This window comes from Lytechinus variegatus, chromosome 1 (genome assembly GCF_018143015.1).
Source record: "Lytechinus variegatus isolate NC3 chromosome 1, Lvar_3.0, whole genome shotgun sequence".
Lineage (NCBI taxonomy): Eukaryota > Metazoa > Echinodermata > Echinoidea > Temnopleuroida > Toxopneustidae > Lytechinus > Lytechinus variegatus.
The window spans coordinates 75,381,738-75,638,817 of record NC_054740.1 but is presented as its reverse complement, the minus strand read 5'-3'; the positions used below and the strand labels follow the sequence as shown (position 1 = coordinate 75,638,817).

The window sequence follows — 257,080 nt, the reverse complement described above, 5'->3', positions numbered from 1 at the left end:
GGGGCATGGGGGGCACGTGCCCCCCCCCCCCATCGGCTGGCCCCCCCCCAAAAAAAAAAAAAAAAAAAAACGGGGAAAAGGAGAAAAAGAGGGAAAAAGGTTAAGAGAAACGTAGTGGGGAAAAGAAGAAATTGTTGTTTATCATAGTGTTACACTCTAAAAAATGAAGTGCTAATTCAGCTCTTAAAGAGCGTGTATAGTGACTGCACTTCGGAGTGCTGATTTGTCTAGTTCAAATTTGAACGAGAAAAATTAGCACTCCGAAGTGCAGTCACTATACACGCTTTTTAAGAGCTGAATTAGTACTTCACTTTTTAGAGTGTATGTTATATTATGTTATATAACATAAGAAGCATTTTTTCACAACTTTATGAAACATTATTTGCTTAATTGTGTCTTCATTGTTCCTGGTGCTTGCATAGACTTTTTAACGAGATATATAAACCTGCTGTACTAAAGCCTCCCGTTTTCAAATCAATATACAACAAAATAATATATTTCCTCGCAATTAGAGTTATTATTTTTTAAGTAGTGATATATTCTTCTTTTTCATGACTACTGAAAGTTATTGCCCTATTTTAAGGTCTTAATATAAAACATTTCCTGTCCTTGCTAACGTTCGCATTAGTGGATTGGTGAGATTTCTGCCCTTCATGAACTCCTACACTCTAAAAAATGGAATGTTAAATCAACATTTTGAAAGGTTGGAGGAGTGACAACATTTTCTAAATGTTACATTTACCACTTTAAATGGTTCTACCCAACACTTAAAATGTTAGATTTAGCTCTATACAAAGTTGGATGTAACATTTGGAAAAGGTTGTCACTCCTCCAACCTTTTAAATGTTGATTTAACATTCCATTTTTAGAGTGTAAAATCAGCCCTTAAAATGTCAATTTTTCTGATCTGAATATAAAAAAAATTTAACTCGCGCTTCGCGCTCGCATCATTTGGTTAGTGAAATACGTAGGGTCTTAGTGAATTCCTACAAACAAGCCTAATTGGAATGCCCCTCTTCATGTCTGAATTTCTTAGATTTTCAGCTCGCGCTTCGCGCTCGCAGTATTTCATTAGTGAGATGCGTATAATCATGATTACATGACTACAAAAGGTGCTTCATGACTGTGTTTAGATGTAATTCTAACAAAATCAGCAAAGGATGGCAATAGCATTAAATGACTATGGTGAGATATTTATACTATTAATGGATTCTAAAATATAATCCTTAAAATTTCCTTGTTTAGGGTCAGTGTATACAAAAAGTGAAAGTGAAAGTTGATTATAGTGACAAAAACATTGATAGATTCTGTTTACAATTGAACCTTACTGATTGGACATGTCTTTATGATATACATGACGTTAACAAATGCTATGACACCTTTTTGGATATTTTTAAACAATTGTATGATGAATATTTCAAGACTGTCATAGTAAAAAAGAAGGATGATAATAAAGCTAAACCATGGATGACTAAACAATTAAAACAAAAAATAAAAGAAAAAAATATTTTATATAAGAAATTCATTAAAAAACCTACATTATATCGACATGATACTTATAAAAGAAATCGTAATTTTATAAATAGTATGATTCGAACAGCAAAACGAGAATATTATCAGAAAAAGTTTGAATGCGCTAAACACAATATAAGATCTTTGTGGAATATGATTAATGAAGTAATGAACAAAAAAAGGCCTACAAATGATGATATGAGAATTGAACACAATGGTCAAATTTTTACAGAAAAACAAGATATTGTTAAGATTTTTAATGATTATTTTGTTGGTATTGGAAAAAAAATTCAAGACAGCATAGAAGCTGGACGTTCAGATCCTAAACTAGACATAAGTCACTGGTTAAAAGGAAATTACCCTTCGTCTATGTTCTTTTGTCCAGTTAAAACTTGTGATGTTATTAAAATTATTAAAGGACTAGATGCTAATAAAAGTCAAGGTTATGATGGTATCCATCCAAAAGTAGTAAAGCATTCTGCCTTTGCAATAGCCCAACCACTGTGTTATATCATTAATCTCTCAATTGAACATGGTGCTTTCCCAGATTCTTTGAAACTTGCCAAAGTTTTACCTGTCTTTAAAAAGGGAGATAAAACTCATTTGAATAATTACAGACCCATTTCTGTTTTAACTGTTTTTAGCAAGATCTTTGAAAAAATACTTTGTGATCAAATGATGACATATCTTGAAAAGAATAATATACTATATGAGAGACAGTATGGGTTTAGAAAGAGACACAGTACTCATCATGCCCTTTTAGATCTTACAGAAAAGATTGCCAACGCTTTTGAAAATAAAAAATTTTTGATTGGACTTTTTTTAGACCTTTCGAAAGCCTTTGACTGTATGGATCACCGTATTTTAATGAAGAAATTATGTTTTTATGGCTTCCGGGGTATTGCAAATGACTTAATAAGTAATTATCTATCTAACAGGAAACAGTTTGTTAGCATTGGAAATTTTACTTCTTCTGGCAATGCCATTTCTACAGGCATTCCCCAAGGTTCAAATCTCGGCCCTCTTCTTTTTCTGTTATATGTGAATGATTTACCGAATTCTAGTGATATATTATCTTTTATTTTATTCGCAGATGACACAAGCCTTTTTGTTTCTGATGATAATCTAGTAAGAGCATCAAATTGCATCAATATTGAGTTACGAAAAGTTCATTCTTGGTTTTTTGCAAACAAATTGTTACTTAATTTCGATAAAACAAATTTAATAATTTTCAAAACAAAAAATAAATGCCTGGATTTAAGTCAAATTAAAATATATATTGATGATAATGAAATACAAATGACAGAATCTGTAAAATTTCTTGGTGTGAAATTGGACAATAAATTAATTTGGAAAGATCATGTAGATGAAATTTCTCGTAAGATATCCTGTGTCATAGGAATATTGAGTAGAATTAGATATATTTTACCAATGTCAGTTCTCCTGAAATTATATAATGCTATGATCTTGCCACAGTTGAGTTATTGTAACATCATATGGGGAAATTGTCCAAAATACTTATTACAGAGGTTATATTTGTTGCAGAAACGTGCTATTAGAATAATAACAAAGTCATCATACCTTGCCCATACAAACATAATTTTTAAAAATCTCAATATATTGTAACGCGAGACCCCCTCAAATAATAGTATGCTGCCACCACAATAGTTTATAGAGTTATTGAGCTCTCGACCAAGCATTATTTAACACTTGATCGTAAATGAAGAACTTTTCCTCGATGAGAACTTTAATTAAATGTCCAGTAAACCTCCAATCAGAATAGCCGTCTCATGATCCAATATCTGAGATTACGCTTCGAGGCCTATGATTGGTCCATCTTCTTGCATCGACCGCCAACTTTTAGCCTCTCCGTTCTGCCACAGTCATGGATGTTGAAGGAGCTCCGATGACCTGAAGAAAAACCGTCATTTCTCCCGTCTTGAGACTTCAGACATACTTCTTGACCCGGACTCTCGCAACAGAATTTAATAGGTGAGTTTACTCACTGAGTGACTTGGATTAATCTAAATTACAAAGCTAAAATTTCCCATCTTTCTTGATAGAGTAGCCATGTAGCAAAATCTCTATTCACTCACGTACAATACTTGTTCGCCTCGTGTTTCTACACACACGCTCAGGCATATCCACTTCACACACGTGCAGTCACCTAAATTAAATTATGCACATCGACATCCATAGAAGCGTTCACTTCAGGCAATGCTTCGCAACCAATCATTCTAGTCTGTTTCAGTTCTCAATTCCACTCTTTATCACTGGGTCTCACTAGGTAAGCGTAGTTTTCCAAGCTCGATGTCGCGTTCCGTTTTCTTGAAATATACAAGGTTGGTCTATAAATAAACTAAGAACCCTAACTTAAATAATGCTTAAACTAATTGTACGGTACTTCTAATCCCTAATCACATCATCAATCAATCATCACTAATCAATCGATCACCATTTCTAATTCTAAGACTTAACAACAAATCCAATTTATTGGATTCATCATTCTCAAACACTGATCACTAATCATCTTCCTTCTATGCAAAGTGTGCAAGTCCAATTACTGATTCCTAAGAAAAATAAAATAAAGTTCAACTGAACTTTAATATAAGAAATTTTGAAGTTAACAATTCTTCTGAACATTTCACAATAAAATTTGGATATTTACATCAATTTACATAAGTATAAAAATTCATTGAATATGGAATGAGCAATATTAAATTGTATAACTTACTCTACGTAGATAAGAATTTAACTGTAAGTCTGTGCATGTCACTCTTAAATTGAAAGAATGATAAATAGAATAATAATTGCAAAGTTGATAAATCCTATGTATTCACTGTTATAAATACACCAAGCAATATCGGTATCGTTTGTAAGTATTGATTATTACCTAAGCTACATCCTACTTAGTTCTGTACTTTATACTCCGTAGAGTTGTGTTCTCTCTCAGAGTTATTTCCACTTAAAAACTGTAAACTACTCTCCACAAAGGTTCCAGGACCAATGGATCTTTTCTGTCGATCTGACTTATGTGAGTAATCCTATCTAAACTGCCAGCAGTTACTCAATATCTTTCTCCATCCAATGTCACTAACCCAATACAACACACCAATCTCCAAAAATATCCTTATCCTATCAACCTCTCAACGGGCCTTGTTTACCAGCCTTACAGCGCCTACAAAACTCCCACTCACTTTGTCGGTGTGAAGTTTGTATCAACATCCAACATTCTGTGTGATGAAAAGCCTCAGAAATCCGTAAATATCCCTAATCATCACGGGTTCAAGAATAGACTCACATAGTACCTTTCTTAGCATTAAAGCCTACCGGAAACTCTAACCTCGTCCCTGCTGTCTGAGCATACAGCTAAGCAAAACAAGTCTGAAAGACCAACACCTTATTCCTATTTCAGTGTTAAGTAAATCAACCAACTATTTATACAATGTCAATGCTCTAATGAAGAATTAAGCTTCATCCATAAATTGAGTTTACTTCAGTCTATAAACATCAAGTATCCTTAATAAAATATGTGAATGACTGCACAGACAATTATTTACAAGTTATTTACAAATGCTTTCTGATTGATAATCAGGTATTTACATCTCATCTATTGTTTACGTCATTCTGATTATATGGTAATCTTAATCAGAATTAATATTCAGTATTCTGATATTATAACATTAAGTATTTTGATCTTATAACATTAAATATTCTGGTCTTAATACTACGGGAATTGCATGCTTGACACTATGTAACACGTGACCTTAACATCCACACACTCATGATGGCTAGTTTTGTTTAGTTTTGATCCTATTTGTATATGATGTAAGAAATGTAAATAAATAACCAAAGTCATTAATCCTGAAATTAGAATTGAGTTAACGACTCTATCAATAAATATTGTTTAAACGACCAATGTGGAAAAATGCCAAAGTCAGATCAATATTCAAAGCAATACCAAAACAACACACATTCCAGAACAACTTGACAGTTTTATGCCAAATGTTACTGACCAAAAGATAATCTCTGTTTAGAGATTGAAAATCTGACACTAGCCTTTTCCACGCTGGTAGGATAATTTTATCAATGCAGTAATTTAATTACTCTAACTAGATAATTTGATTAAGTATTCAGACTGTCAAGAGTCCTTAAAAGGACTGCCTAAATATAGTCATCAAGTCAGAAATAAATTCATCATATAAATGCATAAATTATCAAATTTCATAAATAAGGTAATTAAATATAATCATCCATTCAGGAGATTCCAGAAAGATAAATTAATAGTCAGCATTCATGTTCACTATCCTGACCATCAATTAATTTCTATCTGCTTTTAAACAGCTGTGTTCATGTCAAAAATGAACACAGACAAGCACCAATAAATGCTTTCATATCTTCTCTAGATATCGATCAAACAATCAGTAGACTTGATAAATCAATCAAAGTCTGCGAAAGAATAACAAAAGCTGCCCAATTTCTGTGAACAACTGATAAATCCAAGCTGACTATAAAGAAATACAACAGAGTATTGGTTGCCAAAGGTCGTCACGAACCCCAAAAAGGTGACGAACGGTTTCAAATTTGTAGCTAAAATTCATCATTATTCTCGCTGAATTCCCTGAATGGAACTAAGTGTCATATTATGACGTAATGTACTCACAGAGGAATGCTAAAGTTGAATTAACAATGGTTCAGAGAGAGAGTGAGTGAGTGACTTTCAACGATCCTTCTCTAAAGAGCTTGCAGACGATATGGCAAACTCTCGAAAACCTCGCCTATTTATAGACTTTTGGCCCCCCAGAATTTTGGCAATTTTTGAGCTCATTACATTACGCGGCGGGTTGTTATGTAATTTTAGTGCTTTAAAAACCACTCAATTCACATCACATTACGCGGCGGGATGCTATGCAAATTCAGTACTTTAAAATACACAAGATAGTGCGTCTGTGCGCGTATGCGCGCATCAGAGCTTAAGATCCAAGGAAAAGTTCAAAATACTGCCGGTAATCGTCTCAGAATAAAGGAAAATAACAGTATCCAAACATGAATGAAGAAATTCCAGCAATAAATTAGTGCTGTCATCAACTTTCATGGAATTTACACAAAAGGTAAGATTCAAATTTGACTTAGAGCTATTTAACGCTCATAAAATTTCATAACAGACCATACCGGTCCCATAAATAGATCGTACTGCTGGCTCTACGCGATTATGGCGTGACTCAGCAGAAATATACCAATTCCTCTGCGCTAACACGTATGCGCGCACACTAACAATTAATCCAAAGAAATTCACCAGTCTCTCTCTGGAATTCAGGTCACAGTTCACGTAGTAAAAACAGCTGATCACCGGCACTTAACCTTTCATTCAATGACTATAATGGCTTTCAGTTACGTTATGTAAACAAACAAAACTCCAGATGAAAAGGACATTTTAGAAATCTAAATATCTCTTTTAAGATGAGATTTTCCTATTCACGAAGGGGGGTTTCCTTCACACTACCCCCTGCCAAATAAGTCACTGTCCCAGTGACTATATAAATAGCATTAAATTTCAATATATAGCAATACAAAATACATGAATATTCATTCATGCACATAAAAAAAAATATTCTTAAACGTCATAAGATACATAAAGCTCATACAAAATACATGAGGATCATAAAAATGTACAACAAATTACTTTGTAACTTTTGGTCTTTTCTCTGGATAGTGAGAGTCAATTAATCTTCTTTTTAGAACATATCCATTCTTTGTCTTGACATAGTAAGATGTGGCAATCGTAACCTTGGTAACTATTTGGATCTGGTCATTCTGGCATTCAGGAAGGTTTATGGAAATAGTCTTCTTATCACTGACAAGTTCAACAACTCTGCATTCTGGGGTCTCATCTGTGTTGCCTTCTGAATTCTTTTCAATCTGTCTTATCTCTGCCTTCAGTCTCTTCTCCTCCTCTTCTAATCTCTTCTTCTCAAGCTCCCTTTCTTTCTCTAGCCTCTCTTCTTCCTGTCTTCTCTGCTTTGCTTCCTTGTCACGTTTCCTTCTCTCTAATTTTCTCTTCTCTTCTTCTAACCTTCTCTCCTCCTCCTCTATCTTCCGCTTCTCCTCTTCTAGCTGCTTTCCTTCTTCATCGAGTTGTCTCTCTTCTTCTTCTTTCTCCCTACTTTCCTGTAGTTTCCGTCTTTCTTCTATGATCTCCTCATCTATCTCGTCTATCTTGCTCCTACCAACCCTTTTCCAAACTCTTTCCTGGCTATCCTCCTTCCTCCTTTCTTCCTCTACTGCTTCCTGCCGCCTTCTTTCCTCCTCGATTCTTTCCTCCTCCTCTTTCCTCTTTCTTTGTTCTTCTCGTCCGTTCTTCTCTTTCTCCCTTTCTTCCTCTATCTGTCTCCTCTTCTCCCTTTCCTGCTGTTCCTCCATCCTTTCTTTAGACTTACATGTAGGCAAAGTCGGGCTAGATCTTAGTGTATCCACTTCTTTGATATAAGCTCGGTGATGTCTTTTGTAATGCTGTCTCATTGACTCTCTTTTATCAGTCTCATGATTACATCTTTCACAGTGAATAAGAAAAGTCATTTGATGAACCTTCCGTAGATGATAATTTAATTCTGGATAAGATGAAAATACTCTTTTGCAGTGCCTGCAGGTCAGTTCCATCCTGGTACTGTAAGATACAAATTACAAAGCATACAAGGCATATATATAATTGTATGTTGTCATACATACAATCAAAATGATAAAGAAAGGAATATTGTAGAATAAATTTCTGAATACAGCCATCATGGTGAAGATGTATTGTTTTTGTGACTCAAAGTTCAATGTATCTTTGTGGTGGAACCCTGTTTCTATTTGGATTACGCCTGATTTCTTGTGTCAACCAGTTTTTTAAAGGCTTTCCAGTATAAGCCTTTAGTCGATCGATGTGCACCACCTTTGGTTTGCTTCTCGATGATTCCTGAATTCGATACACAACATCTGAAAGTTTGGTTACCACCATAAATGGTCCTTTCCATTTCATGCTCAGCTTAGGACACACTCCTTTCTTCCTTGATGCGTCGAATAACCACACCCAGTCTCCAGTCGTAAAACTTCGCTGAATAATATTTCTATCATAAGACTTAGCCTGTCTTTCAGCTGCAATTCCAAGTTTTTCTCTAGCACCTTCATGTACCTCATGTAACTTTTCCCTCACATCACTGACATAGTCCGATTCTTCTTCATTTGCAGGTGTTGGAGAAGGTAACAGCAAATCTACCGGCAGACTGATTTCTCTTCCAAGCATCATCATAGCAGGACTTTCTCCAGTTGATTCCTGGACTGCTGATCTGTATGCCAACATAGCAAATGGTATCCTCTCATCCCAGTCCTTCTGTTCACCATCTGGATCGAGCAATGACGACACCATACCCAGTAAGGTTCTATTAAATCTTTCTATAAATCCATCTCCTTGTGGGTGTAGTGGGCAAGTCCTTGTTTTCTTAATACCAAGCATCTTACACATCTCTGCCATCAGCCTTGATTCAAAATTCCTCCCTTGATCACTATGTAGTTCTTTTGGTATCCCATACCGACAAATAAACTCCTCCACTAGTACCCTAGCAACCGTCTCCGCCTCCTGATCTGGTAATGGATACGATTCTATCCATTTCGTGAAATAGTCTCCCACGACTAGCACATACTTGTTTCCACTGTCCGTTTCGGGTAAAGGGCCCAAAATGTCCATCGCTACCCTTTCTAATGGTGCACCAACTCTATATTTCTGAAGTGGAGCTTTATTCTTCTTTGGGGGGTTTTTCAGCTGTGCACAGATAGTACATCTCTTAATCCACAATCGCACATCTGCAGCAAGTCCAACCCAGTAATATCTCCTCTGTACTTTATGTAATGTCTTATTGACTCCAAGATGAGCAGCTGTTTGAGAACCATGTAATTCCTCCAGTACTGCACTTCGCAAAGAACAAGGAAGTACAATTTTCCTCCTTTCCATCTCCTCATCAAGACACCTTTATGTATTTCTAGCAAAATCCAGTTTACCCAGTATGCTTTATGTCTCCATCTTGTAACTGTGCCTTCCTGATTTCCTCTTCAGTTATTGGCTTAATGTTACGGTAGACATCTCCTTTTCATCACACTCTCCAGCCTTCATGTCAAAATATCATTATTTATAACCACAATAAAATCCAATATATTTTACTCACGAAAAACAATGATATGAATTCATTTTATAATGTAATAATTCAAAATCTATTAGAATAGAAATAAAGTATAATTAATTATACTTCTCTTTCTCTTCCAGTCTTCTTCAATCTCATACGATGTCAACAATGGGTGCAAGGTTGTCTGGATAACCCATCAGCATTTGAGTGAGCATGTCCAGCACAATTTTCCAAGGTGAGTTAATACCCAACATCATCCATTCAAAATCAATAGTTTCATCTGCTTCCTGTAAGAAGTCCATTCCAATAATCTCATCAACATCTGTTCCAGCTTAGTTAACTTCTCAAAAGATTCACTTCCTCCATCTGAACATCTAGTTCTCATGACCTCTCTTTTCTGCTTTGCTGCAATCATTACTGATGTGTCCAGCTTCTCTAGTTGAAGTACACAACTCATGGTTAGCCTCCAATCCTTTCACACTCATCTGTTCCATCATCAGTCTGATTTCTTGCATTGCAGGCTTGACTCTAATACTTCTATCTCCTTTACTCTCTCATCTGCAGGTGACGACTGCGCTCCATCCCCTACTGCTCCGACATGACGTGGCTTATTCCTCTCTCCTGCCTTCTCCGGCTGTGGAAAAGACTCCTTTCATCAGTACAGCTGCCATCGCCTCGTCTTGCATCATGGGGTGAGCTCAGAAAATAGCACCTCTGACTTCTCCATCGTCAATTGCTTCTGAGAAAACTCGAACAAGCCTCTCCAGCATCGATGCTCAGCTCCGGGTATGCCTGACCTGGTTCTTGTAGACTCTTCTTAGCTGTCGATGCCTAGTCCGCAACTCCAGCAACAAGGTTTCAGCATTCTCTCCAGGACCAAGTCATCTGTCCACAGTGAAGTCAGATTGAGTAAGAGGAAATGTTGTTTGAGACCTCCAGTTCTGCCTCTACGAGCCTCATGGTGAGAACCTATCCAGCGTCAATGTCATTTCAACCATTCAGTCTCCACAACATCTGTATCCAGCTGCTAACCCAGACTGTACCTCGACGCTTGGTTTCACCATATGGAGTGTCAAAGTTTTGATATATTTGGATGTTTGTTTATTTTTGGTTTAAGTATAATACTTTTTTTTTATGTCAAGCACACATACCCTTACATTGTAAAAGGAATAGATTTCCTTATAATTCACAGTGATTAATTCACTGATATTATGTCCACAGGACATATAAATGCTCATTTTCCATATTCAATCTTAACTTATTTAATGCACACTTGTAATAAGGAACTCAAAACACAACTTATTTATTATACATAGCTTAAACAATACATTCCTAAATATCTACTAGTACCGTACACAACTATACATAATAATAGCAAAATTCTTATATACTTAATACACATCATTCTACTACTTAGTAGACAAAATGTAGTCTTTTTCTCTTTTAAAAGTGGAGGGGTTCTTTGAAAAGACCATCCCACACCGCTACCAAAAATGTAAATTCTTGGTGCGGGGACTCTACAAAAAGACCATCCCACCGCCGTGCCACCAAAAATGTAACGCGAGACCCCCTCAAATAATAGTATGCTGCCACCACAATAGTTTATAGAGTTATTGAGCTCTCGACCAAGCATTATTTAACACTTGATCGTAATGAAGAACTTTTCCTCGATGAGAACTTTAATTAAATGTCCAGTAAACCTCCAATCAGAATAGCCGTCTCATGATCCAATATCTGAGATTACGCTTCGAGGCCTATGATTGGTCCATCTTCTTGCATCGACCGCCAACTTTTAGCCTCTCCGTTCTGCCACAGTCATGGATGTTGAAGGAGCTCCGATGACCTGAAGAAAAACCGTCATTTCTCCCGTCTTGAGACTTCAGACATACTTCTTGACCCGGACTCTCGCAACAGAATTTAATAGGTGAGTTTACTCACTGAGTGACTTGGATTAATCTAAATTACAAAGCTAAAATTTCCCATCTTTCTTGATAGAGTAGCCATGTAGCAAAATCTCTATTCACTCACGTACAATACTTGTTCGCCTCGTGTTTCTACACACACGCTCAGGCATATCCACTTCACACACGTGCAGTCACCTAAATTAAATTATGCACATCGACATCCATAGAAGCGTTCACTTCAGGCAATGCTTCGCAACCAATCATTCTAGTCTGTTTCAGTTCTCAATTCCACTCTTTATCACTGGGTCTCACTAGGTAAGCGTAGTTTTCCAAGCTCGATGTCGCGTTCCGTTTTCTTGAAATATACAAGGTTGGTCTATAAATAAACTAAGAACCCTAACTTAAATAATGCTTAAACTAATTGTACGGTACTTCTTATCCCTAATCACATCATCAATCAATCATCACTAATCAATCGATCACCATTTCTAATTCTAAGACTTAACAACAAATCCAATTTATTGGATTCATCATTCTCAAACACTGATCACTAATCATCTTCCTTCTATGCAAAGTGTGCAAGTCCAATTACTGATTCCTAAGAAAAATAAAATAAAGTTCAACTGAACTTTAATATAAGAAATTTTGAAGTTAACAATTCTTCTGAACATTTCACAATAAAATTTGGATATTTACATCAATTTACATAAGTATAAAAATTCATTGAATATGGAATGAGCAATATTAAATTGTATAACTTACTCTACGTAGATAAGAATTTAACTGTAAGTCTGTGCATGTCACTCTTAAATTGAAAGAATGATAAATAGAATAATAATTGCAAAGTTGATAAATCCTATGTATTCACTGTTATAAATACACCAAGCAATATCGGTATCGTTTGTAAGTATTGATTATTACCTAAGCTACATCCTACTTAGTTCTGTACTTTATACTCCGTAGAGTTGTGTTCTCTCTCAGAGTTATTTCCACTTAAAAACTGTAAACTACTCTCCACAAAGGTTCCAGGACCAATGGATCTTTTCTGTCGATCTGACTTATGTGAGTAATCCTATCTAAACTGCCAGCAGTTACTCAATATCTTTCTCCATCCAATGTCACTAACCCAATACAACACACCAATCTCCAAAAATATCCTTATCCTATCAACCTCTCAACGGGCCTTGTTTACCAGCCTTACAGCGCCTACAAAACTCCCACTCACTTTGTCGGTGTGAAGTTTGTATCAACATCCAACATTCTGTGTGATGAAAAGCCTCAGAAATCCGTAAATATCCCTAATCATCACGGGTTCAAGAATAGACTCACATAGTACCTTTCTTAGCATTAAAGCCTACCGGAAACTCTAACCTCGTCCCTGCTGTCTGAGCATACAGCTAAGCAAAACAAGTCTGAAAGACCAACACCTTATTCATATTTCAGTGTTAAGTAAATCAACCAACTATTTATACAATGTCAATGCTCTAATGAAGAATTAAGCTTCATCCATAAATTGAGTTTACTTCAGTCTATAAACATCAAGTATCCTTAATAAAATATGTGAATGACTGCACAGACAATTATTTACAAGTTATTTACAAATGCTTTCTGATTGATAATCAGGTATTTACATCTCATCTATTGTTTACGTCATTCTGATTATATGGTAATCTTAATCAGAATTAATATTCAGTATTCTGATATTATAACATTAAGTATTTTGATCTTATAACATTAAATATTCTGGTCTTAATACTACGGGAATTGCATGCTTGACACTATGTAACACGTGACCTTAACATCCACACACTCATGATGGCTAGTTTTGTTTAGTTTTGATCCTATTTGTATATGATGTAAGAAATGTAAATAAATAACCAAAGTCATTAATCCTGAAATTAGAATTGAGTTAACGACTCTATCAATAAATATTGTTTAAACGACCAATGTGGAAAAATGCCAAAGTCAGATCAATATTCAAAGCAATACCAAAACAACACACATTCCAGAACAACTTGACAGTTTTATGCCAAATGTTACTGACCAAAAGATAATCTCTGTTTAGAGATTGAAAATCTGACACTAGCCTTTTCCACGCTGGTAGAATAATTTTATCAATGCAGTAATTTAATTACTCTAACTAGATAATTTGATTAAGTATTCAGACTGTCAAGAGTCCTTAAAAGGACTGCCTAAATATAGTCATCAAGTCAGAAATAAATTCATCATATAAAATGCATAAATCATCCAATTTCATAAATAAGGTAATTAAATATAATCATCCATTCAGGAGATTCCAGAAAGATAAATTAATAGTCAGCATTCATGTTCACTATCCTGACCATCAATTAATTTCTATCTGCTTTTAAACAGCTGTGTTCATGTCAAAAATGAACACAGACAAGCACCAATAAATGCTTTCATATCTTCTCTAGATATCGATCAAACAATCAGTAGACTTGATAAATCAATCAAAGTCTGCGAAAGAATAACAAAAGCTGCCCAATTTCTGTGAACAACTGATAAATCCAAGCTGACTATAAAGAAATACAACAGAGTATTGGTTGCCAAAGATCGTCACGAACCCCAAAAAGGTGACGAACGGTTTCAAATTTGTAGCTAAAATTCATCATTATTCTCGCTGAATTCCCTGAATGGAACTAAGTGTCATATTATGACGTAATGTACTCACAGAGGAATGCTAAAGTTGAATTAACAATGGTTCAGAGAGAGAGTGAGTGAGTGACTTTCAACGATCCTTCTCTAAAGAGCTTGCAGACGATATGGCAAACTCTCGAAAACCTCGCCTATTTATAGACTTTTGGCCCCCCAGAATTTTGGCAATTTTTGAGCTCATTACATTACGCGGCGGGTTGTTATGTAATTTTAGTGCTTTAAAAACCACTCAATTCACATCACATTACGCGGCGGGATGCTATGCAAATTCAGTACTTTAAAATACACAAGATAGTGCGTCTGTGCGCGTATGCGCGCATCAGAGCTTAAGATCCAAGGAAAAGTTCAAAATACTGCCGGTAATCGTCTCAGAATAAAGGAAAATAACAGTATCCAAACATGAATGAAGAAATTCCAGCAATAAATTAGTGCTGTCATCAACTTTCATGGAATTTACACAAAAGGTAAGATTCAAATTTGACTTAGAGCTATTTAACGCTCATAAAATTTCATAACAGACCATACCGGTCCCATAAATAGATCGTACTGCTGGCTCTACGCGATTATGGCGTGACTCAGCAGAAATATACCAATTCCTCTGCGCTAACACGTATGCGCGCACACTAACAATTAATCCAAAGAAATTCACCAGTCTCTCTCTGGAATTCAGGTCACAGTTCACGTAGTAAAAACAGCTGATCACCGGCACTTAACCTTTCATTCAATGACTATAATGGCTTTCAGTTACGTTATGTAAACAAACAAAACTCCAGATGAAAAGGACATTTTAGAAATCTAAATATCTCTTTTAAGATGAGATTTTCCTATTCACGAAGGGGGGTTTCCTTCACAATATTAAGAATATTTGACCTGAATGTGTACTGCGTTGCCATATTTATGTATCAGTATTTTAAAAATGTTTTGCCTGAATGTTTTAATGATTTATTTATTTTTCAAAGGGCAGTCAATAAATATGCAACAAGAAACTATAATGATCTATACTTGCCAAAGTACAAATATGATTTTTCTCGTTCCATTATTAATTATAGAGGACCTATTATTTGGAATAATTTGAAATCAGAACAGAAATCTTATCAGTCAATGTCTCTTTTTAAAAGACAATACAAATCATATCTTATTAATCAATCGTTCATTAAATAGACTTTCAGTTGCCTGTTTTTGCCCTTTTGTATTTGGTGTATACTTTATTTATTTATTGTTATGTTATGTTCGGGGACTAGCCTTGATAGGCCTTTGGCCTTTGCTGGTCCCCTGCATCCGGTACTTGTATGTTGTGCTTTCATTTGTTGTAATTGTTATCTCTAAAATTGTATTTTGCTTTTTTATCCCTTTGCCTCTTTATAATACTTGTAAATATTGTCTTATCATGTTAAATGTATGATTTTATCTTGGATGCAATAAAAGGCCATATCGGCCAATCAATAACTCAATAACTCAAAAAAAAAACAAAAAAAAACAGTGTATAAAAAAATTTTAGCTCGCGCTTCGCGCTCGATTTGTTTGTTTAGCGAGACAGTTAAGTATCATGATTACAAAACAATTTGCTTATAATGTCAATTTTTAGCCCTCAATATAACAAATTTTCAGCTCGTGCTTCGCGCTCGCATTATTTAATCAGTGAGATACATATCCGTTTGATGGCACTGCATGTCCTTAAAATATCTCTATTAGGTCAGTTTACCTGACAACTGAGCGCGCTTCGCGCGCTTCCTGAGTGACCCGAAATTTTTGCTGGTGCCCCCCCCCAATGCCGTGACCCACGGTACGCCACTGTGTGTATATTATATGCATACACATCTAATGTTAAATAAGTGTGCCCCTTCCCCTCATTCCAAAGAGCTGGCTCCGATGGCTGCGGACGACTTTTTTGTCCCGCCCCAGTCTTCTGGTCCAAACAATCACCCCACCCCTCCGCGCAAAGAGATTTTTAAAAAGGCTTATAAGTGGTAAATATTTAATCAAGAATGGATCTTTTAGTTTAGTGGACATTTTGAACGTTGACAAAACAATTTCAAAATGCATCAACACACCCCTTAGCGATTTTGATTTGATAACTTCTATGATAGTAATTCTGCTCTTGTACTTTTTTTTTGGTTAATTGTATTTTTCTCTTTGAATGCTTTTACATTTCATTTGTTTGATGTTTAGTAGTCTTTTTTGTCAGATGTAATTATTGTAAACATGTTCAGTTTGGTTATTGTACCTTTGCATCATGTTATTTTAAACCGGATAAATAAAATGAATAATAAAATAGATATTTGCAGGTCTAGCAATGAGAGAAAAGCATGAACTAGCATCATAATCCTATGATCATCCCTTTTGAGAGAATTCCCATGGTAACGATATATCAGCCCATTCACATACACAGTAAAATCGCTGTTTAAATTTTTATACAACGCTGTTTACTATATGAACCTAACAATAATTGTTTAAACAGTTTAAACAACTGTTTAAATCTTAAACAACAAAGATTAATTTCCAATATCTAATCTTCAATAAATTAAACATGATTGTTTAAACTGTTAAACAACTACTGTAAGGTTCATATAGTAAACAGCGTTGTATAAAATCTTAAACAGCGCTTTTACTGTGTAGGGATGGTGAAAGCGCGGGGGGGGGACAGGAGGCATGTGCACCCCAAAACAAAAAAAAAATCCCCGTAGGAACGAAATAGCTTTTTTCAAAATGGGAAATTCCCTTTTTTCTAATGAAATGAGCCGTTTTTCGAAATAAAATACTTTTTTAAAGTATACATTATAGAAAATCCCATTTATTTGTTACTGTTATTTTAGTAAGGTAAAAGTAAGAAGGCTTTGCTCTACTTTACATTGCTCCGCCAACCTTCCATTTGCCTCCATATATCCTCGTGACAATAACAGCAACGGTGCCCCCCCCCCCTCCACCACGCTTAACCTTCCGGGTTTCCCGGCTTCGCCACCGATTATTTCATTTTTCGAATTAACGAAATTTCGGAATAAAGAACCTTATTTCGTTTTTGGATTAACGAATCTTCGGAATATCGAACCTTATTTCGTTTTCGAACTGTAATTTTCATTTTCGAACTGTCATTTTTTCAGATCGAAATATCAAAATTTTCAGCTCGCGCTTCGCGCTCGCATCTATTCTTCTTTTAGATACAAATCTTAATCATTGGTATCAAAAATGCTCAGAATATCAAGTTTTCAGGTCAGAATATAAAGCAATTTCAGCCCATTCTCGGCACTCGTAATATCTGTGTAGTGAGATATGTATCCTCCTCATGAGTTACTACAAACAGTCCTAAACTAGCACGCTTTTCCTGTCAGTATACTGTAACAGGTCAAAATGAACTGTTTATTGAAAATTCATTTGTCTGTTAGTAATAGATGCCTTCACGGGAAGTGCACAGGAAGTAGTACAAAGTAGAAATGTTTAACAATCTTCATGCTTTTTAAGAAGTATATGATTCACACTCTTTCTGGGTAAGAGTGATGCTAAATGGTCTTTGGGTCAAAACATCACATTCCAGAACTATGAGCTTGTATGACGTAGATCATTATGGTCAAGGCTTAGCATCTGTGAATGGAGAGTGATAACTGCATAAAAGGGAGAAAGGATTTTACTCCAAGTCACTCCTGCACTGCACCCCATTCATGGGGCAGGCAGAGGGCCCCCAGCTTTGAACGCCGGTGCCTTTACCACTAGACCACAGAGACGGGTTAATGGTTAGGCCGACCCTGATCCAATTGACCGTCAGATAGACAGATTTTCGACAACATACCAATTATAATTTCCTTTGTCGGGTGAAGTTGGGTTTTGAACAATGACAAGCCGCCATGCCTCAGTTGGATCAAAGCTATGCTTTGATACAAAGCTAGTGCTTTGATACAGGGGGATCTGTCTATCTGACGGTCAATTGGATCAGGGTCGGCCAAACCACTAACCCGTCTCTGTGGTCTAGTGGTAAAGGCACCGGCGTTCAAAGCTGGGGGCCCGGGTTCGATTCCCGGCAGAGGCATTTTTTCGGCATCACCAATTTTTCCAAAGGGTAGATAGCTCTGGGGAACTTTGATTTAAGCTACGCCTACCATTGTTCTCTTCATCAATTTCTTTACACTATATATATATTATATATATAGTGTAAAGTAATCTTGTCGCAATTATAACATCCGTGCCGAATCACCTCTAAGTCGTAAATACCACAAAAATAGCTACATTAAATTTGAATGTAAGGCGAATTCAATAGTACGGAAATATGAATTTAAACAGTAAAACATTGAATTGTGCTTGAAAATAAAATCACCTTAAAAATCTACATACGAGAATTGAAAATACAGATGAGTATGAAATAGATATCACTCACCTTTTTTTAATTTTGCTTTGAAAAGATAGTGGGAGAACGGATACACAAATGAAACAACTGAGCCAATAACACCAAAAGTGATTTTAATGCATATATCACTGCCTGAACCTATTTCAGTCACGTGCGTGAAAATGAAGAAATTAAGCTGTTTTATGAGAAATAAATGAAAATTGGGTTAATGATCATTTTCGTCCCGAGAGACAATGGTTACTTCGTTATTATGCTAGGCGAGACGATTAACCTGGATGTAGTGGAAGAATGATAAATGAACAGGGAGGGTGAGATGGAATTGGAGAGAATAAAGATAGAGGAAGGGGAGGGAAAAGGGGAGAGAAAAGGAGAGTGTATTGTGAGGGTGAAAGGGAGAGAGGGAGAGGGAAGAGAGGGAGGGGAAAATGGGATGAGGAGAGGGGGGAGGGAGAGGGGGCAGACAGGGAGGGGGCCAAGGCAGGGACAGAATTAGGATTCGGTCAGGGATCAGAATGAATCTTTTGAGAGAGGGAAGAAATGAAATGAACCAGTATAAATTATACACTGTAAAAAATATTGGGTAATTTTTTTTTGCAATCAGAGGATAAATAAGTGTCCAACCAATTTGGGGCAATATTTCACCCAATGCGGAAAGCATATTGTCCAGACAAGGTTGAAAAATAAGCAGCAATTACTTTAGAGTGGGCAAAATTCACACCACACGGGATAAATAAAAATGCCAAATTTTATAATTGTCCTTATGGAGCACTTTTACCAAATATCTTTTTTAAGAGTGTAGACAGAAACAAAGAGAGGGTGGATTTTATTATTTATAATTTTGTTAATGTTGTTAATTAGAATTAAAAGTATGTTTTTTCCCCCTACACACTCAAAATGTTGAGAAACAAAATGGGCATTTATTATCAAATTCAGCAAATTTATTACCCAATAATTAGTTTTTACTACCCAATTACTAATAGGCAAATTTTAACCAATTGTGTGGACAGTATGTTGCCCAGAGTTGGTTAAAAGTTGCGAATTTTTGCCCAACTATTCTAGTGTTTATAAGTTGAGTTTGTTTATTTGAATATCAATACGACGTTGTCTCTTATTTGTGTAACTAATTTTCCTGGGGGGGGGGGGCGATCAAGAACAATGGCAAGAATGATGATTATGTTACTTTTATGTCTCCTCTTTGATTTAATTCGAATCGATTTGATTCGTTTGGATTTGAATCAATTCGATTTGAGTTAATTTTACTTGATTTGATTTTGTTTGATTTGATCTGATTTGATATTTCAATGTAAACTGATACGAGCAAGCAATGATAATATCAATTACATTCATATGCGGCGGAAGCGGGGGGACGTGTCCCCTCTAAAATTTTTGGGCTGAGAACCTTTTTTTTTTTTTTTGCTTGTCAAAAAAATTTTGGTTGTCCCCTCCTAAAATTTTTGGCTTCCGCCGCCAATGATTACATTCAGTATCGCTTGTGTATTTTACAAATGACCATGGCCATGGAATCGAAGCCTAAATCTGTACCCCATTACCATCGATATTCTTTCTGACTTTAGGAATACCCCTAAAGAAAAATAGTTTTTAGCACTGATTGGGGAAAATATGGATGACTTTCTCCCCCCCATCAGTGCTGAGTAGACGAGTCTTCATTAGTTATACTGCGCCCTCTACGACTTTAACATAATAATTACCGGCAAATCTGATTTAATTCATGCGAAATCGAAGACAAGGCAAAGCCAAAGGCTAAAGCCAAAATAAAGTAGGTATTACATGAATTTATACAGATATATTTCGTTTTTATTGGTGTATGAACATACCAATAGATTTGTGTGAATACTATGTTACTGTAAACACTGTACCTATCAAAGAGTGGAATTAGGTACATGAATTTTTTTTGTGAAAAATGGACGTCTGTTTCATCCATTAATTAACCCAGCCGCGGCCCAGGGCCAGGTACCGGTACGTCCAGCCCGATCGCGGGCCGGAGACCAGGGAGGCGTTTTCTGAAATGGCCGGCGCTCCCTGGGTTAGGGTCGCAGTACTCCAAGTAAAAGGGGAAAAAGTAAATTATGCACTTACCTCGATTATATTGATGAAGTCTATCGTGACACAGAATCCTGACATCGAGGCACAAACTGGACTCTCAAAAAAAGGAAAAGTTCTGTCAATTTAAAAAAACAATGAAAATGGCCGATCGATACCAAAATGAACGTGACTAACGCTAGACGTCTCTAGTCTAACTTCCTTTTTTTTGAGGGTCCAGTATGTGTGACTGTCTTTAGAAAAGTTGCTGAAATAGAAATATCCAACCCTGTCAATATTAGGAAAACTGGGCACATTTTCCGTAGAAGATGAATGCTAGCATCACAATTTACAATTTTCTGAATAAACCCCCCCCAAAAAAAATCAAGTAGGCCTAATCAGAATGTAGACTACTATGTAGACGGCCTTGATGATTTATGCTTTGACAATCCGCATTGAAAATATATAAATTTATTTAATTCTTCCAGGCTGGTACAGTCCGCCACTGGCGTATTATCGTACCTTGTGCTTGTCAAGTGTTGAGTGTACAGTGCAAGTAAAAAATTTCTACAATGGACTCTATGTGCAGCTAAAAAAAACAGACTGAAGCTTAACGAAGCTTGACACACTGCACCTCCAGCTTGAAAGGCTCCAATGAAGTGCAGTTGACAGCTACAGGTGGTAATGAATTCCACAGCCTGATAGCGTCTGGATAAAAAGATGTTTGGAGAAATCGTGTCCTTGCATAGGGAACCAGGAGTTTTTGTGGATTTCCCCGAGTGCGTGGGGCTGTTACTGGAATGAGATTGGCGGACGGAAGATCAACCAAGCCATGGAGTATGCTGTATATCATATAAACTTTCTGCTGAGCTCTCCTCTCTTGAAGACTTGGCCACTGAAGCTGATGAAGCATAGATGTTACGCTGCTTGTGCGGCGGTAGTCATCTAGGACAAAACGGGCAGAACGCCTCTGTACCATTTCTAACTTTCTGATGTTCTCCTGTGTGGATGGGTCCCAAACTACCGCAGCATACTCCAAGACAGGGAGTATCAGAGTCTTGTAAAGTAACACCTTTGTCTTTGGTGGACAGGCCCTCATGTTCCTCTGCAGAAAGCCCCGTACAGAGTTAGCCTTCTTGGTGATTGCATCCACATGATGATTCCATTTCAAGTTGCTCTGCAGATTAACTCCCAAATACTTGGTGCAGAGAATTGATAATAAATGTCATCTTGTAACATTACCAGCTGCTTTCCCTCATCTTTTCTTTCATTTTCCTAATGTGCTTTGAGACCGGCTTTGATAAATATAATATGCTAGAATCTATTAAAAAAATACAATGAAACTTTGCAATGAAGTGAAGCAAGCAATCAAATCATGTATGGTATGTAATATGTTCATTGCATCACAAAATTATTGATTTTACTAAGGCTTTGTTTCTTATAAAAAAAGAATTGTCAAAGAAAATGCTTATAATCAAATATTCATGTATAATGTATAGTGTTTTTTCTGTTTATTTATCAATAGGAAATGCAAATGAAGCAGCTGAATAAAAAATGCAGTGCAGAGAAAACTAGGTAAACTTATCCATACAATATACTTTTATTTCCTTGTACAGTATCATTACTTATATTGGTCATTTGGTGAGGCTGAAAAATTGTCTCTGCTGGAAATCAAACCCGGGCCCCCACCTTGCAACGCCGATGCCTTAACCTCTAGACCACAGAGATGGGTTACGGTAGTGATTAGGGAGAACTCAAATTTTTTCTGCCTCACCAAAATTTCTCGCCATTCTTCTCTTCATTTATTTCTTTCACAACTATTAAGATTTGACAATGCTGTTCATGAATAATTTGTTCCATACATGTACTGTGTGTATCCAAGCATTTGCTTTGATCCTGTTGAGGCATGGCAGCTTGTCATTATTCAAAACTCACCTACACTTGAGCTGGTAACTCCTTGACTCGACCAAGGATATGGGGTGGAAAATCTGTTTATCTGACTGCCAATCAGATTGGGTTCGCCCTAGCCACTAACCCATCTCTGTGCTAAAAAGTTAGTGAACCCCACCAGAATATGCACTCCTTCATGCTGAGTGTTGAATGGAGACAACAACACGGCGAGTCCAGAGAAATAAAATTTTATTGAATGTAATGTTTTATCACCTGACGTCACTATAAAATATCTTTAACATGCAGAACTTGGTGGGTTCACTAACTTTTTAGCACAATTGTATATGTTAAAAATGTTCATTATGTTAAAATGTTATTATATATACCGGTAACTTTAGTCTCCTAATCTCCCATTCTTTCTGACACCACTACTTCTTTTGTCTACATTTCTCTCTGTATTCCCTTCCCTATATTATACATTTATAAACATTTTTTATTATCTTTTTGTATTGAAACTTTTACTTTGTAAAAATTCATGTGTACATGTAATTCAGCCTTTGGCTGCGAATTGAATTTTATTATAGTAAATACCATTTATCAAATAAAATGTTTTTATACTTTTCTTTCTTAGGATTAAATCCCAGAGACCTGTGAGTCCATCATCAATCCAGTCAGGCTATTCTCTATACTCGACTGATACTGATGATCAAGTGATGAGTACTCATAGAGGTTTAGATAGGTGTGCTGCTCTTCTTGCTAACATGATGGAGAGTGACGGATCAGGTGTGTTGAGGAATGAGGGATTCTTATACAGTAGATCTAAGGAGGAATGTTTTCATGTACATAGAACTTGTTTGATTCAGCTATGCATTTAGATTGTTTAACTATAATTCAAAAAAGCAAAATGTATTAAAAAAAACATATTTTAAGTTTTATGAAGGCTAGACACTTGATGTAGTAATCCCTGGCAGCTCATACACGAAGCTATAATTGGATGATGAATAATGTATGAATATAAGCAAATTACTACACATGGTGAAAGTGAAAGGACAGACTATTCATATCTTGCAGTTTGGAGATCGCTATCACCTATCTTTCAGAAGCTTAGCTGAGGAAAGATAAAGATATAAAAACTTTGCTGATAATAATGATTATGATACTAGTAATAAAAATTATCATAATAAGAATGATAGTAACGTTATTGATAAATTTCCATGAGAGATAATAATTGTCATATTTGTGAAGCACCAATTTCATTTGATATAAATTCTCAAGGCAATCAGGAAGATAAAAAGATGAACAAGATCAAGAAGGATTATTATGATGCTAATGATGATGATGAGTAAAAATGATATGAATACAGTGTAATGGGACTGTTAGATTAAGTTTCTTTTCTCTTAGATGTTTCTCTTTATTTTCAAGGTTTATTTGTGATTATTACATGAAATAACACTTCTTCTATATATTATCAGAATAGGGAGGTTATGATTTATGTACTCATATTGCAAATATCAAACTTGAAGTCCTTAGTAAATGGGAATGCATTAATGTGCATAAAATAAACATTCTGTCAACATTATTGTACTAATGTTAGAATGGTCATTTCTTATTCCAGAAAGCATCCCCACAAAACTAGAAAGAGGTGTAAAGGTGAAGCAAGGAGGCATGTCACACAGAAATCAGCATAATAAATTGACAGCAAAGCAGAAATGTCCTGTTGCAAAGAATAAATCAAAGGCACCTTCCACACAGAAGAAATCTACTCAGTCTGGTGAGAATTAATAAGACAAAATAATGTAAAAGGTTTGAATTAGGTTTTTCCTGTAAAATCAAATTTTGTTTGAGGTTTCACTGACGGTTTGTGGAATTTTTTTCCTACTTAAAAAAAATGTAGTTCATTATGTGATAGGGCAAGTCCAAGAATTCGCGCGCGTTACGTATGGGACATTTCAGAGGCTTTAATGACCTGAAAAATAGTGTTAAATGACTTTGATTAGATTGAATACCCTCATGATGGTAGACATCTAGGAGAAGAATAATCATGCAAAAAATTGTGACATATGACCTTGATCTTGACCTTTTAGAGCGAAAAGATGCGCCGTTACGTATGGGACGCAGAGAAAAGACAATTTTTAATACATTAGTTTCAAGTTGAGAATTCTCTGAAAGTATTTCACTTGACAACTTGAAACTTAGTGTGATAGAAGTCTCAATACTATAGTACATTTATGGCAAGTTTCATGTCTCAAACCAAATCCCTCTAATTACAGACTCTAATTAAACAAATTAATGACATGTTACGTATGGGACAGTTACGTATGGGACATTTTGTCCCCATAGAGAACGTACACAATTTTCCCCATAATTCAAAAATTGAAATAATTTAAAATATGGAAATAACAAAAGAGTTTCTTTCTTTTTAAATGTTCTACTGAGACATATTTGATATCACTGAAGGGGAAATTAGCCATTTCAACCTTTTTATTCCTTGTTTTTCATGGTTTTATGAATTTCTTATGTATTTCTATTGTTTTTATTTTTTCATATTTTTCCATTTTCACATTTTTTTTGGCTTCATTTGTATTCATTAATCAGTATTCATAACAAATCAGTGTTTAAAAACTAAAGAAAAGGTAAATAATCAGTTTTTAGAGCACTCTTCAAATTTGTTTTTCTCCATTCACTTTGTACACAAATCTCCCCATTGACATTGTGTGTAAATGTCCCATACGTAACATGTTGTCCCATACGTAACAATTTTTTAATTAACTTTTAATTAAAAAGTAAACTCCATTTTTGAAACTTTTTGTGGTATAACATTTTCATACTTAATAAATTAGAACTTCCCAGAGATGCAACAATACAAGTATTGTATTATGAGAAATAACTTAAAAAAACATCCTCAAAATGTTACGTATGGGACATTCCATCCTTGGACAAGACCTAATTTGCATAATTAATTAGATGACACCACTTTTTTCTGCCAAAATTAATGAGATGTAAGGGGGTCCATGTCCCACCTATGACTGAATCTCAGAAGTTTTGTTTTCATTTTCTATGAGTTTTTATAATTGTCCCATACGTAACGCCCATTTTACTGATTATGCAAATTAGGTGCCCCAAATTAGCATAAATATGCATATCATGAAATTTTTCTTAATGAAATTTTAAAATTCCACATTTGGGCTTTCTTACCCCACCAAAGATAACTTCTTAAATTAAAGATTAAATTTTGCCTTCCAGGGTGACCTTTTCTTGGACTTGCCCGATACAGTATAACTAACATAATATTTGAAAACTTTGGAAAGTGGATCTAATAACTGTAGCCCTCTTGAATACAGGAGGTTATGATGAAGTAAGGGAATAAAAATTGATTGTAAAAAAATGCAGGAATAGACCTTCGTGTTTATAATTGTTACAACACCACACATAACAGGTACATTTTTTTTTAAGTTTTACGTATTAACCAAAATATTATTTTGACTATATTTGCTTGCTACATGTACATGCAAATTAGATTGTAGAGACACTGCAGATGTTTGTGAACCTATTTCTCTTATGTGATAAATCTGCTAGAATTGATTATAAAAAGCTTCAACATTGACAATTCAACTTGGAGACAAAGGAAGGAAGGAAGGAAAGAAGAAAGGAAGATAATGAAAAAGAAGTGTCCTTTGAATACCTTCAGCCTACAAAGTATTAACTGTGTATTTCTCTTGTGCAGGTTCTCTAAAAGACAAGAAACAGACAGGAAGGAGGTCCTTTAATCAGAAGCTTATCTCTTCAACACCAAATCATAAGCAGACGATATTAAGTAATGGAGAAAGAAAGAAGCAAGGTAGAGATAGGATGCAATCTAAAGATATACACCAAGAAAAGACAGAGGTGGTGGATAAAGTTCATCTAAGAATTCCTGCAAGGGTTTCTCCAGGAAAGGAGAACTTTCCATTATCAAAGCAACACTCACAAGGAATGGACGGTCAAGGAAGATTCATTGAAACATATGATGTAACACCCAAGGTACTGAATGAAAATGTTATCAGAAAGACAAGAGTAAAGGCAGAAGCAATCAGAAACCCTATAAAACAGCATCCTGGACAAAAGGAAAGACCTATGGAAGCCAAGTTGGATGAGAGACCACATCATTATGCAGGAGCTCCAAAGACTGAAAGTACTTTACAGCCTAGGTATGCTAAACAAGAACAGCAGTTTCCTAAAGAAACTAATGGACAAACTGGGGACATGAGTACTGGGAATTACCTAGACCCTAACGCTCAACCATGGGTGAGTTGTATAGATATAGACCGTGCAGAAAGAACTCCTGGGAATGAAGACAATCTAGAAACACAGGGTGTTCATCATCAACACCTGATCCACCAACAGCAGCATCCAAATACCCAAGATCAGCATACTCAAGGTTATGTTACAACTGGTCAGCCAGGTACATCTACATGTACATGGAATAACTCTAGAATGGCTCCAGGGGTACAACCTTCAAGAACTCTTGACTCAAAGCTTGATCATGGAGTGGGACATGGTCCAGTCAACCATGGGCTTGGAACAGTGCAGACAACTCAATCTATCTTGCGAGACTTGGTGGGCAAACTTCAGAGAATGAATGAAAGCCAGATCCAAACCCCACAAGCTCAGCTTTCACACCCCTCAGGAAATGCAATGACCCAGAATGATACTAGCCATACACAGCAACAAGCAGGGCAAGAATCAAAGGATTTTCACAGGAAGGGTGTGGATTACGATGCAAGAGACCAAGAGAGCAAGATTCAAGATACTATATCAATGAACAAGAACTTTCCCAAGCATAGTCAACTCTATCAAACATCAATGTCTGCAAACCATGGGACACGTCTAGAAGCTAGTGATGTAGGAATGCATGATACAGATCTTCAAAATGGAGCTGAGCAGCTTGAGCCAGTCAGGGATTCTGGTCAGTCATGTGATCCCCAACCTACCAACCAAAGCACTGGATCTGTTGTGACACAAATGCAAAGAATTTCACCTGAGATTGCTGAAGATCCAATGGATACTATAGTGGATAGGAAGACAGGTACGGTATAAATGGTTTTATCATGGATCTCATTAGGACCATCGTGTTTAGTGGCTTTCACTGACAAATTTGCTCTATAGAAATTATGCATTTGTTACTATAACAAGTCTTTATGAAACAGAACTGTACACAGATCATATCTTAATGTTAACTTAAAATCAGAAGGAAACAAAAGATGGAAGATATTCATATAACAAAATAGTACATGAAATGCTCCTCTGAATGCATTTTCCTCTTAACACCACTTCGTGTTTTTTTTTAAGGCAGCTAGTCAGGAATCAATAGTAATTGTGAGATGAAATAACATTATGTCTTAACCTTAGAATTCCTTTTCATAAAGACAGGCCAATATAATAATTGATGATGAACAGCATTTGTATAGCACCAATTATCTGTGAAAATACTTTTCCTAAAACATTTACATCACAAGATGGGTGCATATTTAAACTGGAATAAAAGTATTTCTTTCATTTCTATTCATACTCTTAAAGGTCAAGTCCACCTCAGAAAAATGTTGATTTGAATCAATAGAGAAAAATCAGACAAGCACAATGCTGAAAATTTCATCAAAATCTGATGTAAAATAAGAAAGTTATGACATTTCAAAGTTTCGCTTATTTTTAACAAAATAGTTATATGAACAAGCTAGTTACATCCAAATGAGAGTCAATGATGTCACTCACTCACTATTTTGTTTTTTATTGTTTGAATTATACAATATTTCAATTTTTACGAATTTGACGATTAGGACCTCCTTGCCTGAAGCACAAAATATTAAAATAATGGAATTCCACGTGTTCAGGTAGGAATGAAACTTCATTTCACATGACAATGACGAGAAAATTAAATATTTTATATTTCATATAATAAAATACAAAAGAAATAGTGAGTGAGTGATGTCATCATTTCCTCATTTGGGCTATTCCACGGTTACTCACGTTACATTTGGAGACACCTTGACTCATACTTGGAGCTGTAACTCCATTATTATTGTTAGGAACTAAACATCTCCTTATCACAACAAAGTACACAGTCTGACTATCCTTTGTATAAAAACAAAACTTGGGAAATTTTATTATGCTCCTGGCAAATCTTTGGAATGTGTTGGTTACTCACGTTACATGATTTGGACATGCATAAAATGAAAAGTCGACATAAGTGAAAAGTCTCCTCATACAAGGCTTTTATGAAAGTTGATTATATCCATTTCAAAGAAGTATATTAGGGAGACAAACTTTGTATATAATTAAAAAAATAAAGAACACATGGTTTTTACTTGGGGTGCAGATAATATGGTTACTCACGTTACGGTTACTCACGTTACATTTTGTCCATGTATGGTTAACAACACACATGTCATAAAAAATTCAATAATGTGTATAAAATTCATTGCTAGGAACATCTAAAAGAGATTTTATACCAAAAATTGGAACAATTGGAGCTTTATTAGGGAGTAGGAGGGAAAAGTATGATTTCGCTTACTAATTATGCATAAAATAGCATAATCGCTTAATACCAATTTGCATGAAATAAATTACTGTATAGTATTGTAGATTATGTCCAAGACAACCTGCACGCAAATTTTCGGCGTGATCGTGCGGCCAATGGCCGAGATCTCAAGGGGGGCCGGGGAGCCCCCCCCCTTCCCCCACCCTCCGGGCCATATCAACTCCCAAAATACCCCGGCCTAGATAGGGTTACAGGTAAGGGCATTCTATGTGTTGTTCAAACACTCTTTAAAGTTTGGTTAATCAAAACCAAGTCTTACTAATGCACTCTCGCATTGTGAATACTTCTACTAATATTCAATTTTTTTGTGTGATTGTATGACCACTGATATTATGATGAACAAAGAGTCGCATCAAAGAGATGTACCCTCATTTTGCTTTTAATTAATCAAAAATAATTTCACAACTAACCATGAGACTTAAAACTTGACATCCCACAGAAAATGTTACCGAACTGAATAATTTTTACTGGTTACTCACATTACATGATGGTTACTCACGTTACAAAGTTACGTTACAGTTTTTCTTCATCAATTTTATAAAAAAATTGTACTTTTTAATGATTTTGATAGTCATCACTGTGTCAAAGATTGTTTGAAGGAAGAGAATTTAAAATCCCACCAATTAACTGTGAATAATTTTTCTCTCAGAAAACAAAGTCAGTTTTTTCGGTTACTCACGTTACATCACCTGAACAGGTTGCAATATTTATTTTTTAATGAGTACTATAAATTTACTTGAATAGCGGTTGTGTATTTTAAGTAATTTGACTCTTCTAAACTTCAGAAATATATAAAGTGGTATGTTGTTGCAACAACAAAATGGTAATAAGGCATATTTCATTTTTCACTATTTTTCTTGTATTTTGGTACACAATGGAAGACACAACTTTTGACCATTTTTTTCCAAAGTATACATATGAAAATAAACTTTTTATTTCTTGTTCTTGAAAATATCATGTATGAAGGACTTAAAGTATTAAAAAATTCAAGAAAATATTGAATTTGAATTTTTAAGCTCATGTCCACCAACCTGTGGAATTGCCCATTTGCATATAGCATGTAACTGTTTTGTGAAATGAAGCGAAACTTTAAAATGCCATAACTTTTTTATTTTACATCCGATTTTGATGGAATTTTCAGTGTTATGCTTGTTGAATTTTTCTCTTTTTATTCAAATCAAGTTTTTGTTGGGGTGGACTTCTCCTTTAAGGGGCATTTCAAGAGTCTTGCATTTAATTACAAATCAAGTGTAATTGGGCTGTGCAAAAAAAGTGAGTTCCAATTGAACACAAATTAATTGCAAAGTTATCTGCACCTTTAATCAATGACATATACTTTTTCTGGGACTTACCCTTGGTGTGGAATTGAGCATAAATATCTTGCAACAGCCTACTACTAGCTGCTCATAAGCTACGATAAATGTCATGGAATGTCTGTCTATTGTTGATTATTTCATTCTAAGGTAATTCCAAGCCTCGTCATGCATCTCGTAAAAGTCCTCAAGCAAAAGGTGATGTTGGTGTTCAGACTCCGCCCTTGAGCTCTCGACCTCCTGCTGTTCTGACAGGTTCTAAAGGTAGCAATGCACTATGGGATCAGGTACGAACACTGAGGTACATTACGAAGGAGCTTCATTGTGCAAACATAAAAATTGGTGAGATAATGTGTAGTCCATTCTCTATGGTATCGATTAATACTTTGTAGATTTTAATAGATTTTTAAATTCAAATTTCATTAGATTCATTTTCATCTTTCAACAATAACACCAACATTTGAAAAACAAAGTCCCTCAGGGGAGTTCACATTTGGAAAAAGTGTCCTTTTAAGAGAGATTTCTAGAAAGAAGCCATCTCTTGGGGAGGCCATACTCTGGGGAGTTTTCAGGTAGGAGATATCCTGATACAGATGTAATTTATAAAGTAACATTTGTTCATAGCTTGATATAGACTGTGAAAGATCACAAACTCGCCATGTATTATTTTTTTCAATTGGAGATTTTATAAAGTGTTGAGCAATGGAATTGAAAGATTCAATATTTATTGAAATGTGTAGAATGGTCTGATATCTTTAATAATGGAATGCATTCAAACTTTGACTGTAAATACCAAAACATTGCTCTAATATTGACACTTTTATACATTACATTCTCCTTCCTGGTACTCTGTAAAATGAAAATGTTATTTATAAGCATGTGTATTGTGTAGAATGGTACCAAATTGATGTTCCACCAGTCTTCACATTATATCATTATTATTGAAATAGAATAAAGCTGAAGTAGTTCTAATTTCTACAATTGAGTCCTAAATGTATGTAGGTGTAAATCTTTCTTTCATTTTGTTATCATTTCTGTAGGTGATGTACAAACTCAAGAGCTTCTATCAGAGCTCGAAGAAGTGATTGAGACGTTACCATTCACCAGTCTTGATAGAGATCTACAAACAGAGATCAGTCTTGCTCTTCAACCAATTAGAAGTGAGAATAGTCAGCTTAGGAGAAGACTTAGAATAGCCAATCAGCAACTCAGACAGATCCAACTTCAAATACAAACAAAGGAAAGCAGCCAATCAGGAGTCAGTTTAGAAGGTTAGCAATGCTGCTTCTTGTATTGTCCATCAAATACATGCATATTATAAAAATTCAAATTTCAATTCATTGTCTTAACCTCTTGTACAGTCAAATCTGCTTAATAACCACCTTTTTGTAAAGGACATTTGCCCCCAAATGAAGTAATGTCTGTTTCCTTTTAATATCTAGAACCTCTGCTTACAGACCACTTGCTTATAATGGTCACCTTTTTTTCCCATTGGTATGATGTTTATAGATGGGTTTCACTGTGTGCTCTCACAAGTATAAAAATAGTGTCTGCAATGAGAACAAGCAAAAATGGTATCATCAAGATTTTGGTTAACCATTGAATACAGAATTTACTAATTCCCATTGACATTGTACAGGGACCACTCTGTTCCCGTAGGCAATAACAAGAAAAGTAAATGATTGTTTCTTTGTATGTTCGTATTTATTTACATATAAAAAGAATGAAATATATACACGATCAAATTTAACAAATTATATAAATCATAAAATATGGAGGATGGCCCATTTCAGCAGTATTAACATAATACCACTAATCTTCCATGGAGTCTTTCGATGCTGATGGGATAACAAATCATTGTATCTCAAACAAGTTGAATTTACAGCAATGATGATAATAATAGCACTACTGAGTATTGCCCAATCTTTGGACTCTGGTTTACCCTAATACAATATATGTACCATTTCTACTCCCTGGGGAGTAGAGAAGGTACATACCCAAGTTGCTAAGCTCATTGTATTTATTTTATTCACATCTTGCTTGGTCCCCATCTACTTTGAAAGAAGCACTAACACTCATGGCTGATATAACTCTTATTCCAAAAAGAAAGTCTCTCCTATGACGTGATGAACAGGGCTCCGTAACACAAAGGTTTGCGATGGATTACAAATATGAAAGAACCGCACTGATTGGTCCCTGGTCAGTATTTTGAACCAAATGCGCATGTATCATAGATATTGATTGGTCATTTCATTAAGCGATTGATCGCTATTCTTTGTGTTACGGAGCCCTGATGTCACTTTTCGGGATCTATGGTATTTATAGAAGATACACCGTGGAAGATAACAAGTATGAAAACAAGAAAGTGATTTTCTTGTAAAATGATAGATAAAAGGTTTTCTCTCGAATCCTAGCCATGGCGTGTCTTCCTTTAGCAAGAAATTTATCCACACTGTGCTGCACTCGACCCAGGTGAGGTGAATGGGTATCGGCAGGATTAATTCTTTGAATGCACTGAGCGCTGGTGATGGTAGCTCAAGCTTAAAGCCGGGGTAATAATAGCAAGCGCTTTGTATCCTCAGGCAAAAAAGCGCTATATGAATCCAGCTGTTAATTATTTTTATAATAGCGACATTAAAGTTTATTATGAGTTCTTTTTTTTTTTCATTGACAGCATTAACTCTGCAGTCTTTGAATGTAAACCTTCAGAAGCAAGTAGAAGAACTGCAAAGTGAGACAGAGAGACAGGCTAGAGATATTACTGAGCTAAGAGCTTCTGTGGATACTCTCACTACTGATAAACACAATATGCAAGATGTCTACAAGAAAATGGTAAAATACTACAACTCTCCAATTTTCCCTTGGTTATTTTAATGTGTGTGCGTTAATTGACTGTACATATGTGTTGTTTGTTGCAGAATGTGTAGCAACTGAATATCATTTCACTTACAGTGTGCATTTATTTCAGTCTCGATTTTAAAAAGTCCATAATTCAAAATATGAGAAATTATATGAAATACTGATATGGAAATTTCAGGACTGTTCAAGAGGCGATTACAGTAGACTTTGATTTCGGTCACTGTACATGTGATTAATTGATTGATAATAGTATGTTGAACACTTTATTGAAGAACAAAATCAATTACCAGTAGTATTTTTGATAAATGATATACCAATGAATTAAAAATTTAATAATATTGATATCTTTTAAAGATTAAAACAAAGACTGAGACTATTTGTTATGATAATGTCAAGAGGTTGGTACCAGCTCTCGACTATCCACAAATTGCCAAGAGAGGGCAGTATGATACTTTTGGGGTAGGAGCTCATTGATGCCAGCATCTTATAAATATATACTTATATATACTTTTTATTCAATCAGACAGTGGACAATTTTTCAGTGTGATTATAACCCTCGCTGTAGTTTCCGATCCTGATGAGATGTTTGCTTGCTCAAAGTAAAAGATAAAAATGAGAATAAAATTTTTTTTTCCATATTTAGGACAATGATCTAAAGGAGAAGAGAAAAGGTTGGACTCTAGAAACAAGCGCACTGCGTCAAGAGATCACTAAGCTAAAATCTCAACTGGAATCTGAGAGTCATAGGACTGAGGCTGTTGAGAAAGAGAAAGGTATTTTAAGACAGAGTGTGAAGCAGAGAGATTCAGAGATCAAGAGACTGCAACAGATGACAAGGTACAGCATCTTTGGGTTGTAGTTCTGTGTATTGTGTCAAGTATCAGTTTGCTCTTTATATCATGTCATTGCCCGTAGGATGCTATATATATACATATGTACATTTTAATAGGATCCATGATTATTATCATGCCATGCCCAGGTGGGTGTTTCATAAAGCTGTTCGTAAGTTAAGAGCGACTTTAAGAACGACTGGTGATCCCTTCATGAGGTAAGTGGTATATTGTATTGGTGATGGTGTAGCGCGTAAGAAAGGTTCACCAGTCGTTCTTAAAGTCGCTCTTATCTTACGAACAGCTTTATGAAACGGCCCCAGGATGTGTCCAAGATGAGCCATTTTGAAGTCAAAGAGAATACAATATCTCCCATAGACAAGGGGCCTGTTCCATAAAGAGTTACAACTATTTTAACTTTGCCATTATGGCAACTACCAAGGTAATAGGGCTCAGCAGCCAGTCGCAATCCATGGTAGTCACAATAGTGGCAAAGTTGTTATAATGGCAAAGCGACAACAGTTACAATGAAACGGGCACAATGCATCTTTTCCTATACTCCTGACAAATCAAGTTTCAACGCCAAATTCTCTTATCTGGGCTTATTCCATAAAACCTTCAAATTAAACAAGATTTTATAAATAAGTAGGATGCGACTTGTCAGTGTCAGAGTTCAAAATATTTGTTTACTTTTGTTATGCATTTGATTGAATGTAAATTGTGCTCCATTTATGCTACAAATTGTAGTTAAAAGGAAATATCTGAATATTTCAACTTGATGTCAAGCAAGCACAATACCCATTCAACTTTCTGTATTTCTGTTATTCTTAAAGTCATGTATAAGGTTAAAAAAGAAAGACAGCTCTGTGAACCCCCTCCCTGTTAATAGATAAAATGTGAGAATGGCATGTTTTCTACAAAATGATAAAACCTTATGTTTCATGTGTTGAGATCAAAATGGTGCCCCTCCCCCTACAAAAAAAAGGAAAGAAATATATCTCTACTATTTTCTGTATTTTTGATTGTCATCGGAGACAGGAATTTGACAGCAACTATTATTTTGGGTTGAAAGTTTGTTCCTGTACTTTTTTTTACAAAATTTTACTTGTATCACACTCATGTGTGTTTAAATAATTTTCCTTGCGTAAAGATCCTTTTTCCTGTTTTTAGTGTCCAGTCGTTGTACTACTTTCTTACATGCACATTTCCTGTAACCTAACCTTTAGTTTCAGCATGTATTTAATTAAATGAAAAATCTTTTTTTTTGTATGTTTAACTTCCCATTGATGCAAACAATAATTATTCAGCATTATATAATAGCATTTAATATCTAGTATTCAAATACATATCAAATTGGCTGGCTCAGAACTGAATACCAGAAATATTCAGCTAGTTAGGGCGCATATTGCATGAAGCATAGATGAGGGCAATACGAGCGGAATGTTCCTTTAACCCATGAAATAAAGACATCCATTATTACCATCTCTAAAGGATCATTATTCATTAGACTGTGCAATATGCTCTGATACTGTACAGGCAAAATCATGCACCACTCAAATACTCTGTAAAGATGATAATTATTCATATTTCTTTCAGGAATATGCAAGGTATTATATCGAGTGTGGCACCAGGTAAATCATTGAAATCATCCCTTCCTGGTGAGAGCAAGGAATCTAGACTTGAGAATTGGTTGGAGAATCATCAGTCATCCATCAGTACTTCAAACAGGTATGGTATTTATAATGTATAGATTTAATCAAGTGAAAGTGAAATTTTGCTTTAAAAAAATTCAAATTAATGGGCTTAGAAAATGTTTTTATACATATAGGCCTGACTAAATTCATTGTATGTAATAAAATGAGAGCAATGCTGGTTTACTTGTTCTTCCTTTTCCTCTTTTTGTTTGGCAACCTGTGAAAATGCATAAAATTTGCATTGTCTTTCTTCAAGTTTCTTTGTAGCTTATAACCTTTTGATTCAAATGGAGTTTTTGATTTTTTTTTATTTCAAAAGGAAGTAAAATGTTTCTCAATAAATCTGAAATGCACAGGTTAACTTATTGCACAATCACTAAATATTGTGTGATGTATCACATGCTATAAATGTATTACTTCATACGTGTAGCAATAAATCATTTTTGTTATATAAGCGCTCATTGATGCAGGGGAGGGGGTGTTTCACAAAAATTTAATTGTGACTTAAATTTGCACTTTAAATTCCCAGTTTTGTTCTGTTTAAAAGACATCACCGCATTGGTCAGATCTTGCCAAGAGGATGCGCATTACCTATCATATCGATGTTGACATTTAAGCTCGACTCTTAGTCTTTGTGACCCCCCCCCCCCCCGACTTCCCAAACACCTTGGGAACCCAAACCATCTACATTTTTTCATCATTTCTTATTTTGCTCCTATCATGTACACAAATACATCGTGTAAATTTCTCATATGTTGGTAGAGTGTTTGTTTTTTTTATAGTTAAATTATACTGTTTTTTTTTCCAGTCTATGGAAATTCTTTAAAGGTTAAAGTATTGTATGTCTGCTTCTAAATTGTATACATAGTATTTTTCATATGGTCAATGTCAATGACCTTTTTGCCAGCTGCAGTTGTTATTAAAGTCAACAAGAGTATATAAATATATCAGACTATGGGGAAAGTATAGCGAAACTAGTACATGTATTTATGTCAGGATAGACTTGCAATAATGTTTTTTCCAATGGTTTTCTTATCTTCTGTAAGTTAAGCATTGATAAAGTACCACTTAATTACATATGCTTGAAAGCTGTGGAGGGTTTTAAAAACAACCCTCTTGCGTAAAAACTTCCGTCGAGCTTTTTGGCCATATGGGTTGCATTTCTACCAGCTGAAAGATGTAGTATATGTGTATATCCTGTAGGGAAATCTTCAATGATAAATGAAATGCATCATCATGCTGGTATTATTTCCTCTCCCCATGAAAGTGATATCTAGTCAGGTGATCACTCTTAAACAGAGTTATATTTTCAGATACATTGAGAATGACTGAACATGTACGTGTACATATGATACCATGAAACTGCAAATATTTCCAGGTCTGTTATCTTATAAAGGCCTGTATTCTTAGCTCCGGTTAAACTTAAACCAAGGTTTAAAGTTGTGGTGTACTGTCTCTATGTTCAAATGTGACACAAATGTCCATATCTGTTGTTTGTGTTTGTTTTACCAATATTTTATTATTCATAATTTTGTGCTTTTGTTATCACCATGTTTGATTGTATCATGGACCTAATAGTAGGTCCATGATTGTATGTTTGTGTGTATGGACCCCAACGAAAAACAGCATTTTCAGATAGGGTGTTCCATCTGACGAGTGGTAATTAATCATATATATCACATAGGTTATATAGATTCGAATCAGTAATAGGTCAATACGACATCACGTGACCATAGCTTCGAGGATCGCATTTGTTATATTCTAGGTTTTGACGTCACCTCAGGGAATATACTGCGTTGTATTGTCAATTGCGGCGTTGTATTCGCTAAGGTGACGTCACTCGCTGCATACAAGTTGCGTAAAACAAGGTAGTTTATTTGATGTACGCATTAATGTTAACGCATCGATTGCATGAAGAATGCGCTTGTATTTAATAAAAAATCTATTATGACGTAGATGGATCAGAGCAGTAGCAAGAATTTCGGTTTGAGCCAGATGATGAATGCGATTTCTGATGTCAAATCCACATAGACTATACAATATAACAGATATTGCCTGGTCTTTTGTTTTAATAAATAACATTTCAACTCCCCTTCAAAGCTATATTTTTACCCTCGGGATAATATTTTCCCTTGGGGAAAAATATAACTCCGTCGGGGAGAGGAAATGTTATATTCAAACTCTAGGTTCTGACTCTCGCCTTGTAATCAGAGGGTCGTGTGTTCGAATCCCACCATGGCCTAGCGTCCTTTGGCAAGGCATCAATCCACACTTTGCCACTCTCCACCCAGGTGTTAAATGGGTACCCGGTAGGATGTGAAAGCATATATGTAGTATGCCTAGCAATTGAGTCTTGGAACTCTTGTTGGAATGCTCCCCAGAGAGTGGAGAAGGTGCATACATTGTATGCGGGCATGCAAGGATCCGATGACCGGGGTAATAATATGTCTGTAAAGCGCTTAGAGACGTCGTTCCGATGTATTAAGCGCTATATAAATGTGGAATATTATTATATTATCTGTATATTGGCACTTTAAACATTAAACACCATCCGGAGGGAGGGGCAAAGAACTAATACAACTGATCATTAACGCGTAAATTATATACAAAATGGTTTTCTTCACCATAGAGACATGGGAATGATCCCAGTACTCTTACAAGACACATTCAGTATATAGACAAACACTAATAGTTACTAACAGTAGACCATGGTTTCAGTCAAACTGGAGTCTAGTATACAGGCCAATAGCCCTTATACTGCACTCTCATTTCATGTTTAATTGTTTTTGCTCAACCATAGATTTCAGGTGTATTTGATACTGGTAGATAATTGGTCCAAGCCCAAGCAAACACATATCGCATTACAATTGAAGGTTAAGGAAAAGACTTTCAAGTACACTCTTACATAATCAGATTAATGAATAGATTTCTATCTTTACTACCTCTTGATGAAAAGAGAGGGTTTTTACATGCAAAGTGATTGAAAGGGGTTTTTTTTTTAAAGCATATTTCGAGTGATTTTTTTCTGCATATATGACCCTGAAACATTCAGCTGTTCTGAAAGTATGCAGAGAATCATAAGCATTATTAGCTCAGTCGATAGAGAGGGGGTTTCGGATTTCGTTGACCCAGGTTCGATTCCCAAGTGGTGCGCTAGTGCCTTTTGGCCTTTGGTAAAGGCCTTTATCCTCATTACCAGGTTCCTCGGAGAGGACCGTAAGCTGTAGATCCCCTGGTTGCTTGTTCACAGGCATTTATGCTTTCTTAGCAGTCAGGTAAAAACCTTGGTGTAATATTATTTTCTTTATATTTATGTCTTAATTTCTTGTGTGTGAGTACCGGTATATTGGTTTTAGAGAGAGTTGTGGGGAGGGAGAGAAAGAGGAGGAGAGGAAGGGAGACAACAGAGAGGGAGAGGGTGAGAGAGAGAGGCCGAATGATAGGGAGAAAGAGAAAGAAAGATTCCTGAAAGCAAAGTGAAACATAGACCACAGGCATTACAATCACATGCTTCAGTTTTATTGTCAAATCAAGTAGCTTGCCAAATTAAAGTTTGAGTCATCTTAGTTGTGATTTAATTTTGTCTATCTCAAGTATTTTGCAAGTATTGATGTTAATGATGTACAGTGTTTGATTTTCAATGTATAAGTTGTACAAGTTTTCTAGATCTCCAATAACTTTGGTCCTTTTTATAAACTGTTATGACTTTGTCATTATGGACACTACCATGATAACAGGGCTCAGCAGCCAATCAGAATCAAGGTTACCATGGTAGTTGCCATACTAGCAAAGTTACAATGGTTGCAAGTCCTTTATAAAACAGGCCCCCGGTCCCAATGGCCAACGGACACAAAACATATTCATAACGGATACAGCAGACAAACAAAATATTGGGGTGGCTCTATCCACTCCAGACAATGGACAAAATGGGTGAACAATGAAATCACAGTGGATGGATGCTTGATGGATATAGAGCGTATGAAACACGTATGCAAAGAGTACACACATAACGTTTTCCAGTGGATGGCAAGATTCTTATCCATTATACATCCTCTCTGCATCCGTAGGTGCAGTGGGACCAGGCCTTAAAAAAGTTATGGTTGTTTTAAAATTAAGATCCCTAAGACAAACTTAATTCCAAATTGGAAACTGGATAAGTGGTAGGGATGACTTTCCCCATAGGCCATGTACTTAGTTGACATTTGTTGGCATTTGTGGTTTACTCTTAAGTACTAAGTCCTCTTTATAGGCAGTAATCAGAATATTATACAGGTAGCATATATTTCTTTATATCCTAATAGAAAAAATAAGAATTTGAAGTAATACTATAAAAAAGTGACATTTTTTCTCCAGAGGTAATACAAATTTTGAAAACTTTTCAATTTGTATAACTTTCTTATTGTTTGTTGAATATTATTAAAATGTTCACATGTCTACTTGTCTCATTTCTCTTGTTCCTTTGGGGTTAAATACCTCTTTAGTAATGCTTTCCAAAATATCATAGAGAACTAAAATTTACCCTTTTCTTAAGAAGTAAAGTAAAACAAACTGTATTGAGTTTTTGTATTATTTTTAATGATGTTGCATGCAGTTAATGTAGCTCATGACCCTCAAAACTTGAATACATGCTTGTGCACAGTTTTATCAATATCAGACTTGAAAGTGTTGTAAATTCATTATTTGTAATCCAGCTGTTATGTATTTGGTGTTATTTGATCATTTGAACAATCCTATTGGAATCTTGGTGGATTCAGCCTTAAGCTAAGTCTCGGAGTCTCCTGATCAAAACCTATGTGTATCAAATTATTTTAAGGTACAAGCAGATTGAACAAATGGGTGACATTCTTGTGAATAAATGAAGTTACAAGGCTCTTCTTAACAATAACTCATGTAGGAAGTTGATAACATCACCATAATTAATTGTAGAAAGGGGTTGAAAAGTGGAGTTTATGAATCTTTATAGTGCCTTAAGTGTCTACAAACTCAGTGTACTTTGTATTCTCAAACAAAATTAGTAAAAGTATATTTGCTGAACTACATGTACAGTACATGTATGTTTAACCATAAATAGACTGGGCTATTTCGACGCCTAAGAAGACTGGGGATTATGATCTCGGCCGTCGATCGCGCGATCGCGACGAAAATTGGCACACGCGTTACCCATGGCATTGTCTACAAAACTATAACATCAAATTCTGCAAAAAATCTCATGTCTCATTGATTATGCTAATTTATGCATAAAATCATAAGTTTGCTCTAATTAATAAAATAATGCCCCTGAAATGCTAATTTTTGTTTCACATGCTCTAGATAGGCATCTGATCACATTTTATTTAAAAAAAAATTCAACATCACATTTATTTTCTTATGTATTCTATTGTTTTCTAAATTTCTTATGTATTTCTTTGTTTTTCAACTTTTTGTTTTTTATTGTTTTTTCAATGGAAATTGTCAGAGACTTTATTTTACTATAAAAAAGATCAAATTAATTTATTTTAAGCAGTAAAATGAAAAATAATGATACATTTATGAATTTTGGCTAAAAACACTATTTGCATTGGATTTGTACACAAATTCATGTTTTTGAGTAATTTTGGGTCTGCATGCACTTACGAAATGTTGCGTAATTTCGGAACCGTGGACCCGGGGGTCGCAATTTTGGTCTCAAAAGTTGCGCGAGACTTGAAAGTAAAAAGTCAGCGAGCGACGCGGTCAAAAAAATTTGCGCAGAAGGATTTCTCTCGAAAAATGTCGAGGGGGGGGTGAATCAGCACCCCCCAGTCTTTTTAGGGTTAAGGCTTCAAGCCTTGCACTAAAAGTAGGTCATTGAGGATTTATACTCCTCTTTCCAATTTTTAACACACTCACTGTGTTGAAAAATACAGTCCATGCCATTTGATTTGGAAGGTACATGGATTTGATACAATAATATATACTGAGTAATCTATATAATTCTTAAATGCATTTGACTGTATTGTACGTCTCTCTTTTCATCTCTTCTACTATGTGTAATTCTAAATAATTGCCATTCCTTTTCCCATGATTTCTATTTCAATTTAGAAATGGTTCACTTAATGGTCTCCAAACAGCGTTGAGACAATGTCAGAGGTCACCACATGATTCTTTGTCATCTTATTCCTTGTCATCATCGCAAGGAGATCATTCCACCAAACATTCTTCTCCTAATGCATTAAACATGTCAGATTGGAGGATCTCTGATCATCAACGCTCTTCTCCTCATGCATTACCCACAGGAGACTGGCTGGTCCCTGATCATCAAGGCTCTTTGGATCATAATTTTGTCTTCATTGGAGGTTCAGAAAAGCTTAATCCATCTCAAATGGACGATAAATTTGGGGCGGATGGGAGATATGATGATTTAGACTCTACCCTTGTGGAAGACACATTAGACGGTGATGGGACAGCGTATATGAGCATTGCTGATCCCCAAATTGGCAATCGGAAACCCTATCTATTCCACACCCCGCGCCATAGAACTAGTAGAGGTGGCGGCATACCTAGTTGGGTAGAAAAGGAGGTGTCACCATCAACAAAGTCAGAGAGACAGCATGTATCACATGGTGGAAATGCACATATATCTGATAGCCTAGGGAGGACAGGGTATGATAAGCATTCCTCACCATCTACAGTGAGAAGTGATTCAAGGTTGAGTAGGAGAACAGAACACTCAGAGAGAGACCTTGGTAAAATATTCAATGCCGCTGAGGTAGGGTCAGTCGTATCCGAGTCAACTATATCATCAATAGCATCACAATATGAGGCTCAGTTTCAGGTAGGACTATCGAAGCTTGATGATGATATTGCCAGATTACAAGAAAACTTAAAGGGATTAGTCAAAAGGTGATAATTTTCTTTTCCATAATGTGAATTCATAATTTGATCCTTGTTTGTATTCATCACTTAATGATATTTATTATTAATCATAGTAATATTCAAGGCCTGTTCGAAAGCACATACAGATGTTAGCTGCTAACATGATATGCGCTATACAATAACTGACTATTGTTACAGTATTATAAATCTTATGTCTAAAATAGCTATTATATATGGGTCATTGAAGGAATATGAAAGGAAAATTGTTGATTTGTGTAAAGGGTCTGTGCTCACTTCAGCATGAAGCAATTTAAAAAAGAAAAATCATCAAGGAAATTGAATGTCAAAAGGGGCACTTGGGACTGTTTCACATTAATTTTGATGCATGAAATTGATGAAGGTAGGATATATACCAGAGCAAATGTGATATTATTTGAAAAGGTAGTAAATTATAAGTTTGTTGTACAACATATATTTACATATTTTATTAGAAAGCATTGTCCATGGTTTAACTAGTACTCAATAATGTCTTTGAAAAACCAACCCCCTAATCATTGTTGAACTAAGAAACAAGTGTCCGAGAATGAAAGGATGAGACTAAGGTTATTTATATCAGGATTTACAGAATCGTCACATTTGTTTAGCTAATCATTAAGCTACAGATCTAAACCATATTTTGGTGTAGTAAAATATTGGCAATATGTAAGGTTTTATATCATTCAAAATTTGACAAGTCCACCTCTCTACCAAGGTTGAACATCTCATTTAACTTAGGGGAAGTTCACCCTGACAAAAAGTTTATTGTGAAAATAACAGAAAAAATGATAAAAAATATTGCCAAAGGTTTGAGAAAAATTCATCAAGATCAAATGATTAAAAAGATATTAGAATTTGAATTATTTGATTTGTGACGTCATATGCTAGCAGCATTCCTCCATAGCGAATGGTAAAAAATCAATGAAATGTCATTTTCTCAGAAAATTGAAAATGGTTTTCAATGTGCTTTTTGTATATCGATAGACAAATCATTTCACACCGGATCTTGAATAGAAAACAAAATTAAGTCATCAGGAACCACACAAAATTTGAAATTCATGCATTTTATATTACATAACACATGGGGCAGCTGCTCGTTTATGACGTCACAAATCCAAAACTTTAAACTCTAGTAACTTTCTTAATCTTTAACAGATTTTCCTCAAACCTTCACCAATATTTTTTCTGCTATTTTTACAAGAAAGTTTTCTTCAGGGTGAACTTCCCCTTTAATATGAACATTAAGATCAGATAAGTGAATGTATTCCCTTTTTAGAAGTGACATTGGATTATAATTGTTTTTGCTAAGCACTATCAATTTAATCCCTTTAACTAGGTAATCTAAGATACATGAATAACCTTCTTTTTTTTTTGGGGGGGGGTGATTATTTAACTATTTCTGACATTTGACTATCATCCCCAGACAGTGATTGTAGCCAATGTAGTTCAGCAGAACAACCAATGTACAGAGACTGAAGCTTTTGGTCTAGTAATCTAATACCCCATATATTGGTAAAATCAGCTAGTGTTACATGCGAAGCAGCTGCAACCTTCTCTTTTAGTTTTTAAGTAGCAAAACAAAGAGTGATGAAAGATATTGTGCTAAGTTATGTTACCCAGGTTATGTCACCTTTTTCATCTTCTCCCCCCCCCCCAAGCAATAAAAATACCCTGGCTATGCCCCTGAATTGATTAACTTAAAAACAGATTTTCTTATCACTTCTGAATATGATATCTCTTTTCAGTCTTGCTTAAAGGACAAGTCCACCCCAACAAAAACTTGATTTGAATAAAAAGAGAAAAATTAAAAAAGCATAACACTGAAAATTTCATCAAAATCAGATGTAAAATAAAGTTATGACATTTCAAAGTTTCGCTTCATTTCACAAAAACAGTTATATGAACGAGCCAGCTACATCTAAATGAGAGAGTCGATGATGTCACTCACTATTTCTTTTGTTATTTATTGTTTGAAATATGAAATATTTTGATTTTCTCGTCATTGTCATGTGAAATGAAGTTTCATTCCTCCCTGAACACGTGGAATTCCATTATTTTAACATTTTGTGCTTCAGGCAAGGAGGTCCCAATCGTCAAATTCGTAAAAATTGAAATATTGTATAATTCAAACAATAAAAAACAAAAGAAATAGTGAGTGAGTGACATCATCAACTCTCTCATTTGGATGTAACTGGCTCGTTCATAAAACTATTTTGTTAAAAATAAGCGAAACTTTGAAATGTCATAACTTTCTTATTTTACATCCGATTTTGATAAAATCTTCAGCATTGTGCTTGTCTGATTTTTCTTTATTGATTCAAATCAACATTTTTCTGAGGTGGACTTGACCTTTAAAGATATATTCCTCTTTTATTTGTAATCAGTCTCATGTAATACCAGCCCCCTATCCCCAAAATAAATAAATTAATTAAAAAGTAGTACACATATTTCCCCAAAAGTCTTTATTAACAATTTGACTTGCATGCTTGTTTCATTGATTCATGTATTGTTACAGTATGGTCTGTGTCAATAGTGCAGACTTAAGAAGTGGGGGAGTGGACAAAAAACTGTCTCCATTCTAAAAAAAATAGGTGTGTGAGGGAGGGGGTAATTTTAGGAACTCCCCAACTCCTTAAACATGTGGATTTTATATCTGAAATTCCCTTGATCATGTATTGAATATCAATGTCTATAATTCAAACAAAAAATATTTAATATGAAGATTTTTATTGAAGATTCATATGCTATATTTAGAATTCTGATTGCCCAAATGATTGCTCTGAAATAAAGATGTATAATTCCAATCCTGTCTTTATTGCTTTTATGCTTCAACAACTGAGGAAATTGTATTCATCAATAAAATATAAATTATATGAAGATATATCATTGAATGAGTGCATTACTTATATTCAAATTCAGTTGAAAAGAATGAGTATTTCATGCTATACAATGAAGTGTATTTCACTTCTCAAAGTTACTAGTACATGTTGATTTTCTCTTTTTGTGTAAACTGTAACATCATATTCTGTAACAGACTGTCAATCTTTTTGAAGACCTGATGGGGGCAAAATACAAATTGTTATTTCTATGAATGCAGATGATAATTTCAGGTATCAACCATTCACATGCAGAGATAATAAATATCAACAGTAATATCTGGACAAATACATCACTTATGCTTAAAATTATCAATGTCAATTGAGGCTTAAAAATAAATAGGTTGTATACTACCTCATATTAGTCAGTGCAATGATTGGATGAAATTAAATCCTGTATAATTATTCCACGAGTTGTTTGGTTGTGATCTTAGCAGGATTTAAGTTTTCCTGGCTAATGAATAATAAAGGAAGGAAATGATGGAATGCATGAAGGAAGTTCATTCTCGTTGCTCTTTTTTTTTTTGGGGGGGGGGGCGGGGTGTAATATGGAGAGAGTCGGAGGAGATGAGGTACGTGCGTGCGCTTGTATTAAGGATGTGAGAAAGAGAGGGTGGGGGAGAAAGAGTGTCGGGAATGGGAGAAGCAATTGAAATAAGATGAATAACGGATGGGATTGAACGTGCATGCAACAAAATATGGCCAAGAATAAAGAAATATGTGCTTATTCAGCATCTTGTCACCTTTGTAATTTTGTCGGGTTTTTTAATTAATATTTTTTTATGTTGATGATACCCCACAGAAAATTTATGTAACGAGGTCAAGAATAATTATGATTAAAAAAAGATACCTCGATACGTGCAGAAACACAAATTTACCAATTTACTGATTCGACCACAATGACCGGGCAAAGTATATCGAGGTTAGGATGTCATTCTTTGAATCCCGACTGTCATAATACCATTAATTCGTGTTCGAGTTTTGGTGTGGTGATATCGTGTTCAAAATGATATGATCTCAAGAACGAACAATAGAGCCCGCAATATAGAGCAACAAGATATATACATGAAAATGGTATATGTATGAGAAACTAGCAGTATTCCCCTTAATACATTTTTATTTTCATCCTGACTATAATTACATTAGAAGATAATGAATAAATAAAACAAAACAAACAGATGCAATCTCGAGTTCATGTTGCGAATTTAGTTTGCTTCTTTTTTGTTTCAAATTCAATAAAATTAAAGGATCTAAAAGGACAAATCCACCCCAGCAAAAAGTTGATTTGAAAAAAGGAGAAAAATCCAACAAGCAAAACACTGAAAATTTCATCAAAATCGGGTGTAAAAAAAGAAAGTTATGACATTTTTAAGTTTCGCTTAATTTCACAAAACAGTTATATGCACATCCTGGTCGGTATGCACATTGGCAGACTCATGACATCACCCACTCACTATTTCTTTTGTATTTTATTATATAAAATATGAAATATTCTAATTTTCTCCTCCTTGTCAAGTGAAACAAAGTTTTATTTCACTCTGAACATGTGGAATTACCATTATTTTGACAGTTTATGGTTCAGTTAAGATGGTCCTTATTGTCAAATCTGTAAAGATTGTAATATTGTATTATTCAAACAATAAAAAACAAAAGAAATAGTGAGTGATGGACATCATCGACTTTCTCATTTGCATATCGCTAAGTTGTGCATTGAACTGTTTTGTGAAAAATAAGTGAAACTTTAAAATGTCATAACTTTCTTATTTTACATTCGATTTCAATAAAATTTGCAGCGTAATGTTTGTTATTTTCTTGGGTGGACTTAGCCTTTAAATCTCAATATTATGACAACAAATGAAAAACCATATCTTAGAACAGAACAATCAGAAAATTTCAAATTATCGACAGTAGACCCAATCCCATTATCAGCGGCGCATACATTCGTAATTCCGAAGCTTCGTTATTCCGAAGGTTCAGATATTCCGAAGGTTCGTTATTCCGAAGGTTCGTTATTCCGAAGGTTCGTAATTCCGAAGGTTCGTAATTCCGGAGGTTCGTAAGTCCGAAAACGAAATAAGGTTCGTAAGTCCGAAGGTTCGTTAGTCCGAAAACAAAGTGAGGTTCGTAATTCCAAAGGATCGTTAATCCGAAAACGAAATGAGGTTCGTAATTCCGAAGGTTCGTTAGTCCGAAAACGTAATGATTAACAAACCTTATTTCGTATTTGGACTAATGAACATTCAGAACAACGAACCTTATTTCGTTTTCGGATTAACGAACCTTCGGAACAATGAACCTTATTTCGTTTTCGGACTAACGTACCTTCGGAACATCGAACCTGATTTCGTTTTTGGATTATCGAACCTTAGGAATAACGAAACTTTGGAATTAACGCCACAAGTATTTGGATTAACTAACCCTTTTACTGGTTTTCGAATCGGAAGTGTCAAACGAAAAAAGTTTCTTCATGAATTGTAATGGAGTAATTAAGAGGAATTTCATGGGGGTAACTTAGGCCAAACATATCTTGATTAATACGACTGGATTTCAATTTCGCGAACTTCAAGTTCCATAGAAGAAAGAAAAAAAGAAAAATAACCTTAATTCATACTATCTTTTTTTTAATATCCCGGCACTGACAAGAACCAATTTGATGAAATTAAAAGTTGCCGATCAGCGGAAATAGTCCAACAATATAATGTTGGTGTTCACGCAATAAACGTCAATATTAAAGGACAAGTCCACCCCAACAAAAACTTGATTTGAATAAAAAGAGAAAAATTCAACAAGCATAACACTGAAAATTTCATCAAAATCGGATGTAAAATAAGAAAGTTATGGCATTTTAAAGTTTCGCTTATTTTCAACAAAGAACGAGCCAGTTACATCCAAATGAGGTAACTGATGACATCACTCACTATTTCTTTTGTATTTTATTATATGAAATATGAAATATTTTTATTTTCTCGTCATTGTCATGTGAAATGAAGTTTCATTCCTCCCTGAACACGTGGAATTAAATTATTTTAACATTTTGTGTTTCAGGCAAGGAGGTCCTAATCGTCAAATTCGTAAAAATTGAAATATTGTATAATTCAAACAATAAAAAACAAAAGAAATAGTGAGTGAGTGACATCATCGACTCTTTCATTTAGATGTAATGGCTCGTTCATATAACTATTTTGTTGAAAATAAGCAAAGCTTTGAAATGTCATAACTTTCTTATTTTACATCCGATTTTGATGAAATTTTCAGCATTATGCTTGTCTGATTTTCCCCTATTGATTCAAATCAACATTTTTCTGAGGTGGACTTGATCTTTAAAAATTTGAGTAAAAAAAAGGACAAACAGCTTGTCCTGTCTAAATGTGAAAATCTGAGTAAAATCAACGCCCCTTTATCAAGCCAGTAAAATCAATATTTATACATGTTTGGCGTAATTTCTAAATTTAGATTCTTGAAGACAAAACGTTTGTACCCTTTCTCTCTCGTTCACAACTATGGGGGGGGGGGCGTGTGCCTCGACCAGCCTCCCCCCCAGATTTTAAAACCATTCAGCGACCCCCGTTTGCACCCATGGCACAAAGATAGGAAATGTAGGCAATATGCGGTATATTATCAAACTGTGGGTTTATGAAAGCGACCATGTATGGTACGAGAATACACAGAACATCCATTGAAATGAGACAGAAAAGAACGATGTTTCATATTTGCATAGTAAAATATGTATTTCGATCTCTCAACCGAAGCCTAAATAGAGAAAGCAATGAATAGGTTCCCAACGCGACCGATGAGCTGTACAATGCATGAGTAAGCTCAATGCCCCCTCTACTTGAGAGAAAGCATTCTATCCTCGACAGGAATTGTGAAAGAAGGATCTAGCCGTTTGGATCGGGCTTTCAAAATGAAATCATTCAGGAGTAGGGCGTGTATCAAGTATTTGATGTGTTTCTTCAATGTGGTATTTTTAGTAAGTAATGTTACAGCATGGTAGGGTCCATGGTCACAGCGAGCCTAAACGGGTGCTGTAGGCTTTGTTACAACCAAATGTCGGAGCTGTATAGCGACGCATCACATCAACGCATAATATTGTCGCAGGAAATAACATTATGTGAAGATAATCCAACGCATAATGTCATAGTCAAAGGCGGCAAGTAGTAAGAATGATAAAAAAAATTATATAGAATCTTATTTTTTAATGCCTATTTTCTTATTTTAGGGTACTGAATACGAATATGCTTGTTAAATTCCGTAGCTTCGACCGTTGCCATGGGTGCCATGGAAACATGGTATAGATGAACATTAAAATGCCCCTATTGATTTTAATTTCCAGCTTCAAATCAAATATGGATAAAATTTAAAAACATTTAAGTTCATCAAATTAGTTCCAATTGGCCCGTTGCCATGGTAGCAGTTTATTTTTTCCTCCACAAAAGTAAAAAAAATCATTTAAAATGGAGAATCTGTTTTTTATTTCATTTCCCTTAATGTTTTAGGGTGCTAGACGTGCATGGGAATGATTGATTGTTGCTTAATGTATAAATTTTTGACACATATGACAAATTAGCATCATGTTTATTATTTCTTATCCATTAATTTGTAGTTCTTGGTGAAAATTTCAACAGTCGTGGAAATTGGAAATGTATGTGATGATAGAAATCTATTTGAAATTCAAATTATTATTTATTGAACAAAAACAAATGCTTTTTTAGGTATTAAAGTAATAAGATAATGTACATGACTAAGGTTGCTTTGTCAAATAAATTTTTGACTAATTAATTATTCAGTATCGTGGAAATTCTACATAAAATTATTTTTTTTGTTTGTATTTCCACAGCTCTTGGGCATCAGTATTTTGATAGTAGGTATCCTCACCCTGAATGTCTACCGTGGATATATTGATTTCACTAATGATTCTGGTACCGCTATACCTGTGATTCTAATCACGGTTGGGATTATATCGAGTCTTGTTTCAACCTTAGGGTTCTGTGGAAATTGCAGGGAAAGTCGATGCATGCTCAAAACGGTGAGATTCTATCAAGTTATAACGATTTAATCATTTTTATGGACCACGATACTTTGTAGGAAAAATATCATCTATATAAAAATGCATCTATATTAACAAAGATTGTTGTGCATCTCTCCGAGGATGGGGGAAGGGGGACACCCCTACAACCGCGTAGCCAGGATTTCATTTTGGAGGGGGCGGTAAATGCACGCGAAGCGTGCCAACACTTACAGAGCGCGCAACGCGCGCTCCCTAGGGGGTGGGTGCAGGGAGGGGGAGTTTCCCCCTCCCGCGCGAAGCGCGAAGCTTTTAGTGTTTCATAAATTAAAATGAAAAGGAGCCGTTTCTCTTGTCTCTAGTACCTCCAATTCGGTTGACTATATTGCGATTTTGAACCTTGTTTTCAAAAGTGATTGTGAACGCACAAAAGAGGTATACAATGGAGGAAATTAAAATGATAATAACTCCGCGCGGAGCGCGGAAGCTAAAGTGTTTTATCAATTTTTCTTGCCATAAAAAGGGTCCCGAGAAAAGGGTATTCTCAAAGATATATTGAAACTTTCTTTGGTAAGATCAGATTTGATTACAAACAATTTAGCATCAGTGCATATTTTTAACTCGCAAAACAGAGGAGAAGATTGGTAGAGGAAGATATTCCTCCCCGCGCAGAGCAATGAAACTCTGAAATTTCAAAGGGCGGACGTTTCATCAAATGTAGATATCTGTAATACCCAATCGTCTCTAATTTAATTGATTTTCTAAGATTATTGAACTTCATTACAAAGAAAATAGTGCGCATAAAGTTGAAACTTCTTGGAACTATCTATCTATATAATAAACTTTATTATATAGATAGATAGTTTCAAGAAGTTTCAACTTTATGCGCACTATTTTCTTTTAAGGATGATTAATTTTTTTGACTCATCCTGAAGCGCTTCATTTTGAATATAAAGAAACTTAAGTGTCATTCAAAATTTCAAACTGAGGGCGCAGGACAGGAGATGAATGTATACAGGGAAATGACATGAAGTTTAATACAATTTGATTAAAAAAAATTGTACTTTTTTATTTAATACGACACGAATTCCATACCTTCCTCTTTTAAAATTAGGAACCTGTTTGCCCCCAAATTATGGTTGTTTATAGTAATGAGCTGAAAAGCGGGAGAAGCTGACTTTATGGAGGTGACGGCAGAAACTGATATAAAGATTTTACCCGCTCGGAGCCGACCAGACCAGAAGTTGCGCGATCAATTGAAAAAAAAAGATAACTTCATATATTTACTTCGGAATAACCTTACTCAAATTCATGCCCTAATGTATACAATTTTAACTTTAACTGGCAAGAAGCACATAGCTGAGGTGGAAAAACAGGGTTAGAGAAAAGGTGGGGGAACAATGGAGAACTTCAATATTGTCATTTGACCGCGCGCAGCGCGGAAGCAAAATTCATATATGAATTTAGAGCAAGAAGAGTGAAGGAGTTTCTCTTTTGAGAAAAAAATAAAGAATAAAAAGAAAAAAACACAAAGCTACCTTTCTTCCCTTTCCTCCCTTCCCTTTTCCTTTTCTCCTCTCTTTTTTCCCTTCTTTTTTTTTCTTTTTGGGGACGTTTTGGGGGGGGGACCGCCCCCACCGCCCCCCCCTGGCTACGCGCCTGCACCCCTATGATTTTCAAGCATTAGGGACAAGTAGCAAGAGAAATTGGAAGAAATAAGACAACGAAAATATAGGCATCGGCCCGGGGCACCGGCCGTGCAACTATTGCCATGATCTTATCCTTATTACCACTACGCTACCATTATACTTTTAAAAAGAAAATATTTGAAAATCTAAGTATCTAAATATGAAATTGGTTCAAATTTTCATGTAAAACATGCTTAAAATGATTACGAGCATCCTTACCAATTTTCTACCAAGCGTCAAGGGATAAGATAATGAATATAGATTTGAAAGAGAAAATAATTTTTATCAATTATTATTTTTATATAGATTTTTTTTAGTTTTATACCTTTATCGAAATGACCTTAAATTCAGATCACATAATAACTGATATTTCAGGTCCGCTATGTCCAATTTGGTAGACATTAAAAGCGACTTATGAATTCAGAGTTGCCTTTAACATTCAACATCTTTATATCATTATTTTTTTGACGTTGTTACCACTAAGTCTGTATTTAGCCCATTCACCTTTGACTGGTGATAATAGCTGGCTGTCTATAATCTTGTTTCTAAGTTTGATAATAATTCATTTACATAATCAAATGATATTGGAATCGATATGGTATTTTTTTACTCTTTCGTGCATGAAAATCATAATTTTGCTTGATATCCTAGTTTGTCTCCATCTTGGCTATTCTTCTAATTCTGGAGTTAGCTGCTGGTATATCTGGGTATCTCCTTCGTGATAAAATTGATCAAGTGATCGAAGATAACATGGGTGAGATACAGATCAAATACAACACAACTGAATCTGCACAAGGAATCTTCAATAGCTTGCAACAGGAGGTACATTAAATTTCTCAATTCAAATCCAAATTGATTTATTTCCAACAGAAAAATGAGAGAAAATATATAAAGTTATACACAACGGGGAACATAAATATACATTCTAAATTTCAGGGATTTGAAATGAATTCAGATCGGCTGTGCATACTTATCTGTACATAAAAAATACATCAGTTACTTCTAATCTTATGGAATAACTTTGAAATCACATCTAAATCCACAAGGTTTAAGGCTTAATCTAATATTCAACTGGTTGCTAGGCCTATATATTCACCGCCGATCTAGAATTATTTTGAATCTTTGGCATGCAAGTGACCCGGCTTCTGTAGTAATATAAATTGGTAGATATCTTATTCATTAATGTATCAACTCAAATTCTTACTTTAATTTCAAAATAATTTCTATGAATATTACAATTTGAAACTTCTGAAACCCATATCTTTGCAAAAGTAACATATAACATCTTACTGGGTTATTGAAGCGGTCGTTATACAAAAGGTGGAAGTATCCATTGAGAGAACTCCGTTTTTAGCTCAATGTTATAAAATTCAGCTCGCGATTGCTTCATTCGTTTAGGTACATACCTATCATGTACATGATTACAAAAATCGCTTAGAATTCCCAGTTTTTAATGTCGAAATATCAAAGATTTTCAGCTCACGCTTCGCGCTCGCATTACTTGATGTTGAGATACGTATAAATGGCGGAGTAAGTTGAGCATATAGGGGCAAGTTGAGCCACCACCCCCAGGCCGTCAGACATTGTGTGGTGTCGTGTATTGATGACCCATTACATAACCATTAACCCCATCACATTGTTTTTAAATTTGAAACAAAAAGTACTTTATTAGAGCGGGAAAAATACAAAAATCAGCCAATTTTTTTTTTAAAGGGTGTGAAATAGATCAGTGCATGCTTCTTACCCGCACACGTCTTTAGGTTAAAGAAATTAGAACAATATTGTTAGTCCAGGTACGGATTCTCATTCCTGTCATATAGACTATTACATGATGGTGCATAAGAAATGTGCGGATGTGAAAATATGACATAAACATGATAAAGTTCGGACTGGGGTAATTTGAGCCAACCAACATGGGGCAAGTTGAGTCATGGTAATTCTTATGGGAAATATAATAAAACTTTAAAAGCCATTATATGCAGGCAGAAATAAACAAATTCACATGACGGTTCTTTTACTGTTAGGGGATGTTAGTATATAGATAGTTAGCAAGTGAAAGACTTTTAATAAAAAAAAATCACTTGCTGGTTCTTCCCGCATACAATTTGTACATAGTTTTTGTGGCTCAACTTACCCTAGAAGGTGGCATAACTTACCCCACAGATGGGGCAAGTTGAGTCATTTGACATCGTGTTTTCAAAGGTCACATTGACTTTCAGTATGGGGGTAGAAAGTTCTATATTAGTGAAACATATTTCCCAAGAATCAAATTTAAAGGCAAGGTACATGCAAAATGCAAAAAGTGTCACAACTTACCCCGCCTTCCCCATCGTCTTCATGAGTTGGTGTAAACAGTCCTTAACAGGTCCCTTTTCCGGTCAGTGAATTAGAAAGCTCTTGCTTGCATAGAACAGGATCCCTTTCTTGATCACAAATATAGCTCAAAATGTTAAACTTTCAGGATAAAGTACACATAATTTAATCAAAAATTGAGCTCGCGACAAGAAGCAATCAGCTTTCTCTTTACCAAGTCGTCGCTCGTTGTTGCTTCCCAAATCTGTTTAAATCCTTCTTTTGAAGGATAATCAGCATCTCAAACTTCCGGTACCTTAAAGGGGAAGTTCACCCTGAAGAAAACTTTGTTGCAAAAATAGCAGAAAAAATAGTAAAAAATATTGGTGAAGGTTTGAGGAAAATCCGTTAAAGATTAAGAAAGTTATTAGAGTTCAAAGTTTTGGATTTGTGACGTCATAAACGAGCAGCTGTCCCATGTGTTATGTAATATAAAATGCATGAATTTCAAATTTTGCATGGTTCCTGATGACTTAATTTTGTTTTCTATTCATGATCGGGTGTGAAATAATTTGTCTATTGATATACAAAAGGTACAGTAAAAACCATTTTCAATTTTCTGAGAAAATGACATTTTATTGATTTTTTACCATTCACTATGTACGAATGCTGCTCGCATATGACGTCACAAATCAAATAATTGAAATTCTAATAACTTTTTAATTATTTGATGAATTTTTCTCAAACCTTCGGCAATATTTTTTATTATTTTTTCTGCTATTTTTACAATAAAGTTTTTGTCAGGGTAAACTTCCCCCTTAAAAGGAAGTTTTAATACTTAGAGAGGATGAGGGATAAGTGGCGCAAGAAAAGTATGCGACGCCAGCCTTGATGCGTAAGAGGAGAAAGATGCTTACCAGGTCCAAGTAGACTGTCACCATGCAGGAACGGCCACACTTCCGGGCATCGCACTATAAGGACTTCAGATCATTCTTCTCAATCTTACTTATTCACCATCCCAGAGCCTATACTTTTGTGCATCAATACTCCTATCACCGTGAGGTCTTGTCTCATCCATGAAGACATCCTTGGCTGAGTCCTGTGTGAAATCAATTGGTTCTCATGAAAGCTGTTGATGACTGGGTCTTTGCTGCTATGGATGGAAACATTGATAGACTTCATCATGCTATACAGACGCTCTCCCATTATTTTTGTTAAAACATTCCATCTGAAAAATCAAGATAGAACCCAATCTTCATCAAATTCATTCATTGTGCTAGATTGCTGTGCCCTTTGTGGTTGTTTTTATTGCATACTTTTACATCTTTCACTCAAACACTGTTGTGGTGTATCAGCCTGCAATCTTTTTTATATTATGTTTCAAACAAAAATCTAACTCGCGCTAAAATAAGGGTTAATGAGATTTAAAAAAAATTGTAGAGATTGTTCTTTGGGTCTGATGTTGCCATCATAGAATGCTGAAAAGTTTGTATTTATTTTGCATAGAAGAATATAGAGCTAAGAAGAAACTGTGACTTTAAACTTCTTTTGATGTATCATTGTTCAAATGTTTGTTCAATGTCTCCTTGTGTTTTACCATTAAAGCTTAACTGTTGCGGAGTTCATAACTACACTGATTGGATGGGCTGGGTTACGGATCAACCAGAACTTGTACCTTATTCATGCTGTAAATTAAAAACCCCCGGCTGTAACATCATTGGCTCAGCTACTTTCGACATACATACAAACGTAAGAATTCAATCTGATTAACTAAATAAGCAATTGATTTGTTTATTTGTCGTTTTATTTTAATAGGGTAGCCCTTTCAGTTGCAAGAACTGCTCGATCAAGGAGCATGCCCTGTTATTAGAAACATTTGTATTAAGTCATATACGTTGTAAATTCAATAAAATCTTTACCACTACTACATGTTTATCATAAATAGTTAGTACTGTACTACTGCATCATTATCATCAATGATATATCACCTCCATCATCATCATGGGATTTTTTTTTGTATCATATAGACAAAATAATAAACTTTTCCGATTGATTTGACCGGTGTTTTGTTCCTTTTTTCAGCCCTGCGACTCCGCAGTCCAAGATTTACTGAGAGATCAAATTCAAATTGTTGCAGGACTCGCGATTGGCGTTGCTTTTGTTAACGTAAGTAATCGCTGGCTGACAAATTTGGATCAGGGTCATGCTTTCAAAAGTGGTTCTACCCGAATCAAATTCAATATGAAGATTTATCCACATGTATTTCGTCCTGTTTACCTGATGTCTATTTGGTTTACTTGTTTCTTGGCCCAGTACCTGATATTGTATCCCCAGCTTCAACTTAATAAACAATTTTCAATATTTGTATGTTGTAATTATTATTACAAATGGCCGGAATGTGAAGGCAAATATTAATTTGTGATTTTTTTTCTCGATGTTTGACTATTTTCAACCACAACCCACAAAATGTGTGCCGAAGAGTATTTTACACATTGATGTGATTTGAAATAAGACCACATATACATTCGCCGAATATTCATTTCGTTCCGTTAAATCAATCTTAATTTTTCGATTATCTTTATTGCATTTCCGTTGTTTGATGTCGGGGGCGGGGGTATATAAATATATTTATCGCCAAAATAGACCAAAGAGCTTAATAATCATGGTGATACGGAAAGCTTATAAAAGACTTCCTTTAATTTAATAATGATAATAAAAAAAGTATCATTATATCAATATTGTTTTGTTTTGTTTCAGATCTTTGGTGTCATCTTAGGAATTCGTGCGGTAAAGAATACGAAGCTTAACATCCCCGACTACGCAATTTAATGCAACATCCATTTTGTTCAATAGTTAAACGACAACTGTCGTATACAAGGGCGCCGGAAGCGTGGGCAGGGGGCACTTGCCCCCCCCCCCAAATAAAATTTTTGGGGAGCAAAACGAGATTTTGCCCCCCCCCCCCATGTGCCCCCCTGAAAGTAGAAAAATTATAAATTATTTAAGGACAAAACTAAATGAAAGCACTTTTCTGCCTGAAAATTGTCATTTCCATTGTCAAAAATGAAAATTTTTTGCCCCTGACGGGGCAAATACATTATCATAGTAAGCCTCGCGTCTTTCGACGAACAGTTCCTCTCTGAAACATACCTTTGATAAGCCCCTTTTCCATCTTATTACAGTGTGATAACGTTTAACCTTTTAATGAATACATGTCAGACTAAAAGCAAATGGCAAATTGATAGTGGTCCACCAATGATTAGGTTTATAACTCTATATGATGCTGGCTGTGTCGTCTAACAAACGCGCGGTCGCCCAGAAACGCTCAGACCGCACCCGATATCACTAACGCGCGTGAACACTAGTTACTCGAGCAACATATGGAATCTATATGTCATAGCTGTCAAGCCCAGAAACCTTTCTCGAGAAACTTGTTTCAATTAGGGCCTATTTCATTTTCAACTAAATATAAATTGAGTTAATAACAAGTCAGTGCCCTAAAGAAAATACCAAGGTCATATTTCAACTCAATATAGACATGTTATCAAAAAAAAATACACGCAGAATAATCATGTGTAGAGGATTATAATTCATAAGTTGTGAAAATGGTGAATCCCACTCGAAAGCAACTTGAGATAATGTTTAGACATGAAAAAAATAAAATCATCTGTGAAAGTGTCTTCTTTACCGGACTCGTATTATCCGAGATATGAATAAAAATGTAAATAAAGAATATAAAAGAAAAAATAAGCGTTACAGTACTTCTCTACTATAAAAAAAAAATCTTAAGATATTTTCACACGCCCGTATTTTCCTCTATTCTTTTTCATTGGCATGATTGGAAGGCGTTTTGTCTTATACTATTTAAGCTCATATGATATAGCACTAATGTATTTTAGATTCCAAAACTTCTTCCCATTACCTGTTACTAATCAGATCGAGATGGCAGCTATGTTTTTTGGTTCATCCCAGCTTTTCTTAATCACGGACGTTTGCAAAAATAAAAAACAATCCGGGAGTGGGTTGGGCTGCAAGACCTAAATTTTCAAAGAAACTTAAGAGCGAGGGGGTTTGTGATGGGGGAGCTTAAAAATTTTCTAGAATAAAATTGAAGGATTTCGTGCACACTTTTGGTGAATTTTGTGAATTTTGCCCTCTCGATCGGCGGCCCCCAGCTGCGTACGGTCATGTTTGTCATCTTAAAGTCTTTAAAAGGCCTATATTACATTGGTTTGAAACAATTTCGTTTGCAATAAGGCTCGTAATTTGCTGGAACTGCGACCCTGATCATGAAGAAACACCAGTCTGGGTGAGAAGGGAGGAAAAAGAAGGAGCAAAAAGAACTCCAAGACTGTTTAATTCTCAAGAAATTTATTTTTAAATGCTCTTAGAAACGCAACTTTTATACTCAATTTTTACACAAAGTCCTTACCGTGGGGGGGGGGGGTCCCACAGCCTCTCCCGCTCGATCGCTTCGGTATCTCACACTGTCAAAAATATTGTGCCCCCTTCGGGATTTTGCCCCCCCCCCAAAAAAAAAAAATGAAAGTGTTCCATCGACCTAGGGGCGCCGAATTGATGTTCGACATAGGGGCGCCAAATTCGACATAAGGACGCCGAATTGATGTTCTACTTAGTGGCACCGAATTTGTGTTTTACGACGGGGCGCTGAATCGATGTTCGACATGGGGGGCGCCGAATTGAAGTTCGGCATATAGGGACGCCGAATTGATCCATAGGGAGCGCTGAATTGATATCGCCTCCCTAGGTTGAAGATCAATTCGGCGCCCCTATGCAAACTTCATGTTCTACCTCGGGGCGCCGAATTTTAGTTTGATGTAGGGGGCTCCGAATTGATGTTCGACACAGGAGCATGTTTGTCCTGAGGCGTCAAATATATGATGATAATATTTCATACTACACATTTCTTATGTATTCTTCTCCCCATACGTTTCTATTTCCTTTTTCCCATTTCCTCCTTTTTTGGCAAGCCGATTGAGGGGGGGGGGCGCACGTGCCCCCCCCCCCTCAATCTCAACTGCTACCAGGCATACAAAGGTGCCTTAAATGAATGTTGAATGATCGTACTGCATAATCACGTGAAAAGGCAATTGAAGACCACTTTTTTTTAATGTGTTCATGAACTCAAAAATATTGCTGGTGCCCCTCCCCCGTGCCGTGACCCACGGTAGGCCACTGCCTAACGGGGGGGGGCGCCATTTTCAAAAAGCTCACATGCCTCCCCCCCCCCAGGTTGCAAAATCCTGGATAGTTACGCGCCTGCTTCTATAGGTCTTTCCTTATTCATGTTATTCAGTAAAATTTGTTGAAATGCTTTTTTTGTTTTCCAAGAAAAAATCTATTGTGAGACTTAAAGGAGAAGTTTTCCATTCTGTCGTATGAGTAATTATTTTGCTGGTTCATTTTTATTGTATTGCAATACATGTTCATTTATATTCCTTCAATATTAGTGTTTATTGTCTTTCATTTGTTATGATGTACTGCCAGTGGAGGACAAATTCGTAATGAAATATTTTTGTTTTCTTTTTAGGAACGAATTTGAAATTATTTGTCTATTGAAATTCTAATGGTGGAGCATGTAGTTGGCCATTTTTAATGATATTTTTAGTATTTGTTCTATGATTCATTCAAAAAGTTCTTCACTTTCAACGGCATTTTTACCGATTATTTTTTTTTCAATTGTGCCACTCAAGGGGGGGGGGGATTAATTCCTTGAATGCACTGAGCAGTGTGAAGCAGCTCGAGCATAAGCCGGGGTAATAATAATAACAATGCGCCTAGGAATAGATATCTAGGTAGATGGCGCGATATAAATGTATATTAATATTATTAATTATATGAATGTATGCAGAAGAGAACAAAAATCTGGTAGGTATGACGAATTACAGAAATGTAATGAAAATAAACGACGTTTTGTAGGAACCCTCCCCCACTTTAGAATTTTCATACACATTGCTGAAATTACGTTTTAATTTACCCCTTTTCAGATCGGAATATCAAATATTTTCATCTCGAGCTCGCGCTCGTATTATTGACCTTTATTAAAAATGTATTAAGATTGCTTGTTTTTTTTAATTATTATTCAAAACGTGCTTAAATGATAAAGTGTCAGATCAGAATATCAAAAATTTTCGAGCTCACATTATTAATGTAAAAAGATACCCACAGGCGGATCCAAGGGGCCCGGCCACCCCCCCCCCCCCATTGGCGGAGCAAAAAAAAGAAAAAGGGACAGAAAGAAAAAAAGGGGGAAAATTAGGGAAAAGAGAGAAGAAAAAGGAAGAGGAGTGAATAAATTAAGATGAGGGAAGACTTGGAAAAAAAAACTTTCATGTCACTATAAAATTTTCGCTCGCGCTTCGCGCTCGCATTGCGTGTAAGGTTATTTTCATATCTTGTTCAATATGGAGTTTGAATATCAAGTTTGGAAGTCAATATACAAAACCTATTTCACCTCGGAAATCAAACTTTCATTATTTTGTGTGATTTACAAATTGATTTTTAAAAAGTGCTCTGTAAAAATGTCAGTTTTATGGTCTGAATGACATTTTCTGCTCGCACTGCGCACGAGTTATTATTGTTTATTTATATGACATATGCTTCTATTTCAGGACTATTCAAAGTGAATGCCCGCTTTAAGGTCTGATTATAAAACATTACCAAGCGTTAGAATGCCCCTTCTTCATGTCTGAATTTCCTAAATTTTCAGTTTGCGCTTCGCGCTCCCAATATTTGATTCGTGAGTTGTGTATGCGCCTCGAAATAGATTATTTCTAGATAGATGGCGCCATATAAATGCCTATTATTATCATTAGTAGTATGATAATCATGATTACTACTGATACAAAATGTGCTTCCATTTTTTTAGATGTAATTCTAACAAAATCAGGAAGCGCTTGGCACTCGCACGAGATGACTATATGGTGAAATATATACTCGTAATGGACTCCTTAAAAAAATAGACCTCAAAATTACCCTGTTTGAGGTCTATACAAAAAATTCAGTTCGCGCTTGCATTGCATGTTTAGCGAGACAGGTACGTACCATGATTTGAATTTTAAAAAAATGCTTATAATGTCTCGTTTTAGGTCTGAATATCAAAAATTTTCAGCTCGCGTTTCGCGCTCGCATTATTTGATCAGTGAGATACATCATATCCAGGGTTGGCGGATTTAAATCATGTTGATTTAAATCGTGATTTAAATCGCGATTTAAATCACCATGATTTTTTTTAAAAAATCATTGATTTAAATCACTTCCATTGAAAAATGTACAAATTATTGACAAAGTATTTGTTCAATGCAGTTTTAATTCTTCAAGTCAACTGAAAAACTTTGAATTAACTTTATATCAACAAAAGATCAACAAAGTCTTCATATCTACTTAAAACAAATTAAAATCAAATTGATAAAATCAGGTAATTCCTTAAAAACTACAGAGGTATGTTGTCAATAGGTACTCATTTTTTGTAAATTATGTCGAGTTTTTCTTCTGAAATTTTACATTCTTTGTCAGTTATTATTAGTCAATTTCTTTCTTAACATAAAGTTTTTACATAATCCAAAGACTTTTCAGAGAGCAGTTTGTAAAAAAAAATATATAATACATAAAAGTCAATGAGAATGCCTCTTATTTCGTATTGTTACATTTATCATACATTTGATGTTTTAAATAACAATTATAAAAATCACATTAACATAATGTAGTACAGTCATAATTTGACTGTTGAGAAAAAGCTTTCTCTTATAAACCTTTTAAGTCACTGCAGCCCATTTTATGTTCAGTGCTACAAATAATGGAAGTTTTGTATCTGTATGTAATAATGGAAAGAGCTCTATAACAACAATTTGCAAAACTCAGAATAAACATTTAACACTGCATTTGAATGTTAAGATGCAGGTACTTCAGTTACAATCATTGGCAGTTGTAAGCTGTGTCTCATTTAAAATAAAATACTTTTTGTAATACATGTACATATGTTGTGATTTAAGCAGTTTTGCAGTTTTTATCCTTCACGTTAAAAGTAAGTAGATTTGTTTTCATACTTCATGGATCAAACAGATTTTTTTGTAGAGAATATGGGAATAAAAATTGTAGATTAATGTAAAAAATCACAGTAACATAATGAAGTATAGTCACCCTTTGACTAAGCTATCTCTTATATTGTTCTCCAAAACTGAGAGTTTTGCATCTATATCTGTAGCAAGAGAAGAGCTTTTTATCAAACTACAAAGATCCTAAACATATACAGTTGTAGTCTCTCTTTGACTATTGTAAAGCTGTGACTAATTGAAAAAATCATTGATTTTAATTATTTCACTTACAATATACATGAATACTAGCAATTGGCAAAGGGTTTGTTGGCAGTTTTGATAAGGGATTTTTTAAATATTTGAATGAAAAATCCCAGAGGGGAATTTTCTCTACTCACTGGGAATTTCCTATGGAATATTCCTTCAAAGGCCTATGTATGATAGAATTAAGTTCAGATACATGATTCCTCAAATTTATTTTTAATTGTCAATTTTTACTGGATTTTAATTACAAAATATGTGGTTAAGAACAATATTAGGGGTGAAATTTATAACATCAATATTGATGTCATTGTAAGAGTAAGGGGGGGGGGTAATTTCCCTTTTTTTTCGAAGGAACTTTAAAAAAATCAAAAAAATCTGATTTAAATCAAAAAAATCTGATTTAAATCAAATAAATCCGATTTTTTTTATTTTTTTTTAAAAATAAAAAAAATCGCCAACCCTGATCATATCCGTTTAATTAGGTCAGTATCGGCCTACCTAGCAATTAAGCGCGCCGGCCGTGCCTCCTTAATTAGTTACTAAAAAATTTTGATGGTGTCTGCCCAATTCTGTGACCCACGGTCATTGGCGGCGGAAGCATAAAAATCTAGGGGGCGGAAAAATATTTTCACCCGTATTTTCCCATTCGGCTGCTAAAAGCTGTTTTTTTTAATACTATTTTTGTTTAATAAACAAGACAGGCGCATTTACAGGATTTTGCACCCCGTGGGCCATTATGTACTTTTCAAAAAAATGAACCCCCTCATGAACATGAATGATGAAGAGGATAGTATCTAAATAAACCTTTAATGTGAGCGCGAAGCGCGAGATGAAAATTTTTGATAACCTGACCTAAAATGTTGACATATTCTAAGCACTTTGGGTTATCAAGCAGAATGTGTATCTAACATTTTATGCGAACGCTAAGCGCAAGCCCAGTGGGAAGGGCACTCAATATACATGTATAATGCATAGTGGGTATGTGCCGCGGAGGGACCCCCATTTTTACACTCGATTTCCGTTCCAAAGCATAGCATTTTTGTCTTATTGAGAAAAAAGAACAAAGAAGGCCGCTCCAAGGCATAGCATTTTCCTCTTATCGAGAAAAAAAGAAAGAAATGCGCTCCAAAGCATCGCATATTTTTCGTTACGCCGTTCCGATCGCATTGATCTGCTACAGTGAGCTGCAATTTCGGTGAAAAGCGGCCGCAGAGCACTGTCCGACCATCGCCTCTGCGCGAGCGACCCGGCTAGCTGCATCATACACGCATACCCGTTCCATAGGGATGCATACGCACTCACACGCTTGCAATCCGTTCCAAGGACCCCCGTTTTCACAAACATTTGTAGTTCCGAAGCACGTTTCAAGGACCCTCCTTTTTACAACTTAGCCCGCTCCAAGCCCCCCTCCCCCGTTTTTTGTCTCGCCCGCAGCACACCTCACTACTTTTTTGGTCGAGTGCCCCCACCCGGCAGCGCAAGCAGGATTTTTTTTAAATTCTAACACAAAACTGGACATTCTATTAAAGCACTATTGTGACCATGAACAGGATGGGTATCTATCTGTGATATGAAAATATTTGATATCCCGACCTACAATGTAGATATTTTAAGCACTTTTTGATAATCGTGAACAGAATGGGTATCTAAACTAAACATTTTTATGCGAGCGCGTTGCGTGAGCTGAACATTTTTTCTATATTCTAAAGCACTTTTTGTTACCAATGGGATTTGTATCTATCTAAACAATAACGGTGCAAGCGCGAAGCCCGAGCTAAAAATATTGATTCTCTGACTTAAATTTTGTTTACATTCTAAGCACTTTTGGTTATCATGAGTAGGATGAGCATCTAACTATCCCGGGGGGGCCACTTCCATTCACGAGTGGATACCATGCGCGACCATGGGGTATCGAAAAGCACCCTAAACACGTAATTTCCATATTCTGAAAATGCACCCCTTAACAAGTATTGGCGTGTGAAACCCTACCCTTATCAAGTATTGAAGACAAAACGATACTCTTGGCAAATATTCCCTGAAAGGAACCCCTAAACAAGTACAGGAATGTTTTATTGTTACGGGTCCTTTGGTCGTCGGCTTTAACTTATTTTGGTTTAGTACGACCCCACATTCTAAACCTCGCGCAAATCGGACTCTTAACACGAAGTGTTGGGGCAAAAAGGACATCCTTTCTAAAACATTTTAATTTTCTTTTATCATCCCCGCAAATTCGACCCTAAACACGTAATTTTCCTAACGAAATAGATACCCTTTTTTCATTATTTTTGTGTTTTTGACACCCTTATCACGTTACGTACGTAACGTGCCCTATCGTGAAAAAGACATCCTTTTTACGTGTTTTTTTGGTCGCGCATGGTATCCACTCGTCAATGTAAGTGGCCCCCCCCCCCGGGCTAACTATACATTTCGTGCGAGCGCATAGCACGAGCTCAAAATTTTTGTTATTCAAATTACGAGTACCCCAAACTGGACATTCTAAGCAGACCATGAACAGCATGGACATCTAAGTAAGCAATCGCATACCATTCGTAATTGCGAAGCTTCGTTATTCCGAAGGTTCGGATATTCAGAAGATTCGTAATTCCGAAGGTTCGTTAGTCCGAAAACGAAGTGAGGTTCGTAATTCCGAAGGTTCGTTAATCCGAAAACGAAATGAGGTTCGTAATTCCGAAGGTTCGTTAGTCCGAAAACGAAATGATTAACCAACCTTATTTCGTTTTCGGACTAACGAACCATCGAAACAACGAACCTTATTTCGTTTTCGGATTAACGAACCTTCGGAACATCGAACCTTATTTCGTTTTCGGATTATCGAACCTTCGGAATAACGCCATAAATTCTCGGATTAACGAACCCTTTTACTTTTCCAGATTAACGAACATCGAGATACAGGCAATTTACGTGTTTCGGAATTAATTACGAACCTTCAGAATTATGAAGTGTAACCCTAAGCAATTGATGCGAGCGGGAAGCACGATCTGACAATTTTTTTGGTAATCTGACCTAAAATTTGGAGATTCGGAGCACTTTTGGTAACCATGAACAGAATGGTTATCTAACTAAGATTTTATGCGAGAGCGAAGCATGAGCTGAACATTTTGGATATTCCGACCCGAGCCTTAAAATTCTTAAAATTCTAATACATTTATGACTTAAATGACCATGAACATGATGTGTATCTATCTAAACACTTGATGCAAGCGCGAAGCGCGAGCTAAACAAAATCTGTCTCAAAACCTCAGATTCTAAGCACTTTTTGAAACCATGAACAAGACGGTCATGTACAATCGATGCCAAGAGAGAGATGAAAGTAATACATCGGTCACATTTGCTCGATCTACGGTGGCCGTACGGCGAGTCGAAAACAGCCGTTTTAACATTTTTTTTTTGTACCAGCTATACAAAGGTACAGTGGCGTAACTATACGGGGGGCATGGGGGGCACGTGTCCCCCCCCCAATCGGCTGACTAAAAAGAGGGGGGGGAGGAGAAAAAGAGGGAGAAAGGAGAAAGCGCTTATTTGCAATAAATGACTATGGTGAGATGTGTATACTCTTAATGGATTCCTAAAATAATGTCCTTAAAATCCTCCTGTTTGGGGGTCAATATTTACAAATGATTTCATCTCGCGCTTCGCGCTCGCATTATTTAGCGAGACATGTACGTATCATGATTACAAAAGATTGATTATAATATCCCTGTTTAGGTCTGAATATCAAGAATTTTAAGCTCGCGCTTCGCGCTCACATTATTCGACCAGTGTCATACATATCCGTTTAATGGCACCGTCCTTAAAATCTCTCTATTAGGTCTTCGCATGCTCACTAGGTGACTCAAAATTTTTGCTGGTGCCCCCCCCCATGCCATGACCCACGGTACGCCACTGCATAGGTGGTTGGAATAAAAATGAATAAAAAGGCTGTTTTCGACTCGCTGTACGGCCGCCGTACAGCCAATGTGACCATGGTATAAGTTATTTACTGACCTATAACAGTAACCCTTGAATTATTGCTTTCTGCAATACATGAAGAGAATACGACCGTAGCTCATTTAATTTGCCTGTGGCAAATAATGCCAGCGCGTAGCGCTAGCTGATTTTATTTTAATATTCAGTACTTATTGTATTGCATGAACAGAATTTAATGGAAACTCGAATCACGAGCAAAATAGTCAGTGCATATTTACTTTGAAATTGGATAGGGCCTTCAAAGTTCCATGGTATCATAGTGAGCAGATTATCCGCACTAATTTAAAAAAGGACAAGTCCACCCCAACAAAAAGTTGATTTTAATAAAAATCCAACAAGCATAACATTGTAAATTCCATCAAATTCGGATGTAAAATAGGAAACGGTTATGACATTTCACAAATCTGATCGGTATGCAAACAAATAAGAAGACTGATGACGTCATCCACTCACTATTTCTTTTGTATTTCTAATTTCTCCTCATTGTCTAGTGAAACAACGATTAATTTTTTCCTGAAAATATGGAAATAGCACTGTTTTATACTGTATGGTCCTTATTGCCAAATAAAGAAATTTGTATAATTCAAACAATAAAAAAAAGAGAGATATTTGCATGTCACTGAGTTGTGCATTATTTGGGAAATATAATTGAAACTTTAAAATGAAATAATTTTCTTACTTTACATCCGATTGTGATGTTAGACTATAGCATTTTGCTAGTGTAACATTTATCTTATTACTCAAATCAACATTTTTCTGGGATGGACTTTACCCTTAAAGGAAACCAAAACCCAAGAAGAGAAGCAATCTTATTGGAAAGAGTAAAATGAGAGGAACAATTTAAAAAAAGTTTCATCAAATCCGGTTATGAAATAAGCAAGTTATGGACGTTTAAAAAGTCTTATTGTACTTTCTATGGGGATCCTCAAATTGGCAAACGTGCTTCAAAATGGCTGATTTTGTGGACAACTCTCCATTTGTTTTGTACACATTTTTTCAGATTTCCCCCTTTATTTTACATATTTTACATTATCACCTCCTGACCTTGACATATATGGTGTGGATTATATTTTCCCATGACATATGTTGTGCTCAGAAGGAGGCAATATGCAATTTGAAAGATAATGAGGAAAATCTGAAAATTTGTGTACAAAACAAATGGAGAGTTGTCCACAAAATCAGCCATTTTGAAGCACATTTGCCAATTTGAGGATCCACATAGAAAGTACAACAAGACTTTTTAATCGTCCATAACTTTCTTATTTCATAATCGATTTTGATGAAACTTTTTTTGAATTGTTCTTCTCATTTTACTCTTTCCAATAAGATTGCTTCTCTTCTTGGGTTTTGGTTTCCTGAAACCGGCTTTCATCGAGCAGGATGCTATCACTCCTTCATCTTCTCATCAAAATCCACCTGACCAAGTTCATCAACAATCCAACTCCACGGACTTGGCAGGGGATTCTGATGACAAGCATACGCCTCCCGAAATTCGTAAGACCCGTTCTGGTCGCCATGTGAGGTTTCCTGCCAAGTACGTTCAATTTTTCGGAGACGAGTGAAACATGTCTCACAATTCACTAATGTTTCCAGTCCTTTTATTTTCTTGTTTTATATAGCCAAGTTCCCTTTTACTTTCCCTTGTCGATTTGTTACTACATTTCTATTCGGTACAAATCTAGGGGGAGCTACTGTAGTGACTTGACTATAGCTTTTCATATATCTACATCTATATATTCTTTTCTTGTATATATTTTCATTTATATTTCAATATTCTGTTCATGTTGTATATAAATTCTTTCTTTTATTTCCAATTTCATATCTATATTCTAACTTGTTTCTGCCATGTGCAATGTACTATACTTTACTTGCACAGAACAAGGCAACTCATTTCCTGCCCAAATCTACTTGGCAAACACATTCTTCTATTAAGAAACAACCTTTCTTTTGTTCTTAGACTTGGAGCAAACATCCTTTCATTGTTCCTTGTTTATTGCAATGAACTTGCAGGTATACAACATCACTACAGAGATGCTTGCATGTTTACTTTTCTCACAGTCTGCTTCTCTCTTCTTTGTTCTTCTCAACTGTGTTTTGCCCCCCTTTTTGGCGCTTATTTCTTTGTTTCACCTTTTCTGATGTTGGTAAAAACAACTTGTTTTCTCTACCACATCATCACTCTACTCTCTGCCTTCGTCCTAACCACTCATGCTGACCATCTCATCCAGCTGCTAGTGAGGATCGAACCAAATCTTGTGGAGGATCATTTTATACTCATTTCTCTATCTTTTTCAATTCTTACTTCATACCGTCACTTCCACTCCTTCGAAGTTTATATTCTCTGCATACTTAATGAGCTCATTACTTCGCGAGACATTTTGTGACGTCTGTCCCTTTTTCTAATCTATTTGAAATTGTGAAGTGTATATATTTCTTGTCACTGGATTTGTGAAATTTACCTGAGCGGCTGGATCCTCTGGCGAGCAAGAATTTAAGGTAGGACCTAACTTTTATATAAATATTAGGAAATCAGATCTCAATTTCCTAAACCTTTAACAGCGAGCGCGAAGTGTGAGCGAAATTTTCATTTTAATGTAATGACGCGAAATTTTTGATTATCACATTTCCTTTTCTTCCCATGTTGCTCTCAGTTCTCCATCTTTTTATTATATTTTTTACATATATGGGCATGTTCACGGTAACTGACGTTACACGGCACAATATACTTTACATTGTCGTGGTTGATAATGAGTTAGAAATGAATATTAACAATAATTTTGTTTCATTGAAAACAATCATGAAAATTGTTTGCTTCTAAGCAAACTCCCACCATTCCCCCTCCACGCAAAAGAAGAATTTAATACGCCTATAAATCGGCAAGGGTCATTCAATTTTTATGATTGTTTTCAATGAATTCATTTCTAACCCCCGGGCCAGGTTTCTTACTCATTATCTACCGCAAAGCCTATTTATATATAAAAATTATTTTGTTTCAACTTTTGAAGAAAAAGGGAGAGTACACCGGGAGTATACCCCAGGTAATGCCCCGGGTAATGCATTTTTGGTTTGTTTTAAACAGACCCCATAAACATTGTTGTTGGGACTGTTCATCTCAAACTGCACGTGATTTCTAGTATTCCATGTGATGATGAATAAACTTATGAGCTAATCCTCTAAAAAAGTTATGACGTTTCGGTATTCAGGATGCGTAATTATAATGAAATCAAGAAATAAGGTGATTTGGTCATGCCATTTAATTTGCGATTTTCTTACAAAAATTATCTATCTTATCAATCAGCTTTATTTCATCATTCATATTTATGAATTGCTCTGATATTGTTTTGAAGAATGAATTACCTGATTTTTACTGACACTATAAAAAAGACCTATCTTTTTACACCGCGTATGATTTTTTAGAGCGCTTTGGTATTGTTGACAGTATTTTGTTCATGTTGGCTGAGGTACTAGTGTGACGTGATTGTACTATACTGTGTGCATTATTGTCGAGGTAATCTGCGCTCCGAGCTAGCTAGCTACATAGAGGATCGCGTCAGGCAGGCTGCAAGAGGATCAGGCGACACGTATACTTGAGCGCTGCAAAAAGCTGTTGAGGATTAATCGTAGATCAGCCACCTTTGCTTCGAATCTTTGACGTCCCCCTCTACCTAAGGAGTGATAAAAGAAGAACAGTCAAAATGGAAGGATCAGCAAAATGCATCAAATATTTGATGTTCTTCTTTAACTTCATATTTTTCGTAAGTACGGTAACGTTAGATCTAGACACAGCTGGAGGGAGTGGCAGTTGTCTGTTTCGAGAAGTTTTTTAACATTAGGCCTACCGGTAAAAAAAAAAATTCTCGTAGGCCTAGGCCTACACACTCATTCAATGAACAAGGTTATAATATAACCTTGTTCTCAGTTATATCTCCATGTGTGACAAAATAAGGGTGGCAATGTTTGGCTTATTTTCTCTTTTTCTTTGGGGCAAATGCTTGACTTTTTTACACTGACAGTTTCCATTAGACCTGTTAATTCAAACTGCTTGGCTCTTATTTAAATTTGATTCTTTATATCATTTTTTCTTAAAAATAGAGATCAAAAAATGAAAATTTTCTTGCCATATTACTTTCCACCAATAGAGGGTGTACACAAAAATATGCCCAAAATTCAAGTTTTTGAGCGCTCTGGTGAATACAAAAATTATTCCCACATTACTAATGATAAATAAATTAAAACTGTATGGAAATTAGTAATTTTGGTCACAAAAGTGATATTTTAATGATTTTTCAAGTGTGTGCTCTATACAGCATTGGCATACCATAGTCCTACCTGTAGACACTACCAACCTTAAGTGGCGTTAAGTGGTAGTGAAACTAAGTCTATTTCAGAAGTAACTTTTTTTGATTCCCAGCGTGGCACAGTCGTTTCGGAGTCGTAGTTTTTCTGGAGAACGAGGATGTAAGTTAATGAGCTCCCCGTATTGTTGCACTTGATCCACCTTTTGTTGCTCGTAAACAATAGCGCCGAAGAAAATCAATAACCGCGGGGCATCAAAGAAGCAGTCCCCAGGAGATTTCAACACGATAGATAAAGGCGATAAACTTTCCTTTTGTCCTTGCATACAAAGGGCTTTATTGTTGAGCCAATTAGATTGGGTGAAAGGTGAGGGAGAGAGACTGGGAATTATTTCTTTCGATAGAATAGCTGTGCAATCGCTACTCTAAATGGTTGGTTATTCTCCCTTCCCAATATTATTATAGAACATTCGGCGGCCGGACATCGGCAATTAATAAAAATCCTGATTAATCAAACGATTGTTTTTCGTTCGCCAAATTTTTTCAAGAAATCATTAGGAATAACAAGGCCTCTTTACATCTCTTTCTGCATTTTCGTAAAATTGCGCCAGATTCGTTATTTCGGAAAGGTTTTCTTATCTCTTGTTTCAGCCTCAAACTCCACGTCCAAGAACGATTCGGACTATAATATTTCGGTCCATTCGAAATCAATTAGCAAGATTTGAACTTGTTGGATCTTACTGAATTATTGGCGATACTTGCGAGTTTTAGATTCGCCAACTATTCGGAATGGTGCAAACTCTAATAAATGTTTGCTCGCGACATCAAAATTTATAAAATTCTTACTTTTTGAGAGAAAGACGTCCGTAAAATCGTTCAATGGCGAGGGTAGTTTTGTCCATTGCATGCACATTCTTTTTTTTCTTCTCGCCACGCACGTGGGCCGGCTTTCTCAGAAACCTTCTTCGAGCAAGCTGCATGGTTCTCGTAGGGCGGGCGGGGGCAGGGCGTGTTGTCAGTGTGTGGAACATCAGTGACGGATTGTTACCATGGTATCTTGTGATTGTCAGGCAGTCAGGGTGGGGGGGGGGGTCCCGGAGGGTTTACGTACTCCCAAAGGGCGGCATGCAATTGTGCTGTTCTGCCTGTTGTGAAGTGTTCTATATCCAATACTGAGAATTGTTGATACGACTATGTGTGTGTTTCTTAAATTTTAATAAATATGTTTGAAACTCAATAAAGCATTTTTTGTTAGGTAAAAAATGTATGTATAATTATTTGAAATACTGGAGACATCGCTATCATCGGCAAATAAAAGAGAACTTCAGCAATAACGAAGGAAAAAAAATCAAAATGTCCAACTTCTCTGTAAAATAAGTATGAGTAACGAACTAAGTCAAATCAATCCAGGACAAAGTTTGAACATTTAACACGACATGAATAGACAACCAACTTTAGTCATCGCCGTTTAGGGTTCGTTCATTCATCTGCTGTAAACTTCAAAGGGCTCTGCAGCCTACCACGAAGATGAACTTAAACTTGGACGCATGGGGGTTAAAGCATATCATGTTTACTCAATGTTTGAAAGAAATGAAACAACTCCCTCTCCCTATCTCATTTTCCTTTTTTTTATCAGTCGATTTTGGGAGAAGGGACATGATTGTGTCCCCCGTAGTTACGCTACTGGTGCAACTAACATGATGTATAAAATGGAAAGTTAAGGGATTACACACCAAAAAGATGGAAAGTTTTGAAGGAAATTATATTCATGAGATTATGCGGCATTCATTTACATTTCTCTTAAGAGATTTTGTAGTAAATTGGTGTTTTTCTTAAGAGCTGTTTTACGTCGACTCCTAAAAAATGTAGGGCCTGTAAGCCTAAATCGGAAATATTCTAAGTTATACCTTGGTCACGTGGAGCGTTGTGGCCCAGTGGATTAGTCTTCGGACTTTGAAACAGAGGGTCGTGGGTTCGAATCCCAGCCATGGCGTAATTTCCTTCAGCAAGAAACTGATCCACAATGTGCTGCACTCAACCCAGGTGAGGTAAATGTGTACCGGTAGGAAGTGATTCCTTAAGAAGCTGTGTGCGCTATGAACGCCTAGCTTAGCCGGGTAATATAGGAGCGCCTTGAGCACCTAACAAGGTGGATATGTGCGCAATATAAATATCCTATATTATTATTATTTGTTCTACGACGGCCGTACGGCAAGTCAAAAAAAGTTGTTTTATTCATTTTTATTTAGACCACATGTAGCTGGTACAAAAAAATGTTAAAACGGCTGTTTTCGACTCGCCGTACGGCCGCCGTAGAACAAATGTGACCAAGGTATTAACGATGTCATTTATAATTGAGAAACGCATCTTAGTAATTCATTGTTCAAATGCCATGGAATGGGGGGGGGCTTCCACTTTTCACTTTTTAAAGAAATTAAACGTGTGGTGAAAATAAGAAAATTTCCATCTGATTCTGACATCCCCCCATTGGTTCATTTGTTGAAATCATGTTTTTAGCATAGGGTACCCCTTTAAAAGTGGGGATCGCGTTATACAGAGGCGGTCATTGACCTCTTCATGACCCTGCAATGACAAGAACACGCACATTCAGCCTAACCTGGGATGTTTACAAACACGAGGCGGAAGATGAAAGAGAGAGGGGGGGGGGCATGGGGGTATCGAGCATCTCTTTATGTACGGGACGATGGAATGCCCTCCTTTAGCTAGTATGTTTCATCCCTCCAAATAAATGAGATCACACTTCACAATTTGTTGAATTAACATCCAACAAAGGAAATAAAGAAGGAAAAGGAAATAGCGACGGGAGAGAACAAAAATCCGAAGGAAAGAGAAATGAAATATGAGAAAAGAAAGATCGTGGACAGAAAGAAATGCTATTCATTTTTGTTTTAAAAAAAATGTGGGTCAAAAAGCCTCTACCAGGCTTGTACTAAAATAGGCGGATTTCGACGTATACCCATACTTGCCAACTGTCCCGTTTTTATCGGAATTGTCCCGTTTTTTAAATTTTTTAGAGCAGAAAAATCGGAATGTTCCGATTTTTGAGCCTAGACAAAAAAAAAATCAATAAAGAAAACAAGAGAAAAAAGTGTTTGCGCGTGTTCAATATATACGAAATGTACAGTATTGTCTATGACTTCCGGGTTTGAGCTATCGATACACGTAATGTTACAGTCCTACCAACGAAACTGACCGATGGTACATGTACAGTCATGTGTACGGTATGTCAAGTTTCGATCGCTCTCCCAAGTCGATTTTCCACTGTGTGAACGGTACACATGCGACTGACTAGACTGCGAAAACGTGGTTTGTTTGCATGCGATGCGGAGTGCCCATGTACTTGTGCACAACGCATGTATGCACAGCACCGATCTCTATATGTGGGACATGTATTAACGCTTGCTGAGCTGTGCACGGGGTATGTGACGATCGTGAATTTAACGGGATTATTCAGTTACATGATGTGGTTTGAACAAAAATGACAAAGATATAATTCTCGCGTGAAATATACGATTGGTTTGCTTCAAATCTGCCATGTTCACAATGTTTTTTGGGGGGCATACACAAAGTGCCTCATATAATTATCAAATCTTGGGAATTGTCAGTATAAGAAATGATAAATTGTAAATGAATGAAAACGATGTCAACCACTTTCATGAAATTAAACGCACCTCGATCGTGACTTAAGATAACAGATTATTAAAATACAATTAATTACAATTAATACTGTTATGAATGAAAATCTCAGTGTAAAAAATCAAGAAACATTGCTTTTTAGTGAAAGAATGAGGCTATCTCAGGGATTGGCTCGGAAAGTGTAGCTCGAGAAAATTTAGGCCAAATTAATTTGGTACACATGCCTTTAATGAAAAAAATGGAGTATGTCCCATAGTCTTGGAAAGGCTTTTCGGGGTTGACATTATTATAGGAAAATAACATAAAACAACTATATGAGAAAATGTTTTATCCCAATAATATAATTCAGAATGTCAAGAAAATGATTAAGGACTTCCAAGTTATATAAACAAATAAAAATTAACAGCCACGGCTTTACGAGGTCACATATTAATCAAACCATCAAAACACCTTCCAGCGCACCATCGATGATCGAGTCCCCGATTCACTAGTCTCATTTTTCAGAAAAGTTATCATTGTTTATAAAGACGATCATTTGCCTCTTCTGCCTTCATTTTAAAATTATTACCAAAAGATTCTACCGCCAGGTTCTATTCTAACCGGTGATTTTTTTTTTCTAGAGAATGTTCAAAAGCTATGCATTTTATATTTCAAAACAAACCGGATGATCGAACTAAATGATTAACTATCAATATACGGTCTAGACGTATGAGAATATTAAACCACTTTTTCTTGGTTTTGCCGCGCTTGATTTCCCAGGACTGGAGTTCGGCGGTGCGTCAAACGTTAGGAGTCAATGCCTGGTCACACCACCCGAGCGTTGTTGGAGTGGTAGGGAAAGAGGGTCGAATTTCGCTCACAAAATCAAAAAAAAAATCGAAAATGGTAGGGACCAGGCCTTAAAAGCTTTGCTAATTAAAGCAAATCAATTAAAATGACATGGAAATGAATTTAAATTGAGTAAAACGTAACATCATGAAACATACTATTAAGAAAATTATTTGAATTTCATTGACAGATGAATATCACAATAATGCATACCACGTGGAAACTTGATGGAACTTGGGTGTTCAATGACTCATTGGCGTGTTGGTTTTAAACATGGGATGATATCAACTTATGTAGAATTGAAAGATTTAAAATCAATTTAGATACCTCTGGGAATGAATTCATTTCCTTACAGCTAAATAAATAAGGTAGAAAATGTAGATTGTCGCCTCGGTATCATACATCGAAATAAATATTGTTTAAATTCAATACAAGACGAGGATGTGATAAACGAAACATAAAAAATAAACTCATGAATGGATTCATTTAAATCTGTAGCAGGCGCGGTGCACCGGCTGACCGCCCTGCATGCTCCAAACTGCATGGGCATTTCTTGGCGATCAAGTGCAAACCGAAGCCAGTTTTCATGCCAGGCCAATTGACTCGGCTTGAATCAGATTATCGCGAGATAAACTGGTTATAAATTACTACTTGGGGAAAGGGACCGTTCAAGAGCTGCACGATATCCGTTATGCAGTCGTAGTTTTGGGGAAAGGGAAGGATAGTTGTGGCGGCGAGGGGCGGCGCTAATCAAAGAAGCAATACGGATCATCGGCATGAATACAGGACGGTCTATTCATCGTTTCACACTGCATAACAAAAGGAACTCTTCGGGGCGAGGTGAAGGTGGGTCGATTCACAACAGGATGTAACTATTGTCTTGGAGCAAAAGCACGACTCTCGTACAACCACAATACCACCAACAAATGCTCATTCTTTCATCTGTCTACACCCTGCTAACGGCATTCTTTCACACACAGAACAGCTGGGTCACAACAGAAGAACACATAGATTATGACAATGAAAAAGTACGACTCGGCCACAACAGTTGGATGGATGGAACGCTGAAAATGATCTACTAAAGAATGAATATATTCACTACCACTTAACACCACTTAAGGTTGGTAGTGCACTACCAACCTTAAGTGGCGTTAAGTGGTAGTGAAACTAAGTCTATTTCAGATAATGTAAGTTAGAGCAATTACGGGATCGGAGTTCGGTTCGGAAGTTTTGCTCCTAAAATCGGAATCGGTTCGGATATCGGATCGGAAGATATTAAAAGAAATAATACATTAAAATTTGTATGTGGCCGGCGCGTGGACAAATGCGGCACGCTACACTGATGGCAGAATTTGTTTATATCTCCGACAAAAGCGGAGGAAGAAGATGATGAGTTGTTTTGATCTCCGACATAATCGGAGGAAGGAAAATAAGATAATGACGTTCCAGCGCGGACACTACCGCCGATCAACGATTGGCCTCTTCTCTACAACATCGAGGTGATGGCGGCGTCCGTCGTGAACTTTTAGAGGTCGCATGACCTCCCGAAAAAGACGCATTATTATCCAGAGTGGTTAACCATGATATTCACCTTCTCTACAACATCGTAGTGATGGCGGAGGTAATCGTAAACTCTTAAAGGTCGCATGACCTCCCGAAAAAGACGCATTATTATCCAGAGTTGTTTACCGTGATATTCACCTTCTCTACAACATCATAGTGATGGCGGAGGTAATCGTAAATTCATAAAGGTCGCAAGACCTCCCGAAAAAGACGCACTATTATCCAAAGTTGTTAGAGATGATTTTCACCTTCTCTACAACATCGTAGTGATGGCGGAGGTAATCGTAAACTCTTAAAGGTCGCATGACCTCCCGAAAAGGACGCATTATTATCCAGAGTGGTTAAACAATGATATTCACCTTCTTTACAACATCGTAGTGATGGCGGAGGTAATCGTAAACTCTTAGAGGACGTATAGTCAGATGGTCGTAAATATTACCGCGCATGTCAGCGTGTTCAACTAAATCTTATTTGCCTCCGCTTAAGATCAAAACATATCGTCTTTTCGTATTTTTTCTTCCTCCATTTTTGTCGGAGATCAAAACAAATTATCACCAATTATCATCATCGTTTTGTTCTTCCCCGATTATGTCGGAGATCAAAACAAATCATAATCTTCTTCTCCACCTGCCTTTCCGCTAATATCGGAGATAAAAACAAATCATAATTTTCTTCCCCTTTATCTTCTTTTCCTTCCACCGCTTTTGTCTGAGATCAAAACAAACCACCAGCGCATTTTGACGGCAAACATGTCGCCACATGTTTTTTTTTTGTCATGTTATGTTTTGGTTTTTCCGATCCGATTTTTTCCCCACTGGTCAAAAATCGGAGTTCGGAAAAATGTAGAAAAAAGGGGAAAATCGGATCGGATCGGGAATTGGAATAAAAATCGGTTACAGCATTAATTTCAGAAGTAACTTTTTTTGATTCCCAGCGTGGCACAGTCGTTTCGGAGTCGTAGTTTTTCTGGAGAACGAGGATGTAAGTTAATGAGCTCGCCGTATTGTTGCACTTGATCCACCTTTTGTTGCTCGTAAACAATAGCGCCGAAGAAAATCAATAACCGCGGGGCATCAAAGAAGCAGTCCCCAGGAGATTTCAACACGATAGATAAAGGCGATAAACTTTCCTTTTGTCCTTGCATACAAAGGGCTTTATTGTTGAGCCAATTAGATTGGGTGAAAGGTGAGGGAGAGAGACTGGGAATTATTTCTTTCGATAGAATAGCTGTGCAATCGCTACTCTAAATGGTTGGTTATTCTCCCTTCCCAATATTATTATAGAACATTCGGCGGCCGGACATCGGCAATTAATAAAAATCCTGATTAATCAAACGATTGTTTTTCGTTCGCCAAATTTTTTCAAGAAATCATTAGGAATAACAAGGCCTCTTTACATCTCTTTCTGCATTTTCGTAAAATTGCGCCAGATTCGTTATTTCGGAAAGGTTTTCTTATCTCTTGTTTCAGCCTCAAACTCCACGTCCAAGAACGATTCGGACTATAATATTTCGGTCCATTCGAAATCAATTAGCAAGATTTGAACTTGTTGGATCTTACTGAATTATTGGCGATACTTGCGAGTTTTAGATTCGCCAACTATTCGGAATGGTGCAAACTCTAATAAATGTTTGCTCGCGACATCAAAATTTATAAAATTCTTACTTTTTGAGAGAAAGACGTCCGTAAAATTGTTCAATGGCGAGGGTAGTTTTGTCCATTGCATGCACATTCTTTTTTTTCTTCTCGCCACGCACGTGGGCCGGCTTTCTCAGAAACCTTCTTCGAGCAAGCTGCATGGTTCTCGTAGGGCGGGCGTGTTGTCAGTGTGTGGAACATCAGTGACGGATTGTTACCATGGTATCTTGTGATTGTCAGGCAGTCAGGGTGGGGGGGGGTCCCGGAGGGTTTACGTACTCCCAAAGGGCGGCATGCAATTGTGCTGTTCTGCCTGTTGTGAAGTGTTCTATATCCAATACTGAGAATTGTTGATACGACTATGTGTGTGTTTCTTAAATTTTAATAAATATGTTTGAAACTCAATAAAGCATTTTTTGTTAGGTAAAAAATGTATGTATAATTATTTGAAATACTGGAGACATCGCTATCATCGCTATAACATGCTATATCGTGCAGCCAGCATTAACGTTAGTGGGTTAATTGCAATGCTAACGTTAAAGGGGAATGAAATCTTGCAACAAGTAGGCGTGTGCCAAAACAGTAAAATCAAAGAATAAGAATAATGAAAGTTTGAGAAAAATAGGACAAATAATGAGAAAGTTATAAGCCTTTGAATATTGCAATCACTATGCTAAAAAATTGCTAGCCTGGATGCGTCTGAGGAGTAAAACTAAGTCATCTAGATCTAGTCTACGTATGGTTACTTCCCACTGACGCCTGGGATCCCAAGCTATAATCACCCATGTACGGGTACAAACCGGAAACTTTCACCCCCTGATATTTCTACTTTCCCTCTAAAAGTAAAAGATCTAGCCCTAAAACAACATGGGGTTCAACTTAATTTCCAACATTTCTTTGATATTGATTTCATTTTTAAAGAAGAATTCATTAAAAAAACAAGAAATTTGTTATGAAAGATAGGAAGAGCTTACGGCCATGTTTACGTCGCCATCTTGATTTCTTTGTCTTCCGCGTGGTGACAGCACGCAAATCGTGCGATGTCGCCAATTGCTGTGGCCAATCGAGATGCTTGAAATACATTCACACATTGTAGGAGGCTAACCTTGTACAATAGACCGTGTTTGACCCTGGATTTCAAAGTAGTCGGCAAACATCGCTTCATTGCTGAAGTAATATTTGCTGAAACTCCTTCTCGCTACGCACCAGGGCTCTTGCCAGTAAGTAGCAATATATTAAAGAAATATGAAAATAAACAATGAAATAATAATCATTAAAAAAGAGCAAATTTCGCTTACCTCGGCCTCGAAAGTGACTTCGCTTGTCTCTTCTGCGGAAATACAAGGAAGCCCGTTGGTGGCGCTAATAATTTCACAACCTTCATTCAGCTCCTCTTTAATTTTATAACTGTATCTAAATTTTTTGAATGCGCAATCCTTATGATTAATTTACTAGTTATGGGCACCAATGAATGAAATACCTTCAAAAACAAAGATTATTATTGGTGATGATAACACTTATTTGCAATGAATTTAAAAAGATGACTAATAAAAAAAAATGAAAATAATATACGTGCCTGGAAAGAAACCAGCAGTACAAGCTTTAACGAACGTATATAATACGTATAAGGTATCCCAAAGTCTATAAAATGAAAAGATTTGACACTTACGGACTTCGCGTAATGCCTTGTGTCGATTTGCGTGTAAAAAAGTGTAGGTGCCTAGTCTTTCCCTTGTCGTGTCTTTGATATGAATATAAATTGCGCGCCCTCTTTAGGCGAAAATTGATATCTGCGCTGATCAGTTTTCATCTCCGTAAAATCTTCACTAAAGATCAAGAAAATATACATGTTTTTTAAAAGAAACTTCAAGAAGTCACGGAAGGATCTAAATGATTCGGTAAGTGTCATAGCTAGGGACAGTGATTTTCCGTTTTTAAAAATTGCCTTTTCCGTTTCAGAAAATCTCAAATTCCGTTTCAGCATGTCTGAAAACGGAAATTCCGTTTCCCCATAGACTTTGTGTACAAGAAAAATTGACAATTCCGTTTACATAGAAAACCAATACGCAACGAGTAGCGATGTCAAAATGCTAGCGCTGCTCAAAATTTGCATCTACCAATGTACTAACATCGCTTTAAAATCCATATTAATCGAAGAGATTCGAGCTCATAAAATATTAAGGGAAACATAATCAACATTAATATATTCTCACCTTTCATATTATTAGCGTAATTTTATTGTTAAATGGGATTTTATCGCTGATTTGGGGACTTTTCGGACATCGTTTTGAGCAGTCGTCGACTTCCGAATATCCGCCATTTTGGATTTGATGAATCACCGTGATCATTATATTATGACCGAACGTAGAGGGCAGCAACACACGGCCGGATTCTGCCTTCTATGCGGACGTAAGTGTAAACTAATTTGGATACGATCGAGTGATGGAGAGGCTCGAGTGTAGTTACGATGATTGTTGTTGCAAAGTGAGATCGTGTTTTTTCAGAACTTTGATATTCGTATTTTGTTGAGGATTTGGGATTAATTTCTGTTGCTTGTTTGTGCATTTTGAGAAAAAACATGTTTTCCGTGATTTTCCGTTTCAAAAGCCACTTTCCGCTCAAACAGCCGATTCCGTGAATTCCGTCCGTTTTCCGCGATCGCGGAAAATCACTGTCCCTACATAGCAGAATGTGATATAAAATTATAAGTAATATTTTATGTGGGCAAAAGCCCAGAAAAATTTAACTGTGTCGTGTGTGCCGCGTGCATACGACTGATATTCCTTCGCCGCGAGATGCTTTGAACCCATGGGTGGAAATAATACACCTATTTTATAAACTAAAGTAATGGGGAGAGTTGTTTACAAGTCACACATCTTTGTCGCATTGTCAATTTGAGGATTTCCATAGCATTAGTGATCGCAATTTTCAAATGCTCATAACTTTCTCATTATTTTTATGATTTTTCTCAAACTTTCATTGATCTGTTTCTTTTACTTTTCTGTTTTTCACACAAGCTATCTTGTTCCAAAGGTTTCATTCTCATCAATTTCAGATTTTTGGTGGCCCACAAAGCAAATTTGGTGGCCCCAAGACAAATAAAACATGAAAACTTATCAAAACTTTGGAAGCCCGACCGGGCCAGCCAAGTGTGGGCTTTTAAAAAATTTTAGTGGCCCTGCTCTAATTTTTGGTTGCCCTGGGCCTCCAGGCCACTGCTAATGAAGTTCAATGGAACAGGCAACATAACAGAGACCAAAGCTTTTGGTCTAAGTCTGATGTAGACAGCTGGCAACCGTCAAGGAGTTTTTAAAACACTTTTTTTAATATATTTTTTAAATTTCTCATGATTGTGCAGCCGCCATTCTCCCCGATGGGGCTCATTGATTTCTGTCTTTATTTCATAGAAGTATATTCACGGTTTCACGGTAGGTATGTTGAAAAGCTCCAGCTGGAACATCACTCAACTATATGAAAAGAACTGAACCAAAGTAAAGATCATCTTTCCGGTTTTTGCCTGAAATGCACCAAAATGGGAAAAAATAAACTTGAAGGGAACGAAACAGTGACTTCGGCTGTTGCGCAACTCCCGCTTTTCTAGCCTGGACTCTGGAGGCTTCTGGAGAGTAAAAGTCATCTACCGCCGGTACTATATGTAAGCTTTGCCTGGGCCGGGATACCATTGGCTTACACGGCAATGACGATTTGGGCAACTATATTAATGCGCCACACTGCTAGTTATGTTTAGAATGTGATGTTAACATTTGGGCAAAAATGTTGGTTGGCAACGTTTGGCCAAAAGTTACATTAGTTTTTGTTATGAAATGATGCTAAAATGCAATGAAATAATAAAAGTAGAAGAGCGTTTTACTTACATGTTATTGTCACCATCTTGTCTTCTGTGTGATTGCATCCTAGCGACGCAATGCATCAAGACAACCTAGTGCCAACCTAGATTTAAAAAAATACTTGCATCGGCCGATAAATTTCATGAATCGTAAAATACTTGCATCGGCCGATGAATATCATGAATTGTATATTATGATATTTATCAGCCGATGCAAGTATTTTATGATGCATGAAATTTATCGGCTGATGTAAGTATCTTTAAGTATATTGGCTGATGAAGTTGCACATTTCTATATACATGGCAGTAATGACTCCTTGCTCGCTGCATTTGCTCATTCATGAATTGTGATGTACATATGGGATCATTATCCATAAAGAGTAAAATGGTGCTACTTGTAAATCATAGAGTTATTATATTAGATAATTTATTTAATCACCAAATTACTTTTTATCATGACAAGACAGTGATCAATGCCACATTTTCTTAAATTTCCTGACTTGGGAATTAAATTTTTTGTTGTTGAATTATGCTTCTCCAATTATGGATAGTATGCCCATTTAGTAATTTGCTTTTGGGACAAATCTTGCAATTTGGGCTGGATTCCATTTTGATTTGTAACATAATAGTGTGTAATATGAATATGATCTGTTTACAATAGATCAGGGAAACCTACATGTAGGATTACTGGACATTTACTGTACATAAGGATAAGGATGTAGAAATATTGAAGAAAATGTGAAGTGCATACATATTGGATGCAGTACTACAGTACCTACATGTACATTTCCCATTCCATTTTGCGCACATTTATTTTTCCATTGAGGCAATAGACGCAAATACACTAAGTGGAAATCCACCTATCCATTGACACTAAATTTCATGTTTTTTTTTAAATCTGTGTATGCATTAAAGCATTCAGAAAGCATTGCGTTTAGAGCCGCTCTACATACACATGATTTTATGCAGGTCATGTATATCGATACATGTACCAGTACTGTAAAGTAGCATGGATATTATCACGAGAGATGTTTTGCAGTTGGAATCAAGGACGAATCCCTATAAATGATATGGCTGCTAAATTTAAGTGCTGGTACTTTGGTTTGGTTCAGTGACTAGCATAAAATATGAGACATCAAGTGCATAACAGGCTGATACCACATCAACACACCCACACCCATGTAATTTGCAATGTAATTAGTAAAAGCACACCATCCATGACTGCCTATTGTGCTACAATGCATGCAAGTATTCAAGCATGACTTGCGAAGGTTACTTTTTAATTATGATTGCTACATATCTGTAGAGAAAATGTAAAAATATGATGTATGCATACTGTTCATCAAACCTGAAGATATTTTTCCCAGTCAGAGGAGCATCTCATGAAGCTTTTTGTCAGTGATTTTTCATTGACATAATTATTAAACTAAAATGTACTAGTGAGATCAATGTACATTCCAGTATGTGATTGAAGATACAGTGTAACCTACATGTATTTCTAAAAAAGCAGTAAAGGTGCTCATTAGAAGTCACAGAAAATATTTTCTATTGAAAATATTTTAAGGAATCTCATGTTATTGTACTGTATGCATTACATTGTATTTGTGTATTCAGAGTAAGGCCTTGACCATTGTTTAAGGTCAATCTGATGTCTGCTGACCATCTGATAATGTTGTTTGTTCATGGATTACAGACTTCATTGATTTCCTGAAAATACAAACAATGAAGCAAAAAGGAAGAGGAATCCTTCATTGTTTTTGCAAATAGATTTAAAACATGCATGCAGCATATTAAACCTACATGTATAACATTCAGATAAACTTTGCCAAGGATAATAAGAGGAGTTTCACATACAATACTGTACAACATGTACATGTGTTTTTGTTAAAAATCCTCTGTTTGTACCAACTGCCAATGTCATATAATATTCATGAACCTTTGAAGTCTGGTGACCGTGGTACAGAGTTGAGCTTCCTTGAACCCACAATGTGTAGTTAGCACACTGTACATGTATGTGTATGTACTGTAGCTCGTAGCCTGAGATCATCACACAAGCTTCTAAAGACCCCTACATGTATATGTGTAACCTGAATTCGCTTCCTTTTCCACAGCACCTTTTATTTGAAATAAGTTAACTATTAAAGTAGAAATATTCAATCATTAAACTTAAAACTGGAGTATTATCCTTCATGTTATCAATTTTTGGCACTATGACACTCATCCAAACTCTTATTTTTTTTGTCAATTTATCCTGTGCTCCTTGGAATAGAATATTTCTTGATACATGAACTGTAGATGGAAGTATAAAATGAAATGCCTATGATCATTGTAATAATCATCATCATGTGAATACTATTAGTACGGTATTTTGTTTTCACTATCCTTGTTCTTGATATGTACTGTACATTGCATGTGTAGTGCCGCACTTCCAATTTGGCTAATTGATTATTTTCAGCATCATGGCTTGGATACAGATTCAAGGCTGAAAGTATCCTTTTGATTGACCTTGCCTACATGTACTACATATATATGTACAGTACTTCATTGGCCTTTTTTGCCCTTTTTCCAGAATTTTCTTGTCTTTTTGACTTCCTGTGTACTTGTGCCTGCGGAAAAATGACCTTAACCTAAATAAATTTAGTGCCTGTCAGCCCTGTTTTGTTTAATGTCATCCCTTTTTGTTATAAAGCATCAAATATTGAAGATGTTTAATAACGTTGCATTATCCTGAAAGTGACTGCAATGAAAGAAGGATGGTTGTGACTTGTGATTTTTCTCTTTGATTTCCACAAAATACTTTTCATCCTTTTTTTTTTTTTGCAGATCTTTGGTCTTGGTATCATAATTGGAGGAAGTTTGACATTGACCTTGTACAGTGAGTATGTAGACTTCACTGGTAATACAGGAACAGCTATCCCTATAGCACTCATCTGTATTGGTGTCTTCATATTCCTTACTGGATTCTTTGGATGTTGCGGAGCAGTCAAGGAGAACTACTGCATGCTGGCAACGGTTAGTTCACATGTCGTGATATTGATATTTACATCGGTTTTTCTTCGAATTGGTGCTTCTTCTAAATTTGAAATTAAGAATAAGTTGTTTGTTTCACTGGAAACAATCAAATTTCTTCTCTTGGACTTCAATACTGTAATTATGTTTTCATCATTACCTTCATGTACAGTATGATGCATTTAGGCCCTGTAGCCCGTTGCAGAAAGAATTCTACCAAACACAACTCTAAAAATCACAAGCAATATGATTTTTAAGCAATCAAAGGCATGCTTTCTGGACTTGTGCTTGATATTTTGACTTGCTTTTAAAATCTCTCTGCAACTAACCCCCGGTTTAAATATGTACGGTAGCAAATACATTGTATAATTTCTTGCTTTACTGAAAAATTACTCAATCGACCTTATTTAAGTTTTAAGCGATTATTAATTGAAAAAAAGAATTATTAGCACTAGTCTCTGCACAATTTTACAAGTTATACATGTAAGTTATAAACTTGACAGGAAGACTCACTCCTGTAAAACTGACAGCATCAAGTATTATAGAAAAGACACGCAGAAGCGTAATGTGACTGACCATGGAATCATCCATATTTATTTCAGTACCTGTGTCTTTCAGGGAAAAAAAATCCTGGATTTACACATCCATTGGCCAATAATTCTGTACGTGTAAGGATATCATACATGTGCATGTATGCCAGTCGATCCCAGCTAGTCACATGAATTGTGATAGCTTGCGTGTGTATGATGGCTGTAATTTTATACACTGTTATTTTTATTATTTCACACTAGTTTGCATTCATCATGGTTCTTCTCCTGATCTTGGAACTGGCTGCGGGTATCTCTGGCTATGTTAAACGTGATGACATTGATAACCTGATCGACGAAAACATGTCTCAACTTCAACAGAGTTACAACGATAGTGAATCAACCAAAGATCTCTTTGATAACATGCAGAAAAATGTAAGTACCCGACCTAGTGATACTCAGTTGACCAGTCTGTGGCACTTAAAGGAAACCTGTGCATGATGTAGGAATTACTTGTAGGAAGACCCATTTCTTTGACATTTTCACCCTATATCATTGTTTTCTTGCACTGTAAAATTATATCAGCCTTCAGTAGTTGAGACGGTGTAGATTTCTAAGCCTCTCTTGAAGTCTAAAGCTCCTTTAACAAATGAATGGATGGCGTCACAGGTCATTTCTCAATCCGAAGTTTTCCTCTCACTGCTAGTGTGAATTTGTTCCAAATAAGACTTTCGTATCTACCCAGATATATACATGTACAAGGCCACAACAATGACCTTGGTAGTAAAGGTCAGGATCGAACTCAGGATACAAGGAATTGAAAGGATTCTAGTAGACCCTAACAAGGTCCTTTTATGAAGGTGTACCTTTTTTCGGAAATGGATATTTAAATTATTAATAGATGAAAATAGATATTTATAATATTTCATTACATGATTTTTTTAATGAGATTGCTTCAGAAAAAACATGTTTTTTTCTCAATTCATCGTACTCGATATACCAACTCTAATTGATACTATCCATGCCTATACTTTATTAGCGCCAAAGTGAATGAGTCAGATATCAAAGCAATTGATGCAAATAAATCAATAGAAAGGGAAAAAGAGATATTGTAGTTGTGTGGGATTAAATTCAGCTATATTAACCCTGCTATATTGATTTGCCTTTCATGGGAAAATTGTAAAGCGCTTTATTAAAAATTAATTCACTGTTCTAATCACAAATTCAAGCAGAGCAGTTTTCATTTAGCCAAATAAATTTTATGTTTTGTATTAAGAAATTCAGATGCACATTGGTCCTCAAATATGGTCTGTTGTATTTTTGTATTTTCTATTCATGCATTGTGATTGTGCACACTCCCTGATCTATACATTGTGCCCTTGCTTTAGAGGCTTGGATCCTACATCTTAATAGGAGAATCACACATTATAGAAATGAGTTTATTTACCAAAGTGCTCAGAGGTTCTCTGACAACAAACCAACCCAGTTCTTATTTGTTCAAAACATACTGTACATAAAGTCTAGATGAGTTCCATATGATGTATGCATGTACTCAATCATATCATATCATGGATTCAGTTACTGTATGGACCTTCATGTACAGTACAGACATTTGACTACATGTACATGCATGTGACACAGTTCTGGATGTGAACTTGAATTTTGTAATTTATTGTTCTCCATTGCTTTTCTTGATTTCTACAGCATATTTGCATTTTCCTTTATTTTCTCCTTATTTTGAATTTTTTTTCTCTCTTTGAATTTGTTTAATCAAGCCTCCAAAAGTTACTGAACATTTTCCTTTTTGAAATTTTATTGGATATTTTATTTGTATACACTGTAAGCTATGATTTTAGATACTATTCCTAGTTACATGTAACTGCAATAGGAAGTACACACTCTGTTACAGCTGGAATATTTGGTATCATTGTACATCATTTCTTTATTCTAATTCTGTCCATAATTTGTTTCTCATATCTTGGTTTGCATTGCCTCAGCAGAGGAAAATTATTTTAAAATCATTTTTCATTTCAATTAGCTAAAATAAGCCATTTTCATTACCCCCCCCAAAAAAAAAAACTCTTACTAACTACATGTATTCATCACCTCCATTGTATATGATTTCATTATAATCATCAAGTGTCATTTTATTCAAATTTTACTCAAAGTTCTCTATTAAATCATGCTACAGTTTTGTAAAGTCTTTTCTGGCACCTTAATACCAGGCACACTAATTTTCCATCATTCTTAGTCCCCTTTTGTCATAGAATGCACTTTGATAAGCTGTTATGCTTTTACATGTACACTGTACTCATTTTAGGCCCCCCCCCCCAAAAAAAAAAGTTTTACATCATTGCACATCATGTATGAATGCATGCATACTTATACCTGATTATATGTTGATATTTTGTTTAATAGATCCCATTATACAGTGCGTCCCAGAATAAACGAAACCGAGATTAAGTGATCATTTATCATAACTTAATCATAAAAAGAATAGACAAATGACCTACCAATTTAAAGCTTAGAATCTCCTCTTTCATCTGATATTACTTAGGTTATTTCTCATTCACGCATGAGTGAGCAAAAACAATTTGAAGAAAGGATACCAAAAACTCATTTGGCGGGGGGTATCTGGGTTTCAAAAAGAAAACCACATTTCTGAAAAGTTTAATATCTGATCTTTAATTTGGTACCAAAATTACAGAAAATGGTCAAGAAATAAAAAAGTTCTGGTCATTTGAAATAAGGCTTGTATTTCCATAATTTCATGAGATAAACGTGTTTATACCGGTTTCCCACAGAAGCTTTCGCATGGTGAACAAAAGATTTAATGCATGGCTGATCGTCAACAAAATAGAGTGTCGAGAGAGTTTGAAAGCCAGCCTGGAGAACCTCTTCATTTTATGAAATTATTGAAATTCAAGCCTTATTTAAAATGACCAGAACTTTGTTATTTCGTGACCATTTTCTGTAATTTAGGTATCAAATTAAAGAGGAGATATTGAACTTTTCAAAAATGTGGTTTTCTTTTTGAAACCCAGATACCCCCCGCCAAATGAGTTTTTGATATCCTTTCTTCAAATTGCATTTGCTCACTCATGCGTGAATGAGAAATAATCTAAGTAATATCAGATGAAAGAGGAGATTCTAAGCTTTAAATTGGTAGGTCATTTGTCTATTTTATTTATGATTAAGTAATGATAAATGATCGCTAAATCTCGGTTTCGTTTTTTCTGGGACGCACTGTATACATGTACATGTAGGCTTTTATACAGTACATGTATTTGGTCCCTTAATTTTTTTCAGCATCTGTTCCATTACTTTAATACATGTATATATTTTTTTGTTGGTGGTACGTATAAAGAATCTGATCATTGTTGTGAGTTGTGACTGAAATGGGGAATGGCCATTTGAACTAATTATCTTATTATCCAATATCCAAGACCATAAAGAAACCCATTCATTGTTGTACAATATTTTCTATTCAATTTTATTTGCATTTTACTTTTTTTGTCTGCTAATTGTGTTTATACAATCAACCTCCAATTACATGCACTGCACTTCATATTAGATAAGATTATTGACTCTATCGACCCCCTCTTAGGGTAAGAGAGTACAAACATAGAAACATATTTACAAAAGATATACAAACATAATAAATGTGAACATAATAGTATATAAAAATATTCAGCCTATATTGAATACAGAGTAAACATGTAATGTTCATGAATGATATAACACAGAGCATAAGAGTTTAAAGGGGAATCCAACCTAAATAAAAACTTGCTTTTATAAAAAAAAGAAAAATCAGACAAGTCGATAGGTGAAAGTTTGATCAATATTGGACAAACAACAAAAAAGTTATGAATTTTTAAATGTTGTAAATATTGGTAATCACTTTACCCATGGAGACTTCAAATTGGCCGCATATGGGATGTCATAGTGATGTAAGGCAAGGACTACTCTTCCATGTACTCCAATACATATTATGGCTAAAATGTAATTTTTCCAAAAAGTTTTATTTTAAATTGTATTTTTCGTTCATGAGAACATAAAACAATATACTACCTGGATTATAATTAGATTACTGCCTCAGGGGAATGGGTACTTAGGAGAAAACCACAAATCCCTGATAATAAAGTACATGGCCTATGGGAAAGTTTTCCTTGCCCCTTGTCATAATTTACTTCCCCAGTTGCCAATTTGAAATCTACATTCTATTTGTGATCTCAATCTTAAAGCAGCTATAACTTTCTTATTGCTTGTCCGATTTCTTTCAAACTTTCGCCATTCTATTTAATCTATTTTTCGCCTTCCCAACACAACATTTTATGGCCAAGGCTGGATTCCCCTTTAATATGGATTGTATATGTAGATTAAATAAACAAAAACTAGTATACTTGAGCTACATTTTTTTTATTGTTTATTTTTATTTCATTTTTTTTTCTTTGATTTTGTTTGTATTATAAAATGTTTTACAAGACTAGCCTGTCTGGCCGTTTGATTATCCTACTGCTACGGGTACATGTACTTACAATTATATTGGTATTACTTTTGTTATAGGCACATCGTCCTCAATATTTGACTTGGGAGACTGGTTGAATTGCAACATGATAGTTCTGGCAAATTTTGCTATTTTTTAAGCTGGCAAGAATCAGCAGAATTAAATAACTTAGATATTTTTTAAGTCCACTTGACCTGATGTTATTGATATGTCTTGGTACATACAAGTTTCTCTCCTAGAAGAAAGGACATTCAAAAAGGTAATGAAATTCATCACCTGAGTTTGAGGATAAACAAAGTTGACAATTTGTATCCTTCATAAAACTTGCATGTAAATCATCCTATTATTTACAGGTAGTGTATGTGACCGACAACAAAATTTGCTCAGAGTAACAATATCTTTCTGGCTTAGTACTAAAAAGTATGATTCCATGTGAGGATCATTTTTAAACGTCCTATAATTCATACAAATACGGTTAGACCAGGTTGATGATTTCCAATCTTTTTGACACATGTCAGAAAGACGTGTTTTCAGAACATTGAGAATCCATTGACTGCTATGTCCATCACCCTGATGCAACCAAATGTTACCTAACCCTGCATTTTGAAAAATATCTTTGATACATTTTAGCCAGAGTATTGTAAAGGATAATTCATTGACAGTGTGCATATGATTAAGCAGGTTATAGAAAATATTTAAATATTTCTGATCTTTTCTCTTATTTATTCTAAACCAATATCCAACCATTCTACATTTAACTTGGTTCAATATCGGTCCACGTCCTGTTTCACCGTACGCCATGCAGTCTGGTGTTCATCTGTTTACATGTAGCATTGTCCTCAAGAATTTCCTATGGAAAATTTGCTGTATGCACTCAAACCCCCACACTTCACAACCATACAGTAATACTGGCAATACCATATGACAGGGTTGGGCGGTAATTACCGGCGGTAATTACCGGTGGTAAATACCGTCCGGTAAATATGTAAAAAAAACGGGAAATATGATTTATGATTTTTTTTATCAATAATTTTAGTTGTTTTTAACCTCAACAAATGAAAATAGTGTTCTGAAATAATTAGAATCACAAAACTCATAGGAGAAACACACAAACAGATAAAATCCATACTGCATACATGTACATACCCAAACACATGTAGGATCTACATGTAAGTCCACACATACATAAACAAACTCAAATCATGTTCCTGGAAATTGAATAATCATGTTAAAACATAAACAAATATTTCTCCTGGGGTTTAACTTTTTACATGCCATTGTATGTCATTGAATAAAGCTCAGTATTCTACTGTACATGTATGGAAGGAGTTTTAGTATGTAAATGTACACGTGTCAGTGTGTACTTGTGGTTGCTGGTTTTGAATTTTGATATTGCTTACAGAAAAAGATCTTTTTGTTGCCTAAAAAATTACACAACTCTGATTATGCCATTTTTAATGTTGCAACTCTTTTAATATAACTTTTTAAAGAAGTTCAACAAACAAAGCAAACACAAAAATTAAAAAGCATAACTTATACAAATGTACACAAAAGTGGAAAGGGGTGTCAAAAGTTGCTTCCTTTCAGAAATATAAAATGAATACAATAACAACATGATTGACATACTTTAGCTACTGAATGTTTCATGGGAAATGCAAAATGAATAATAAAGCTATTGTAAACAAATCAATCTTGGAGCACGCTCCATTGTTTCCCTTTACAATAGCTTCACTTTTAATCAGTCATAGTGAGATCAACAAAATTTCAAAAGAACGTCTGTTGCACATTGAGACAAGAATATCCTCGATATACATGTATGACGAAGAAGGATATAGCAGAGATAGTGACATCAATGAGGATGACAGAGAAATTGAAGAATTTGACAATGAAAATAGGGTCCCAAATGTTTATGATGATATTTATGTATTTAATTGTCATTTTGGGGAATTTACACCTTTTTCTAAAGATCGGGCCCGAAAAATATAAGTTTATGCTCATTAATACATGTACATGTAGGTATTCATGAATATGGTAATTATTGACTGACTTAATGAAGAACATCATATCTAAATTAGATGTATATTTGGGATCTTTTTAGCATTTTATTGTATTTTTTCCAGCATTTCATGAAAATAAACATAGATAACACCCAAACACAAACATAAGCACACAAACAAACACACACAAATGGTACACACCAGAGCAACCATGCTCACCACCTTTGTGTTTATGTTCAAAATTTGAAAATCCCTAGATAGAAAAGTGAGTGGAAAATTATATTTCCCGATGAAAAGTGGTAAATACCGCTTATTTCACGGCGTCCTGGAAATAAGCCTCCAAAGCGGGAAATATGCCAACCCTGGCCTGCCATATGATCAAATAAGTGGCACTGTGTATCTCCTGAAAGTTGTAATCTTTTTGCTTTTACCATCATACAATATAAGGCCTTTCTAGCCTGTGTTACATGTACTTGCTTTGATATTGCTTACTTGAAACTACCATTATAAGAAAATTGAATTCCAAGGTATACAAAATCATCTACAACATCAATCACATCACCACTAAAAGTGAAACGAGGTACATTTCTAACTTTTCCTTTTGAGAAAAGAACAATCTTGGTTTTGCTTGTATTGATAGTCAATTGCCAACAAGTATTACAATAATTTTCTCCTCCGTCTAATGTTTTTTGCAATTCTTCTGCACTTTCTGCTAAAATTATGGTACATGTACATGTATCATCTGCATACAAAAGACAGGGTACTTCTAACAAAGGTTTCTACATCTTCATCATCTAGGTAGCCATGTATGTCATTCACCAAAGAGCTAAGGCCACCATAGAATCTGCTGAGATGTTCTTGAAAATCATTCAAGTATATTGCAATTTGCAAATAACAAGGGGGAAAGGTTTTCCCCCTGGCGAACGCCAGTGTTACATGTAAAAAATTCAGAACATTTACCATTTACAGGATCTGAAGAATGTATCCACTTTGGGGGAGTACAGCTGACTAGAAAGCAGGATATTGCTGTTCCCAGCAATTTTCTAATAATGAATTATTTTATATTGCCCAACATCAAAATGCCTAAACAAGTACCTACATGGATTCATAAGCATAAATGTTTAATGTTTCATTTGTTAACTGATGAGCTTAATTTCTTTTCGTGTGTTAACTTTGCATACTGTAAACTTAAGATTGGAAGAAATCGTATATTATGGGACTGGTAAACATTGTACTAACATGAATATCAGTATGTTGGACTAGAGTGAAATTTCAGATCAGATAATTGCTTTCTTTCGAAGAGTTTTAAAATGTGAAGAAATAAAATATCATTGATTTTAATACATTTTGTCAATATCATACTAATAATTAACATACATGAAAATCAAGTAAAAATTATTTGTCCGGAGGTCAAACTCAAGGTTAAAGTTAAGGTCAAAGGGCATGACCTTATAAATCGCTCAAATACGTGTGATGCATGTTTTGGATTCCTCTCTGAATTTCCTTTTGAATGGTACCAGTTTCGTGAAAATTGGTCAACACGTTATGACGCAATGGCCATTGAAAGTTGAAGGTCACCCCCATTTTGTCAAAACAAGGAGAAAAGGGCAGGCCGTAGCACGAGAACCGACGGACCGATTGGACTAATTTTTTTGTTTTGTGCGTGGGCCATGGTGAATTTTATGAGTACCAATTTATAAGACGAATTCTGAGAGGGTCGGGTGCAAAATTGCACATGCATTTGGTGAACTGGCATGGAATGACCCTAATATACATGTAAATCAAATTAGGGATAGAGAGAAGCAAAGAAAAAAAGGTTGTTCCATCAAGATTTGTTTAAATGAGAAAGTTATGATTTTGTAAGTCTCATTTGATTGGGAGTGTAATGTAGATGTAAAGTGATCATCACCAATTGACACCTTTTTCAAGATGGCAACCAGGCTATAAGGAACATCCATTTTACAATTCTCACATTTTCTGCATGTTATAGAAAAGGATAAATCCACCGTCCTTAAAAAAAATTGAATAAAAATAGAAAATTTAAACAGTTATAACACTGAAAATTTCACAAAACAGTGACAATATATTCACATCCTGGTCGGAATGAAAATGAGGTGACTGCTGACATCACCTGCTCATTATTTCTTTTGTATTTTATTACTAGTATATGAAATACTGTCTATGTAATTTTCTCCTCATTTTCATGTGAAACAAAAATTTTATTCTGTTTCTGTTATTCCTCCCTGGAAATGTGGAATTGCCATTATTTTAACATTTTTTGCTCAGTCAAGTTGATATTATCAAATCTGTAAAAATTGAAATATTCTATGCAAACATTCAAAAGCAAAAGAAATGGTCAGGAACACCATTGACTCTCTCATTTGAATATCACAGTTTTGCATCTAATAGTTTTGTTAAAAAATAAATGAAACTTTAAAATGTCATAACTTATTTTACATAAAATTATGATGAAATTTTCAGTGTTAACCTTGTTTGATTTCTCTCTATTGATTCAAATCAGCATTTTCCTTGGGTGGACTTGACATTTAAGAAGCTACATGTATTTGACTCTCTTGGAAGAGAGTTACAGTATATAAACATATCCCATGTTCATTTTTTTGGTAAGAGTTAGACATGCTGCACTTTGAAAGATATGTGTACAGTGCTGCCATACTTTGGCTAAAGGAAGCTAGTTTTAAGTATACATGTAATTTGTTGTAAATGAGTAATGTGTGTTCTTCATTTACATGTACATACATGTAGGCGTCAATGGAATCTAACAGCATATTTTCTTCAATATCTTTCCATAGAACGATCTTTTCTTCCCCAAATTTTGCTTGAACATGCAACATACAAAGGCATTTCATAAACAACAAAAAGTTGGGCAGTGTGTATAAACAAAGAAAATCTGAAAATTCTAATAAATAGACTTTCATGCTTTTGTAATTGATTTTCACAGAACTTTTTGATAATGTCTTTATATTAAATCAATTTGCCAAATGATATGGCATTCTAAATTATGTACTGTACATGGATGTACGTACATGTATGTTTCGTACTGCCCATATATGTACATTATTTGTGTGGATGTTGATGCCTGAGATTAATTTCTGTATAACTATCATTGAAGTTCCAGCCATACATGCTAGTTGTATATTTGTAATGTTGCATTAGTGTACATGTCATTTTTTTTACATGTTCATGTACTTTGGAGATGATAATGTTCTAAATTCAAGAAATTACATTTCAAATTTGCTCCTCATCATGTATATTTCTTTCTTTATGTCTCTTTTTTCTCTAAAACTCTCTCCGTAATTCATTTATATCACCAAATATTTGTATTTCTAATTGTTGTAGTATGATTTTGCATAATTTAGAATATACAGAGCTTGACACATTGAATGGGATCAGAGTACAGATTTTCTTCACATTTATCAGTATGTGCATTTACATACATGTTTGAGCATTTTCATCAATTAATTTTTTGGAAAGACCATGCAGCATTAGAAAAAAAAACAAACAAACAAGAGAAGAAAAAAAAGCATTTCTTGATAGGGAGGATAATTTTCTGCAAAAATAAGTCAATGAATATACGCGCATGTCTGAAGCTTTTAATATTCCATTGATAGTGTGTCAAGGTCTGGTTTGCAACCTTGAAAATTAACCGGAATTCTAACATTTTCTCATATAGTCTCATGCTTTTCACTCTTAACCCATAATACATCTTGCACCTCATTTTACTCTCCTCATACTCGCATCCATCCTACTCTGCAAATACCTGCTTTCACTAACCCATCAGTTGGAGTGCTGTGGAACACTCAACTATACTTCATGGTTTGGCTTTAACGACACGGCTGGCTACAACGTGGTACCTATGTCATGCTGTATTACAATGCAAGAAGGCTGTAACAGTGATGTGTCGCGCGATCCGTATGTGGCAGAACATAAAATACATGTCTACGTAAGTGAATAAATACCTTTCAGCTCCTTCATTTTGTATTTGAATGGTTTGTTTCCCCCCTGTGTCGATGGTTGTTTGTGTATTAGTTGGAATGCTGTGGATCGGATAACTACACTGACTGGTTGGGGTATAACGCGTCGAATCCCAACATGGTTCCCCAATCATGCTGCAAGACACCTTCTGTTTCAAACTGCAATGTACAAGGATCACCTAACTTTGATATCTACACAGAAGTAAGCTTTATATGGTCTAGTATTAACCCGTTTTCTTTCTGAACCTAGTGGTCTCTGTTGTAAGCCAAAGGGGATTCAGTAGTCAACCAGAGATTATCAATTGTTGAATATAGTGGATGTGATACATGTCTATTTCATTGAAGATATATAACGTTTAATTTTTAAATTCATTCCTTGGCTTTCAGCTGGGTAGCTACATGTACATGTAGTTATGGAATGGATGAGGTATTGTCTTTAAATTCATCTATAGTAGGTTTAGGAAAGTGTAACATGGTCCTTTGGACCATTGTGAAAATTCTTTCGTTATGAGAGAAATTGTTATTTATTTCATACATGTATGGGTATGACATCAATTTTTTTTCATACTTATAAAACAAGGTTTCATAAATTTCTGCATGACTTTTATATTAACAATCTGAATGTAAAAATCAGTTTACAATTTCATATATGAAGAAGGCTATTGAAATGTGGAACAACAAAATATCTTATTGAGAAAAACCTTTGATATATATATACAATCAATTTTCTGTTTAAATTCGATCCCATTGTGTTGGTTTTGCAAATGAACCAAATGCAATTTTGCTAAATATTTTCAAAACGATGGTGTTCAGTAATGCTAGATGCTAGAAATATCATCATTGTAGTATATAAATGCTGACAAGATGTACTTTTATTTTTACTATATTGCTGATTTCGTATTTCCCCCCAAGAAAGTGTTGGAAATTCCTTTTTTTCTGACACATCTATTGGATGATTGTCCATTTGATGTGGAAATTTATTTTCGGATGTATTATTATTTGATATTTCAGGCTTGCTATCCCGCACTCAAAGATCTTCTGATTGGCAATATTGGAATCATAGCTGGAGTAGCCATTGGCATTGCTGTCATTGAGGTGGGTACATAACCTGTTTTGAAAATATGCTATTCTATTATTGTTGTTCAATTTAATTGTTAAAGTTGGTTTGTACATGTATAATGTTCAGCTTATCATTGACAAAGACAATGAAACGCTTGATTGATTATGTGATATTTATTTAACCAATTTGTTTATGTGTTACCAAGTTTCATGTATTACCCTGGCAGTATGATTATGTGCAATACGTATTGAGATATGTATTTTTTACAGACTTGTATTTGTAAAAGGTATTATTTCGTACTTAATCTGTCCTATTTCTCTTCATTCTATTGGACCCTTGGGTTATTCACTAACATATTTTATATCAATATGAATATAAAAGAGGTAGACCAATCTACCTCTCTTAAAATTGATGTGATCTCTCTTTAGGGATTTTAGGTGTTAGTTGTCTGTGAAAGAACCCTCCGTGCTTCCATTTTCTGTAGGATGAACATGTAATTACTAACAAATTATCCACATATAATATTTATGATATATCCTTTGTTTAACTAAGGTGAAAAGTACTGTTGCAATAATGAATAAAAACCTGCCAGTGATGAGAATTATGAGTGATGAGAAGTGAGGGCTCTTACTGAACATTACAATATATATGGACTAATACAAGTGGTTCGAGAAGGGTCCTTGTTGACTATGGAAATAGTACTACTAATTATAGTTTATTTCCTGATTCATCATGGTATACATGTATATTTTGGTTTTTATCATTCTATTTACAGATCTTTGGAATCGCATTTGCTTGCTGTTTGATGAGGGTCGTTAAAGGCGAATATGAGACGGTTTAAGATGGCTAATCCTTCATCTCATCCTCCACCTTTATAACTTAATCTTGTATCTCATTTGGTTTTGAAAACTCACATGTTAATATTTTATAAGTCATAAACATTAAGAAATACAAAATAAGAAGGATCTGGGATTATTGGTGTATATAATTAATACTAGCAAAGTAATGATGATATCTATCATTTTGTTACAGATCTTTGGAATTGCATTTGCGTGTTGTTTGATGAGGTATGTTAGTGGTCCCTATGTGGTGGTAGTTGAAAGCTCCAATCAAGGTACCTAGGGTTAGATGTGCATCGTAAAAGATTTGTTTTGGGCTTTGTTCCTTGATCTCATCCTCAACCTTAAATCTTGTAAAGTTACATTATTGAGTCGAACGAACAGAGGGAGAAATTTAAGATGTGTAGAGAGATTAGCATCAAAACTTATTGGTCTTATTATTAACATGCTTTAACATTTTTTTTTTACCATATAAGAAGGCTTACTTATAAAGTATACAGTACTGCTCAAAAAGGCTTAGAATGTTTATTCCTGATCTGTCATCTATTTATTAAACTTTATCATATTCATTTTGTAAAAGTTAAGAGAAATTATAGATTTTTTTCTTGAACATCGTTAACTGTATGTATAATGCTTAATTTAAAGGAAAATAACTAAAGAATTTTGAAAGTGTAAAGTATAAATGACATATTTTCATATTTTTGTTCATGGGGTTGATTTGTAATGGGGTGAAATAAATGAAGGGAAGAGAACACTACAAGACTATTCTATGTAAATTGGACATACAATAGTACTAAATTGTATTGGAAATGTAGAAAAAGAAGTTTCCAAAGATGTGTGGGGAAAAGGTTTTATGCTTATTATAATTCATTAGAGAAGTTTTATAAATGAGTTTGAAATTAGTTACATCTTTATTTACATTCTAGTTTTTTTTTAAATGAAGTTATAATTCAATTACCGGTACGGTATTTTTCATGTCTGATAAAATCTCAACAAGGTCCTTATTCTTCTTTATTCTTGTACAATGTATGTCTATAAAATACTTCTTAATATCAAGTTTGTTATGTCTTGTGCAGTATGTATGTTACATAAGATGCTAGAGAGATATTTCTATTAGATAGCTTGTAGTAATCTTAGCTCTGTAACATGTAAGATACAATTGACTATACCATGAATAGTAATTGTAAGTCTATGTGAAATCATGTACTAAAAATTACAAATCAGTTGTAAAAGTTAATTGTATCTTTTTGCGATATATGAACAAGGCCCTTTCCAGTGTTTGTGAAGATCAAGGGGGAATGATGTCATGTATTAGACATTACAGCTGTGATTCTTCTAGTGGATAAGCTTCATAATTGTGCATTCGTAAGAATTGTGTAAAATACATGGAATTTGTCATTTGTGCTTGAAGCATGCATGTTACAAATTGTAATGGAAATATCTGTTTTTTTATAAGTCTCACATTCTCTCAAGCAGCAAGAGAGTATAGTACTCTTCACGTCAGTACTTTTTAAACATTGTTAAATGTAGATTAATATTCTCTGATGTGTACTAAACTCCTCACAGTACTGTAAAGTATAAACTACATGCATACATCTTATGACCATAGACAGATTTATTCTGCTGGTATACAATACATACGCACCATGTTGGTACACCATCTGTTGCGATCTCCTAGCGCGATATGACAGTTGATACATTGAAAGTAGCACCTGGTTTCAATTGGTTTCAAATTCATCATTCATCATTGTATACTGTAGTGTCTGGGGTATTATATGGATAACTTAAGAATAATATTGAACAGGAATACAGCATCATAAACATATTCAAGTCCTCACAATCAATAAAGAATATATGCGCATGCATATAAGACATAAGACATCTTGTACATGGATGTACATGTTCAGTATATTCTACAGAATACTTTGCACTTTTTTGTGGCATGAGACGTCACCCTTCTATACCAGCATATATTTAACATCATTTTGTGCTGTTTTACAAAACCACATTGTTCCTCAATCCTTAAAATATTAGCATGGTATCTACTACAGTAGGTAATTTACACTGTTTCCATGTACATTCAATTTACTTCAGTAATTCATGCAAATAGACTCCAAAACCAGTGCTATTCTTTATATTTTACATGTATACATCATGCGGTAAACATTTTCAAATGCCATCATGCCATTACGATCTACATGTACATTAGCAATGCTATCTCCAATGTAAATAGTTACCATCTACTAGTACCCGAAGTCAACTCATTCTATGCCAACTTCTATTATTGAAGTTTCTAAACTTTGTTCATTTTCTGTGAATTGTACATGTAAGTGGTATCAAAACTACAGTGTTAGTCATTAGTTGGTGTATTGCATACATGTACATGTATTGTGATGTGGATAGAATGTTCAAGTACTGTAATGTGTAAATATATACTGAGGACAGTGAAACTATCTGTAGTCTTGAAGTGCAACTGGACACACTTGTTTCCTTTTCTGTAGTGTTTTGATCGCGATGACCAGAGAATTTCAAAGAAATATGTGCATTGATAGAAAGTCATTTGTAGACCTGTTTGTTATGTGTGCATTGAGTATTAAAGCAGTAGCTGGTCGTATGTACTGTGTATGATCATGATTGTAATTCTGTCAAAAGCTTGATTGTTTCCTGGCAGTGAACTTTTCATTTAGATTTTTCAACTCAGTCAGTGTTGTCCAGAAAGGTTTTTTTTTTTAAGAATGCATTTAAAACTTGTATTTCATGGTTCCTCCAACAGTGTCCAAGACTCGTACAAAATGTATTTCCCAGAAGAAATTTGAATATCATATGAAGTAGGGGAGACCGGGGTTAGTTGCAACATGGGGTAAGTTGAAACATTGTAATTTTCTTTAACGCCTGTAAAGTAAATTTATGCAATACTGCCCTCAATTTATTGCTATTAGTAATACAACAGTTGTAGTATCAATAACAATAAATTGAGGGCAGTGTTGCATAAATTTACTTGACAGGCGTTAAAGAAAATTACAATGTTTCAACTTACCCCATGTTCCAACTAACCCCAGTCTCCCCTACATGTATACCAGTTTACCAATCCCCTTTGATTGACAAGTGAAGTCTTATAATCAAGGAATTGATTTGGTCACTAAGATGTCTTTCTTTTTTATAGTAAGATGTATTATGTTTGAAGGTAATGCTGTGAACCTCACTTCCATATCTCTTGTTATCATATTTTGACCAAATTGATGTACATGTCTGGGTTGAAATATACATCGAACAGTTGGTAAATTTGCACAACGTATCACTCAAAAACAAATTTTCTATATTCTCACAAAATGATGTGATCTATTTTCTTCAGATTTATATATCATACTTTTATACCAAAATACAAATTATATATATATCAGGAGGGTATACTATCCCTTTAAAAATGTCAGATGTGACATATTTTCTTTAACTATTTGGTCATTTATACTGCAGGAATTAATTTCACACATATATGACTACTAATAAATATGTTAAGTGTCTCTCTATTATTTCATCATGTTTTAATTTGTCTTTTGTGTAGTGAACATTTGACTGTATTCTAATGAATTCTATAGATCATAAATCAGATTCACATGAGTAAAAAAATCTAAATTGAATGGTATGAAAATATTTTAATCGGGAGCAGTTGTAAAAAACAGATTTGTGCTGTATTCTTCTGTTGAAAGATGAAATCAGCTGTATGAATAGATTTCAAGACCCAGATGTACAGATAATCTTGCTTAAGTGGACCTTCCATATAAAGTCAAATATTCGCCTAAGTCAAAGCAAGTTTTAAACCAGGGTCCTATAACGCAAAGGTTTGTGATGAATTGCAAATATGAAAGAACCGCTCTGATTGGCTCCCAGTCAGTATTTTAAACAGTGTGCATGCAACGATGATCTTGATTGGTCATTGGTATTTAGCATTTGATGCAAATCTTTGTGTTACGGTCCCCAGGTGGGTGTTTCATAGAGATGGCTGTAAGTTATGAGGGACTTTACGAACAACTACTGATCCCTTCTTGGGTGCCAAATTAACATCAGTGAATATTTGGTGTATATCATTTATCACAAGAAATGATCACCAGTTGTTTCTAAAGTTGCTTGTACATGTAACTTACAGCTTAATGCTTTATGAAACACCCACCAGGGTCTCGTTGCATAAAAGTTACCATTACGGTAACTTTGCCATTCAATGGTAATTTTTATGAAATCCTTGATTTTGATTGGTTAGTGGTCAGCGTTACCATGGTAGCTACAATTGGGTAGTAAAGTTACCATAATTAAACTTTGCAACAGGGCAGGATTTAACATGTTTTGTCCTCTTCTCATAATAAGTCAAAACAATTTTTTGTGGTCTCAACTCTCAAAAGATTTGACTTGAGTTAGCTGTATTTCACAGAGCTGCTCATAAGTTACAAATGAATTGAATATTATAAGCCATTTCAAATTGCAGTGAACTGAAGTTGCTATATATATGTTTTCCAAAATTAGAATTATGTTTGAATATATCCATGCAAAATATTTCCCCCTGAAAAAATCCAAAATTAAATGATTAAATTATTACAGTCTCTCATTGTTTTGTTTGGATTTAAGATAAGTTCGTAATGTTCAGTGTGACTCCATGAACACATCATTAAAAAAAAATACATCACTTCCTGCCGTGGGGCTACATGCATGCCAGTCACCATAATGAATTAAAAACAATTTGCTTTTTACCTGGCTGATGCCTTATATATTCAAATATAGGACTGGTATTCTGAACATTGACTTTTGATCTTTTTTAGAGATATGACAGATTGGTATTATGGTGGATGTCATAAATTGTCATCAAAATTGTCATAAACTTTGTCTCTTCTTCACTGCACACAAAAAATATATGAATTAAAAAAAGGCGCATAATTTATTACAGGCAGAAGACATGATAAAATTTATGACTGGGTCTAGCAGTCATAAATTTTGTAATATCCTGATGCCATGATGACTATATGTCGAGCACACAATGATTTTGTTTAGATCAGATTATCGTGTTTCACTACTCATCCATTACTTCATGCTACAAGTCGTGGGGCCATACACACTTTTTTTTCTCTCTCTTAGAAATCCTTTGTCAGTGGGAAGATGGACGGGAACTTAAAGGAATATGACAGAGAAGAGATAAAAATTTAGAATAATCATAGCGGTTTCTCATCTCAGAGAGAAATGACAAAATTTTTTATAGTTTTCCCTGAATACCACCCCACATATACATTTATTTTATAATGTTTAGCTGACATGTTGCATTGATTCCAAGCTAAATTTTCTTCTGACATGGGGCTATCTCGATTAAGGATTCATATAATTGACCAAGTAAAAGCCATAAGTTCAGTGACAAAATTCATGAATCAGTAATCATTTCAAAAGAGGGATTGAACAGTGGTGCTAAGCTTGAGCTTTGCCTTTAATGTTAATACATCAAATGATCAAACTGTTTTTCAGCATTCACATGACAGACTCATTGCTTGGTTTGTAACCCGGCCAAGTACCATCAGTCAGGAGGAGTAATAGGAAATCACATAAGTGGCCTTTTGTTTTTGCAATATCAAATTCATTTTCCAACAGACAAAACACTTCAACACATGAAGCTTATGTATGCCAACATCCAGTTGTGCCTGTATGCATTTTATATCCCTCTAAAACAAGGAAAAGAACCAGTACAGGACGGTTTCACACCATTGAAAATTGTTTTGTTACCAAACTATAGTGTCTGGTACAATGTAATCAAAGGTAGAGCAGACAGTACATTATTAAAAGGGGAACTTCACCCAGCTGTGAAGTCATCTTTACATAACACGACTGCACTTGTATTGTGCATATCACTGCCTGGGCATCTCTATATACGCTGAGTAACATACATGGAGATGAAGAAAGAAAAGTGGGATAGAGCTGTTACGTAGACTGTCTCAAAGAGACAAACTTTAACAAATTTTCTGTGAAAATCTGTCATAGAATAACGAGAGTTATGGATCTTTAAAGTTTTTATTTTGTGAAGTCACGTATGGACAGTTTCCCCATGTCATATGACATAAATTCTGTAAAATGCAATATCCTCAGAAAACTAAAAATATTTTTACCTGTTCAAAATATTGCCAGACACATTTCATACATGCTGCTACGAGAAAAATATTTTCATGAACCACTGAAAAAACAGATTTATGGAATTTATATTTCACGCTACAGTATAATGTAGCTGCTTGCATATGTTTGTATCAAAATCAAACTTTACAAATTGCTACAATTAACACTCTCATTCTTTGATGAATTTTTGCCCAAACTTTCACATTTTTTTCAGCTTTTTATAAAAACCAACTTTGCAAGGGTAACCTTTAACAGGTTGACATTTACATTTTTTTTACTCATCAAAAAAGTCTCTATTTGAGAAAGATCCAGTACCGAGGCAAAGTCAACTTAGACTTTGAACCCAGGTGGAAATCCTGCCTTTTTAATAATCCTCGATTGTTATGTGTGTGGAGATGTTAGTACATGAAAGGTAAATTTGTCTATGAATGTCTGTTTGATGGCATTTCTTGGAGGAAACATTTATTACCAAGTACTGTTTTTTTAAGCTTTAAAATTAGATATCAAAGTATCAGTAATATAAACCTGTTTAGTGTATGGAAAACATGCTGTAGAAAAATCAACCGGTGTCCAATGGGGTAAAATATTGATTCAGGATATGTTGTTGACAGACCTCAAAACCTTTACTTTACTCTCAGCTACTTATCAGCGAAATCATTCTAGTAATTATTTCTTGATGGAATTAAGCTATTGGGTCAGATGCATAAAAAGTCATAGCAATTGCTTCAAGCACAAGCAAAGCAAAATATTATGCTTCAGCAATTGCTGTATTTCATATTCTTGCTAGTGCTGGAACCCTTATCTTGCCTTCAGAAAGCAATTGCTAGCGTTTTGAACGAAAGCGATGTCGTACTGGTGCGAACACAAGAAAAGGCAGGATTCGAAAGCAAAGGTGTGGCAGTGCAAATTACCGCTGCTTTCATATAACATTTTTATGTGTCGAACTAACTTTTTTTTTCAATAAATTTATATATGTGGCATTTGGTTTGCACTTATACTTTGAAGAAAACATGTACATGTAGGCTACTGTAAACCTTGGGGTTCTCTTTCTTGGGCATAAACCGTAATTAAAAAATGCAAACACATTGATCAAGCAAATGCTCAAGCTGCTCTGACGGAGCTTGAAAAAAACATAAGCAAGAGCTTAAAAGCACAAGCGAAATTCTCGATTTATGCCTACGCTTTTTAGCAGTAGCTAATAATCGTCAAGGAAGTGCTAGCAGTCAGCGATTGCTTGAACTTAATAGCACAAGCATTTGCTCGCTCTTTTTTATGGATATGGAATCAAGCAAAGCCAAGCAAAAACCTAGCAAAAGCAATTGCTACTTTTTATGCACCTGACCCATTGTATATGTATCTACTTGGTCTTCAAGCAAAAGGTCTAACTCTCAGATCATCTTGCACCATATACAGTGGTGCTCTAAAGTTAGTAAACCCCACCAGGAAATGTGTACAAGTTCTGCCATGTTTTAGATGTCTTAATTGTGAAGTCAGATGATAAAATATTCAAATTAATTTGTTTCTCTGGGCTCGCCAAACATTGTACATGAAGTGTTGTTTACAGTGAACACTCGGCATGATGGAGTACATTTTGTTGTGGGGTTTACTGTTCGTGGAGATAAGATGAAAAAGGTTGCCTAACTGGAAATTAGAAAAAATTGGTAGCAGTGCTGAATGGCCGGCAATCAGACTAAATGATTAGTAAGCACACTGGTTGTAAGTGAAGTAGGATTAGATCATGTGAAATGCCAGGGGTGAGATGAAACCAAACAGAACATTTGAAGGATATCAACTATTTAGTTGGAGAAGGAAAATCATAGATTCTAACCAGATGCCTCAAAGCCATGACACATTGTTTGTCCATAGTGTTTGTGAAACTGATCAGATGCCTTGAAATGCAAATACTTGGTGAGACAAACAAACTCAGTATTCCCAAGATTCATTGAAAATGAGAGGGAAACCAATTTGTTTGAAAAATTTGATTCATAAGAAGGAATTGATTTTATAAGATCAATGAGACTTGAGAGTGACCAGACAAAACAAGAAGAAAGTTATGAGCATTTGAATGTTGGAATCGCTAATGCTGATGGAGATCCTCATATTGGCAATGTGACCAAGATTTGTGATTTCACAGAAGTTTCACTCTCCCCTAATCTTCAGTAGTACATGGATAGATTTGATGAAAATGAGTATAAAGTAACTGGGGAGTTATAAAATTGTGGCATCGTGCATATCTTTGTCGCTTTGCCAGAGGGAGGATGTCCTCATCATTAGTGATCTCATCAATCAAGTGATAACTTTTATTGTTCGTCCAAAATTTCATTAATTGGTTTATTTGGTCTTCCTTTTTCACACAAGCTAGGTACCAGGCTGGGTTCTTTCTCCTTTTATGTTAGTGGCATTATACTTATAGGATTTCAGTGTATGCAAATCTATTTTTATGGGATACTCAATAAGAAGAATCTTGTGATCAATTTTGTTTAAAATTTTTTTGTGCTAAAAAAAATCAAACTATGTTTTAAAAGGAACAGAGATTAGTGTAACCAGTCATGAATATTTTCAGCATGATGAGAACATCGGCTGCGGTTGAATAAAAATCTAGGTGAACTTTTGACCACATGGTTTTGTATATTTCAAACATAAAGGTTTAGTTTGGGAGATTTCTACATATAGCAAGGCTGTAACAAAAATAAAGGGCGTAAGAAATGGCAGAAGGCTGTGTTTGTAAAGCAGAATAAGGTCCTTTCCTTTAGAACTTTGAATTATGTAATATGGGTATTCTGGTGAAGAGAACTCACAGATGAATGAACAGGAATGCATCGAGGCCTTGGTTTTACCCGGAGAGATAAAAGGCATTTAAAGAATCTGTCTGCATACCTTGGAGACAGTAATGCATACTACCTATTCATTCCTTTTGTATAAACCAATGAGCTCTGTTCACTTTCTCAATAACAGCTTTTATTTCTCATTTTACCTCTATCCAATTTTATTTCTTTTTCTTCTTTTATCTATCACATACACCCCTCCATTTTTTTGTCTAATCGCTCTCCTACTCCCTTTATTTCTCTCTACCCCATCTCTCTCTCGCTCTGTTACTCTTCTCCCTCTCTCTCCCCCCTCCTGTCTCTTTGATTCGGTCTATTATTAACATACCATCCACCATGCAAAGCTCATAAGATTCACTGTGCAAAAGCTATCAGTCTGATTTCTTTTCTCTGAATTGATAAAAAGTTGAATACCTCTCTTGCAAACACACCCTCAGTAAATCCAACAACAAATATCGATCTATGTAAGCATCAATGGAGAATGAGAATCCATGACTGATAAATATGTTTCTTGATAAGGATCAAACTCTTTATTCCAATCTGTTTATCTGTATATAATCCACATATAATTCACCAATCTTATGCTACTGCAGAACTACTCAACAGTACTGGTAACAGAAAGAATGTCTCCTAGCATTTGGGAATGTACAAAGCCTAAAAGGAACCATGAAAGAATATCAACAGCAAATAAAGTTGCTTTCCTCTACACAACTGTCATGGGAAGGACGTTCGGATGAAAAAAAAAATGAAATGTATAAAGCCCAATGCAGGTTAAAGCATCAAAGTGGAAAAGACATATACCTATTCATCACCGTCATAGTGAATACATAGAGACCAAAAAATATGGCACTCGTTTCGAAAGGTATCAACGGTATTATAACACATAAAAATACAAGTACCACCAGTTACAATGAATGAGGGTGATTGTTAAAACTAATGTAGTACAATACTTTATCAGAAGATGATGGATGTCCATCCTAAATCACCATCATAGAGAGTACTTCAATGGACATACATAATAGTGACTGAAAGAGAAAGTACTGGGTGGAAATGCTATTAACAATGAAAACACAACAGATATGCTACCAGCACCATGCCTATAATATGTGCGCACAATGAGTGGTTTGTCTTTGTTTTTGATGATAAAAGAACAGAGGGACGTATCTTCCAAAATCTTCTTTTTGTGAATACAAAACCTTGCCAGAAAACAACATTTAAATATACAGAGTTAATGAGAATTTACTAGGATGAAAAAGGGATTAATATTCAAGTGCTGGAACACGAAGTAAATAGGATGGCTCTAATAAAAGGTCATTTGTTCCAAATTCAAATTGATATTTTATTCACTCCAAATTCATATTTTATTCATTCCAAATGTCGTAAAACCAAAACCATACCCTTTTAAGTATTAAGGTGATAGAATCAGAGTACACTATCCTGATAGTCTGGTGATATAGTATATTCACCAGAAATGAGTAGATCCCTCGCAAACACGGACCTTTCAATCCAGTACTTCACTCCAAAGATTCTTCATAAATCTGAACAATTATCAAAGAATAGAGAACACCTGAGAGGGGTGTTGAAATACCTACCGGTAATCTCTAAAGAACATAAAATATCTTAAAGGAAGCTGCATAGACAGTTATGCCCATGTAGGGAGTGCTTACTTCTGTTGGATACTGTACATGCTATGAGTATGTACACCTTAAATTTCTTCAAGTTGCAGCTATTCATGCAAGTCTTCAATTATTCAAATTTTCAGAAGGTTGGCTGTGACTTTCCCATCACAATATGAAGAATTGGTTTATGTATGTTTGTTTTACATTTCCTATACAACTATGTTGAGAAAGGGTTTTAATTCTTTGATTCTAAGCCTCTAATGTCATTGTCAATACAATGATTGGTTAAGAATCTAATCTAAAATACAATGAAATCTATTGCAGAATACACCATGAATAACATGAAGTTCAAAACAATATAGCTACCACAGAATAACTGAAAAATAAACAAGGCTACATACATTCTACATTAAAGTTTCAAAGTTATATACAAATAGAACAAAAAAGTCAGTTTAAGTTTCATAATCCAGATTGCACAATAGTAATACTCAAAAGCACGTAATTCAACAGGAAAATTAGAAGCATTTTTCTTTTCTTGTCATTTCAAATCAAGACAGACTCATTATTTACTTCCCATATTATATCAACTGCTGAAATATATATCAAAAAGAGAGAAAAAATACAATGTATGCTAATGTAGCGTATAAAACAACCATGAGACATTCAATAAAAATGCAAAGGACTTAACCATTTCTTATATATATATGTACTGATAGTTCCTTTCATCCATCATATTATCAGAATAGCATTTTGTGTGGTTTTTTGTTTAGTACTTTTTACAAAAATTAAAGAAAAAAAAACCCCAAACAATATACAATCTAGAGAACAATAACCCATGATAATGAATTTCAATATCTTAGAAATACACCTATAAGTTAAACACAGATAGCTCAATAAGTACAATACAAGCAAACTTTCAAAAATTTGTCAGTGCTGTCAGTCTCATTCAGGCCAGAATATGTCATTTTAATACATCATTATAATGCCTTAACCCTAAATCTCCCGGTGTATTTTGATTGTCATTACTGGGGGGGTATTATGGCCCCCTCAAAATTTGCGAGACTTGAAAGTAAAAAGTCAGTGAGTGGCAAGGCAAAAAAAATTTTGCGCGGCAGATGTCGCGAAAATTGTTGAGGCCCCCCCCCCCCCGGGAGAATTAGAGTTAATATTTAGATAATAATTATATAATATTGCCTGGCCTCGAGGGGAACATCAAATATATCTCAGTCAGAAGAGCGGGGGTTTTGATTCCCAGTTGGTGCGGTAGTGCCCTTTGGTAAGGCATTTAAATCCTCAGTGTGCAAAGTAGGAGTGCGCATATACACCAAGCAAATAATATACCTATTCCTTTCCCAACATTCATGATATATAGGGCAATACTGTATATGACCAACTCAGATGTCTGATACAGGTAATAATTCATATTATTTGACATAGTCCATGAAGTCAACATTACGCTGCGGTAAAGATAAAAAGAACTATTGTGACTTTTTAAATTTTCACATCCTTCATATTGTCTAGGATGAATACTAAGGATGCATCACAACAAATTCCTCTTAAGATGCCATCAAAAAAAAAAGAGAAAATTTGTCAAAATGCTTGGAATAAATATTTGTGTGCAGTTCTTGTCACTCTTGTATTTCTATGCATCGTGCAGAAGACGCTTTGCAAAATTTATACATTTCTGATCATCCCGATAACAAAATCTTACCGCATAAATATAATTATTGGTTGTATCATAATCAACATTTCTCTATCCCTCTGAGACACTTCCTGTCACAAATCAATTTCAGACAAGAACCAAGTAAACATTTGTAGAATACATCATTTGAGTTACAGGCTATAAACAAACAAGGAGATACTACAAATGTAATTAGATTGCCAACCAGGCTAAAGCAAGGGTAATAATATCAGTGCCTTGAGCACTTGGTAAAGTGGATACCGATATGTGCTCTCTAGCAGTTGCATTATTATAGCATTATATTACTATTGTTGTTAAATATCAGTATTTTCTATTCTAATTATCCTGATAAGATCATATGACATGAAATATTATGCTGGTGGTAGAATGAATATCACAAGTTGTAAATTAAACATTATCTCATTAAATTAAATAAAACATTCCAAACTTTTTCAAGACTCTGCAAGACACCTTTTTATTCAAATAATGAAATATTTTCCATCATTCAAACTTTCTACTTCAATAATTCAAAATGAATAGATTAACAAATAAATGAATAAATAAACCAACCAACAAACGAATGAATTAATAAATAAATTGTATATTCATTCATCTAGTTTTGCAACTATAATTCATTTATGCATTTTCTATCAGTCTACTTTACTTATTCACTTATTCACCAATCTATTCACTTAATTATTGACTTTCTTTTTTATTGGGAGGAGGACAAATATGGAAAAGACATTACATTTATATCATGGACAGTTTCTGACAGCTGAACATAAAATAACAAAGGTGACATAATGTAGAATACTTTCATTCATAAGGTAACATTTTGAATACTTACATTAAACTTTGAAGGACTGTTTTTTATCATTAACAAAAAGAACAAATTTGAATAGATTATTATATAGACACAACAATTATTGTAATGGTAATCAATTCATGAAAATAAAGCAGCATATTGGTTCAAATTAAGAATGTTTTTCAAGGGAAAAATCTCTGAATTTTTTTTTGTATGTAACATTTTACGTGTTAAAAAGAATTAAGCTATTGAATGTAACCGCAAAAAGCACAATACTTACATACATCACGACCCCCCCTTTCCCCTCCAAACAAAGTAATAGTAATAAAAAATAAACAATAAATGGAAAGTAAAATAAGGGCAATTTGGCAAGCCTATTTAGATGGCATGTAAAATAAAGTCTGAACCCACTATCAAACAGAATCTTTTGATCTGGGCCTGTCAAAAATATCCTGTGAAATAAATAAATTAGCTCACTTAGGTGAATCTCTTCAAACTGCTTTATGACATGCAACTTTGATCATTCATCTTTACAAAGGCTAATTTCACATAAATACATCATCTCATACAAGAAATTCTACCAATGCTAGATATATTACCCCATCCATCTACACAATTTGGAAAATGCACATTTTTACAATAATGGAATGCAGTCAGTTCTAGTAATAATTTGTTTTTTTCATTATCTCCTATCTAATAACAAATATACAAGGGGATCTTCATCATGACTTCATAGAAATCAATGTAAAAAGATGACAAACATCGTATGAAAAATACAATCTATATTGTACAGCATGGGGGTCAGTGAATGTATAAAGACATTTGGATATTTAATACATGCATGTATCTTGATTTTATTCCACAATTATATGTATCTTGTTTGCCATACCAATGGTACATCTTTACATCAAATCCATTGTGAACTGGTTTATATCAAATACTATCTGAGATAAATGGCCCTGCACCATCAACAATACACAGTGATTTAACAAATACAAATGCAGAACTATGCTGCCCTACAATGACAGGAGGGATAAAAGTGATATATCTACAAATATTTTGTGAATTTTCATATTTCACCCAGATTTCCCTTCTTTTGGGCCAGATTTCATGCATGAACACTCACACCGTTTAGAGATATGTCAGGCAAGGCTACACAGAATTGAATGACAGACCCATACTTTTCTTTGCAGGAACTTTTGTCACTTGCCATCGTTGAGCAAATATACATGATGGTTGTATGTTTACATTGGTTGCTATGAAGTCACTAAATCCAATGATAACATGCTAGCAATTCCTATCTTCAACCTCCTTGCCCTCCTCATGTCCAATGTCATCAGGATTAGCAAGGGGATCAAGATCAGCAAAGAGATTAAACCAAGCAGACATGTCCGTCTTCTGTCCCTTCTTGAAGGCTTGAGGTTTACTTGAATCTGTTTTGTTGGACTGTGGTGGGGTCTGCTGGGCTGCCATTCGATCAGCAAATAGGTCTGAGTATTGGGGTGGGGCTGGCATGCCCCCTTCCCTCCCACCTTGGGGTGTGGTAGCAGGGGAGCCTATGAGGGGATGAAAATAACAGGTGTTTCACTTACAGGGAATAGAAAATGAGATCGGTTTAAATGCAGGCATTCTATTTACCAGCACACTTAACCCTAACTAGGCCGGGCTTTTTGGCTGTTCGGCCGCCAGAGGGGGGGGGTGATTAAACCCCCCCTCAGATCTCGGCCGCCGATCGCATGAGCGCCGCAAAAATTTGCATGCTGGTAGTGTGCGATGTAATCTACAAAGCTGTATGGTAAAATTTTCCAAAATAATGAGATTTTATTTTATATGAATTAGTTATGCTAATTTATGCATAAATCATACTTTTTGCTCTAATTCACTAAATAAAGCTCCTAGAATACTAATTTTTTGTAAAAATATTCTTTGTAGCATTCTTAATAATTGCAATTGAAAAAACTTTGTTTTGGGAAATCAATTTCTTATATGTATTTTATTTTTTACGAATTTCTTGTAGAGTTATTTTGTTTTTCAACCTTTTGTTTTTCTTTGTTTTTTCACCAGATTTATTGCACAACCTTTTTGAAGCATAATTATGCTAAAATCAATTGATTTCAGCTGTTCAAAGTAAAAATAATCATATCTTTATGAATAAGATGAGAAAACTCAATTTGCATTGACTTTGTACACAAAATCATGTTTTGGAACAATTTTTGGTCTGACATGCACTTACGAAATGTTGCGTAATTTTGGAACCGCGTACCCAGGTGTTGTAAATTTGGTCTCAAAAGATCCGCGAGACTTAAAAGTATAAACTCTGGGAGTGGCGCGGTCAAAAAAATTCGCGCAGCGGAATGATCGCAGAAAATGTTGAGGGGGGTTGATTCAACCCCCCCCCCCCCCGGCCATTTTAGGGTTAATAGTTACAGATGGACTGAGATTTACATGGTTACATACAGCCTGACAGGATTTCAAAGAAACTTATAGGTATTAAAAGTTGAAAATATAACCTTGTTATCTCTTATCATCATCATTATAATTAGGTTTTTGTACTCATGGCATACTTAGGCCACGCCCCTTCCCATAAAAGGAAGATTACTCCCATCCAACATCCAATTTCAGAAGTGAGAGTAGGGGGGGGGGGACTGACCACTAGATCTTACCCATTAGAGAGAGGTCATTCACCAATCTATATTAAAATCAACATTGAGGTCGATCTATCCTAGACAATACTAATACCATATTTAATATCTTTTTAATGATCAGACATCTCCAATACTTAACAATAAACCATTTCCTGGTTCACAACAGAGCAGCATAACCTGTTCAGGTTCTCTACAGCAAAGTTCTGGGAAAAACCCTCCCAAAAGGGCAAGCCTCCCCAGAGGACACCTCATAAAACTTACAACTCCCTTGAAGACTACTATCAGGTCACCTGGGTATTTGTCCTTGTACCCTTATCAGGGTGCTACGTAACATTTTAGAAGCATTTGCCTGGTTGGGCAAGTAAATTTTTAAATAGTTGGAATATACTTGCCCAAAAATCTATTTCACTTGCCCGAAATAATCGTTGAAAAATCAGTTTTACCTCTTTAATAGAAAGTATTGCTGTTTTATAAACCATTGACCTTTTTCTCTCTTTTGACATGAACTGATCTACCTTGTTATTGCATTTCTTTTTCCAAAGTGATTTTATCTTGCCTGCCATGACCAAAATTAGGGTCAATATCATATCATCGACCCTAATTTTGGGTATTCTACTGTGAGAATTTTGCTTGTCCAATTTGGGCAAGTAGTTTTGGTCATTTCTTCAAAACACTTGCCCAGCTCTAACTTTTACTTGCCCAGGGCAAGTGCTTATGTAGCACCCTGCCCTTATGAACATGGTTTGGTATAATGGTTAAAGATAAGATGTGACCTGTCACCCCAAACCTGCAATAAGTCACCAAAAATAAATTTTGAGTTTTTAACGAGCTTGAAAAACACATCCTAAGCTTTAAAATGATATACAACTTGTCAAAATTAATGAACAATAACCCGCGCAAGTACTTAACTCAATGTAGAAGAAATTCTGAGAGAGCTTTTATGAATTGAGGAAAAAAACAAGGCTTGAAGTTTGGAGTTCAAATAGCCTTGAGAGGTGCACACTGTGAAAGCTTGGTGAAACTTCAAAATGTGGTGTCAAAGAAAGCTTTGAATCTTGCATATTATTCAACTTTGCATCTTAAAATTTTACAACATGAAGGAGAATTACTCTTTCAGATTAGTAAATTTTATACTTTTTGAAGATTACATTATCACTTTGCCACTTGACAGAGAATTTCCCTGATGACTTATTGTTGGTTTTAGGGTGTCCACTCATATATGTGTTCAACTAACCTGTAGGCAGTTCACTCATCATAGATGTAATCTCTAGTAGATCAGATGGCATGAATCCACCCATCCCCTGATCAGATGATTGATTCCCTCCTCCACCAATCTCCCCTGGTTTGGCGCCCTCTACGGGTGTCGGTAGCTCTGATGGAACACCAGAAGGCGTATTCAGGATCTCATTTAATAAGTCCATCTCATCCTTCATATCATCTTGGTTCGGTAAGTCTCCCGATAACAGGTCGGCTGATGTGTAGGCACCTATATACGAAAGTAATAGATTTTCAACAAAAAAATATGAAAAAATTAGCCAATAGAGTGTATGATTCAGATTTTACTTCACTGCATTTTGCTTCAAAGTTTAATAGGTAGATACATGTAGGTTCATTTTCGTCTCAGGTTGATAGTTGACTTCTTACAGACAAAAATATACAGAATTGATCAAAAAGAGATAAAGATCATCTTACATATACAACATGTGTTGAAAATGAAAAGGTGGGAATAACTGCAAATACCCCCCCCCACCCCGTAAAATAAAGAAGAACGCACATGGTTTGCAATTATGACATACCCTTTAGACAAGAAACACACATGTACATCAAATGATCCTACAAATTGAGCTTTAAACTAAATCAAACCTAATTGAGCTTAAGTCAAACACATACAACAGAACCTGCTTTCATCTTTTATACTTGTGATAAAAGGAGTTTAGAGGGTGTGAAATACTTTCTATTCATCCACTAATAGCTTCTAGACAATGAAAGGATTATCACACCAAGTCTACAAGTCAAGACAATGGGAGTGACTATCTAAGGTAACAGATGTCTATTGTTGTGATAAATCAGCATCTATAGTTCAGCTTTCAGTAACCAGAGATCTTGCTTGAATGTAACCTACACATAATTAACCTATACAGCTTGTAATGAGCTTAACATAATTTTTGTTTTCTTTATATGTAGCAAATTTAAAGAAATCACATTGAATTATTTTCATCCATTTGCTACTAATTAAAAAAAAAACAGGAATTGAATTTCAAGGGACAATAAAAAATGAATTCGGAAATAATCTGGGGGATGTCTAAAAAAAAATATAAGTATAGCTTAGAGTCGCACTTAAGTGCCAACGCACAATCTTATTGATTAGTATGCAGTAGTGCAAGTCCTCTTGGCATGATCTAACCAATACTGGCATGCATTTTACACTGCATGCAACTAGACATTTAAGTGCAACTCTAAAGTCATACTTGAATCTTTGTGAAACACCCCGTGTACAAGTAACTTGTCTTTGAAATCAAGTCTCTATACTCCTGCCCTTTGTTAAGGTATCAGACTTTGTTACCCAGTCCCTCTGAAAAGACACAGAGCTGTCAATCTCCTGGTTATTAATTTACAAGCAAAAAAACAATTTAGCCGGATTTATCAAACAATATAGATCTGGGGTTCAATTCATGATGCTAGCTATTAGGGTTATACATATCTTTACAAACATCTGGTATGTATATTGCCCAGAGTGAGCCCCCCCCACAAAGAAAAGAATAATGAAAAAAAATATATGACATAAACTAACTTAATCAATCAACAAAAATTAATCACATGGAGGTTAAAAAAATATAATAAAGTAAAAAAAATAATAAAGAGATCCTGACAATTCTTGATATAATGACGATCTTACCAAATTCTTCTTTATCTGCTCCTTCTTGCCCACCCATAAGATTCATGAAAGCTGTCCTCTCTTTCTCTGATGGATCTATCTCCTCTCCAAGAAGATTATTAGCTCCTTGTCTAGAAGGATCATGTACACCATTGTTCTTAGCATCTAGGGATCCTCCTTGGTCTTTGTGCCTTTCAGTATCTTCACCAAGGGATATCAACCTGAAAAACACCAAAATAATGATGAAAAGAAATGATAGTCTTGATCTAGTTCCAAAGCTGTCCAAATCCTTTTGGATCCATGGATCCCCCCAGGTATCTGTGCATCACAGTATCTTTGCAGTAGAACACAAAACTAAAGAGAAGAATACAAGTCTGTTTCATAAAGCCATTCACAAGTTACAAATAACTTTAAGTACGTCTGATGACCCTTTCTGTATATGGCTGACTTACAACCTATAAAGAGCATGTTCAAGTTGTTCGTAATGTTGTGCATATATCTTAACAAATAGCATTACAGAACATCCAGCTGGACTTGTTTCCTTTGAAAAATGATTCTGCTGTCAAATCAAGGATATACAACATTCTGATTATGCAATTCAAATACGTATCTGGCTTTAAGTTTGAATTTTGTTTCTTTTAGTGTCACATTAAATCTTGGTCCTATGTCAACGCCTGAAAAAAACCAACTAATAAGAATAACTTTAAATAATTTGGCAGCATGGACACAGTATATTGACAAAAGCAGGACCCAGTCAGTGAGAACTGTACATATTTCACATGAAAACCAACAAAATGCTAGATCTGTGTAGAGTGTTGCACAAGTGTGATTGTAAATCTATGTACAAAGATCGGGATAAATTACCTTTGTCGAGCGACTTGTTCAAGAGTCTCTTTTACTTCTTGTGCTTCATCAACATCTGTCCGACTAGCTTTCTTAGGGTTAGTCTCTTCAGCCAGCTGTTTACTGGTCTGTGTCAAATCCTGCAATTCAAAATAATGTGTGGTCAGATTCAATTTACGCAATAAACTCATAACAAAATCCAAAAGAGAAAGAGAGTAGTTTTTCTGTGCACAAAGGCTATATATTTCTTTACAATCAGAACAAGTACAAATGTCACAAAAACTGTATCTATTCAAGATTTTCTGAATTGTAAATGGTAGGCAGGTTCCTTTATTCATTGTTTATTTTCATGGAGAAATCTAAAGTACTGCAGATCTAATTAAATTTGATATTATTAGAAACTATGATTCAACCCTAGAAGGACTGGGGGGCATAATGGCTCCCCTGCTAATCTTGGCCAGCGCTCACACAATCGATTTGAAATTTAGCACGCACATTCTTTACCACATAAACTACTACTATAAAATAAAAATTCTGAAAATTATTCTTATCTATTATGAATAAAATATGCAAATTCATTAATGAAAAACATTTTTGCATATTTAACACCCAATTTCACTTCAAATTTTCTTCTTTTTTGCAGATGTCATCTTTGTAGTCTAATTTACAGGTTTCCACAAAAAAAAATTAGAAAGCAAATTTTTTCCTTATGTATTTCTTTGTTTTTAGAATTTCTCATGTATTTCTTTGTTTTTTTAATAGAAATTATTACAGACCATTTAACAACTAAATTAAGCCATAAATTAATTAAGCAGACCAATTAGAACGAAAAATAATCACCCTTTTATGAATTTTACCTCCCATAGGCTTTGTACACAAAGTATAAAAATGAGCCATTTTCGCCATGACATTGTCTTGTAAAAAGTCATGTGATGTCGCAATGCTATACCCATGTTGCGATTTTGGTCTCAAAAGTTGCGCGAGACTTCAAAGAAAAGAATTATAAAATTTTGCGGAGTTATCTTTTTGTGTTTTGGAAATATCGCAAGTGTCAAGGGGGCATCGTGGCCCCCAGTCCCAGTCCTAAGACAATGTTTTGAGGCAATACATCACAGTTACGTTAAAGAGCACCTACTCAAGATCTAAACTACTCGTACAATACCCGGCTCCTTACACAGACTGCAATATTCTGAGCACAGGATTATAATATATGCCTTCTAGAAAAATCATCCACATTCACATCCAAGTGCATGTATTCTTGTTGTTTGAGAATGATCAATGCTAATAGGAACACATAATCAAACTGGTTTGTATATAATTCCATTACGAGGTCTTCTCATTTCCTCCTTTCATTTAATTAAGTGATTGTGGACTGGACATAGTGATAAAATTTTTACATGTGTGCATTTCACATTGCAGTATGTTAGAATTCTGATAAGATTTTACTCTACCATCCAAACAATAAATACACAAATATGACGAATGTTAATTCCCACATGACTCACTATGAGTGAATTATTACATTAATGAAAAAGTTATCGTTTGCACAAAGTAACAGGAATTTTAATAATAATTTGATGCAACTTTTTCAATGTCAGCCTCATTTTAAATACATGTAAGTAATGGAGTGCAAATAGAATGAGAAATGATAGGGTGCATTGACATGATATAATAATCAATGATTCACATAAGTGCTAGATTGGCAACAAGGTCCTGTTTCATGAAGCCTCTTAAAATGGCCATGTCAATGACAAAGTTGATCTCAGCCAAACCACTGACATGATTTCAATAGCTTTTTAACAGACGTTTACTTGTAAGGGATCACTAAAACAGGACCAAGATCATCCTTTAATAAGCCAGCAATGAAAACTGAAATTTCATACTGAGAAACAAATTCGAGATGTAATCATCAGGTAGCAATTCATAAAGAGTAATCAAACTCTTATACTGCATGTACAGTTACTCAGAAGATAGAAAATGAAATAAATAGCATTTTACAATTTTGAATGAAATGAACCAAATGTAAGAATACCATGAAGTTGACCTGCCATGACACCATTGATATGTTAAGCTAATTTGAATAATCTATTTCCTATTATCTTATCAAATGTTGAATTTCCTGCTGAATATATGTATGCATGGAGAGAAAGGAAAGAAGAACACAAAATGATTCCACACATACAGCCATAATCAGATACATGTTTGCAGAGGAAACTACTTTAAAAAAGGGACTACATTGTACATGGATGCATTGAAAGAGATTTGAAATCAATTGAAAAACAAGGGGGTTAAAGGTATTGTTCAACATTGTGAGCAGCCGATTTAAAAAATTCTCAAACAAAGATGAAACATGTGTACAAGTGCATGTATTAGAACTAATAAACCCTGAAAACAACCATTAGTGAGAATGAAAAGCTAAAACTACAAGGCAAACCCGATTTTGTAAATAGGCATTTTATAGACACCTAAATAGTACACATAAGTGTATGGGATGAAATTAAGATGGTGTTTCCAGTCACTTTATATTTCAATTTTTGAAGAACTAAATAATTATTTTCAAACACAATTTTTTCTGGGCTTCATTTTTGTAACATATCACAGACACAGGTGACAAGTGTGACCTTCTAGCTCAGATTTTTTAAAATTTAAACCAATGTTAACCAATCACTTTAATATGTTCAATTTGGTAATTGAATGCTGGTAAAATTTTTGTACCAGAAATAATATGTATATCTTTTAAAATTAAAATTCATGTTATCATTAGCAAATGTTTTGTGTTAAACTCCTGTAGACCGGTCAGATGGTGTCCTAATGGCGCCAGTTTGCAACCCATGACAGGACGAGCATGTTTCATTTTAAAAGCAAACCTCTAGGATTGACCATTAAAGGGATGGTCCGGGCTGAAAATATTTATATCTTAATACATAGAGTAGAATTCAATGAGCAACATGCCGAAAATTTTATCAAAATCGGATGACAAATAATAAAGTTATTGAAGTTTAAAGTTTAGCAATATTTTGTAAAAACGTTCGTCATGTTCATTCATCAGGTGGGCTGATAATGTCACATCTCCACTTTCCGTTTTGTTATCTTATTACATAAAATCATAATTTTTTCATTATTTCATATTTGTGTGAATAATATGTCTCCTTTATAATGAGATAAGTTGCAGCAATAAATATCTAATGCACTAAATCAGTTTTCAATCCAAGTTTTCTAGTTCTTGGAGGAAAAAATTTTGAATAAACCTCATTTCATATAATAAAATACAAAAGAACAAGTGGAGATGTGACATCATCAGTCCACCTAATGAATATTCATGACGACTGTTTTCACAAAATGTTGCTAAACTTTAAAATTCAATAACTTTGTTATTTGTAATCCGATTTTGATGAAATTTTTGGCATTTTCTTAGTGAATTCTACTCTATTTATCAAGCTATACATACTTTCAGCCCGGACCATCCCTTTAATTGTTCTTGAATATTACATGCATTTGTAAGAATTCTACATCTCTCCCAGGGATAGAAGTCAATAAAGTCATTCAGATGCATGAACAGCACTTTGCTTTCTCCTATATCATAAGATATCATCATAATGATAGATTTATAATGCATCAAATCCACTGAGTGTTTTAGCCATTACAATACATGACTACATGTAAGAAATAAGTGTCTATTCTGAGATATAGGAGCGGAGCACTTCATTCTAATCACAGCATTTTATTACAGTATATGCCAGTATCAATTTTTTGATTTTGAGAAAACAAAGAAGAGCCAAGGATGGAATTCTTTACCCCAAAATAAACATAACCCCCTCATTTCAAAGGCATATTAAAACATCAGTTTAACAGAGATATAAAGAGAAGAAAAATGCATGGCCAAATATATGCATTTCAGGATATTCAGGCCACAATCCCATCACCATAAATCTACAACATGCAACAAACACAATGAGATGAAAGTTAATTGGAATAAATAGGATGATCGTTGCAACGTGAAGATTTACGTTTGTTTGCAACCGGTGTTCAGCTCTCTGGTCTAGACCATCCAAATCAGGGGCTACGTCTTTAGCTCCGGTCAACTCTGCTAGCTGTTTACTTGTCTCTGAGAGCTCCTAGAGACATCATCACAAACACATACACACAGGGTCAATGACAAATTATAACGGGTAAAGTCAGGGTTGGTATTATGGTGAAAGAACAGTTGGTGGGTGTTTCATATTTGACTTCACGTATGACTATACATATGACTAGAACATGTTGGCAATAACGTATGTATGTATTTACCCCAGGCATGTGATTTTTTCCCCCAAAATTGTGTTTCTAATTCCCGTTTCTCATTATGTTGTAATTTTCATGAATATTTTTGTATATGTCTGAAAATCTGTAATTCGGCCTTTGGGCCGCGAATGATTTCTTTTGTTCAAATAAACCATTTCTATTCTATTCTATGTTGTTAGGTGCTAAGTCAGCTACATAGAGATTATCATCTAGTACAAGAAAGAGTCAGCAGTTGTGCGTGAAGTCATTTGTAATTTAGGAACAGCTTTATGAAACACCCACCGGAAAAGGAGGGACAGCAGGACAAAAAACTTTGATAACTGGGGAAGCAGTAGACAAAACTCGTATGTGAAAGCTAGGGAATATGCTAAGAGGTTGTACATGGTAAGATTTATTAGAAAAACATGTTTCCTATACTGATCTGTCCTCACTTAAAGCATGAATTTCTTTCATTGATTGCCTTAATAAAAAAGCCAGGTTCTTTCTTTTCCACTACAAAATACGAAGCAAAAGGCCATTCTAAAGTGAGGAATAACGGCAGCCAGTATAGAGAATTCTGCTCTTGGCTTTCATATAAAATGAGCAATCATAAGGAATTTTTTAAAACTGTTTTTTGCTCAATGACTTGAGACTTACTTACTCTCCTTTGAATATCATTTTAGGAAATCAGGTGGGTGTTTCATAAAGCTGTTTGTAATTTAAGAGTGACTTTAAGGACTGGTGATCCTTTCTTGTAAATAGTATACAGTACACCAAAATGTACATTGGCGATGGTTTAGTAGGATAGTTTCACCAGTCATTCTTAAAGTTGCTCTAAACTTACGAACAGCTTTATAAAAACCGCCCCAGGATATACCGCTATTGTATGGCAATCACTGTAAAATAAACTCAAATTATCAACGAAAAAACGTGTATTTCACTTAATTGCAATAACAAATTAAATCTAAAACATTTGCAAAACAAAGGAAACAGAACTGCAGCATACAATATTTGTACTACAGTATGTGAACCACAAGAACAAGATGAAAGGGATACAATAATAAATGAGGAAAAATTTCTTCATGACTGAATTCATGCAAATAAGAAATTCTTGATGATGTTACTAACATAAAGATCAAAACAAAGGTTCAAATTTCTTGTCTTTCATGTGGAAGGCCCCTAGAAAAATAATAATAATGGGTATTTATATTGCGCCAAGTCAAACGTGTTACACGTATATAGGGAGAGGTTTCTGACCGAGGGTGACTAGCATTTATTACATCAAATTCACTATGACACCAAAGCACGTGTTAATTGAGTAGCTGTCAATACTAGTGCTAGTCAATACTATACCTTGAGCATATTGAATTCATAATGTTGATATCCTCTGAATCCTTCTTGGACAGCAGCCATGGTTCTTGAAGTCTTCTCCCAGAAATGAAGCAGCGTGTTCTGATACGAAGCCAGCGTGTGAGAGAAGAGATTACATCGACTAGCTCCGAGGAGATCTACTTTCTGACAGACGTCATTCTTGAGCTTCTCAAAACGTGCCTTGGTGGAACGCACCTGAGCCTGAACCTGGTGGGATCATATCGTACAGACTTGAAAATAACCAGTGCTTTATAGCATGGTCAGGGGACATCAGACACAGACAAACAATCTTCTAGTGCATGATTGCGAACCTGGCAAAAAAGGACTTGGGGCAATTAGATTAATGTTTGTAAGAGTTGCCCAGTAAAGACAAATGGCTGTTCTGTTTGGTTTGTTCAAAATTTTAAGACAAATAACACTGATTCAATAGCAAGAATACTTTCAACTAGTTTTCCTTGGCAAAAATGTGCATACTCAGTGATACAGAGCTCAGTCCAAAATCTATTTTTCTTGTGAATATTTTTTGTTGGTCAGGTGGGCATTAACTGTCTGATTGTTTATTCAGAATGCTCATGAATATTCAGAGAAGGAATATACTGTAAATTGTATGTTCATGTCATTGTAATATTCAAACTTTCTCAATAGAGACCATTAAATGTTTTTTTTCATTGATTGGTTCATCATGAATATCTGAATTTGACTCTTGATGAGACTAGCACTCTTCCTGTGTAATTTTAACATTGTTCTTGATGAAGGCACTTCAAAACTTAATGAATTCAATTATTAGATATCAGAAATCTATCAAGAGTGTATCCCGATTTTTAGGGGGTACTATTTCACTTCACTTCATAAGTGACTTTATATCAAAAAGAATTTTAGATCTTGGATTGCATCTTTGTCCTGAGTCATACCATTGTTTTTTGTTCTGTTTGTTTTGTAAGATTTAAACTGTAAAGTGTTGACGCACTCTAGATTCATTGGTCACAAATAGAACATTATGGCTGCGTGCACAGGCAACAGGATTACATTAAACCTCTTTGGGCCGATAAATTAAAACAAGATATCCTGCTTCATACTATTGTTTTCAAAACTATAATTCATTGACCAAGCCTTGTAAATAATAGTACCATGTGAAAATTGTTATATATTGATCTAGGTAAAGAAATACAGGCCTAAACTTGGTTGATAATTCATAGTCTTTGGTGAAACTGAATTTCCCAGGTGTTTCTTTATTTTAGCAGCGTGCCAGTCTTGACAAATTTGCAACCGTGACTACCATCGTCAGGCAGGCACCGGTGGACTGCCCAATTGGACTCAGGCCTATTTGCTTTTTATTTTGATCTCTGATTTGAAAACTCAAACTTTGAAAATGGATAATCTTGAAATTTACCAAAGCTTTAAGTGTAGTTACTTATCATGAAACTCATACAAGATACATGGGTGTTGTACCTTTCTGAATTTCTCCAACTGTTTATAAGTATCTGGATCAAGTTCTTTTGAGATATCCTTCATCCACAGCAGAGCAGCTCTGTATTCTAACCTAGCTCCTTCCATTCGATTGATTGTCATCAATGTGTCTGAGATAGCACGGTAACGGAACGTCTCAATTTCCTGATATAGCCTTGCAAGAGGAGGACGCAATGCCAATCTGAAAAACAAATAATATCATTTCAAATAAAGATATTCAAATATTAATCACTTGTCCTGTCTGTGAAGTCATCTAAATAAAAGTAGGGGTGTTTAATAAAATTGTTATAAAGTAAAAAAAAGACATTAAACCTCTCAATCCATCTCAAATATGGGAAATCAAATAAAATTCCCACAATTGTCATCTAACAGGCATACAGTGGATATCAACTACTCTAATTTTTAATACTTCAGTGAGAAATATTGAAAACAAAATGATACAATGTGGCAATAGTTCATAATATAATATCTCTTCATGTCATATTGCTTGCCAATTTTCAAGTCGTTACCAACATAGAAGTACAACCCTACAGAAAATAAAACCATAATGAGTCTCGAGAATTAAATTAGGGATTCAAGAAAATCAGGGATTTCTGCACATCAAGATCTGGCAATACTCTAAACGGTCATTGTCCAGTTTTCTTTAAATGAGCAGATTTGTTGATATTCCTATCAATGTAAATGAAACATACATATATCACAAGACTTGTTGGTGCTCACAAAAATAGCCATTGTAATACAATCCAGCATGGGAAATAATTAGTAGACCATACCATATGGGAGTTTAGTGGTAAAGTGGTCTAATGATTATTTCCCAAGCGATAATTGCAGAAGATCTGATTTCAAATGACTACCGTAACTGCATGTATGCTAGCATACAATACTTTCCAAAGATAATTCCTGAAATCTACTGGTATAACTTGAGCTATGAAACCAGCAGGGTCGATTCAAGAGCTAGACTCTATGTAATCTAATTACAATCCATCTACAAGCATAGATGATAACTGCATGATATTAGTATTGGATTTCACACACTGAGGCATTTCACATACAACCAAGGGCTGGAACTGGAACGGGACGAGAGGAGGTAGTTAGAGGCCTTTCTTATTCTTGCATGATGACACATCTGCTTTTTAACATGCAATCATGAATTGCATTAACAATCAAATGAATGTAAACGGCATAGCTTATTGTTATTTGCTCCTCTTTTGTCTGTTCAGAAAAAAACAATGATGATAATCTATCTGAACAATCACCACAGAAGGTAGCTCGTGATGTCACAATAACATTTCTCTGTGATGTATGAGTACGCCTTGCAAACAAACAAAAAATCATATTGAAATGCAACTAACAATGTAAGCAAGTCTCAACCTTCCGCTTCTGATGTTTCAATTTTCATCAAAACAATTCGATTTACCATAAATAGATCAAATAATATGAAAATAAATCATAATTGTTCTAAAAATATCCATATAGATAATGAACTGAACTATTAATAAATGCTATTGGTAATAATTTCCTGATTATGAGTGCAATTATCTCATTGCCCAGGTATCATCTCTTCTTGTTTTTATCCTATAATATCTGTACAAAAAACCCCAGCAATTTACCATGAAGTTGTTAAATGCTTATCTGGGTAAGTGAAATAAATAAATAAATAAATAAAATAATAAATATATAAATAAATAAATAAACAAATAAATAAATGTACAAACAACAATCAAGTGAATGAATAAATAATCAATAGATATATGAATAAACAAACAAGTGAATAAACAAAGTGAATAAACAAACAAGATTTGTATACCTTTGTTCTGATGAACTTGTCTGTGCTTTACCCACTGCAGCCATCATTTTACCAGCTCTTGTCTTATCTACACTGCTGCACTGCTTCAAGAAACGACCCATTCCACCTTCCTCCTGAGATAGAGCTATAATGATAATAATAAAAAGATTTATTGACGCAATTCTACACCAATACCACCCCAATAAAATGAAGCTTGTTCAATATTCATGCAATTTCACTCTGGGTGCAGAAAAGCTTGATGAAATTCAATGCACTGAAAGCAACTTTAACATTGTCAAAGTGGCCTGTTGATATATGGTTAACATCCTTTGTTTCTGTTTGTTTTTTCAAATTGAAATTAAATTCAGTTCCCTTCATTTTTTTCATACATACTGTACATTTAATATTCTACAGAATGAAAGTCTTTCAATATCATGTCATCCCTCATCTCTTGCTATATTTGGTGCTATTTTCCATAAAACTGAATTAAAGCAAAAATTATATAATAAAAATTTTCCATAGCCAACTAATATAGACAGGTACAAGTAGCTTACAACAGGATCTTGTAACTTCTACTAGACAATGTCAAACAAAGTGACCACAACTGTTGTTTGACCCAATAACTTTTCAATTAAGACAAAAATAATATAAAAATACATCAGACAAACGATAAAAAAAACCCTACATGTACATACTGTGCCCAAGTTTATTGCATCAGTATGTTTAATTCCAAGGAGAAAAAAACACAATGTAAAGAAAATAATATTTGAAATCCTTTAACAGTTTTTAAGAACTAAATACTTCTTTAAATCCATCAGCACATGCAAATTTGTTTACAAATAAAAAAGTCTAGAATTAGCTGCTAGACTAGAACCCTTGCTAATATATGAGATAAAATGAAGTGCAAAAACTTTTTTTTCTTCTGGAAAGTGGAAAAGTGAACTTCATTAGTTGCATTATTTAAAAAGATCTGAAAATTTTTCCTGATCCTCAAGATAACCATGTATTCCTATCAAAATAAAAAATTCCATCTTTGTAAAATGTACAGGTATATTAGAACAATGCTTTCGAAGTATTTTTAACAATGTTCCTACAAAAAATGGATATTAACTGTTGCAAACTGAAGTAAATTTGTTGAGTCCAAAACCTTGTAATCAATTTTCTGTTTATGAATACCCAAATAAACTTCTCACTTATTTTCCTTGATATTTCATTCAGGATCATTCTCCACAGTATGACTGGCATACAGTATGCAATATGACATCACAATGAAAAGTATTTGACTCAATAAACACCCAAATTAACTTACCACACAAATTATCTTGATATTTCTCTATTATTCTCAGCATCTCCATACATGTGTTCTGAATTGACTTGAAAACCTGCATAGATATTTTAAAAAAAATAATTAACTGTCCATTAATTTTCTTGAGAAGAAAATTAATAAATAAAAAAAAAAGCAATGTAATTATTTTCCTATCCTGATTATATTCATTTACTATTGATCCCCTTTCCTTTGCTAATCTTCAACCCTTAATGTAAGAGAACCCAATACAGATCACCGTACACACATCAATACTATATAAAGAGTTATAGTAATCACGAAGATTGATCACATTGCTTCATGCAAACGTTCTCCTTCCTTGTTTTCTTGTCAAATTTCTGCATGCGTAGCAATGAAATTATTCCACTAGTCCCTAGTAAAACATATGAATAAAATGGATCTTAATCAAAATTTCAAAAGATTGGTCAAGAGTGTACCCTTGACCTGTTGCAGAAAAGTTATGGTAGCTTTGCCTTCCAATGGTCACTGGTATGTACCATGGAAACGGTCCTAAACGGCCTATCAAAATCAAGGATTCCATGTAAGTTAACCACTGGAAGGGAAAGTTACTACAGCATAATAATACCTTTCATTCAATGGGGCCCAGGCATTAAGACATTTTGTCCAACACACATTTTTAAAACTTTTATTCAAGACTGGTGAGATATGAATGACTATCAAACAAGGACTTACCTCAATACCTTCTAAAAGAAACAACACATGATTTTTTTGGACACTACTATATTACCCACACTCCACCCAAAGCCCCCAATTCCATTAAATGTCCATTTAAGAATGCTAATTTTTCATGCCAATCTTCCCGATTTGAATAAATGACAGCTAATACCCTATCCTCACAACTTTTCTCCACTGTTCCCGATTTAAACCGATTCCTATCCCTCCCTCTGCCGATCTAACGATCTGGATGAATTGGGATTTTATATTGTGGTTACGGAATGACCCCTTGAGGCGAAATCATTCAGAACTGTTCCTTTACTATGTACATACTATATAATGTTTCTCTACCAACATAACACTTTAAAATAGTTATAGTTTTAATAGCAGCCTAAATACACAATCTGAGTACCTACCCATCCCTCCACCAACCCTGAGAATCATACCTCTAATTTAGCATCAAGCTCCGAGTCACCAGCTATCACATGTTCATCTTCTTTCCTTCCAAGTTTCTTGATCATACTCTGTTTGGTAACCCAATATTGCTGCTGCATCCTAAATCATGAAATAAGAAGATAAAACAGAGAAACTCATATATGATAATAATGATAATATGTCCCCTTATATAGCGCAGTTACTATGTGCACATACTCAACTGCACTTTGATACTTGGTATCATATTATTACCCCAGCTGTTGCTAAGCCGCCATAATAATAGGCGCTAAGGCGTTCAAGGAATAAATCCTACCGGGTACCCATTCACCTCACCTGGGTCGAGTGCAGCACAATGTGGATAAATTTCTTGCTGAAGGAAATTACGCCATGGCTGGGATTCGAACCCATGACCGTTTCACAGTCCGGAGACTAATCCACTGGGCCACAACGCTCCACGCTCCATATCATTACTCAGCACAATTGGGGAACTAAAACTTAGTTTCTCTGCTGCATTCTAGTTTAGAAGAACTGTGAAATCATATTTTATTTTGTTGCCAGTACCAGAATTTACTTGTATCTTTCAATTGAAGTGTAAAAATTTGATGAAAACACAAGTAACTTGAGTTCCTCTGCAGAAATGTGGATAAAACTCAATGTTATGATCCCTTTCAGTCTTACAAAAGCCCAAATCTCCAGATCACATTATTCTACCTGACTCGATTTCAAGTCGAAATTCAAACACTAATAGAAACAAAATACATGTTAGCAAATGAATGAACTGTACTAATTTTTCATATATGGCCTACAAATGTCTGTGTGCAAAGTTCGGAGAAACTGACGTGGAATCAATTTTTAAAGTGGAACGTTGTTACCTAAAGCAGGCAGCAATGTCATGTATGCCAAATACAAATATTGCCTGCTTCCATTTCAGTCTATAGTTACCTCAGGGCAAACATTTCTACACCCCTTTTAAAACCACTCTACATTTGTAAACTCTTTCATACTTATAATCACAAAATATATTGACTTTGGTAAAAACACCATCAAAGGAAAATCTGCTCTGTGGCTAACTCTGAAACTCTCTAAATCTGAGAAAATAGCCAGAAATACACAGAAATGAGTCTTTCATTAGAAGCTCAATCTAAATGTAACTTCATACTAAACGGAAAGCCCTTGTATTACAAAAATGAAATTCCGGAAATTACTATTTGAGATTGAATTTCAGGAAGACAGAGTGTTATAAAGTGTTACCTTACCTGTTAGCAACAGATTTCTTGTTTCCTGACTGTTCCTGTACATACTTATCATAGGAAGAGGAAGAATAGCCAGATTCCCAACTTCTGAAAGATAAAACAGCATTTAGGAATCATACATTCATGTGCACATTGATGAGGCATACCGGGGTAGTGTTTCATGAAAGGATTTTATCCGACAAGTCCTGTTTCATCCAACAATTACCATAGTAACAGTGCCTCTCAGCCAATCAGAATCAAAGAAAGTTGTCAGATCAGGGGCCCATTGCAGAAAGAGTTGCAATCAATCGCAACTCAAAAAATCATGCGCAACTTGATTGTCAACCAATCAACAGCGCGCATTTGGGACTTGCGATTGATTTTTTGGCTTGCGTGCGTTTAAACACAACTCTTTCTGCAACGGGCCCCTGACAACTTGTCAGACAAAAATGTTGATGAAACGCTCCCCTGTACTCAGAAAATGCAATGGACATACAGATGTTTATCACAAAACCATTCTAATTTTTACTGAAGGAATATGTACATGTACTGTATGCAAGACACAAAATTCACTAATCAAACAATACTTTAAAGAAAATTACACTTTCTTTTCAAAATTAAAGCAACAATAATACATTGAGAATATGCACGCTTAGTTCTTAACTTGTAGGCCTATAACTACACAGTTGATGGTTTCTACCAGATGATCTAAAATGATTTTACAAATGAAAAAAATAACAACAGAAGAGTCATAGCAAATTAGGAATGAGAGTAAGACTGAAGGGTCTTGTGATATTTCAGCTTGAATTAGTACTACAGTGTACATGTACAAGTACATGTACTATGTAGTTATACTATACTACATTTGTTGGTTGTATTATAAAGACCATACATTATGAAGGCAATGAGCAAAACAGTGTATATGCTGCTACTTCTACAAGCATCAGGAATTTCAGGATATTTACATTTGGACCTAAAAAGTCTATGGCAATAAGTTTGACAAACAAAATCTAAAAATTGTCACTATGCTACTCGTTGTGTCGACCAAATGTAGACACCGAGACAGACGTGGTACTCGGTCACCAAGTACCACATTGGCAGAAGGAAATCTACATTTAGTCCTAGGCCTCTGAGGTCTATAAAAGTCCTTGGCTTTGGACAGAATATCAAAGGGGAAGTTCACTCTGATAAAAATTCCATTGTAAAAATAGTTTTAAAAAATAATTATATTATACTAGATGGCTCAGAATGGAATACCCAAGGCTCGACATTAGCGGTGGCCCGGTGGCCCGGGGCCACCAAAAATTCATCTCGGGCAACCATTATTGAAAAAATGTTAAGTTTTGGTGGCCCGAATCGGGCAACCAATAATTTTCAAAGTAGCGCAATTTTTCTCCCGATTTTGCATGCATTTATCAACCTTCTACAGTTAAAATTGCAAGCCAATTCGTCATGCGCCTTTTTTGTTAATCTACACACAAATACACACACACAAAGATTGCATAGTCATGACAGTATGTAGGCCTACCGCTAGCATACAGTAACTATTATTCAGCCGGCCGCGCCGGCTGTCTGGCTGAGCTTTGCATGCATGAAACCAATGCAGCTAGCTGTGCACGAGCAGACTATTCAGACCCAGGGAGCAGCGATACGAAATGTTACTGCTAAGAAATCTTCCCCAGAGCTTTGGAAATCTACGTCAAAGTCACATTTTACACCAATGAAATGCCCTTCTACAGTCCATATTACTGAAACCTGATTAATTGCAAGCATTAAAAGGAGGAATTATGACCTCTCTTTTGACTCAAAAAGATCGATTTCCAAATGCATTATTGCACATAAAACACATAGGTGAGTACATCACAGTCCCATATGTGCATTTGTATGTATGTTGATATTTGGTTTATTTCGAAGCTGTGTATCTTTGAGCCAAAAATACATAGGCCGCTCTTTCTTTCTTGTTTACAAATGACTTCTTAAACCACTCTTAAGGAAGTAAATACTTTGGGAAGGCATTTCATTGATATGACATGTGATTTTTTTCCATCATTTTGTCAAATATAGGGAAGGAATTTTCTCACTGTTTTTTCCAGATAACTTTTGCCATTTTATTTTTTTCTTTCATTTTTTTTCAGTGATTAAACCATTTATACCCCTTCCCATTGAAAATGCCTGATTAAAGAACATGTTTCTACTGAATAATAATAATTTTCCCCATTTTTTGATAATTTTGTTTTATTTATTTTTCTTAAATCTTCTTTTGTTTTTTCTCAAATTTTTTCATGACCTGTTCTTTGTTTTTTCTTTCTTATTTCTTTTGTTTTATTTCACTTACCGTATTCATTTTTACAAATTTTGTTTTCTTTTTTCAATATACTATTCTAAAAATTATTTTTGTTTATTTCCCCCTTTTACACATTGTTCTAATTCTGCAGCATGGATTTGGGGCCTGCATAATCTAGGTTTTACAATCAAAAAGGAAGAAAGGAAAAATTGTTTTGTAAATCTATCTGAGTTTGATACATGTATATGCACTATTTATTTACTTTACCATTATGAGTATGTGTCTATACGGAGATTAAAAATCTACACAACCTGGGAACAATACAATTATTTTATTCTCTTTCAATCATTTCATATTTACAATGATAGAACAATATATATATTACCACAAAATAAGCAAAGTAAAATAACAGCAAGCACGATTTACATACACGATGTACAAAGAATAGTGGTACATGTTAGTGATTGCAGAATATTTCAGTTTGTTTTATTCATTTTTAATTAATGTTTTTCTTTATATTTTTTCGGGCCACCAAACCTTATTAGTGGGCCACCAAAAAAAATTATTTGAAGGTTTTGGTGGCCCGAACAGGCCACCACCAAAAAAGTTAATGTGGAGCCTCAGAATGGAATACCAGTGAGTTCTTTCCAAGAGTTCGGGGAAAATATATATTTCTGGTATTTTATGAAATGAACCCATCCAATATAATCATTATTATCTATCGCACTCCCACCACAAAAAAGGGAGCAATTTGAATGAAAACAAGTCATAGATCACTTTTGGATCAATTTTGGTCGTCAACATGCGACTTGCATGTAGCTTATTTTGACGCCGTCAAGCATAGTAGTGCTCTATGAACGCATTGTATCTTTCACGTATTAAACTGTTGAATCTGCTCTCATATTCAATAGCAAATTTTGTACAGGAGCCTATGGGATATTCGTCAGATTTCAGTCCTTTTTAGGGATATGCGATGATACTGCTAGGGCAATTGATGCAGACCAAAATATGCGTTTTTAATACATCGCTAGAATACTCTATATAGATGATAATAAAAAAAAATATTGTTTAATGTTCAAGGAAAATCCAGCAAAGATTTAAAAATCTAAAGAATTTTCACTTTTTGATTTGTGATGTCATATGTTATGTACAATATGATACAATTTACATACAAAAGCTCATACTTAAAAATGTTAATGTAAAAAAGCAACAAACAAAAAATTGTGCTTTCAAGCAATCATAGTGTGTTAGTTGTACTGCAATGCAAAATAGTGTCAAACAAAACTACAAAAGTATCTAAACTATAAATTGGGTAATTCTATTTTAATAGACTAATCAAAATCACAACATAAACACAGATCTATTACCTTTTGTACATACATGTACATGTAAGGAACATGCAGAAATGCCTTTAAATAGCAGGTAAAGCTTTGCACAGTTACATGTACTTGTATCTATATTCTGTTACTTTTTTAAATAATAGTTTCTAAATTGCCAATATTTTATATGGAAAAAAATTGTTCATTTCCATTTCAGATTAAATTTAAATTGGAAACATTTTAATACTGCAAATTAGAATATTTAACAATTTCAAAAGAATCAATGATTTTTGGGGGAACCAGTTATCCCCCCCCCCTTTAATGGTATCAAAATTGATAGGGAAGGGGTATCAATAAGGCGATGCATGTAAATTTCTAAACCGAGGCCCTATAGCAAATAGAATTAACTTTATAAACCAGCATTAACAATATTTTTGTCACCTCTCATTAAATACAGATGTTAGCTAGTCCCCATCAGCTTGAGTTTCAAACTCAGAGGTTCAATAGAAAACCTGCAGGTCAGCTTTGACATTTTTGTGCAAAATAAAATTTTATTATTCTATGGTGAAATAAAAATATCATGTCTGGTAAAAAAGGTTTCTATTTAGAATTTTGGCTTCAACTTACAGTACTTATAATTGCATTTTTTTATTGAACAAGTTCAGCATTCTTTCTATTTTGTACTCTACATGTGTTATAGCCTATAAAGTGAGAACTACCTCACTTGGCCTGTTAAGAAAGCAAATCCAAACTCTCTTCACTTTCTTTCCAGACAGATCTAGGGAGTGTCTCGAAGAATGAAATCTCAGTACAACAAATCATGCTTAAATGCCAACAATACACACATGATATTTTACATGAATGTGTAATCTTATTGATGAATATGCGGTAGTTATAATCCTATGCATGATTTGATTAATGCAGCAATGCATCGTACCCCAAACAATTGAAAATTTAAGAGTGATTTCTTCTTTTAGTCAGACTAAAAGCTTTATGAAACACCCCCTGATCTGGCTCAAATGAAGTGCTTGGGCAAACTCACGGCCGATGGAGAACTAACCGTGCAATCTACACAAAGGCTATGAAAACAAATACAACTATTATACAAGATTGATTAATTTCATGCTCTTGAAAGAACAGCACTCTAGACAAACATCTACCAATACTGACCGTTCTACCAAAGGACCTTCCTCTGGATTCGCAGACCTACAAAATATTTATCACAAATATGGAGGTTTGTTTTAAAAACAAAATATTTTCTTCCTCTATGAGAGTAGTATTTACTTTAAATTACTTTACTTTAAGTATTTACTTTTTTAATGTATAGTGAAATCACAATCATTGCAGTTGATTGATTGGATATGAATCATTGCTTAATTCCTATAACCATGTACATGTATGTAAAATTTTATCATTTCCGATTCTCATGTAATACATGGAAGTTGATCTTGCAGGTAAATTAAGTTGAAACAAAACAAGTTGAAAATGTTGAATATAAGTTAAAAACACAACATTTTGAGAAGAATGAACACCAAAACCAAAGGTACAAGAGCAAGAAGTAACATGTAGGTAAATGCCTGAAACCTGCAATATTTCTATCATACGTGTGGCTAAAAAAATAATTGTATGACACTGTAATACCGAATTTGAAAAAAAAAACATCTAAATTTCGAATTTTAAAGAATGGTTACGCCAATAAACACAGAATTATAATCCTGAAAACTGACATCTTTGTTGATTTCATGCTGTATGGCATATTGTATAATTAATGCCACTGTATTTAGAATTCAATTTCATATCTTCAAAGTTTTCAATATCTTTTTATAACTTTTTACATTGCATGTATTTGTACCAACCGACACAAGGCCAGCAAAAAAAATTGAAAAATAACACATGTGACTAATCAATTGGCTTTAATGTCAATCAGTAGTTCGGAGCAGACAAATACTTTGCCCACAAGTTTCAAGACTTGTTTTAAACCTTATGGGGGGGGGTATTTGTGTTTGAATGTAGCCCATGAAACTTACCTTTGCTGATGCATGATGATGCTTGCTAATCAGCTGAATAGTGAATGATTTGGCGTTCCTGTTATACAATCTTTTGGATTATTCAACAGCTACAGATACGTCTGTGAATTTCTCGCCTGAAATGAGAAGGAAACCATATACTAGCACATCCATGATGTGGAGCTCATCCGGCATCTCGCAACACAATTTAACACAATTTTAATTTCAGCCCAGTTGACACTGTAGTGAATTATATTGGTGACATAAATTGAGGATATAGAATTTAAATTGATGAAGAAATGACATAGAAGCATTTTTTGTGATGTATGAATAAATTTCATATGAATTCAAAGTTTCTTAACTCTGGGTAGAACCTTGGTGAACCTACATGTAATGTAGCTCTCAGATGGAACAAAAATAACCAAAATAAATCAACAAATAAGTAAGCAATTTTTGTGAGTTTTGAAAATAAATGAATAAATAGCAGATTCAATGAGTTTCAAAATTCTATATTTAAATTTTGTATCACCACCTCGAGCTATCATATAAAGCAAACAAAACTGAAATTGATCAACAAATGAAGAAGAAAAAACATTTTTTTGTGATTTATAAATAATGCATAAATTAGAATAAATAATTTTCCAGACAAAATTTCAAAATTTTGTGTACAAGTTTGGTGAACCTCATGCAGCTCTACCAGATGGAAGAAAAAAATCAAAATCTGTCAACAAATTAAGAAAAAAAAAATTTTCTGTGATTTATGAATACATTTTGCATAAATTAGCATAAATAATTTTCTACTGAAAATTTTCAAAATTCTGTGTAGAAGTTTGGTGGGCCTCATGAAGTTCTACCGGATGGAAGAAAAAATATCAAAATCTGTCAACAAATAAAGAAAAGAGGCATTTTCTGTGATTTCTAAATAAATTTTGCATAAATTAACATAAGTAATTTTCTACTGAAAATTTCAAAAATCTGTGTCGAAGTTTGGTGAACCTCATAAAGTTCTACAAGATGGAAGAAGAAAAAAAGTAAAAATCGGACAACAATTAAAGAAGAAAAAGCATTTCATGTGAAATTTAAAAAAATATTAATAAATACATTTCGAATAAATTAGCATAAAAATTGTTCTAGTCAGAATTTCAAAATGCTGTGTACAAGATTGGTGAACCTCATGAAGCTCTACCAGATGGAAGAAAAAAATCAAACTCAGTCAACACATAAAGAAGAAGCATTTTATGTGAATTTTTAAAAATATGCATAAATTAATTTCGCATAAATTAGCATAAAAATTGTTCTGGTCAAAATTTCAAAATTCTGTGTAAAAGACTGAACCTCATGAAGCTCTACCAGATGGAATCAAAAAATTCAAAATAGGTCAAGAAATAAAGAAGAAGCATTTTATGTCAATTTTTAAAAATATGCATAAATTAGCATAAAAATTGTTCTGGTCAAAGTTTCAAAATTCTTTGTAGTTTGGTGAACCTCATGAAGCTCTACCAGATGGAAGCAAAAAAATCAAAATCGGTCAACAAATAAAGAAGTAGCATTTTTTGTGAATTTTGAAAAATGCGCATAAATTAGCATATTTAATGAAATTCTGTGTAGAAGTTTTCAATGCCCCACCTAGTGCTATCATATAAAGCAAACAGAACTGAAATAGGACTTGAAATGGCGAAGTAGTAGCATTTTGAAATTGTGGACGGACGACAGACGACGGACGCCACAGCATAAGCTCATCTTGCCCTTCGGGCCGGATGAGCTAAAAACAAGAGATGCTCAGCAAGTTGCGCAGCCGAGCACATGTATCCCTCGAACCCACCGTGTCATCTGTCATTGCGATATATAGAGCTCACACAGAAATTTGACAAAAAAATACAATTATCAGGGTGACAATGACCCTAGCATGCAGGTCCCCCAAGTCCATCTACCATCCAAGTTTGGTTGAAAAATGACTTACAGTTGCAGTTAGGTGTCATAAGAGTCTTGCATGTAAACTTTAACGTTGACCTGGAAATGACCTTCGACCTTACCATGTGACCTCCGACTGTAGCATAAGATGCAGGTAGCCCAAATCCATCTACCATCCAAGTTTGGTTGCGGAGTTAGGTGTCATAAGAGAGTCTTGCATGTAAACTTTAATGTTGACCTGAAAATGACCTTTGACCTTACCATGTCACCTCCACCCACACCAAAATCAATAAGCTTCTTCACTATACCATACTCAACCTTCATGCCATATTTGAAGACGAAATGCATGCGGCTGATAGAGCGCTCACAAGGAAATCTCTGCGGCGGACGCGGCGGCGCGACGAGGCCAAATCCACAGTATACAAAGTCTAGATGCACAATCAAAAGTCCATCTGGGGAGCGTTTCATGAAAGATCTTGTCAGACGTTTTATCCGACAAGTCCTGTTTTATCTGACAGTTACCATAGTAACAGTGCCTCTCAGCCAATCAGAAATCAAAGAAAGCCCTTTTCGTTTTTTGTTGCGAGAAAATATATTTTTCCCTATTACTCTCTATTTTTTTTTACTATTCTTTAATAAAACAGGACTATTTTTACAAAATGAACTTTTTCCCTATTTTCAACTCACAGACTATTTCTTTGCTATTTTCACAGGTGAAATAGAATAAAAATGGGCTACTTTTTCTATTTTTAATGCACATATTATTTTTTGCTATTTATCAACCTTGCCATGTTACCAAAGCTATTTTCTATCTATTTTTTTTTAATCAAAGTTGTTTGTATCTATTTTATGCTATTTTTCTTACTTGATGTCATGATGACAGACTATTTTACATTTTCCATATTGTAAGAAATTTATATCTTTGTATTTAACTAATTTTCTTACTTACTTGTCATGATGCTAGGCTATTTCGTATAGTACGAAGTTGTATCTATTTTTGAATTATTTTTCTTACTTGGTGTCATGATGTCAAAATATTTTTTTTATATTTTTTTCAAATCTAAGAACCTTGTATCAAATTTCAATTTGATTTTCTTACTTTATGTAATGGTGCCAACACTATTTTTTTCTTTTTTTCACCAATTTGTAATAGGTTTGTATCTATTTCCAAACTATTTTCCTTACTCGAAGTGTCACGATGTCAGGATATTTTTTATCACCTAATTTTCAAAGTCTGTATCTATTTCAGACTATTTTTTCTTACTTGGTGTAGACAAAAAATAAAGAGTTCACAAGTATTGGTCATTTGCTTCAAAAATGATATCCCTGTTTGCTTGTCTTGCTCCCCCACCGCCTATCAAAATTCCCCCTCCCCTCGGCACTACCCCTGATTGCACCTAAGTTTCGAATATTTTCTTTACTCTAATTACTCATGTGAAAATTATAAAGGGTAAAGCGACTTGAAAAAAAAGATCGGCCGTGGAACTTTTCAAGGTCAAGTCCACCTCAGAAATATGTTGATTTGAATCAATAGAGAAAAATCAGACAAGCACAATGCTGAAAATTTCATCAAAATTGGATGTAAAATAAGAAAGTTAGGACATTTCAAAGTTTCGCTTATTTTTAACAAAATAGCTATATGAACGAGCCAGTTACATCAATCATCATCATCATCTGTACGGGAGAGTAGGTAATCCTGTGGATCTCCCGGTCGTAAACACTTGATGCATAATTACAAGTCTAAACAGTATAGTGCGGGCGTGGATGTCAGACAATTTCAAAATGTTTGCTTGACCAAAAAGAATCTAATCCATGTTTAAACGAGTTGATACTGGAGGACATTACTAGTGTTGCAGGCAAACTATTCCAAGCTTGGATCACTCTTTTACTGAAAAAGCTACTGCGGACGTTCAACCGACAGTGAGTTGTGAACAGTTTGAAGGGATGACCTCTTGTTCCCTGGTACTGGGACCTAATGAAGAGAGACTCTGGGTTGATTCTGTCTATACCATGCAATATTTTAAATACTTGTATCATGTCCCCTCGTTCTCTGCGGTAATGTAAGGAGTACAGATTCAGTTTAACAAGTCTTTCACTGTAGGATAAGGAGCTAAATCCTGGAAATAGCCTTGTAGCTCACTTGTTCACTGCTACCATCTGGCCTGTGGAGAATCTACAGGTAGGACTATGGTATGCCAATGCTGTATAGAGCACACACTCTAAAAAATCATTAAAATATCACTTTTGTGACCAAAATTACTAATTTTCATACAGTTTTAATTTATTTATCATTAGTAATGTGGGAATAATTTTTGTATTCACCAGAGCGCTCAAAAACTTGAATTTTGGGCATATTTTTGTGTACGCCCTCTATTGGTGGAAAGTAATATGGCAAGAAAATTTTCATTTTTTGATCTCTATTTTTAATTAAGAAAAAATGATATAAAGAATCAAATTTAAATAAGAGCCAAGCAGTATGAATTAACAGGGGGGCGTTTCATGATCGTTTTTGTCCGACAAGTTGTCAGATCTGACATCTTTCTTTGATTCTGATTGGCTGAGAGGCACTGTTACTATGGCAACTGTCGGATAAATGGGACTTGTCGGATAAAATGTCTGACAAGTCCTTTCATGAAACGCTCCCCAGGTCTAATGGAAACTGTCAGTGTAAAAAATCAAGCATTTGCCCCAAAGAAAAAGAGAAAATAAGCCAAACATTGCCACCCTTATTTTGTCACACATGGAGATATAACTGAGAACAAGGTTATATTATAACCTTGTTCATTGAATGAGTGTTGTAGCTCTACGTTGAACAGATTCAATCCTTTTGTCATCAGTGATGAATCTAGGGCTCCACACAACACTAAAATACTCCAAATGTGGTCGAACAAGAGCCTTGTATAGGGGCAGGAATACATCCAAATGAGAGTCAATGATGTCACTCACTCATTATTTCTTTTGTTTTTTTATTGTTTGAATTATACAATATTTCCTTTTTTACGAATATGACGATCAGGATCTCCTTGCCTGAAGCACAAAATGTTAATGGAATTCCACTTGTTCAGGGAGGAATGAATCTTCATTTCACATGTCATGACAATGACGAGAAAATCAAAATATTTCATATTTCACATAATAAAATAATGGACTTGTCCTATATTGCTATAAGCACACTTCACAGTTCCATCAGGCCAGGATAAGATTAAGACTGAGTAAAAAAAAAAAATGGGCAAGCACGAAATGCAGACGAGTGTACTAGTATACCCAGTTGTTGTGTGTCCGGACAGGTTGTGTGTACGGACGATCAATTTTAGAAAGTCATTTGGAAAAATTTACAAGTGAAGTTTCATCGATTTCTGGTAAAAAATGTTAGGAAATATTGTAGAGAACAAAATAGAAGATGATTACATCTATTGAATTCATATTTTTAGTGTAATCCAAAGACAAAAAAGAAGGCTTCAAAATTATAAAGTGTCCGGACACCCGACCCCCCATCCTAGTAGTAGCCATGGGCATGATGGGTAGAACGTGTCACGTCCCCCCACCATACTCACTCACACATTGTACGAGGTTAGTATGTACTAACCTCGTACAATAGACCGTGTTTGACCCTGGATTTCGAAGTAGTCGGCAAACATCGCTTCATTGCTGAAGTAATATTTGCCGAAGCTCCTTCTCGCTACGCACCGGGGCTCTTGCCGGTAAGTAGCAAGAGTTTGTTGAATATAAAAATAATAATAAAATAATAATCCGATAAAAAAAGCACAATTTGCTTACCTCGGCCTCGAAAGTGACTTCGCTTGTCTCTTCCACGGAAATACAAGGAAGCCCGTTGGTGGCGCTAATAATTTCACAACCTTGATTCAGCTCCTCGGTAATTTTATAACTGTATCTAAATTCTTTGAATGCGCAATCCTCATGATTAATTTACTAATTATGGGCACCAATTAATGAAATGCCTTCAAAAAACATAATTGATGATTATTATTGGTGATGATAACACTCATTTGGATTAATTTAAAAAGATGACTGATAAAAAAAATGAAAATATACGTGCCTGGAAAGAAACCAGCAGTACAAGCTTTGACGAACGTCAATAATACGTATACGGTATACCAAAGTCTATACAATGAAAAGATTGGACACTTTACGGACTTTGCGTAATGCCTTGCGTCGATATGCGTGTAAAATAGTGTAGGTGCCTATTCTTTCCCTTGTCGTGTCTTTGATATGAATATAAATAGCGCGCCCTCTTCAGGAGAAAATTGATATCAACGCTGACTGATTTCTATCTCCGTAAAATCTTCACTAAAGATCAAGAAAATATATGGTAGTGGATCGTATTACCGAACACTTTTCATGAATTTGATCATATCAAACACATTATTCCAATAAAATTCACCAAACTTTCACCATAAATACACAAATACCTACAAAATATAAACATGCAGAAATTTTGCCGAAATTGTTTTTCATTTTTACGACATCAGCTTCCAATCGGACCCCTCTTCGCAAGTGAAATATTTTGGTCACTAGAAAAGGTGTCGTATTACCGAACGTGTGTTTTCTATGGGAAAAGTTGGAAAAAACAGAGTCACTGATGAGCTATTTTGACAATATTTTATTGTTTTGAGGATATAAAGACTTCGAAATTGTGTTTTTGATAATTTTTCATCATTTTTCTATTTAAGTTTCCTTTGGAAGGAAGTTGCAAAGGTTTGAGCGTATTTGATTATTTTCTGACGCATATGATGCGCGCGTTCGGTAATACAAGGCCGGTCGGTAATACAATCACTCACTATACATATTATTAGAAAGAAACTTCAAGGAGAAGTCACGGAAGGATCTAAATGATTCGGTAAGTGTCATAGCAGGATGTGGAATATTTATTTATACATAATATTTTATGTGGGCAAAAGCCCACTGTATTTTCGAAGTGTAGTGGTGTGTCGCGTGCGTATGACTGATAATCCTTCGCTCGCGAGACGATATGAACCCATGCCATGGCATGGGTGCACCATACTAGAGTATAGTTAATGAGTAGGGGGAACACTATCAAATGTCCCCCCTATTTTGGTCTTTCATGATGGAGAAAAAAATATCATTCACAATCGATTGAAATAATACATGTATTTAGGACTAAATGACCTTACATCATGGCATAAAAAAAGGAAAGACACACACAACACTACTCGCACAACCTACATACTGAGGCAGACGATTTCGCTCATGCGCTATTTGAATACAAATAACATGAGGTCGTGGAAACACCTGTTTAATTTCGTGTAGGTGGAATTGTACGCATTGGTAATCGTGGAATAACTCTTGTTGCTGAGTGTGGGATGCGGCGCAGCAGCAGGTAGACTTTCAGCCCATCAGAAACGGACACCAAAAGTAAAAAACGTAAAAACATTTCGATGTTCAACGATAAAAATCAAACATCTTACCATTCAAACTCATCAAAGCATGACTTGACTCCAAAATATGCTTTTAATTCAACGAAAAAAATTGTAACATATTCTTTTAATATTACGTGTAATGCTCCCAATATTTTTTCAGTACCGGTATCAATGTAGCGCCAGCTTTAGTTCTTGCGACAACATTACGTTTTGTTTGGGGTTTGGCAAAGAAGAAGGGGGAGGAGAAATAAAGAAAGAAGGGAGGGAGGGAGCATAGGCGGCGGAAGCGGGGGGGGGGGGGGCGTGTCCCCCTAAATTTTCTCAATTTTCTTCCTCTCGCGCTTCGCGCTCACATCCATTGTTTAAGTTACATACCTATCCAATTTTTTAATACAAAAAGTGCTTAGAATGACCATTTTTCAGGTCGGAATGTCAAAAAAATTTGCTCGCGCTTCGCGCTCGCATTTTTGAAATGTATACCGTCTTCGTGGGTAACTGTAAGCCCCTGTAAGCAGTCCTTAACAGTTCCCTTTTTGATAATGCTAGAACAGTTGATACAAATTTCTGCTCGTTGGCGTTCGCAGTAACCATCTAGTTACAAACGAATCTTGTTCAGGATCACACATAACATTACCAAGAGTATTACATTTTCAGGACAAAATACATAAAAGTAAAAAAAATAAATAAAAAATTCGCTCGTGCTTCGCGCTCGCATAGCGCTCGCAATTTTTATACGGCTTATGAGATTATCATGTTCATGTTGTTTTATAAGAATAAAACTTATAAGTGACTGATCGGGGAAAATATAGGTGAAGATAATTTCGGCCCCGTTCCCTATAAGCCAGTTCGTAGTTCCTTTCTGCGCATGATCAAAAGATTCTACGCATGATCAGAAGAAGGTCATTTGTACTAAAGTGACATGGTGCTTTAAAATCTAATGAGATAAGCACCAACTTTAATGTCTTGATTATTCATATATTTTTTGAATTGTCGTTTTCATTTACATCCACAAAAACAACAAAGGCACGAACGACTGGTATTTCAGTTTGTCAAGTACATTGTGCAACATGCTAAGATATGCATTCCAAGTAGGAATGCAACAAATACCTTCATTAAGTGTTCATTGGTGTGCTATTCTAGTCAGCTGGTCTATTCGATTTCTTCATCCTGCTATGTAAAACAAGCTTACATAATATCTTGCTTTGAAATCTGCCTATCATGATGAAAGAAAAGAAAGCTTCATTTGACCAAAATTGCCCATGAAGTAATTACGAACTGGTCTATTGGCGAAAGTCGGATCCGCCCTTGTGACACATACACACACCGGAAAAAATGACCGGTGCCCCCCCCCCCCCCTGAAAAAGCAAGGAACCCCCAGTGCCCCCCCCCCGGAGAAAAATCCTAGCTACGCCACTGGTTCGAAAACGAAATAAGGTTCGTTAATCCGAAAAAAAAATTATCTGCGGCGAAGCCGGGAAAATCGGAAGAGCAAGCGTGCACGGGTATATATTATGAGGATGGGAAGGCAGAGCCGGCGGAAGGTATTTTCATGGGGGGGGGGGGCAAAGCCAAAAAAGGCACTTATATGTCTAAATGGGCATTGTCATGCAGCAGTGTGTAGTGAGATATATGTAATTTTTAGGCTGTTTACATTTCTTGTTATACAGTGCGTATCAAAAAAGTTTACACTTCGAAAAATTCCTGTAAAATGATACATCTGTAATATCTTAAAGATTTTTCCACATTATTTTTAACATTGGTACAGATCCATTTAAGTAAATGACGATATAACTGTCGAAAAATATTTCCGCTTGAGTGAGCACCGCTTACTTTTGAAAAGTTAGTAAAAAATGATTTGCGTAATACTTTGAAATAGTTATGTGAATAAAAGTAGACCTTAATCATGAGGAACACATGGAATTTAGCTAGTAAAATCAATTTGAAGATATCTTTTACCTTTTTTAACTTGTTTTCTTGCCCAAAACACTTTGAAGAGTGCATTGCGCCCCACCCCACTCCCCCACACACCGATGCCATCGTGGCGATATTTGCTTTACACTGAGCTGTGATTTACATGAAACGGCTTAGGCTTGATTTTTATTTTGTTAATCATTGTCAAGCTTGGGAAAAGTGTGGAAAACAAGTATTAAATTAAAAATGAAATGTTAACCCACTTTAAATGATAAAAAACTTAGTGAAAAAATGCTGGAGATGTCTGATGTAAACTTTTGTTCAGATTCAGTTATGTCCTCAGATCCAGCTGGCAGAAAAATTGTAAAGGTTGTGTTTACTAAGTGTTGAAATTTCAATTTGGGTGGCAAAGTTGTTCCAAAATGCTTGATTGTATCCATTTTATTTCAATTGACTAAAAGTGCAAGGGAAAGGTACGAGAAATGTTACGCAGGGTAAGTTTGATTTCGCCATTTCCCTTGACACAGCGTGAAAACCGAGCATTTCTGCACAAACACTACTTACCTTTAAAGTAATGTAGATTAATACGTATTTCATAAGAGACCTTAATTCGTAGTATAGTATTTGTATGAATAATGAAGTTTATTCTTTAGTGCTTTAGTGATTAGTTTCAGTTGTTTATGATTTATTATATGTTTCTTTGTTTATATTTTTAGTATTTTATCTCAATCTTGGTTCGTCGGGATGATGAAATAAAGCACCATTACACATAAGCCAACGCCATTTTGTGAATATATTTCTTTTGGAGTGTATTGACTTTGAAACTCCGCATTGGTTACCAAGGGTAAACTGGTGCGGCAGTCACAGGCAGTTTGGTGCAAACAGATATTTTCACCAAGATATTATAATCTGCATGAAGTCATAGGCCTATGTAGGCATAATCAAGTTGAGCAAAGCCTTTTTGAAGTGCTTACTTAGTATGATAAGATACTAAGTATATATTTAGGCTTAATGTTTGCGCTATATAGAGAGTAGCGTGCGAGCGGATTTGTAAAAAAAAAACCACTGAAATCTGAAGTTGTAAAAACGGTTTTCGGTCAATTATTGCGCAAATTACTAAAAAGGGCATCCTTGTGAGACGTTGCGAGCGCGAATCGCAACTAGCTCAAACTTTGGACATTTCAATAAAAAGTAAAAATTAAAAATTCCGAGCAGTTTTTGTAATCATGAAAAAGATGTGAATCTAACAAATCTAACAAAAGAATTAACGTGATTGCGAAGCGCGAGCTGAAATTTTCAATACTGACCACAAAAGGAACCTGTTAAGGAATGCATATAGAAAAAACGTCGAAATTATCTGAGTGTCGCCTTCTTCAAAAGTGACATATACAGTTCAGTTTGAACGATTCATTCCTCAACGATTGCTGCAAACAATAAATTTACGAAAGACAAGAAAATATACAAACCCAGATCCGTTAGTTAATTACAACAAAAAAAGCTCTTCGGATAATTTGTCATGTTCATTGCCGTAACTCGCCATTTCCTTTTATGTATTTGTCAAATATTCTTGTCAGGATCAATTATTTTACCCTCCCTGGTTGTTCTTCTTCTTTTTTCTATCTAAACTTCTCTAAAACTGTATTCTTTCCTTGCCTTCTCCTTTCCAAAAATCGTTCTTGATTCTGACAATATATGCATTAATGTAATTTTATTAGTTTTAATTGTATCATTAAGATCAATGGTATACTTTTCACATGCACTCTTGAACATTGTATTGTAAAACGTATATTCAAAGAAAATATATTGTATTTTTAACTTTGTAATTCACATGCAATTCAGTATAGGTGGAGAATTTTGATAAATACCATTTATCTATCACAATGCGATGTGTGCACATCCTCCACTCCCTGCTATATTCCATGTGAGTCGCCGGTATGAGGCGCACACAGTACTGGACAAGCTAATGACTTTCAAGTTCACATCCTATACCGAGTACCCGTTTAGCAATAATGGCTATTATAATAATGAATTTGTGAGCGAGCGAGTAAATTTTCAATAAAGTTAAAAAACAGACATGATAACCAAAATTGTATGTTATGAGGTTGATTATTGAATAATGTTTCGAATGAGTTAACTGCGTGCGTAATACTACCATGAACGACTATCACAATGATGGTATTGTAATGGATTTGTTGTGACGTAAACTACATGATTATATACTTATCCATAGTTGAAGAAACAGAAAAAAAATGATTATCAAATCGCCATTCAAGGATTATGGGAGAAATTATACGGCGGTGAGCGTGGTTAGCGAGCCTTAATTACTAAAAAAAAGTTGCCTCAGTCGTTTAAAGTACGCAATATTATCAATAACGTAAAGTTTAGAAGGATATGAACAAGAAATATATCAAAAGAGCAAGGGATTCAAATAGTCGAGTTTAAATCAATGAAAATTCATTTGCTCAAGGCACCGGTCAAAGGTGGGAGGAGAGTGAAAACAAAAAATAGCGGATCATGGTTATCAGGAATAAAGGTGCCATCATTATAGGCCATCACAGGCCACAATATAAAATTTAAAAAAACGTGGAAATATCACAATGATGAATACGAAAGTGAAGGATTTCGAATAATCTTTAAGATTATTGGAGACTGATACAAAATTAAAAATTTGAGCAAAATTAATTCATGAAATATTTAGGCCTATTAAATTGTTGTGTGAATTACTAAGTCCCCTACTCAGTGATGGAAAATGGTAAAGATGAATGTTTCACCAGGAGCATTGATCAATGTCTTCAGTATCTCATCGTATATTATCTGAGGCCTACTTTTGAAGAATACGATAGGCCAAATATTTTTCGTACAAAATCCCCGCTTTAACAAAACGGGTTATTTCAATTTTTCAACAGAACAAAACTAGTGATCGAAATAACATTGAACTTAAGTTGAGGCATATACGAAGTATGATTTTTTTTCTACAAGTAAAGCAAAACCAAGTATTTATAAATAAGCAAAATATCATTAACCGAGAAAATGGAGTGGTCCACTGATGCAGTGCTTGTATTGTGTAGACCCCTCCCGCGCTCAACCTATTCCTATACCAGATGACCCCCTCCCATATTCACGAAAGTGTATTTGAATGATTTTTTTATACGTTTATGATAAAAGTTATGCATATTGAAATTCATTGGAATCACATATTCATTTATAAATGATGCAGTGGATATTACCTTTGCAATAATCTAAGTAGGACAGCCAAATGACTGTAAGAATAGGTTGAGCGCGGGAGCAGAGCGACCGCGTGACTAGACAGGAATAACCGTCGTTTCTGGGGATTTATTCAACAATTTCTGACATTTTACGGGCATTTTACTACAATCCCCATTCATGTATTGGTGAGTGAGCCAACGCAGTTCCGCGGAACAACCAAAATACAGAGACTGAAGCTTTTGGTCTACCGCGTGACTTGCCAAATAAAATCAAACTCAATGGCCCGAATTCACAAAGGTGGTTTCGTTTGAAACCATGGTTTCTGCAGAAACCACCTTTGTGAACAACAGTCAGACGGTTCCGGGACAGCCCGACCACCGGACAGCCCGACCCTGAACAGCCCGACCCGCTGCCCTGGACAACTCGTCCCGGTCGAGTTGTCCAGGGTTGGCTCTGACCCCCAGTCGGTTGAGTAGAAGTTCGCGGGTACTCCAGGCGCAGAGTGGGATTCCCCATCTATGGGATTTTTTTTTTTTGGCGCGCGGACTCAGGACGACGACCCCCCAGCACCGCCGGCCCGGCTTCGATCAAATTCGTTTGAATTCGCGCTTCGTCTTCGAGAACAAAATCTATTAGGCCCTAACTTTCTTTCAAAGCAGGCCAGGTAAAGTAAAGGGGACAAGTGACGAAACTATGAACTACGGTATAACTAGCTAGATGCATTACATCTTGTAGCCGCCGCGGTACAACGTGTTTTAAATTCGAACAAAACAGAGGATCATCAACTTCAACAAGCGGGTCAGCTATCCTCAAGGCTAGCTACAGTACGTACTACTTGCTGAGGGCCATCAAGAGTGGAATTTGAATCTGTGATCACGAAATAGATACTCTCGGAGTCAGACCCGGTATCAAGTGACAAATCTCATGGAAACAGATCATGCGATCACTACTACTCCTCCAAGTTCAACAACATTGACAGGTGAGGTTTGATATCCGAATATACGGCCACGGTAGCCTATAGTCTTGAGGACGCAATGATGATGATTTTTTTAGATATGTCTTACATTCTTTCTTCATTGACGTCTTGACACTCTCTCCATAACGCCTTCAGCGAACGACCAAAACAAAGATGGATTTCCCCCAAAAATCCATCTTTTTAAACCGAACTAACTAGAAATTTGTTAATTTTATTAATTCTTACACCTTCCTACGCCTAATGCGTAGGAAGGTTTTAAATACTACTTTAAAAAATGTAAAAAAAATGAAGATTTCTTACCTAACTGATGCCGCGTAGACCTCTCGTTCCACATGTAAACAACGGAAATACAATAGCGTCGACCCTTGAACCGCTTATGTATGACGTACTTCCGGAAAGCAATGCCGTCTTAACGAACAATTTAGAGATAAAAAATCTTATTTAACAAATATTAAAATTTATTTTGTGATCATAAATATTTCATATCAATATATATAAATTATTTATGATCACAAAATAATTTTAATATTTGTTAAATAAGATTTTTTATCTCTAAATTGTTCGTTAAGACGGCATTGCTTTCCGGAAGTACGTCATACATAAGCGGTTCAAGGGTCGACGCTATTGTATTTCCGTTGTTTACATGTGGAACGAGAGGTCTACGCGGCATCAGTTAGGTAAGAATTCTTCATTTTTTTACATTTTTTAAAGTAGTATTTAAAACCTTCCTACGCATTAGGCGTAGGAAGGTGTAAGAATTAATAAAATTAACAAATTTCTAGTTAGTTCGGTTTAAAAAGATGGATTTTGGGGGGAAATCCATCTTTGTTTTGGTCGTTCGCTGAAGGCGTTATGGAGAGAGTGTCAAGACGTCAATGATGAAAGAATGTAAGACATATCTAAAAAAATCATCATCATTGCGTCCTCAAGACTAGGTAGCCTACTCAGACTAGACTGTCACGACACTAGTGAACAGGCCTTTTCACTTTCAGCATTGTTCAGGGTAAGATCTATATGATGGGGTGTCTAAACTTCGCGCACTTTTCAAAAATATTTATCAGGCTTAATTTTTTTCACAAAATATTCACAATTTATACAAAACCAATTCAATATAGTTACCACATGCACTGACGGTAAGATTGTAAACTATAAAATCATGGACGAAAATGTAAAGTAGGTCAAGGGGTTTCGCCGGTATTGCGATCTCAAAATTCTATTCTGATCGGCGAATGCGGGCTGTGCTGGAAAACCGTTCCGAAAAAGTGTGACCTAACTTCGCGCACCAAAGCTTTTGTGGAGATTTAAACAAAAACTCAAGCTCAAAAAGTGAAATATTTATATCAGATTGATGGCAAAATGCTATAGAATCGGTTAGTACATGTACCACATTTAACTCACATTTTTTTATGATTTCTGCTAGCAAAATGGTAACATCGTGATGCTTGTTGATTTCTTCAAAACGGGCGCTAGCGGTGAAAAATTTGCTGATCTTTTGCCAATATTTTCATGAATACTGAACTCATCCGAAAGAAACTTTCACCAAAGGGTAATTTAAGGTCGCTTTTCACGTTGATGATGTCAGATTTTAAGGATATTTGCTAGATTTTGAGATAATGACCGTCCGTGAAGTATGGACACGCGAAATTTGGACTCACTGCCATATAGTGTCTTGGCCAGATGATAGATCTATATTTTCTGGAGGAAATAAACTAGAAATGTTTATGTATTTCAAATTCTGAACACTGATTAGTTTGAATAGCATGATTTGACGAAAAATATATTCTCACTATTTTGCGATGATGTTGAAAATGAAATCCCACTGAAGAATAAGTAATATTCCATGTCAGTGATAGAATAGTGCACTATTCCATCTTGGACGTCAGATCATGCAATCTCTGCTTGGACGCACAAGTCAGCGAGGTTTCTCTATCAGGCAAGTCTTGTGATGGGGTAGCACAGGCTCTAATCCGCATTTCACTGAGTGCGTGGCATCAGGAAAAGTAGATCAATCATTGCAGTGTGTTGTCTATATTTTGGTTCAGATTAAAAAACGATGATCTGCGAGTACAAGAACTAGTTTATCAAGTTCTATTATTCTAACTTACTGGTATAAAAGGTAGGATTATAAAACAAATATTCCAGGCCTTTATTTCGAGAATATAACAGGATTACAGGAATTATTCATCCTCAGTAGTATTGGCACTGTTACTATTTTCTCTGTGGGGAAAATATATGCCAGTCCAACCTTGGACAATTATAATTCCTGTAATACTTACTCAAAGCCTGGTATATTTGTATAGTGTAAACTGGATAATTTGGATAAAAATTTCAGGAAATCTTTTTGTCTGCAGCTTTCTGCCATCCAGTTACAGAAATTTGGAAGATAAGTGCTAAAAGTGACGGAGACTCTGAGTGTGTACTGGGCACTGTAGTCTTATTGAATTTGAATTTTCCAAACTCAATTGATGAAAAAAGATCTTGATTTCAAATTCAAGTATACACTTTTGTAAGATTGGAATTTTGATAATACTTGGGTATATTACTGGTTTTAAACAGGCTTTAAAATTTATTATTGATTCCTTTACAGGTGGACATACGAAAGGACTAGATCCTGGAATAATAGCCTTGTGTAGTCTTGTGGTTGTTGGTTTATTTGCACTCCTTACTTGGTTGTGTAAGTATATTGTCTACATTCTTTAAGCAAAAAAAAATGTAAAAAAAGGAAAGAAAAAAAGTTTCCTGACATTAGTGAGAAATCCAAACTGAAGTTGAGAATTGAGCTTCATCCTAAACTTTAGCCTTTATAAGAGTGAAGTAAATTCATTAGAATCTCAACTATAAAATGACATCCTATGATAGATGAAAAAAAGAAAAAAAAGAACTAGCATTTTGATCTTCATTATGATGAAAACCCCAAATTCTTGTATTTGAATGTAATATTTAACATTCATTAGCATTGCAATTTATATAATGATAATGGTAATGATTATGCTATATAATTGATAATAGTGATGATGGTGATAATAATGATAACAGTAATAAAGATAATAATGATGATGATGATAATAATAAATGATAGTAATAATAATCATCATCATTCAAAGCTTCTCTCAAAATTTACCTTTAGGCCTACAATTCTTCCTGTAAGTTTTAAGTTAATCTTGTCAATATCAAAAGAATATTCCTTTATTTCTTGTTTGTTTATGTTTAGCTATTGCACTGCTTTATTGTTCAAACATGATCTATTAATCTATATGTCATTTTATTTCTGATAATTCATTTTGTTTAACTTTTTGTATTCGAACTATTTAATTATTTAATAAACATCATTGTTTTTATTATTATCATTATTTTGCATTTCCCAACTTGAGTAGGCTGTTTTCCTACCTAATTTGTAATTAAAAAATACATTACACTGTACATTTCCTTTCTTTGTTAAACTGTTCAATGTTATTAAACATGCTACTTAATTGTTTTGTAAAGCGCTTAATACAAACACCATGTATTAAGCGCTATATAAATACAATGTATTATTATCATTATTATTATTATCATCATCATCATTATAAATGATAATTGGTGATGCTATGAAAAGTTATTCACCCTTTGAGTTTGACCAATTATTATTCAATAATTTTCACGTTTTATCATACACAGTTGGCAGTGGTGTCTGTAGAAAACCCATTAAACAGTGTGTAAACAAATATTGTCCAGGTGAGTACCGGTATGCAAGGAAAAAAGTAAATATGTGAGAATTTTTCCCTTCAAACAATATGGCAATAATTTTGAGAAATTGAATGAGAATAATTGCCTCCATTACATACTTTTTTGTTAAATGCTTTGGTATATACCAGAGGATGAATCATGAAATCAGTGTTAATGTTTTCTTTCATGTTACAAATCATGAACATCAAAATGTCTTTTTGTATCTTTCAACCTCATGCTCGAAAATTATTTTTTTTCTTCTATATACCTGCTTAACTTCATTATTTTGCTACCAATTAGTTGACATGTATCTGGATTTCATGAAATTAGGTCTTTGGGGATTTGGTATAATGTGGAATATATCATAAAACAATTAGATAGGTAAATCTGTTGGCATAACTGACCAATTTTACAGTTTATTTGAAAATCATATATCTCTTTCTGTTTATTCACATCTAGGGTGTCTGAAAACTGCAGATGTTGTGAGTATCAACGTACCATGTCTGTCTTTATATTAACCTGTACCTGTATTTTGAGCACTGTTTAGCAACTTTCATGCTGATTGTAGGGGGGGGGGCAGAGAAACTTCTTAATTACAAGCCCATAGCCAGGGGGTGTTAGTTTCAGAGTTGCTAATTTTCCGGATTTTTCCGGAATTCCGTTTTTTTTTCCTTTGCTGAAAAATATTCCGGGAAAAAAAAATCGATTGTCAAAGTGAAATCCGTAAAAATTTCCCCTCCAAATCTTGTCACGGAGTTCGCTACGGAGAGCGCAATTTCAATTTTGGATGGCCAATTTGCGCAGACGGAAAATTATTAGCGTTGTGCGCAGCATGAAGTTTAGCTGGTACTGTACTTGCACGGTACGCGCGAGCAATACATTGTAGCAGTTGCAAACGCCGCTCTATACCCTGCAGGGATACGGGTGTCAGCGCTATCCCAGTCGAGCGATCGCCCGGTAGAACCGCTCGAAGCACGGCCCGGTGTGGCTGCAATTGCCTGCTGCTGCGTGAGTGATTGGTTGTCTGCCGCGGGATTTCAGCTGAAAACCTATTTGCTACCATGAAATATGTGTTCTCTGGTGCGTATTCATCAATTCATATGTGTGAACTATCCATCATTTTGATAGAAATTGTGATTTATTGATTTTCAATAGTATAGGATTGTCTTGTTGATGAGTACAGTGAGTGAAAAAGGGCACCCCAGCTGCTACATACACCCGTCCCGAGTCGCACCCATTGGCCGCAGCATATTAACCCGCAGCAGGTTAACCCGTACCGTAATGAGTAAGGGTTACATGATTTTTTTTTTTGAGCACCTTTCTTGCCTATGATATGAAGTTTATATGTCATTAATTATTTGTTATGTACTACTGTAGATTAATGATTTCAGCCCTCTAAAGAATAAGAAAACGTTCCAGCTTCAGGGGCCGGGGGCTTCGCCCTTGACCCCGCCAGGGGCCCTGGGCGGGCCCCTGGACCCTGGCCTGGGTTTTCAGGATTTTTTTGAGCTATCAGTTAGCATCTCTGTAGTTTGAACCCCCCCAAAAAAATGTCCAAAACAAAAAATAGGGTTCCATGACATTTACTCCGGCGACAATTGCTCTGATGGAAAATCTGCAATATAAAATCAAACCTCCAGTACTAATTCTGAACAAAAAAATCTATTACAATCCTAACTCTAACTGTATGCCATTTTAGATATTAAGTCCGGAGCAATTGTCACAGGAGCAAATGTTGTGTCACCAAAATATTTTTTTCTGAGACTTAAGGTTCAACAATTTTGACAGATGACCCTGGTTGTCAAATTTTCAGGCAAGGAAGAGAAGGAACCAAACTCCCTTTAAATTGAAGACCCTGGCTACAGCTCTGCATTAGTAACAAAGGCCGCTCTCCTTGGTTGTTGCATACCGTGAGCAGTATAGATTACTGAAGTGTGACGTCATCAATTTTCACTTTTTGCATTTTAGCGCTATTTATCCAATATTTTGGTAGAGCATGATGAAAAACACCCACAACCCAAATTTGGTGAGAATCTGTCCATGGGGCCCCAAGATATGACCTCATGAATACATAATTAGCCCCACTGAAGTCAATGTATTATTGGCCTGGCTCTAAAAGTTAGGAACCATGGGTGGTATTCTGAAAATGTTCTTATCTCATGGAGATTAGAAGACGCTAAAATCATTGCAAATCGGTATTCTGAAAATCTTCTTAACATGTACTTATCTCTGTAAGGACTGCCTCCTTATCTTCAACACGCCCATTTTAAAAAATATTACCAATCAAAATGCGCTTTATATTGGCAGTTTAACCAATAGAAGCGTTCCTTATGTCAAGAGAATATCATGGGCGCTGCGCGTACACTGTTTCTGACGCACTGCGTGAAATAGGCATTTTATACGCAATGAATGAACATTTTCAGAATACCATTTATCTTGATTTTGTTATATTTAGAGCGCGCTTTTGTATTATTATGCGCGAGTTATAAATTTACGCGCTCAGCATAGGATGGAAAGCAAGATAAGAAAAAGATAGGAACAAAAGATAAGAACAAAAGATAAAAAGATACTTGAACGTTTTCAGAATACCAATTTGAGAACGTGACGTAGATAACAAAATTAAGACGAACGTTTTCAGAATACCGTCCCTGGCCAACAATACACTGACTCTAATGGGGTTAATTATGTATTCATGAGGTCATATCTCAGGCCCCCATGGACTGATTCTCATCAAATTTTGGTATTGGGTTTTTGTCTCACGTGCTACCGAATATGGCATAAAAAACGCTGACATTTAAAAAAAAAGTGTTTGTGACCTCATCACTTTGGTACTGAAAGTGAAATTCAAATTGATAGTTGTTTTGTTTATTCTGAATATTGTGTGTCTTTGCTGTTATTTCAATTTCCTGTTTGAACAGGAAAATCCTCAATCTTCAAGTAGTCAACAGCAAAATAGAGATAGTAGTGAATGTGAGCGCTTAGAAGTCCACGGTCAAACTCATCAAGGAAGTGCTGAAGATCTTGTTCCTGGGACGGGTTCACCAAATGATGAAACTGATAGATCTACACTGTTAAACCAGACAAGGTCTTCAGATCGTCATACAGAGAGGAGTGAAATATCTGAAGGTACAATATTCTACCTTTCTTGCGATATTCAGCGGTAAAGAGCAGTGTGTATAATGCTGGGTTGTCAAAGTTTCAATTTTCCATTAGGCCTGCAAGGTTTTTCAATATTGAGATATCATGACAAAATAACCCTCAGTGAATAGACAGTAGTAGATCCATTTACTTACATGTATAATATGGCTTAACCCTAAAAAGACGGGGGGGGGGGAGTGATTCACCCCCCCCCCCCCCCTCTACATTTTTCGTGATAAATCCGCCACAACATTTTTTGGACTGCATTGTTGCTGACATTTTTCTTTCAAGTCTCGCGCAACTTTTAAGACAAAAAAATGCAACCACCCGGGTACATGGCTCCAAAATTATGCAACATTTTGTAAGTGCATGCAGACCCCAAATTGCTTTAAGAATGTGAATTTGTCTACAAATCCAATGCAATTAGTGTTTTAGCAAAATTTCATTAACGTATCATTATTTTTTCTTTTACTGATTAACATAAATTAATATCGTCTTGATCATGGTCAAAATAAAGTCCCCGACAATTTCCATTGAAAAAAAACTAAAAACTAAAAATAAAAAAGTAGGAAATACATAAGAAATTTAGAAAACAATGATATACATAAGAAAATTAATGTGATGTTGAAATTTTGTTAAAGTACATTTGATCAGATTCCAGTAAAGAGTCTGTGAACCAAAAACTTGCATTTTAGGGGTATTATAGAGTCAATTAGAGCAAAGTTTTGGTTTTATGCATGTAAATTAGCATAATTAATTAGCAGGGAGATTTTTCACAGAACCAGATCACGTAGTTTTTGTAGATTATGCCATGGGTGACGTGCGTGCCAATTTTCGCTGCGACTGACAGCCGGGATCATAAAGGGGAGGGCCCCCCATCTTCTTAGGCGTTGAAATAGCCCGTCCATTTAGGGTTTATACATTTCTGAAGTATATAGAAATAAGAAGCTGAAATGTTGAAATGTCTTCCTCCTTTTTTTCAAGTTGCTTTGTGTTAACTTTCCCTGTGTTTTCAATAAAATATCCTCTCCTCCTTAGGGTTGCAAAGGGCTGGAAACTTTCCGGAAATTTTGGAAAATTTCCATGGAAAGTTTCGGGAATTTTCAGCTGCCGGGAATTTTCATTTTTCCACAAAAAGAGAAAAATTCTGTTTTTAAATACAAAATTATAAATTGATAACCTCAAATATCATACTTTCCATTTGTATTTTATAAACTATTCTTCATTCTTTAAATTGCCAAGGATGTAAAATATTCACCAAACTGTATTATAGTACATGTATGTATCCAGTAACATGATGGAGCAGTGTACAAAATGAAGCTTTTCAAGTCAAGAAAAAAATAAAACTTAGCATTACATTTTTTTTATTTTTCTTTAAATGTCAAGGGTTTTTTTTTCTGAGAACCTGCCATTATATAACAAAATGATAAGGGAACATTGCCCCCTACATGTACTCTGCACGCACAGACCCTTATTGAAACTTTGATCCACATGGGGGTCTTCACACAAGACTAGCACAAACACAACTTTCTGTTGAACACAAGAATCTTCTGTACACAAGTCATTGGCAGAATTCTTAGGCTGCATATTCAGACCACTTTCCTTGAGTGAAGGGTTCGCACTAGTCTGCTTTACAAAGCCTTCACTCAGTTAAGGGTCTGAATGTGCAGCCTACTCATGCCTTGTGTACTTAAGGCCTTCTCGATCAGGAAACAGCAAGATTTTATGTGCTAGTCTTTGTGTGATCGAGACCCACCTGTTGATCAAAGTTTCAATCAGGGTCTGTGCCTGCAGACTAGGTTTGCACAGCAGACTATTCCCACCAGCAGCTATGGCAGGTCCAGGAACAAAAAATGTAACATTACTATTATTTCTGAGATGCCCCCCCCCCTCCTAAAACAAAAATAAGGGTGGTAAGAACTGTCAATATAATAGCTGAATTTGAAAACAATCAAGATGAATATTTTTTTCACAAAGGGAGAAAAAAACATGTGCACTAAGTTTGTTGACCTCAAATGACCTTTGACCTTGATTGAGATTGAAAAACTTGTTATTAATTTCATATTTTTGTGATATTAAATGACAATCTCATATCAGTTTCATTTAATTTGATCTATTATTTTGAAAATAATGAACAAAAATGTTTATTTCTTAGAGGTTTAATTGAACTGAAATAAACTTAAAGCTAGAACCAGCAATCTGTATATATTTACAATGTATACTAATAAAATTAAAGCCACAAACAGCACCAAGTTCTCACTTCTACTATGCAGAAATAAATGAGAAATAAAGTAATGATAATAAAATAATAATGATAATAATGCTAATAACAACAATTAACAATATAATATTACAATTATCATTAATTATTCTCATCATCTGCAAATAGATCAGAATATCCAATAGGCATCGTTCCATGAACAATATGTAAAGCATTGTGTAAAGCCCTTGTGTAAAGCATTTGCAATGTACATACTTCCTAACCATTCAGCTACTAATACAGTAAATCAACTTATACATGAAATTCATTTAAATTCTGCCTTGTCTGACTGTCTTAACAAAATATTTGGCTTGAAACTTGCTGACAAACCACCATCAAGCATCATCTGCCATTGTAATCCTTTCAATTCCTGTATACAAATATCAGAAAATTGCTACTTTTTGAAAATTCCCTACACATTTTGAAAATTCCCAACATTTCTTGAAAATTCCCGAATATTGCCGAAAATTCCCAATAAATTCCCGTTTATTCCCATGGAAAGTTTCCACCTAGAAAATTCCCGGGAATTTTGCAACCCTACTCCTGATCTTATATTTTCAGTTTTGAAAATTACCAGCCGGTTTATGGTGTTTCAATATCTACTTGATATTATATTTTATTAAGTTTAAAGTTTTGTTGTTATTTTTGCTTAAAAATCAATGTCTTTCCCAAAATTGTGTCATTGGAAAATTAATCTCTTCTGACTCGTTCAAAAATCTTTTTAAAATCTGTCTTTTTACTTTAGCGTTCTATGTGTGCCCTTAGCATTCTACATTATGGATATGGTGCATTGTATAAAGTCACATTTATTATTTGTTATTACTACTACTACTATTATTATCATTATCGTCATCCTCATCATTATTTCATAACCACCATGTCACCCCACTTTTAATTTATTCTGATTTTTTTCAAATATCAATTTGATACTTAGAAAAGATAATATCTTTATGTCTCATATTGAATTCTTATTCTGAAGGAAATCATTCAATTGAAACTACTACTTCTACTCCTGTGGTTAATGCAGAAATTCACGGTCAAACTCTTCAAGGAAGTGCTGACGATCTCATTCCTGTGACAAGTTCACCAAGTGAAATATCTGCACTGTTAAACCAGACAAGGTCTTCAGATAGTCTTACAGAGAGGAGTGAATTAATTGAAGGTACAAGATAAAAAAACCCCATACATTCTCAGTATCAAACTGCAACTGAAATTCAGCATAAAGGGCAATCACTCTGACTCCAATGCTGGGTTGTAAAAGGCACTTCTGTTTTCCATCAGGCCTGCAGGATTTGACAATATTGAAATCAAGATTGAAAAGTTAAACTATTGAAATTATAAAATCGGTTTATATACCTCAGTCACATTTGCTGCGGCCACCGTATATTCTACAATTTCTACGGCGAGTAGCAATTCTAAGGTCGCCTTAGAATTTCCATTGCCACTTACTGTAGCAGTCATTTATGTTAGGGTCGCCACATGTCATATTTTAAATTTAAAGATAGATTCCAGTTTTGGTAACGATCTCAAAATGACTTTTTACAGAATCTAATATAATGTCCACCCAAGTGTCTGTTTGAATGAATAAAAAATATGTGCCAAAGGATTCTGGAAGAAATTGTTGAGAAATAAGCAAAATAAGCGCTGATTCGGTCACTTCCGTTGGGTCTTTATTCCAGCAATAATAATACACTGTCCCACGTGTGCCTATCTGTGTTGGGGATCTTCAGTGTGAACATTTTCAGCGTAGATTTCAAGATTTTACAAAGTTCAGTTTATGTAACTGTACTAGATCTAGATCCTCGATGACATACTGACAATTAAGCCTGGTTTTACAGACTTTATCATGAAATCAGTGTTTACTGCAACTACTGGCATTTCTCTTTAAGGAGACAGAAAATCTGCAGCTGATGTATGTCCTTGAAATGATAACGTACGGTCGCCTCAGAGTTGCCTTGCGGCGGCCGTAGGTTTTTGACAAATACTACGGCAGGCGCAAGATGCATTATTTTCCCCATTATGCATAAAAGCTGAGACGTCATTTGAAATATGCATTCTTTGAAAGAAAAGGGATTTTCATGCACTTATTCGGCCAACATATTTAATATGTCTCTGATATAGTATTAGAAAGCAGATGAGATTTCATCATCTGTGCGATCGTAGGAAACTTTAAAGGGATGGTCCGGGCTGAAAATATTTCTGTCTGAATAAATAGAGTAAAACTCACAGAGCAAAATGCTGAAAATTTCATCAAGATCGGATAACAAAGAACAAAGTTATTAAATTTCAAAGTTTATCAATATTTTGTGAAAACAGTCATATGCACATCATGAATATTCATTAGGTGGGCTGATGATGTCACAACCTCACTTTCCTTTTTCTTATGTTATTACATGAAATCATAATTGTTTCATTTTTCATGCATGTGTAAATTATGTGTCTCCATTATGATGATGTAAGGTGCGGCAATAAATAACTAATGCACTTAATCAGTTGTCAATCCAATTGTTTTAGTTCTTGGCAGAAACATTATGAATAAACCTGGTTTTGTATAGTAAAGTACAAAAGAACAAGTGGAGATATGACATCATCAGTCCACCTAGACATGCCTAGAACTGTTTCACTGGAATAATGCAAATCTTTAAATTTCAATAACTTCCATCCGGTTTTGATACATTTTTCAGCATTTTGCACTGAATTTTTTTTTATTGAGTTATAAATGTATCCAACCTGGACCATCCCTTTAAGGGATTAGAACATACTTCTCCTTGAATTCATTATGCAAACCTATTTTATATAAAAAATTATACACATTTTTATATTTGCAAAGTTAGTGACGATACATGCATCATTGTTATCTAGGCCTACACAATATTATGCAAAAGCACTTGGCGAAAGTGTCTCATGCATGTTGCTTATACCCTCCAGTCATCAGTATCTTCAAAGTTGTGCATTATTTGTTCTATAATATGGAGTCCAAGATGTATCATATCTCAGGTCATTTTGAACAGTTGAGATTTCGATTATACAGGGGGGGGGGGGGAGGGGATCACTGCCATTGAGTGGATAGCTCTTGATACTGTATCCAGTCATGTGTACTATTTGGAACTGCAATCTTTGAAATTGTCTTCTGAAATTATCTTACCTTTCAAAGAATATGTGTGTCTATCAAAATTGTCTTTGTTTGATTTTAAAGATTGTGGAGGAAGACCATTGACCGAAGCTGAGCATCAAAGAGAAGATATGGCTATGGCTAACGATAAGATGAAAGATATATATTTTGTGTCTTCCTCCGACGAAACACCTCATGTCCAGAAAATGAAGGATATGTTTCAGCGAAATGGGTGGACATTCACATCAAAATTTGATGCACCACTTGGTGAGCCAGTGATGAACTATGCCGAAGAAGCTGTCCGTACTCATAAACATATTGTTGTGTTATTTGACGAGGGTGACTTTACAAATAAAATTGGGGAAGATAATATGACGATGGAGATGGCCTTCCTATCTTTGGGACAAAATGAGATTGGACGTAAGATTATACCTATTCGATGTTGTGATAAAAAACTAGTTCCATTTAGGCTTGGATGTTTGAGGGGACGTGCAATTAATGATGATGACCTGGAAAAGAAGATGATACAAGCCATTGGAAAAGGGATTTAAATTGAAAGAGAAGCACAGCTTTGTTCTGTGTCAGGTTAGTAGTTTACTGGTGAGTGAACGTTTTATATTTCAGACATTTATATACAAATAATGCACATTGATGAGTGTGTTGTGGTGATGCAGGGCATCTGAGGACAAGCATGATGCGCTAGCACCGAGTGCTTTTGCATAATATTGTGAATACCTGTATTGTCACTACTATCACAAACGTAGAATTTCTTGTTTCATGAAATGGATCTGCAGAATGAATTTGTAGTAGATACTAAAGTTTGTTCAGATCCCTTCACATTTTCTAGGATTACACAGACAGAAAGGTTACATCTGCTTTCTATTATGACATCACATGCATACCTACTATGCATTCCTAAGTAAGTCCATCGAAATCTGTGCCATAGCCTTTTCTTTGAAAGTAGATCATATTTCTCTTGTCCCAAGAGATATGACTTTGGAAGTGAGTCACCTGTATTTTAGTGAGAGGAAGCACTTCCTCCTTTTGCACCCTACAGAGTGGATTTAACACATCATAAATTATATCTATTAAGACTAGTTACAAAGTAATAGCTTTTCCAATTCTTCCTCCCAGGTGAACAAACATTGACATCGAGAACAGATGAGATGGATATAGGTAATGGGAGATTTCCACCACTCGGGAATATTCTCACAAATGAATACTTCATGGATCTTGCTCAGGAGATTGGAACTGAATGGAAAGATCTTGCCATTCGACTGGAGTTCTCCAAGGCAGAAATTGAACGTATAATAGAACGTGAGAGGGATATTAAATACCGAACCTTGGAAATCCTTCAGTGCTGGCATCAGAGAACATCTAATATAGATATGGGGAGGAAAGTAGAGATTCTTTGTAAAGCCTTGATGAAATGTGGTCGCGAAGATCTCTCAGATAAAGTGAAGGCAGATGCTGAACGTTGCTCTTAAAGGGCAGATCAGATATTTAATTGCAAGTAAAAGTTTATTCTGCTTCAAATTTAATGATTATTTTTTATTTCAGTTTATGTGATAAGATGGGAATTGTGATAGATTCTTAATTGCTTTTATAGTTGTTACTAAGAATCTTGTAGACTTGTGCTGTTATCCCTGTCCTTATCATTCAAACTTCAGTTGAATGTGGCACTACTACCATAGGTATACACTCATTACTCTAATTCCTGTAATTCACTTAAACTTTAGCAAGTGTAGAAATCACACATTCTGAGGCTGGTTTGTATAAGAATTAACTAAGACCATACTTATTTCACTAACCAAACGATGCAGGCACAAAGCGCGAGCTGAAATATTTTGATATTCAGATCAGAATGAGGGACATTTTAAGGACTGATTTTAGGAATTCATGAAGAGCACCATTCCACTAATGCAAACGTAAGCACGGACTGCAAATGTTTTGTATTCAGACCTTAAAAGTGGGCAATTACAGTATGTAGTCATGAAAAAGAGGCACATGTCACTTCATAAAACAATTATATCTTAAAGTGCGAGGAAATATATTTGATGTATATTGATTTGAAAACGGGATGTTTTAGTACAACAGGATTATATATCATGTTAAACAGACACTGCAAGCACCAGGAGCGAATAACACATGTGCCCCGAGCAAATTATATTTCATAAAGTTAAAAAAAAGAAATTATTTAATATAACATAATATGTATAATTATATTATAACATATTATAATGTATAACAATTTCTTTTTTATTCCTTTTTTATTGCAAGCTTTCGGCCTTCTTCAGGCCTACAAAGAAAATCAGATGGAATGAACATAGTTTTTACATATATAAATTAGGTAATATTGGGTATAATATTGCATGTGTATATAGTACTACAGAATTACGCTTAGGAGTTTCACATATGTGGTTAGAGTAGGAGAGTTCAGCAATAAAATTACGGTAACTACAACAAAATAATTTTAAATGGTAATCATACTCTAACCACATTTTTAAAACTCGTAAGCGTAATTCTGTAGTACTATAAACATGTGCAATATTATACCTAATTTATATATGTAAAAACTATGTTCGTTCCATGTGATTTTCTTTGTAGGCCTGAGGAAGGCCGAAAGCTTGCAATAAACAAGAAAACCTGAGAGCTACGCCTCACTCGTCGTTATTTCTGTCTTCCAAGTATATATATATATATATATATGTGAGACATTCTACACGTACAACAGCTTCGGCAACTCCTTCATTGAATTATTTATGAAAGAAATGGATGAAGAGAACAATGGTGGGTGTAGCGTTCCCCAGAGCTGTTTGCCCTTTGTAAAAATTGGTGATCCTGAAAAAATGTCTTAGATAAATTTTGATTGCTGCAGATATTTTTTATTTTGAATTCAGTACTCAATGTTGTGTATGATTAAGCAGTTTAATTTACTGTATCAGTACTTGATGAACATTTTGATATTTTCCTGTCATATGTTTCAAAATGATTCCACATTCCTTAAATTTCTGTTGCACTTTAAAAAAAGGTAATCATTGTAAATCAGTATGATGTAGGACCTATATATTCCCTAGCGAGGCCTCCACATGTGTTTGGAATTTAAGCATTTTTATAACTCTCTCATTTTGTAACTTCTATTTTGTACCTGCATTCAATTCTAAATGTTTTTTATTGGCAATAACCAGTAAACGATGTTTGTGTACTCAGTAACGGTTGCTCTTTTATGCTATTTGTAATTGTATCATATGGTATGTATATTCCATGTTCGCTGCATTCATGTAATTTGTTTGATATGAGCATGAACTATTTTGTCAGCATAATGTACTTAATATATCCATTGGATATTTTTGACAAATGTTTTGCATTATTTTAAACGAAAGAAATTCGTTACATTTTTTTAAAACAATTCTTAACACATTTTTTAGTAGGTATTAATTTGCTTTAAATAATCATACATTTTTAAAAACATTTTTGAGTACTGATTTATTAAATGGATCAGGGTAGTGTTTTATAAAGCTGTCTGTAAGTCACACTTAACTTTATGTACAAATGACTGGTAGATTAACATTTTTGAGTACTCAGTCTGACTCTCAGTCGTTCTGATTTCTTTCAGCTAAAATTGAAATTCAACTTTTTTTCAATGAAAACTTCTGCTTTTAGGGTTCAAAGATTGTATTGCATGAAATTTATGCCAGTTCTTTTACTGTAATAATAATAATAATAATAGGCATTTATATAGCCCCATCTATCAAGAAATATTCTATTCCGAGGCGTGTCAAGACAAATGCATCTTTGCGATAATAGAATTATGTACAATGTATGATTTGGTAATTCTTACATTATACTCAATGAAAGTATCATTAACATTTTTTATGGGACACGCTGTATATATGGTTGCTTTTTTGCTTATCAGGTATAATAGTTTGCCTCTGCATTTTTATTTCATGACTTTATCTTATGCTTAAAATATTGTATTCTGTTATCACTCCTCTGTTATAGATTTGTAGCATAAAAATGTGCTTTATTGGCATATTATGATTCTTATAAAGACGACAGGAATACACTTGTAAAAAAGTTGACTGTGGGTGGTCCTTTTCAGGACCAACATGTGCCCACGAAAGAATACATGGTGTAACGTTAAACCCACTACACACATATCATCATGATCATGTATTGTAAATTTATTTTGAGGTTTGACTACACAATATATGCAGAAGCTCCTTCCAAAAAAATGTAGAGATCAATCCAATGCATGATTAATGGAGTTCAACATAACCAGTCGACACACCTATGTAGTCATGCTCCATGGAAATTGTAAAAAAGTCTGGTCTACATTCAACCAAGTTATTGTATTTGGAAGATGCTTTAGGAGTTGTCAAGTTGGCTGAATTATGGAAAGCAAAAGTGGGTTTCTCAATGATTTTAGTTGCATTAGGAGAAGGTTAAATCTGTAAGTTTTTTTAATGGCTTTTCATACTGTAATCACTTATTTTAGTGCCAATTATGTATGTTTTTTTAAAACCAAATTCACACAAAAATAATTTGAAATATAGTCAAACATCTTTTCTATCCTCTCCTTGGTTGGCAGAGACATGGATAGATAATCGTTTGATTTAATACACATATCTTTTTTTTAATAGCTTTACAGTGTTATGAAAACCCCCCTGGTAGAGTTGAGGAAAGAATTTGTTGACCAGTCTATCATTGTATTATTGGCACGGTCGATAATGTGATTAAAAAAGTCATATACTCTGTTTTCTCTTTTTTTTAAGTATAGATACGCTTAGATTTGTTTAGTCAAATGAATTTATTGGGTTATCTGGAAGATATTGTATTGAAATTATTATCATTACATATGATATCTGAATTAAACAATTGGTATGAACATCATACATGTATTGTTTCCTCATTTTAATTGGTACTAAATATGTTCTCAACTTTTCTTAGTTATCTGTTAAAATCAATAACGAGTGAAATGCATCTTACTTTTACATTTGAATCTGTTTTTTTTTTTACTGATGATATGAAACTCAAGAAAGCAAGAAAAATCAAACAAGCATAACACAAGATGTTATTAGATTTTTGAAGTTTTCTTTAGTTTCACTTAACAGTTATGTACACAATAGAGTTGGTATGCCCCCAACTTCATTCTAGGTTCTTAAATATCCATCAAGACATTAAGACACAAAGAATACCAGTAACCACAACTTTAAGTTATAAATATTAGTTTATTTCTTTCTATATTCATGCAAACATGCAATAGATCATTTTTGTGACCATACTCATATTACTAATGATGATCAGAGAGTATTTCTCTGATGTATAACTGAATCAATAGACAGGGGCAGCACTACCCATGGGGGGGGGGGCAACATCCCAACTTATGATTTTTCAAGTGGGAAGATATAAAAAGAAAAGAGGAAGTGTTGTGGGTCACATGCAACTGCAAAACTTATTGTTAGTCAATTGCAAAAAAAAAACATCTGTAGTTTATCTTGCAACCCCCTTCCAACAAAATATCTGGATGCTGCCCTGTCGATCAGAAATTGTAACTTGCATAAAATAAAACCTTACTGATGGGGCATTGCAAGAGACATGCAATCAACTGAAAGTTAATTTTAGATCCTAAAATCAATCACTATTCTAAATTTCAAATTTACAACTAATTGTTAGTCTGAATCTTGCATCAGTAAGTTTTAATTGATTTGAGTTAAAACCAATCCATCACTTGAGTTTGTAACTGAAAAGTTTCAATTGATTGCAAATATTTTCTTGCAACACCCCCTTTGTCTCTATAAATAAAGGTTGTATGCCATTAATCTACTAATATCCTATTCAAAATCTAAGTTGTAATGCTACCTCAACATGTGGATAATGCAAAGCAATAATCTGCCAACGAAGAGGGGGGGGGGGGGGGTAATGATTTTCTCACAATTTTGCAATTTCGGACAATCATATTGGAAAACTTAAGGGGCTGTTATACCTGAGCATTATCGCCAATGCATATTGCGTGTACAGCATTTTAACTTTAATTTCTTACTGAATTTTTGTTATCAAGAATTGTCAATGATTTTTTCAATATCAACATATACTATTTAAGTTGGAAAACAGCTTGCAACATGTTCATTGGCACATACGTGAAGGCATGACGGGCCCTTAATCATTCTAAACAGGAGAGTCATAAACATGAAAGGTAAAAAGCACCCACTTTTAAGCCCAGCGCACACTTTGTGTTCCGATGCTATTATCTTTTAATAAATTGCATTTTGTATTAAATATGAAAGTTCCAAGAGGTAAAATTATTGAATTTGATGTTAACAAATAAAATAATTTTGCTTTGTGGCGAGCCCTGTGGTTAAAGGAAAGTCAAAATCGGCTTCAAGTCATAGCCAATGATGACGTCATTACAATGTGGATTTGAATTTGCTTTTATTCCTACATGGAGGCTCAAACTAGACTGAATTTCTGATTTCAGTAGTCCTACCACTATTCTGAACTCTGATCTCTAAGATTTTATTGGTTGGAATGTTCATTTCAATGTTATTACAATCTCTTTGAAATTCGGATCGTAACGGATCACATGGTGTGCGTTGGGCTTTGCAATAGATAGAACGGACAATGCAATGTCCCAGACAAATGGGAATTATTGGATATTGCACAAACCCCATTGTGCACAGCTTTTTTTTATCACAAATTTAATTCCAATCGCAACTAAACAACTATACTGATGAAAAAATATACATGTACAGTAAGTACATAAATTGCTAAGAGTTCATTACAAAATATCCATTTCAATGATTCACTGAAGTTGCAGGTGATTGAAATTAATGACACGTCAGCATTAATGGATTATTTGCTGACCCAGAATTATCAAAAAACAAACTAATAAAGTGAAATCAGTGGGGCATAAACTGCTGTAGCAACAAAATAATTTTTTTTATCTGTCCTTTGCCATGGAATGACTGCAAAATGAGGACATGTGTGGAATATGCATTGCATTATACAATATTGCCACCAAACTCTATCCACCTTTGATGTGATAAGAAATTGGATGATCAAATCATAAATCATATTCATTACATTCATCAAATACAAATATAGGCCTACATCATCATATGTCTTCATACACGGATGTTCTGAAGAACAGCCTATGACTGGTGTAGTGTCGAAATAAAATAAATGAAAAAGACAGGTTTGACAAATTTACATGCCAAGATATTAACCTAGTTAAAATGATAATGAAGTGAATATCATTCCATTTGTCATATAAACTTCATGCAAATGTTTGATTCAACAGAAAAGGCGTATATCCAGACATTTGTTTATGATACAATGTTTAAAGCACTGGGGCCCGTTGCAGAAAGAGTTGCAATTAAATGCAACTCTAAAAATCATGCGCAACTTGATTTTCAACCAATCAACAGCGCGCATTTTTGACTTGCGATTGATTTTTTGACTTGCATTTTAAATAAACGCAACTCTTTCTGCAATGGGAACATAGTACTAATGAAAGGAATAAAAAGAGAATACGAGAGGTGGGGGGGGGAATACCAACTTTGTGCATGATTGAAAGGAAGTAGGATAAAGAAGTAAACATTAACATGAAGTGGAAGAGCATTTTAACATAACATTGCATACATTCTAATTAGTTATATAAATTAAACGAATGGAACATTAATAGATTAAATAGCAGAAGTCTCAAATAAGACGTCAAGCCATATCATAGAGCATAAAAGTGGAATGACAAATTATATTTATACATTGTTTGCCAACTGAGAGATAAAGGGGTAAAAAAAAAAAAAATTGAAGACACGTTTCAAATGTGGAGCGTTGTGGCCCAGTGGATTAGTCTTCAGACTTTGAAACAGAAGGTCGTGGGGTCAAATCCCAGCCATGCAGCAATTTCCTTCAGCAAGAAACTGATCCACAATGTGCTGCACTCAACCCAGGTGAGGTAAATGGGTACCGGTAGGAAGTAATTCCTTAAAAAGCTGTGTGCGCTATGAACGCCTAGCTTAGCCGGTAATATAGGAGCGCCTTGAGCACCTAACGAGGTGGATATGTGCGCAATATAAATACCCTGTATTATTAATATTATTAAATACCATAAGGTTCCTTGATAATAATTATACTTGCTTGCTTATTTAGCGCTTAATACTTACTTTGTCAGAAGTCTCTAAGCGCTCTACAGTATATGCAGCATAATTACCCTGGCTTTAGCAGTGCAGTTGTTACGCGCGCTGCGTTTCAAGGAATAAATTCCTGCCAGGTACCCATTTACCTCACCTATATAAGTATGATTAGTGTATAATCTCAATTTTCAAGATACTCCAGGCACAGTAAAACAAATATTTGAATAAATACATTTCCAAAAAATAAGTTTCAATGGGATATCATGACTTTGAATGTTATGACGTCATTGTCATTTGTATTATCATGATCATCTGTACGCTATCATTTTTTTAATCATTATTATTATAGTAACTTAATTTAAGTAAGTCCCCTCAAAAGAATTGAATTCAACAAAGCTGCCTTTGAGACTATCAACATAGAAGTTGGCAATAGGAATGGCAATAAGTCATTTCATATGATGAATAAATATCTTTAAAAAGACCCTAGAAAAAGCTGACAAAGACCATTAACTATCACAAAAGGTATTCTAAGCGGAGGCTGCAGCTATTCTCTTGCTGTTACAAAAAACATTTTAAATACATGCAGCGAAACTAAAAACAATGGTTACAGAGCAGCTGCCACCAACACGTGCCTGTCTTGCTTTAGTTATTTTCATATCATCAACTGATATTCATTGGCAATTTTGTTGTGTTGTAGAGCAGTGGTTCTGTCACTTGACTCTTAAACCAAGGGTAGAGCATTCAAATCCCACCCTGTGCTAATGTCCTTTGGCAAGGCACTTATCCACCTTCACCACTCTCCACACAGGTGTCACATAGGTACCCGGTACGATGTGGACATGAATGTGATTAGATTGACATGTGTGCACCTGGCCAAGATACCCTCAAGGGAGTAGAGATGGTGCACATTATGTGTGGAGCCGTGAAGGATCCTGTGACCACAATAACAATGAATACAATGTCAAGCGCTTACAATCAATGGATGAAGCGCTATATAACTGTAACTATTATTATGATTATTTTCAGAAGAAATATACTTACTAAATTGTTATAATAAGAAAACGACTAAAGCATGATGAGAGAATATAGGCAGTGTCACTGTTCAACAGAACAATGAGACAATACTGCAGACTCCACCTTGATAATAGATTGATAATAGACTACAAACATGGCTGTTTTTTCCACAGAAGAAGGCATATGCAGTAAAAACATCCACTGACTTCGTCCACTGATATCATAAAGGATTTCTATGAACCTTTCCATGGTGTTCTTGGTCATTTTCAGCTGTTTCTGGTATTTATCAGCTTTTAGAAGGATAGCTTTAAAATGTTTCGTTTCAAAGGTTCTTCATCTTTGCCATCAAATCATCTAGTGATTCTCCATCATCTTGGTTCTCCCTTACACTTTCACTACCTTCCCCGCCAGGCTCACATATCTGGGTGATTAAAAAAAAAAGAAAAACAGAAGATAAATATACAAACATGAGGATGGGGCTGAAATACATTTCTTCCAAAATCAGATTTTAAAAGGGCATTTAATAGAGAGACTTCGCACTAAATGACCACAACCATTAGAAATATAAATGAACAAGAATGAATGCCGTAGACAGTGAGAGTGTATGTTAAGCAGGTACACAATGCTGTAGACATATGCTAGATAAATGATATTAATGCTGTTTGTATTATCAAGTATGTATAGCATTGAAATTCCCGAATTTGATCTTTATTTAAAGCTCCAAAAAGATTTTTTAATCTGATGAAGCTATCAAAAAGAAAGATGGACAAGCTGATGGGAATTTGCCCTTGGGAGACTATTGAAAATATTTCCAGGTTTGTTGGATGGGCAACAGGTCGAGGCCATATTCAAAGGGCCCATCGCATCTTATAGTTTCTTTGTGTTGGACCAATACTTCTTATCAGCTTTGGCATATTCATGACAATGGAATTTCAAAATCAAGCACCACATCTACGTTTTTAGAATGTACATTTATTCTCTCCTGAGATTATTCAACCCAGACACCATATAACATTAGCTTTAGTATAAGTATGGTGATGGAAATTCGAATCCAATGCCACATCTAGATTCATTAGAATTCTCTCTTGGAATAATTCAATCCATTGGCTAAATTATCCACGTGTATCTGTCCATTTAGGTTTTAATTTTCTCAGAGAGGACTGAATGCTCATAGTCCTGTTTAATTGACACGTTTCATTCTTTCTTTTAGCGTTCATATACAACAAACTATTAATCATAGATCATGATCAGTATCATTTGGATCACTTCCAAGAATGACCTTTCATTGCATCAGTACTAGATATGCTCTCATTAACACATATAAATTTGTAGCATCTTAAACTTATCCGGAGGAAGAATAAATAGCGCATTGTGCGAGGGCATTTCTATACAATGCAATACGTGATGCTAGGGACATACGACTTGCACCGATATGACTATTTCTTGTCTCCTTTAATTTATTTTTATATCAATTTTTATCGCATAGGCCTACCTGATCAGCTCCTTTATCATAGGCATATGAGATCCCACTAGCAAGCTCTGGGGCTGGTTTGGAAACTAGATCATCTGCACTGGTTTCAGCTACTAATTCAATTCCTGAAGAGTATACGATCAATTATATTAATCAGCAATCAAAAACTGCAACCAATCATTACATAGCTATGATGTTAAATATAACTGTTATCTTGATAATGTTTTGATTATAAGGTGCCTTCAATATCCTGGTGTAAACTTGCAATTACACAGTCAGAAAATTGGTTTATGTATGATGGAGTTGACTTCTCAAGCTTTGTTTTTATTTGGAGCAAAGCAAAGCTAAGATGGGCCATATACAAGAAGCAACATGATGTAATGAAGTGATATATTATGATCAGATGCACTTTAAAATTATGCCTAATTATGTGTATATCATTGCCAAATCTGAAATATAATATGTATTAACTTTTAAGATTTCCAAATACTTACTTGTATATATTCTCATAATCACTCCCATATGCATACATAGATCAAGTTTGAATATCACCATTTCTTATTAGATCAAGCTTTATAACTGCCTATTGTCCAATTACCACACCGATTTCTCATTGTGTTTATATAATGATATACACAAATATGAGGCAAGTGTGAAGCTTATCTGTCACATAAATCTTTAGTTATTGCAAGAATAAGCTATTATCATACATTATGACATTCAACCTTATTATATTATTGATGATCAAAACAGTTATTCATCATGATAATAAGCCATTTTCTGATAAACACTGACCTCTACAACCTTGACCTTTGAACCCCTAAAACCAATCAGATCACTTAATCTCCTATTGGCATACATAAGCCAAATTTTAAGCTGCTCTCGATCTGTCCATAAACTGTCGCCTGTCTGGCAAAAGGTCGTCAGCTCAAGTGTCCCACTTACAAAACAAACACAATGGCCCGAATTCACAAAGGTGGTTTTAAAAACCCACGGTTGAGTCCACGGTTTATGCAGATTTCCTGTATAAATTATGCTTAATTTAGCGCATATCGGGCGCGTGTATAAAACATGTCCAATGCTGATATGCGCTTTTGTCACGGTGCGCCAAATTGACGCCTGTTACCATGGTTAACGCTGTTTTATTCATGAGTACACTGTTTGAAGAGTGGGCTCATGAATAAAAACAGTGGACTCATGAATAAAATAGCGTTGATAACCATGGTAACAGTCGTCAATTTGGCGCACTGTGACAAAAGCGTGCATCAGCATTGGACATTTTTTATACATGCACCAGATACGCGCTAAATTAAGCGTAATTTATACAGTAAATGTGCATAAACCACGGACTCAACCGTGGGTTTTCAAAACCACCTTTGTGAATTCGGGCCAATGTGTACAAGAGTTAACGCCCTTCTGCCTATTCAACAGGAATGGGATGCCCTTTTGCAAGCCGAGCGATGAAGCTTTTTTGTGAGAGCAAACTCTTGACTGATAATTTACAAGGTTTGTTATATAGCATTTGACTTACCCCAGTCATTTTCATCATGTATGACCTCTTCTTCTTTGCTTTCTTCTACCTCAGCTACTGGATTCAAAGCTTGCTGCTTCTGTTATACACACATAACACAATTTACACAACAATAAATAATATCAATATTAGGTAATGGGTAGCATTGTACAGAAAAATTTTCATTGAAAAAACAATGAAAAACAAAACGAAAAAAAAAACAAATACATAAGAAATTGCAAGAACAATACATACAAGATTGATCAGGTTTAGCAATTTTTTTCAGGTACATTTGCTAAGAATACCACAAAGATTTTCTTTACCAAATATTAGCACATTTGGGGCTTTATTTGACAGAATTAGAGCTAATAGTACTATTATGCATACCTATTATGCATGAATTAGCATAATCAATTAAAAACAATTTCCATGAAACAATTAACAATAAAACTTTGTAGATGAGACTCCCTGGCAAAATGTGTGCCAATTTAGGGCACAATCATGCGGTCTAGTTAAGGTCAAAGAAGGCGGGCCCATGATCACTCAAGCTCCAAGACATCTCTATGAAAAGCCAAGCTGGACAATTGGAATTTTAAGCTGGAAATCATCCATAAACATCTGTTCACAGACAATTAATGTACAAATTGGCTTTGTATAGAGATTGTATCACGCTGGAAGAACGATGCTTTCATGAAACAGGCCCAAGTATTTATTTTTAGTTTAAAACTTGTTTTGCATTCTCTGATTTTATCTCCATTTATATTTGTAGTATCTGCACTGTCTGTTTCTCTCTTTCTTTCTTCATGTTTTTTTCTATGCTTTCCCCTCTACCACCTTCTCTATTTTAAAAGCATCATTTGTTATTTTGTATTTTCTTGAAATGATAAAAGGAAAATAAGCCCACCTGGAATTCTTTTTGACAATTTATACAAAAACTGTCATCACAATTAGGGTTTGGTTTCATTGACATTGTAGGGAAGAAGTCTGTTAGGGCACTATATCCAAGGTAGTGAGTTACACTGCCAAACTCCAGTAGATATCTGTAAAAATTAAAAAAAGAAGGAATAACGGCATCTCCACAAAGCATCTTATAGCTAATATCTAATGTTAGAAATTCTTAGCCTTATATTATTCTAACCAGCCAGTGGATAACAAAAACATCACTGAATAATTATACTTAAATCCCAGACAAGAGTCCTTCATAATTTTGTTTTAAAGTTTATGATGACTGAGGCATATAATGATATCAAAGTGGAGGAAAAAAAATCCATAAATATTTTTGTAAAGTTACTGATGATTTTAACAATGAGCAAGATGTGATGTGTCAAACATTAATCTCAAAGTTTTGATCTAAAGGTATGTGTGGTTTTATACTAACCTCATGTAAAACATGGTCATAGTGCTATCAATGTGTCTCTAATGGAAATCATTCATGTTCAGTGTTGCAGCAGGTGTGGAAGTATTATCTACACATCAACACCAACATTCAACATCTATCTTCGAATCACTAATGAATTGACATAGATTCGTTGACTTACTTGAGTGTGTTTTGTACCAGGAGACCTGCTACGACCCCCATGGTAGTTGGAAGACTAGCCGCACAGACACCTTCTCTCTTTAATGTCTTCTCATCAATGTTCTCTGCTACTACCAAAGGAGGGGCACACTATAGTAAGATCATTAAACACTTAGACATTCAACAACAACTAAGTATGTAACAAGTATGAAATTGACATTGTCCTCTGTAAGCAAATTAAAACATTGTCACTCTGTATCTGGTCTGGGGGAAAAGGTCATATTTTGAATATATATTTAACACTTTAACAGTACCAGTATTAATATTTATAGTCAAACTATTAAGTCAGACTGTTAATCTATGGGGGAAAATTGTATTTTGGAAAAGCATGATTCATTTTACATTTAAGGAATTTATTGTCAAATAAAACTAAAAGATATTTAAACAAGCTTTATCACTGTCATAACTTTCATCCCTTTTTCACTATATTGTATCAGTTTTTTCTGTTGCAATTTAATTGTGCCATCTACTTCTGATGGAAAACGTTCTCACTCATTAAGCAGCAAATATAGTAACAAGGAAAGCATGTCAAACGCAAAACTGATTATGCAAAACTACAATGTTTATAATATGGGTATGCTGTGCAACAAGCATCATAACATGATTTCCAACTTCATTTCAACTTACAGTATATTTAAATGAATAATTTGTAGGGCTAAAAAAGAAATATGAGCGGAGTAGAAAGAATGAGTGTTGACTGCGTAATACTGCAAAGAGAATGTATTACTTACAGCAAAACAAGCAGTTTCTCCCGGTTTGATGAGTTGTATATGACCAGATACTGCATTCTCACTAACTCCTGATTCTATCCAGTTCTGATTTATTTCATTGCATGCCTGAAAGAGGGGAGAAAAAAAATTGATTCTTGAAAATATTTGCTTTTGGCTACACATGAACAATGTTGAATAGAATAATAAATGATTGAAAACATATTATGTAAAACATGTACACATCTTACACAGCTATAGCATACCTTTTTTTGCCGTAGCATGGTAGTCACACCACCGCAAACCTCTGCATTTTTGCTATTGGCAGCCGTTCACAACATCGTTATTTGTTATTTTTTATATGTTCATCTGGCATCTGTAGTTATTGTGGTTACTCATCATTACATTTCGTGGACTTTTCTGTAAGTATTCATCTGTACTTTTATCGGTACTCTCTTTTTTTCCTACCCTACTTCTACCGGCGGCGAATCAAGTAATGCATTCGTAATGCATTGGTTCGTGGTTGTTGGATCGTTACTACTATGCTTTCCATTCCGGGCAAATTGCTTGAGATGCAACATCACACAAATGAGCCCCACGGAATGGCAACCCCAGAATGCTGAGATAAAAAAACGTTTAACGTTGCTACATCATGATCTTGGTGCTGGCATTGTTGCCCCTAAGTCCGTAGCAGAATCCCTAACAAGTACCCTGATTACTTTTAGCGATCAAGATGAATTCGTTGAGAAGAATTTGAGCGAAACATATACAGAGCATGAACTGAAATCATTAACCCAAGCCCGAAAGTGTGAGAATGTCCTTCGGAAAAGGGAAGGGCATTCAGAAAAAATGGAACAGCTGAGGACAGAAAAGCATTTAGAGAGGCTGTTAAGACGGTGTCATATTTGAGAAAACAGGATAAACAGAATAAATATGATAAATCTTGAGTGCACATGAAAAAGAGATATCAAAATAACTTTTACGAATTCTCGAAAGCTGCCTGCCCTGGATAGCTCCATGAGGCACCACTTAAGCCAACATTTTCTGAAGAAATCGCCAACAAATATTTCGGAGACAAATATAGTACGCCCAACGTTATTGACATAGGTTCACTGCAATGGTTCCCATTTGTGAATACTAACTCCCCAGATCGCTATGATTTCGACACGAGTCCAATTAAACTGAAAGACGTAAAAGCAATTTTAAAATGCAAAAAAGGTTATTCGGCCCCCGGGAATGTTGAAACACTTGAACTCTGTGCACCACTTTTTGGCAACCCTATATAATAAAATTCTTGACTCTGGAGACCCATCCAAAAGCTGGTCAGAATCTAAGGTAACACTTATCCACAAGTCTGGGGATACTAGTAAGCCAGAAAACTTTCGTATGATTTCGTTAACCTCCTGTATCAGAAAAGTATTCCATCAGATTATCGCTGAAAATACAACGTCCTATCTCACCGAAAATAATCTAATCGACAAAACAATTCAGAAAGCCTTTAGCGACGGGATAAACGGATGCATCAAACATAATATTGTTCTTCATGAAATACTAAAGGATGCAAAATGTAAGAAAAGATCGCTGCATGCTACATTTTTCGATTTGGCAAACACTTTTGGCAACGTACATGTAAGCCACCAGCTGATTGCATCTTCAATGGAGCGTTACCCACGCCAGTTGCACGATACATAGCAACGCTATACTCAAGACTCAACGGCAGCGTACAAGGTCCCGGATAGCAAACAACTCTTTTTGTTTTCAGACGCCAGGGTTTTCCAGGGGGATCCCCTCTCGCCCACAATCTTCCTTGTATGCTTCAACCCTATTTTGGAGTACCTCGCGGAACAGAATCAGTTCGGATATGCATGGCGGAACAGAAGAATTATAACACCATACGTGGATGACTTTAAATTAATAACCGGGAACAAGCTGCATTAACGAACGATTGGAAAGTATGGGATTGACACTGAAGCCCAGGGGTGGTATTCTGAGATCCATTTTATCTCAGATAAAATAAAATATTTTATCTCCGTTAAAATCAGAGAGATAAAATACCCTTAAAATCTCTCCGAGTTGGTATTCTGAGAACAATTTTATCTTCATTTTATCTCTGTAAGACACACCTATTTTTAAATCAATATCCAATTAGAAACGCGCTTTTATAGCTCTCTAACATCACTCAACCAATGGAAATCCATTCCGCCAGGAGGTGTGGCAAAGGGGACAGATTGCGTCAATTTATTGACTTCAAATACGCTTGTACTATACGCTTGCGCGTCTTTACAGAGATTTCTTTTTAACAAAAAGGACAATACTCTCATCTTTTTTCGAAGTCTCTGTCGCATCTTTTCAAGCATCATTTCAATGACAATATTAGTCAAGATATATCCTATGAAATGCTTTCTGATTGTACATGAATAACGCTGAGGTGTTATTCTCAATAAATATACAATTTTTCTTCATTTTTATGTCAACATTTGGAGTCAATTCGCGTAGAAATAATGATGAAATCAACGTCGCGGAGATAAAATAGCCCCTACCCTCTTTTAAGTTTATCTCATTTTTTTATTTAAACTAACAAGGGCGCAAGCACATCATCCGCGTTGCAATGGCCAGATACGCGATGAGTATGTCTACGCAGGCATTGTTCTGTTGCGTATCATCTATAGATACGCAAGATAACATTTATACGCAAAATAAAATAAAAAATTTTATCTGAGAGATAAAATGTCATCTCAGAATACCAATTTCATTTTAAGAGATAAAATAAAATATTTTAAAGATAAAATGACCTCAGAATACCACCCCAGAAAGTGTTCATCTCTTTCCCTAACAAGCGGTAAACCAAACATTGTCAACTTTACTATTGGAAATGAAGTAATATCATCGGTTCATGGCCGAGTTAAATTCCTGGGTTCACTTATTACATTCTCAATGAAAGCTTCGGAAGTCTATGATTATATGAAGTAAAATCTCGAAGTTATGCTTGAGAACATTAGCAAAAGTAATATCAGAAACGAATATAAAGTTTGTATACTTACCAGATATGCACTCCCTTCACTTCGGTATATGCTTACTGTTCATGACATTAATGCCACACAGCTAAAATCGCTCGATGTAATATTAGTTAGGTATCTTAAATTATGGTTCGGAATACCTCATCGCAGTGCAAATATAGCTGTGGTACACGATCCTGATGGACTGAACATACCTACCATTTCCGACCTCTTCCAAATATGCCATTGCCTGGCTTATACAGAGCTGCAAACCTGAACAAGGACATTTCAGTATTTTTAAAGCTGAAAATCAGTATTTTGGTGAGGAAATCAGTATTTTCGAAGAAATACCATAGGACAACACATAACACTGGAACTTGAGAAATCAGTATTTTGCATCCAACCATCAGTATTCTTCTCATTTTTCAGTAAGTACTAAATACAGAAAATCTGTACTACTTGGCAGCTCTGCTTATTGCAGATCCAGGATGAAAGGTGATGAGATCGTCAACCATGCCCTCGACTGCAGACTAGAGAGGGACAGTGAATAGTCAAGGCAAATATCCTTTATGGTAGATGCACATGATACTCACCTTAAAGTACCGGACTCTTTGAATTGGAACCAGGCAAAGACTCATATAAAAAAATCAATTAGAGAAGACTGTACAGAAAAGTGGATAAAGTTGGTCAAACCACTTCTGGTACAGGGAGAATTCATGAAGGTAGTTCATAAGGAAAATACCGATGTGACATGGAAATCGATTATCTATAAATAATTTACCACAGGGTTTTATGAAATTCATGATTAATGCAGCAATTGATAGTCTCCCTACAAACAAAAACCTGCACCGTTGGGGGAAAAGAATCTCAGACAAATGTAATCTTTGTAACTCTACTGGTACTTTACACCATGTTCTCAATAATTGCGAAAAGATGCTCAACCGATATACCTGGCACCATAACAACATAATACACATCATAATAAAAAAAATAAAATCCACCACAAGCAATACCAACAGAGTTTATGCAGACATCGAAGGGGAAAGTATCAATGGGGGCACCGTACCACCACACATAATACCAACCCAATAAAAACCTGATATTTGCTACATTGACAACAATAATAAAACCATCACCATCATCGAACTTACTGTACCATTCGAAACAAGTATTGAAAAAGCACATCAACGTAAACAAGACAGATACGTAGGAATCGTACACGACATCACAACAACAGGTTGGAAGAGCAATCTCACATGCATTGAAATCAGTTCACATGGTCTGATAACTCCCCAAAATAAATATAGAATGAAAGAAATACTCAATCTCAGTACCCACTCAGAAAGATATCCAGATTTTAGGGACCAAATTGCTAAGACTGTTCTTTTTAATTCTTACATAATATTTCAAGGCAGGCGTAAGTTAACATGTCAGATTGACCAATACATGAAAGTATAAGTTAAAGCTAAATATATTTATTGTTCCTTAATTTACCAATCTGATTATATTAACGCATATTTAAATCTGTCATTCCACCCAACATACCATCATGTTCGTATACAAGTTACGGTAGTATTATTCCATTCTCTACCTGCCTTACTTCTACCCAAACTCAATCTCTCTCTCTCCCTCCCTCTCTATTCCCCCTCCCACTTTCTCTTTATGCTACCTCCCCAGTGCCATGTGTTTGAATCTATTGTTAATACCATTTGGATCTGCATCCACATATTTTGGCCATTTCATGACAATGTTGTATACTGTAGTGATCAGTAAATGATATGTTATTCTGATCTCTCTTCTCTTTGCCTTTACTGCTTTTTCTTCTATTTCTCCCCCTCCCTCCCCTTCTCCCCCTCCCTCTCTCTCTCGATCCTATATATCTATTGCTTTTTTGTTGTTTCTTTCTCTCAGGAAAGAAGAAAAGTAAAGTAAAAAGTTCCAATACTTACCATATTGATTGCCATTCTTGCTTCAAAGTTATCTACACAACTTAGCACCAAGTTAACAGCGCCACCATTCTTACCACCATTCCTGTATAAATATTGAATATCAAACAAATCACGCAATAGAAAAACACAAAAAATAAGACGACAAGACTATTAATACTGCTCATAATTTGTTGATCATTATTGATAAAAAAAATTCTGTGATATGTGATATTGGAATGACATCAAGTCTTCTTTATCGCCTCATCAGTGAAGAACAAGTAGAATTTGAATTTTAAAGTACAGGACAACCAAACAGCTCAATGTTTCAGACTGATAAAAGTGAAATACAATTCCACCTAAAACTTGTGTTGTGGTGCTACTGGAAAACTTTTCAATACCATTCATTATTAAATGACTCTACCTCAATGGTCAATTTTAAATCCTCATATATATTTATCACAAACTTATGCAACTTTTAACAAAGTCATACCTTTCTTTAAGTTTTACTGATTTCTCAGATTTTTCTTCAAGCAACTTTACACTTGGGCTGGTTTATTTCAGCAGTTGGCAAACTTTCAAACGTTATGCACAAATGAGATTTTCAGATATGGTTTGGGGGCATAACACAAAACTTAATAATTGATTGTAAAATTGATTCATCTGCTTGATTGCACGGAGATCCATCATTATCAATTGTAAAATTACAGTCATTTGATCAAACAGTAAGCTTTGAGAGGCCCTTGACCCATAATAATTAGCAAGGGAATATATATACACCCAATAAGCAGCAGTACTTGTAAATGAATCAAAGGGTCACAATCATCATTTTCACTTAAAAGCAAAAGAAAACCTGCTGAGAAGCTTTCATTCACACTTGTTAGCAACCAAAATAAAAAAAATCCACAAGACATAAGACTATTACAATGTAGATTATGTATAAATATATACTTACTGAATCCTGCTCATAAAATGTTTGAAGTTCTCCATAGTGGTGATATTGTAATTATGAGTCTCAAACTCTACATCCGGGTTGATAGATCTACATAGAGAAAATACAACATTTACTATAATAATAATCCTCTTTGGCCTCTCTACCCACATCACCATATTTATTTCAAGAAGACTTCAACAAGTTTTTTTTCAACAATACAAATAAACAATACTAATTTTGTAAAAGTGTCTAAGGGGGTGTCGCAAGAAAATATTTGCGATCAATTGCAAATATTCTGTTGCAAGTTTACAATTGATAGATCAACGTTAGTTAGAGAAAATCAGATTAAACTCCTTGATTCATGGAGCAGATTAGCAATCAATCACTAATTTGCAATTACTTGCAAGACATATGATTGATTTAGGGACCAAAAATTGACTTGCAATTGATCGCAAGTGTCTTGCAACATCTCACAAGACATCTTACTTAAACTGCAGGCATTACAGGCAAAACTTCAACGCAGTGAGATACTGATAGATCCTTTTCCAGAATCTAAGTAAAGTTGAAGAAATGTTATGAGATTATAGCATGAAAACTATCATCTGTCTTAAGATCTTTTCTATGGGAGGGGTGGGAGAGGGGGTTCTTACAAAATATGAAACTTTAAAATACAAACATAAAATTTATGTGAAAAGAAGTCAGATGAAATAAAATGAGAAATTTCAAGTACAACTTCTTCAATATTGATATATGAGATCAACAGCAACCGTGAAACCTACTACACAACAACAACTTTCAAACAAACAGCTTATACTTTATTTTCAAGATAATGTCCAAAGGATGCGCAAAAACAAACAAAGTCAATGGCATACTGGCATTATAAATGCTACAGCAACATTAAAGAAATTATATCATAGCTTTGTAACAAAAAAGAAACAACCTACTAAAAAACTTGCAATGATTAACATATGTTCAATTCAAAGTATTAACCAATCAGATATTTTGGGTAATATATAAATTTACTTTTGATCACAAGCTTTTGTCTGGAAGATTCTGGATAAAAATTGATCTGGCCGATTAGTTTTTGAAAAGTTGGATTACCTTAGAGTCTTTTCTGCTGCTTGTACTTTACTCATCCCAGCTTGATGAGGTTGAAAGAAAAGACGATTCATGTTGGCGAGCTCCACTTTGTCATAATCGAACAACAACAGCTATTAAAAGCAAAAATTATGAAAGAAATTGAAAAATAGCTACCTGCAATAAAATACACTGAACATTACCATAATTACAATCATCACAAAATAAATCATGGGAAATCTAAAGATTAAGAACCCTTGAAGATTTAGCTAAAATAAATGAAAAAAAGAAGAAAATAAAACAATTTTCATCACTTTATTATAGATGCAAGGTATTTAAAAATAGTCAACATTTTACTGATGTTTTCAGAGGTGACATCAGTATGAATGATTTTTCATATTCTTGAAATCAGAATAGTAGAATGTTGAAAAAAATACAACCACCATGCAGTACGGCATAATTTTCACCTACTTATTTGAAGTAGGAATTCTTTCGTATAAAACTGCTGCCAACTAACTTATTTCCTTCTCTTAATAGAACTAATATAAAAGTCTAAGAATGATAAACATTCATCAGGAAATCATATTTCAAATGAATCAGAAGATTTCTTTGGGAGGAATATTATAAATTATAAAACCATCAGCAAAAATTTTAACTACAGTTATATCAAGCAGGGTTGGCGGATTTAAATCACGTTGATTTAAATCGTGATTTAAATCGCGATTTAAATCACCATGATTTTAAAAAAAAAATCATTGATTTAAATCACTTCCATTGAAAAATGTACAAATCATGGACAAAGTACATTGTATTTGTTCAATGCAGTTTTAATTCTTCAAGTCAACTGAAAAACTTTGAATTAACTTTATATCAACAAAAGATCAAAGTCTTCATATCTACTTAAAACAAATTAAAATCAAATCAATAAAATCAGGTAATTCCTTAAAACTACAGATGTATGTTGTCAATAGGTAGGCCTACTCATTTTTTTGTAAATTATGTCGAGTTTTTCCTCTGAAATTTAAATTCTTTGTCAGTTATTATTAGTCAATTTCTTTCTTAACATAAAGTTTTCACATAATCCAAAGACTTTTCAGAGAGCAGTTTGTAAAAAAAAAATGTAATATATAAAAGTCAATGAGAAAAGGTTTGTTGGCAGTTTTCCAGTTTTGATCCTTCGCCTACACATAACTACTTCTGTCATGTAAAATAAAAAATGATAACTGCATGTAATCAACATATTAACATGCCTCTTATTTCGTATTGTTACATTTATCATACATTTGATGTTTTAATAAAATTACATAATTATAAAAATCACATTAACATAATGTAGTACAGTCATAATTTGACTGTTGAGAAAAGCTTTCTCTTATAAACCTTTTAAGTCACTGCAGCCCATTTTATGTTCAATTTCTGGAAATGAATCCATATTGGATCACTTTTCCTGCCCGACATGGTGCCTTCTTTGCCACCAAGCTTTTGTGTGCACATGTGAGACAATTTCCACTGAGGAGTGCCTGGGGATTTTTCCTCTTGGATTTTTTAAATATTTGAATGAAAAATCCCAGAGGGGAATTTTCTCTACTCACTGGGAATTCCCTATGGAATATTCCTTCATAGGCCTATGTATGATAGAATTAAGTTCAGATACATGATTCCTCAAATTTATTTTTAATTGTCCATTTTAACTGGATTTTAATTACAAAATATGTGGTTAAGAACAATATTAGGGGTGAAATGTATAACATCAATATTGATGTCATTGTAAGAGTAAGGGGGGGATAACTACCCTTTTTTTTCGAAGGAACTTTAAAAAAAAAATAAATAGATTAAAAAAATCTGATTTAAATCCAAAAAATCTGATTTAAATAAAAAAAATCTGATTTTTTTTATTTTTTTAAAAAAATAAAAAAAATTGCCAACCCTGATATCAAGACAATGTACAAAAGCTAAAGATAAACTACATCTTACATCATTCAATATATTTTAGCTAGCAACAAGTAATGAACACATTAATCACTTGCACTATGCCAATATCAAAGGCCAAGGTAAATCTCTATCTCACACACAGTGCAAGTATCAGAATCACGATGACAGAGAATTTGCAGATGCTCTGTCATACTTACCATAGCAGAAGAAAGTGCTTCCAAAAAATTAATTGTCTTACCTTTCCTATTCCACATCTAGTCAGCATTTCAGCAGTGACACTCCCAACACCTCCTACACCAACCACAGCTACTGTGAAATCTCGGATTCTCTGTGAACACAATCAATTCTCAATGGTTATTTCTATTAAGGCCAATCTTTAACAGCAAAACAGGAAACAGAACTTAGTACTGTTGTGTGATCAGAATCACTTAACATTGTGCCATGATCAGCAGCTAATTATGGAATTCTGACCATCTACTCTGAAATTTTATTTTTGGAAAATGTATGAGGAAGCATACATGTATACCATTTAATAGCAAGATCACAGATTATGGGAGATACTTGGAGATTGCAGAGAAGCCAATCAGAAAAAGAGTGTGATCTACATGTATGACTCCAAGCTATCAAATTTACAGGAATTAAGAATTTGAGATTTTTATCATTTTAATGACAATGACCTTGTTTGTCAAACATCTATAACGTTTCTATTTGTTGTCTCTAAAAAAAGTTCATCATTCTGATTTCATCATTCTTCATCTTTTTTTCACAAGCCATTAATAAGTAAGGATGACTTCCCCCCTTAACTATGCAAATATGGATATTACCTCATAATTATCAACAATGCCCATCCGCTTCAATGCCATCAGACGACTTTTAGAAGAAAAAAGGAAGAAAGAAAATAGTTATGTCCATAAACATTCAGACCATACTTCTTTCATCTATGAATCTGTGATACACAGGTGAAACTACAGAATTTTTATTTTTCTTTCATCATTAAATTCAATGACGAAAACTTTGTTATTCTCATTTGCTCACACTTCATCCTTCCAACTTGTCAATTTCTCTTAAGTTCAGTATAAACAGAGTCAATGCAAAGTACAATGGAGACATTGCTTTGACTACCTATGGTTTAAAGAGAAATTCCAGTAGTTGCAGTAAACACTGATTTCATGAGAAAGTCTGTAAAACAAGGCTTACTTGTCAGTATATCATCGAGGATCTAGATCTGGTACAGTTACATTAACTGAACTTTGTGAAATCTTGAAATCTACACTGAAAAATGTTTACACCGAAAATCCCCAACACAGATAAGCGCACGTGGGACAGTGTATAATTATTGCTTTGAATGTCGGGCCTGACGCTCTACCGAATCCTGTGCTTATTTGCTGATTTCTCAGCAATTACACAATTTCTTCCAGAATCCTTTGGCACATACATTTTATTTATACAAACAGACACTTTGGTGGTCATTTCATTGGATTCTGTACAAACTCATTTTGATATCGTTACCAAAACAAGCATTAACCTTTAACTCTCTGTATATGGAACTCTACACCTCCCAAACTACATTTAAAGCCTAGAGACTTATAGAGATCTAAAAAACAAATCAATTAGGTGATGTAAATTGTATTTTTCTTGTATAATGTTTTTTCTCAAATTCTAGTTCAAATGATGCTATTTTATTTTTATATTCAATCCCAGTACATGTTGTATTTGCATATAATGTATTTAGTGTATAATTCATCTATGTTTCACTCTACTTATGCAAACTTTGTCTTTAGTACCTTTCTCTCTACTTATGTCAGTCTTTATAGCTAGTACTCTTTTCCCTCTCTGCCAATGAAAGATTGTTATGCTCTGCTTCCTCACTTTTGTTCATTGGTCAATTATTTCCCGCCTTTTTATGGGTATCACTAATGCTATTTCAGGTACTCCCTTTAGAGATTTGTACAGTTTGGATGTGCACCATTGCACTTCTTTTGTTATTAGCTAGGGAGAGTGTCTAGTGACTCATGACACTGGACTAGCAGAGGCATTCCTTAGATTGTTGTTGATAGACAAGGATACCTGCAGAAGTTTGATTCCGAAGTGTAGAAGACTTCTGCAAGGGCTTCTGTTAGAATCGTGTCCATGTGAATTTACAATTGTATGCTGAAGGAAATGATGAGTTATTATTCTGACCGGTGAGTGGGCTAGGAAATGAAGTGTTTTGTTATTATTGAGTTTGTTTACTATGAAATATCGGCATGTTAAAGGAAGAATGAAATGATATGATTTTCTATCTAATGATAAAAAGATGTAATAACATAACTGTGAAGACTGGTTCGGGATTCATAAGAATGGTTTTGAAATATGCCAAAAGGAACCCTTTTTCAACTTTTTGTGATAATTCAAATGAGGTGCAATATTTTCTCAGTGAATGTAATAAGAGTAAGGACTGTGTTGTTCCGGGGTGGTATTCAGAAATCCATTTTATCTCAGATAAAAATAAAATATTTTATCTCCGTTAAAATCAGTGAGATAAAAAAACATTAAAATCTCTCCGAATTGGTATTCTGAGAATAATTTTATCTTCATTTTATTTCTGTAAGACACATCTATTTTTTAATCAATATCCAATTAGAAATGCACTTTTATAACTCTCTCATATCACTCAACCAATGGAAATCCATTCCGCTAGGAGGTGTGGTGAAGGAGTGAGATTGCGTCAATTTTTTTACTTCAATACGCTTGCACGATACGCTTGTGTGTCTTTAGAGAGATTTCTTTTTAGCAAAAATGGCAATACTCTCATCTTTTTTTCGAAGTCTATATCGCATCTTTTCAAGCATTTCAAAGACAATATTAGTCAAGAAAAGTCTTATTAAATGCTTCCTGATTGCACAGGAATAACTTTAGGGTGTTGTTCTCAATGAATATAACATTTTTCTTAATTTTCATGCCAACATTTGGAGTTAATTCACCTCGAAATATTGAGGAAATCAATGTCGCGGAGATAAAATAGCCCCTACCTTCTTTTAAGTTTATTTCATTTTTTTCTTCAAAGTAACTTGGGCGCAAGCACATCAACCGCGTTGCAATGGCCAGATACGCAATAGGTATGTCTACGCAGCCACTGCTCTGTTGCGTATCATCATAGATACGCAAGTATGTCATCTCAGAATACCAATTTCATTTTAAAAGATAAAATAAAACATTTTAAAGATAAAATGACCTCAGACCACCCCCGGCTTGTAAAGAACTGGATGTGAATGTTCTGAAAGAACTTATAGCAGTAAGAGATCAGGAAAGTATCTGCAACATGTTAACAAGGGAAGAAGTGGGTCAGTTGATTGAATTCCTATGAAACTAAAGCCATCGTGTCAGTGTTGTTACTCGGTCATCAGCGCGAGACCTTTCACATGAACATTCTTTTATATTGTAATGAAATATGATTTACAATGTTCAGTATGCTGTTAAATGGCCATGTCTATGTTAATGAATCTGATAATTTTGTGAAGATTTGAAAATTATATCTGCTATTTAGTCCACAATGATTACATAAACTGAAGTATGTATATAGTTTTACATTGAATGATCACTAAATGCATGAAAACAACTTAAGATTACTTAGATCATCAAGCAAAAATTTGAGGTCTGAAAATAATGTTGAAGTTTTGAAACCACCAAAAAATAATGTTAGAATTTACATTGTCTACACTCAGCTCAGTAAAATTATAAATTTCTACTAACTACATGTACTCCTAAGTCTCAGGCACACTCACACAAAAGCAAGATTCAATCTCTCTCAGGCCTCACATTGTTAATATGTCTAATGACAAAAAAATACTTTTAACTTTAGAATTTAGATAAAGACCAAATTTCTAAAAAATAATTAATGATAGAGCCATTACATTAGTCAGTAGAGGCACTGGTCAGAAAATTGGGATTGTTCCCCATTTACAGAGACTGTCTCAGTTTTCAAAAATTTTTCCACACAAGAAATCTATGAAAGTTCATTCACCTGTCAAGTGCGCTAGTCAATGTAAACATATCAAGTTTCATAACAAGATTACTGGAAGACAGCAAGTTGTGAAAATTAAACAGTGAACTGGGGCCTTGGGGGAGAATTGAGGTCACTGAATCTATTTTAGCACTCTCCATTCCCGTCTACGTCCCGCTTGGTTAAGTGAAAAATAAAAAAAATGTCCCAATAAACAAGGACATCTCAATTTATCAAGACATGATTTGTCTTATTTTATGAGGATATCCTTGTTTTATGGGGTATTCCCAATTTTTAGACCAGTGCCTCTACTTATATTAGTAGAAATAATAGAAATTGAAAATTAATTTTATCTAATCGGGCACCCTCGAACTTCGATTTTTCTTTTCATACAATGAATTCATACTAGCCTAGCTTTTGAGTTAGACCAAAAGCTTCGGTCTCTGTTAAATTGGTTGTTCCACTGAACTCTGTTGGCTCCATTCACCAAATACAGAGACCGAAGTTCTAACTCGATCTGTACAGGGACTCAATGGCCATATGATTATGTATCGAGTTTGGTAAACCAGGGAAGAGGGAGTTGTGTGACAGCGAAAGTAAGTCATTGTTTTTCCCTGGTTTGGTGCATTTCAGGCCCAAACCGGAATATTAATGTTTATTTGGTCTAGATCTAGGCCTAGTTCTTTTTAGATTATTTTTATGAAATAAAGACAAAAATCAATAAGCCCTATCGGGGGATTATGCATTTTCAACCCCCTAATGGTGGCTAAACGATCATGAGCCATCTTTGTACAAGGAGAAATAAAAAAAAAATGTTAAAAAACTCCTTGAAAGTTGAAACAGACGGCTGCCTGTCTAGCCAGGCCAGGGTCTAACGTTAGCTCGAGATTGCAAACAGTTAAATACACTTAGGCCTATTTAATAATGAAATCGTAGACTTGAATAAGGAACAACACTTTTGGGAATTAGTAAAAAGGGCATAATGAACAGAGCGGTAGCCTGCCAGTGCAGTGCAGAGGCTTGTATTTCTACAGTGCGTCCCAAAAAAAACTATACACTTTTGAAATGGCTGCCAAATAAAAAATGTAGCACTCTGGGGGAAAAGACTTATAGACATGGAAAGCCAATAAAGTCAACTTTCAAATGACAACAAAAAGTTGGAAAACTATTTATGCTTGAGCGAGCACTGACCACTGAAACAAAGGGTATGAAAATTAGGGTGGGCCGGAAAAAGCCTTCCAATTTCTTTCAGGTTTTTATGTTTGGTACTTGCAAAGTTGAGGGTTATTTGGTAAATTAAAGATCAGTATGTTGTTTGTGAAAATTTAATGCGTAATTAAATTGAAATTTAATGCATGAGTGATCATGAATTGCAATTTTTAGTGCAGCATTTTGTCTTTATCGTGTGGATTTCAACAATGTGTTCATGACACTCAGGAGAAGAGGGGGTAATATGACTCAGGTAGGTGAAGTACATTGATGGGATAAAGGTCAACAGAACATTTAGCAACCCCTTCCTCCATCTCTACCCCCTCCCCATAACTTCTCTCCTCCTGATAGACTAAGCTTGGCTAGGCTGGGCAGGAATTAGCCTTACAATTTTCTTTGAGAGGTTAGTCCTTTGGAACTTACAAAGCTATAAGGGTGTTATGCTATTCATGAGTGAGATAAGTTATGGTTTCTTAGGCAAATTTCATTGAGTTACTAAATTGAAATGTAATGCATGAGTGAACAGGAATTGTAATTTTAGTGTAGCATATTCATCTTGTGGACCTCAGAAGTGTGTTCGTGAGAGTCAGAGTAATGTGATGGTACATGTTACAAGCAAGAGGGCGAGATATGCTAAGACTTGGTTAAAACAAGGCATTCCTCTTCTTTTTGTCCTTTTACAAGTTAAAAGTCGTATGTACCCTCTCGTCTCCTCCTCCATTTCCCAGCCACCCCCCCCCCCCCACTTTCTCTGTGTCACTTCCTGGATTGTAGCCTATTCAAAACTTAACTGCCAAGTGATTGGTGGCTGATGGTCAGTTTTTTATTGAATGATTACCAATAAATTTTATGATTATGATGATTAATGAAGTAATTTACTGAAAAAAATGAATGTTTGATTGATCACATTGCAAATTGAATGAGTTGATTGACTAATAAATTGTTGATTAAATGATTGATAGGAAAAAGTTGATGCCCCAATTCAGAATCAATCATTAAATCAACATTCTGCTCTGGACTTCACTCGTACATGACAATAGCCATCAGTCTCTCAACAGGAGGGGAGGGCGGGAAAGAGGGAAGAGGCAAGGGCTGAATGTTTCGTTGACCCTTATTCCATCAACAACCTTCTCACACTGAAGTCCTATCGCACCCCCTATTCTCCCGACTCCCATGAACACATTGCTGAGGTCCACATGATAAAGTTGAAATGATGCCCCAAAAGAGCTCCAAATGATAGAGATTGAAATGCTGCACAAAAAGTGTAATTTATGTTCACTCATGCATTAAAATTCAATTTAATAATCTAAAAAAAATTACTTAAGCAACCAAAACTGGTCACGTTGATCATTTATTTATCACAACGCCCTTAACTTTGCAAGTTCGAAAGGATTCGCCTCTCAAAAACTGACATAAATTGGAAGGCTAATTCCAGCCCACCCTAATTTTCATACCCTTTGTTTCAGGGGTCAGTGCTCGCTCAAGTATGAATAGTTTTCCAATTTTTTGGTGTCATTTGAAAGTTGACTTTATTGGCTTTCCATATATGTACGTCTTTTTCCCCAAAGTGCTACATTTTTTATTGGGCAGCCATTTCAAAAGTGTATAGTTTTTTTTGGGACGCACTGTAGAGCCTTAGCCTACACAAAACCTCATATGTGGGACGATTCGTTTACCTGTATGGATTACTGTCGACTACTTCCGAGCTCATCGTCTCTATTTTTTGCCTTCCTGTCAGAGAAATATTTTTATTCTTCTCTGCCTGTAACTCATCTTCTAACTGTTGTACTTTAGCTCGAAGTTCTTCAACGCTAGCCATTTTCCTGAAGTGCTTTTACATAGAATTCACAACATATGGTAGACTCGAACTCGATCGGTTCTCTGTGCTGTGGAGTGAATTAAGTGGAGCTGTCCGTCTAATCTGTACGTACGGTACTGTTTGCGATGGTGTCGATCGGCGACGAGTAACTTGTCTTAGGTCTTTAGGAGTTGTACTTGTAAAAGACTTATAATCTGTAATAGAATTAATCAATTAATTGTGATCTATAGAACCTACTAGTACCCAGGCGAATTTTAGCGATGTTATCCATGTAGTTCTTATTACAAATATTTTGTTTGGGAAGCATTTCAAGCAAGAAGAAAAATGAAGCATAACGTCTGGTAAGTTTCATATTTTCATCACAGTCCCATATGTTGACTATGAACGTATAGTAGTCCCAAATACTCAGTTTGGTGTAAAGTCTGGCCATGGCAATGTAGCTTCTTTTTTTCCTAGCCTAGGTTAGAGCTCGATCTACATGTAGATGCATCAGTCTTTAAGGTTAAATCTACCTTTTTCCTAAAGGTAGGCCTTAGCCTAAAGTAGAATTATTCCCGAGAGAATGCATGTTGTTGATGTGGTGGAAAATTTATCTAGAGATCTATCTACATGATCTAGGCCTAGTACCGTTTAGTATGGTTGAAGGTTGAGCTAAAATTCAAGTAAAAAATCAGTTTTAAAGTTGAAATTTTAAACAGAAAAAGTAAAAAGGGGGTATTCCAGCAAATAATTAAGATTCATCTTGAATATGTTGCAGTGATCTTGTAGACAAAGCTTCAATCTCTGTATTTGGTAACCCAAGGAACTCCCGCCCGCTACGTGGGCGGGAGCCCAGGAACCTACGTGCAATTTGGCATACTCACCTGACAAGTGTGAAGTATGGTCAAAATAAAGAGTTAAAACAGAAATCAAGCACTTACCACGATAATATGGATGATGGTCTAACGAGCGGCAGTTTTTCTGACATCTGGGCACAGACTGGAACCTCAAAAAATGAAAAGTTCTCTCCTTCTACCCCCGTCTCGATCGGCCATTTTGTTACAATTCATAACAAAAATGGCCGATCGAGACGGGGGTAGGAGAGAACTTTTCGTTTGTTGAGGTTCCAGTCTGTGCCCAGATGTCAGAAAAACTGCCACATTAGGTTGAGATTGAAGCACAGCATTTTGATAATGCACCCTTATTCAGACACTGTAAGCTGGTGCTGAAAAAAGTGAAAGAATCAACATGATTGAAATTGAAGGTACAGATTAAAAACATTTGAAAAATACTTTTTGCAAAGCCTGATATATCAGTCATATATATGACTTAAAAGAGTAAAAATAATGACAGAAATTATTATAAATAATGATTTAAAGTAGAGAAAAAAGACGAGCAGAGGGATCTGACAGAAGAGGAGGAATGAAGGGAGATTATGTCTTGGAGGTATTGGGCGACTTATGAGAAGAATCTTAATGGTTATGCAATAGCGTACTGGAAGCCAATGAAGTGATCGTAATATTGGGGGATGTGTTCAGTATTCTTAGATTGGGTTACCATTTTTGCTGCAGAGTTCAGGATTCACTGATGGGGGGGAGAGAAACAAACAGAGGCTAGCAGAGAAGGAGTTGCAGTAGTCGAGACTCGAGAGCTATATGTGATGAGACGAAAGCATGGGTTAGTCTTTCTGTGGAGGCTTGGTCGAGAAGTCGTTTGATCTTTCTGAATAGCCCCATGAAGCTGATTTCCAAGTGCTTCGAATGTGTGACTTGAGTGTAAGGTGTTTATCCAAGGCAACATTAAAAGAGTTATAATTGGTCTGTAAGGATCCGTAGCCCGGAACTGTGATAAAAAAAAAAAAGTTTTGATTTGCTTTCGTTGAAATGAAGTCTCGTCTTGGTTGACCAGACCTTGTCCTTGAGGACATTGAGTAGAAGAATGTTGACTGATGATTCACATACTAGTACTGTCTGCCATGGAGATGGTTTGGAAGATTAGAGAAACTGCCCTTTCCATGGGAAATGTTTACTGTTCCTGCATGTGCAGTATATCTTTTTATTATCCACAGTGTCCCATTTGATCTTAAGCTTGTGCAGGGGGGTACAACTCTTATTCTATTTCCTGTTGCCTCCACTTAAAGAGAACGAGATGTGATAACCAATAAATGATCAGAGGTGTTATAGTCAGAACATCACATATGTAATCTTGGTATCGTAATGGGGTTCTCATCAGGAGGAAGGAAACCATCTATGCTGTATTTCTGTCTCCCAATTGTCTGAGTGGAATGCATAACATCTTTACTACAATGAGCAACAGTGGCAGTGAGACTTGAATGTTCATTCATTTTTTGAAGTGGAGGCTGTATGAACGTTGAAGTCACCAACAATGGCATGGGTGGATGATGTGTAACTTTCTCAGATTTATTGGAGAAGGCAAGACAGACAGATTCCATAAGGATGTCTTTTTGTAAGCACTTACTAACAATCACAATTTTTGATTTTCATGACATTGTCATGATCAAACTATATCTATTTCCTTTTGTTATTCTTTCAGTATGGTGTCTGACTTTTTCTTCCCTAATACTGGAGGTGTTGAGAGTCATATATATCAGCTATCGCAATGTTTGTTAGCCAGAGGTCACAAGGTATGTATGAAATTCATTCCATAAGAGATACAAGCATTTATTGAATATAAATCAAGTCTTGCTAAAATCAGAAGCTATGGCTTCCTTTCTAGAACATTGGTTTTATTCCAGACACATTCTATAATTATGTAGTGAATAGTGAAGTTGCTATAATAAGACTTGAAAAAGAAGAGCTGATTTTCCCTTGATAAATAGCTTTTAGAAATTGATTAATTTCAGAAACTACATGTATACTCTCTTTTTAATATTCATTATCATGTAAAGACTAAGATCTTGCAAAACTTTTGAAAAGTAATAACAGGCTTGATGTTTTCTTTATGTCAGGTGATAGTGATAACTCATGCTTATGGAGAAAGAACAGGCATCAGATACCTTACAAATTATCTCAAGGTAAGGTTATTTATAAATTTATTTTACATTATGAAATAGTGGTTCTGATTGCCATTTTAAGGGGCGATCACACATACCGTAGCTGGTTGAGATGGTGGTTCAAGTCAGTTCCCCCCCCCCCCAGGTTGGATGAAGTCAACACCCTTAATTACAGATTTTGGCCTGTTTGTTGTCAGTGTGTTACAAGGCAAATATTGCTTTGTTAGGCAAGCACAATTCAAAGGAAATTGTGAACCAACATACCCACTGAGAGTGAATTGACCAAACTTGATTAAGAAGGACATTGACTGCATCCAACAACAGGGGTAAATCACTGTAATGTGCTGTCAGAACCAGTGATGTATGATCTCCCCTTAGTCTGGGCATTGATTCCCTTCAGTAAGAATTTCACCCCTAATTAGATTGGCAGAAATTCAAATTCTTTGAATGCAGAATCATATGCATTACAGTAGCTCTGCTGAAGCCATAGTAAAATGCTGCATTATTGTAGAGTGCTTTAAATTGTACATATAGATACTTCTGATGGAGAAACTTAAGTTTTTAAAAATATTGACAATATTTATATATATTATAAGACAATGTTAAGAATATTGCCCCAGGAGTCTCCTATTGTTGGGATCAAATGAAAGTGAGTACCTTGGTATAAATGTGGGAGGATTGATTTTCCAGTGCATTACATAATTTGACCACTTAGTTTCCATTTTGGATTGTCTTGCATGTACACAGTGTGTTGCACAAATAATTGCTTGATTGTAAAGCAGCATGGAAATATGCAGATACACTGAATGCATGACTGAATATTACAAAGTTATTGATGTTTCTCATCTGTTTATCTTTTTAACCAGCAAAAAATTGATCACTTTAATATCTGACAATAAGTGAATCCAGTTTGTTGTACTAAATGCACCTTTGTATTTGTGTTTTAGGTGTATTACTTACCTTTTGGACCATTCTACAACCAATGTATTTTACCAACGCTCTTTACAACTCTGCCTCTTATTAGAAATATACTCATCAGAGAAAACATCACTATAGTTCATGGGCACTCAGTAAGTTTAACTGTTTAAATTACTCTTGTTACTATGAATGCATACCGGCTTAATATTTTCATTTATTTTCTTAATTAAGATACAGATTTATTTCATACTAAAACACTCGTATGTCTATGTCAAATTATTATTTGCACAATATTGTTTTGATGATTTAAGATTACTTTTTAAAATGTAATGTATGAGATAGTCACTAGTATTTGGCATAATTGTTATCTGATAGAACTTCATAATTCAATTAGACTTATTCATGCGTTATTATCATGTAGTTTCGCATGCATATAAATCATGCAGTACAAAAGTATCAATTATTTTTTATTTCCTGGCAAGTTTTTGATAATTTATAATTCCCTTTTCATTCATGATTCTTTCTGGGTTTTTTTGTCTCATTTTGTTCCTTCTGTTTCCCTTTCTCTTCCCTCCCCTCCTCCACCTCTTTCCTTCACCTGCTCCCCTCTCCCCTTTATCTCTTCCTCATTCCTCCTCTTCCCCCCTTCTTCCCCTCTATTTCTCTCTCCCCTCCCTTTCTCTTTCCTCTCCCATTTCTTACCTCCTCTTGGTTTCTCTTCATATTAGTCCTTTTCTACGATGGCCCATGAAGCAATGTTTCATGCCAAAACCATGGGTCTCAAAACAGTCTTTACCGACCACTCTCTCTTTGGTTTTGCTGACGCAAGTTCAATCATTACCAATGCAATCCTCCAGTTCTCATTAGCTGATGTCAATCATGTGATCTGTGTATCACATACAAGGTTGGTGAAAAATCAAACTGTCTATATTTTCAGTGTCATGTTATATGTTTCATAGAAAACTTGTTCATATTATTTCCAGGCATAGTCACAATTGCATGTGTGTCTGTACAGTCTATGAAAGCATATATGTAGCTCATATTGGTAAATAGAAGCTAATGATGACAGATCTACATTTATAGTTTGAGAATATAGTTACTGATTTGTTTTTATAAAAAACAATAGATTTTTAATATTGCATGGTACCCCCCTTTAATTCAAGATACATTCCTTTTCAATCAGAGAGAAAATTTCACTTGCGAGAGAACCAGAAAGTAAACTATGAATTTAACTTTATACGAATACACAATAAATTTAGAGTTTTGATTCAATAGGTCTTTTAAATTCATTCTAAGTTTTCTCACACATGTATGTTTTGTAGTATACAAAACAAGAAAAACATCTCTTATTTGATACATATACTAGTATAGGGATTACTTTTGCTTTTCAAATTTGATAAATGTTTTTTGTCATAAGAGAATAGCTCTCAACTAATATTCATTAAATTCTATTAAAAATTCTGCTACACAAAATAATTTTTGTGTAGCAGTCTTACACTTAAAAAAATATGGAGCAAATTGCAATGCGATACCAGGAAAACTATTCCCTACATGAAGGTGCATCGTAAGCAGTTCACAATCGTTTTCCGATAGTTTCCTTCATTCTATTTCAAATTCACCACTAGAACTATAAAGTACTATTTAAAATCACTCTTTGTGAAACAGCCTCTAGAGCAGAAATAAAAAAAAATGCATGCAATTTATTTTTCTATCCAAGTAAAGAGAACACTGTCTTGAGAGCTACTGTGTCACCAAGTCTTGTCTCTGTCATACCAAATGCTGTGGATCCAACTGTCTTTAAACCTGATACAGCCAACAGGAAACATGATAGAAGTGAGTATCAATGAGTGAGTGACAGGAAGAGAGAGATAGAGAGAGAGAGAGGGGGGGGGGAGATGAGGAAAATGAGAGAGAAAGAGATGGAGAAAAGGGGAGAGGAAGAGGGATGGAGACGGGCCAGTAGATAGAGACAGATCCATCCAGAATGTGAGAGAGAGAGAGAGAGAAAAGATAAAGGTGAACAGACAGAAGGTACGAGAGAGAGAAAAGATGGATAAACAGACGCGAGAACATAGACCCTGTTCATAGTAACTTTCATGCTGGGCTCGGTTCAAAAGGACTTGTGATTAAATGCAACTCAGAAAATCAAGCACAGCTATATTTTCAACCAATCAGATGTACCTATTTATTTTTATCTGCAACTGTTCCCTGGATTGATCCAATGAGAACTGGACTAGTATGGCATAATGCACAAAGTGAACCAGGAAGCGATGTTATTCTGAACTGCAGCCTGTTTCATAAAGATCTTACAAGTATGTTTACATCCCTGGAAAGTGATCATCACCCAATAATACTTGTGTGCTTGAAGGGTGATATGAATATGTTAAGAAGTGCACATAATGATAAAGATCCCACGTCCCAACACTTAAAGTGCTCTTATAACATTATGAGATTCAGCTTGAGCTTGCTGCAACTGTGAACAGAAACAAATCATACCTACAAAGAGTTTCAATGTATTAGAATCAAACACAAATTGTGATTAATCTAAATGTGTGTAATTAAGAGATATGCATTTGAGATCTATTACAAATTTAGTTGATTTTAGTCTATTGCAACTCTTTGTACGACAGAAGCAGTTCAATGGATTAGTCTGGCAAAATGATTGTGAGTTGGTCATGATTATGAAATGTCTACATAACTATGTCCATAATGACTTTCTCTTTGATTTTATCCATTTGCAATTTATAGAGTCCACTAAACATTGGTGTAGTCCATTTTCAACTATAAAAAAAATGCTATCAGGAATTAATTGATCTTTTATTGTATACATGTACATATTTGAATATAATATGTTTTGTTGTCTTTGATAGTCATTTAACATTCAGAGTTTTGTAATCTGTGTTATTTTTATATTTTCCCTCAAGTAACAATTGTAATAGTTAGTCGGCTGGTGTATAGAAAGGGTATGGATCTACTGGCTGCTATCATCCCTGTTATCTGTGAAACTCATCCAGATGTGGACTTTCTCATTGGTGCGATACATTTTCTCACATTTCTTTTCAAAAGTAGCCTGTTATTCATTAGAAAAACAAGAACTAATTTGCAAGGTTTAATAATGGACATGCATTTTTAAGATGAAATGATAAGTGATCAGTGATCTCGACCAGAGGCGGTGGAACATCAGGCTTGGACTGATGGAGTGGAGGGGCACCATTTGTCTGCCAAACAATGGGTGCCCCTCCACTTTGATTGTATGAGCCTTCTGCCGCCTCTGGTCTCAACATTCAAATGCTCATAACTTATTGTTTGTCCAATTGTTCTCAACTTTCATTGATCACATTCTTTAATTTTTTTTCTCTTAATACAAGCTAAGTTGTTCTTAGAGTTTCATTCTCCTTTGAGAGGAAGGTTCAAAAGTGATAGAGGGTTACTAAAGTGCTTACATAATTGTCCATGAATTAAGAATCAATCCATTGCTACCCGCTCAAGTCTAGCACCTACACTAAACATGTGTGTGTATTTTATTTTTGGGCCTTTCTTGAATGTTACGGTACTTGCTACATCAAGCACCCTACACTTTTCCTTACTATGACACTCCAGTACTCCATTGAGTTATACAAAATGGTGATTAATCCTCATAACTAAACTGGGTTCCAAAAGAAATGATCAAACTCTACAAGGGCACTTCACAAATTCCATTCACTCAAAGTGAACAATATTTTTACACAGGCTAGCTTCAATAATCTTTAAAGCTAAATGGAAATAGTTGCAGTAAAACTCTGATTTTGTGAGAAAGTCTGTAAAACCAAGGTTAAGTATTACTATATCATTGTGGATCTAGATCTGGTACCGTTACATAAACTGAACTTTTTGAAATCTTAAAATCTAAGCTAAAAAACGATCACACTGAAGATCGCCAACACAGATAGGCATACGTGGAACGGTGTATATTATCATTGCTGGAATAAAGACCCGACGGAAGTGCCTGAATCCGCGCTTATTTTGCTTATTTCTCAGCAATTGCACAATTTCTTCCAGAATCCTTTGGCACAATTTTTTTATTCATACAAACAGACACTTGGTTGGTCATTATATTGGATTCTGTAAAAAGACATTTTAAGATTGCTACCACAACTGGCATTTATATTTCAAGCTCAAGACATTAATTAAGAGATGAGAGATTGTGACTGAGCCAATCATTAAACATGCCTGTGAAGGACATGTGTAATAAAATGGGAAGCTTGTTTAATTACATCTCATTTTCATTGGTCTTTCTTTTGCCATTTTGTGACTTTGGATTCGAAAACCAATTGATGTGAGGGGCTATAGCTTGTCTGTGAATGAACCAATCTCTTAATTGTTGACGTCTGCTTAGTAGACATTATTGAAGCCAGCCTGTGTAAAAATATTGTTCATTATGTCTGAGTGGAATTGTGCAGTGCCCTTCGAAAGTTTAATCAGTTTCTTTTAGAACCCAGTTTATGTAACTTCAAACAGGTGCATAAAGTTTTGCGATTTAAAATGTTTCAACAGTATCTTTGTCTCTGTATTCTTTCCAGGAGGGGACGGGCCCAAGCGGATTGATATTGAAGAAGTGAGGGAACGTTATCAGCTTCAAGAACGTGTCACTATGTTGGGTGCTGTGGAACATTCTAATGTCAATAAGGTGAGATATTCAGTGAAAGATCTACAGCTTTCTTTTAAAAGGGAAATATATGTAAGTGAGGGAATGTGTTTGTTGAAATGTATGAAAGAATTTTTGTATTCACCTATTTCAATATAACATATACAAATTTGATAAACGTGTGAATAAGTATCAAAATGAATTTTCAAATATTTGTAAATAGTAGAAAATGTAATAGACTACTTTTAGAAACTTTTAACCCCAAAATATTTCTTTATTTTTATAATTTTGATTAGCATGAAATTGTTATGATTTTGAAAAGGAGAAGTTGATTTGTATTTCTTTTTTCTATTTAATTTATGTCTTCACAGTGATACTTAACTGATCATTACTAGTGTCTCGTAGATTATATTAACTCTTATTTCAGCAGTAGCAGCAGCAGCAGCCAATAAGAACAAGATTCTGATGGACGTTGCCATTAGTTGCAACCATCACATTTCTGCATCTTGTTTTTTAACAGGCTCTAACAGTAGTGTTGGGGTTTCATATTGATCATTTCAGGTTTTGAACCAAGGAGACATATTCATCAATGCATCACTCACTGAAGCCTTCTGTATTGCCATTGTAGAAGCAACTCTTTGTGGGTATGTTGCACTACTGCCCTGACTTATCCCATGTCTGCATAATGGGTCAGAAAACAGTTGTGGGAAACATGAAAATAATCATTATGAGCTATCAAATTCTCTGCATGATATTTAGGAAGGGTGTCATGAAAATAATTAGCAACTGCAAAGGATTGTTCCGCAAATAATCTTGCATTCAAAATATAACAAATAACAAGTGAAACCGTCTTGTAGTCTTAAGGCCACCGCACTCCTTACGACCCGACTTTTTTGACGGCGGCAGCGTTAACATCAAATCTTAACCTAAGGTTAGTTTTTGAAATGACAGCATATAAGGACCTAGTTCATGAAACCTGGCCATAAGGTTAATCAAGTATTACTGAACATGCTATCAGAGTTTCATGTCACATGACCAAGGTCAAAGGTCATTTATTGTCAATGAACTTAAACCATGTTGGGGGAATCAACATCAAAATCTTAACCAAAGATTAAGTTTTTGAAATGTCATCATAACTTAGAAAATATATGGACCTAGTTCATTAAACTTGGACATAAGGTTAATCAAGTATCACCAAACATCCTGCGTGAGTTTCACGTCACATGACCAAGGTCAAAGGTCATTTAGGGTCAATGAACTTTGGCGGATTTGGGGGTATCTGTTCAATTACAATCAAAACTTTGAAAGTTTAGGGATCTGATTGATGAAACTTGGATATGATAGTAATCAAGTGTCACTGAACATCCTGTATAAGTTTCAGGTCACATGATCAAAGTCGAAAGTCATATAGGGTCAATGAACTTTGGCCAAATTGGGGGTATTTTTTGAATTACCATCATAACTTTGAAAGTATGTAGGTCTTGTTCATAAAACTTGGACATAAGAGTAATCAAGTATCACTGAACATCTTGTGCGCATTTTAGGTTGCATGACCAAAGCCAAAGGTCAATAAACTTTGGCCATAATGGGGGTATCTGTTGAATTACCATCATAACTTTGAAAGTTTATGGATCTGACTCATGAAACTTGGACATAAGAGTAATCAAGTATCACTGAACATCCTGTGTGAGTTTCAGGTCACATGATCAAGGTCAAAGGTCATGTATGGTCAACGGCCTTTAGCCACATTGGGGGTATTTGTTGAATTAGCATCATATCTCTGTAAGTGTATTGGTCTAGTTCATAAAAACGTGGAAATAAGAATAACCAAGTATCACTGAACATCTTGTTATACTGTAGTTGTTTTTAAAGTCAGCACTGCTGCTATATTGAATCGCGTGATGCAGTCGAGACCGCCAGAGGCATTCCACTTGTTGATTTTTGGCATAGCATCTGAGAAATGACGCTTACTACTGCGTATGTGCGTTGTTTATCATAATACGCGTTATGCAACTCTGCTGTCTGATTAGCTGGAGGTTGGATTGAGCTTGCGATCTTGTCATTAGGATGCAACATGTCAAATCCTGCTGTGACGTCACATCTCCCCTCACCCAGTCGCAAGCCAGTTGGCGACCGGTCAGGTCGTAAGGTGTGCAGTGGCCTTTATAGATACATGCTTACCTTTGTGCAATGCATGTGACCTTCAGAAGACTTGTCAGTTTGTTATCATATTTTGAATAAATCCAATACTTTACAGCAAATCATGATAATTATTACATTTAGCCTTTTATAGTTTCTCTGGGTCTGTTTCCTCCATACTTCAAATTCACAACCAAAATCATACTTTTTATTTTTTTATCAACACCATGAGTGGTTAGGAATTCTTTTGATTTCTATCTTTGTCAATGTAAGTTCAAATATTGTCTATTCGGTGCAAGAACGATCTTAGAACAACATGTAAGTGCATTGCATAGTATTGCACCAACCAAACATGAATAGAAAGTTTTTCAAATCATACCAGAAGGGAATGTGAAAATCAGATTAAGATCAGTCTAGAATTATTTAATGTTGTCTTACTAGACCTAAATGTCCTTAAATTTTTTTATGTTGGGTGTATAAAGATGGTGGCAAGGGTGTTAGCTTATTTGCCAGACAAGAGCCAGCCTATAAAAGAATTGCATTCCCTCTTAATAGATAATTAAGGCAATATTATTGATATTTATTGATTCAGACATTTATTTTGGGTTTAGAGATAGAAGTCAAATAAAAAGCTTCATGTAGTTGATGGAAATGGGTCACCTTTGAACCCTCAACTCTAACACTCAGATTAATCACCATATTCCAACATTGAAATTATATCTTTTATTATTATCTTGTTATATGATTCTATAGTGGATGATCATAATATAAGCATTATCATATATATTTAAGCTGACCATCCATTTTATTTGTTATTAATTTCAAGTTTGCAGGTTGTAAGTACAAGAGTTGGAGGAGTGCCTGAAGTCTTGCCTGAAGATCTGATATTACTTGTTGAACCTAGTGTTAAAGGTAACTTTTACCCTTTCTTATTCCACCTCAAAACCAAGGATTTCAATGAAGTTGTCAAAGCTGGCATTATAATCAATGCTGGCAACTTTCATGGAATTATTCCAGGTCTTGGAGAGTTTTCATGAAGGCATCTTTTCAGTGGTTTTCACTGGCAAATTTGCTCTCAGCCACTGAGATTGAAGAGTTGCTTGAGCATATATTAAAAATAAATTCCAGTTTTGGTAACAATCTCAAAATTACTTTTTACAGAATCTATCAAATATAATGACCACCCAAATGACTATTTGCATGAATAAAAAATATGTGCAAAAGGATTCTGGGAGAAATTGTGTAATTGCTGAGAAATAAGCAAAATAGGCTCGGATTCGGTCACTTCCGTCTGGTCTTTATTCCAACAATAATAATAATACACTGTCCCACGTGTGCCTACCTGTGTTGGTGATCTTCAGTGTGAACGTTTTTCAGCGTAGATTTCAGGATTTCACAAAGTTCAGTTTATGTAACTGTACCAGATCTAGATCCTCGATGATATTTTGACATTTAAGCCTGGTTTTACAGACTTTCTCATGAAATCAATGTTTACTGCAACAACTGGCATTTCTCTTTAACAAGTAGGCTCTGAGTTCAAATCCCAGCTCAGCCATTATCTCCACTTAAACCGAAACGGATCATTAGTATTAAATATCTGTCGTCTATAATGGTCAGCCACTATAACTGATTAACCTAGGCATAAAAATATTTGATATGTAATTGGTTATATACCAGCTTCTTGGCGTTGATGCAGTAGAAAGCTGCTTTGCCAAATTCCTGCGGGAGTTACCTCAGCAGAAACAGAAACGGAAAGTAGTGAAAATCACTGTCTATTTTTGTCAGGAAAATTTTCCCTGGTGTTGGAATATCCAAGGTAATCTCATATTTCAAACCTGTGTGTAATGTGATTCAAGTAATTGTGCATGATCTGTAAGATCCATAAAGCAATGCAGCGTATATCACATCTTGGCTGGCTGAATAGCAATAAACTCATCTATCATGCACTACACAAAAAATGTGGGGAACTCAAACTAGTGACTGTTTCCAATCAGTCAGTGTGATGTGTATCACATCCTTAACCATAATCATAATACAAATTTTTCTAGTTATTGATGCTGTGATATAATAATCTGTAAGAATAAAACCTGTAAAGATAGTGTACAGTATAAACCACTTTACTATACTGTGTAGACTTCTGTGGTATAACAATGAAACTTATGAGTAACACCATAATGAGTACTCAAAGGATAAAAGCTATAGTACTAGGATTAAGCTTTAGCTCAACTCATAAAGTAAAGCTGTTTTATATAAAAGTTCTATATTATTCACACTTAACATATATTGGTACAGCTGGCTAATTAGCATGTCTGTAGATATCATGTTATTGTTGTGATGATTCTTTTTATCTTGTCAGGTATCTTGAGTGGATTAGAAGAAGCCATATCAAGGAGAAGACAGGGAAGCTTCCTCCAACCCGATGCTGTCTATCAACGAATGGCTCATGTCTATACCTGGCAAAATGTGGCCATAAGAACAGAAAAGGTAGGCTCAGCTTGTACAGGTCACAAAGATGGTCCCAGTCGCTATAGCAGGCCTTAATCAACCATTGTTTTTCTGTCAGTCCTGCAGATTGTGTTTGTACTTTTGATTGTTTTGTCATATAAATAAATCAATATAGATAAATTTTGTTGCATCTTTGTTATCAATATGAATACTTCTTCCCATTTCCTATCTGAGATTGGTCCAAAAATTACAAAATAAATGTAATATCAATGATGCCAACAACTGAAGTAATTATCATTTTATCAATATCATGTGTTTGTACATCTGTATCAGTGTTGTCAATGAAAAACTTAGGGTCATCCTCAGCATCTTTACTATTTCATTTATAAGATGTAACATGTATTCCATTGTAAAATGTCATTTAAAGTGCTACGTGATGGAATGTTTTCTTGGTTTGTTTGTTGGTTATTTCAATTTAAATGAAATAAAAAAAGGGTTGCATCAAAACATACAAAATGAAGTAATAAATCAACATAGATAACTATCGGATGATAGCCCAATTCAACGATGTTGACAGAATGTTCCTTTCTTGCTTGGTTGATACAATGGATTAGTTCTGATAAGAATGCATTTAAAAAAATATTTTCTGTTCTTTGTCAGGTTTACGACAGCATAGATAATGATGAAACTCTGAGCTTATCACAGAGATTTGATTGCTACTTCAAGTGTGGACCAGCAGCAGGAAAGTTCTTTATTCTTCTTGCAGCAGTCAACTTTATTTTCTTTTGGTTCCTGGAGTGGTTTTGTCCAAGAGGGGTAAGACATGATCACATTCAGAAGATATTTGAGTTTAAATTAGCACCCTTTTCCTTGCGGCTACAAAGCACTGTACACATTGCTATACAGGTTTTGGTCACTCATTTATAACAGCATATTAAGATAGCAGTTTTAAGAATACAATTCAATCATAGGTGTATGTGTGTTGTTCCAATAATACAAATGAGCAAGCATTAAAAGTAAAATATTCCTTGTCAAAGAAGAATGATTTTTTCCCCTTATTATTATTTAAGAATGTAAAATAAGCTCATTTAGATTAGTAAAGTTAGCAGATAAATTAAATGTCATATGCACCATAAGTGTATCAGAGAAGGAATTATACTTAGTTATTACTTATCATTAACATATGGGCACTTTCATAAAAAAATCAACCTTTTATGTGTCCGATGATTTTGACCACAGTTTTTCTCCACTATTACTTCTCTCCATGAACTGCCCAAGCCATATTCATTTTAGAGTATTACAAATCTCATAAGAACTAGAAAACACAGATGAAACATTTCAAGAATGTCGTGCACATGGGGAAGTCTCAGACATACATAGGGGAAGGCGGGGTAAGTTGAGCATAGGGGCAAGTTGAGCCACCAGCCCCAGGCCAATAATGAATGAGTCAGACATTGTGGTGGTGTCATGTATTGATGACCCATAGCATAACCCCTAAACCCACCACATTGTTTTCATCTTTGAAACAAAAAGTAGTTTTTTAGAGGGAAAAATATGAATTTCAGCCAAAAAAGTAAAAAAGAGTGTGAAATAGATAAGTGCTTTATAAACACACACGTCTTTAAATATAATAAATACATGATAATAACATTATTAGTCCAGGTATGGATCTTCATTCTTGTCATAGTCTTTTATATGATGGATGCATAATAAATGTGTGGATACAAAATTATTTTAGTTAAATTTTTAATTAAATTTAGTTCGGACTGGGGTAAGTTGAGCCAAACAGCATGGGGCAAGTTGAGCCATGGTAATACCTATGGTAATGTATCTTAAAAAACAAACAAACCATAAAAATCGATTGAAATGCTGGCTGAAAGGAGCAAATTTACATGACTGCTCTTTTCCTTTTAAAGGATGTTAGTATTTATAGAGAATTAGCAAGTGAAACGACTTTAAACAAAAAATTGACATGGTAGTTCTCCCCTCATACATTTTGTACATAGTTTTTGTGGCTCAACTTACCCCAGAAGGTGGCTCAAACTTACCCCATATATGGGGCAAGTTGAGCCATTTGACATTGTTTTTTTCAAAGGTCACGATGACTTTCAATGTGGGGATAGAAAGTTATATAAAGGTGGAAACTATTTCAGAAGAATTAAATTTCAAGGCAAGGTACTTATTTCGACAAGATTATTAATCATATCAATTCTAACATGCAAAAAGCAAAAACTGTCACAACTTACCCCGCCTTCCCCTACCTTATGGTATTGTTCCATTCGTAGTGTTGTATCTTATTGGGGAAAAAAGCAAGTGACTTGATCAGTACAATTAGGTACATTTGTTACCCATGCTGTAGACTTGAACATTCCTTTGCACTTGTAGCCTATTCTTATTCAAAAACCCAGGAAAATATATACATCCAATTGCTGTATTTCAAAATTTTTCTTTATGTTTGTTTTATTCAATAGGATATAGACATGGTCCCTGAAATGCCTCAGTTAGAGGCAAGTACAAGAGAAGCCAAGCATCCTCCTACTACCAAACCGAGTGTACATCAGTCTGCTTACAATGGGACAGTAGGTCCTTCTTCCACTAAAGATTCTTCTATATTGAATCACAGAGTTACAAGATCTCAAGCAAGGAGAAACCATGTTGAACAAACAAGTTGACACAGAAACTATAAACAGAACTATACATTTATAATTGCCATGACAATCCTTACCCTTGCCTTTTATATGTCAGAAACTTTCTATCAATGTTTGGGGAGCATTTCATAAAGAGTATTGTCAGTGAATCTCACTAATATGCTGTGAGCCAATCAGATGCAAGCATTAATAGCTTAAAACAATAGTGTGAAATTTTTTTCATGATATACTCCCCTGATATTTGCCAGAATGCATGGGCTCCATCTTACAAAGATTTAAGATTGATCGAAACAAGCTCAACTGTATGGAAATCCATCAATATCCTCATTTCTCTTGTGGAATTTCATACAGTGTGCTTTGAAAACAAATTGAAGCATACTAAATTGTCAAGAAAACGGTAAATGTATAAATGTACGTCATATCTAGAAAATATTTGGAACAGACATATATTTTAGATGTTGATGTTGACGTTGCCCGCTTTCCATAGTTGTGGTTGATTGGATCAATCATTACTCTTTCTAAGACGGGGCCCAGATCAAACAAAGAATGTTTTAAAAGGAAAGACTACATTCCCTGCCTAGATTACAGAGATTGTTACTGCTTTTCCCCCTCCCCCATCCAATCATTCCCATTTACTGTTGTAAGAACTTGTTGGTAATTTACTGGGGCTATTTGAAACTCATTGGACATATTCTGGGCCGTATCGTTTACAGCTTCCCATAATTTTAGCTGATAGTACAACATAGGCAGAAGTTAAAACCAGATTTTAGAATACAGGTCAGTGTGTTCAGACAAATAAAGACACAATTATTTTTTGCATAAGCAAATTATTATATAAAAATAGGAGATATTTTATATTTGTCTTTCTGTAAGTGATGTTACTTTCATACCTTGTGTTGATAAAGTAATTGATTAGCATAACGTGCATTTGTGTAAAAGGTAGTGTATGCATCAATACATGTATGTCCACAATGCATTCTTATGAATAGACAAAATAATGTAATCCATCCACTTTTTATACTTTTCTTGAAAATATGCAATCATGCTATATATGTGCAGCTGCTGAATTTTATAATATACAAGCAATTTTTTTCATATTCAAAGTACATTGTAGACTTTGCTCCCACCACTGTTGTAATGTTATTTTATGTGTTTGTAGAAATGCTATGGTGATTACTGGCAAACGTCATGAAAACAATCTAACAATCCTGAGGGTTTTTCCGTAACCCTTAATAAACTGGGGGGGGGGTCAATTTGACCCCCCTCAACAAATTTCGCCACTGCGCAAATTTTTTTTACTGCGCCGCTCGCATCTTTTGAGACCAAATTTGCAAAGCTCAGGGTATGCGGTTCCAAAATTACGCAATATTATGTAAGCGCATGTCGGTCCTAAAATTGCTCAAAAACATGATTACGTGTACAAAGTCGATGCATATTGTGTTTTTTAACTAATAATCATAAATGTATGATTATTTTTACTTCTGTTGGTTTAGAAGAATTTATTTTGTTTTATTAATGATTGCAAAAGGGTCCCTGACAAATTTCATTAAAAAAATAAAAAACAAAGGTTTGAAAAAACAAACAAATACATAAGAATTAAAAATACAATAAGATACAAAGAAATTAATTATTTTTAGGCAGTTCCTTTGTAGATTTTTGTTAGAAATCTAAAAATCTATATGTTCACCAAAAATTAGCATTCAACTAGCTATGTAAATTTAGTTAAAGGCAAAAACATACAAAAAAATTAGGGCAAATCGCATACGCTTATTTGCATAATCAATTAATAAAAATATAAGCAATTAATTTTTGTAAAATTTTACTATACAGTCTTGTAGTTTACATCAGGCTCTACATGTGTGCAAATTTTTGCGGTGATCACGCAATCAACGGCCGAGATCTGATGGGGGGGGGTCAAATTAACCCCCCCATATACGCTGGTCTGAAATAGCCCAGTTAAGATAGGGTTAAATTTGATTGTATTAACCCTGTCACACACTGTATAATCCAACAACCCCAATTTCCCCCAAGATTCATATTTTGCATTAAATACTTAAGCTAAAACAAATGAATTTATCTTAGACTTTGGAATAATACTAAGTATTAAAAGATTCAGCTTTTCTGCATGCCTTGTGGTGTAAAGGCCATATTAACTTCAAGTCATAGTCAATAGCAAAATTTTGTGGTTTGGAATAGAATTTGCTTTTATTCATCCAAGGAAGCTTGAAATGGCTTGTTATTTATATAATAGTGGTTATCCATGCTATTTTATTCACAACTCCACTGTTTTTAATTAATGAGTCCACTCTTCAGACAGTGGACTCATGAATAAAATAGCGTACTTAACCATGGCAACAGGCATTAATTTCTTGGGGCACTGTGACAAAAGCGTGCATCAGCATTGGACATTTTTTTATACATACGTGGTAAGTAATTTATACAGGAAATCTGCAAAAATCATGGTATTAACCGATGGTTTGAAAAACCAACTTTGTGTATTGGGGCCAATGTGAGCCTTGGTATCCACTCGTCAATGTAAGTGGCCCCCGGGATCAATTCATGTTACAAGTTACATCCATGATTTGACTCATCTTCTTAATACTGTTATATGCAGCCATTAAAAAAATCTTATATTTGAAATTATGAGAGTAATGTCTGATTTTGTTTAGCAATACGTTCCTAAATAAGTTTGATATGAATTGTGGAATAAAGATATTGGTATATTGAAGTGAATCTTTATCCTCCTGATCAATTCTTAACTTCATGTTTATTGTGTTAAATTAGTAATCATGGTAATATGATATCCTTGTGAAAGCCACTGACTAACACATACAGACAAAGACCAATATATCATAACTAAAGAGTCTTTTTTTAAATATGCATTTAAAGGTAACTACACTTTTTTTAAAGATGATAATTAAGCATGTAATGCAATGCAAACAATTTAAGAGATAAGACAGAAAATTTATGAAATTAAACAATTCTGTGATGAATCTAAAATGTCAACTAATGAAAAATTATACTTTTCATCAATATTTCATCATAGGATTCTCCGGGAATATGACAATGCTTTGAAAGAGCAACTTGGTTGTGGAGACAAATCACATAAAAATATCCAAGAACAGAAAACAGGAGAGGATAGAGGAAAAATAGAAAAAAATTGAGAATGGAAAGAGAGAGGGAAACAAGAGAGGAAAAGAAGGAAAGCAAAACAGGAATGAGAAAAGAAATGAAAACAAAATAATTGTAATGAAGAAAAATGTGAAAAAGGGAAACGTGAAAGGGGCAATTAAAAGAAAAAGGAAAAGAAAATGTAAAAAACCCCAGAAAGATCATGAAAAGAAAGGATCAGTCAATATAAAGAAAGAAAAGTGAAGAAAAATAGTTTTTAAAATATGTTAAAGAAGGAAGAATGGAAGATGTGCTAAAGAGAGAGAGAGAGAGAGATGATGATGATTGGATGGAAAAGAGAAAGGAGAAAAGCAAATTCAATGAAAGAAACCAATGTTCTTGCTCCTCCTCAGTTCATCATGATCTTTCTTTTTGTTTTCTCTCTCCTCATCCCCCTCTTTTGCTCTATCTCTTCAGATTTATCATGATTTTGCTCAGAATTCCTAGAAAATTTCAGTGTGGAATTTTGCCCCCGTATAGGAATGGTTTCTATTTTATCATCTTTTTTTAAAGAAAGTCTCAGATATATATAAAATACAAGCAAATCATTAACAAAAAAAGAAGAAGCTAATGCATAATTTTGCTCATATGACAGGACCAAAGGGGACAAATTTCGTATATCCACTCCATACTCCTGGTCCATACTTTACCTTTTGGGTAGAGACTATATGCCCCTTCCCCCCCCCTTCCCCTTTTCGTGGTCCTCCAGAAAAGTGCGGTCGATCGGCCGGCCCGGGCGCCGCGGCGCGAGCGCAGTATAGCCCGATCGCGAAGCTTACTCGACTACGCTACGGTCTACGCATCGCGAGAATTCCTATACGAGTATTATCATTTATTTGACATTATTCAGTGATTTCAATGGCAGGAAGACCAGACGAGAAGAACCTCGAAAGCAGACGAGAATATCTGGGTAAATACGGTATAGAAAAGTGAAACCTCGATAACTTTTATTATTAATTTGGCACTAGTGCACTTTCTTCCCCTTTCGTCCGACGAATTAAGACTGCAGTCGACGACACACTCGCCGGCTCGCGGCTGGAGTAGGCGTGGGCATGTTTCGGCTGTGAGGATACTTGAGTTTTTCCGTCTGGCTCGGGCAAGTTGGGGGTATGAAAATGCACCAACGTCATTAACCCAGGGAGCCCAGGACCTGTACCGTGTAATTGACCATACTCACGGGACTAGCGTGATTTATGGTCTAAATATTTCTCCAAATGAATTGTGAAAAGAGAAATTATGCACTTACCATGATTGTATGGATGAATCATGAAGGTCTAACTAACGAGTGGCAGTTTTCCTGACATATTCTGGGCACAGACTAGAACCTCAAAAAACAAAAGTTCTCTCCTAGATCTACCCCCGTCTCGATCGGCCATTTTGTTGCAATTCTTTACAAAAATGGCCGATCGAGACGGGGTATAAGGAGAGAACCTTTCATTTTTTGAGGTTCCAGTCTGTGCCAGATGTCAGGAAAACTGCCACTCGTTAGACCTTCCCTGTTCCCTGGGTTACACCTTCATTAGAGACCTTTCCTTTCTTTCTCTGTGACGAGCCATGTGAACGTCCGAGATTAAGGAATTTTGGGAGCGCTGCGACTGTGACGTTTTTTGGATGACTGTTGATAATGGTAATAACTTGAGGGCATTTTTTTTTTCAAAAAAAGTATAGCTTTAGGTCCCACCCATCATATATTGAATTGCATAATGTAGGTGAGACTGTCAGCATGGTCAGGGACATTCTGCTTGTTTTTATATCTTTGTTTATTTTCATAATTGCCATGATTATGACTTGAATGTTCACAGAGAAAAGTCATGTTGGAAAGTGGGTGAGAGATTCCCTTTCTAAGATCATTGCTAACCGGCCAGAAGATCCCATACAGTTTCTTGCCAGCTAGTAAGTATTTGATGTTGATTTTTCGTTAATTACTTTCACCATTTAATCACTGGGGCTTCATGATCTTCTTACTTAAACTTAGGGAGGATCACTTGTGATGTCCTTTTCTCAAGTGCATAATCTCAGCTCTTTGTATTTAAAAAAAAACAATGAAGACACTTCAATCTTCACTGTGTCAAAGGGAAGACTATCTTATTGGATGCAGTGTTATATCAGCAATTTTAATATTCTTTGACCCTGTAATACCAGCTTAACACTTTATTACATGGTTGATTTTTTATTCTTAATTATTAGGAGGGGGGGGGGGGGGGGTCGGGTGTCCGGACACTCTTTATTTTTAAAGCCTTCTTTTTTGTCTTTGGATTACACTAAGAATATGAATTCAATAGTTGTAATGATCTTCTATTTTGTTCTCTATAATATTTCCTAACATTTTTACTATAAATTGATGAAACTTAGCTTGTATTTTTTCTCCAAATGACCGTCTTTTAAAAACTGATCGTCTGGACACACAGCTACTGGGTATACTAGAAATCAAGCATACAAATAAAACATTAGATTTTTTTCTTGATAGTGGTATTTACATTTTGCTAGCAACATATTAAGGATGGTGTTTTCTCTGGCAATACTGGAAAGTTTGAATTATCTAATTAAAAGGATACAGTGCTTTTATCTTTATCATAACTTGCCAATTACCATAAACAGCTTTTAAAAAGTACAAGGATAACTGATATGTATGGGGGATGTGGTACATATGTACATGCGCGTAGCCAGGGGGGGCGGTGGGGGCGGTCGCCCCCCCAAAACGTCCCCAAAAAGAAAAAAAAAGAAGGAAAAAAAAGAGAGGAGAAAAGGAAAAGGGAAGGGAGGAAAGGGAAGAAAGGAAGGTAGCTTTGTGTTTTTTTTATTCTTTATTTTTTTCTCAAAAGAGAAACTCCTTCACTCTTCTTGCTCTAAATTTATATATGAATTTTGCTTCCGCGCTGCGCGCGGTTAGATGACAATATTGAAGTTCTCCATTGTTTCCCCACCTTTTCTCTTACCCTGTTTTTCCACCTCAGCTATGTGCTTCTTGCCAGTTAAAGTTAAAATTGTATACATTAGGGTATGAATTTGAGTAAGGTTAGACCGAAGTAAATATATGAAGTCATCTTTTTTTTTCAATTGATCGCGCAACTTCTGGTCTGGTCGGCTCCGGGCGGGTAAAATCTTTATATCAGTTTCTGCCGTCACCTACATAAAGTCAACTTCTCCCGCTTTTCAGCTCATTACTAAACAACCATAATTTTGGGGCAAACAGGTTCCTAATTTCGTTCGTGTCGTATTAAATAAAGTACAATTTTTTTATCAAATTGTATTAAACTTCATGTCATTTCCCTGTATACATTCATCTCCTGTCCTATTATGCGCCCTCAGTTTGAAATTTTGAATGACACTTAAGTTTCTTTATATTCAAAATGAAGCGCTTCAGGATAAGTAAAAAAAAATTAGGCATCCTTTTTTTATATAAATAGATAGTTTCAATAAATCGCAGAAGTTTCAACTTTTTGCGCACTATATTCCTTGTAATGAAGTTCAATAATCTTAGAAAATCAATTGAATTAGAGCCGATTGGGTATTCATCTACATTTGATGAAACGTCCGCCCTTTGAAATTTCAGAGTTTCATTGCTCTGCGCGGGGAGGAATATCTTCCTCTACCAATCTTCTCTGTTTTGTGAGTTAAAAATATGCACTGTTGCTAAATTGTTTGTAATCAATGATCTGATCTTTCCAAAGAAAGTATTCAATATATCTTTGAGAAAACCCTTTTCTCGGGACCCTTTATATGGCAAGAAAAATTGATAAAACGCTTTAGCTTCCGCGCTTCGCGCGGATTTATTATCATTTTAATTTCCTCCATTGTATACCTCTTTTGTGCATTCACAATCATTTGAAAACAAGGTTCAAAATCGCAATATAGTCAACCGAATTGGAGGTACTAGAGACAAGAGAAACGGCTCCTTTTCATTTTAATTTATGAAACACTAAAAGCTTCGCGCTTCGCGCGGGAGGGGGAAACTCCCTCCCTGCACCCACCCCCTAGCTCTGTAAGTGTTGGCACGCTTCGCGTGCATTTACCGCCCCCTCCAAAATGAAATCCTGGCTACGCGGATGCATATGTACATGCAATGAATTTGTTCATTTACTCTTCCCCGTCCCATTTATTTTTTGCCCAGCTTTGAAAGTATTCGGGAGAAGGGTAATCGAGTGGTGAGGGCACACCAAGTGCTGTATCTCACTCATCATAGTCGTTTGGCCTTTGAAGATAATGTAGCCACAGCCTACCAGATCTTGAGTACACCATCAAGTAAGTTCCTACAGCCCTTCTTTTCTTACTGTTCATAGCAATGTTCTTGGGCTGCAAATTCAGAGTTGAGTGCAGTATGTAACATATTACATGTCCTCTCATGAGAAAGAGCATGCACCCACTTAAGCGATAGACTAGATACACATACATGTATAAGAGAAATGTTCCAGCATTGTATGGCAAGTTGTAGGTGTGGCATGACAGATCTTGGTGGTGTTGCGAGAAGGAAAGTTTAAATGGTATTAGTAATGGGTTGGTTTACAATCAGGTGTACTATTTGAAAAATGTCTTCTGTGCATTATAAAAAGAAATATGTGTATCTATAATGGCAAGCTATATGTATTTGGCATTGTTAGAGCAACCTGCAAAAGAAGAAGAAAAAAAAGCATTGAAATACATGTTTACTTCTCAAATTGATCTTTCATTATATGGCTAAAATTTTGAGCCCCCACATATTCTTTTTTAGCAATCATTAGGCTTTGTTAAACCAATAAAGATAAATGATTGAAATGCAATAATGCAAAAACAGAAACCCCAAAGCTACTGATTTTTGATTTCTTGTGAGTGTTAACCGAAAATGGGGTGCAAATTCTACTTAATACGTATAAGTGGATTTGTTATTGTCTATCAGAACTCTTGTATGCAACCAACATACATGTAGAATGTTCACTGTGTCTACTTCCCACATTATTGTTATTATATGTGTTGTGCTTTGAGATGTATTCTCATAATACTTTTTTTCTGTCATGGCAGGTTCTAAACATTCTTTTGGTTTGACGGGATCAGCTTATAAGGAATTGTTGCGGAAAATTTTGAGGTTGGATACTTGAAATTGACATTTTACACTAATTTCCATGATGTATTAAAAGTAAAACAGGGATATCAAGTAACCGAAAAGATTATTTGTTTATTTCATGCAATTAAATTCTACTAGGAAGGCAGTTGTTGTGTATCTCTGTATGTAGGGAATGTCACTTTCTTGGAGAAATGCCTAGTAATCTATGAGATGTCATGTTCATATCCCAGCTCCCATTAAAAAAAAACTAAACAGAGCCACTCAATTGGTTGGACACAGTTTAATAACAGTAACGATAAGGGTCACAAGATAATAGCACTTTATATCCTCTGGCATAAAGTGCCTTAAAAATCCAGCTATTATTATTTCTTGATGTAATGCTTGAATTTTCAAAGTTATCCCATTGTCAAATTTGGTCGTGTATGACAGTAATTAAAAAGAAATGAACATTGAAAAATAAATCTACAGTCCTTATACATTCCAGATGATCAACCTCTTAAGTTAAGACCTTGTGCAATTCCCCCAAAGAAATTGCAATTGAGGGCATGTGCCTACTTTCATCTTGGGGGGGGGAGGACATCTGCATCTCTTGAAAAATTCACCATCTGGAAATTTCATCAGTAATATGTTTCTTTATTCAATTATGTTTGCAGGTTTGTTCCAGAAACAGTAGAAGATGATATCATGAGAAAGATCGGCCCTAGAGACCATGAATTCATTCCACTTGACGTGTTTCATCATGGAATACTGACTGCATTTGTACTTATTGGTAAGTAATTCATGGGTTAAAAAAAGGATATTTACTTTGTCAGAAGAAGAATGTTTTTCCTGAATACAGAAGTAAGAGGTATAATATAAACAATGAAATTTTGGGACAAAATGGGAACTCATTAAATATCTGTAAAAGAAATTAATTGAAGTTCAACAAACACTGTGTCTGAGAGCACCTGGTGAGCAGACAACATGGATCATCTTATGCAGCGACATGTAAGACGCAAAGACCATGACTACTGGAAATATTTTTTATAACTTTTTTTTGCCTGACACAATCATGGTCTTGTTTTTCTGATATCTTTAATTTTCAGATTTCTTACAACAATCAGAAGGATTATATAATTGTTTGGACTCTCATTCAAATGGTCAGGTTCCTCACATTCTCTGTGAAGCTGTTCTTCATGAGCTCAAGGAGTCTGTTACTTCAACATCTACTGAGCCTATATCGTAAGTATCTCATCATATCTTGCCTATCATTATTTTGGTCTTGCCTGCATAGCAGAGCGAGACTGTAGGTGCTGCTTCCCTGATGACGGTGGTGGCGTCGTCGATAACAATGAAAGGTTAAGTACTAGAAATAGCATAACTTGGGAAAGTATATGGACTTATTTCATGAACAGGACATAAGGTCTATCAAGTATCACTGATCATCGTACATGAATTTCAGGTCACATGATCAAGGTCAAATGCCATTTAACATCAGTGAACTTTGACCATGTTTGGGTATCAATATCTAAATCTTAACCAAGTTTAATTTTATTTTGAAATGTTATAACTTTGAAGATCTAAGGGTCTATTTAAGATAAAACTTTCATAAACTAATAATGGTTAATGGGTATCAGCAAATGAACGAATGTCATTCTGGTCTGACTCAGCAAAGGTCAATTCTCAAAGAACTTAGGGTTTTTATTATGCAATGAATGTTGGGATTTTTCCCTCCCCTTTTGAACATTTATGCATTGTATTAAGTTTTTTTTACATTTCTGCTGCTACATTGAATTGAATAATGCAGGCAAGACTGAACGAGGTGTTATTTAGAATTGTTAGTTAGATCTGTAAGTATTAACAATAAAACAAACAAGAGCTTATTCCTTACATAAGTCTAAATATTGTTACTTTGTTTTATGTATTCATTTCACTCTGCCATGAGGGGGGGGGGGGCAAATACTAGTCAGTTTTAAAGGTTAAAACATTAGAGGTATAATTTTCAGATAATTTTCTTTGTCTGTTGGGACATTCCTGTTGGGTGGGCAGGTGCAATATTGTATTGAGTAAAGGTCAGATATAAGTGGTGAAGGACAAATCCACCCTAACAAAAGTTTGAATTGAATAAAAAAAGAAAAATCTGACAAGCATAAGACTGAAAATTTCATCAAAATTTTTAATAGATGTAAGATAAAACAGTTGTGAAATTTTGACATGTGAGTTTGGCTTAATTAAAAAAACATTCATAATAAAAAATCCTGTTCAATATGCAAATGTGGTTCTTATGTATTTAATTATATGAAATATGATTTTTTTTCATTTTCTCCACATTGTCAAGTGAAACAAAGTTTTATTCCTCCTTGAACAGGTGGAATTACATTGTTTTTTGTGGTTCAGTCAAGTTGGTAATTGTCAAATCCGCAAAAATTGAAATATTATATCTTTAAACAATAAAAAACAAAAGAAGTAGTGAGTGAAGGACATCATTGACTCTAATTTGTATATTATTGAGTTGTAAATATAATTTTTTGTGAAAATTTGATTTGGATGAAATTTTAAAAGTTATGATTGTTGAATTTTTCTCTAGTGATTCAAATCAACACTTTTCTGGGGTAGACTTGACCTTTAAAGATTCTGATTAGTGCCTCCAACAGTGTAAGGACTACACTCTTGGTGACCTTATTAGTTACATAAAAAGAATGAAATGTGATCGTAGATGACATTCTCTCTTTTCTTCTTTCTGCTTCTTTATCCTTAACTACCCCCTCTTAAGTTTGAAAGTATACAGTTTGCTGTCTGAAATTACACTTTGTGATGTAAATAACAGCCACAGCACTACACCCCCAATTAAATTCAACCATTTGCTGCAAACGCATTGTACATTTTTATAAGGTTGGATTATGTACAGATAAAGAAAAAATGAAAGAAAAATGTTCAACAATCATTACTAAGCTTTGTGTTACAGGCCCCATGAGAATACGGGTATGAGAAAGAGATTTGAGAGAGAAGCAAGTGTTCGGTAAAGCTGGAGTCTCACGTCTAAGGCATGAGACTTGGCATATTTGCAATGTCAATGTTGGAAATTATTTTTTATTAGGAGTGATTTGTGTAAAAGAAAGTTGTTACAAGAGCAAAAAAGAATGTGATGGCAGAGGTAGGGCTCTTCCATAGAGATATATACTAATAGTGCTAGAGGGCATACTTCGTCAAATCGCTGTGATTACACGAAGACTTGGCCACCATTTCTCGATAGGTATTCGCAGCCTGCCATGCGCATACAGTACTTATGGGGATGCACACGGATGAGCACAGAACAAAAAAAATGATGACTTGGGCGTGAAAGCAAATGGAAACAGTGAAATTGTAGTGACTGCACTATTAAAAATTAAAATTCGAATTTAAAAGAAATCGAACAAAACTTACGACAAAAAAGGCCTTATACAGGTCTATATTGCATATAGGCCTATCTTACAACATAATAAAGGCCAGCGGTCATACATCCTCAACCGTTTGTGCTTTGGTCATAACATTTCGATACATTGATATGACTTCTATTTTTTAATGATTTGGAAGGGATGCATATCAAAAATAACATATAAGCCAGGGATATTGTATGTCCTGCCAACAAATTGAACATGTTTTTAATATGATCTGGTATTTGAGTGACCTCATAAATTTCAAGCAATTTAAGTAGGCCCTTAATATTGCAGTGTCTAATGCATCAAAGACACAAGGCATCGAAAGAAGACATGTTTGGATTTTCAAGTAGTTTCCTAATTACTATGATGCTGATAATTTATTTCTTCATTTTTGTCTCACCTGCGAAGCAAAGTGAGACTATAGGCGCCGCTTTTCCGACAGCGGCGGCGGCGTCAACATCAAATCTTAACCTGAGGTTAAGTTTTTGAAATGACGTCATAACTTAGAAAGTATATGGACCTAGTTAATAAAACTTGGCCATAAGGTTAATCAAGTATTATTAAACATCCTATAAGAGTTTCATGTCACATGACCAAGGTCAAAGGTCATTTAGGGTCAATGAACTTAGACCATGTTGGAGGAATCAACATCGAAATCTTAACCTGAGATTAAGTTTTTGAAATGTCATCATAACTTAGAAAATATATGGACCTAGTTCATGAAACTTAGACATAAGGTTAATCAAGTATCACTGAACATCCTGCATGAGTTTCACGTCACATGACTAAGGTCAAAGGTCATTTAGGGTCAATGAACTTTGGCCGAATTGGGGATATCTGTTGAATTCCCATCATAACTTTGAAAGTTTATGGATCTGATTCATGAAACTTGGACATAATAGTAATCAAGCATCACTGAACATTTTGTGCAAGTTTCAGGTCTCATGATTAAGGTCAAAGGTCATTTAGGGTCAATGAACTTTGGCCGAATCGGGGGTATCTGTTGAATTACCATCATAACTTTGAAAGTTTATTGGTCTAGTTCATTAAACTTGGACATTAGAGTAATCAAGTATCACTGAACATCCTGTGCGCGTTTCAGGTCACATACCAAGGTCAAAGGTCAATGAACTTTGGCCGAATTGGGTGTATCTGTTGAATTACCATCCTAACTTTGAAAGTTTATGGATCTGATCCATGAAACTTGTACATAAGAGTAATCAAGTATCACTGAACATCCTGTTCGAGTTTCAGGTCACATGATCAAGGTCAAAGGTCATGTAAGGTTAATGAACTTTGGCCATGTTGGGGTTTTCTGTTGAATAACCATCATATCTCTGTAAGTTTATTGGTCTAGTACATAAAAAGTGGACATAAGAGTAACCATGTATCACTGAACATCTTGTGCGAGTTAGAGTAGTATTCAAAGTCAGCACTGCTGCTATATTGAACCGCGTGATGCAGGTGAGACGGCCAGAGGCATTCCACTTGTTGATAATTGTTATAATTTATTTTCCATATATGTAGATCTACACATAGAAATCATAGAATAACTCCTTTTTTTCCATGGTTTTAAACGACGATATAACCATCATTACAACAACTTGCAAGTCATAAAATTAGTTTTTATTGAAAATATTTTAAAAAATTGTACTTTGTAGTATATGCACTGGTTCAGTTGATTCAATTGATTAATGTATATTTAGTTTATGTAGACTTAGATTGAAAATGCTGGCAACCATCCAATCATATTGATTATTTCTTACATGCAAATCAATGTAGAAAAGTTTGTTGACAGCAAAATTTGCATATGAAATGCTTGCATGCAGTCGTACTATTTTGCAATAGGCCTGATGGGTGGGGGGGGGGGAATGTAGGATGTTTTCAGTGTAATCTTGTCTTACAAACAATTCAATATTTTTTTCAAGTAAAAAAAAATACTACTGTATGCATGTTTAAGACTTTCACTTTAATTTTTTGGAAAATCTTAAACTTGATTGTATTTGACCTGGCTGAAATACTTTATACATCCGCCAGCAATTAAGATCCTATAGTGAATCTTTGGACTAACATTATGTGAACAAATTAATCAAGGACATAATAAGGAGTGGAAGAAGGAGAAGGAAAAGGAGAGGAGAGGAGAAGAAATATTATAATTTTTATTGTACTAAAATTGAGTGTAACTATAGAACCAATAACAATATCCTGAAAGAGAAAATTTCAAACTTAATCAATTTAGCATATAAAAACATTGCAAAACTGAGAAATACTGGGAATAAAAGGATAGGCCTACTACTTGTCAGCAGTTGAGTGATTTTTATCCTAATTTAACTACAAATATTATACCTGAAACTGTGTTTGGTTAGTAACTGTGTCTTTGTCACTCGAATATTGGTTTTTATGGCAAAGAGTTCCAAACACTGGAACTCATTGTACATATACATATCAAACAAATAAACACAATGCATTTTAAGGTAAGGAAATCCAGAGAAGATGGGCCGATTCACTGTATTTTGATTAATTGTCAACCTTACTATTAGCGTTGAATTTTTTTCTACATATTCATGTGATATTATAAATATTTTCTTTCTGCATTGTTATTTGCTTCGTATAATTGTAGCTGTCATTGTGTGTACACAGGGTTAGCTCTGTGTACACACTTTGGGCAAAGAAAAGATGCTGAAAAGACAATGTTGGTTTATAGAAATGATAGAAAATGAATGAATAAACAAATAAATACATAAATATGAATAAATTTATAAATAGCCGTTGATTCACTGGTTCATCTGTGAATAATTTGTGCATGCCTTCTGTTATTGTTTCCTTTATCAAAATTTACACCATGTGGAGCTGTTTGGTATGATTGTCTATAAATTATACTGTAATTGAATGCATGTATCATTCCTTGTGTTCCCCAAGCAATAGGCCTATAAACGGACAGGTACATGCAAATTATTAGGAAAATTTCATCCCGAGAAGTCAGGTGAAAATGCCAAATTGATAGTAATAATCCCCATGTAATCACACTAGTAGTTTATTGAGATACAATTTGTCATTCATATTTTCAATTTTGTATGACCTAAAAACATGTTCAAAGGGGTGTCATTCTTGGGGTCAAATATATCTAGGGTATGATTTTTTCCAAAGCTGTTTTTTTTTAAAGTCTAGCAAAACATGTTTGAATTTAAGGTATGTTTTTTTCCCTGGGGATTTATCCTTTTCGTTTCTGAACAGTGTTTGGGTTTTTCCCTAACTGCATCAGGGGGGGGGGGGGCACAATACTCATGAATATAGTTTTGTCTATTTAAGCTTATTGTTAGCAAGTAGGGGAGACCGGGGTTAGTTGGAACATGGGATAAGTTGAAACATTGTACTTTTCTTTAATGCCTGTAAAGTAAATTTATGCATTACTGCCCTCAATTTACTGTTATTGATACTACAACTGTTGTACTATTAATAGCAATAAATTGAGGGCAGTACTGCATAAATTTACTTTACAGGCGTTAAAGAAAATTACAATGTTTCAACTTACCCCATGTTCCAACTAACCCCGGTCTCCCCTACTATGGGTCATATTCTGGCGATAACTTGTTTAGGGGCCAAAATGTGTAAATGAAGCCCACGAGAAACTTGTTTAGGTTATTTTGCACACAGAGAAAATTTGTTTAGGGGGTGTTTAGAAATGATTTGGCCATGCATGTGTACTACAGCAATACATTTGACTCCCCCCGCGGAGAGTATACCTTTTTCACAACAGTATGATGTACGAGCTATGGGTGCATCTGGGTACAGTTGCAAATTGAGACCTATCAAGCAATAGCTGACCATGCCCTGTGCATATTGCGAGACTGCAGTCTAGCAGACTACATGTAGTAATATATCTATATGGACTCTCCCCTCAGCTTCTCTCATCTGCAACTACCCCCTCTTGAGTTTTGAAAGAGCACAGTTTTCTCTCTTAATGTACATTGAGGATGAAAATAATTTGGGTCAAGCTCATGAACCTCCTTACCCCTCCCCCCTCAATTTTTTCACTACTCTTCACAAATTTTCATTTCTTCTGGCACCTTATACCTGCACTGATCTTTGGAAAGTAGAATAAAGCATGATTACTTTTGTGCATCTTTGCAGATTGGAGGAATTTCCTTTATGGGAGTGTTGCACCGTTACATGTATAATACGTCAGGTCCGAATGTATTCAAAACGTTGTCGTTGTCTTATGTCTGAACAAGACTTAGAGATGGAGCTCTTCAGTAAGATTACTATGGGCTTATTGTGAATTTGATTACACTGTTGGTGTCGAGGAAACTGTGTCAAGTACGGTTCGCTATTGTTATGAAATTATTAGGCTTGTGGGAAACGTCCCTGGAAAAAAATGCACAAGAGATATTCCCCTGCACGCACATTTGTCACGCATCACTTTGACCCTGTTTTCGTATTAGCTCACTCTAATGTACCCTCTAAAAACATGCCCCTAGATATGATGAAGGCATTATCGACTTAAAGCCAACTAGGCGTTGTATTTTCACTGCCGGGTGTTTATGCGATCTATTGTAGCACCTTTATGGCCTGTACAACTGTCATATTCATTTCACCTACACATCTGAATGATTTTTTAAAGAGTTACATTCAACTATGTTGTCACAGAGTTTCTGCCAAGTGAGTTAAGATTTCAAGTCTAACAGAGAGCCAAGCCTGAGAAAGGAGAAAAAAGATAATTTCACTCATACAATCAATTAAGACTAATTTAGCACGAGTGATATTCAGTAGGTCTACCAAATAAAGGTGCAAAATTCAAGACTGCATCTACATTTCACCCCAATTAGACTGCTTTTTATATATTACACAGAATTCTGTTAGTCCATTTGATTGAAATTAATTTGATTTCATATGAGATGAAATGAATTTGATGTCTCATATTAAGTATGAATAAAAAAATTTTGCAGTTACTTGACTGACCTGTGTCAAACTTGCTGACTTTTATTTATTTTTTTTAATTTGACCCCCCCCCAAAAAAAAAATTATCCAATTAAACTGTATTTCAATTATTTTACCTTCTTTGTATTTACTGGCAATGACGTGGCAAAACAACATCCATGACATGGGGGGGGGGAACGACCGTGTGACCGACTGACCCCCATTATGTTTTTAGGCCTAAGAATGGCTTCACGTATGAATAGAACAATATATTAGAATGAAGAATGAAGATATTATGAATTCCTCTTTGTTGATATGCCTCTATAAGTTGGAAATATTTTTTTCCCCATTCATGTCATGGACAATCATCTTTTTCATCTTTTACTCAGTTCAACACAGTCCATACTATCCATTGGGTATATTGATTTTGATCGATGTTTTGTGCCCTTGATGCAGGGTTGGTTTTGTTTGTCAATTTATTCCGAAAAGTCCCCCCAAAAAAATCATCCTCTGGGGTACAGGTATGTTTAATATTTCCCATCAACCAACCTAGCATCTGTGTAGACAGGCCAGTCTTGAAAGCATAGCACTCAGGGGCCGATTGCACGAAAGGGTCTTTGCAAGGACCGTCTTTCGTGTCGCCCATCTTTTATGATACGCCATGTGAAACGCATTTTAAATAAATTACCTGAAAACATATTTCATTCTTCCGTTAAACTTAACAAAATATTTGTTTATAAAATGATGTGATATATCATGAAATTGTATAAAATTTGATTTAAAAGCAAGCTAACGAATCTTATTCTTTATCATAAATTTCAGAAACACCCCGCTTATAGCGTATCATAAAAGATGGGCGACACGAAAGACGGTCCTTGGAAAGACCCTTTCGTGCAATCGGCCCCTGATTAATGGGTTACACCTTTCTGTTTTGGCTAGATAGATATTTTTTATTTTTCAGTTTAGGTCCCAGTCCGTACCACCATACAGATACCCTAACTTCCGACAAGCATTGTCTCCATGTTGTTTTATTTTTAGACAGATCTTTGCGTGATAAGTTTTTCCTTTTTTTTCTTTTTCTTTTATTAAAAAACAATTTGATATTAAGGTGTCCTTCCCCTTAGAGATGTTTTTTTTATTTTACTTTTTGATCCCAAATATCAAGGCTGTGTGTGTTTTTCTATTGAGAGTATATCACATGAAGAGTGTAAACTCTGATTACACCCTTAACAATAGATGATTTCTTGGAATTGGCCTGGGAGATTTGAATGACATTTCTCTTCTGAATGCTTTTGTCACATATTTGCTCCACCGGGCATGCTATTTTCATTTTTGGGCTATTGTTAGGAACACAAATGAAAGGAAATCTGAAGTCAAACAGTTGGACCCAATCCAATTTACATTTTTTCATAAAATTGTTGAGATATTTAAGGAGATTATTGTTCATTGTGTCTTGTTCAGGCAAGTATGAAGGAGACAAATACGGTATGAAAACGAAACCCAGATATCAGTGCCCCCACTCCCCCGAGATCAATAATAACGCTAGGGAAAATTTTTTTAATTGTTAATTGGTAACCAGAAGACAATTCAGCTCACGCAACCTATGCATTGTCCTTGATTGCATGCTTCTTATCGTATATGTATTTACTCTAGCACTTTTTTTAGCAAGAAGGTCTCGCAACCTCATTAGTCTTCAGGCACAGACCTTGATTGTCACTTTGATCTTCCCTTTGGATCTTAAAGATAAATGCCAGTTGTGGTAGCAATCTCAAAATGAGTTTAAACGGAATCCATGGGAATTACTGTATTACTACCCCCAATGTGTTTGTATTTATGAATAAAAAATATGTGCCAAATAGCTCTAGAAGAAAATGCGTAATTGGTGAGAAATTAGCAAAATAAGCACAGAATTCCATCAAAGGTCAGGTATTTTTAGAAGCAATATTAATACATTTTCCTACATATGCATTTCTGTGTTAGTGATCATCAGAATTATCGATTTTGAGCCGAGATTTCATGATTTTACAAAGACAAGTTTACATTAGTATACCAGATCTATATGTATGAAATATTTTGACAATAAATTTTGATTTCATGGACTTTGTCATAAAATAATTGTTGCTGAAACTACTGTCTTTACCTTTAGAATACTAGTAGATACCTTGCAAAAAAATTGAATACATATTTTTCAGAACACTGCTTTTAATATAGGTTTTCTAGGTCAAATGTCCCCCGTGTCAGAGCAAGTGTCCAATTATGGAATTCAGATGTCAATAGGGAATTCAAATGTCCCTTTTGCCAGACTTATATCCCAATAAATGACATGTCCACAGAGAAGTCAAATATCCAATCAATAGCAATTGTTAGATAATCATACATAAATTAAGGTAACAAGTCATACATACGTAAATCAAATGTCAATTTGCTAAATCATGCACCAGTGATGCTGGAAAGGGATTTGAATTTTCTTATAATGTAAGATAAATGTACACATTACACGAATGTCCAATACCAGAATGCGAAAATACTATCCTATCCCCAGTGGCAAAACGAAGAAAATATTGCTTCTAATCGAGCTAGATATGCCCCTTCCCGCCTTGTTTTATTAAATTGGAATGAAAGTAATTAAAATGAATCCCAACATTGAAAATACTTTTCCTTTGAATTAAAAAATACAATAAGAGGATTTATGAACACATTCAATGTTGTTGCCTTCTGTGATGCGTCAGGTACCGTAATGCAAAATAGATTTAGCCTTTATCAAACTAACATGTATATTCATGAAAAAAATGTTTTGCATGTATGGCACAATTATATTGCGTATTTATTTTAAGGTTGGAAATGTGTTTTCATTATTTGTAAATAAGAATACAGAAAAATATATAGAAATAATTTCCATTTGTGCCAGGAAATGATAAATTAATCCTTCATGTTTGGGATGATTGAGAGACTGAGGAAATTTATCTATAACTGATGATAAAGAAGAATGAAACAATTGTATTCTTTTGTATGACTTTGCTGGTTTTCATAACTGTATGAATATGCATTGTTAAAAAATAATGATGTTCTTCATATGAATTATGAAATTTATGCCACATTAAGTTATTAAAGGTTTGATTACAATACTGTTTGTTCGTAGATCATGTTGTGTTGCGTTTGGTATGTAGTTTGTTATTTTATCATTTTACACCCATAGGGACAAATGAAATTAATATACAGCATTTGTTTGCCTATGTACCCATTAAATAAAGAAGGAAAAATCTAAAAGGTGGAATGAATGGTAGGAAGAGAAAGAAGCCTGTTATGAAAAGGTGCTCCATCCCCACCAAGACATAAAGGCTCCAAAACAGTGGGGGGGGGGGGAGAATGAAAAGGAAAGAAATATATACATAATAAATAAATTAAAGGAAGACAGCAATATACAGGTCTAAGACCCCCCCCACTGAAAAATGAATTAAAAAAAAGAATAGAAAATAAATAAATCCTAATCAGATATTTGATATAGCTATATGGACCCTATGAACTCCCTAATCAGACTTCTATATTCTTCTGCTGACATTTGAACTACTTACATGGATGATTGATTCCAATCAGTGGATATTTGACCTTAAAAAACCTATGGAAAGGTCTCAAAACCTTAATAGTCTTGAGGCACATATACCTTAATTGTCACTTTAATCTTTCCTTTGGATCTTAAAATTAATACCTTGCAAAAAATACTGTCTTCTCTACCTGATAGATTTACGTTTGCATTGATGCTTTTCATTATAAAGCATTAGATCAAAATCAGTGCACACAAATTCTAATCCCAACAGGGGGTTGTGATTTTGAATTCATCAAATATCTATATGCTGGTACAAGTAGCCACAATGAAAGGTCCCCATCTGCCTGTGTTTGTCTCAAGTTTCTTGCATGATAAACCCTCGCTTTGTGCTTTGGTATCACATATGAATTATCTTGAGCTGTAACTGGGGTGCTTCTTCATTCTGAACTTGCTGGATAATTCACCAAATCAACAGCAAATAAAAAATGTTGACTCCTGATGACGATGTACATGTAATCATGAGTCGAAAGCTTGCTGATTGCATTGTTTTAAAACGGATGATCCCAAGTTTGTTCTTGATAAGGGCCCTGTAACTTAAAGGTTTAGCGATCAATCACTGAATGAAATGGCCTAACTTTTTTATTAAACATATTTTAATTCCAATAATTTGCTGAATTGCCCTTTTTCCCACCTTAAACAAGAATGACGAAAAATCAACTCATCTACCAAAATCTATGACAGAATTATTATTTTTTTAAAATTCTTTATTCTTTTGTCTCACTTGTTTCACTCACTTGCTATTTTATAAAATGCATCATATTCAAACATTCAGCCCCTCATTTTTTTTTACTTGTTATGGGGCTGTTTCTAAAAATTGTCATAATTGTATTCCGCTACATTACTTAAACTTTATCTGCTGTGTGTATTAGACCAACCTTGCCATTAAATTTTCTGCGTTATCTGGGGCAATCATAAGGTTCATGTGATCATTGTGATAAAAAAATATATGCTGTGCATTGAGCCAGTAAAACACATGCTTAGCTCCTGGCTCCGCCTACCTTGCAGTCAGTAGGCAGGTCCCCCAAAAGTGGCATCTTTCAGCCAATCAGAACTCTAGATTTCATGCTACCCCTAAATTTTAGAAATCTCATCTTGTACCTTTAGTGGGAAAAGTGTGGCCTTGATGCGATTAAAATGTGCCGCATATTAAAGAGTGAAATTGTGAGACAGTATAGAATTTCAGCTTTGTGTTTCTCTTTCATATCGGTCATTTATTTTGTATGAAATATTTTGATAAGTAAGTGAATTTCTGGCCTGAAAATGTGCATCATAACTGAACTTTCTTCCTCTTTTTTCTTTTGCAAATTGTACAAAACATTTTATTTTGAGCCTCCGAGATACATGGATATCATGATATCATGATATAGATATCTTTGAGGCTTCTTCGAAGGGATTTGGATGAATCTAGCCTATTTGCTCATTAGCATAGGGACCTGCGGTCTGACTGCTTGGTCATTAATCCTTCCGTTGACATGAGATAGATGCACTTTGGATCAATCCAAATTAATGCAGGCCTTATGCCCTGATCCACCTACAATTCCTTGTGAAAAGCATATATCTGCATGAAATTGATCAATATTTCATTCTTTTATTAAAGATAAAAGATAAAGATAAAAGACAGTGGTTGCAGCAGACAATCATTTGATAAGAAAGTCTATTAAATCAAGGTTAATTGTCAAGATATTATTATACATCTAGATCTGGTACTTTAATGTGAACTTATCTTTGTAAAATCATGAAATCTTAGCTAAAAATTGATAACTCCGATGAACCCTGTTAAACACAGAAAAGCATGTGGGACAGTGTATTGATATTGCTTCGAAAAATACCCGACATTTGAAGGAAATCCATGCTTATTTTGCTCATATCTCAGCAATTACGCAATTTCTTCCAGAGCAGTTTGGAACATATTTTTTTTATTTATACACACAAACACTGGTGGTAAATACATTTGATTCTGTTCGAACTCATTTTGAGATCGTTACCACAACTGGTATTTATCTTTAAAATGAGTGGGCATATGGGGATAGTGTCAGAGCTTCCACCTTTCACATTTCTGTGAAATGACCTGGGAGAATTCCTTTCACGAGTTGTGAAAAAGGGAGTTCCATTTGATTTAAGATACCTAGAGAAATGCAATGAAAAAAAATCTATTCAGCTCAGCTTTTTCCCCATTTTTTTATGATGCAAACAAAATCATTAAGGCAAAGAAGTAAATGGAAAAGGAACATACCAATGAATTCTAGTAGACCTACCAGTACTAAAAATAGTATGTGCTGCATACAGAGATGATCTGGCATGGTGGTTTAGCAGTAAAGTGCCCACCTCATGAATAAGAGGTCATGGGTTTGATCCTCAGCTGAGACTTAAAGATGGAGCTTTTGTCGGGTGCTGAATAAGAAAGAAGGAAGGGTATTTCCATTTACATGAACACATTCGGGGCCCACTGGAAGATCATAGCTGAACTGACAACCCTTGTCAAATAAAATGATAAAGTAAAAGGATCGAAGAATGACTGGGTATTGGGAGACGCATTGATAATTTAGTTGATTAAGAGATTAATAGATCACATTTTGATTATGTATCTATATTTTCTTTATTTGTATTCAGAGTTCCAAATATATGAATTTGCTTAAATCCAGCTTTATGTTCAAAACAAAACAAGAATCACCCTTGTTCTTTCTAAGACGGATAATTTAAGTATTAAAGTCGAATTAAAACAAATCATGGGCATAAAGGCAAACTAAATTGAAAGTCACATATTTCAAATTAATCTACGTGTACAAGTCCTAACCCTGATTAATAAAAAAAATATCGGAAGTGATTTATGAATAGTGGATATAATTGTTCAAAAAATTGTGCTCTGATAAAGATCACATTTAAGGTCTGTTGTGAAAAATATCGATCTGCAATTTACACTATCATAAAGAAATAGAAATAAACTAATCCCTGATAAAGATTTGTGAATATTTTTCACTGGCTGCCTGGGATACATGTAGCTGACAAAAGATTTAAGTCTTTTGTCAGCTACCCCAGACAGCCATTGACAAATGATAACGTTTTTGAAGATAAATATATAGCAATGCAAGCAATACTTCATGAAATATCCTTGCTAATTTCTTGAGGGTATCATATCAAAGGATATAATGTATGCTTCTACAAAATATTTTATTGGCTCTTTGAAATTCTGAAATCGGCTACATTATTATTTTTTTTTGAAATTCAATCATCATCTCTTGCTTTGTGATACCCAGTTTTTAGATTGTAAGATAAGTGCTGAAATACCCCGTTTTTTAAAGAAAAGAAATTACCGGAAGAGAGCATGGCACATTGCAAAACATTCCAAATTCAAATTTTCACAAAGAATCAAAAGATGAAAAAAATGATTAAATAGCCACTACACTTTTTAAAAATTGGCATGACTTTCAACTTGGGACTAAAGTTACTCAGCCAAAGATAAAGACAGAATTTAATAAACCATGATAAAAGTTTGGATTTGATTGTAGAATGAATTCAAACTTTGATACTGCATTGGTACGTTCCAATTTCTGTTTGATCATTCTTAATAGAATCATATCTACTACTACTACTGCTACTGCTACTACTACTACTTCTACTACTACTACTACTACTACTACTACTACTACTACTACTACTACTAGTAATAGTGGTGGTGCTGGTGGTGAAGACAATGATGATGATGATGATAATAATAGTCGAGATTGAACTGAACAAACTCAACTATGGAAAGCCAGCAACTTCAGCATCTAAAATGCATGTTTGTTCAGAATGTTTTCTTTATACTGTATGACTTCTTGTCATTTCAATGTGTTCTAATACGAAAAGATGTTTTACAGAAAGACATTTTGAAAATTTAATGTAGCAAAATTTATGACAGTGATGGATTTCCATATAGTCGAGGTTGATTGGATCAATCACAATTCTTTGTGAGATGATTCTACTTGCTATTAAAAACTGCCATGAATATCACAGCACAGTATGCATATAGTTGCTTTTATAAAACGGGTTCAAGGATGTAGCCAATGGTGAGTGCGTATTCAAGTCACGTGTTCATGCTTTAATTATGCGCAACCTTCCAGTCGTGCATTTTTTGTGCAGCACTGTGCAATTTTTGTGCAGCATTAGTTCCAATAGCACGTAAAAACTGATACGCGTTCAGTAAAAGAGGCTGGCTAGGATTTTGATGCGCTTACTTAGGCGCGCATAGTAGATACGCCTGTGATGTCATAATTGACAGTCTTGTGATCTCTTCGTCTGTGCGATCGTACACAAGTTGGAGGGATTTGAACAAGATTTCCATGAAAAATTCATTTTGCCGACCCGTTTTATAAAACAATGCACATTTTAAGATTCGTGATGTTAGTGACGATGCGAGCAACTCTCGGGCATTCACAATATTATGCAAAAGCACTCGGCGCAAGCGCCTCTTGCTTTCGCATAATTGTAAATACCCTCGAATGTGCTGCATCGTCATAACACACTCATAAATGTGCATTAATTGTATACTATAAAATATTTTGGCACTGCATTCGTTTTTTTTTCTTGCAGAATACTTCAAGCGGGAGCTCGGTTGAATGAATCTCAGATACTGCACTGCTTAGAAGAGGTAAGGATTGGACAAATTTTAATTTGATACTTTTCAGGGGTGGGATTCACAAAGAGTTACCTGCAACCTACTGTGCAAAACTAGATGAATGAGAAAAGAGAATGGGAAAATTTGAAAGATATTGGACAAAATTGTCATGGGATGTTATCACAATTTTTTTTCAGATTGGCAAATTGGCAAGTGACGACTATCCCTTTTAAGGTACATCTGATTTTCATTAATTTGTTTTGCTTTTCCCTTAAGTTCTATCCTCCTCAGGGCAGTAAACAATGTGTGTCTGATATCAAGGACTTGCCCCTTTTTCTGGTTTAAAATCTGAATACATGTATGTGTAGTCTATTGCAATTTTTATTAATCACCATAAGTCGTACATCATTTATTAGAAAATTCAAATGTAGAATGTGATATGATATAAAGGATAGGGGAAAGCAAACAAGTATATAAAGATTTTTGTGAGTCCTCATAGATGTTAACACCTTACCTTTTCTCATTTTTATTGATTTTGTTGATTTCTCAGGGAATTCCCTTGCAGCAAAATGTTGTACCTAAAACTGAAAGGAAAGAGTTGAAATTTTTTTAAAGTTATGACAACTTTGATTTAGAGAGGTGCACTATCATTGTCATAACCTTTAAACTCTCTCCGGATATAGCTTAGAGAATTGTTGAAATAATCTGAACTTGGTGATCTGTTGTATATACATACATGTATACAGCGCGTCCCCCAAAAAATGTCCCTCTGATATGCGGCTTAATAACTTCCAAAAATAAAAATTATTATCAATGAAATGTATGGATATAGAAAGCCCATCTCATGTTCTAACTTCTATAAAACTTTCATTGGTCTCGCTTCAGTGGTTTTGAATACACAGCCTATTATGTAACAGTGGTGCTTTTCAACCCATTCCAAGTTTATATGCATGCAACACTGCTTTGTGTTCTGCACTTTCTTGCATATCAACCCTCTTTGACCATTCTGGCCAAGGAGATATCACCTTGTTCTGACCAAGGAATTCCCTGATCTGACCAGGGAAATCTACGAAGCCCCAAACCGGACATTTTTGACAACGAAAAAAAAAATTATTACGTACGTACGTAGTATTATTACGTACGTATCATAGTAATAGTACGTAATAATTATCACGTACGTACGTGATAATTATTACGTACGTACGTGATAATTATTACGTACGTACGTGTTAATTATTACGTACTATTACTACTAGTGCAGAACACAAAGCAGTGTATAAACTTGGAATGGGTTGAAAAGCACCACTGTTACATAATAGGCTGTGTATTCAAAACCACTGAAGCGAGACCAATGAAAGTTTTATAGAAGTTAGAACATGAGATGGGCTTTCTATATCCATACATTTCATTGATAATAATTTTTATTTTTGGAAGTTATTAAGCCGCATATCAGAGGGACATTTTTTGGGGACGCGCTGTATACATGTATGTATATACAACAGATCACCAAGTTCAGATAAAAAAGTTGTCATAAAAAAGGGGATTTTAATATCGATACATACATAACTCGCCAATCAAAATGCGAGCGTGCAGAGCTAGCTGATACGTATTGACAATCAGACCTGAGGGATATTTTCAAAACTTTTAGGAATGCACGAAAATAATAGGTACCTGATAAATCAAAACTTGCGGCGCGCAGCGCGTGCAGAAAATGTTAATATTTAGACCATAAAACTGACATTTTTACAGAGCACAATCCTCCTGCTCCGAGCTCGAGAACGCACCATCTTCCGCCTCCTGGCACGCAACAAACATGAAAATATTACGTACATACGTAATAATTATCATGTACGTACGTAATAATACTGCGTACGTACGTAATAATACTGCGTACGTACGTAATAATACTGCGTACGTACGTAATGATTATCACGTACGTACGCAATAATACTGCGTACGTACGTAATAATACTGCGTACGTACGTAATAATTATCACGTACGTACGTAATAATACTGCGTACGTACGTAATAATTATCACGTACGTACGTAATAATACTACGTACGTACGTACTAATTTTTTTTTTTTTCGTTGTCAAGAATGTCCGGTTTGCGGCTTCGTAGAAATCTCCATGATCTAACTTGGCTCATCAAATCACAACCTTGAGCATGTTCAGAAGGGCAAAAACAGTATTTGACAGTTCATTTCATGTTTGATAAACTGGAGATGCACAATGATTGAGACAACGGGTCATGTCTGTTTTATGCATAATTCCAAGAATACTGCATTTTTGTTTTCATTACTTTTTTTTAGTTAATTAGCTACTGAGGTCAAGTTCAATAATTCAGTGTAACTTTTTAAAAGAAAAAAGTCAAAATTTTCTTTGGTATAATTCCTTTTCGCAAAGGGTGATTAATTTGTTGATTCCCCCTTTTTAGCTTATTTTACTCATCCATCATTCACATTTTCTTTCAAGTTGGTGCACTGATTCCCCTTATCAATCATCAAACAAAAGTAATTTTTTTATGTTTCTTGTCCTTCTGAACATGCTCAAGTTTATGATTTGATGAGCCTAGATATGATTAGGGAATAATCCCTGCTCAGATCATGGATGTAAGAATGGGGGTTAACATGCCATAGACAATGAAGAAATGCATCAATGCTGCAAACTTGGAATGAGCTAAAATCCACCACTGTTACGCAACAGAGTGTGTATTCAAAACCGCTGAAGCGCGACCAATGAAATTTTCATAAAAGTTAGAACATGAAATGAACTTTCTACACGTACGTGAACCGCATATAGGCTATGTATCAACTCAGCGGAGCCCGCCATTATAAAAGCCCTCTCGCGGTAGGTCGCCTAGCAATCTTGTTAGCGACGCATGTGAGCACCGTCTTGCTCACTCTCCAAAATGTATGCGATATTAAAATCCCACAAACTAATGAAATCGTTAAAATTTAGTAAGGCTATGAATGTTTATCATTTACATTGACTATCAGTGTATCAACCTATATCGAATTTACAAGCAAGTGTGGATAAGATTTCGAATTACCAGTAATTTTGATGAGTGATACAATATGCCAACATTTATGAAAATATAGCGTAAATTTCATATAGCATTTCAAAATCGTTATTTTCAATATCTTCACAATTTTTCATTGTTTTAAAAAACATCTTATTACTTTAACTATAATTTTCCCGAACTGATAACGTTGGTAGGCTATTTTCTCCATCGCTTAAAAGGAAATGTCAGGCTTTCGAAATCAGCTTAATTTTTGTTATATTTCTAAAAGAAAATCGTTAGATTCGAGCTACTATACCATTGTTCTCCCGAAGAAGGGTAATCATCTCATAATGTTGTGTAAATGATACATAACAATAAATCTTACGAGTGTAGCAATCCATGTTGGATAACATTTTTCAGGATGTGTTTCAAAATGGAGAGAAAAATTAGGTTCATTCTTAGCACGCGAGCCGCAGAATAATACATTTTAGCGTGTGCAGACAGGGCTGATCGCCCTGACTGTCCGTTCGGATTATCCAGTCCGATACCGCGTCGGGTTGTATATTCCACGTACCTTTTCCCCTTGCGATGACCACTGTGCAGTTTTAGTGTTTAATTTTGATACTCAATCTGTGAAATTAATAGTTTACCTATATCTAAAAATGCTTGGAATATACCTGACACATAAATTATTTCATTTTCGGTAATTATTATTTCTTTCCTGAATTACAAAAAGTCAAACTGCCTATAGTGTCAAGAATGTGTAACATTGACTGTATATAGTAAAAATTACAACATTATCAAGGTTTGGGAAATATCTTGTTAAGTTTGCCCAATGTCATCAGTATCTCACGGTATATGTTAAACAGAAAATATAGAACAAGTGTATATTTTGTAAATTCCACGGCCACCTTTACCATCATGCGACATATGAAACCGACCTGCATGGCCGCCGGGGGGGGGTACTCAAATTATTTTAAAATCAAAGTAATAGCAATTTTATAGATCTGCAATATTCCTATCCATGCTCTCGTGATAATGACTTAAAATCATGGTGAGTTGCAATGGGGAGGGGTCGATGAGGGATACTGAAAAGGGCCAAAATGAGATTGCAGGCCGGTAGAAATAAGAGGGGCAAATATTAATAGGGATAGTTTTATTGGAGGAGAGTTTGACTACAACAGAAGGAAGGAATAATATGATACGGTTGAAATTTAGATTGGGAGAGCTGATCTTTGAGATATAAAATGTCACAAACACAAAAACAAAGAAAGAGAGAACAGGGAGATAGGAGGAAAAGAGAAGCCCTTGCAATAAAATATACCAAACAGGCACTCGTCTAATGAGGGGCTAATGGGACCCGCAGAAAAAAAATCAGTAATATTGAACAGGACAGCTTGAAATCTTATAAAAACTTATAGTAGTATCCTCATATTGTATAGAATGTGATAAAAGGTAAAATTCCACGATAAACAACAAGAATTTAATATTAGAAAATAAGGTTATTTGAAAGAGAGTGGGAAAAGGACCCCCCCCCCCCCCCCCCGTTCTCCCGATCCGCTTGAGACACCCCCTTCCTCTTTTTCTGTATATACCATCTCTTTGAGGCGGCCGTGGAATTTCCAAAAAATACAGTTGTTCTATATTTTCTGTTTAACATACAGTGAGATACGACATTGGGCAAACTTAACATGATATTTTCCAAATCTTTCTATCATGATTCTTGACCTATAACATTGACGTTTTGTAATTCATGCATGCAGGAAAGAAATAATAATTCTCGACAATGAAATCATTAATATGTGTCAGGTATATTCCGAGCATTTTTCGATATCGGTATATCACAGATTGAGTACCAAAATGAAGCACTATATAACTCAACAGTGGTCACTGCAAGGGGACAAGGTACGTGGAATATACCACCCGACACCAGTACGTGCATGCAGTATGGGACTAGATAATCCCACGCGACACACCAGGGGATCAGCCATGTCTGCGCGCGCTAAATATTATCATTCTGCGGCTCGCGTGCTAAGAATGAACTTGATTTTTCTCTTCATTACGAAACTCATCCTGAAAAATGTTATCTAACATGGATTACTACACTCCTAAAATATAATGTAATGTATCATTTACACAACATTATGAGATGATAACCCTCCTTCGGGCAAACAGTTGTTATAGTAGTTCGAATCTAACAATTTCCTTTTAGAAATATAACAAAAATTAACCTGATTTCAAAGGCCTGCCCTTTCCTCATAAAGCCGAGAAACAGTAATCTATTAACGTTATCAGTTCGGGAAAATTATACTAAATGTAATAAGATGTTTTTTAAACAATGAAAAATTATGAAAATATTGAAATTAAGGATTTTGAAATGCTATACAAAATTTACGCTTTATTCTCATAAATTTTGGCACTTTGTATCACTCATTAAAATGGCTGACAATTCGTAATATAACCGTCACTTGCTGGTAAATTCGGCATGAGTTTGTACACCGATAGTCAATGTAAATGATAAACATTCATAGCCTCACTAAATTTTAACGATTCTATTGGTTTTTAGGATTTTAATATCGCAGATATTAAGGAGAGTGAGCAGAACGATGCTTACAGGCGTTGCTAACGGGGTTGCTAGGCGCGAAAATCCGATTTAGCTCCGCCCACTTTTTACACTGAGTTGGAGGGATTCACGTACGTGTCTCCTCATGAACATTTATTTGAGAATCCTACCACATTTTAGAATTAATTCAGTCCTATGTCAGAGGGACATTTTTTTGGGACGCGCTGTATATATGGGCATTTAGAAATTCATTTTAGGCATAGAAATATTACTCATTCAATTGATACCTTCTATGCTGTATGAATTTTACTCAGTGGGCACTCACTCATCTGTGGAAACTGTCAGAAATACATATATGTATATATTTTTAGTCTTTTGTTCTTTTTTTTATTAATTTTTTTTGTTGAGTTGACCAAGTTCAGTAAATCCAGGTGAATTTAAGAGTGTTTACACTTCTAAATATGATATCAAAAAGAACTGTGTTAACACTTGTATTTGATTTCAAGAGAACTGTATCGAAAAAATATTGAAATGCAGCTTGGTCATCATTTGTTTGGCTATCAGAATTTTATTTGAGTTACGTTTGCTAGGTTAATTTCAATGATATGAATAACATGAATGTTTGACCCTTAAATCTCAACAGGAAGACATGGGTTTGCAATTTGGGGAATTAATCATACACGTGTGTAATTATTTACAGAACAAGGAGGGAATATAAGCTTTTAGAATGTAGCTTCTCTTTACAAATAAAAGCAAATTTTGAAAACCGACATTGTATCTCTGTTTGAATAAGTTTGTGAAAAAGTGTATACTTGTTTAACCAACCTGGGGCCCGTTTCATAAAGCTGTTGGTAAGTTACGAATGACTTTACGCAGGACGCACGACTGGTGACCATTTCTTGTTCTTAATGATATCTCTATGTAACTGATTTTCGCCTAAGAACAGGTTCCAGTCGTGCGTAACTTTACAAACAGCTTTATGAAACACCACTCAGCTCCAGGAAATTGAATCACGTGTTCCCTCTGAACCATGTTCGATAATGCCAGACTCAACTTTGTCTTGTCTTCATTACAATTTGTCATCTATTTGTTTAATTTGTTTGTTAACTCTATACCTGATACAGAATTTTAGGCCAAGTTTTCAATAATAATAATAATGGTGAATTCTTGTAAAGCCATGACGGTCATGGCGCTATGTACATAAAGGACAGTAGGTGAATACAAATTGCGTTAACATTTCATAATAAAGGACAAACTTTCAAACTTCATATAGAGTAAAAAAAAAACAAGGTGAAATTTAGACAGATATGACTTAGTTTGAATTACAGAAACATTTCTTTTTTAATCATATAATAAAAGTAAGAATGATTGATTTATAATACAACATACATGTAAAGATCTACGATTAAGGCCAATTCCAAATAAGACTGACTTAAATGAATAAATTGCGACATTTTGATAACTATTGCAGACAATATTTAGCACTTGATGCAAATAACAATTCATGGAGCTTATGATACACACCATATGGGGGAGAGGTAGTCTGTGATTACATACCCCGATTGAAACTTTAGTTACTAAGTGGGTCTTGACACAAGAATAGCACAAATACAACTTGTATTTCGATTAAAGGGACATTCTTTGCAAAAGTCTCAGGCAGGGACTTTGGGCTTCATATTCAGACCACTTTCTTAGAGTAATCTGAAGGAGTTGCACTGTAAAGAAAGGGATAGCAGCCTTCCGCGAGATCATGCAATTTGAAGTTTTGAAATCCCTCACATAATATCATTTGATGGAATTATCCTGTTTTCTGCTCTTGTTTTAAAATCCAACTTAACACAGGGGTAGCCTTCCCTTTTCATAAAATAACACGGGTTACTGTCTGACTACTCAATTTCAGTTTTTGTCTCACCTGCATAGCAGAGTGAGACTATAGGCGCCGCTTTTCCGACGGCGGCGGCATCAACATCAAATCTTAACCGAAGGTTAAGTTTTTGAAATGACAGCACAACTTAAAAAGTATATGGACCTAGTTCATGAAACTTGTATAAGGTTAATCAAGTATAACTGAACATTTTGCTTGAGTTTCAAGCCACATGATCAAGGCCAAAGGTCATTTATGTTTAGGGTCAATGAGCTTTGACCAAGTTGGGGGTATTTGTTGAATTACCGTCATAACTCCGAAAATTTGGATCTGATTCATAAAAATTAGACATAAGAGTAATCGAGTATCACTGAACATCTTGGGCGAGTTTCAGGTCACATAATCAAAGTCAAAGGTCAGTTAAGGTCTATGAACTTAAACCATTGCATGTTGGAGGTAATTATTAAATTGCTGTCATAACTTTCAAAGTTTATGGATATACATGTAGTTTATGAAATGTGGACATATTAGAGGGTAATCAAGTATCACTGACAAGTCTTATGCATGTAGGTCACATGATCAAGGTCAAATATCATTAAGGGTCAGTGAACGTAGATGGTGTCTTATGTGAATAATTATTATATAGTAGTTTTCAAAGTCAGTGCTGCTGCTTTATTAAATTGTGTGATGCAGCTGAGACTGCCAGAGGTGCTCCACTTGTTTTTGTAATTTACTAGTTTTTATGAATAACAACAACATTTTCTGTTGGATGTTTGTGTGTTTGATAATATGACATGACATCATATTTGATAAAAATATTTGAGAGAAGGTAAATCATTTCCAGAGACTTGCATGTATATTAAATGCCAGTTATTCTCTGCCGTACCTATAAGACCAGTACCTATAATATGTGTGGTTCCCACGCTTTACTTTTTCAGCTTTTCCCAAGCATAAAGCATTTTTGCCATTCCACAGTACAGATATTAAAGGACAAGTCCACCCAAAAACTTGGATTAAAAAAAAGGAGAAAAATGCAACAAGCATAACACAGAAAATTTAATCTAATTCGGATGTGAAATAAGAAAGTTACGACATCTTAAAATTTAACTTTTAACAGTTACATTCACATCCCGCAACACAAAGATTAGTGATTAATCGCTGAATGAAATAGCCTAACAAGAACATCGTTGCATGCGCATTTTGATCAGCAGACTGACTAGGAACTAATCAGAATTGTTCTTTCGAATTATCGATTAATTGCTAACCTTTGTGTTACGGGGCCCTGGTCTGTATGCAAATGAGAGGACTGATGACGTCACTATTTCTTTTGTATTTTATTATCTGAAATACAATTTTTTTTCCTCATTGTCCTATGAAACAATATTTTATTTCTCCCTAAACATGTTAAATCACCATTGTTTAAACGCATTAATGGTTAAGTCTAGTTGGTCCTTATTGTCAAATGTGTAAAAAGTTAAATATTGTATAATTCAACTTCAAGCAATAAACTACAAAAGAAATAGTAAGGGATATCATTGACCCTCATTTGCATGTCACTGAATTGTGCATATAACTCTTTTGTAAAAAATAAGCGAAACTTTAAATGTCGCAAATTTCTTATTTTCCATCCAATTTTTTATGAAATTTTCAGTGCTTGTTTGATTTTTCTCTATTTAGTCAAATCATCATTTTTCTAGGGTGGACTTGACCTTTAATGTTTTCTATGCGGTATTTTTTAGCGTAATCATGCGTGTTCGACCGGTATAGCGGCGAGAAAAACAAGCTTGTACAATAAATATCTGTCTCAAAGCTTTTGAGGAGTGGAGGGGGGGGACTTGATGATCAATCAAAATGATACAAAAATATTTCCAAGAACTGTTTACTTCGTGACTTTTCATATAGGCCTAAGCTGTCTGGTTCTCGTGTCTGGTGGCAATCTTGTGAACCCTTTTTGATCAAGGTCAAGATGTATGTAGGTCAGTCCTAGGCAACCCAAAATCTACCAGATATAAACTACACACTCTGCTTTCAAAATTTACCCAGGGGCCCCCAAACCATTGTCTTTCTGTGTTTACCACTGAAATAAGTTTGTAAAGAAATCGCCCCCAAAGCATATGAGAAAATTGGAATTGACACTACATGTACACCATGCAAAGGTACCGGTAATTTGACAAAACGGCTTGCAGAAGTAGACATGCATATGCATGGATGTACATTTATGTGAGATCGTGTTTTGGGGCTGAAAAAAAAATCCTGTGTTAGGCCGACCCTAGATGGCCCTGAAACAAAGGGAGCTGGAAAAAATACTCCTATGCTAAATTTTTGGCTAGCCAAAAATTTTTTTTGATGGTATAGGGGTCTGAGACCTCTTTTACATCAACAATGGATGTAGTTCAAATGGTTTATATTCAATTGGTCTAATGCCAATGTGTCCAATCATAAACTCGTCTACTATCATTTGGTCTGCCATCAGTTTGTCCACTGTCCACATCATGGTCTAATTGCCATTTCATCTACTCACGATTTCATCTAATAACCAGTTGGTCAATTAGACCAAATACCATTTGGTCTAATTGGACTCGGTGTAAATAGGGCAGAATGAATGAAAAGTAAATGGATGTTAGACCAACTGGTTATGAGACGAAATGGTCATTGATGAACTAGTTATTAGATGAAGTGATGATTGGACCAAATGGTTGTGAGACGAAATGTTGATGGATGAAACGGCATTATGACATGTGATGAGTGAATGAGTTGGCAATAGATGAATTGGCAATTTACCTTTAATATGTTTCTCTGACAAATTAAGATTTTCTCTTGTGAACCCACATTGAAGTTACACTATCCAGGTTTGGATCTATTTATGTCAAGATACCCAAATTCTGGTCTGAGATCAGCATTATTCTGCACCTATTTCTCGGACGTTAACTGTCATGGGCAAATTATTCTAAAAAAGAAAATGAATTCACGAAGGACAAAGACCAGGATAGTCCAGACTCCACACACTTTCATTGTAGTGCTCTTACACTTTTGGCTCACTGGATCACATCTTAGAATTAAAGAACTGTTAGCTCACTGGATCACATCTTGGAATTGGAGCTGTTCGTAAAGTTACGCGATACTTTATGCACGGCTGGTGACCTTTCTTGTCCCATACTATCCCGATGTACATGTAGCTCACTTAGCACCTAAGATCATGTTCCATTCGTGTGTAAAGTTGTGCGTAACTTTACAAACAGCTTTATGAAACACCCACCAGGATTTTCAAATAGTACAGACCTTGCGGTCGCAGCTCCCTTGCTTTTCATGTGCAAGCTTTCCCTCCTGAATATATGTATGCGATCCAAGCAAATGTAGAATTTTGCACGCTTTATGGCTAGTGGTTCCTATGAGGATAAGGGTGCTATTTCCTCACTGCACTTGTTAGGAATAGTGTGGACTTTTTTTATAGAAACATAGTGAAATTGAATTTTGTCGCAGAATTCACATTATTCTGATGCAAACTATGTGTAGTTGATGATGAATTAGTGAAAGGGTATCATTGGAACTGCAATAAGGTAAATATTGGTCTATCCTTTAAACAGCTATTTTTCCACAAACCATGGTCTGTACTTTAACTTAAAAGTTTTAAAACAGTATTATGAGTATACATGTACATTTCAGGCAGGTAAACATGAATGATCTTGAATCGCTTTCAATTCTTCCTGAGACCTCTCAATTTAGTACAAGCTAATAGAGGATCTCTATTGTTTATTGCGTTTTCATTTTATTCGACATCCTGAGTTCTCTCAAAGATCATTCTTTGGCAGGTTAAAAAAATAGTTTGCAGCAGAGAGCCTCGGTCTTGATTATTTTCTAAGAGTTTTCTGATTTGAAAGATGTGTGATATTTATTCTTAAAATACCGTGCGTATCAAAAAAAAGTTTAGGGGAAGGCGGGGTAAGTTGAGCATAGGGGCAAGTTGAGCCACCAGCCGCAGGCCAATAATGAATGAGTCAGACATTATGGTGGTGTCATGTATTGATGACCCATAGCATAACCCCTAACCCCACCACATTGTTTCCAACTTTGAAACAAAAAGTAGTTTTTTAGAGGGAAAAATGTGAATTTCAGCCAAAAAAGTAAAAAAGAGTGTGAAATAGATAAGTGCTTTATAAACACACACGTCTTTAAATATAATAAAGACATGATAACAACATTATTAGTCCAGGTATGGATCTTCATTCTTGTCATACATGTAGTCTTTTATATGATGGATGCATAATAAATGTGTGGATACAAAATTATCGCACTAAGTTTGGACTGGGGTAAGTTGAGCCAAACAGCATGGGGCAAGTTGAGCCATGGTAATTCCTATGGTAATGTATCTTAAAAAACAAACAAACCATAAAATTGATTGAAATGCAGGCTGAAAGGAGCAAATTAACATGACTGCTCTTTTCCTTTTACAGGATGTTAGTATTTATAGAGAATTAGCAAGTGAAAAGACTTTAAACAAAAAATTGACATGCTGGTTCTCCCCCCATACATTTTGTAGGGGAAGGCGGGGTAAGTTGAGCATAGGGGCAAGTTGAGCCACCAGCCCCAGGCCAATAATGAATGAGTCAGACATTGTGGTGGTGTCATGTATTGATGACCCATAGCATAACCCCTAACCCCACCATATTGTTTTCAACTTTGAAACAAAAAGTAGTTTTTTAGAGGGAAAAATATGAATTTCAGCCAAAAAAGTAAAAAAGAGTGTGAAATAGATAAGTGCTTTATAAACACACATGTCTTTAAATATAATAAAGACATGATAACAACATTATTAGTCCAGGTATGGATCTTCATTCTTGTCATAGTCTTTTATATGATGGATGCATAATAAATGTATGGATACAAAATTATTGCACTAAGTTCGGACTGGGGTAAGTTGAGCCAAACAGCATGGGGCAAGTTGAGCCATGGTAATTCATATGGTAATGTATCTTAAAAAACAAACAAACCATAAAAATCGATTGAAATGCTGGCTGAAAGGAGCAAATTTACATGAATGCTCTTTTCCTTTTAAAGGATGTTAGTATTCATAGAGAATTAGCAAGTGAAAAGACTTTAAACAAAAAATTGACATGCTGGTTCTCCCCTCATACATTTTGGACATAGTTTTTGTGGCTCAACTTACCCCAGAAGGTGGCTCAAACTTACCCCATATATGGGGCAAGTTGAGCCATTTGACATCGTTTTTTTCAAAGGTCACGATGACTTTCAGTGTGGGGATAGAAAGTTATATATAGGTGGAAAATATTTCAGAAGAATTAAATTTCAAGGCAAGGTACTTATTTCGACAAGATTATTAATCATATCAATTCTAACATGCAAAAAGCAAAAACTGTCACAACTTACCCCGCCTTCCCCTACATAGTTTTTGTGGCTCAACTTACCCCAGAAGGTGGCTCAAACTTACCCCATATATGGGGCAAGTTGAGCCATTTGACATCGGTTTTTTCAAAGGTCACGATGACTTTCAGTGTGGGGATAGAAAGTTATATATAGGTGGAAAATATTTCAGAAGAATGAAATTTCAAAGCAAGGTACTTATTTCGACAAGATTGTTAATCATATCAGTTCTAACATGCAAGAAGCAAAAACTGTCACAACTTACCCTGCCTTCCCCTACACTTTGAAATAGCACTGGGAATTAAAAAGCATACATGTGGGTATTTTTTTCACATACAATCTACTGTTAGGGTCTCATCTATTTAATGAAAATAAAAGTTTTGACGGAATATTACACTTGAGTGAACACTGTCCATTTTTGTAAAGCTCGTAGAAATCTGTTTGCGCAGAAATGCTCGTTTTCATGCTGTGTTAAGGGGAAAAGGCAAAATCAAACTTACCCTGCGAAACATTTCTCATACATTTCCCTTGTACTTTTAGTCATTTGAAATAAAACGGATACATTCAAGCATTTTGTAACAATTTTGCCACCCAAATTGAAATTTCAACACTAAGTAAGCACAACCTTTACCCTTTTTTTGTGCCAGCTGAATCTGAACAAAAGTTTATATTAGACATCTCAAGCATTTTTTCACTAAGTTTTTGTCATTAAAAGTGGGTTTACATTTCATTTTTAGCTCATCCGGCCCGAAGGGCAAGATGAGCTTGTGGCTTGGCGTCCGTCGTCTGTCGTCCGTCCACAATTTCAAAATACTACTCTTTCGCCATTTCAAGTCCGATTTCGATTCTGTTTGCTTTATATGATAGCACTAGGTGGGGGATTCAAAACTTCTACACAGAATTTTGAAATTCATTAGATATATGCTAATTTATGTGCATTTTTCAAAATTCACAAAAAATACTTCTTCTTTATGTGTTGACCGATTTTGAATTTTTTGCTTCCATCTGGTAGAGCTTCATGAGGTTCACCAAACTTCTACACAGAATTTTGAAATTTTGACCAGAACAATTTTTGTGCTAATTTATGCAAATTTTGAAAAATTCACATAAAATGCTTCTTTATTTGTTGACCGAATTTGATTTTTTTTCTTCCATCTGGTAGAGCTTCATGAGGTTCACTAATCCTCCACACAGAATTTTGAAATTTTGATTAGAACAATTTTTATGCCAATTTATGCGAACTTAATTTATGCATATTTTTAAAAATTCACATAGAATGCTTCTTCTGCTTTATTTGTTGACCGATTTTGATTTTTTTTCTTCCATCTGGAAGAGCTTCATGAGGTTCACCAAACTTCTACACAGAATTTTGAAATTTTGATTAGAACAATTTTTATGCCAATTTATGCGAAATTAATTTATGCATTTTTTTAAAAATTCACATGAAATGCTTCTTCTTTATATGTTGACCGATTTTGATTTTTTTTCTTCCATCTGGTAGAGCTTCATGAGGTTTACCAATCTTCTTCACAGAATTTTGAAATTTCGACTATAACAATTTTTATGCTAATTTATGGGAAATTAATTCATTCATATTTCTAAAAATTCACATGAAATGCTTTTCTTCTTTAATTGTTGACTGATTTTTACTTTTTTTCTTCTTCCATTTTGTAGAACTGTATGAGGTTCACCAAACTTCTACACAGAAATGTTTTTTCTTCTTCATTTGTTGATCAATTTCAATTTTGTTTGCTTTATATAATAGCTCGAGGTGGTGATACAAAATTTCAACATAGAATTTTGAAACTCATTAAATATGCTAATTTATTCATATATTTTCAAAACTCACAAAAATTACTTATTTATTTGTTGATTGACTTTGGTTATTTTTGTTCCATCTGAGAGCTACATTAGGTTCACCAAGGTTCTACACAGAGTTAAGAAACTGACTAGATAATTATTAATACTTAATTCATATGAAATTTATTCATAGATCACAAAAAAATGCTCCTATGTCATTTCTTCATCAATTTCAATTCTATATCCTCAATTTATGTCACCAATATAATTCACTACAGTGTCAACTGGGCTGAAATTAAAATTGTGTTAAATTTTGTTGCGAGATGCCGGATGATCTCCACATCATTCATGTGCTAGTTCATTTAATAATCGTTTCTCCACACTTTTCCCAAGCTTGACAATGATTAACAAAATGAAAATTAAGCCTAAGCCATTTCATGTAATTCACAACTCAGTATAAAGCAAATATCGTCACGATGGCCTCGGTGTGTGGGGGAGTGGGGTGGGGCGCAATGCACTCTTCGAAGTGTTTTGGGCAAGGAAACAAGGTAAAAGATATCTTCATATCAATTTTGCTAGCTAAATTCCACGTGTTCATGTTTAAGGTCTACTTTTATTCGCATAACTATTTCAAAGTTCTGCGCAAATCATTTTTCACTAACTTTTCAAAAGTAAGTGGTTTTCGCTCAAGCAGAAATATTTTTCGACAGTTATATCGTCATTTGCTTACATGGATCTGTACCAATGTTAAAATGTAGAAAAATGTTCAGGATATTACAAATGTATAATTTTACAGGATTTTTTCTAAGTGTAAACTTTTCTTTGATACGCACTTTATAATTCTGTAGGTACATGTATAATATATTTCCTTTACAATGTAGGTCCACTTTTGATGATGTATAAATATGGAATAGATATATTATTATGAAGATATTGCTCAAATTTAAATTTTTCACAGAAAGTTCTTGAGAACAATTTTACGGGTTAATAAGTTTACTCTAGATGCCATGGCATATGGAGAAACTGGGCGCTCCACTTTATTAAGTCATATCAGTTGTAGAATGATTGGATTTTGGCTCAGAACTGTGACAGGTGAGGAGGACAAGTACCCTACACTTACTTGATTTATAGCTTGGTTTTTAATATGCACCAAGATCCAACTATGCAGTTCACGTCAAAATGGATGAGTTGCATTGCAATACAGAAAGCAGGTTTTGGTAACATATTTTTATCACAAGGGAAGGGAATTGGGACTGATTGGTTTCTAAAAGCCTTGAATTTGCGTTTAAAGGATATGTCCAAACAAGATTGGCATGCAGTAACATGGTCTAATCGTATTTGTTCGAATTATAAGATGATGAAAAAAGAATTGGGGTTTGAGACATATTTCCTAATTTTAAGTGACATTGGTGCAACTACATTGTGTAAATTCAGATGCAGGTCTCATAGGTTGCCTGTCAATAACAAATAAATTTTCTTAAGAATAAGTGAATAATGATTTATGTCCATTATTTATTCATGTGTCATTTCTTTAGTAAAGAAAAACAGATGTACATAGCCAAAGAATATTTTATCAGACCATGTTCTTACCAAATGGGAAGATTGTTTAGTATAAATGAAAGGTGCCATTTGAAAAAAATGTAACTTTTAGAATAGTAATGTTGTACTTCTCTAAATCAATTATTGATGAAAGGCTTTTTGATAATACAGTTACCAGAGTGAATGTAAGTACTAGAAGTGGTAGGGTGCTTAAACAACCAGTGCATTTAATATAATTGTGTTAAACACAGCAAAATATAAGCTTATAGTGGGTTTTTTCGTTGTTGTTGTATTAACCTTTTGCAACATATATTTTTACAACGCAAACAATTGTATTCATCATTGTAAATATGTTCATTTTTTGATTATACGCATATTCATTATTGTAAATATGTTTATTTTATATGCATATTCATTATTGTAAATATGTTCATTTTTATACACAAACTCATTATTGTTCATTATTTATTCATTTTTATGTGCATGTTCATTATTGTAAAAATTGTTGAGACTCTCATACTCCCAATGGGGGGGGGGTCGATAGAGTTTGATAAAATCTTATCTTATGATAATACTAAATTTTTATGTAGGGCGAAGTTACCGGTAAGTCTCTTTTTAGTGCTCTGTATGTAGGGGAAATCCCTCTATGCCTCTGTTTACCTATAAATTCCATTCACAGTTGTTCCTAGATGCGTGCAATGGCATTCAGTAATACAGGGTCATTAAATTGAGATGTAGTACAATAAAGCCATTGTGAATCTGATTGATTGATTTGAAGTAGTGAATAAATATCCAAGGGTCCACAACTTTTCCTCTTCAATTTGTTAGTTTTAATACCTACTCCAGAATTATGCTGACCCCGTTAGATAGTGATCAAAGTTTTTGCATGTCATGCTTTAGAATTCATTTATCTACATACAAACAAAACTATAATACGAAGGCAAGCAATAATATGACAATATTTGTAGTTGTAGAACAATGAGTAAAATACAAATCACCTAAGTTTATTATTTTCCTTTAAATTTGTATTTATAAAATGAAAACCCATCATTTTCTCTGAGAAAAAGAATTGTGACTTGTCCTGCATTATTTCTTTACACAATCATATTTGCTTTATTCAAGTTAAATATACCCTTCATCTGTACTGTAATTTATTTTTGTTTACTTTATAGGAGTTCTATTGTAGCCATACCTCTGGTTTATTTCCTAAATATAATCAATATTTTGTAGCAGATATATGTATGTACTTGGATTACACAAGTGGATATAAGTTAGGGCTCGACTTTAGCAGTGGCCCTGGGCCACCAAAAATATTAAATTGTTGATTTTGGTGGACTGATTGGACCACCAAGAAACTTATACCCCTTTCATATTGCGCTTTTTACCGGCGAAGTTCGCCAGCGAAGGGGAAAGTGTCTAGTATGAAAGGTACACAGGAGAACTTCACCGGTAAAGTTCGCCGGCGAACTTCTCCACCTCTAGAGGTGGAGAACTTCGCCGGTGAAACTTTTCACCGTCATTTTTTTTTCTTTCCCAAAGACCCCTGTACCAAAATTTTGCGTGCGATAAGTTGCAAGCTCAGCTGAATGCTATGGCCAAGTATGTACCCTCGAAAATAATTTTTTTTTTACTAACAATATCTATTTAAAAGCACTTTTTACATGTATAAAATGCGTTAAGATATAAAAACAAGGTGATATTGTTTGTTTTTCTCGTAATACTTCTAAAATATGTTGTAATTAATTTTTTTATACCTTTTTGTGAAAGGTAAGAAGTAATGTTTGCAATTTTCTTTTGTTTTGTTCTGCAATCGCCGTTGACTTTCGCCGGGGAAGAAATGTCAGTGCGAAAGGGTACATTTTTTTCTTCGCCGATGAAGTAAGGAATGCGAGGCGGAGAAGTTCGCCGGTGAAAAATGAAAAGGGCAATATGAAAGGGGTATATTTTTGTGGAGCCTCATACCTGTTTCAATAAGCCAGTTCGTAGTTCCTTTCTGCGCATGATCAAAAGAGTCTACGCATGATCAGATAAAGGTCATTTGTACTAAAGTGACATGGTGGTTTAAATTCTAATGAGATAGGCACCAACTCTGATGTCTTGATTATTCATATATTCTTTTGAATAGTGGTTTTCATTTACATCCACAAAAACAACAATGCATCCACGAACGACTGGTATTTCACAGTTTGCCAGGTACATTGTGTAACATGCTATGATATGCTTTCAAAAAGGAATGCAACAAATACCTTCATAAAGTGTTCATTGGTGTGCTATTCTAGTCACCTGGTCTATTCAATTTCTTCATCCTGCTATTTAAGGCAAGCTTACGTAATATCTTGCTTTGAAATTTGCCTATCATAATGAAAGAAATGAAAGGTCATTTGACCAAAATTGTCCATGAAGTAACTACGAACTGGTCTATTGTTTATTATAACCAATTGATTTTAGTTTTGGTAACAATATCAAAATGAGTTCGTACAGAATCCAATGAAATGACCACCACAGTGTCTCTTTGTATAAATAAAATGTGCCAAGGATTTTGGAAGAAATAGCATAATTGCTGAGAAATCAGCAAATAAGCACAGGATTCGGTAGCAATAATTATAAACTGTCCCACGTGCGCTTATCGGTGTTGGGGATCTTCAGTCTGAACATTTTTCAGCGTAGATTTCAAGATTTCACAAAGTTCAGTTTATGTAACTGTACCAGATCTAGATCCTCGATGATATACTGACAATTAAGCCTTGTTTTACAGACTTTCTGATGAAATCAATGTTTACTGCAACTACTGGCATTTCTCTTTAAATTCTGGATTAATATTTGGTAGATGATTGCCAATTCAAATGAATTAAATTCAATTTTTGCAATTTTGAATATTTACTGTAAGTTTTACAAATTTGGCAAGAATTGCCATTACCATGCAGAATTAAATAAAAAAAAATCAAACAAGTGTGATACTCCAGCTAATTTGTATGTTTTGCCACATACATGTATTGGGGGTGTCAGACCTCCCAACTTTTGTTTTGCCATGGTAACAACATGTTTTTGCCAAAACCCTGGAAAACTACTTTACCTATAATCCGTTTTTTGTCTCACCTGCATAGCAGAGTGAGACTATAGGTGCCACTGTTCCGACGACGGCGTCAACACCAAATCTTAATAACCGAAGGCTGAATTTTTTAAAATGATGGTATAACTTAAGTGTACAGACCTAGTTCATGAAACTTGAACATAAGGTTTATCAAATACCACTAAACATCCTTTGCGAGTTTCAGGTCACATGACCTCGGTCAATAAACTTTGGCCATGTTTGGGGTATTTGTTGAATTACCATCAAAACTTTGAAATTTTATGGATCTTATTCCCTAAAAATGTGGACATAAAAGTAAGCAAGTATCATTGAACATCCTGTGCGAGTTTAAAGTCAGCACTGCTTCTATATTGAATCGTGTTATACAGGTGAGACTGCCAGACTCGCTCTATTGCTCTTGAAATTAGGCACAAACATTCACCTTGGGTAAAGACATGAAAGATTCATTTTCCAAGTTTGTTGAAAAATATGTTGCCATGGTAACAGCATATGGTGGGGGTATTAATCACCTTCAGTGAAATTTATAGTTTTGTATGTTTTCCCCTTATTTTCCATCATAAACCAGGATACTACTAAGAACTAACAAAAGGGTGGTAAAATATAGGGGGTACACCACAATGTGCTTGGTTTGAGGCCGGGGTAAACAAAAAAATGATAATTTCATGTGTGATAAAACATTAACATGTCATTTTATGTATTTCATTCAGGAATTATTTCTTTCTCCATCAGTCTGTTTCTAACTGTCTGAAAGGAATGATTTCATTCAATAACAATTAAGATTAAACAGTTCAGAGCAAAAAATGATTGGTCATCATGCCTAGGTACGACAATATTACCATCGTGATCATAATGATTATGATCATCATTTACTCTGTCATCATCATCACGATCACACCTGCCTATGATGTATCGTAAATATGGTGATATACGACCATAAATTATTGGGGGAAGATAACACATAACCATCCCCATGTGAAATATTGGGCGAGATATCCCCCATCTTCCCATGATTGACACCATTTACTCTAGTGTAGAGAGGGGCCCAGAGTTCTCCTATTCATTCCCTTGACAAAAACTAGGGAAAATGGAAAATAAGAAGAAAAAAGGAAAGGGGAGGAAAAAAATGAAAAAGATAAGATGGGAAAGGTGAAAATTCAAGCGCATGGGGTGTGCCCTGTTTATTTTACAACCCTTTTCAATGTCACTTTATTTTTGTTAGTAGTAATGGTATCCAAGTTGATTTAAAAGTGGAAAACAAAAAACAGGAAGTGTAAAGGAGTGCATAAAATGAGAATAATCTTGAAAAGTCACAAGAGTCCTCAAAGTAGCTTTTTTCCTGGTCAATTGATTAAAAAATGTCAGCTTGTGCATTGCAAGAACCAAATCAGAGACAATGCCATTTTTTTTCGGTGTAGAAACAAAATTACAGGGCGATAAGTGGCAAACATGTTGCGATTTGGTTTTCACGTTTTTAGAAACAGAACCGCAGAGCTGAAATTGAGTTGTGATTTTGTGTTTGGCATGATCGAAACAAATCAAGAATTAGAAATATGAAAAACCACAAAAGTATTTTGCTTTTCGATTTCTGTTTCTGATCGCAAAGTACGAAACACAACCAACACATGTTTCTCATTACGGTTTTGTTTGTGTGTTGTCAAAAAATGAAATGGTAAGGGCATATTTTGTTTCCTTTTTCATGAGTGAAACAAAAAATGACTTATCCATATGTACCTTGATCAATATAACCCATTCTCATCTACTTTCTCTCTAAACTGGTTTGAACATTGCTTTGCTAGCGTTCTCAAATGGGGGAGAGCAGCGCGAGTCAGCCCTGTGGGTGAGTCTGCCCACCATGTCACGTAAAGTTGTCTTGTTGCTGTTGGAATGATTTGGGGGGGGGTCACATATTTTGCATGAAATTCATACCTGCAATATAGGTACAATCATCAGGTTTCATCCCGGGGGGGCCACTTACATTGACGAGTGGATACCATGCGCGACCAAAAAAACATGTAAAAAGGATGTCCTTTCACGATAGGGCACGTTACGTACGTAACGTGAAAAGGGTGTCAAAAATACAAAAATAATGAAAAAAGGGTATCTATTTCGCTAGGAAAATTACGTGTTTAGGGTCGAATTTGCGGGGATGATAAAACAAAATTAAAATGTTTGATAAAGGATGTCCTTTTTGCCCCAACACTACGTGTTTAGAGTCCTATTTGCGCGAGGTGTAGGTGGGGTCGTACAAAACCAAATAATATAAGGTAAAGCCGACAACCAAAGGACCCGTTACAATAAAACATTCCTGTACTTGTTTAGGGGTTCATTTCAGGGAATATTTGCCAAGAGTATCGTTTTGTTTCCAATACTTGTTAAGGGTAGGGTTTCACACGCCAATACTTGTTAAGGGATGCATTTTCAGAATATGGAAATGACGTGTTTAGGGTGCTTTTCGAGACCCCATGGTCGCGCATGGTATCCACTCGTTAATGGAAGTGGCCCCCCCGGGGGTTTCGTGCAGTGATTAATGCATGCTCTTTGTAATATAGTGTCGAATTTGAACTTATGCTTCCAATCAGCGGTTTGTTTTGAATATGTCCAGTTTATTTAGATTCATCCAAATGAAAAAAAATATGACAACTTGTAAATATCTTGTGCATTATTCTTGATTACTTTACTGTTGATGATCAGTGCATCTGAGCATTATTATTTTTTATTCTTTCCTTTCACTTCTCAGGCAGAAACTGAAGCAAAGTCCAACCTTAGTGGATCAATGTCATCAGATGAATTCATTAGACATGCTACTGATATCTTTCTTGAAAAGGTGAGATTGATTTATTGGATTGATTTTATTAAATATTTCTTTTTTTATTTTTTATTGATATAGAATATAATTTACCTGTTCCATTAAGATATATACAGTAAAATAAAAAATTCAAACTATTTTTTTTCCCTCTTTTTTCCTGTTTTTATTGGTTTTCATAAAATAACAGTAACAAACAATATAGGCTGACAATAAGTTCAAGGCTATTTAAACACATTAACAAGCTAAATTATCTCAAATTAACTTAATAATCAGCCACAAACATCCATCCTCACAACATACCACTCACACATACACACAAATTCAAACTATTTTGACCTGTCACTATTACAACAAGTTGTTAAAACTTTTTTTAAATTGTTTAACCATTTCCAACATCTTTAAAAAAAATTAAACTACTTGTTTCAAACTAAAATGCTTGAAATTCGCTTGAAATTTTAAACAGCATTTTTGTCTTGCCTGCATAGCAGAGCAAAACTAAAGGCGCCGCTTTTCCAACTGCGGTGGCGTCGTCAACATAGAAATCTCACCCAAGGTTAAGTTTTTGAAATATCATCATAACTTAGAAAGTATATGGACCTTGTTTATGAAACTTGTCCCTAAGGGTAATCAAGTATTACTGAACATCCTGCCTTAGTTTCAGGTCACATGATAGTCAAAGGTCACTTAGGGTCAACAAACCTTGACCATTTGGGGGGTATTTGTGGAATTGTCATCGTAACTTTAAAAATTTATGGATCTAATTCATGAAACTTAGACATGAGAGCAATTAAGTATTCCTGAACATCCTGCCCGAGTTTCATGTGACATGATCAAGGTCATTTAAGGTCAATGAACTTTGGCCGTGTTGGGGGTATTTGTTGAATTAGCATTATAACTTAGAAAGTTTATGGATCTACACATGTAGTTCATGAAACATAGACATATGGGAAATCAAGTATTCTTAGGTCACATGATCATGGTCAAAGGTCATGTTGGGTCAATGGACATAGTACATTATTATCATATGAGTGTTTTCTTTTGTGAATAATTATTCAATGGCTGTTTTCAAAGTCAGCACTGCTGCTATATATCGAATCGCGTAATGCATGCGAGACTGCCAGAGGCGTTCCACTTGTTACAGTGTAGAAATACATAATTTTGATTTAACAGTGATGTTATGGGGGGGGGGCTCATTATATCGCCTATCAGATTGCATAATGATAAGCTGAGATAAAACAACTTTTATTTGAAAAATAGATAATTTGACTTAGGTAAATGTGTCTACTCCATATTTGTTTTGTTTATTTTTTTTCATTTAGGGCCTTTCTATTAAGATGAATGGTCTCAAGTATGTAATGCAATAAAGGATGTTATATGTACTTATGTATCAAAGTGATAAGATAATGCCATGTTTCTAAAATAAATTCCTTTTGTGTTTGTGATTGTGTATGTCTTGCAGGTTAGACCGATCAGATGATCTTAAGATCATCAATTCATCATTGCTTGAAAATCATGAACTTAATCATCATTGCTTGAAAAGAAAGCATAAACCTATTGGCATAATGGCATAACTTTCAGATAGTGTCTTGCAAATACTGTGAGTACTGTATTATTTAACTTGTAAATACATGTATGGCTACTATTTCATTTGGAAAAAGTGCAATAGTTTTTATACCACTCTTATTTAATCATGTTTGAAGGAGAGAGGTTTGTTATCTGGAACTCAAAGAGCTATTAGATGTTAATCAGTATTAAAGGAGTGAAATGGATCTAATTATCAAATCATGCATGTAATTTATGGTGAGAGGATAATTGAAAGTTTTATTTTCTATTAAGGTCTTTTACTTTAGCCCCTTTTTAAGAAGTCTATATAGAAATTAGGATATCTAAATTTATCCCGTCACTATACACCCTTTCATATAAGGTTTAGTGATGGATTTTAAAGTTGGTTTCCTCAATTCCTTTGCATATAATGATCAATGTACATATTAAATCAGATATAAATTCAGTCTGCAATGAATTGCTACAGTGTTTAATAGTTACAGGGACCCTGAAATAACCCTCCCCTCTTATTTTGTGCATACATTCGTAATTCCGAAGCTTCGGTTATTCCGAAGGTTCGTATTTCCGAAGGTTCGTTATTCCAAAGGTTCGTAATTCCGAAGGTTTGTTAATGCGAAAACGAAATAAGGTTCGTAATTCCGAAGGTTCGTTAGTCTGAAAACAAAATGAGGTTCATAATTCCGAAGGTTAGTTAATCCGAAAACGAAATGAGGTTCGTAATTCTGAAGATTCGTAAATCCGAAAATGAAATAAGGTTTGTTAATCCGAAAATTAAATAAGGTTCGTATTTCTGAAAACGAAATTAATCCATTTTGGTAACAAGAACGATGTTGTCCTTACAAGATAACAGGATATTATGCAATAAGAGTAATAACGAACGATGATACATGTATGTGCTGTGGCCAAAGCAT

At 35.0% G+C, this 257,080-nt stretch overlaps 8 protein-coding genes across 21 annotated transcripts; 6 read left to right on the top strand and 2 right to left on the bottom strand.

Annotated features, from left to right (window-relative positions):
* The first annotated feature begins 20,301 nt into the window (after positions 1 to 20,301).
* On the top strand, positions 20,302 to 43,464 carry LOC121423197. The gene is made up of 11 exons (XM_041618521.1): positions 20,302 to 20,358; positions 22,147 to 22,196; positions 23,143 to 23,294; positions 24,127 to 24,282; positions 26,236 to 27,576; positions 30,549 to 30,740; positions 31,439 to 31,669; positions 33,073 to 33,230; positions 33,901 to 34,094; positions 35,684 to 35,815; positions 41,842 to 43,464. The coding sequence occupies exons 2-11, from the start codon at positions 22,150 to 22,152 to the stop codon at positions 42,644 to 42,646; spliced, it is 3,408 nt and encodes a 1,135-aa protein (XP_041474455.1). The 5' UTR covers positions 20,302 to 20,358; positions 22,147 to 22,149; the 3' UTR covers positions 42,647 to 43,464.
* A 5,777-nt stretch (positions 43,465 to 49,241) lies between these two features.
* LOC121406551 (CD63 antigen-like) lies at positions 49,242 to 57,412 on the top strand. Its single transcript, XM_041597563.1, has 6 exons — positions 49,242 to 49,497; positions 50,365 to 50,553; positions 52,872 to 53,042; positions 56,118 to 56,261; positions 56,595 to 56,678; positions 57,270 to 57,412. Exons 1-6 carry the CDS (start codon positions 49,432 to 49,434, stop codon positions 57,339 to 57,341), a joined length of 726 nt encoding a protein of 241 aa, XP_041453497.1. The 5' UTR covers positions 49,242 to 49,431; the 3' UTR covers positions 57,342 to 57,412.
* A 12,860-nt stretch (positions 57,413 to 70,272) lies between these two features.
* On the top strand, positions 70,273 to 101,432 carry LOC121423170 (CD63 antigen-like). Of its 4 annotated transcripts, none has more exons than XM_041618485.1 (6): positions 70,273 to 70,572; positions 85,468 to 85,656; positions 86,445 to 86,615; positions 96,484 to 96,645; positions 97,688 to 97,771; positions 98,769 to 101,432. In XM_041618485.1, exons 1-6 carry the CDS (start codon positions 70,513 to 70,515, stop codon positions 98,856 to 98,858), a joined length of 756 nt encoding a protein of 251 aa, XP_041474419.1. In that variant the 5' UTR covers positions 70,273 to 70,512; the 3' UTR covers positions 98,859 to 101,432. The 4 variants fall into 4 exon arrangements, with proteins under 4 accessions (XP_041474419.1, XP_041474435.1, XP_041474426.1 ...); XM_041618501.1 differs by having other exon boundaries at positions 70,275 to 70,572; positions 98,512 to 101,432; XM_041618492.1 differs by lacking the exon at positions 96,484 to 96,645 and adding an exon at positions 96,732 to 96,878 and having other exon boundaries at positions 70,278 to 70,572.
* A 10,723-nt stretch (positions 101,433 to 112,155) lies between these two features.
* Positions 112,156 to 143,663, bottom strand: LOC121423152 (islet cell autoantigen 1-like). 3 transcript variants are annotated; one of them, XM_041618459.1, is made up of 14 exons: positions 143,524 to 143,662; positions 136,187 to 136,302; positions 135,330 to 135,365; positions 130,581 to 130,664; positions 129,336 to 129,444; positions 128,200 to 128,272; positions 126,912 to 127,035; positions 125,087 to 125,285; positions 123,620 to 123,844; positions 122,014 to 122,121; positions 118,028 to 118,146; positions 117,185 to 117,384; positions 115,523 to 115,774; positions 112,156 to 113,199 (listed from the first exon to the last, which is right to left on the bottom strand). In XM_041618459.1, the coding sequence occupies exons 2-14, from the start codon at positions 136,198 to 136,200 to the stop codon at positions 112,931 to 112,933; spliced, it is 1,812 nt and encodes a 603-aa protein (XP_041474393.1). In that variant the 5' UTR covers positions 136,201 to 136,302; positions 143,524 to 143,662; the 3' UTR covers positions 112,156 to 112,930. The 3 variants fall into 3 exon arrangements, with proteins under 3 accessions (XP_041474393.1, XP_041474408.1, XP_041474400.1); XM_041618474.1 differs by lacking the exon at positions 122,014 to 122,121 and having other exon boundaries at positions 143,524 to 143,663; XM_041618466.1 differs by lacking the exon at positions 135,330 to 135,365.
* Positions 143,664 to 149,117: 5,454 nt separating this feature from the next.
* On the top strand, positions 149,118 to 163,659 carry LOC121423115. 6 transcript variants are annotated; one of them, XM_041618415.1, is made up of 8 exons: positions 149,119 to 149,572; positions 152,157 to 152,243; positions 153,227 to 153,283; positions 153,734 to 153,756; positions 156,193 to 156,400; positions 159,652 to 159,834; positions 161,869 to 162,369; positions 162,919 to 163,004. In XM_041618415.1, the coding sequence occupies exons 1-7, from the start codon at positions 149,518 to 149,520 to the stop codon at positions 162,333 to 162,335; spliced, it is 1,080 nt and encodes a 359-aa protein (XP_041474349.1). In that variant the 5' UTR covers positions 149,119 to 149,517; the 3' UTR covers positions 162,336 to 162,369; positions 162,919 to 163,004. The 6 variants fall into 6 exon arrangements, with proteins under 6 accessions (XP_041474374.1, XP_041474357.1, XP_041474349.1 ...); XM_041618440.1 differs by lacking the exon at positions 162,919 to 163,004 and having other exon boundaries at positions 149,118 to 149,572; positions 156,193 to 156,367; positions 159,802 to 159,834; positions 161,869 to 162,384; XM_041618423.1 differs by lacking the exon at positions 162,919 to 163,004 and having other exon boundaries at positions 149,118 to 149,572; positions 159,700 to 159,834; positions 161,869 to 162,384.
* Positions 163,660 to 171,110: 7,451 nt separating this feature from the next.
* Positions 171,111 to 192,136, bottom strand: LOC121423105 (ubiquitin-like modifier-activating enzyme 5). Its single transcript, XM_041618398.1, has 12 exons — positions 191,929 to 192,136; positions 185,886 to 185,931; positions 185,300 to 185,389; positions 183,154 to 183,263; positions 182,074 to 182,160; positions 181,143 to 181,224; positions 176,222 to 176,326; positions 175,453 to 175,580; positions 174,819 to 174,954; positions 173,936 to 174,014; positions 172,426 to 172,529; positions 171,111 to 171,354 (listed from the first exon to the last, which is right to left on the bottom strand). The coding sequence occupies exons 1-12, from the start codon at positions 192,069 to 192,071 to the stop codon at positions 171,256 to 171,258; spliced, it is 1,209 nt and encodes a 402-aa protein (XP_041474332.1). The 5' UTR covers positions 192,072 to 192,136; the 3' UTR covers positions 171,111 to 171,255.
* Positions 186,994 to 208,271, top strand: LOC121423083 (phosphatidylinositol N-acetylglucosaminyltransferase subunit A-like). Of its 3 annotated transcripts, none has more exons than XM_041618371.1 (13): positions 186,994 to 187,244; positions 194,604 to 194,694; positions 195,019 to 195,084; positions 196,011 to 196,133; positions 196,710 to 196,885; positions 197,699 to 197,814; positions 198,906 to 199,013; positions 200,541 to 200,647; positions 201,167 to 201,249; positions 203,571 to 203,656; positions 205,101 to 205,228; positions 205,850 to 206,005; positions 207,661 to 208,271. In XM_041618371.1, exons 1-13 carry the CDS (start codon positions 187,210 to 187,212, stop codon positions 207,859 to 207,861), a joined length of 1,476 nt encoding a protein of 491 aa, XP_041474305.1. In that variant the 5' UTR covers positions 186,994 to 187,209; the 3' UTR covers positions 207,862 to 208,271. The 3 variants fall into 3 exon arrangements, with proteins under 3 accessions (XP_041474305.1, XP_041474313.1, XP_041474321.1); XM_041618379.1 differs by lacking the exon at positions 186,994 to 187,244 and adding an exon at positions 192,242 to 192,412; XM_041618387.1 differs by lacking the exon at positions 186,994 to 187,244 and having other exon boundaries at positions 194,672 to 194,694; positions 196,088 to 196,133.
* A 3,496-nt stretch (positions 208,272 to 211,767) lies between these two features.
* LOC121423069 (tubulin polyglutamylase complex subunit 1-like) lies at positions 211,768 to 256,761 on the top strand. 2 transcript variants are annotated; one of them, XM_041618361.1, is made up of 9 exons: positions 211,768 to 211,918; positions 212,811 to 212,901; positions 215,120 to 215,250; positions 216,004 to 216,067; positions 216,700 to 216,815; positions 217,132 to 217,267; positions 232,535 to 232,592; positions 254,538 to 254,624; positions 256,066 to 256,761. In XM_041618361.1, the coding sequence occupies exons 1-9, from the start codon at positions 211,867 to 211,869 to the stop codon at positions 256,081 to 256,083; spliced, it is 753 nt and encodes a 250-aa protein (XP_041474295.1). In that variant the 5' UTR covers positions 211,768 to 211,866; the 3' UTR covers positions 256,084 to 256,761. The 2 variants fall into 2 exon arrangements, with proteins under 2 accessions (XP_041474295.1, XP_041474285.1); XM_041618351.1 differs by having other exon boundaries at positions 211,768 to 211,927.
* Positions 256,762 to 257,080: the final 319 nt, after the last annotated feature.

Excerpts from the sequence above, each read along its gene's own strand:
- LOC121406551 (XM_041597563.1), top strand. The coding sequence starts at position 49,432 with ATGAAATCATTCAGGAGTAGGGCGTGTATCAAGTATTTGATGTGTTTC. Across the intron at positions 50,554-52,871 it reads GTCGATGCATGCTCAAAACG|TTTGTCTCCATCTTGGCTAT; the intron begins GTGAGATTCTAT and ends TTGATATCCTAG. Across the intron at positions 56,262-56,594 it reads CTTTCGACATACATACAAAC|CCCTGCGACTCCGCAGTCCA; the intron begins GTAAGAATTCAA and ends TCCTTTTTTCAG.
- LOC121423152 (XM_041618459.1), bottom strand. Across the intron at positions 117,385-118,027 it reads GAACAAGTCGCTCGACAAAG|GTTGATATCCCTTGGTGAAG; the intron begins GTAATTTATCCC and ends GGTGTTTTTCAG. Across the intron at positions 115,775-117,184 it reads AGCAGATAAAGAAGAATTTG|GTGCCTACACATCAGCCGAC; the intron begins GTAAGATCGTCA and ends TTTCGTATATAG.
- LOC121423105 (XM_041618398.1), bottom strand. The coding sequence starts at position 192,071 with ATGGCTAGCGTTGAAGAACTTCGAGCTAAAGTACAACAGTTAGAAGAT. Across the intron at positions 175,581-176,221 it reads GAGAAACTGCTTGTTTTGCT|TGTGCCCCTCCTTTGGTAGT; the intron begins GTAAGTAATACA and ends ATCTTACTATAG. Across the intron at positions 172,530-173,935 it reads ACATGATGAAAATGACTGGG|GAATTGAATTAGTAGCTGAA; the intron begins GTAAGTCAAATG and ends TATACTCTTCAG.
- LOC121423115 (XM_041618415.1), top strand. The coding sequence starts at position 149,518 with ATGGAAACAGATCATGCGATCACTACTACTCCTCCAAGTTCAACAACA. Across the intron at positions 153,284-153,733 it reads TGTAAACAAATATTGTCCAG|GGTGTCTGAAAACTGCAGAT; the intron begins GTGAGTACCGGT and ends ATTCACATCTAG. Across the intron at positions 156,401-159,651 it reads GAGGAGTGAAATATCTGAAG|GAAATCATTCAATTGAAACT; the intron begins GTACAATATTCT and ends CTTATTCTGAAG.
- LOC121423170 (XM_041618485.1), top strand. The coding sequence starts at position 70,513 with ATGGAAGGATCAGCAAAATGCATCAAATATTTGATGTTCTTCTTTAAC. Across the intron at positions 70,573-85,467 it reads TCTTTAACTTCATATTTTTC|ATCTTTGGTCTTGGTATCAT; the intron begins GTAAGTACGGTA and ends TTTTTTTTGCAG. Across the intron at positions 85,657-86,444 it reads ACTACTGCATGCTGGCAACG|TTTGCATTCATCATGGTTCT; the intron begins GTTAGTTCACAT and ends ATTTCACACTAG.
- LOC121423083 (XM_041618371.1), top strand. The coding sequence starts at position 187,210 with ATGCTGAAGGAAATGATGAGTTATTATTCTGACCG. Across the intron at positions 196,886-197,698 it reads ATCTGTGTATCACATACAAG|TAAAGAGAACACTGTCTTGA; the intron begins GTTGGTGAAAAA and ends TTTCTATCCAAG. Across the intron at positions 205,229-205,849 it reads TGGCCATAAGAACAGAAAAG|GTTTACGACAGCATAGATAA; the intron begins GTAGGCTCAGCT and ends GTTCTTTGTCAG.
- LOC121423197 (XM_041618521.1), top strand. The coding sequence starts at position 22,150 with ATGCAAATGAAGCAGCTGAATAAAAAATGCAGTGCAGAGAAAACTAG. Across the intron at positions 31,670-33,072 it reads ATCAGGAGTCAGTTTAGAAG|CATTAACTCTGCAGTCTTTG; the intron begins GTTAGCAATGCT and ends TTTCATTGACAG. Across the intron at positions 34,095-35,683 it reads AGACTGCAACAGATGACAAG|GAATATGCAAGGTATTATAT; the intron begins GTACAGCATCTT and ends TATTTCTTTCAG.
- LOC121423069 (XM_041618351.1), top strand. The coding sequence starts at position 211,867 with ATGGCAGGAAGACCAGACGAGAAGAACCTCGAAAGCAGACGAGAATAT. Across the intron at positions 211,928-212,810 it reads AGAATATCTGGGTAAATACG|AGAAAAGTCATGTTGGAAAG; the intron begins GTATAGAAAAGT and ends GAATGTTCACAG. Across the intron at positions 216,068-216,699 it reads TTGTTGCGGAAAATTTTGAG|GTTTGTTCCAGAAACAGTAG; the intron begins GTTGGATACTTG and ends TTATGTTTGCAG.